This window comes from Pangasianodon hypophthalmus, chromosome 22 (genome assembly GCF_027358585.1).
Source record: "Pangasianodon hypophthalmus isolate fPanHyp1 chromosome 22, fPanHyp1.pri, whole genome shotgun sequence".
Lineage (NCBI taxonomy): Eukaryota > Metazoa > Chordata > Actinopteri > Siluriformes > Pangasiidae > Pangasianodon > Pangasianodon hypophthalmus.
This window is the reverse complement of record NC_069731.1, coordinates 11,364,132-11,652,489: the sequence shown is the minus strand read 5'-3', so window position 1 is coordinate 11,652,489 and position 288,358 is coordinate 11,364,132. Positions and strand designations below refer to the sequence as shown.

The 288,358-nt window shown below is 40.1% G+C and overlaps 5 protein-coding genes and 1 long non-coding RNA gene across 9 annotated transcripts; 2 read left to right on the top strand and 4 right to left on the bottom strand.

Moving 5' to 3' along the window:
- Window positions 1-7,230: 7,230 nt before the first annotated feature.
- On the bottom strand, window positions 7,231-11,752 carry LOC113541334 (GTPase IMAP family member 9). The gene is made up of 3 exons (XM_026938251.3): window positions 11,600-11,752; window positions 8,846-9,625; window positions 7,231-8,284 (listed from the first exon to the last, which is right to left on the bottom strand). Exons 1-2 carry the CDS (start codon window positions 11,631-11,633, stop codon window positions 8,847-8,849), a joined length of 813 nt encoding a protein of 270 aa, XP_026794052.1. The 5' UTR covers window positions 11,634-11,752; the 3' UTR covers window positions 7,231-8,284; window position 8,846.
- Window positions 11,753-15,538: 3,786 nt separating this feature from the next.
- Window positions 15,539-19,788, bottom strand: chmp4c (charged multivesicular body protein 4C). The gene is made up of 5 exons (XM_026937985.3): window positions 19,381-19,788; window positions 17,694-17,871; window positions 16,827-16,935; window positions 16,110-16,236; window positions 15,539-16,021 (listed from the first exon to the last, which is right to left on the bottom strand). The coding sequence occupies exons 1-5, from the start codon at window positions 19,622-19,624 to the stop codon at window positions 15,960-15,962; spliced, it is 720 nt and encodes a 239-aa protein (XP_026793786.1). The 5' UTR covers window positions 19,625-19,788; the 3' UTR covers window positions 15,539-15,959.
- A 1,523-nt stretch (window positions 19,789-21,311) lies between these two features.
- Window positions 21,312-34,886, top strand: zfand1 (zinc finger, AN1-type domain 1). Of its 2 annotated transcripts, none has more exons than XR_008300764.1 (9): window positions 21,312-21,412; window positions 21,677-21,719; window positions 21,885-21,924; window positions 27,410-27,537; window positions 29,308-29,399; window positions 30,187-30,308; window positions 30,962-31,117; window positions 32,526-32,673; window positions 33,974-34,114. XR_008300764.1 is itself a non-coding variant. In XM_026937984.3 (9 exons), exons 1-8 carry the CDS (start codon window positions 21,358-21,360, stop codon window positions 34,148-34,150), a joined length of 813 nt encoding a protein of 270 aa, XP_026793785.1. In that variant the 5' UTR covers window positions 21,313-21,357; the 3' UTR covers window positions 34,151-34,179; window positions 34,444-34,886. The 2 variants fall into 2 exon arrangements, 1 of the variants encoding a protein (XP_026793785.1); XM_026937984.3 differs by lacking the exon at window positions 32,526-32,673 and adding an exon at window positions 34,444-34,886 and having other exon boundaries at window positions 21,313-21,412; window positions 33,974-34,179.
- A 17,721-nt stretch (window positions 34,887-52,607) lies between these two features.
- LOC128317181 (uncharacterized) lies at window positions 52,608-60,338 on the bottom strand. The gene is made up of 3 exons (XR_008300705.1): window positions 60,019-60,338; window positions 57,368-58,244; window positions 52,608-57,013 (listed from the first exon to the last, which is right to left on the bottom strand). It is a non-coding gene; the product is annotated as an uncharacterized LOC128317181 (long non-coding RNA).
- Window positions 60,339-79,654: 19,316 nt separating this feature from the next.
- On the top strand, window positions 79,655-81,702 carry prlh2 (prolactin releasing hormone 2). The gene is made up of 3 exons (XM_026938249.3): window positions 79,655-79,853; window positions 80,432-80,636; window positions 81,010-81,702. Exons 2-3 carry the CDS (start codon window positions 80,456-80,458, stop codon window positions 81,210-81,212), a joined length of 384 nt encoding a protein of 127 aa, XP_026794050.1. The 5' UTR covers window positions 79,655-79,853; window positions 80,432-80,455; the 3' UTR covers window positions 81,213-81,702.
- A 129-nt stretch (window positions 81,703-81,831) lies between these two features.
- On the bottom strand, window positions 81,832-286,875 carry myripb (myosin VIIA and Rab interacting protein b). Of its 3 annotated transcripts, none has more exons than XM_053227864.1 (17): window positions 286,060-286,875; window positions 278,030-278,210; window positions 212,602-212,823; window positions 167,498-167,634; window positions 129,062-129,142; window positions 125,114-125,211; window positions 124,356-124,436; window positions 124,095-124,256; window positions 122,022-122,199; window positions 117,225-117,859; window positions 115,139-116,056; window positions 106,962-107,144; window positions 100,710-100,871; window positions 88,581-88,658; window positions 87,830-87,890; window positions 86,092-86,168; window positions 81,832-85,735 (listed from the first exon to the last, which is right to left on the bottom strand). In XM_053227864.1, the coding sequence occupies exons 2-16, from the start codon at window positions 278,137-278,139 to the stop codon at window positions 86,113-86,115; spliced, it is 3,162 nt and encodes a 1,053-aa protein (XP_053083839.1). In that variant the 5' UTR covers window positions 278,140-278,210; window positions 286,060-286,875; the 3' UTR covers window positions 81,832-85,735; window positions 86,092-86,112. The 3 variants fall into 3 exon arrangements, with proteins under 3 accessions (XP_053083839.1, XP_026793918.3, XP_053083840.1); XM_026938117.3 differs by having other exon boundaries at window positions 117,249-117,859; window positions 286,060-286,871; XM_053227865.1 differs by lacking the exon at window positions 86,092-86,168 and having other exon boundaries at window positions 286,060-286,874.
- Window positions 286,876-288,358: the final 1,483 nt, after the last annotated feature.

Genomic DNA, 288,358 nt, shown 5'->3' with positions numbered 1-288,358 from the left:
TTTATAATTTGGGATGTGGCTGTGTTCAGAATGAACCAATCACATTCAATCTCATGTTCAAAAGTAATTATCATACAGCTGTCATCAATGAAATTATTCTGATTAACTGATTACTGATTACTCTAATCAGAATAATTTTCTTTACATCCTTTTAGTTTCATCAGATTGCTGAAGCCATTGTCCGCAAAGAGCTTACAAATGCATGGTATCTCACTTGTTGACAGATATCGACCAGGAGAGGGGTTTCCAAAACATTAGATGTACCATGGAACACTGTGAAGGCCATCGTCAACAAGCTGAGAAAATGAAACACCACAGTGACCACCAAGAACAGGATGTACCTCCAAAATTTCTAAAATGACTAGACAAAAACTAACCAGGGAGGCTACCAAGACACCTATGGCAATGTTAAAGGAGCTGCAGGAATATCTGACAAGTACCGACAAGTTCGTCATATCAGGTGACATGGAGGGGATCCACATCTGCTCCCCACAGACTCTCCACTAGTGTCCCACAAGGCTCAGTACTTGGTTCTCTTCTGTTCTCCCTCTATACTTGTTCTCTTCGTGCAGTCATTTCCTCACATGGGTTTTCATACCACTGCTATGCGGATGACACTCAGCTTATCCTCTCCTTCCCTCCCTCAGACACTCATGTTTCTGCTCAGATATCAGCATGTCTGGCAGACATCTCATCATGGATGGCAGCTCACCAGCTGAAACTTAATAGCAGCAAAACTGTTCATCCCAGGTGATTCATCTCCATGTCAGGATCTTGCAATCTCCCTGGACAACTCTCTGATCTCGCCTTCAGTTACTGCACACAATCTTAGGGTAATCATGGACAATCAGCTGTCTTTCTCCTCTCATGTTCATGCCGATTTCTCCTTTTTAACATCAGTAAGATTCATCCTTTTCTTTCCACACAGGCCACTCAGGTGCTTGTTCAGTCCCTTGTCATTTCGAGACTGGACTACTGCAACTCGGTCGTGGCAGGTCTGCCTCTGAGCACCATTCGACCTCTGCAACTGATCCAGAATGCAGCTGCATGACTGGTTTTCAAACTTCCTAAGTTCTCCCACATGACCCCATTGCTACGCTCCCTCCACTGGCTTCCTGTAGCTGTCCGCATCAGATTTAAAACACTGATGCTTGATTACAAAGCCAAAAACGGACCAGCACCCACTTATTTCTCTCTTATCACATCCTGCACTGCACCACACTCCGATCCTCTAGCACTGCTCGACTGGTCCCACATCTCTCAGGGAACAAGGAAGGCATGCATTGAGACTCTTCTCTGTTCTGGCACCTAGGTGGTGGAATGAACTTCCCCTTGATGTCCGAACAGCTGAATCACTGGCAGTCTTCAAACGACGTCTAAAGACTTACCTTTTCCTGAAGTACTTAAATTAGCACTTTATAAAAAAAAAAAAACTTTGTACTTTCTGAGCGCTTGCTACTATATTACCTCCCCAACAGAGTTTTTGAGCTGATGGTATTCTTAGTTTGTGACCTAACAAACCAGCATCAGAATATATTTATTGATAGAGACTTCAAAGCACTTTTGTAAGTTGCTCTGGATAAGAGCATCTGCCAAATGCTATAAATGTAAATGTAAATGTACTGATTACTCTCTGCATGTGACAACAATCTCTCATATTCTTCACATGTCTGTGCTATGGGCTGGGGTGGCTAGATGGAAGCCCTTTCTAACAAAAAGTCCAAATAATCACCCCAGACCATGTGGCAAAATGTGTTTGGTGCAAAAAAGCACCAAAATACCCATGCTGAAGCATGGTGCTGGCAGCATCATGCTTTAGGGCTGCTTTTCTTCAGCCAGAACTGGGGCTTTTATCAAGGTAGAGGGAATCACAAATAGTTAAAAATACCAGTCGATTTTAGTGCAGAACTGTCCGGAATGTAGAGTTGAGACAGATGCAAGTGCAGTAAAATGCATTTTATTTAAAGGGCAGGCAGACAAATCCAAAACATGAATCAAACTCAGGAACAGGAAACAGTCAGAGGTCAGGTGATCTGCAAACAGCAAAAGCAAGGATAAACCGAAGTACACAAACTAGCGAACAGAACGAGAGAATCACAACATAGAACAGAAATGCCTCGGGAGTGTCAGGTACTTTGTGCTGAACAAAGACACACGAGGGTTTAAATACACAAACTAATCAGAGGAAAAACAAAGAACAGGTGCAAGTGACAATGACAGATGAGGGATACAACCAATGACAATACAGGGGGGGAGACAGGACATGAACCAAAACAAAACGCACATGGCAAAGTAAACAAAAAAATACATGACAACACGGAAGCATGCGCCGTAGCGCTGCTGGCTGCTTATGCATGCTGATCGCTTCTGCACACAGCGCTTGGCACGAGGGGGAAATTCCTGACAGATCCCCCCCTAAGGGCGCTGCTCCCACAATGCCTACAAACAGGGATATAACAAACAGCAATAACCTTTTGCGCCTTTGACCTCGGGCTTGAGCAGGACATGGGAGGCTGAATCGTTGGCCTCAGGCAGGAACAAGGCTTGGAAGGCCACGCTGTCAGCCTCAAGGCTAAAGCAGGATATGGGAGGCCACAGGACGTGAACAGGACTTGGGAGGCCGCACCGTTGGTCTCTGGCTGGAGCTTGGGTGAGGAGGCCACCGGAGGGAGCTTGGCAGGGGAGGCCGCCTTGTCAGCCTCTGGAGGGACCTCAGCAGATGAGGTGGCCCCTCTTCCCTCTTCTGCCTCTTCTTCGTCTCCAGCTTTCCTCTCCGTGCAGTATTATGTGAATGGGTGAGTGGGTTCGGCTGAGAAGCTGTCCCTCCCCAAAATATTTTCAAGGTCAGATTTAAACTCGGGACACCCAAACGCCTCTCTTAGGAGGCATACAAATTTGACCACACTTCCTAGTCCCATGGTTCCTGTGGCAACCAGGAGCTCCATCCACTGGCGGTACCTCAGCCACTGCTTCTCTTCGGGCTTGGGGTCCACTAGGATCTCAAAATATACTTGGCATTGCAGCAGGTAACTTTCTGGATAAACCTCAATGCCGTCGAAGGATTCCAGGCAATATAGAGGAGTCCATTGAAGGAAATGAACTGAGTCAAACGCCAGCATGGTGATCCTGGCGTAATGCCCCTCTTGCCTTCCTGCTGCATCCATGATAGTGGTGAAGTATTCTGTCCGGAATGTAGAGTTGAGACAGATGCAAGTGCAGAAAAATGCGTTTTATTTAAAGGGCAGGCAGACAAATCCAAAATGTGAAGCAAAATCAGGAACAGGAAGCAGGCAGAGGTCAGGCGATCTACAAACAGCAATAGCAAGCATCATCCGAAATACACAAACTAGGGAACAGAACAAGGTCTAGAATGGGAGAATCGCAACACAGAAGAGAAACGGCTTGGTAGCGTCAGGTAGGCAAACACTGAACAATACTTCGTGCCAAACAAAGTCAAAGTCAACAATCAAGAGAGGATTTCACCGCAGTAAATACAGAGGGTTTAACACAAGATGTAAACTATTCCTAAGCCTCGAAACAGGAAGACCATAATACAGTTTGCCAAAAACATATTTAAAAAAGGCTGTACAGTTCTGGAACAACATTCTACGAGACAAAGAGAAAAGTTTGGAAAAGGAAAGGAACAGCTCATGACCAGCACGATCAGAAGTACATGGGAAAAAGAAAGTACACCCTCCTTCCATACTATGTTTTTAGTTATAAGGGCCTAAATAATTAGAATAACTAAATAACTAATTGTGTGGTCCTCACATCTATAAACAAACAAATAACCTCTGGTGACAACAAAAAAAAACCACAACAGATTTCACTATGTAGTCATTTTTTTCTGAAAAGTGAATCAACATTCAGAAGCCAGGCGGGAAAAAATAAGTACACCCTATATTTCAGTAACATGTAGAACCACCATTAGCAGCAATAACTTGAAGTAAGTGTTTTCTGTAGGAGTTTATCAGTCTCCCACATCTTTTTGGCCCACTCTTCTTTACAACATTGCTTCAGTTCATTGACGTTTGAGGGCATTAGTTTATACACACAGCTATGTTAAGATCCCGCCACACCATCTCAATGGTGTTGAGGTCTGGACTTTGACTTGGTCATTCCAACACCTTGATTTTTTTCTTCTTTAGTCATTCAGATGTCAATTTCCTGGTGTGCTTGGGATCATTGTCCTGTTGCATGACCCAATTTTGGCCCAGCTTTAGCTGCTTGACAGATGGCCTCACTTTTGTCTCAAGAGTATTCTGGTATAAAGTGGAATGCATCGTTGACTGCAAGTTTCCCAGGTCCTATGGCGGCAAAACAAGCCCAATTCACCACCCTTCCATGAAAGCCATATTGTTCAGTCTTTTTCTGATTGTGCTGTTATGAACATAAACATTCAGTGTGCTTACAGAGGCCTATAGGTCACATAATGTCTTCTCTGAGGTCATGGCTGATGTCCTTTCTACTTGGCATGATGTAGACAAACATATAAAACATGCTGTATTTCCTACACTGTTCATATGATTTGGATGTAAATACTTTCAAATTAAAACTGAAAGTCTGCACTCTGAGTAATGTTCATTATCTAATTTCAACTCAAATATAGTGTGGTAAACTTTGTCAGTGTCCAAATATTTGTGGACCTGACTGTATATGTGTTTGTGTTTAATGAGAATTTTTGAACAGGTTTGTAATGTATCAGGCTTTAACAGTGTAACATTAGGGAAAGAGTATATAAAGGTAAGAGTATATTATAATTATGGTAAGTGTCCTAGCCCCACTGTTGGGGGACAACTGGCAAACTAATCCCAGGCCCAGGCTTAGTAAGGGCCCAGGGGGAGCCACTGACAAGTGGAATAGATCTGAGTGATCAAAATGTGTTTGTCAAAAATGTAGGTTGTATCCTGGGATCAAGCATTGTGTACCCCAGGCCTGCCTGTATGTAATATGCATAGCATTCAAGTTAATGCAAGAGTATTCTGCTCAACAACACCTGCAACACAACCTCAAACATGCCTTATCCTATTGCAGGATTGTTTCATTGTTGTGATTCTCCACTTCCACAGAACACTAAAGGTTGGTTTTATTTTTGTGCTCCTATAAATCCTGGCCTTTGCTTTCTGTGCACGACTTTTGTCCATCCCTCAGCACCCAAACGCCTCATTATGTGTCATTTTCCTGTTTTTCACAGGCTTGTGGTTGTCTGGGCGGAATTTCTGCTGAAAAGGAAACAGTGATTTTAGCCAAGACATGTCTCTCTCTATATATATATATATACACACACACACACATACATATATATATATATATATATATATATATATATATATATATATATATATATATATATATATATATATATATATATAATACATGCAATATTGTGCAAAAGCATTAGGCACCCTATTTTTTTTATACAAAAATATGAAAAAAAATAGATATTTAGTACGAAAGTCAGTACAAAAACATTTCCATCTATTTTTATACATATATAACCTGTGGTGATAAATAACAGAGCACTATGTATAACAGACACAGCTGAATCTTATAGTCACTGCAGTGGGCTACTGGTAATCCCAGAAACACACAGCTCAGTTACACAACAGTAATGTTGGTAAGAATGAAAGCTAGTCACCCCAATTAGCTTTGGTTTTTAACAGGAAGAAAGGAAACAGTTGATTTGGTGGTTTCAAGTCAAATAAATTTTTATTGTTGTCCCATATACATTTACACATATATAAGGGGGGTATTGTATCAAATAGAACAAATATATAATCCTAGATTTGTATTTCATGAAGAAAATACACAGTACAAGGAGCTCAAAAAGATTGGGGGGATAGAAAGAGAGAAAATGGGAAATGAGAGAAAAAACACAAGAAACAATAAAGAAATAGAGAGAAAATGGGGGGGAGTAAAGAAAAAAGAAAGAAGTAAAAAAACAGATAAAAGGAAAATGAGGAAAAAGAGGAAAAGAAAGAAAGAAAAAACAGAAATAAAGAGGAGAAAGTACTGAAAAGGAGCGAGTGAGGGAAAGAAGGGGGCTACAGTGTGCACCCGCTGTGTAATGAGCTGTAAAGTCACTGTTACCTCACTAGTGGCAGTTGGAATTCAAATTGAAAAACATTCTACAAATGTACAGTATTTTAATAGTGAAACCTCTAACTTGAGATTAAATATGTACAAAACTGTTTCCTTAATTCTCACTTAAAAGGTCTCTAAATGCCGTTTTAATAGTATCTGTACATCAGGCCTTCTCAAGTAGTGTGCAGGGCCCAGGGCATGGCGTATTAAGTATTTTTAAATACTTAAGGACTTGATATAAGGAATTATTTCTCTAACAATGTAGAGTTCACACCCTGAATGTGCCATATGTCCTAGATTCTCCATCTGTCTCATTTAGAGTGCTGCAGTAAGTGACATCCATGACTGTGCTTGCAGTACAGTGTGATGCATATGGAGTCTGCTTCTCTCTTTCATATAAGTATATAATGTTCCTCTCTGATTTTCTGAAACATAGCAAGTGGAAATTTGTTGCTGTCATCTCATTGTATACCAGTGTGACTGTAAATTAGTAATACAGACCACACTTTAAAACAAAATGGCAGTATATTCTCATCGTCTAAAGATACTAAGGTACTAAATATACTTCATAAATAACAGGCACAAGATAAATAGCAATCCAGTCAAAAATATTTGACATAACACATTTTTGTAATTTCTCCAGAAACACTCATAAATAATCGTTTTTACTGTGTAATCTGTTTATATACAGATTTATATTGTAAGCAAAGGCTAAATTATTAAATTCAATTATTTAATTTGAAATCCAGTCTGAGAGATCTAGACAGCAGCATTTTAGAAGAAATGTATGTAAAATCCAAGAAAGTAGAAACAATTATTTCCAGTTTCTTGCAAATACCTTCATGGGGTATTTGTCTCCACCTGTCTGCAGCACTGTTAAATAAACTATTAATAAATATAAAATAAATGTACACAATAGTTCCATTTGTTAAACTTGCTATTGTCCATGTCTGGGATCAGTTTTACTAAGTTCTGTGTTTATTCAATATAAATGTATATTTAACCTTAAATTAACTGGACCCTTTCCTTTAAACTGGATTTTGGATCCACTCATTCACACATTAAAATGAAAGATGAAAAAAAGGCTTCATTATATCTGAGTGGCTTTCAAATGTGTTAAAAAGGAGCACAAGAAACAAGAGGACACACTGGATCACAGTTTCTTTTAATCATAAAATGTTCTATTGCAAAACTACAGCACACAGAGATATGCAATTACATAACCTGTTTTAACAATTTTTAATTCACTTATATATGAACAGATATATTTAACTCCAAATGGAACCCACTTTCTTCAACTCTTATGGAAGTTCACTTATTGTTTAATTCCATGTACATTCTCAATTTTCTTTTTTGTGTTCAATAAAATACAATCATAACTCTTCATGACACCATTACACTGTGGTACAGTATTATTGCTACCTTGAGAACAAATAGTGTTCTAGTTAGAACAAACTTTGCAGTTTGTTTCACTGTGTGTCTTGGTGCAAGCTTTTCCACTGTCCAGTTTGACATTCTGCTGAATATTTATATTTTGGTGCAATTAAAAGATCCACTTAAGATAAAAGTTAAAAGTTAAATTTGTCTTCTTAAATATAGCAATCAGTGAAAATATGTTTCTACTCCTTTTTAAAATGCTCCCCAAAAGCACTTTTAACATCCAATAATAAAAAAGACATTTATTCAGTGACTTCATATTAAAAAATATATATATAGTGATATATAGAGAGTATATATATGAGTCAAGGCAGAAGTATGGTGGTTTAAGTGTTTAAAAGAAAATGAGCAATAAAATATTGGGCTTTGCATGTAGGTTATAAAATGTCCAATGGCAATATTCATTGTAGATTCTGATATGACATTGATTTAGTAATACACAAAAATGAAAAATGTAACTACTCTTCCTAACAGTAAAAAAAATGAGTTATTATAACAGAGTAACAACTAGCTGTCATGACTTCAGTAGTGCAGATCAACTGATTAGCAGGTGTCTCATTTTTCCCTCTTTTAAAGATATACAGCACATGCAGTATGTAAAATAAATATATCACTTTGCTGTTTTTAGGTAAATAAATAGTCATATCCTGTAGCTGCAGATATTCACCAAATGATATCAGATAAAGGAATGTAATGAAGCAGCACAAATTCGCTCTCTGGTCCCTGTCCTTCAATCTTCAATCAGACACTCCTTCCATCAAATCTGTAGAAAAATCAGACAGAAGAAAAAGATTTGGAATGATTTTGTGGTGAGAGAAAAATCCAGAGGTCCAAGAAGCAACTTTTTATTCCACTTAAGTCCCAGCTACTTACTCAGTAATTCCTGCATATACTGCAGCAACTACTATGAATTATTCAGTAACTACAGTGACTTCACTATGAGATTTTTTAAGACTAATTAAGGGCTGAACTAAGAACAGGTGCACACATTAGGGAACAGACTAATGATGATTCTGGGGGGGGACAGGCCCATAAACCAAAAAAGCACCAAAATAAATGCACATGCAATGCTCACCGCACTGGGACACGAGCCGTGCAATCAGGGTGAATTTGTGTCATAAAGGGGTTGCATGATCATTAATGAATTGATATAATGAGTAATATTATTGGTAAGATAATCTAAGTTTTCATTTGTATAGATCAGTAAAAGAAAATAACCCCACATATACACTTTTAGAAAAAAAGAGTTTCTCAAAAGTTTTCCTATAATATTAATTAACAGTATTTACAGTACAGCGTCAAACAGTAAAAGGCATTAACTTACTTTATGGACTCTCCACATCGACAGTCCACACTGAGCTGAAGGAACAGTTCTGTTTGGGTCGAGCTCCAAGCTCACGCTTCTCTTTCACCTCTTTCGGGTTTGAGTTCTCATCAGTAGCTTCAGCTGTAACCTGATTTTGAGCTTTCTCCTCCTCTGTCATTGGTCTGAAGTGCCCTCCCTCCTCAGCTACCATCTTCTCCACCTTCTCAATCAGCTGTGGAACCTGCGTGTGCTCTCCGAAGGCATCGTTGTTGATAACATGGTATCTCTTCTTGCACTTGTCCAGCACCCACTGCAGTGCACTACCTTGGCGCCGGATATATCTCTCAATTGGCATGTTCTTCAGCACCTCGGCCCACGTAAACACCACCATAGTGTGCCTCCACACAGCCTCACCAAACAGCACCAAGTTCTCCTCGATTCTCGCCCGGTCGGTGTCTGTGAACATGCCTACAGGCACGACAAGCAGGAAAGCATGCGGCCCCGGTGGGCACATACCCAGGCTACGAGCCATCTCCTGTTGATAAGCAGTTGGAGTGGTCTGAGCTGAAAACCAGCCTGGTGTGTCCACAACAGTCAGCTTGCGACCGTGGCGCTCTGTATCGCGCTTCACTGAGAATTCAGATGCTCGTTCCAGCCGAAACTCTTCACGCCCCAGGATAGAGTTTCCAGTCAGGCTTTTCCCAGGCCACCGCCAGCCCAAAAGGATAAGGCGCAGCTCAGAGAGACGGTTGGAAGCAGATAATTTTTTCTCCTCTTTGGTGTCAAAATTATCATTTCCTGTAAGAAAACTGCATTTGTGATGCTGAGTGCAAATATGAAGGTTTTTAATCAGTTTTTAATCCAGTTCCTTTTGAAAATCTAATAGTAGCAAGTGGAAGTGATGGGATTGTTTCATAATTACATAGAAAAGTAATGATTAACACTTTTTTTTTTTTACTTTGTTGCCTGCAACTCAAAATGACATGAACATAATCTCAAAAACATAAACACTCAATTGTAAATCTTCTGCTGCCTCTCTTCCATCCATCAGCAGAAAGGGACCACCGTAGCACCACCACTGACTAGATGTTATATTAGTGGTAGATCATTCTCAGAACTGCAGAGAAACTAAAATGCTAATGAGTTTATCAGATTGAACATCATTACTGGGATGTTTATACACTTCAGTTGAGTCATTGCTAGGTTGGGTTTAAAAACAATTTGTCAGTTTGTCCTTCTGGCAGTTTGTCAAAACAATCAGACAAAGAAGAGTGTCCAATCAGGAGGTATGGCAATGCTACCTGCTGTGCCACTGTGCTGCCTTATGGAAAAATTGTTCTTAAAAAAATATCTTTCTAAGAATTAAGAACAGTTTAGGAATTTGACCTTTGGTTTCCTTTTGTTACACATACACAAGGACATGCAAAGAAACTTTTGGACAAAGAATCTGTAATATTTTTTTTTCTGTTAATTTTCACCACCTTGTATATTTTTAAATGGTTGATTAAGACTACATCCCCAGGATATGGCAGGTGTACCTGATTTTTTTTATAGTTGTCATTATTGTGGTAATTTATTATTTTATTAAGGCGTTTTACCTTCAGTTTTGCCTTCAGCAAGTGAAATGCATACTCAGTTGGATTCAGGTCAGGTGACTGACTTGGCCATTGCAAAACATTCCACTTCTTTGCCTTAAAAAAGTCTTGAGTTGCTTTCGAAAGTATGTTTCGAGTCCATCTGCACTTCGAAGTGCCATCCAATGGGTTGTGAAGCATTTGGCTGAATCTGATGTAATCTAATGTAAACTTTATCTAATGTAAATTTTACACTTCAGAACTCATCTTGCTGCTTTTGTCAGCAGTCATATCATCAATAAGTACAAGGGAACCAGTACCACTGGTAGCCATACATGCCCACATTATAAGATGAAGAGGTATACTTCGGATCATGAGCAGTTCCGTCCCTTTTCCATACTCTTCTCTTCCCATTATTCTGGTACAAGCTGATCTTTGTCTCATCTGTCCACAGGTCCACATGAAAGTACCCTCAAACTAAAGCCTGCACACTGAGCTCCTATTCAGTATTTAATTTCAACTCCAATACACTGCTACAATAACAAGAAATATCAACTTCCAAATATTTATCGACCTGACTGTATATGAATTCAAAAATACCATGAGTGAAACTGAGCCAAGCACATTAAAGATTCATGAGAGAGAATAATCATTTACAAACAGACGGGTGAAAGGTTAGGAAACTACATTCACTGGCGTCATTTCCCATTAGCTACGAGGAAACAGTGAAATGAAGTAAGCTGTGCTGTTATGACATCGGCACAAAAAAAAAAAAAAAAATTCCTAAATTAACGCCTCGATTTGTGAATAAATAAACCATATGCTAAAGACTTGATGTGAAATTTAATGCCGTTTATCTTACTGGGCCAGGAATATATTATGTATAACCGTGTTAGTTATCTGGTAGATGGTAAATGTTTAATTAGCTTCAGTTACGTTTACTCGCAAGTCCAACTCCATGTCGAGAGAGGAAAATATCAGATAACTAACTTATTCTCGCTGTTTTGTTAAATAAATAAAAAATAATAATAAAACTATAACCTGTGTTTATTAGCCATTTGGCTAAGTTCTGTGTAAAACTGTCAGCTGAAAGTGAAATGTGTCAGTTTCGGTGTCAAACTCACACATAGAAGTATAGAGTTATAGATTTAACACCGAAATGAGCTAATATTATGAAGCAAGTATCTTCCGCACTTACCAGATAATTCTTTTAATTTGTTAGACTCCATCATATTGTTTAAGTTTATTGTTTCTTTATCCTGGATAGAGAGATTTCCTGGTTGATTGGTTGGCAAAGCGTGTACGCGTGTAGGTGTGGTTTATCCCTTTAACACACCCACATACTGCCGAGACAACGTTAGGTGTGTTCGTTTTCACGCAGGCTGCGCAGCTCGGTCAACGCCTGTTGCTACGTGTTCCGCGTCCTACGACCGATTTGCACCGTGCATGCGCACATTTTTATTACGCTTTATGGCGCTGCCAGATCTGTACCGCGCATATGCGTCCTTTCACGACATTACGGCGTATTTTGTGACATTTAAGTATAGTAACTTTATTAGAAATAACGAAATTGTTTCCGGTAGCACTGTTTACATTCATCAGTAGGCCTACTGTTTGACCTTTGTAACCCGATTAAAAAGAGTGTCTGACATACGGTATCTATGACCAAATATTTTCAAAGAAAAAATGAAGTACTAAAAAGAGCACTGCTGTGTTCCTCTCTGCACAGCATCTTCCGAATTTAAAAGCTTTATGCTTCCACAGCTTCCCAGCTCAGAGTGATCTCAGGAGACGATGGTATGCAAGCCTACATCACAACCATTTCACCATTTCTACTCATACGATGGTCTGTAGCAGACATTTCACATGTGTTATTTGAACCAAAACTACAGAGAGTTGGAGAAGACTGACAAAAAGTGCAGTGCAATTGCTCTGTGAATGGAACAGCTGCAGAATTCCAACACCACGGCCCAGTGTGTGGGAGAGGAAGGCATGGGATATTAACAAACACCTAACAGAAAACATTGTACTGAATTATTATTATTATTATTATTATTATTATTATTATTGTTGTTGTTAAATTACTAAACATAGTTTTACATGCTTATAACATGGCTAATAATTATAGCATATAGCATTATTTATAACTTTATAGCGTATGGGTTATCATGGTAAAAAAGACAGACAGACGTGATGAATTGTCAAAGAACACGTAATAATTTAACGTAGGTGTCTAGAAACTAATATCATAAGCGTTATTCAGTTTCAACTGAAGACACCCTGTTAGAAGCCAGGGTTGGGAGGGTTACTTTAAAAATGCATTTCATTACAGTTACAAATTACTTCATAAAAAATGTAATCAGTAATGTAATCCAAGTATCACAGTATGAAAGTAATGTAGTCTGATTTCTTTTGGATTACTTCAAGGTCACATATGTAAATAAAGTCATGAGAATTCAATATGACCAACATCAGAAATATCATAAAAGCATTTCAGAGAACAACTTTGATAAAGACAGCATCTTCACAACTGTTGTGTTGTTGTTGCATAGTTTGTACTGTACTGTACTGTGATGTTCAGTGGGCATCATCATGATAAACAGCCGTTTCTACATGCCTCTAGGGCAGAATGATTAGAGATAGATGTTATTTGCGCATGCACCAGGAGGTGGCTCACATGTGTCACGACTGGCAAGAGAGAACCAGAACTATAATCAAGCAGCTGTCTATATTGCGTTATGTCAAAAGATGAATTTCTTTGATTTTAAATGAAAAAATTGTAACCCTGATAGTAATCCTATTTTTTTTTTTACAAAATGTACCTGTAATCTGATTACTTTGTTTTTTGATGCAACTGTAATGGATAACAGTCAGCAGTTTTTGTATCCTGATTACATAACGCCATTACCTGTATTCTGTTACTCTCCAAGCCTGTTAGCAACAGCACAAACTACTTTGCAGTGAACTGCGTTGGCTAACATTAGCCTGGGTCTTTGTTTCTGTTAATAGCTATTATCTTACCTCACAGCTGTCACAGCACATAGTTGAAGCCTTTCTCCAGCTTGCTAGAAGGGGCTTTAGAAGGGGCTTTGCAAATGTTCTTGCATATCACATGAATGTCATTGACATTCATCTTCAGGAGCCCTTGCAGGCACCAACTGTAACTACTACAATTATTATACAAAAGCACAGAGAAACAAACAAATAAATAAATAAATACACACTGAGGCGAGCAGATGCCCGATATAACCAAGTTTGAAATATAAAAATACAGAGAAAGACACACACATACCTCCCATTAGTCACTATCCGCATATCATTAGTTCCCTATAGCTCAAAAACTCAGCTCTGTACTGATACAATCTCCACAATGAAGATAAATCAAGTGACTATTGTGAGAAAAGCTATCACTCCTGAATCCATTTTCCTATTATTGTATTGTATTCACTCTCACTCTCTGACTCCCATTTGTTTACTCTCTCACGCTCTTATTCTTTCCCTCCTCTGATTGGCTTTTTGTTTTCTTTTACACCAGAATAACTTAATAAAAACAAAGAATAAAACAAATTTTAAGCATAAGAGAAAGTAAAGGAAAATCAAATAATTCCAAACTTTTTATCCGACCCTGTATTCTGACTTCTTTCTCCATGACGATGCTGCTCAATCCCCTGATTTGGCTATGGCATCATGCCATGCTGCTCATATTTCATTTGCGCTACTTTAGCCTGATGCACTCACATATTGCACAATGGACATTTGCACTAGTATTTTTGCACACTACTGTCATTGTATCACTGTGTTTATTTGCTGTATTCTACTCTTCTCTTTTTTAATTTTTAATTAATATGAGTTTAGAATTGTGTTCTTCATATTTAATATATGTAAAATATGGGGAACTGCACACTGAATCTGGTTGTTCGTGTACAGTGACAATAATGGTATTCGTTATTCGGTACTACAGTATGTCGTATTAATAAATTTGTAAAGCTGGGCCATAACAGCAGAGCTCGGACTGTTATTTACTATTAAAGGTTTGTCGGGTGACTCAAAACAACTCAGGAATGCCATATTATACAGCATTTCATTGTCCTCTGACTCAGTATTCAAGTTTTTTTTTTCACTTTTGACAAAAAATGTTCCTATGCACTGTAGCTTTAAGTAGAGTGACTTTCCTACTTCTGATTGTATGATATTTATGTCAATGTATATTTTCTCTGGCCCCCTTTGACATATCCTTCTGACATAACAGATGTACCAGAAGCCGGTAGTGATTACATTTTATTGTCATAACACACCCTTAAGTCAACAAAAATGCATGTCATTTGAATCAGATGTTATGTCGACTTGACATCAGAACAGACAAAAACAATCTTTATGACAAACAAGGTATATTAGAATATTTTATGTAGGGGTATGTCAAGTGTCATGTAGGCCTATGAATACTACCTTTAAGAAAAGTGTTACCAAAAAGCAAACTTAAAAAAATTATTATATGAACTTGCTTTACTACTTTTATCGTACCGTCTAAATTCAGAGTCACTTACTGATTATTTGTTACCCAGCAGTGCCGTTACACAACAGTGTAATAAGTGTATAATATTAATTCAGTGTGTAATAAATCAGAATATTACTGCATGGTATCACATGTTTTGGTCTATCATGATTACCTGATCATTTACCATGTCACCATTTGTTACGGAAATTTACACATTTAAAAGAGTTTTCCTGCAATTTATCTTTTTTTTGTAGGCTTACATCATGTGATACAATGTAAGTTATCAAGTATTGAGAAACATCCTGTTCAGGGCCTTTGTGCACTTCACTACATAGCAATGACAATCCCACTGACCAACACTTTTGAGAAATTGAGAAAATTTCCATTGAGAAATTCCACACAAATATGAAGCTTATTATGAAAAATAAAGTTTTTCATTGTGCTTTAGATCCTTGTGTAACTACTCCGGTTATTAGACTTGCCTGGAAATTCTTAATCATATTTGAGTTGTGCTTCCACATAGAATAGTAAATTCCAATATTTCAGTATGTCTATTTTAACCGGTTGAGGTGCAATTCACTACCAGTGAGAATGGCACTTATGTTCAATAACTGACAGGCAGAGAAGAAGCAGTGTTCAAAACAAGTTTCAACTGGGCTTTATTAATATAACCAAGACAATAATTTGATCAAAATACAATTATTTCAAAATTTAAAAAATCTAAATAAAATAATTTGATTTTCACATAGATTCTAGTGTCTCATTATATTTACATGTCTGTGATTTATAGCCCATCACCAGGTGTGCCAGTAAGGATTGTTGGCTCCCTGACAACTTCAGAGGAACATTGGACTGCTTTTTATGGTACCTCTGCCCATCAACTCTTCATTCACATGCTATTTACAAGCTACCCTCTACAATCCTTCATTTAGCCGATACTTCAGTTTTACAATAGACAATATATGTTGTCTAAAAGTGTGGAATTTGGAATTTCATTGTCCTTTAACCTTAAACAATTAGCCTTTTTCTGTGTGTATGGTGTATGTGCATGTTCTTGTGATGACTAAGAAGCCCAGGCTGCTAACATCTTCATGTCATCTTCATCCTCCACTCTTTTCTTAGTTGCTGTTGAATAAAAACAAAAAGATTCCATTGGTAATGCTCTTGTCTCAGCATGTCTCAGCATGATCAAGTAAAGAACAGAGATACTTACTCGTACGATGACTAGGTCTTGTGCTGGGCAGTTTAGAAGTTGGTACACTGGGCAGCCTGCCCATGTTTTTCATACTTTCCTCAAGCTCTTCCTGCTCCAGCTCTGCCAGCTCGGCCAACAACTCATCCTAAAGATAGACACACAGGAGAAATGGAAAAGCAGGAATTACTCAGACCAATCCACATACTTGGAGAAATGAAATCACAATTTCCATCTTTCTTATTTATTACTCTATATTTTTACTTCTGAAGTAAAATATATCACCTGACATGACTGTCACAGATTCATGAATCTACAATCTGGGCTAGAAGGAAATCAAACCCAGCCACTCTTCTCAATACCATTCTGTATTTTTCTTATAATCACTGGTGGGGCTGTTTTGCTTGTTTCCACAAACATCCAATATAAACCACTTTCAGACACTTCTTAACAGCAAATAATGTTATGTGGATGCCTAAATGTATTTACTGTATTATCCTGTTTGTTATTTGTCATTTGCAAACTGCAATACTATATTTTTACAGCATTATGCCTTATGCCTTATGCCTTATGTATTCTGTGCACTGTACCATGGTACCAGTATTCTGTTCCTCTATGCAGGAATAGAGAGTGGGATGAGAAGAAAAATTGACTTGACTATTATACATCAATAAACCATTAAATCAGTAAGCCACTGAGATTAGGAGAAACACATGACTGTTTCACTGATGGTGGTACCTCATCAAACTGATCGCCAAAAGGCTGGGAAATAGCATCGCTGATTTCCTGAGCTATTTGCTGCTGCTCTGTGATGTCCTCCATGAGAGAGTCGATATTATCCATATCTCTGAAAACCACAGAAAAAGGCTCTAGGTGAATGATCTGACTCTGGGAGAATTTCCTTATAGCAACATTTTCATAGTGAAGTTGTAATTCATTGTGGTAAATGTATTCAGTGTAGGACTGCAAAATATGAACTAAAAAAATCCTATTGTAATTAGTGCTATGCAATGCAATCATGTAGCAATTTGTTAACTTATCCTCTCAGAGTAAAGCATTACTGCAAATCAATGCAAAGTTAATCTGAAAGATCTCCTTTATCCCACAATAAAACATTTCTATCCTGATGAGAGTGGTCTCATTCAGGGTGGCTCCTGAATGAAGAGAAAAGAGAGCAAGCAAACAAGTGAGTGAAATGAGACAGATGTGTTAGACAGCTCTCTCCACCACCATCATCAAAACACCAACTGAGAGAATATCTTTCAGAAGAAAAAAAAAAGGTGTTCATCTCCCCAGTATAGATCCAGAGATCTGTAACATGTGCAGAGGTAAACTGAAGCTGATCTGGCAGCTTGTGGTGGCCCAACACCTTATTAAGACAATTTATTTTGTTTTCCCCTTTAATTTCTCAACCTGGTAAAAATATAGAATTATACACAATGAAACATATAGCTTCTTGCAACTCAGGTGCATTTTGCAATAAATAAATAGGTTATTGCAATAAAAGCAATAGGTAAAAAGTAATAATAAGGCCTAGCAATTTACTTGAGATTTAGATATATTTGCAACATTTATGTCCTGTCACTGTGTTTGAAGGTTTCTTACATCTTCTCATGGACTCCTTTGATAGCTTTGGCAGCCAAGCTCATGTTTTTCAGGACCTCAGTGTTCGTGTTGGCATTCTCTAGCGCCTCCCGCTGAAACTCAATGGTGGACAACGTCCCATCAATCTGAGTCAGCTGCTGCTCAAGACGCTTCTTCCTCTTCAGAGCCTGAAGTGCAGCTAGGCAATAATAATAATAATAATAATAATAATAATAATAATAATAATCACTGCATAGATGGAGCCTTGAGGTCAGAAAATGGAGTAAATGTAAATGTAAACTTGTCAAGGTAAATTGCCAAAGCCCATCCCTCCAGACTGACCTTATTTCTTATAACCTTTCCGTACTTTACTGCATGTAAAGAGCCTCAGATTACAAGCAGAACTCAAAAGAACATGACTGTCAAAGAGGTCCAGTTGCAGAATGATTCACTTTTTGGTGTTTGGAAGCAACTACAGATGAGAACATCTCAGTAACCCAACAATAAAATATATCTAATCAGGAATCAAAATTTCTGAACATGCATTTTCACCAGATTTTAACTCAAACAAGGAGACATATTTTGAAGACTGGGCTGCTTGAAAATCAAGGTATTTCATATTTTAAGACAAATAAAGGCACTTACTCTTTCACATTTCCAAAACCATGGATGGTATAAAACCGAAGATACTTTGTCAGCATTAAACCCACATGTGCTAAACAAATGTTGAAACTACACCATGAGAGTGACACAGTGTAAGGTGTGACTAAGGTTGGAAAATGAAAAGACTCTAGACCAGCAAGATGTTTTGGGTGCAACTGCAGGTGTGTGTCCAGTGAGGAACGGAAGAGAATTGTGTCATGGCAGGGTGTTGCACTCACGCCTATGTCTAAATGCTGCTCAAAACAAAGATTACAATTACAGAGCTAATGGGCCCAATACACTTAAACAGAACAATTAAATACAGTCAACATTTTAAAAATAAAAACATAATTCACATTTTATTATTTAAATTAAAGAATACTGATATGATAAAATGACAGTTTAGTAAACAAGCATTTATTCTGTATATTGCAAGAATAATTTTGAATAAACTCTACTTTTCCTTGTCACTGGGATGGTACCCTCAAGAGTACATCTTCTGTATCTTTAATAGCCTATATATCTTTCATCAGGAAATGTGGACATAATGCATGTTTCTACTTAAAAGATTCACACTAATGGTACAAAAGGCTGAGGGTACCACCCCAGTGAGTAAAGGAGCAGTTTAGTACTTTTTTACTGAGAGTGTATGTTATAATATTCTATCTAATCCATAACATTTTTCTGGTTGATGATAAAGTTTTTAAAGCGAAGTGTTAGGCTAGACGACGTTAGAAAGCTGCCTAGATTTCATTTTCCCCTTTAAGCTTCATGATATGACTCTTTAACGTGTCATTATTAATGTGTCATTATAAGGAGGAGCTGTTAACTGAAGCTATATTTGAGCAAACGTAACTAAACGAGTCTTAATTGCTGTGTAAAATTTATTTTCATTTATTTTTCTTTACTTCTTTGCGCTTTTTTAAATGTAAAAAGAACTTCAGGTCTGCCAGATTTTATAGAGCAGGTGACTTGTGGCCCATATCCGGCTGTGCAGACGGAAAACTCTAAACGCGCTTAGGTTAAGTACACATTTAAACTACTAAATCCACAAGTTAAAGTTTACCTCTTTTGTTTTTTGTGCCGTTCTTTTTAGCAATCATTATTTCCTGCTCGATTTTCTTCTCCAGATACTCCTGTTTCTTGGTGAGCATCTCCTCGGTCTCGCGCAGTTTGTGAATGGCCTCCTGAGGCGAAGGGCCTGCGCGCGAGCGGTGTTTCCCCTTCGAGCTCGAGCTGGAGCTCGATTTACTCGATTTACTTCCAGAGGAACTCGAAGTCCCCTTAAACAGCTTTGCAACTTTACTCATAGCGGCTTCTCTCTGATTTCTGCGTTATTCTACCAATCTCTTCTATCCAGAAGGTAACAGCCTAGTGAGTGCAGTTAAAAGTTGACATTCCTGACCGTCCACTTTCTAAATTCAACTCCAAACAGCGACACACCTGAGTGACGTAGACACCTGAAAAAGGGGCGGGTCCGAGCGATAGCAAACTGTTTCCTTAACGCTGCTTTGTTTCCAATCACACCAGAGCAGTATCTATATTGTACAATTTGTATCCTTTTAGGTTCCTCAAATTGATAAATATGATTTCAATTAAAATCTTTTATATGTAGAGTGAATACATTTTTTTTTACTTAATCTGTTCATACTGAGTTTTAGAAACGAATGGTTATGAATGTACACTGTTACTGTAGTTGTTGCTGTAAGAAATGAATTATAGAATGTTACTTAGGCACCCATCTTAATATGAACTCAATTTCAATCTACTGAACTTGGTCTACTATATTTATACAATATTAGAATATGCTGATGATGAAGTTGGAGAAGACTTTTTCAAAGCCTGTTGTTTAGAATGCTTAGAATTTAGATTGATTGCTACATGTGTCCTAGATTCCCAAACATGTTGTCCCAAATGACCAAACATGTCATTAAAAATGATTTTCAGTTAGTTTTGACAAAAGGAGAAGTCATGATTCTTTAGCTCAAGTTTGTCATAGGACTAGTTCTTGCTCATAGTCTTATAACAACTATTCTGTGACAAAAGGGTAACCCGTGCTTGTTTAGAATATGAAACATTTTTCCTTCATATGTGGATGCTCTTTCAGGATTTCAGAAAAATCACTTTCAGGATTTCAGAAATGCATCATATGTATCATGGAAATTCCAAAACTGTCCCCATATATATCTGAATATACGCTACACAATGCACAAAAGTCCTTCATCAAGCAAAATCAAAGTTCTGAAGCTGAAAGGAGGTTAAATCAGTCCATGGGTGTAGATGAGTTCTTTCTTCTTAAGTTTTCTTACCTCACAGCTGCCATAGCAACAACCATAACCTATGGCATTCATGTTATATCCAATGGTGTGTCCAGGTTTTTAGACATTGTATATCTTTTACATAATCTGATTTGTTCTGTGGTGCAAAATGATTGGTCACATAATGACATTAATTTATTGGCTTTGCAGTTTCTAATACTCAAGAAATGTGGATAAAATACCAAATACCTAACACTACACTGATAACTCCAACAAAATCAACAAGAGCTAGATATGATTAATTATTAACCCACTTGGGGCCCTGGCTACTAGGGGCCCTCGACAAGCATAGATTATGAAGGGAATGATTGGACAACATGATACTAATGAACCAAATAAATGTAAATTGGAAATGAGCCAAATGAATGTACTGGTATATAGGTCTGAATTTGTAACCGATGCGTGGTCAGTTACATAACTGGAGCTAGATAAATGAATGAAAAGGAACACGGATAACCATAAACCCACACTAAGTGTGTCAACGAAAAGTAAAAAGCCAGAGAATGTTCATTTTCCGTACTGGGGTGGATTAAAACAACAACAACAACAACAAAAAACAAACAAGCAAACAAACAAACAAAATAAGTTATCAGCAGCAGCTAGAATATTGTTAAAAACTGACATTCATTTTTTCCCCTCTCACCTTAGTCTATCAGATGGGTTTATGAACTTTTATTAATCTTTTACGGCTTTTACTTTGAAAATCGTTGCTGAGGCGCTCCAAAATGGCTGAATTGGACGTTGGAAAACATTGTCAAATTGAGTGTTGCAAGCAAAAAGGTCGGAACTGATACCAACGATTTTGTTTTAAATGTGTATGTTAAAGACAGCTGAATTACTGGTGCTGTGTGAGGAGAATAACTAATCATGTTTACTGTAACGCCACTATGCGGCTGACTAGCGGCTAGCTGTAGACAGGCTACTTGTGAGTCAGAATCAGCTATTAGCTAACTTCAGCGATACGATGTTTTTCCTTCTGCTAAAATAACATTTGATAGACTGTATGACAACAAGTGTGATAAATCTTAACTTCTTCCAGTGCAGACTTTCTGCCGTTTGTATGTGACAGCTGCTCCGGAGTGTTTTGGTGAGACATTCAGTAAAAGTTATTCATATTTTTTAGTTTGGACTTATTCATACTGGTGGCATGCAATTCAGTATAAATGAGCAAAGTACTGATATCAGCTAGCAAATATAAAATTATGGGTTGGATATATTTACACGCGTTTACTGTTTATTTATCACTTGATAGTCTCGAACACAGAAGCAGAGATTCACACTCCTGTCCAGAGGTAAGAATTTGAGTGTCATTACATTTTTAATTATTTATTTATTTTTAAAAAACCTTTTGTTTAGTGGTGTTACAGTCTGAAATTTTCTCTTATTATATAAATTATAACCCAAATAGTCTGAAAACATCATGGTATTATATAAATCAGTAGTAAAAAAAATTAAAGGAAAAATGTATTACATAATCTTTGTACAAAAGTCTCTGTTGCACTTCTGTGTTTTTCGCACCATTCTGTGTAAAATCTAGTGACTGTTGTGTGTGAAAATCCCAGGAGATCAGCAGTTTCTAAAATACTCAAACCAGCCCATCTGATACCAACAACCATGCCACAGTTAAAGTCACAGTGATCACACTTTTCCCCATTCTGATGTTTGATACTAACTGAAGCTCTTAGAATGCCTTTAATGTCATTGCACATAGGACAACGAAATTTAAAAAGTCATCTCCTCTGTGGTCTAAGGTAACAGAATAAAACAGAATAAAACAACAAACAACTCAGTAGTAATAAATAAATAAGTAAGATGAAACAGCAAGAAGCCCCAGCATCAAGTGTTTAGTTCTCTTATGGCACTTGGGTATAAACTGTTTAGAAGTGTGGAGGTGCGGGCCTTAATGGACCTGTAGCGCTTCCCAGAAGGAAGCCATGTGAACAGGCTGTTGCCTGGGTGAGAGCAGTCCTGTATGATGTTGGTGGCTCTGCGTCGGCATCTGGCTCTGCATATGTCAGTCAGGGAAGCTGTGTCCTTATAATGTCCTGTGCTGACTTAATGACTCTCTCCAGAGCCTTCTTGTCAGCCAGGGTTCAGCTTTCAAACCACACCAGGATGTTGTGGGTGATGATGCTTTCCACTGGACATTTATAAAAAGACAACAGCAGATCCTGGGACAGATTCACTCTTTTCAATGACCTCAAAAAGTACAGTTGCTGCTGTGCCTTTTTCACAAGGGCAGTGGTGTTGTTATGCCATGTGAGGTCCTGAGAAATGTATTTTCCCAGGAACTTGAAATCAGCATGTCTCTCTCCAGCATGTCTCCTTTGATATAAAGAGGAGCACGTTCCTCCCTCTTCCTCCTACAGTCTATCACTGTTTCCTTCGTTTTGGAAGGGTTAAGTGCCAAATTGTTGTCTGAGCACCATGCAGTGAGTTTTTGGGTTTCATCTCTGTAGGCCGACTCATTGTTGTTGCTGATCAGACCCAAAACAGTTGTATCATCTGCAGACTTAATAATGGTGTTGCTGTTGTGAGTTGGTGTACAGTCATGGGTGTATAAGGTGAACAGCAGAGGACTCTACACACAGCCCTGGGGGGCCCCAGCCTGACTGACTGTGGAGGGTCTGTTAAGAAGTCTTTGATCCCCAGACATGTGTGTTGGCTGACACTCAGACTGGGAAGTTTAGACACCATTCTGCTGGGGATGATGGTATTGAATGCAGAATTGAAATCCACATACAGCATTCTCACATATGAGCCTGGTTGTTCCAGGTGTGTTAAGACAGTGTGGAGGGCTGTGTTGATGGCATCTCCCATTGACCTGTTGGCTCTATATGCAAACTGGTGGTGGTCCAGATTGGGAGGGAGGGAAGATTTAATGTGCTTTAAAACCAGCTGTTCGAAGCACTTCATCACAGTGGAAGTGAGAGCCACCGGTCTATAGTCATTAAGGCTGCTGACAGATGTTTTCTTAGGGACCGGCACAATGGTGGCAGATTTGAAGCATGTGGGGACAGTGCAGGTGGACAGTGAGAGGTTGAAGATGGCAGTAAAAACCTCAGTCAGCTGGTCCGCGCACTCCCTCAGAACTCTCCCTGAAATACCCTCGGGGCTGGCATCTTTCATGGGGTTCACTCCACGGAGCACTCTCCTGACCTCCTCCGTACTCACAGTGAGTGCCAGGTCGTTGGTGGATGGTGGGGGTGTGACCCCAGACTCTGCTTCAGACACCTCAAAACGTGCAAAAAAGTGGTTGAGCTCCTCTGCCAGGCTACTGCTGGTGCTGGTGGGTGGATCTTTGGAGCCCTTGAAGTTTGTGAGGTGCTGGATACACTGCCATATGTGCCGTGGGTCCCCCACATTGAAGTGTCCCTCGATCTTTCTCCTGTATGCTGCTTTTGCCTCCTTTATGCCTATCTTTAGGTTGGATCTGGCAACTCTGTATAAGTCCATGTTTCCAGTCCTAAAGGCTGAATCATGGTCCCTCAGTAGCTGCTTGACATCCCTGGTCATCCACGGTTTGCTGTTTTGATAGCATCTGAGCTCTCTCTCAACAGTGACATTATCAATATAGTTCTGAATGTAAAACAAAATAGTGGATGCAAAGTCTGCTAGGTCCTGCTGTGCACACAGGTCCCAGTTGGTGCGCTCGAAGCAGTCCTGTAGTTGTGAGAGTGCATCCTCAGGCCAGATCTTTATGCTTATCATTCTAGGCATGCTTTTCTTAATGAGAGGTCTGCATGCTGGAGTGAGGGAGAGGGACAGACGGTCAGACTGGCCTAGATGAAGTCGGGTGGAGACTTTATATCCATCTTTGATGTTACTGTATATGTGATCCAGCGTGTTTTGATCCCTCGTTGAACATGTAGCATGCTGATAGAACTTAGGGAGGACAGTCTTTAGATTTGTGTGGTTGAAGTCTCCAGCCACAATAAAAATCCCATCTGGATGAATGGACTGCAGGTTACTGATGTCACTTTGCAGGATGTTCATTGCTACGGTAGCATTACCACTAGGTGGAACGTACACAGCCATGACGATAACAACAGGGAATTCACGCGGCAGGTAGAAAGGCCGGCATCTCAGTGTGACAAACTCTGGCTCTGGTGAGCAGTATCTTTCAGTCACTGTAGCGTTTGTACACCACTTGTTGGAGTAGACGCACAACCCCCATCCTCTGCTCTTGCCGGAGTCACCGTTCCTGACAGCTCGGTGCGCTGTCCGAGCTGCTAGCATGATAGCCTCATCCGGGATCCTCTCGTGCAGCCATGTCTCTGTTATCACCATAATCGAGCAGTCCTGCACTGATCTTTGTGATGGTCATCGTCATCTCATCCATCTTGTTGTTGAGCGATCTGCAATTGGTCAGGAAGCTGCTGGGGAGCGCGGGAGTGTGCGGGGCTCTTCTTAGCCGGATGTGAGTCCCTGATCTGCAGCTGCGCTTCTGGCGTCGATCCCCGTGCCGCCTCTTGCGTCTTCTCTAGTGATCCACGGAGACCCCGCTGGTCGAATGATCTCCGGTGGAATATACTCGTTGTGAAAGGTCCTGGTGCGATTTAATTCACCATACAATGACCCAATCCTTAGTAGGTCTTGCTGTTTGTATGTCGAGGGGCTTGTCGGCAAAAAGACAAACAAAAACAGAACAGAACAAACAAAAACAAACAGCCACTTCAAGGAGAACAAAGCCGCTGCATACATAGGTTTGTACATGTGTGCCACTGTGTGCCACATGACTTGTATCTGCATGAGTTTATGCATTATGTTGCTGCCACATGATTGTATAGTAACTGTATAAATGAGCAGGTGTATGTATATATATACAGCTTTGGACAAAATTAAGAGACCACTGCAAAATTATTGGTTTCTCTGGATTTATTATTTACAGGTTTGTGTTTGATTAAAATGACATTTTTGTTTATGACATTATTCTATAAACTGTTGACAACATTTATCCCAAATTCCAAATAAAAATATTGTCATTTAGAGAATTTATTTGGAGAAAATTAAAACTGGTTAAAATAATAAAAAAAGATACAGTGTTTTCAGACCTCAAATAATGCAAAGAAAATAAGTTCATATTCATTTTTACACAACACCATAATAATGTTTTAACTTAGGAAGAGATCAGAAATCAATATTTGGTGGAATAACCCTGATTTTCAATCTAGCTTTCATGAGCCTTGGTATGCTCTCCATCAGTGATGTTATGCCAAAGCCGCCGAATTTTTCCTGGTGCAAAAATTCAAGCAGCTCAACTTTGTTTGTTGGCTTGTGAGCATCCATCCTTCTCTTGATCACATTCCAGAGGTTTTCAGTGGGGTTCAGGTCTGGAGATTGGACTGGCCATGACATGGTCTTGATCTGGTGGTCCTCCATCCACACCTTGATTGACCTGGCTGTGTAGCATGGAGCATTGTCTTGAAAAAACAATCTTCAGAGTTGGGGAACATTGTCAGAGCATAAAGTAGTAAGTTTTCTTCCAGGATAACCTTGTACGTGGCTTGATTCAGGCGTCTTTCACAAAGACGATTCCAGCGTTGCTGAACCACCCCCAGATCATCACTGAGCCACAGTGGGTGCAAGACACTGTGGCTTGTAGGCCTCTCCAGGTCTGAGTCTAACCATTAGACCAGGTGTTGGGCAAAGCTGAAAATTGGACTCATCAGAGATGATGAACTTACTCCAGTCCTGTACGGTCCAATCCTTATGGTCTTTTGCAAACCTCAGCCTGGCTCGTCTTTGCTTCTCATTGATGAAGGGCTTTTTTCTAGCTTTGCACAACTTCAGCCCTGCCCCCAGCTGCTGTTTGCCATTCTTTTTGTAGGTCACTGTATATCATCCTTGTTGAGATGTTGAGTGACATTTGAATGACTTGGTGGTTATCGTGGTCAGTGGAGAGTCTTTTTCACCCTCTGCCAGTCTGTGGCTTTGTTGTGCCAATGTCTACTGCTTGATCTTGTTCTTATGAACCGCCATCTTTTAAATTTTAGAATGGAAGTAACCTGACACTCACTGCATCCCTCTGCCAGTAAAGCCAGAACTGAACCCTTCTTTTCCTCACTCAAAACTTTTCTTTTAAACTCTTTTGGCATGGTCAGTAGTTATTTTTTTTTTTAGTCCAATTACCTTTAAGGTACTACTAGCACTGTTTTTGCCATCCAGCTGGTCCTCCTGCAAGAGGATAGTGATGACCACAGCAGTGGTTTTTATACTTTTCCTTGTTAAATAAGATTGGTTCAGGTGATCACCTAATCAGTACCTCAATATTACAATGAGGTTTGCTTGTGTTGGAATTCAACAGACACTAGGAATGGAATGGAATGGATTTAAGAAAAAATTGTAGTGATCTCTTAATTTTTTCCAAGAGTGGTCTCTTTAAAGTTTTCGTTTGTCCAGAATATTATATATTATTTTTCTTATATACAGAAAACAATATATATTATATTGTTTTTCTATTTTTTTTTCTGTATATTGTTTCTCTTTCTCCAGGATAAGATTTTACGGACATACGTCTGTTAAGTAATGCTTAAGTACTTCCATATTAAATCAAATAAGACTTAAGAAATTGTTGTTATATGCTGAAAGAAAGAGTGGTGTAATAGTATTACAATGTAATAAATAATAATCTTAAAAGTCCACTGAAATGGCACAGTATAATACTGTGACCAAGCTTCCTATTCTATTTCTAATGGAATTTTTTTCTGGGAAAAGAACAACAATATTTTTCAACTTAACACCTTAATTTTTTCTTAATTTTCTCCTTTTTCTCAGGTCTTGGTAAAGAAGGATGTCTTGGAGTCAGGGGCCTGTACATTGTATCCATGCACATTTCAGGACTGCAAAGGCAGGGAGCTTTTACCTGTAATCTGCCAACATTGTGAAAAACATTTCTGTCTTGTGTATGTACCTTTTTAAACATCCTTTTTGATTTAAACATGCGAGTTTGACTTGCTCATTGGGCTAGCTAATGAATTTATGATTTGTCTGTTCAGATAGGGAAAGCTGAATGAACTATACTGTCATCTTTATTTTTAATCCTTGATCCTCTTAATAAGTAATCGTTAAAGTATTTTACCAGTTTCCCTAAACAAATCATTTAATACTTGGATTGCTGCAATGGTGTTCCTTTTTGAAAACATCAAGTTATAAGCAGATACCATTATACAGTCCCCTCTGAAATTATTGGAATGGCAAGGCCAATTCCTTTGTTTTTGCTATATACTGAAGACATTTTGGGTTTGAGATCAAAAGATGAATATGAGACAATAGATCAGAATTTTAGCTTTTATTCCCTGATTTTTACATCTAGATGTGTTAAAAAACTTAAAACATGGCACCTTTGGTGGCAGACCACTCAGGTTTTAGGTGAGCAAATGTATTGAAACAGATAGTCTTAAAGTAAATTAGGAAAATAACACTTAATATTTGGTTGCATGCCCCTTGCTTGCAATAACTGCCTCAAGCCAGTGACCCACTGACATCACCAGACTGTTGCATTCTTCTTTTGTGATGCTTTTCTGAGCTTGTACAACAGCTTCAATAAAGATTACATCAAAATACATCATCAAAAAATATTAGTGAGCCCGTTCTAGAAGCAGCCATGCGAGCCCAAGCCATGACACTACGTCCACCATGCTTGACTAATGAGATTAATGAGCTATGTTTTGGATCATGAGCAGATTCTTTCTTTCTCCACACTTTGGCATTTCCATCTCTTTGGTAGAGGTTAATCTTGGTTCCTGAACATTTGTGGCTCATCTCTGTATTTCTTTGTAAATTCTAATCTGGCTTTCAGATTCTTACTTCTGATGAGTGGTTTGCATCTTGTGGTATGACCCCTGACTGTTGTTTTTGGATTTTTATTCACAGCTCTCACAATGTTTCTGTCATCAACTGCTTTTGTTTTCCTTGGCTGACTTGTTTGGTGTCTGGTTGTTAGTACATCAGTGGTTTCTTTCTTTTTCAGAACATTCCAAATTGTTGTATTGGCTAAGCCCAATGCTAGTGCAATGACACTGATTTTGCCTCTTTTCTCAGCTTCAAAATGGCTTGATTTTCTCCCATAGACAGCTCTCTGGTTTTCATGTGGGTTTATGTTTTTTAACAACAAATGCAGTCTTCACAGGTGAAACCCAGTACCCAGACCAAGAGTAGACATTCAGAGGTAAAATTGTTTAAACAGTAAATATAACGGGGCATACCTGGGCAACAAGAAACACCTGTCAGTCATATCTTCCAATATTTCTGATCACTTGAAAAATGGGTGGGTTAAAACAAAAGTTGTAAATATCAGGAATGAAAGCTGAAATTCTGTTCTATCATCTCATATTCATATTTTGATCTAAAATCCAAATGTCTTCAGTGTATAGCAAAAACAAAATAATTGGCCTTGCCATTCCAATACTATCAGAGGGGACTGTATATTAAATACTGATAATGATATTGAATTGTATCTTTATTATTACTATGATTTTTTAAAAATTAATTTCCCCTCTAGCAGCTATTCCCTCAGTGTAAAAGTTTTCAGTTTTATTGAAATAGTGCCAGGCTGAGATATATACTGCCACGTGCAGCCTTCTTCTATTTGTGGTTGTCTGAGTGGATTATCAGAAGTCAGATTTTTTTAAGCAATTTCTTCACCCACCCATTTTATTTTATTTTCTCCTTAGTCATCGGCATCAAGAAGACCATAAGTGTGAGAAGTTGGAGACACCCAAACCTCGAATGGTGGCAACACAGGAACTTGTGCAAAAAATAGTAGGTTAGTCATAAGGTCAGTTATATTCACATTCAATCAGTTAGTCAAATAGTTAACTAAAGCAAATTATTATTATCATTATTATTATTTATTTATTTATTTAAAAAAAAAAAAATCCACTATGTCTTGGTTAATATGTGTGTGTGTGTTTTTAGTAGTATTTTACTTTATCACTTTTAGTAATAGTAAATTGAATGAGTATGACTAGTCTTCAGACCCATAATGAGTTGCTTCAAAAAATGTTTCATTACATTTGAAACATTGCTGTTTTCAAGTCAAGTCACTGGGAGTTTATTGTCATTTCAACCATATACAGCTAGTTAGTACATAGTGAAACGAAACAACGTTTCTCCAGGACCAAGGTGCTACTTAAGACAAACACAGAACAACACAGAACTACAAGGGACTACATAAATTTATATATAAAGTGCACAAGTGCAGACAGCACAAGACAGTACAATGACTACTGGGATAGACAATGGGCACAGTAAGTCCCAGTGCAGTGTTTTGGTGTTCTTTTCACAGCACAAAGTGTTAGAACTTTTTTTACTATTTAAAATGGTATCTCTAAGCAATGTGAATGATTTATAGCAATAATAATACAACCACAAGATATTACTCTCTTAAACTTTAAATCAATTTTGGATGCCAGTGTTGAAATTAATCAAAATTAACTGAAAAAAGTGTTAATGTATTTTTTCTTGCATCCACAGAGGGGCAGTATAGCATTTATTTACACCTCTAGACATGTTAAAAATAGCAATTTGAATATTTCCAATTTATTTATCAGAATCAAAGAAGAATGCACCGACCAGTAAAGGCAGAAAAGGGGCGAAGAATAGTGCTACAGCTGCTAAAGTTGCCCTTATGAAGCTAAAGCTACATGCTACTGGAGATAAAGGATTGCCACAGGTATTTGCACCATGTTTAATACATGATATGTAACTTTAAAGGAATACTCCAATGTTAAACATTGAAAAGTTTGAGTTCTTATGCTTATGCTTGGTTTGAAGTTGACAGGCATCACATAGTGATTGTCTATAGACTTCTACAAAACTTTGTTCAGGAAATTGACATTTATTTCAGACACTTTATAACAGAGGTAAAGGTGTAACTTTAAGTTTTCACATCACCCCATCGTTGATTATTTTCCTATAACAGCATGGCCCATTGTGTTTTAGTCCTTATATATTAGCTGCAGTCCAGTCCAGTTACCTGCATTTGTACATCAAGGACAGTTTGAGCTCTTAATTACAGAATCAGCATCTGCATGTGTGACGTTTTATTTTTGAATTCATAACCCAACTGTCGATGAATATTGCCATGTTACATTAAGAATATTGTGCAGATTATTTCCAAAAATTACTTAACAATCGAACAAACACACCACTGGGAATGGTTATTGGAATATTATATTATTATTATATTATATTATATATTATTATATTATTCCTTTAGAAATGGTCAAAACAGTTGTAATTACGTTGTTCCACAGCATTTAACCTTCTATTAATGACTTTCAATATGGACAAGGTAAGGGTCCTAAGAGCCATATGTCTCTCCAGACAGAGCGGACATATTTCCAGGTGTTTCTGCCAAAAGATCTGAACACATCCAGCTTGCCCATGTTCTTTAGCTCTAAGTGGAGTGTGGGAAAAGTGGTCGATTTTGCAGCTGCTCAGGCCAGCCTAAAGAACAACAACAATGTGCTCACAGCCAAGGTAAACCAACACTGCTTAAAAGGGCCAAAAGTTCAACCTGGTCAGCTTTGGGAACACTTCACTTAGACCCTGCATCATGACAGACTTAGCTATGTCATATTCTGTCTTAAGCTGTAACTTGTCATGCGTGTAGGTCGTTGCGATGCAAAGCTATCGGTCAGTATGCTCTGTATATATTTTATGTGTTGTGCAGATTGGGACCTCTTGTGTTCAAGCAGTGCAACTAATTAGATGCATAATATGCGTAATTAAAAGAATGCTGATATACACAATGTGAATCGCACATGCCCACAATGCACATCGTCAGATTTTTGCATTGCGATGCATCGTTTCACAATGTATTGTTACACCCCTAATGAATACCATTACATTTCTGGTGTAAATCTTCCTACAAACAATTTATAAATAAATTTGTTTGTAGCCAGGTTGGTAAATTAGGCCCAAATTATATAACTCATTCTGAAAAGGAAAATGGACAGAAAAAGAAAGTTTTTTAGCAACAAACTAATATCTCAAACCCAAACTACTACTGACATTTACTTGCTTCTCCTGCAAATAAGAAAAGTAGCAGCATCTTTTCAAACATTTAAAACAAGATGGAGACTACACTCACTGGCCACTTTAACAGGAACACATGTACCCTTGCTCACAAGAATGCTTCAGTGGCCAAGAACGAGGCCACTGAAGTCTGACATTTTAGCCGACTTTGAAGCACAATTTGCGGTTAAATTACACCTCAGGCTTGTTTCAAGCCATCATCTTCCCCAGGTCAGAGACTTTGTTTATTAATCAAATTTTTTGGAGAATTTATAAATTTATTTATTTATTTTTAAGATTATGGTGATCCTGTAGTACATTTTGTTTACAATATTAAACCTCTGTTTTAAGCAGTTTTTTTTTTATTTAGTTAGTTTTATATAGACAAAAATGCACATTGATTGCATTGTTTATCATAAAGATATAAAAATCTATAGAAATAAAGTCTTTTCAGTCATAATTTTTCTTCATCAGTCATAATTTTGTTCAAAATATTCTGAGAATGGAATTGTGAAGCCAGTATCATGAATCAAATTGAATCGTGACTGGAGTGTATCGTTACACCTCTAGCATTCATTAAAAATCCTGTTAGTTCGGAAAAACGTTCGTATCCTGTGGAAACGCCTGAGTGTGTGTAAATTACACTGTCAGTGTTAATTAGCTTATTTATTTCAGTTGCACACCAATTTCATATTCATGGTATTAAATAAAGAAATATTACATATGGATAAAAAAGAAAGATAGCAAGCATTCAATTAAGACAAAAGAAACGTCACTGTATAAAAGGATGACGAATTGCAATGACTCAGCTGGAGTATAAGTCATGTTAGTTCACCATGGCATCTTCTTCTACTCTTGTTCATCACGTTAGAGTCAGCACCAAGTGACCGAAAAAGCATTTTGAATGCGTCAGATTTCCTTATGACGGATCTTCCGGCTTTTACAACATGGCATTGGTACGCAAGAGGTCAAAGAGTGCATCAGCGTGAGAGACTTCTGGCCAACAGCCGCCAATACACGTAATACAAATAAACATAGCTGTTTCCTTGTGTGCTGTGTTGCTAAAATCAATCAATTTTATTTTCACCTCAAATATTTCACATCTAATTCACCTTTTCTGTAATTTGCCTCCAGATTTTAAGCCTTTTCAGGTCCTTTTATGCTGATAATTTGCGGATATTTTTATTATGCTGATATTTTTATTGGTGTAGAAATCAGTAAAATAACTTCTCCTTCTGAGAAATTCCCTTTCACTCCCCTTCTTGAACTTTTATGGAGTATTGTGGGCATCACTTAAGGCCAATGAGCTGTGGTGTGCACACACTTTGCATTTAGAGATGATTGGCATACATCAGCATACATGTGTGTATGAAATAAATTAGCTTTCCCCAAAACTTTGGAAAACTGATGGAAATGGTTTTTTTTTTTGGTTTTGTCTATGAAAAAACATCTCCGCTCAACTTTAGTAAAAAAAAAAAGTTAAATGAGGCCCATTGTTTGTCAACGATTAGTACCGATTATATGTTAATCATCGACGATATCTGATTTCATCTTTGTGTCTCACATTCCTACTTTAACTATAGAACAGATGTCATTTTATGTGTCTATCATAGTGTCAAGATAGTTATAGGGTTAAAGGTTGCTTTATACAAAAATGTCATTAATGCGTTATGTGCCAGTCATAGTGTTAAAAAAGGGGGCTGCCTATGTAGCATTACAGCTATTACATATTAAAATGCTCATAAGCTACAGCATTTTGGGGCAGCTGAGAGTAACTTGAGACTCTCGTACACAAACTATCATAATGTGTCATGATGTTTAAGATTTTTGTGCAGTGACATAAGATGGTTTATCCTTAGTTTTATGACAGGTGTCATACAGTATGTGTAAATAGAGCACACTTAGCAAAAAATTAGCATGACATAAGCTATGACAGCAAACATTATGACAGCTATCATAAAAATTGTTGATAATGGTAACAACATTATTTTACTAGACATCAACTGTTATAACAACTTATGACAACGAATGACATCAGGCATGATAGCGGTATGGTACATCTCTGTCATGACACAGGGTTCAAGTAAAGTGTTAATCACAATGTTATAAATTATAATTGGCAGTATAGGAGCCGTCTCAAAGAATTTAATAAAAACTCTGTTCATATATATTGAATTTTTCTCATACTCAGAGTGACAATAAAAACTATGCATTATGTATAAAAAACAACCATAAAATAAATTACAAATTTTAAATCATTCAATTAGGTCATAAAATAAAATGTTATTCCACCATCTCTGTTTTGTGTTTTACCTGCAGAAACTGCGTTTGTGCCATCCTGAAACCGGGGAGGCCATTAAAATGGATGCATGCCTCCAGTCGCTGCTCTCACTCTCAGATTCTCCTCTCTATAATGGAGGCAACATTATCTTGGAATATCTGGATAATGAGAGTTCTGGAGTTGAAGATGTCACAGCCTACATTTCTTCCTCTTGATCTAAAAATGATAACCTAGAATTAATGCTGTAAGAATTTGGATTCAAGATCTGATATGAACTCTTTGTGCTCTATGTTATAATTTAGAGGTCAGTGGCCAGACTACAGTGTTGAGACTGGAGAAAACTTTATTGTGATTTAGATTATGCAGGCAATTATTGGATTATACAAGTTCATGCACTGGTATTAAAAAAAAAAAAGTTGTCTTTGAGTTTAATTATCTTAATCTCACACTGAAAATATGAGTGGTATCTAACATTTAATTGAAGTAAATTTAAACCTTTATTTTTTAGGTTCCTGTACTGATAGAAGACAGTCCTCAACAACCGATTAAGCCCAAGTTGCCAGATCCACTGAGACAGGTGACCTGGATGACCAGGATGAAGCAATATTCATAATTTCAGTTTATTTTGGTCCCTGCCAAAGTTATTTGGAAGTTATAGTGCCCATGTTGATGAATGTGCCCCAAACTTGGTGTCCCTCCTCAGAATCATGTACTCTATGGTTGAAGTTTCATGATAAGCCATCTAAACATCCATACAAATTTAGTCAATACATAAAAGCATGTTTCTAATAGTGCCTAGTTGTGATCAAACAACATCAAAATTCAAGGGCAAAGATATAGAGTACTGTGCAGAAGTCTTAGGTACATGCAAAGAAATGCTGTAAAGCAGAGATGCATTAAAAAAAAATTAAAATTAAATGTTTCCATCTAAAAAAAATACTATAAAGAGCAGTAAACATAATATATATATATATATATATATATATATATATATATATATATATATATATATATATATATATATATATTATGTTTACTGCTCTTTATAGTATTTTTTTATATATATATATATATATATATATATATATATATATATATATATATATAAAGTCAGTATTTGGTGTGACAACCCTTTGCTTTTTAAAAACACATCAGTAGTCTCAGGTATGATCCGTGCAGTTTTATGAGGAAAATGGCTGGTAAGTTTTACTGAGCATCTTGGAGAACCTGTAGACTTTGTCATACTTGCTTCTGTTTTTGCAGGTAAAACCGGATAGCCTTCATTAAATTTTTTGTCTGAAGAGTGGTGTATTATGTAATAGGTTACTTTCTTTACTGATATACATACATTTTTCTGTAACATTGAATTTTTGGTTGAAAAAGTAATGTTTGGAAATCTGAAATGTTTTTGTACTGCTTCAGTAATGCAAGAGTCATAAAATAAACATCTATAACCAAATTTGTTTTGCTTCAGTAGGCAAAAACATGATTGAAATATTGGTTCAGTTTCTGTATGGTATTCATGTTGGTGAATTTGTTACTGTAACTGAATATCAAAAATACATTTGATATATTTTTTAGGACTTGGCTTGATGTTGTGACTTAAGTTTGGTGAAGATGCACAAGTTCAAGAGGAGTAGTTTTAAAAAGCTGATGGATATACTTTATGGTTGGACTGTGATGTTGCACGTGGCATGAGCAAGGAAAGCTAAGGACAGGTTGGATCACTCTGGAGTCAAATGCTGTAAATGTAAAAAGGGTATTGTGTCATGAACCTATGTCAAAATCATAGCACAAACTAAGGGTGAAATGGCTCGATTTTCTTTTGGTGCTTCAGGTCATGGTCCACAACCCACCTGACAAATCTAGTGTCAGTATACCAAAGTAATGCTGAAACGTTAACTGAATGAATAGTATTGTAAAGTGCACTGAGAGCCTGCAGAGGCCACCCTTGGCAAAATTGTAAAATCAAAAGCACCAAATATAATATGTGGTGGCCTGGGAAAACCGTTTCCATATATATATATACACACATATATACACACACAATAACCATTTATAACCTAATAAAAAACATCACTACTGCCTAATTTTAATGAATTACAAGTTTGGATTGGGAAATGAATTACTACACTGATTATCAGCCTCTTCACGCGACTGATCTTTGTTCATGCTAACATAAGTTAGGGGAAAAAATTGTTGATTAATTCAGTCAATTCTGTTCAATTTCTTTTGTTTCAGTTTATCCGTTTGTTCACTGACATCTATACGGACTGTATAAGTGTTTTCATCATGTGACAGCACAGGAGCATTGCAGTGCATTTTGACAGCTAATATCAGATTACAAAGCTGATTAGGTTTATGTCTTTTTTGCTAAGGCACATAACTATACAGCAACAATCACAGTGTGACACTGCATGAGAAAAGCACACTTAGCTAGCTAAGATTTTTAAAGATTTTAGACATATTCAGGTACACTGACAGTATTTACCACTGCACTGGCTAAACTGTCTCATTACACAACATAATCTTTGCAGGCAGACAGCCAAGGCAAGGTTAGAAAGTAGCCTAAATAAAAACATTTCCACACCACCATTAGGGTTTGTTCTCATATGTACAGGCTAAATACAGACCAAAATTGCTAATAAATTTTGTGAGGTTGCATGAAATTAGGAAGTTGAAGGTTACTAGGGATCAAGTGACAAAAGCTTTTTAAATTTTATTTTTTAAGACCACCATATTCCTTGCATTAAACTTGGAAACAATAATTTATAGGTCTGTAGCCCTAATTTATATGGAACAGCTGATTGTAGAATAACGTAAGCTGCACTTTGTGCCAACTGCAATGCCATTTTAGTGCTTTTCTGCCCAGAAGTGACTAAATTTAGGTAATGCATATGCATAAGGTCAGGTGGTCAGAGCATGGCTGCCTTGCTTAGTTTGTTGACAGCTGCTAATTTTCTCTTAAACACATGCGCTTTCACACACAACTACACACCCTCACACACAGATCAGGTGTTGATATTGAACGGTTCGTGGCACAACAGTCGTCTACCGCTTTGGGGGTGAGTAAACTAGTGTTAATCAATGCTGCAATCGGCCCACTCATACATCAGGTTAAGAATTATGGCCTGGGGCTCCTGAAACCCTGAGACCATGAATGACTTTGTGATTTAGCTTTGAGGTTCTGACAGGCAGAGCTGCTTTATCAACATGCCACGCCAGCCACACTCCTGAACAATTGCACTCCCACACTTAGAAAACATTCATTCAGAAAAAAAAGAAACCCTGTATGCAAATTAAGTGTCTAATTGAGTTTCATTCATTGAATGCTTTCATTACTGAAAGTTGGCAAGATTGATAACCAAAGCACTTATAAATATATAAATGAATGAATAACTAAGTAAGTAAGTAAGTAAATAAATAAATAAATAAATAAGTTTGATGTGATTGCTTTGGACTTACTGTCATGTCACAGTTTGCACAGGGATTAAAATTTGAGTAGGCAAGGGAAATCCTTAAGCTGCAGAACTCCAGCATCAATGCAGGCATTTAAAATAAGAATAAAATAAAGGTAAGGAAAGGACATATTATGGGTACATAATGGTATGTGTAAATAGTGGTACTGTATATGATAACTGTGTAATATAAAGACTTACGTCAGGGGTCTTCAGTCTTATCTGCCAAGGGCTGGTATGGCTTTTTTATGTCCTTATTTGTGCAGGGAAAGTTCCTTGTTTTCATACTTGGCTTATGCAGGTTGATTATCTGGGTTCCCTGTTCAGATTATTAAAATTACTTGCCTGTACTTTTGCCTGTGACTCATGCCTTTGAGGTTTCTCAGTAACAACCAAACCACCGTTATTAAACACAAGCACTTGTCTTTAAGGAATAAATAGAAATAGACGATATAAAATGAAGCAGATTGTGTTTTTTCTTTATTGTCAAATGTAATATGATGTAACATAAAAGCAAGAGACAGTTAAAAAATTAATTAATCTTCAGTAACTGCTTTATCCTGTTTAAGGATCATGATGGAACACTGGGCACTGGGCAGGAACACACTCTGGATGGGTCATTCACAAACTCATTCACAGCTAGGGGCAATTTAGGGTAGCCAACCATTCTACTGGCATGTTTTTCACAGGGGGAAGGAAACCAGAGAACCTGGAGTTAACCCAGTGCAGATATGGGGAGAATATGGAAGCACCACACAGACATTACCCTGAGCCTAGAATTCAATCAGGGACCCTGGAGCTGTGAGACAGCAATGCTACCTGCTGCACCACCAATCGTCCTCGACAAGTGCAGTTTGTAGCTATTCAGCAGCATTGTCTGTGGGATAGATTGTTTATTCATTGGAACTAAGGGACCTAGCCCAAACCTGTTCCAACAGGATGATGCCCCTGTGCACGAGTGCAGTCCATGAAGGCATGGTGTGCCAAGGCTGGAGTGGAAGAACTTGGGTGGCCCTCCTAGAGGCCTGACCTCAACCCCACTGAACAACCCCACTGAACACCTTTGGGATGAATTGGAGCACCAACTGTGTCCCAGGACTCCTCAACCAACATTGGTTTAGACTTTGTGGCTGAATGGTCAAATTCCTATTCTTATGTCTGAATGGGCAAATCCCCACAGCCTTGCTCAAATCGTTCAGATTGCTAATATTTGTTTTCTTCGGCACTAGCACTATGACTTCAGGCACTTTGGGACTGTCACCAGAGATAGAGACAGGTTGAAGATTAATATAAATACCTTAATTTTTTATGTAAGACGACAATTACAGCATAAGGAAGGTGTCAACTGATTGAGAATCTGAAATGACAGACTCCTTTCACAGGCGCAGTGAACACTATACTTTATATTTCTTAAATAGCAAAGACAAACGTTACTTAACGAACAACAGTAGCTTGCTATTATATCGGGATTAATACATTTAATTTATACATGGATAGCACACCTGTAGTTAGGTTGTAGGCTTGTCTGACATTTGTGAAGATGTGCTTGTACATCAGTGTAAACAGCTTGATCCGCTGTGAGTGATGCTGAAAATGACACTTTGCTGAACAGAATTGTTGAACAGAATAGTTCAGGATTGTTAGTCAAAATCGTCAACTGACAACGAATTAATATATTAGGTTAATATTGAAATTGTGATGTTCAGTGCATACAATATAAGTGAGTGTTGCATTCAATTCAATCAGTTTAATTTTTTTTATTTAGCACTTTTAATTTAACTGGCCATGTAAAGCCAGATGGATCTCTAATTCATTTCACACCCTCACATTCACTTAAAAGTATGAGACAAGTTAAACAGCATAACACTGAATAGTAATATTCAAAGGCAATTAATTCAATTTTAAGGGACTTTGAATTTGATGGAATGGGAAAGTTACAAAGAGCCATGCCAATCCAAAGTCATTCAAAGACATTCAAATGTCAGTAGATAGTATGGCTACATCTCAGTGCCACTGCAATATTTAATGCCCTCTGCCACAATGGTCCCAGGAATTATTCCACAAATTCTCTGTCCACAGCCAGTGCTCAACCACGCCCCTATTTCCACATACCCACACCTCCCGACTCAGGTCCAGGCCCAGCCCTCTGTCTGATGTGTCAGTCCACAGAGCAAAAAGGACAGAAAAGTCAGGAGAATGCAACAGTGAACCCCCACACAAAACAGCTTTTACTTTGCAAAAACCCCTCTTGCACAGCTCCATTCACTGGACCAGATCTGGTGCTCCCCTTTTAATGAGATTAGTTTCAAGGATCTCATGACAGCTCTCAGATGTTGTAAATAAGGCTGCTAATCATTACTATAAATGATTATATCGTCTAAATACGCAGTGGCATATGTGCTATGTGGACAGAGTATTTTGTCCGTGAGACATTGAAACGTGGTTGGGGCTCCAAACAACCCAAACAGGAGTGGTAAAGGCTGTTTTTCCTCAGGAAATTGGAGTCAAGGGATTCTGCCAATAACTCTTGGTTAAATCCAATGTCAAATTAAAAACAAGTCATGCCTAACCGATGTTCATCAATTGGGTGTGTGTCAAGTTGAGACACCGTGTTGACTATTCTAAAGTCCACACAAAAAACAGACCAACCCGCGAAAATGATACATTTATGGCATTTGAAACCCTTATCCAGAGCAACTTACGTTTATCTCATTTATACATCTGAACAGTTGAGGGTTAAGGGTCCAGCAGTGACAGCCTGGTGGTGCTGGGATTCTCCTAAATTAGTCCCATATCTTGCATAGCCTTGAGTTCATCACATTTTTCTTATGATCAGGTAAATGGTAAGGCCAACTGGATAAAACCATGCCTGGGGGGAGTCTCAGTGAGGTTTGTGCAACAGGTTTGTGCAACCTGTGCTCCATGGGATTGCCAGAGATGGTCTCCACAGGGGTGAACTAAGCCAAGATTTTTAAGGACACCTCAGGTCCTAGCTACTCTGTCTCAGGAACCATTGTTGGCAGAGCCACAGGAACCATCTCTTTCCATTGTTTAAGGAGATTGAGCAGGTATATTTGCAGTGCATCTCCTACTAGGTTTACATATCATAATTTTATTGTGGCAGTTGTACAGTACTCTGAAAAATGCTTTAGTTGTGATGACAGTTTTATCTCTGTACCAGTGTTATTGTGAAGAAGTGTGAAATTAGTGTTTATACTGATTGAAAAATGTCTGATAAGTCTATTTCCATTATGCCATCAGAATGGAATGCCAGTGTACTGTGAGAAAGCGTTTCACCAGCCCATCTGTTCTACGAAAATAGAGCCCTGGTCAGTTAGAATCTCTTTTGGGATTCAAACTCAGGAGATTACTCAGACACGTGTCTGCAATGCTGCATGCTGAGATGTTGGTACTGAGCAGTGGTACTGCTTCTGGATATAACATTATCCACTAGATATCACATAATCCACCAAAACTAATTCAAAGCAATACCCTCATGGGCACCTCTCTAGTAGCCAAACAATGTTCATGCCAATTCTTTTGAAGGGGACCTCGATGTTTTAGTAGTTATTGTACTGTCTTAGTAGTAATTGTACTACTACGGTCTTGTTCTGTTTGCACACGTTTGCACGTGCACTTTATGTTGAAATATGTAGTCTCTTGTATTTGTTTGATGTAGCACCATGGTCCTGAAGGAATGTTGTTTTGTGTCACTGTGTACTAACTAGCTGTATTTGGTTGAAATGACAAAGCCACTTGATTAAGGGTAATGAGTGCAGTAGCACTTTTGAACTGGCTAGTGGGTTTACCCACCGACACTCACAGCATGCTGCACAACACTGAATGCCCAGCCAACGGAAATGAGCCATTAGACAGTTGAGTGTTTTGTCCTGCCCTAAATGCCCAGCCATGGGATTATGATGAAAAATTCAATGCAATTCAATTTTATTTGTATAGTGCTCTTAAAAATGAACATTGTCACAAAGCAGCTTTACAGAAATAAATGGATTCAAAATATATTGTAAATATATGAATTTATCCCTAATGACCAAGCCAGAGGCAACGGTGGGAAGGAAAAACTCCCTGAGACAATATGAGGAAGAAACCTTGAGAGGAACCCGACTCAAAAGGGAACCCAACCTTATCTGGGTGCAATGGATAGTGCAATTATAAATAAATCCCTTCTGTTATTGTGTACTATATTGTCAAATAGTGCAAATGTGCAACCAGTAAATTCATCACAGTGTTCTTTAGAAATCCGGTTGGTTAAAATCTATCCACTGTCTACAGTCCAGGGTACAAAGCTGCTTGTGGCAGCTGCAGCCCCAAAGCTACCACAGTACAACTCCCCAAATGAGATCCCCAAGCCATCTCCACAGCCCCTAGGTGGCACCATCCCCAGCAATCCAAATGGTTCTTCAGGCCGTCCATATTGGGCCACCCCCAGCAGCGAGCGATCTGAACTGATGAGAACTTCAACCAGAAGTAGGGCATCAGGATGGGTCAGGCAGGTCTGGAGAGCAGAAGGGGTCAGGATCACTGGCATCTCAGGAGTAGCATGTGTAGCTCGACAGAGAGAGGGAGAGAGATGGATAGAGAGGGAGATTGTTAGGTAAGCTTTTGTCCTCTAATGGTTAAGGACAATGTACTTTGTGTGCAGAGTGCAAGCAGGGACTCTGGCAAGACTAGCTACCACAGCATAACTAAAAGGGTGAGCCAGAAGCTAACACAGACATGATCCATGCGGCTCCTTGGTACCAACATTTGGGTTGTCTCTTCCTTAGTTTGAGTGTCCTGTGTCACCTGGATACTATCCTTAATAACAGAAAAATACAGGTGGGATATTGCAACATTTAGCTGGATTTGTTGAAAATCAATTACTTTTACTTGGCCGAAAGCATGCCTCAGGGTTTTCTTGAGCGACTGCTGCAAGGGGAAATCCCTGAGGGGAATCACCGCAAAGAGTAGAAGAGTGGAGCCCTTCCCACCCTCCATGTCTCCCTGATGCACAGCTGACTTAATTCGCCACAGCACCACCTCCCCAGCCAAGCTGTGCATATTCCACACTGCGTCTTGCTATAGCAGGACCCATCCACAATTATTTCCTGTACTAACGTCTGAAATATTGGCCAATTTGTCTTGAGAATTAGTGGATGGATGAGATGAGGACTAACTGCCTCTACTCTTTTTGTCCCAGAAATTGAATTGACTGTCACCAGCTGATACTCATGAACATCCCTGTGCACACACCACACCTTCACCATTTGTGTATCTTCCAATGCCCTGCACTGAATCAGACTTTGATGGAGTGAAAAGGCCCCCCATGGCAACGGGGGCGAGCTGGCATTTGACCCGGCACTTTTCAAACTACTGGGGTGGTGACCCAGCACTTCAGGCAGTAACAGACAGGTCTGACTCGGCTGAAAAACCAATCAAAACTTCCAGTTCAGCTGCGGGTGTTAATAATAACTTAATAATCGTGTGTTGAATCAGTATCGCTAACGTTTCAATATTTTAAGTGACATACCCACATATTCTATATCAATTACAGGAACATTCCTCAAATTATATTCTTCAAATAAAGTAAGTAAGGCTTGCTGGAAAAGTGTTTAATGAAACAGACAGTTATTACAGTGACAAACAGATTTTTAAAACATATTTTAGAATTAGCGCTATCTAACTTTGTGAACTAATTTTTTGCTGTTATTAGCTGCCTGAGGAGTAAAATGCAAAATGAAGCATGTAGAGTCCAAACAAACTACTCTGACATTCACTAAAAGTTGTGTGTGTTGACCATAAGCTTTTATATGGAAGCTCATTCATTTATTGTTGTTGGTCATGGGTTTTAATACATTTATATTCATTAATATGCTGTCTCTAGTGCTATAGGTGCTACCTACTTTTACATAACCTCTGTATGTATTTTTGTATTTCCGATGCCCCATATTCTCCATTTGGTGATGATTTCCTTCACAGTGTTCCATGGTACATCTAATGTTATGGAAATTCTTTTGTGCCCCTGTCCTGATCAATAAGGAGATTCTCTACATGCTTTGTAAGCTTGTTGTGGACCATGACTTAAGCTGTCAGATGAAACAAAGATGATGCCAAGAAAATCCTACAGAAACAGCTGATCTTTATTTGGGGTTAATCAGAATCATGTCACTGATGACAGATATACGATAATTACTTTTGAACACGAGTTTAAATGTGAGTGGTTAATTCTGAGCACAGTCACATGCCCCATTATAAAAGGGTGTACACACGTATGCAACCAGGCTATCGTAAGTTTGTCCTTTTTTTCCCCTAAAACATTTATATTTGTTTTTCACTTGAATTTTATTGATTGCTATCAATTAGAGATGAAGAAACAGTTACCGGGCGGGAGTCCTTGATGATTTTAGCAGCTCTGGCCCTGCAATGCCTGGTGTAGATGTCATGCAGAGATAGATCATTTTCAGGAGAGCTGGGGAGACCCTGAATTTCCTCAGCACTTAGATGGTACAACCGTTGTCTGGCTTTGTTCACCTGGGCTTGGTGGGGGGGGTCCCACCAATCTCGAGTGAGGTGTAGTTCCGCTGCTGCTTCCTCCTGAAGTGCACAACCAGCTCCTTGGTTTTGCTGATGTTCAGAGAGACAGCGACAATTAGCCTGGCACCAAGCTTCCAGTTTCTCCACCTCCAAGGTAGGCAGCCTCGTTGTTGTTGGAGATGAGGCCCATACTGTGTCTTCAGCAAACTTGACAATAGAACTGTGAGAGGACACACAGTCATTTGTGCAGAGGGAGTAGGGCAGGGGGCTCAGGACACAACCTTGTGGGGCTCCAGTGCTCAAGGTGATGGTATTGGAGGTAAGTTTGCCCACTCTCACTGCCTGGGTTCTATCTGTGAGGAAGTCCAGGACCGAGTCACAGAGGGAGCATCGCGTCCGAGGTCTGTGAGCTTGGAGGCCAACATGTGTTGGACTATGGTATTGAAGGCTGAGCTGTAGTCTATAAACAGCGGCCTTACACAGATCCCCTTGTTGCTGTCGGTGTGAGTGAGGGTGGTCTGTAGGATGTGAGAAATCGCATCCTCAGTAGACCTATTGGGGCGGTAGGCGAACTGAAGTAGGTCGATGGTGTTAGGGATGGAGGAGCAGATGGAGTTTTAGAACGGCCAGAAATGCCATCAGGGCCAGACACTTTCCTGGTGTTCACACTTTCTTCTGTAGCGCAAGGCACAGGCTAGTGCTAGCACGGTTAGCCTTGAAACGTGCATAGAAAGTATTCAGCTCATCAGTCTCCGAAGGCAGATTTGCCTCCAAAGGCGGTGATAGTCACATGCGTCAGGAGTCATTAAGCTGGATATGAGACTCCACCCGCTCCCTGTATTGGAGTTTAGTGGCTCTCGCTGCGCATACACTCTTTCTGCAGTGTATGTGGATCTCCTGCCATTCAAGTCCCTGTGAATGTGAATTTTATAGAGAATCAATCACTGTTTTGTGCATTCATGCTTCAGTGCTTGGTCTCCTTACTGAAAAACCCTATTACTCTAAATGGTGGATCTAGTTGCTGTTGTAATCAAATATCAACTCTATTTGCCCTAAAAAAGTGCACAACTCATTATGAATTGCTAATCACAAGCTATTTTTACAATTACCTCTCAGATAGCCGGTTCAGACTCCTACCCTCTGGCAGGCGCTACAGGCTAATCAGGACAAGAACTTCCAGGCACCAGAACAGATTTTTCCCTGGCAGCTACAAAGATTATAAACACTCTCCCATAAACCTCAATTCATTCCTGATTTTTAACATTTACACTGCAACTTTTTGCCCTTCTTTGTGCAGTATCATACCCACCTGAAATAACAATAACATGTGCAATATATTTATTTAATGTGCAATAAATATACGTTTTCAATATACAATATACAAACTGGAAAATCACTGCACTGTAATATCACTTTGCTGTCATGTGCCAATGTGTTAAATGTTCTGTGCAAGTGGTTTTTAAGAATGTGTTATGTTTACACTGTGTTCTAGGGATGCACGATATATCGGCGGCTGTATCAGTATCGGCCGATAAATGTTATTTTAATGTTATTGTTATCGGGCTGAAATGTTTACTGAGCATGAGTCTTAGTACAGATAGCGGGGTGAAGACGGCAAAAACGACCCTGCTGGAGGTTGTGAAGCAGCGTTTTAACAACATATACACCGAGCCTTTGTACTTCTTTGCAACCATCTTGGACCCAAGGTATAAAGATCACTTTTTTGATCAAGCCACTAAACAACGAGCAACAGAAATGCTGCTGAGACAACGGAATAAGATGACTCTTTCTTTAATTCTTTAATGTTCCATCTTTGCATGCTGTTCAACTTTATCTGTTGTGTGTTGTAATACACTTGCATTCCTCTTTGTAGGTGAATGCATATCTAAGTGAGCTGCCTGTTTCCAGGAATCAGAGTCCACTGCAGTTTTGGAAAAGCAATCACGCTGTCACAAAGCAGCTCTACGGAAATAAATACATTCAAATTAAATTAAATCAAAATAAATTGTAAATGTTTGAATTTATCCCTAATGAGCAAGCCAGAGGCGATGGTAGTAAGGGAAAACTCCCTGTCAGGAAAAATACCTGTCAGCTCCCTGTTTTGACATGAATGAATGAATGTCTCTTCTCAGCAGCATCAAATGTGATTGATGAAAAGAGAAACAGACTTATGTGTGAAAAAGCATAAATACTTCTCTTTGTTAAAAAAAAAATTCCACTCTTACATTCACATATGAAGTAGCCAAATGGTCATACAATCCCATATAATTTCTAGTTGGCCCAGTTCTTAAAACAAACACAGTCATGCTGGATCTGAGTAAACATTCCATTTTATTTATCCATGGCACATGCATTTTGATTCTTTATGTAAGTTGTCCAATGACTTGTTTTCATTATTTATGCATTATTTTAGATTTTTTTTCTTTTATAAAGAAAGTCAGCTATCGGACTGTAAAATTAATTTTAAAAGTTAAGGAATCTTTAACTGGTTCAAAGTAGGCTACATTCGGTAAATGATTTTGGGAAAAGAAAGATCTAGATTTTTCCTTGCAGTTTCCTTGTTTTCTGCGGTTAAGGTTTTAAAATAAAAGCAGTTGTCCACTGTATATGTTTGCCTTTTGTAATCGGACTCACAAAAATTTATATCAAGGTTTAGGTCTATTGGCCAATATATCGGTTATCGGATTCTAATGGATTCTAATCGCATCCTTAATGTGTTCTGTGCGCGTGGTCATTAAGACTGTGTTATGTTTACACTGTAAACTGTCATGTGGTAGCTTTCATTAGGTTTTTGCATTATGTCTTGTTTATGTCCAGGACAGTAGTGTAGTGTTTGTGTAAGTGTGTACTGTAGGATCACTATAAACCAGCAACGAATTCCTTGTACGCTCAGGCATACTTGGCCAATAAAGCTGATTCTGAAATAACAGCTTACCCTTACATTAAAAATGAATTTATTATTTTGGATTAAAAGAGTTTATACTTGCACATGACTCTGGAACTCTCAACTCTGGAATGCAATGCTTACTCTATAACACAAAATGTATGTTAAAAACCATGGCATTGACATTTAATACACAGAATACTTTAAATGATATTGGTAAGCTTAACATACCAGTAGGTCATTCATACAAATATGTTTGGACATTCTGAGATGTCCTACTTGTACATGTTGACGTCTTTAGGGGTTTATGCTCCACTCCCTCACCCTCAGTATGTATGTACTGTATGTTTAATAGTGCCCTGACATGAGTTTTGTACACGTCCACGGTGTTGTTTAATGGAATATTCTACATGGTGTCAAAAGACAGCACAGACTTTTCACCTGTTAGTGAACAACCTTTATAGAAAACAGAGACGGAACTGCTCTTTGAAAAAAGAAAAAAAAAAACCCTTGTGGTGAGTTGATTATGGTGGATTGTTTTCGGAGACCCAACCCGCTCACTTTTTTAAAGGAAATATCACAGAGAATTGTGATTCTTTGTGCAAGAGTATGACATTTTCATCACGGGGGCGCATTATGACAAGCCTGCCAATACAGGGGCTTATATCCTCCTTAGTCTTGCAGGGCCGGAGGCCACAGAACGAGAGCATTCATTCATCTATGCAGCGGAGGTGTGTGCACCAGGGAAAATGGTGTGATCATGACTCCCGGCGACTCCAAAGAAGATCCGGACAGTGACTTAACTCTAACCAAAGACATACTGATATGTCGCATACATGAAATGACAGAGGAGAATAACAAAACATTGGCTATGCCTCAGACAACCACCAATGTGGCTGCAGTGCAGCCAGGTTCCAGCAGGAGGCGCCAGTATGTAAGACAAAACACAGAACAGAACAAAACGATTCCCAAGCTACAACTAACTGTAGAAACTGTGGAAACAACCATACAGCAAAGAAAGAGAAGTACCCAGCTTTTGGACAACAGCGCCATAACTAAGAAAACGAATCATTACAGAAAATGCTGCAAATTACTTTGTAAATTTGGTCAAAAGAAAATGAACTACAAAAAGTCAGTACATAAGCTTGATAGACAAGCCCTCCAGGTACGACGGCACTTTCTATGTTGATGGCCTTGAATTTGATAGATGTGTTGACACTGTTACTCCTCTGCGCTGAGCAGGAAGAGGGGTTTGTCACGTTATACATAAACAAAACTCTAACTGAGGTGAAAAATTGACAGTGAGCACAACTAACCTTGAGGCTTATGGTGGGAGTAGAATTGAAACAAAAGGCTTAGTCACATTGCTGTGTGGTCTAAATGGAGAAAATTACTCACTTCCATTCTTCTTAGTGGATCAAGATGTCCAACTACTGTTAGGATTTCGTGCATGCTTAAACTGGGGATTGTCAAAATGGGCCCGTATGTCCACTTGGTCAGTATAGAGAACGGCACTGAACAAATCCTCACAGAATACAAAGACTTATTCACTGATTAGCTTGGGGAACTCCTGATCACATGTTCCATGACAGTAGACCTTGGTGTGCAGTCTGTAGTTTGCCCTGCTCACTGTATTCCTTTGGCAATGCAAGACTGTGTTAAAGCAGAGCTGGGCCACATGCAGATCTTGGGTGTCATAACACCGATCTCCGAGCCCACAGATTGGGTTTCATCCATGGTGGTGACACAAAAAGGACAAACAAGAAATCAGACTGTGCATAAACCCAACACATCTCAACACTGCCTTAAAGAGACCCCATTACCCAATGCACAGTGTAGAGGAAGTAGCAGCCCAGATGCCATGAGCAACTGTGTTTTCTGTGCTGGATGCAAAGAGCTCTTTCTGGCAGATATGCCTTGACCAAAAGTCCTCAATGCTGACCACGCTACAGATTTCTTCGTAAGCCTTTCTGCATAAATTCCGCAAGCGATGTGTTCCACGAGTGCTTAACCGAGCACGGGAGGTCAACCTTAAGTTAAACCCTGCCAAATGCAAGTTCCACCTGAACCAAGTCAGCTATGTAGGCCATATCTTCACTAGTGAAGTCTTAAAGGCAGATCCTTCCAAAACAAAAGCAATCACTGACATACCAGCTCCTAAGGATGCTCCAGCGTTACAGCGTTTCCTTGGAATGGCAAATTATTTGGGGAAGTTTATCCCAAATTTTAGCGATGTTGCTGTGCCCCTGAAAAAGTTGATGTACAAAGAAACAGCATGTTGCTGGTACTAACAGCACCAACAAGCATTTGACAGCCTCAAATCATGTTTGAGCACCCCACCAGTCTTATCATACTATGGTGTAAGGAAGCCAGTCACACTAACCTGTGATGCCTCATGTTATGAATTTGGTGCTGCATGTATGCAGGATGGAAGACCTGTCGTGTATGCATGTCGCACACTCATGGATACGGAGATGTGTTATGCTCAGATAGAAAAGCAGCTACTAGCCATTATGTTTGCCTGCACCAAATTCAAAGACTATATGTATGGGAAACCCACAACTGTTGAAACAGACCACCAGCCCCTGGTGACCATTCTGAAGAAACCTATTTATACATCCCTGCACACCTACAGAGCACTGTAGCCTGAGCATCATCCTATGGCATAACTCTGGTGTACAAAAAAGGTAAATGCATGTATCTTGTGGGCACTCTATCTCGAGCTCCAAACACGGAAGTCTCTCTAGACACAGCTGAAAATGACACATTTGAAGTTATGTCTGTTAGTTACATTTCCACAGCTTGTCTGGAGGAACTCAGAAAACACACTGCAGAGGATGAGGTGCTACAGGCCCTCAGCACTGTGATTCAATGGTGGCCCATTAAAGAACATAATGTTAGGCCCGCTGTACGTCCATACTTTTCCTATAGAGATGAGCTAATTTTGGAAAACAGAATAGTGAAGAAAGGTCACAAAACAGTCATTCCACACTCACTGCAAAAAGAATACATCAGCACAGTTCATATAGGTCACCCTGGTCTGGAAGCTACCAAGCACAGAGCTAGGGGTATAATTATCTGGCCAACGATGACAGAACTCCTCTTATGCTCAGTTTGCAGCAGCACCAAGCCACTTCAACAGAAGAAACCTCTAAAACTGTTGGAAAAATCAGAGATGGGACTGATGTATTCCTTAATCTCCTAAACCTCAAGAACATTCCCCGTGACCCAACATTAGGTTCCCCAGCTGAACACCTAATGTCGCGACAGATACGATCAGCCACTCCTATTAATTCCAGACTATTGGAGCCAGCCCTTAAACATGCCCAGCAAATCACTGCAATGCCCCTTAATAAGAGGATCACCCACAAGTGCTACTATGATGCCTCAAGTCATCCACTACAGCCACTGGCAAAAGGACAAGTCATAAGAATGCAGACCGCCAAGGGACCTGAACAAAGAGCACCATCCAGTGCAATAAGAAAACATACAGGAGGAACCGACGTCGCATCCTTCCTGTTGCAGAGCCCCCTCCTTCACGGCTCACCCCTGAGGACATTGACTCTCAAAACACATAGTCCACACACACAGGACATTGCCCCCACCCCATGCGAACCATAGCCACACCCTTCGCAACCAGAATTGACACCTACTGATCAGCCAAACCACATAGTACAGTCCCCTACTAAGGTCGGTGATGCACCTTACAGAACACGTTCATCTCATGTCTGCAAGCAAAATCCAAGATATGAACTTGATATGGGTTCTAGTGCTTGGAAAATAATTAAAAAAAAATTTCAAATGTTTGCCAAATGTGTTTATTATGGTTCTTTCCATATTGACAGTGTCATGCTCTTCACTGATGAATTTTCCTTATGCATTCGGAGGATCTCTTGAGATTTGTAAGATCTGCTATAGTTCAGTTGCTTCAATTATTGTTAAATATGTTTTCTTTGTTTGTTAGGAGGCTTTATCTAAAGGAAGGGGATGTAGATCATTCATACAAATAATATGTTTGGACATTCTGAGATATCATACTTGTATGTGCTGACATCTTCAGGAGTTTAAGCACCGCTCACTCACCCTCAGTGTTTACGTATGTTTAATGGTGCACATTTAATGGGCGTTTAATGGGAGGTAGCAGAAAATATTTTGTGCCCTGACATGAGTTGTGATAATAAAACAGTTTTATACACAGCCACGGTGTTGTTTAATGGCATATTCTACAATACCGTTATAGGCAACTGTGGTCCTGCCATTTGCACTTGGAAAAAGTTCGGTCTTTCTCCTCTTCGAAATATGCATGTGCATTTGCATTGCGGTTTACGGTAGACCTTTGGGAGGCAGTACAGGAAATTCGGTTTGTGCTTTTGACTTCATTAAACACATCCTACAAAAAAAAAATCTGATTAACTATAAGACAGTATTAACATGTTATTTTTTCACACTGCACAGAAAGCTTTATTAACAAAACGTGCAGAGGTTTATTAAATCACTTCGGGGGGACTTCAGGTACTCATGACCTGACTTTCTTATTTCATACTGATCAGTAATTCTGTTCCATATGTTCAGTTACATATTTCTATAAAATTAATAAATCAAACTGTAATATAGCCATAAAGTGCAGGTGCTACTGTACTCATGGCATGACTTTAATTTATTTCTATTGATGAAATTTAGAGTAACAGCATTTTTGAAATAATCAGAAATGGCAATTTATTTCTATTTGTGCTACAATTAAAACTCCTATAAAACTGTTAAACCAAATTGTTTTCTGCAAACTGTAGTATGTTCATAAAAGTGTAGATGCCACAGTATTCATGACATGACTTTCTTCCATCCCAGTCTACAGCCTGTCTTCAATGCTGCTCTCTGGCAGAGAATATTGCAGCAATGTCCACAACCAGCTAGCCTTGGGACAGTTCTCACCACCTACATGTATGATGCAACCCCCAAATCATACTGGACCTTATTTGCAATGTTATTCATGGTGTTTATGTACACTATATGGCCAAAAGTATGTGGTCACCTCTCCAAATTATTAAATCCAGGTGTTTCACCCATACCCTAGTGCTATTATTGTGAAATGGAAGTGTCTAGGAGCAAAAATGGCCCAGCTATGAAGCGGTAGACCATGCATACTCACAGAGTGGAGTCGTCGAGTGCTGAACCACATAGCATATAAAAATCTTCTATCCTCTGTTGCATCACTCACTGCAGAGTTCCTAACCGCCTCTGAGAGCAACATCAGCACAGGAGCTGTGGACTGGGAGCAAACCAAACATCTGTTGGAGTTGTGTAAACACACTGCCACTGGATTCTGGAGCAGTGGAAACATGTTCTCTGGAGTGATGAATCATGCTTCAGTACCTGGGAGTTTGATGGACAAATCTGAGTTTGGTGGATGCCAGGAGAACACTACCTACCAGAATGCAGAGTGCCAACAATCAAAGGGAAAATGGTCTGGGGCTGTTTTTCAAGGCTTGGGTCCCTTAGTTTCAGTGAAAACCCATGGATTTGGAAAGGAATATCCAACAAGCTCATATAGATGTGATGGTCAGGTGTTCACATAAGTTCTGTCATATAATGTATACTGAATATTTTTTCCATGCTATGTATTTCTTTAAAAAAAAAAAATCTTCAGATCAAAAAGTTAGCAGTAATTGCCCCTTGTTTCTCAAAGATTCCAGGTAATCATAGCATGACTTTCATGTTTTTGTACTATAGGATTTTGGAGTAATAATTCATTCAGAATTATTCAATTCAATTCATTTTTATTTGTATAGCGCTTTTTTTTTTTTTTACAAAGGTCATTGTCTCAAAGCAGCTTTACACAAACAAAAGTAAAGTGAAGTGTGTGTGTGTGACGTCTCTGATGAGCAAGCAGGGCGACGGTGGCAAGGAAAAACTCCCTGAGATGGTGATAGGAAGAAACCTTGAGAGGAACCAGACTCAACAAAGAACCCATCCTCATATGGGTTTACACTGTAGTGCGCGCGTGTGTGTGTGTACAATGTGTGTTTGTGTAGTCCATAGAAAACAGCTGAAGCGACTTCGTGGCAGTGTGAAGCATTGCCGGTGGACAGGTCCAGAGTGAAGCGGGGGGAGGTCTGGATTACCAGCAGCTCAGGAGTGATGCTCATCTGGTCCAGAGCGTAGGGTGGTCTGGATCACCGGCAGCTCAGGAGTGTAGCTCGGCAGAAAGAGAAGGAAAGTGGTTAGGTACACTCACAGTCACCGTGTGGAGATAAAACTTAATGAGGAGTGCAGGGGACTCCAGCAGGACTAGCTATAATAGCATAACTAAAAGGAGAACCAGGGGGAAACACAGACGTGAGAGATCCCCGATATGTAAGGCATACAGTCACTCTGCCGTCATAAACCTGAGTGACTAACGAGAGTGAGGAAGACAGCATCCAAACACACCAGATCACCATAACACTCAACATCCACGAGTCCCCCAGATCTACTCCTTTGTCTAAAACACTAGTCGCTAAATGCTAGGTTAAATAAATAAGTCTTCAACCTCGACTTAAACACTGAGACCATGTCTGCTTCACGTACATTAACTGGGAGGCTATTCCATAATTTTGGGGCTTGGTAAGAGAAAGCTCTGCCCCCCGCCGTGGTTTTGGCAATGCGTGGTACTGATAGACAGCCTGCATCCTTAGAGCGAAGTAGGCGCAACGGAACGTAAGGTACTAACATATCGCTTAAATACTGCGGAGCGATACCGTTTAATGCTTTATAGGTTAGGAGTAATATTTTAAAATCGATGTTGAATCTTACTGGGAGCCAGTGACTGGCGTGATATGCTCATACTTCCTAGTCCTAGTAAGGACCCTTGCTGCTGCATTCTGAACTACCTGAAGCTTATTTATGCATCTAGACGAACATCCAGATAGTAAAGCATTACAGTAATCTAATCTGGACGTGATAAATGCATGGACTAGTTTTTCAGCATCACTTAGCGAAAGTATATTTCTAATCTTAGCGATATTTCTGAGGTGGAAAAATGCTAACCTGCTTACATTATCTACATGCGCCTCAAATGAGAGATTAGAGTCTATAATCACACCGAGATCTTTTACTGTTAGACTACTTGAAACAGAGAGACCGTCTAAAGTAACAGTGTGATCTTTAAACTTACTTCTAGCGGCTTGTGGTCCGAGTACCAGAAGTTTTTTCCGGGTTTAGCAGGAGAAAGTTGCTTAGCATCCAGTCTCTTATGTCTGTCGCATATGCCTCAACTTTCTTTAACTGGCTATTCTCATCTGGCCTAGCTGAGACGTATAACTGTGTGTCATCAGCATAACAATGGAAGCTAATATTATGTTTACGAATTATGTTACCTAAAGGGAGCATGTATAACTTGAAAAGCAGTGGGCCTAAGACTGAACCCTGCGGAACGCCATATTCTACTCGATAACGTGCTGAGTGGTCACCGTTTAAATCTACAAACTGACTTTTCCAGTCTGTGAAGAAGGATATTATGGTCGATAGTGTCGAACGCTGCGCTAAGGTCGAGTAAAATTAATAGACTAATGCAACCCCGATCAGAGGCTAATAGCAACTCATTGACTACTTTGACTAATGCTGTCTCTGTGCTGTGGTGGGGCCTGAAACCTGACTGATAAAGTTCATAGATATTATTACTTTGTAGATATGAAATTAGCTGCTGCGCTACTACCTTCTCTAGTATTTTAGATAGAAAGGGAAGGTTTGAAATCGGCCTATAGTTAGTTAAGTCGTTAGGGTCAAGGTCTGGTTTCTTTACTAGTGGTTTAATAACAGCTAATTTAAGTGATTTTGGAACGTACCCATTGCTCAGTGAGGAGTTAACTATTTTAAGCAGGGGTTCAGTTACGGTTCCAACTATTTGCTTAAGAAGACGTGTTGGTACCGGATCTAATAGACAGGTTGATGATTTAGCAGAAGAGATGAGTGAGATTAAATCATTTTCTTCAAGAGGAGTAAAACTTTCTAAGCTCTGATCTATGGTTTGTCTATCCTCCCAGTCTATTGTATAATTTGGACTTTGGGCCTGTATCTTCTGCCTAATGTTTTTAATTTTGCTATCAAAGAATTTCATGAAATTGTTACTTTTATATGCTGTTATTGTGGAAATTTCTGTCGATGTCTTATTCCTAGTTAATTCTGCTATGGTGTTAAATAAGAATTTAGGATTACTTTTATTATTTTCTATAAGCGTTGATAAGTAAGTGGACCTAGCTAGCCTTAGAGCTTTTTTAAAGGCTAAAATACTGTCTTTCCATGCTATTTTAAATGCTAGGAGTTTGGTCTGGTGCCATTTACGCTCTAGCTTTCGGGCGTTCTGTTTTAGAGAGCATGTGTGGTCACTATACCACGGAGCGAGTTTCTCATCTTTAATTGTTTTTCTTCTAAATGGGGCTACATTATCTAAGGTACAGCGGAATGTCGACTCTAAAAATTCTGTCGCTTGTTCGAGTTCTAAAGGGTCTGATGGTGACCCTATACTAGCGGATAATTCTGGTAGGTGATTAATAAAGCTCTGCACGGTCGCAGGTGTTATTGTACGGCTAAATCGGTAGCGCGGTTCTGTGTGTACAATGCTACTGTGACACACACAAAACGAAATCAGACTGTGATCTGATATTGCCTCAGACTGCGGGATTATCACTATATTGGTTATATTAACTCCAAAAGATAATATTAAGTCTAACGTATGACCTGCTTTATGTGTGGATCCTACAACACACTGATTGACTCCCAATGAGTCAAGTATGGATGTAAACGCTATCTTCAGCGGGTTTGCCTATATTCTCAAAATGAATGTTAAAGTCTCCGGCAATTAACGCTCGGTCGACAGAAACAACTAGGTTTGATAGGAAATCTGTAAATTCACTAAGAAATTCAGAGTACGGTCCTGGGGGTCTGTAGATAATAACTAACGGAAGGGACTGTGATGACTTATCATTAGCGACTGCACTTATGTTACTATAAAGTGCTTCAAATGAATTAAAGTTTTGTCCTAGTTTCTGTACGATGGTCAGATTATCCTTATGAATAACTGCGACGCCTCCTCCTCTACCGGTTAAACGAGGCTGATGTATGTAGCTATAAGTGGGCGGACTAGCTTCATTTAATGCAACATATTTGTTCTGCCTAATCCACGTTTCTCTTAAACATAACGTGTCATACTCCTGATCCGTGATCAGTTCATTAACTAAGACATTTACATTTACATTTATGGCATTTGGCAGATGCCCTTATCCAGAGCGACTTACAATAGTGCTTTGAAGTCTGTCAAAAATACATTCTGATATTGGCTCGGTAGGTCACAAACTAGGAATACCATCAGTCCAAAACTCTGTTGGGGAGGGTTTTTTTTTTTTTTTTTTTTTTTTTTTTTTTTTGGTGAAAGTGCTAATTTAAGTATTTTATGAAGAGGTAAGTCTTTAGCCGTCGTTTGAAGACTGCCAGTGACTCAGCTGTTCGGACATCTAGGGGAAGTTCATTCCACCACCTTGGTGCCAGAACAGAGAAGAGTCTCGATGCATGCCTTCCTTGTACCCTGACAGATGGAGGGACCAGTCGAGCAGTGCTAGAGGATCGGAGGGAGCGTGGTGGCGCTCGAGGTGTGATAAGTGCTTTGAGATAAGTGGGTGCTGGTCCGTTTTTGGCTTTGTAGGCGAGCATCAGTGTTTTAAATCTGATGCGGGCAGCTACAGGAAGCCAGTGGAGGGAGTGCAGCAATGGGGTGGTGTGGGAAAATTTAGGAAGGTTGAAAACCAGTCGTGCAGCTGCATTCTGGATCAGTTGCAGAGGACGAATGGCGCTCAGAGGCAGACCTGCCAGGAGTGAGTTGCAGTAGTCCAGTCTCGAAATGACAAGGGACTGAACAAGCACCTGTGTGGCCTGTGAGGAAAGAAATGGACGAATTCTTCTGATGTTATAAAGGAGAAATCGACATGAGCGTGTTAGATTAGCAATGTGAGAGGAGAAGGACAGTTGATTGTCCATGGTTACCCCAAGGTTGCGTGCGGTAACCGAAGGCGAGATCAGAGAATTGTCTAGGGAAATTGCAAGATCCTGAGATGGGGATGAATCACATGGGATGAACAGCAGTTCAGTTTTGGTGGGATTAAGTTTCAGCTGGTGAGTTGTCATCCATGATGAGATGTCAGCCAGACAAGCTGATATCCGAGCAGAAACATGAGAGTCTGAGGGAGGGAAGGAGAGGATGAGTTGAGTGTCATCTGCATAGCAGTGGTATGAAAAGACGCTAAGAGCGTTTTAGATTCAAGAGATCTGATATTTAGCAAACCTAGCTTTAGAGTAGAGGTGCAGGCTGCGCTCTCAGTATTATTATCTAATGTAGGTATGTTTATTAAATTGCTAAAACAGACTTTAGTCTTTCTTAATTTTAATACAGCATGGGGAACAGACACAGTCCCAATGTTATGTACCCTAGGTGACGACTCTAGGCAGCTAGCAGACGGTTGGGTTAAGCCAATTGTATCAGTCTGGTGAGTTGAACAGTAGCTATTATAATTGCCATCTAAGGTATGACTTACCAGTCAGATGGTGCGTAGTGTCATGGAGATGTTGTCCAAGAGGACCGCTGCTCCAGCTCTGCTTGGGTGCAGGCCGTCAGTATGGTTGAGCCTAGGACGCTCCCAGAAAATATTCTAGTTATCAATAAAGGGTAATTTCTGGTCTTGACACAACCATTCATTAAAAGCTCGATTCCTCGATTCCTCGCTGGAACATGGGAAGCGGTCCTGACACGATGATCCTCGTCGTGGGCGATGTGCTGCGTACCTTCTCAATCAGGCTTCTGAAGTCCTTCTTCAGGATCTCCGTCTGCCTCAGCCTGGTGTCGTTCGTTCCAGCATGGAGGACCACAGCTCCGATGTTCTTCCTATTCAGGATCGCGGGTACCTGTGCAGTGACATCGAGTACACGAGCACAAGGAAAACAGCGAGTGCGCACCTTACCTTTAGCCGTGGTAGCACGGACGTGCCGGACGATGGAGTCTCCGATGATCACTGTGTCGCATTCCGACTCGCGAAGGGGAGCGAAGCGGTTCCGGGTCGAGATCTCAAACGGGTGGCGGTGGAGGGGGAGAGGTCCTCGCCCGGGTCCTGGCTCGTGTCTTCCGCTGCTGCTGCATCCAGGCTCCGTGGTACCCTGGCGCTGGAGTGAATGAAACCTGGGCGGGCCGCGTCCTAGGTGCACTAGGCCTGGATAGAGAAGTACGCGGAGTTGAGGTTTTGGGAGTGTTTGTTTCCCGCCACGAATTTACCTGGGACAGGTGAGCGTCAGTTCGGGATGATTCCAGCGCGGCTTTCTGTTGTCACAGCTGGGCCTGCTTCACCTGTAGGTCGCGGATCTGCTTCTCCACGGCCTCCAACTCCAGATCCACCGAGTGCAGCTCGGGTGTATCCTCACCTGCAATCAAAGGCAGACACACAACCGACATGGTGTTTTAGAGCAGTAGTGTAACAGAAATAATCGGTGAGAAATGTAAACAAACTTGTGGTAGCTGTGCTAACGGGCTAGCGATGCTAATGGGCTAACCGGCTAGAAGCAGGTGTTCTAGAATAAATAAAACTAGTGTTATAAAAAGCGTTTCGAATGAGAATATTATAAAATACTATCAGCTACTATAAATACTATAAAAAGTTTAAGAAATAGGACTAGATTAATATAAAAATCGAGAAATTTTTAGGTCAGCTTGGTGGAATTATCTGAATTGGCCTTTTACTTTTAAATATGTGCAACATTTTAAAATGTATGACAATAATTGGAAGTTTTGTGCAGGCTACACTAGACCTTTTTACAACAACCTCCCAGGTATGACTCTGAGTTTTATGCTTTTCTACTGTACAAATTTTGAATAAGGGAGTAGCAGATTTCTAGCAAGTAAAATCAGTATTCCTCTGTTCTCAGAACTAATAAATTATTCAGATCAAATTGTTTTCAGCAAATTCAACTAGATATTTGAATAGCACCTTGGTAGGTACTCATGCTGCAAACTTAAAATGTGGCAAAAATAGAACTGAATCCCCATTTTTGAGAATTTTAAAATGCCATTACTCTAAATTTCTACAGTCAGAATGGATGAAAGTCATGTAATGAGTACTGTAGCACCTACACCTTAGAAAGGACACCTTAGCATTAGAAAATGCTAGAAAGTGGCCAGTCAGTAAAAACAATCAATTAAAATAATCAAGCTGTATTGTGTGACCTCTGCAAGATTTCTGAAAACTAGCTGGATAACACATTCCTCCATGTGATGATTTCAGTAAGCATGCATGATTTATTAATTTTACTGGAGTATAAACTGTCCCAAAAATAAAACTAAATTGCCATTTGGGGGGATTTTAATTCTAAATTTCTGGATAAAAGTCATGTCATGAATACAGTAGCACCTACACTTTATGAATATATTACCCTTTGCAGACAACAGTTTGACTTATTAATGTTATTACAGTTTAAATTGTAGCAGAAACAGAATCGACATTTTAAAATGCCATTAGGCTAAATTTCTACAGTAAAAATGTATGAAGGACATGTCATGAGTACAGTAGCACAGTTATGAATATATCACAGATTGCAAATAATGGTTTGATCTATTATTTTTGTGACAATATAAAATTATGTAACTGAACATATGGAACAGAATTATTGATTAGTATGAAAAGTGAAGGTCAGGTCATGAGTACCTTAAGTCTTGTTCATTAATCTTCGGAGGTTTGTGTGATTTAATGTGATTTAATAAACATTTCATATGAACTAAATTTAATTTACCATAATGTTATGGACTTTTCTGTGTAATAAGCTTTATACAGAGTGGCAACTTTATTACTTTTAGTTCGCTGAACCTCTGTACGTTTTCGTTAATAAAACATTACGTGCCATGAGAAAAATAATACTGTTATAGTTAAACCGACGAAGTGTTAATAAAGACGAAAGCCCAAACTGCATTTACTACACCCTCTCGCAAACAGGCTACCGTAATCCGTAATGCATACGCGCATGCTTATTCTGAAGAGCGGACAGCGCGAGCAGGCGCACATGGCGTGGTAGTTATAGGCAGCACCAAGATACAGTGAAATACATTCAGCCACACAACTCTATAAAACAAAATACATATTTCAGAGCTGAGATTTTAAACTTGCTAGCCCAACCAGTTTAAATACCAGCGGTAAACTTCACATACCTGTAATCTGAAGGGAAGCTTTCCAACACTGATCTCACCAACACTGCCAGTACCCTTTGGGAAACTCAGTCCTTTAGACGCGATACTGAATTAAACTCGCCTTCCATCACACACTGCACCTCCCGGCTTCCTTGTTTTTCTTTAGAGTGAGTCAGACTGAAGTTGCCTTTCGAACAAGACTCGAATATCCAACTACAACCACTTGTTTTTATAAACTGGGGTCTGAAATTTCCCGCGCATGCACAGCCTCTCCGATACCAAACGACTAACTAAGGGTCCTAAAGCCTACTGACTGCAGAGGGTTACAAGATTATTATCAAAAATGATCTCTTCATTTATGCATTTTTGGTAAAAATGACAAAAACAACAGAACCAAAAACAAAATTTCAGCGACTGTAATGAAAACACAGGCTGAGACTTTAAGATTTTATTAAATTGTTTTATAATATTACTTGTAATTAATTCCTTAAAAAAATATATTAAAAAAAACTCTTTCTATTTGCATTTGAAATCACACAGATGAGTTTGTTAAAAGCAGAAATAACAGCATTCCAGTTCCTTTTCTATTCCAATTAAAGATCTAGTGTTATGCTATATGGAGCTAGTTAGTGGAGCTCACTGTTTTGGGACTGATGAGCATATGTTCCAGTCATGTGGTCATTGTTTTTATTTAAGGCAACAGTTATGGGGTGGGGCGCAGCTCCATGGATGGAAAATCTGAAATGATAGACTCCTTTGGCAGGCACAGTGAAAATTCCTATTTAAGAAATATATAAAGACAAATGTTACTTAATGAAACTTGGGGCTTGCAATCAAATCAGGATGGATACACATGATTTCTACATTGAAAGCACACCTGTATTTGAGTTGTTTTGTTTCAAGCTTCCACTTTTCTTAATCTTTCCTCCATTGCTTTGATTTGCTGCAAGAGCTGAAGACAAATGTGGAGGATTCAAGGAACATTAGCAGGACTCATATACTACAGTTTATTCTAATATCTTATGTAACACATACAGTGCTTCTTCCAGCTTTGATTCAAATTTACCTTTATTTACTTTGCTCTCTGCTCCATTTGTTCTTATCAGTTCCTCAACTTGACTCTCACTGGCTCTCAGTCTGATCTCACTGTTGTTCACTGCAGTAGTTGGGTGTCTCTGTTCGACTTTCAGTTCCACCAGCATAGCACTCATTTCCCTGAGAACAGCCTGGATGTCATATTGCTCGCAGAAGGCTGTCCTCAGGTCTCAGATTCTCAATCTGAATCTCATTCTCCTTGCTTTTTCTGTATTCATGCTGACTCTGAGTGAACATTTGTCCCTCAAACACACTGCAGCACAGCAGCAGCAGCAGAGAAAAAGATGTCTTCATCTTTAAAATGCTGACTTCATCTCCCTATGGCAGGTTTTGTCATAGCATTAGGGTTCATGTTTATATACAGGGCTTCATACAGGCCATCCTGTGCAATTATTAATGCAGTAATAAATACCTCAGTTAACAAACATATATCATGAACCTACTGAGAAATACAATGTGCTAAGTAAATTATCTTAAGAAAGAGCACCTTTATCCTTCTCAAATTGATAAGTTATCACATTTCATTTATCATTAAACTGCTATACTTTGTATCACTGTGGGACCACAAATGTCAGCGTCTAGGAGACACACAGAGACAAGAATTAGTGAAATAGTAGCTTTCACTTACCTCTCTCCCACTAGAGTGGCCGCAAGCTCCTTTTATAGCTCCTCGTCTTCTCCGGGAGGGTGAACAGGAGCCACTCATTGGCGGCAAGCCGTGCTGTGTTTGATCGCTCCGCCCCACAGCCACGTGCACTCCGGCTGTCCAAAACCAGACGCGGTGCTAAAAGGGCGCTCAGTCGTGCGAGGAGCGTTTAATGTTTTACAACCCCATTTCCAAAAAAGTTGGGACGCTTTGTAAAATGCGAATAAAAACAGAATGCAACAAAATGCTGGAAAAGTAAATAATACTAACAAGAAACAGCTGAAAGAACATTTTAAAACTAATTGGATTAATTGGCAACAGGCCAGTAACATGATTGGGTATAAAAAGGGCATCTTATAGAGGCAGAGTCTCTCAGAAGTAAAGATGGCCAGAGGTTCACCGACCAGTGAAAAACTGCACGGGCAAGTAGTGAAACAATTTCAGAATAATGTTCCACAATGTAAAATTGCAAAGAATTTAAACATTTTATCATCTACAGTACATAATATCATAAAAAGATTCAGAGAATCTGGAGAAATCTCTGTGCGTAAGGGACAAGGCCGAAAAGCAATATTGGATGCCTGTGATCTTCGGGCCCTCAGACGGCACTGCATCAAAAACAGGCACGCTTCTATAATGGGCTGAGGAACACTTCAAAAAATCATTGTCATTAAACACAGTTCACCATGCCATCCACAAATGCAGATTAAAGCTGTACCATGCAAAGAGGAAGCCATATATGAATATGACCCAGAAACACCACTGTCTTCTCTGGGCCAAAGCTCATTTAAAATGGACTGAGGCAAAGTGGAAAACTGTTCTGTGGTTAGACGACCACAAATTTGAAGTTCTTTTTGGAAATCATGGACGCCGCATTCTCCGGACTAAAGAAGAGAAGAACCGTCCTGTTATCAGCGCTCAGTTCAAAAGCCACCTTCTCTGATGGTATGAGGATGCATTAGTGCATATGGCATGGGCAGCTTGCACATCTGGAAAGGCACCATCAATGCTGAGAGGTGCAGGATACAGGTTTTAGAGCAACATGCTTTCATCCAGATGACATCTTTTTCAGGGAAGGCCTTGCATATTTCAGCAAGAGAATGCCAAACCACATTACAACAGCATGGCTTCATAGCAGAAGAATCCTGATGCTGAACTGGCAGTCCAGACCTTTCACCAATTGAAAATATTTGGCGCATCATGAAGCGAAAAATACTGGAATCCTATATCAGGCAAGGATGGGACAACATTCCACTTGAAAAACTCCAGCAACTCATCTCCTCACTTCCCAAGCTATTGTTAAAAGAAGAGGATATGCTACACAGTGGTAGACATGGCCCTGTCCCAACTTTTTTGAGACATGTTGCAGCCGTCAAATTCAAAATTAACTTTTTTTTCATTAAACAGTACACTATCTCAGTTTAAACATTTGTTATGTTTTCTATGTTCCGTTGTAAATAAAATATGGGTTTGTGCAATTTGCAAATCATTGCATTCTGATTTTATTTACATTTTATACAGAGTCCCAATTTTTTGGAAATGAGGTTGTACGTGCGTGGGCTGTTGCCCACGGGATGGGCCAGGAGTGAATAGCACTGAGATAGCCCATCCGCGTTGCCATGCCGAGCCCCTGCACAATGCTGTACTGTGAAGGTGTAGTCTTGGAGGGAAAGGAACCAACGTATTACCTGGGCATTGGTATCCTTGGCCTTGGCCATACACTGGAGGGGCTAGTGGTCCGTGATTAGGGTGAAGGGACGGCCAGCGAGGTAATACTTTAACTCCTCCACCACCCATTTGATGGCCAGGGCCTCCCTGTCCACGGCGGTGTACTTTGTCTTGGTGAGTGCTGTCTTCTGTCTTTCCAGACTCCAGTGCACCCGGTCCAGCTGGACCTTCTTACTTAAATCTGAGAGGGGAGAGGCAATCAAGGAGAAGTTGGGCACGAATGTCCTATAATATCCCACCAACCCTAAGAAGGCACGTACCTGTTTTTTGGTAGTGGGTCAGGGGTATTCCTTCATAGCGTCGATCTTTTTTTCTTGCAGCATCAGGAGTCCACGTCCAATCCGATACCCCAGGTACTGTGCCTTCATGAGCCCCAGGTGACACTTCTTGGGGTTGGCGGTGAGTCGTGACTTCTGGAGTTCCCCGAGGACCTCCCTAAAGTCATGCAGGTGTTCGGCCCAGGTGGTAGAGTGGATCATGACGTTGTCAATGTAAGTGGTGGCATATTGACGGTAGGGCCGCAGGACAATGTCTGTGAGGCGTTAGAAGGTGGCAGGTGCTCCGTGCAGCCTGAAGGGGAAGACCAAGTACTGCCAATGGCCTCCAGTGGTGGAAAACGCTGTCTTGGGTTTGGCTTTGGGACTTAGGGCTACCTGCCAGTAGCCCTTCGTTAGGTCCAGGGTGGAGTTGAACCAGACTCTCCCCAGTCGCTCCACTAACTCCTCCACCCTAGGGAGGGAGTAACCATCAAACTCGGAGACCTGGTTCAGTTTCTGGAAGTCTTACACAGCTGGATGCTCCTGTTGCGCTTGGGAACCATGACGATGGGGCTGGACCAGGGACTGGTGGACTCCTCAATAATTCCGTCTCTGAGCATCTTGCTGACCTCCTCCTCGATCACCTTCTGGTGGGCCTCTGGGACACGGTAGGGCTGCTGTCTGACCACGACTTCCGGTGGGGTTTTGATGTCATGGTGGACCAGATGTGTAAGGCTAGGAGAAGACATCAGCAAACTGGTCCACCAGCTCAGACAGCTCCTGTCTCTGGGCTGGTGTGAGAAGAGGATGTAGGGAAGTAGCAGGTTCCAGTTTCTCCCCTCCTCATCTACCACCTTCCGGAGCATCCTCTTCAGCGTCTGGTTGAACCTCTCTACCAGTCCATCAGTCTGGGGGTGGTAGACGGACGTCCTCAGTTGGGCAACCTGCAACAGCCGACACAGATCTGCCATTAGTTTTGACATAAAGGGCGTACCTTGGTCTGTGATTCCAACCCAGCTGAAGAAGTGAAGCAGCTCATGGGTGATATTCCAGGAGGTGTCCTTTCAGAGGGGTACTGCCTCGGGGTAACGAGTAGCATAGTCCATGATCACCAGGATGTACTTGTGGCCCCGGGCAGACTTGGGCAGCGGCCCTACAAGTTCCATGCTGATCCGCTTGCAGGGGATGCTGATAATAGGGAGAGGGATGAGCGGCGTGGGAGTGGGCTTGTAGGGTGTTGTTCGCTGACACTGCGGGCACTTCTGGCAGAAGGCCCGAACTTCTGCCTCCATCCCCAGCCATAAGAGTCTGTCCTTCAGTTTTTCCAATGTGTTGCGGGCCCCCAGATGCCTGCCCAGTAGGTGTGTATCAGTCATGTGCATTAGGGCCCTCGTCCTAGTGCGGGGCACGACGAACAGCTGGCATGGCTGCTCTCTTCTCTCTGTCCTGTAGTACAGTAGGCCTCCCTGCACCAGGAAGTAGGCCATAGGGAGCCGCTGTTCCAGGTTCTGATGGATTCCCTCAACAACACGCACCTGGCCCCAATAGTTCTTCAGTCACTCATCCTCCTTCTGCTCCTGGCCGAAATTTCCGTCTCCTGGGAAATTACAGATGACACAGGGTTAGCAGGGATGGAGGACTCATCTGCAGAGGTTGCCCCTGCGTCTCCTTCACTTTGGGCTAGGCAGGCTAGCTGGGCCCTTGGCCGCTAGGTTCTGGTTTTCTTCTTCTGGGAATCCTTTTCCTCTCTGTCCCTTGTGGACCCTGGCCAGTCGCAACCCAGGAACAGGGGTACGGGGAGTTTGGGCTTCCTGGATACCAACCGCCTTCCTCTCTTCTGGCGGCAGAGCCGGGAGGAATCTATCCAATCTATCCAATTTACATGCGCAGGCTGTCGGTGCGCCCTCAGAACTTAATCATTTGCTCACATTATGTAATCAGCTTATTTCAATATGATATTACCTTTGTTACACTATATATGAGCATTTTTATGGCTTCTTCTGCAAAAAGAGGATATGCTTTCTTGATCTTTAGATCTTTAGGATATAGTATCCTAAAAAGACTAATGATGGTGTATAAAGATTACCACACACCTCTAACACACCTCATTCTTAATGTGCGTCCCCCATCTAGAGTGTCCCATCCGGGATGTATTCCCGCCTTATGCCCAATGTTGATGAGCAAGTTCAAGATCTTGACTTGTCTCTGAGGAAGCGTGTATTAGCTCTCACCCTCACCGGTTAGTAGATGTTATGCAATAGCGGTGATGAATAGGGCCTAAAAAAACTTCACTAAGAAAAGCTTATTATTTACTGAAAGCAGTAGTGATAATGCATGGATGACCAGACTCAAAAAGGAACCCATCCTCATCTGGGTGACACTGAATAGTGTGATTGTGAATAATTTCCCTCTATAACTGTATACTATACAAGCAAAAAGTGCAATTGTGTAACCAGTGAGTTTATGAGCAACTTATGAATATGAGCATCAGAGTTATTTCTGAATCCATTATAGTTTTAACATGAAGTCTATGTTGTTGAAGTTATCAACGGTTCAGTGGTGGACACCGTGGTACCATCCATAGTAATCTCTTGATCTTTAGGCTGTCCATATGGGGCCATCCTCAGCATCAGCGAGTGTTTTTCAGGTGATAAGAGCTCCAACCAGTAGTAGGGCATCAGGATGGATCAGGCAGGTCCAGAGAGCAGAAGGGGTCAGGATCACTGGTATCTCAGGAGTAGCATGTGTAGCTCAACAGAGACTGCAAGAGAGAGAGAGAGAAACACAGATTATTAGGTATGCTCATTGTCACGTAATGATTAAAGACAATGCACACTGTGTGCAGAGTGCAAGCAGGGACTCCAGCAAGACTAAATATGACAGCATAACTGAAGGGGAGAGCCAAAAGGTAACACTGACATGAGGGTGCCCTGGGACATACAGCAGCCAGCCACTCCACCATCAACAAACCTGAGTGAACATATGAGTGCGGGGGAAGGGGGGTGTTGGGCAGACAACATCCAAACATCCCATTTCACCAAAACACTCTATGCCCATGACTCCTCTAGAGCTGCTCCTTTACCTAAGAAAGAAAAAATTAATAAAAGGCTTGACTAAACAAATCTGTTTTTAACCTTGACTTAAACACTGAGACTGTGTCTGAGTCCTGAACACTAATTGGAAGGCTCTTCCACAGCTGTGGGGCTTTCTATGGGAAAGCTCTGACCCCTGCTGTAACCTTCACTATTTGAGGTATCAGCAAAGAGCCTGCACCTTTTGATCGAAGTAGGCGAGGCAGATCATAAAAGACCATAAGTTCAGGTACTGCGGCACAAGACCATTCATTGCTTTATAGGTCATTAGTAGTATTTTATAATCAACGTGACATTTGATTGAGAGCCGATGCAGTGAGGATAAGATGGGGTGATGTGGTCGTATCTTCTGGTTCTAGTAAGGACCCTAGCTGCTGCATTCTGGACTAACTGGAGTTTGTTTATGCACGTACTGCCACATCCAGACAGCAAGGCATTAAAATGATCGAACCTAGAGGTAACAAAAGCATGAACTAGTTTTTCTGCATCATGCAGTGACCTTATATTTTTTTATCTTAGCAATTTTTCTGAGATTAAAGAAGGCTATCCTAGTAATATTACTTACATGAGCTTCAAATGAAAGAGTTGAGTCAATAATCACACCAAGGTCTTTTACTGCTGCATATAATGTAACTGAAAGGCCATCCAGAGTTACTATATATTCAGAAAGCTTACTTCTACCTGCAGGTGGTCCTAGTACAAGTACTTCTGTGTACTTCTGAGTTAAGTAGAAGGAACTTAATAAGCCTCCAGTGTCTAATGTCATTTACATATTCCTCAACATTATTAAGCTAGTGTCTCTTATCTGGCTTTGCTCAAACATACAACTGTGTGTCATCAGCATCACAGTGGAAGCTAATACCATGTTTATGAATAATTTTACCCAGAGGTAGCACATATAAAGAAAAAAGCAGTGGGCCTAAAAAAAAGAACCTTGTGGAACATCAAACTTTACCTTAGTATGCATAGAGAAGTCACCATTTACATTTACGTACTGATAACTATCAGACAAATAAGACCTGAGCCAGGAGAGGGCTGTTCCCTTAACTACAACAACACTTTCTAGTCCATCAAGGAGAATAGTATGATCAATGGTGTCAAAAACTGCACTAAGGTCAAGCAACACAAGCAAGGAGCCCTGATCAGAGGCCAGTAGTAGGTAATTTACCACTTTAACCAGTGCTGTCTCTGTGTTATGATCATGAGTGATATTTCTATGTAGCTATGACTACTACAACCTTTTCTAGGATCTTGGAGATAAAGGGGAGGTTTGATATTGGTCTATAGTTGGACAGCTGACAGGGGTTGAGGTCAGTTTTTTTTAAATCAGATTTTTTTATATTATATTTATAGATATTTTTTAGAAGAGGTTTGATTACTTCTGGTAGTATCTGTTTGAAGAAACATATAGATAAGGAATCTAGTACACAAGTTGGTGATTTTGATCAAATTAGCTTAGATCAAATTAGATCGGTCTCTCAAAGGGGAGTAAAACATTCTATATGCTTATCTTATGTAGTTACATTGTTATCTACATGATTATTTATCGAATTGTCGGGTTTAAATTTATAGTCTGAATTTTTGTGTGTGATCATTATACCAGGGTGCTAGTCTTTTCTCTCAAATTATTTTTCTTTTAAATGGTGCTACATTATCTAGAATATAGCGGAACATTGACTCTAAGCATTCAGTCAACTGATCAGGTTCTGTGGGGTCAAATGGTGATCCAATCATAATTGATAACACTGGCAGATTATTGATAAAACTATGCAGTAAGTGACGTGAATGTATGTTTGACATGGTAGTGTGGCAAGGTGCATATGTTATGACTAACACATTTTAAATGAGATGAGATAATGATCTGAGATAGCTTCAGGCTGAGGAAATGTGACTATATTTTCTATATTTAATGTTATTAGTAGATAAAGAGTGTGACCACTATTATGATTGGGTCCTTTTACATTGTTATTAACCCCTATTTGATCTGGAATGAACACAACCACTTCTCAGAGGGACTTCTGGGGTAATCAAAATGAATATTAAAGTCTCCAACAATTAATGCTTTGTCTAAAGAAATAACCAGGTTTGAGATGAAATCTACAAATTCAAAAGAATATTGCCCTGGAGGTATGTAAATAATAATTAGTGGAATCTACTGGGTAGACTTATTTTTTATGGCTACACATGTTATGTTACTATAAAGAACTTCAAACATGTTGAAATTATGTCAAGGTTTTTGTGTGATGCTCTGCCAGTTAGACGAAGCTCTTGTATATAACTGTATCTGGGAGGATTAGCTACATTTAATGCTACATACTCATTTGGTTTAATCCATGTTTCTGTTAACTCCTGACCAGTAATAGTTTCATTAATTCAATTCAATTCAATTCATTTTTATTTGTATAGCGCTTTTTTACAAAGGTCATTGTCTCAAAGCAGCTTTACACGAACAAAAGTAAAGTGAAGTGTGTGTGTGTGACGTCTCTGATGAGCAAGCAGGGCGACGGTGGCAAGGAAAAACTCCCTGAAATGGTGATAGGAAGAAACCTTGAGAGGAACCAGGCTCAACAGAGAACCCATCCTCATATGGGTTTACACTGTAGTGTGCGTGTGTGTGAGTACAATGTGTGTTGGTGTAGTCCATGGAAAACAGCTGAAGCGTTTTCGTGGCAGTATGAAGCATTGCCGGTGGACAGGTCCAGAGTGAAGGGGGGGGAGGTCTGGATTACCAGCAGCTCAGGAGTGATGCTCATCTGGTCCAGAGCGTAGGGCGGTCTGGATCACCGGCAGCTCAGGAGTGTAGCTCGGCAGAAAGAGAAGGAAAGTGGTTAGGTACACTCACAGTCACCGTGTGGAGATAAAACTCAACATCCACGAGTCCCCCAGATCTACTCCTTTGATAAAAACACTAGTCGCTAAATGCTAGGTTAAATAAATAAGTCTTCAACCTCGACTTAAACACTGAGACTGTGTCTGCTTCACGTACATTAACTGGGAGGCTATTCCATAATTTTGGGGCTTGGTAAGAGAAAGCTCTGCCCCCCGCCGTGGGTAACAGTGGGTAAGGTACTAACATATCGCTTAAATACTGCGGAGCGAGACCGTTTAATGCTTTATAGGTTAGGAGTAATATTTTAAACATTAACAATTAACACTTTAGATGTAAGAGATCTAATATTTAACAGTCCTAGATTCAGATCAAAAAATTCACTATTATCTAATTTTTTTTGTTAATTAGGTTACTAAAAGAAACTTTCTAACTACTTCTACATTTTTATTTAGCTCGGGGAACAGACACAGTCTCAGTATAGGGGAGCCTGAGTGATGACTCAGTGCAGCAAGCAGACAGTCGGTTTAGTGAAGTGAAGTGTGGCCAAGTATGGTGACCCATACTAGGAATTTGTGCTCTGCATTTAACCCATCCAAGTGCACACACACAGTAGTGAACACACACACACACCGTGAACACACACCCGGAGCAGTGGGCAGCCTTTTGCTGCGGCACCCAGGGAGCAGTTGGGGGTTCGGTGCCTTGCTCAAGGGTCTCACCTCAGTCGTGGTATTGAGGGTGGGAGAGGGCGCTGGTCATTCACTCCCCCCACCTACAATCCCTGCCGGGCCCGAGACTCGAACCCACAACCTTCAGGTTCACCTTCGGGTTGCAAGTCCAAGTCTCTAACCATTAGGCCACGACTGCCCAAAGTCTGCTTGTCTGCTTGTCTGCTCCCTGGCCTTGGATCAGGATAGGCACCAATTAACTAGGCCTGTTCTAAGACTATGAGCTAATACTGCAAGAAATGAGAGCAGCACATTGCTGAGTGGGATAGATACCGTCCTGCCCTAACAGGCCAGCCTTGCCCTCAAAACTGCTCCAAAACTACTATAAAGCCCACGTTGTTTTCAGAGCACCACCTGGACATCCAGCAGTTCAGTGACCATAACTTGCTTTAAGCTACATTTTCATGCCACAATGGTATAGGACCAGAGCATATTGCTGCGTTGGACATTGTCTTTGCTAATTTATACACCTCTACAATGTTACTCTTAGTAACCTCTGACTGACAAAAGAATATTTCATTAGCTCCTACATGAATAACTATGTTTGAGAACCTGTGATTGCTTAAGACTCTAAGATTACCTGCTATGTCCGGTGCCCTGGCTCCCAGTATACACCTAACTGAAGCTGCTGGCGCCCCCAAAGGCCTAGGTAATTTCATGTGCCACAAGATAGAGTCTGCTATAACCAGAGCTCTTTCAGGTTTCTCAGTGGGTGCTTCACTGAGGAGAGTAAACCTGTTAGAAACATGAACGGAGAGGAGTGGTGCTCTCATGGGTGAGCCTTAGTGTTAGCTTTGGCTTTGTAATTATGCTGCTCAGTCATCACTCATTCGCCCCTCTGTGAGGGCTCTAATGCCGGAGTTGGGGAATTGCTATTTCCGCTTAAGGCATCTTCTTACAGAAAAATTCACAAGCTTTCTCTTATGTATTATTCTTTTTATGGTGTTGCTTGATGATTATTTGTGAGTGTATTCTGTTCCAGGCTATGCTGACCTGACCTGTCACATCATAAGATAAGTGAATAGAATGTATGTAAGGGAAAGATAAATGGCACTCATCAATGTGAAGACCTTTTTATCATACAATGAGCTAAGCCTCTCTGAATATGTTGTCGCATAAATGACGTTCTTATATATTGGGTAGGCTTTCACACATTTATTTAGACAGGAGACAAGGTGCATGACAAGGCCAAAGCAGAACTCAGATTATGCTCCCATATTTATCCATCTGAAGAACATTCTGCAAATAAAATTCATCTGCTGTGAAGATCCTGTCTCCAGATTTATCCTTACACCCTTTGCATTTGGCTGAAGCATTACCCTGGTGTAAAAGACAACATTTATGGTGAATGTGACTCCGGATCAATCCGAATGACCTGCTGACCTCACTGGGGTCAGAACAGCCGCCTGAGCACCGTTGGTCCTCCTGCTCCTAAAAAGGGTGTGTGAGTAACTCATCTACATTTTTTTATTAGTTGCTGCAGATATATTTAGGTGAATGTGTATCCTCCTGTACTTTTCTACATAGTTAAGGAGAGGGACTATCTTGTTTATTCTGCATTTGTGACAAAGGAAATGTTTTTTTTTGCATTATTGCCAATATTTTTGTTAAACCCCTTGAATTAAAGCTGTTAATACTTATGGACCCGACTGTGTATTTTGGCAATAATGCAAAAAAAAAAACAGCCATTTTTTTACATAGTCCCTTGATTTTCACAGGCTCAAAAGTAATCGGACAACTGACTGATAAGCAGTTTCATTGCCGGGTATAACCTGTTTCCTCGTTATTTCATGACAAAATAAGGAGATAAAAGGTCTGGAATTCATTCCAAGTGTTAAATTTGCATTTGGTAGCTGTTCATGGGAACTTTCAATATGCGGTCCAAAGATGTGTCAATGCAAGTGAAGGAGGCCATTATTAGGCTGTAAAAACAAAACAGACCTTTCAGAGAGATAGCAGAAATTTTAGGAGTGGCCAAATCAACAATTTGGTACATTCTTAATGTCAGGGTTATGCCGGAATCAGCACTGAACTACGTTTCCCTTTCACCACTGCACCTCACTATCACATCCCATGACTGCTTGCACCTGTTTCACGTTTTGAATCTAACAAGCACTAGTATTTAAGTCCTGTCTTGCACTGCACTCATTGTCTAGCTTTTGTCTTTTGGTGCTGCCACTAAACTGACCCTGAAACTATGGATTATGATGAGCATGACTGCTCTGAATTAGTGCAGTACCAAGGGGAGGAAAATGACAGAGTGAGCACAATCCCACTAAAGATCCCTGAACTAGAACTGTTTACAGATGGATACAGAGCCCAACAAGCAGAGCTCAGGGCTCTCACTGAAGCCTTAAAATACGCAAAAGGTAAAACTGCAACTGTGTATGTGGACACAGATTATGCCTATGGGACAATCATGGACTTTTCAAAACTGTGGAAACAGAAAGGTTTCATGACTACGGCTAGATCCTGGTCAAAAATGGGGAAGAGGTGAAAGAACTGATAGATGCTGTGTCAATCTCTGCACAAATGGCAGTGATAACATGAAGGCTCACACCAGAGAAATGCCCTAGCAGACTTAGCAGCAAATGCAGCAGCCCAGAGAGGGGGCTTGTCTATCCCAAGTGATGGGGATTCATCAATCAGACAATGCCATGAACTCAGCATCACAACTAAGGACTGTGACAGTCAATTTTGACATCACTCCCATTGCTGACATGCAAGAACAAGCTTCAAAAGAAGAAAATAGAAATGGATGGAAAATGGAGCAAAGCTTCATTCAGATAACATTTAAATAAGATTTTGTCCAACTTTGCCATGCAAATCCACTCAGTAGGTCATTTTTAGATCAAATGACTCATAGGTTTAAGGGTATGTGGTACAATCCAGGGTTAAAAAAAAGTAGCTATTCAGATTGTGAATAACTGCCTAGTTTGTCAACAGCACAACATAGGTAGAGCTCAAGAGACACTGATGCTATGAGGTCCAGCCCCACAAGGCCCTTTTAGGCACCTACAGGTAGATTACATCAGTCTACCTCCCTGTCAGAGAAAGCAGGATGTGTTGGTAGTGGTTGACAAGTTTTCTAGATGGGAAGACACATCTCCTACTGAGAAAGGGACGGGCACTGCTAAAATTCTAGCTTGAGAACATTTTAAAAGACAGGTGGATATATTGCCACTCACTGTAAGTTGTTTAATGGGCATACAGGTCATGAGACCCAGTAGGCAGAACCACTCCTTTTAGTTGGGTGGGGGTTGCCCTCACGGTGAAGAACAACTCTGTCAACACACTCATGACCAGATTTAGCCCTATTTGAACAGCTCACAGAGCCACTTAGCAACTAATGGACAATCAAGATGGAGGTGAATTAACCCTAATATACTGTATGTAGTTGACATCTTTACTGCTTGAGTACTATTTTTGTGTTACAGTCTTGTAGAAGCACCTGGAAGACAAGAGAGGGCAAAGAGCTGACTCTGATCATCTTGTTATTTTTGTAGCAGAAGAAGAGGTGTATCCGGGAACTACAATCATCAAACCCAGAGACAATTTTATTGCAAGAACTGTTCACGCACACACACACACACACACACACACACACTCTTTCCTGTCTAAGAGACTGAGTGACCATATTTTGCCAGTATGTTTTGGTTCTTGTTATGTTCTTTCAGAAAGGTATTACTGCATTAGATTCCAATGATAATGTGTACAATGTGCTCTTCAATGCAACCAGAAACAGATTGTTTGAGTCAACTGCATCAGTGTGCATTCAACGTTTATACAGCATTGGTGCAGGTATCCCTTAGGTGGCATCTCCCATAAGCGATTACGACACATGCACTCTTTTGAGCATAAATGTAAATAGCGTTAACATCACAACTTGTCATAATCTCACCATGTGTATCCGAATATTGTGAGCCAGATACTCCCACATGTAAATAAACTTATGCCCCTACATTTAACATCACTGACATTCAGTTGATTGACACCCTACACAGGTGTATAGAGTGAAAAGCACCCTCATATCCATTTCTAGGTCATACTCTTACCTCTAGGTGTAAGAGCATTATTAAGCTGGCAACAAGTGTCAATATTGTGGGGTGAGAAATAGGGCTGAGTAATGGGTCTAAATGCATCAGTCATCTAGAGTCTGAGAAAACTCTCTGGGCATCAATCAATGGTGCTGTCTAAAAGCCCCAACTGGCACATGGTGGTTTTGTGATTAGACCGTACAAAAGGAACTCCTTGCTCAGTTTAATGGCCATTGCACATTGGTATATCTGTTTCTGGTCATGTGTCAATTTAATGATAGCTCTGTTAATCCACCTGACTCACCACCACAAACACATCACTAGTACATCCTAATCCTAGGGACTACACAACAGTAGTTAATACAAACACATGTGAACCAGAGATTCAGGAACATGGAAAATCAGTAGAAGCTTTTTAGCATGTAAAGTCACCATGACACACTACCCCAGTGTAGTGAATACACTGATTCTGATTTGTGGACACAACTGCACTGAGATACATGTTAATATAACATTACTGATGTTGTTGATCCAACATATAAGTGATCTACAAAATGACGGCTAATATAAGAACAAAATTGGAGGCTATGACTAGAAATGACAGGATATGGTTTGAAGGTATGCTTGGAACATTGTGAAAGTGGATAAACAATATTATGGATTGTTTTGGACTATTAATGTTTGATATCCTCTTGGAATGTCTTGTTACTAAGCTAATTGACCATCCAAAGACCTCTGTGACCTATAACCATGCTAGGTAGACTGAAGGATGAAGTATGTCCCATATTACTGTTATAATATGAGTGTTAGAATTTCATTTTCTTTCACTATGGAAATTATTTAATTATTATTATTATTTTAATATAATCAGGAGGGATGAATGTGGAATTATCTGCCTTTACTTTCTTTTATGTTTAAAATCTGTATACTCTTTATGCTGATTCTTATTATTTGTGAGTGTATTCTGTTCCAGGGTGTTCCGACCTGATATGTCATGCCATAAGATAAGTGGACAGAATGTGCATAAGGAGATAAGTGGTGCTTGTTGTCATGTGAAGACCCTTTTATCATACAATGAGCTAAGCCTCTCTGAATATGTTATCACATAAATGACCTAAAAACCTCATATATATTGGGTAGGCTTTCACACATTTAGTTAGACAGGAAGGGAATCAAGGAATCAAATCATGACAAGGCCAAAGCAGAACTCAGACTACACTCCTCTATCTGAAGATATATCTATTTCTCTATCTGAAGAAATTTCTGCAAATAAAATTAATCTGCTATGAAGATCCTGTCTCCAGATTTATCCTTCCACCCTGTGCATTTGACTCAACAGTTATTCTGGTATAAAAGACAACAATGTACAGTATGTGCTATGCATTTTTAAATATTAATGGACAAACCATTCACTTAAACAAATGGCCAACATCCTTTAACGGAGGGTTACAATACTATTATAAAAATGATCTCTTCATTTATTCTTTTTTTGGTAAAACTGACAACAGACACTGAGCAACAACACAACCAAAAACAAAATTACCAAAACATAGACTGAGAAAAGATTTGAATATATTGTTTTATAATATTACTTTCAGGCTCCCCTGTGACCCTGTGTGGGATAAGCAGTATGAAAAATATATGGAATAATATTACTTTTAATTCCAGTCATAACAACAAAAAAAAAATAATAAAAAATAAAATCAGATGGGATTCTGAAAATCAGAAATAACAACACTCCAGTTCCTTTTCTATTCCAGTTAAGTATCTACTGTCATGCTATTTGGGTAAGAGAATGCTTGTATATAAATGCCTGCGGATGTGAGTTTAAGTATGATGTGAATTTAAACATTCTGGTGTCTACTTTTGAAATTTATGAAAGAACATGAAAAAACAGAAAATTAGAACATTATTACAATCTTGATTTGCTTTGATGATCATTTGATCATTTGCTGATGAACTGCTCAGAGAAAAGCAGATGACCACTAAAGGTACTGTAAAGGTAAGGTAATATCTGTGTATTAGCTTAGACCTTAAGGGAGATGACGTCTCCTGCTTCCAGTAACATTAGAGGATCTCACGTTGTATTCTTGGGGTTAATAAGCTTGTGTTACAGCCAAAAATTGCCTGTTATTATGCAAGATGACAGTTACATAATAAGGTGGGTATGGAGGGTGGGTATGGAGAATCTGAAATGATAGACTCCTTTCACAGCCACAGAGAAAATTCCTATTTAAGAAATATGTAAAGACAAATGTTACTGAAAGAAAAATGGGGGATTACGATCAAATCAGGATGGATAGACTTGATTTCTACATAGATAGTACACCTGTAGTTGGATTGTGGGCTTGTCCCACATTTATGAAGACATGCTTGTAGACCACAGGAACATTTGTGTTAAATGGTCCAGTGTAAAGAGCTTCAGAAGCTGAGAATGATGCTGAAAATGCCACTTGGCTCACTCAATAGTTCAGGGCTGTTAGTCAAATTAATCAAATGACAATAAATTAAAACATTATTTTAATACTGACACTGACATATTCATTGCATATAAGTGAGTGTTGAATTCAATCAAATTTTATTTATGTATTGCTTTTAAATTAAATGACCAGGTGAAACCAGATGCATCTCTAATCATCTAATACATTTCACACCCTTATGTTCACTTAAACATGAGAGACAGATTAAAGAGTGTGAGACAGATTGTATAGTAATAGTCAAAGGTAATTAATTTACATTTTGAATGGGGTATGTTACAAAGAGCCAGGCCAACCCAATGTCATTCAAAGATATTCAAATGTCAAGGTACAGTATGGCTATATCTCAATGCCACTTAGATTCATCTGCACTGTTTAATGCCCTGGGCCACCATAGTTCCAGGAATTATTTCAAAAACATCAGAATAAATTCCAACATGATCTATCAATCAAAAATTTGCCTTCAAATTCTACTATGCAAGGTTATGAATGGTTAAATACACTGTGAGCAATGGGGTTAGCTATTGTAGCTTTTTATACCACTTTTTTGTTATGTAATCTAACAGTATCACTCTAGCTTGTTAAAATTTCTATGAACTCTGTGTGAGAATTAGTCATTAACTAAGTCGTTAACTGGGATGGAAAGAGCTACAGATCACCCAACTTAACCAATGTTAATAACAGTATTAAGCATCAATAAGGAATCTGGTTGAATCCATTAAGAAATTAGTCATAAAAAACATAACTTTCAAACAAGTTAAGAAATCCATTTTGTATGCATGTATGGGCAAATAAACACATATTTTTCTCCTGTCAATTCCCTAAATTGTTCTACGGAAAATTAGAAACTAGTTCCCTGATTCTCCCTGTTCAGATCTTCCACTTGTTTGGAAACAAAACATGATGCTTCTTCCACTTTGTTGCTTAATTTTTAATCTATTATACTTGATCTACTGCAAGAGCTGAACAAAAAGGCAGAGGATTCAAGCAACATTAGCACAGACCTCATTTTTTTTAATACTACAATTTATAATACTAATCTCTTACTCATACACTGCTTCCTCCATCTTTGATTCAAATGTACCTAGATTCCTTTTGTTCAGTTTCTCAACTTGACTCTCACTTGCGCTGTCTGATTGCAGTAGCACTCATTTCCCTCACAACAGCCTGGATGTCATTTTGCTCAGAGAAGGCTGCATGATTATCCTCAGGTCTCAGATTCTCAAACTGAATCTCATTCTCATTGTCTTCATGCTGACTCTGAGTAAACATCTGTCCCTCAAACACACAGCAGCACAGCTACAACAGCAGAGAAATGAGGCCTGCATTTTTAAAATGTTGCTTTCATTTTCCAGTGGCAGATTTTGTCCTAGCATTAGTGTTCATGCATATACAATCCCCTACGACAGTACTGAAATGGCAAGGCCAATTCAGTTGTTTTTGTTATACACTGAAGACATTTGGGTTTAAGATGAATATGAGACGATAGATCAGAATTTCAGCTTTCATTTCCTGATATTTACAACTTAGAACATGGCACCTTTTGTTTGAACCCACCCATTTTTCAAGTGATCAGAAATATTGGAACATGTCTGACAGGTGTCTCTTGAATGGCCAGTGCACATCTGTTGTAATTATAGGAGATTGAATAATGTGACCTTCAAGATGCACATCTGCTTCCCAGGGTCGAAGAGATGCTTGATGCACTTGGCAAAGCTTGCCTTTACCAGCAACTAAATTTGACAAAGGTTTTTTTTCCCTTTCCCCAGGGAGCTGGAAGAACACCATTTGGTTACTATCAGTGGATGCATTTACTGTTTGGTCTTTGTAATGCTCTAGTGACATTTTAGCACCATGCAGAGTTTGGACTACAACACATAGTGACTGGCATCCTGTTAATGCACATGGATAATGTCCTGGACTTTTGGAGTTACTTGATATTGTCACCTTAGTCACCTCAGGTCAAAGCCTAGCTGCACTGAAAAACATGGCTTAAAGTGAAAAAAAAGTGCCGCTCCCTTTTAGTGTGTTAGTGCATGGTAACAGTTTAGCAAGTCGTTAGGTAATTTAGAAGTTCTTCTGTGAATAAAGGCAGCCCAGTGATACAGTAGGTAGATCTGCCCATCACAAAATTTTAATTGAAAATTGATATGAAAATTTTAAAATATCCATATTTTTTAAAGTGCCACCAGTGCAGCTGATTACTCCCTGGTTTGATGTTATATTTTTCACGTATGTTTGAGTCTTTGGTACACTCTCTTTCTGGGCGGATATTATTGGGCCCATTTTTTTTTTTTTTTTTTTTTGCTGCGTTAGAGGCGCGTAAAATTTAAGCCTTTGAAAGGCACTGCGTTTGTTTTTCATGTCCACTATTTTTCACTCGAGCACGTAAAAGTGAAGCGTAAACTCCATAAAATCCATTGTAGCCATTTTTTTTATTACCCAAGTCAACAAAATTTCTCATCTGTCTATTCACTGATTATTGTTCATTAATCCGTTCGTTAGGAGGGATACCACTACACTAAAAGTCACTGCACAGTGTGCAGTGTAGACAATACGGTCATGATATTTTTCTGCCCTCTATATGTAAAGTAATTAAGATGAGGTGAACGTGTACGTGTATGTGACACTTCTACCCATCAGGTCGCTAGTCACGGACTCAGTGATGGAGAGTGATCAGGCGTGTCGGGAGAAGCTTCTTTCTCTCCCATCTTCTAATGTCCTTTTAAGGGTTATAGGACAATGTAGAACACGAGTGGGAGGATGGTAGAGGGGAAAAAAAAACAGATGCGATGGGGGAAGTTTACGTGTGTGCGCGCGCAGGGTCTGACGCCTCCTTGAGCATGTTATAATACAGATCAGCTGAGATATATAAAAGCGACAGCTTTAGTTTCGTGGATCGGCCTAAACAGAAAAGCGCGGTCTCTAAAGCACCTGTATCGAAGGGCAAACATCCTAACATACAGGTAAGTTTAAAAAATATTCGAAATGTGGAAGTGATTAATAACATTCTATAATTATTCATTAGTGGTTTTAACATACTTTCTGTAATCTGGTTTAATGCAATTTTGTGAAAATAGGTAGGCTATAGATTGACACCATGTTTGGGAAAATAAAGTTATAAATGGTTTACTGAGAAACCTCAGACAACATATGATTAATAGCAGCCTATGTATGTTTATTGCGGTTCAGTTGTTCACTTTTGCTCTTTTAGTCTGTGAAGTCACCCTGGAAACCCCAAAGCACAGTGGATGTATTTTACAGTGTTAATGACTTAACCTTACTGTTATGTAATGAACTTGCAGTTTATAGCCAATTTGTGACAGTTGATTTTAGTTATAGTAAGATAAGCAGGCTAGATAATACTTGATCTTGCACTATAGGAAACTATACAATAACAGTATAATCATAGGCAAGTGTTTGCAGATTTCAGTGAACTTCTGCATATTTAACATATATACATCTTTTTTTCCTAATTCATGTGATATGCACAGGTTGTTATTATTGATATATATCTATAAAATATCAGAAGCGTTCTCTTTAGTGTTCCATACAGTCCTCCTCCGGTATGGTGTTCCGGGGTGGTCCTCGCTCCATGCGCACTCAGCAGCATCAGCAGCGCTCCTTCAGCCTGCGCTGGCTGTCGGTGTTGATCGCAGCGCTTCTCATCCTGTCCACAAGTGCCACCTGTGCGCAATGCACCACGGTCGAGCAAGACCTACACATCGTTCACAACGTCGACAACAGAAGTACGTAAATCGAAAGGCTATCATATACATATATTTAAGGTTTAGACACGGGGCAAGAGCACACCACGGGGTTACGCCGCTTAACTAGCCTATGTAGGCCTATAGGTCAAAGTCTCATTTGAAGAATATCTGATTTGACCTAGATGAAGATATCCTGTGGATATTAATATAACTGAGTGAAAATTTGAGGATCTAGATCTAGACAAAATCCATCGTTAAAAGCACAAATATAAATAAAAATGAATCGAAATTGAAATACATTTTTAAAATTTGCTAAAAAAAAAAATGACCTGGGTTAATCGGATATCCGTTGGCCAATGATTCCCCCTTTTTTCTGCCCACTCATACTGCTTTTCCTTTCCCTACACTACAGGCCCTGAGATCGACCCGTTCTGGTATGTGGGTCGCGGCGTGAGACCCATCGGCCGTTTCGGGAAGCGCGAGAGTGACGCACCGTTACAGCACGCGCTTCTACTACTGCTGCTCAGCGCGCTCAGAAACACGGAGAGCGCGCGCAGCGGAGCCTCCTCCCCAAACACGGACTATTACCCAGAAGTGCACAAATCCTATACTTGAACCGAAAAAGAAACATGTTAGTTATTATTACTAGAAGGAAGACCAGCAACTAAATCCACTTGAGTTAAGGTAGCTTATTGAAGTACTAGTACTAAACTGTACTTTATTATCAAAAGGTAAAGGAAATATTACATGCATAACCAATGGTATACGTCAAATGAATGAATTTACAGGAGGCATACATGTTAAATGTCAATTTTCTGTCCAACGACATAACAGTTTATGAAAGGTGCATTAAATACAGTAAACTGTTTTAAAGGTCTTTAAAAGTGTAATAAAATTTTAGTACTACTACAAAAGGTCGTTAAGTACAGTAGTGAGGGACCTGTGCTCAATGTCTCTCTTTAACTGATTATAGTTCATTATTTTTTGTCTCCTAATACCAGATTTTAATTTTTATGTCTTAAGACGATCATTTTTTTTTCACTTTATCTCTCAGTTGCTGTGTTTTCACTTGCGAATTTATTTATTGCTTGAATATAGGCCTATGTACATATGCATCAATGCAATCTATATTCCTAATTAAATGAGTGAACACATGCAACCTTGACCTCATCATTTGGTTGTTGAAAATGGACCTCTTAAATTTCTATTTAAAGCAAAGTACTCAATATGAATGTCAGGTATACAAAGTTTATTTAGGACAAATGGGAATCTGAGCACATTTTCATTGCTTTGATTGTTGTCCTTATGCAAAAATGCAATGGCTTAAAATGTCACAATGAAATGGTGAGAGGGAGTGCAGTTTCTAGACTTCACCACCTCTCTTCTCCTTCAAAACACAAGATGAATCATCAGAAACTAGACACACAATGAGTAGCACACAATATGTCATAATGACAATTCTTGTAATTCTTACTAACACATCCGGTATATAACTAACACATCCATACTACTTCTTTTCACAATAGAAAAATACAGGATGTTGTCTACTTCTCGACTGTGCTTTTTCTTGGGAAATTTGTACATCTATGTGAAAGAAGAAACATGCATTTATACACAGACATCATCATAGACAACCATGAACAGGACCCATTTGAGATGGTGGAAAAACCCCCCAAAAGTGTCTGATAGTAGTATTACAGAACAAACACACTGCTCAGAGCATGATCTTGTTGATCATTTAATTCTATTTCCTTAACACTGCCCTAAAGCCTCCTGTTTCAGCTAACTATTGAGAGATTGAGTTCTGTCACTGCAACAGTTTTGTCATGAGGATTACAGAAAGTCTGCTCATATAAATGCCGAAAGAAAAATCTCTATTAAACCAAGCTAAATTGTTAAAATCAATTTAATGTTTATTATGAAAGTGTGTTTAATAGTTTTAATTTCCAGAGGTATAATTTCTCCCATTCCATATGCTCAGACACCACCTAAGGCAAACACATATAAAATATCTAAAACAGTAGATGTAACACAAAATTATGAGACATAACTATTTAAGTTCCCCAAATACACTTTTCTGACCCCAGTGACTACATAGCTTTTCTATTAATTTCACTGTAGTTACTGAATAATATGCTTTAAGGAATAATAGCTGAATAATTAAACTTTAAGGGGTTAAAGATGTCATGATCGAACTCTGGAGGACACAAATCAATACCGTGAGCAGCGAGTTAGTTTACAAATATCACAGTGAAATGACAGGATAAGAAATAAAATTGTAAGGTTATCTGTCACATATAGCTAAAGACTGTACCTGTGTTTCTGTGACCTGTAATGTTTAGCTGAGTTTGTGGATTTATGTAGAGTTTTCACTTCCTAACAACCTATTACTCTGCACTCACACTAGAAAGCGAAATTTTGATCATGTCGCTTGCAGTTTATTTCTTGTGAGTTACTGGCCATATACTGACCTCAATAGTTGATGCTTGTGGATGTGCACTGTTTGGCTTTTTAGGTTCTGATATGATACGGTAATAGTCAAAAATGGTATCTATTTACTTTACTGTAAAATTCATGCACATGGCTTTGTCTTTCATGTTTGACTGCCAAATGCGGTTGAATATGGGCTAAACACAGGTAGGAACTGAAGACAGTAGAGTAGGGACAACAGACAACCCTGCACTGTAGGACTGATCTGAGGAATTAACTGGAGACGATCATTTGCATTTGTTGCTTTAAACTTTTTTCTTAATTTGCATAGAATTAAGAAAATTTCGATTTAAAAGTCACTTGTTGCTCTGTCTCTATGTCGTCAGAGTCACAGCTCCATGTCACAGACACACGTCACAGAAAATGAACAGCTGCTTGTTGCTTTGTAATTTACTAGGGTGAACATAGGAAAAAAGTTCAAATGTAGAGTCTAAATGGTTCTTCAGTTTAACTGAAGTAGAATCCTACAAAACAGTATCCCCCATGAGAGATGGCTGTAAGTAGAACCTCTCTATGATCCTAATGAATACTTAAATATCCAAAGAACCCTTAAGGGACCCTTTCTTCTAAGAGTGTAGCTGAAGACTGAAGTTATGTAATAGGCAGTTGTTATGGTGATATATATTATACTGACTTTTCTTTCTGATGCAACTATCTATGGATATTGTCACATGTTATTTTAAGTCTTCTTAATGATTGGTACTGAAATTTAATTCTAATAAGAACTCATATCAAACAGTAGTGTTTTGGATAAACCCTTGATCTAATGGTTTTTCACTATAGCAACAAAAACAATTTATAATCCAATTTAGAATATAGAAATAAGTATAGATTATTTCGTTGTATTATGAATTAAATGGGGCAGTGGTAACTCAGTGGTTAAGACTCTGGGCTACCGATCAGATCACCAAGCGGCCACTTTCAGGTCCTTGAGCAAGGTCCTTAACCCTCTATGATCCACAGCTTCTGAATTATGGTTGATTGTGTGCTCTGACTTCAGCTTCCTAATAAGCTAGGATATGCAAAGCAAATAATTTAGATATGTGACAATAAAGGATATATTTATCTTCTAAAATGAATGCAATACTAATGCAATGGCTAATCTGGAGGAAATTATACCCAAATTCATGCACACACAGACAGATTAGCTTCTAATAACAAACTGTATATATATGGAATTATGGACCAAATTCTCAGTGATTAGTATCAGTGTGGAATGTAGTTTTCTACTGGCCACATATTCAGCACTGTAATGAAGGTGATTCTCCAGGTTAAACACATCTAAACATTGCTGTTACATCTAGGGGTCATAGTGATGAGAATATTGTGGCAGCAAAGTCAACAGCACTCACATAAATTATAGCCGTGCTTCTGATTTGATCTGATAATTGGCATACACAATTCAGTCACTTAAGAGTCCAATCTGATTTGGGAACTTGTGTGAAATACACTGCCCTGTACACTGACACACACAGTATGGTAGACACACACACACACACACACACACACATATATATATATATACATATATATAGACAGCCCCCACTCCCACCACACAGAAGGAGTCTTAAGGAAATACAGATCTGTGTGTAGGTGGATGCTTGAATGCATGTGTGTGTGCCTGTTTGTGGAAAGGCAGCCAACCATACTGATTAGGAAATCAGACATTGTATCACAGCATGCACATTACTCACACACACACACACACACACACACACTTAATAAAAGGTCAAATGAAACAATATGTGACCATTTATGTCTTAATGAAGGAAGGGCTTTAAATATGATAATTGTTTTAAATGCATAATTTTCCCCCTCTCCTGAACCTCAGTTATCACTGTCCACACAATTTGTGGTATAATTGCATGGAAATTAAACATAAAACATGAAAAAAAAGGATACATCTCTGCTTCACAAAGGTCCTTCAGTAGTTATTTTTTTTAGTTCCACCATGACATTTCACACATATAATATTCTTACCAAATACAGTTTGGACTCTTTTTGGGAACACAGATCATACACAATTATTTTTTGTCACACTGTCAACATACAGAATCAGAACTTAAACACTTAACACTTCAGCAATTAATTTCAAGAATACAACAATGTGACATTTACAACAATCATATACGTAAAACATATATGTAAAACTTTCTATATATGGAGCATCTGTGAATATACTCCCTGTGATTGATTGTAGAGGAGTGTGGACTCCTTTAAGGCAGAAAGAACAGAGCAAGTCCCTGGGAAGTGGAGCACAGAAGTGTAGTAAAACTCCAATGTTTGGTTACGAATGTTCAGGGGCTCTGGAGTGAGATCCGATAGAGAGGAAGAGTTGGCGCCAAGAAAACACTGCAAATCCCAATATGCTTCAGATGTGTAAGGGTTGAGGTGGGAACTTCATTCATATGGAATCCAATAAAATCTCTCTTGTTCATTGGGATGTTTTTTGTTTTTTGTGAGACTGGGGGTTGGCTGAGGAGCTTTATAGGAGCTGATATTTGGATCAAGGCACTGGTGTGGGCCTGACGGTCAGTAGGCAGAAAGGGCAAGATGTAGTTAGATAAGGTTGAGGTTCACAGACCAGGATGGAGGTTGTGTCTGTTACAGTCATGGCTGAAAAGATCTCAACTCTGCCTCTGACTTTTCTGGAGAGAAAGAAACTTGTTTTAGGACAGAGCTTTCCAACAGAGCAGTAGTTCCCAATCCCATGTCTGATGAAGGTGGAAACGGAAGAACAATTCTATCATGGATCAGATGTGATTCCAGTCTTAAGAGTAAAAACACTTGCAGTCAATTCATATAATATTTTTTTCATTTTGTTGTTATAAGTAAATAACTCCTACACAAATGATTAACAAAAATATCCTGCAGCTAAAATGGCACACTATTCTCTACAAACAACAAAGTACATTATGGGTCTTCTGTACCTGCTAGGGTACATAATTTGGACAGGAACCTACTGAATTTCATTGTGGAATTTTATGAGAGAACTGCATCTTACCCTCTATGCTTTTGGACATGACTACAAAATGGCAAATCTCCTAAAATAGCGCACTAGAAAGTCTGCAGGGTGGCTTCCTACAAAAAAAAAAAAAAAAAATTACCTAAGTTTGCCTTTTGAAGCTCCAACTAAAGGTGAATGATTAATGGTGAGCAGCCATCATCAGTGATGGACCCAAAGATAAACAACACTAATTAAAAGGGAGATCTTTAGAAAAAAAAGATAGAAGGGAAAGAGAAGAAAAAGTAAGGAGAGTGAAAAAAGGACACTATTGACTTATTCAGTCTCTCTAATGGACATTGTGCCACTTGCTCAGTCTGGTGCATTTAGCTGCACGTCTTCTTACTTTTCCTGCTCACATTTTCCTTTTCTATTTATTTTCATAATCAAATTGTTTAATCTTATTGGGGGGGCACTTCTCTGATCAACATCAGTGTAATGGGACGGGGAGGTGTTGTTCTTGTCTGTACAAGGGAAAATGGTTGCTTCAGGGATCTTAGCATTGATCAACAGGCACACACGCACATGCACAAGCACACACACACGGGTACTTTGATGACGTGGTGAGGTGCAACACAGGCATGAAACAATAAAACGTGATTAAAGAAACATGTCTATACAGGATGTACCATTTAGCTAGTTTAGACTATAATAAAACAGCATTAGGTCTATCAGCAAACTTCTGGAATCAGCAAATGAGCTCATATTAGCAAAGACTCAAATGTTAGGCTTAAGCAATAAAAACAATTTGTTGCATTACTGGTAAGGTGCTTGTGAAGACTTAACTATGAAATGAATTTATGTTACAGTAGCCAGCTACACATATAATAAAAAGAACCACCTACATAACAATCAGACAATGAAAAATGTATGTTTCACATTGTGTCACTAACCAGATTTCCATAGATTTTATGTAAATATAGTACTATACAAATGTCTCAGACACACTAATTTTATTTTTAAATAGAAATTTCATCTTGTTTCACATTGTTTTATGATTTCTGAACTATTGGGTCAGGAAAAAACATTTTAGATTTCTAAAAATTAGATTAGATTTCTAAATTCTAAATATTCTAAACATTTCAAACAAAACTTTAATATAACAGACAAATGTTTGTATTTCAGTAAACAAAATAACTTATTATGTAATAGACCACTTTCAGACAAATATATACACATATATATATATATATATATATATATATATATATATACATATATATACATATATATATATATATATATATTATACTGGCTGTCAGGTTTAACCTGCGAAAACAGAAGTGTGAAAGTCAAGGTATCCAGAGAAACTGTGGCAGATTCTCCAAGATGCTATTAAAACATACCAGCAAATGTCCTTATAAAACTGCAAAAAGTGCACCTAAGACTACTGACGCATCGACATTGATGCATTGACAGTGTTTATTCCTGTGTACTACTCTTTATAATAGGTTTTTTTAAAAGATGTAGAAACATTTAATTTTATTATATTTGAATGGACCTTTGCTTTACAGCATTTCTTTAAATTAACTTTTGGCAGTAAAATGCATTATGTAATGATACCATTTCCTGTGAAAACATGTTGCTGGATAAATTTTGCTAGATGGAACAACTAAGAAAAAAGGCATGTAAAAAAAGCAAGTAAACAATACCTGTCCTAAATTGCACATGACCAGATTCATGCAAATTTGTTGGCTGAACTACGCTGAAGCTGTGAACATGCAAAAGAGCAATGTACCTATGGCAGGTGGAACAGGCAGCTTTCTTCTCTGCTGACGTGAGGAATCCAAGGTCTGAGGCTGATAAGTATAAATTTAAGTTAAAATACAAACATGCAAACACTAAATTCCATGTGTTCTGACATTTATGGAGTACTTCCTTCCTTGCAACTAGAAAGAATTGGCTTCCATGTAATTAAAACTGTTATGTGTTTCCAGGCTTATGTCTTGAATGAAAACACAGGAAGCAAAATGACATTCTTGGAAACTATAGCATCAAAAATGGCATTGCTCTAGTCTTTAGTTAAATAAATGTCTTACACAAATAAAGAAATAATAAAAAAATAAAGAAAAATTATCAAACAAAAGCAGATACTATAAATGGAAGATTTTAACCAACAAACAGAACAAATTTGTATAAGACCTTCCTGCTGCATTTTTTTCATATAGCATTCCACATCTTTTTCAAAAAAAGGGGTTTAGTATTTAACACTCACATGCTACGCTTGCTCTTTTGCCATTTATTAGTAATTTTGTGGGTGTGAATATTAATTATTTCAATAAAAAATGCATGTTTAACAAAGACAATTGTTCCCTTAATACATTTACATTTACATTTACGGCATTTGGCAGATGCCCTTATCCATTAATACTACATATTAATACTACATAAACATGCTAGTACTATTAAACATAATAATTGTATCAGTAATGTTGATAATAGATTTTTTTTGGCTCTTATAAGTAGAATGAAATATTAATAAAACTCACCTTGAGCCTGGGAAATCGCGAGGACACATTCAGGCCAGCATTTTTAAGTGCTGATATTCTTGCCTCAATGTCTGAGATCTATAGAAAAAACAGAACAAAGTGGCTTCTTTGTCCAGCTTTACAATAAGAACCATCTCACTACAAATGTGAAAGTATATTGTAGCACACACTGCTTCAAATTACCTCACCAATACCTGTACGTGTCAATAATAGATTTTAATGTATTGTAATATTTAGCACCCATATTATTCTTATATATATATATATATATATATATATATATATATATATATATATATATATATATATATATATGTAAGTTATATATTCCATCTATATTCCATGTATATTGGGCTGCTTAAGTAGCAGCATTTACACACTCCTGAGAATGCAGCTTAAGGGCAGGTGTCTAACCACGCATGCAGACTGGAAAGAGACAAAGAAACAAGTGTTCATTTTCTGTGTAAGTACATGAGTTTCTTGAGATTTTCTTGATTCTGCTAGCTGCCGCTCACCTGATGTTTTGCAGATAGTAGGGTCAGCATTTGGCATCAACTGTATGAATCCATGGACCCAACCTGTCTTTTGTCAACAGTTCTTTTAAATGCCACAGCCTGACTATTGTTGCTGAACATGTGCTTTATGGCCACAATTTACCCATCTTATAATAGCTACTTTCACCATGTTAATGTACCATGTCATAAGGCCCAAGTCATCTCAAACTGGATGCATGAAAATGACAATGAGTTCAGTATACCTAAATGGTTACCAGAGCTTAATCCAGTAGATTGCCTTTGGGATGTGGTAGAATGGGAGATTCACAGCATGAATGTGCAGCTGACAATTCTGCAACAATTACAAAATCAATCATGGACCAGAACCTGAAGGAAATGCATCTAAAACCTTGTGTAATTGATACCACAAAGAATTGAGGTTGTTCTTACAGTAAAAGGGTTTTTTCCATAAGTATTTGGAGAGTGACACAATTTTCGTAATTTTGCCTCTGTATACCAGCACAATGAAATGAAACAATCAAGATGTGATTGAAGACTTTCAGCTTTAAATCAAAGAGTTTAAAAAAATATTGCACTAACAATTTAGGAATTACAGCCATTCAAAATTACAGCCATACAGCCAACTCGTTAATTCAAGACAAATTAAGGAGATAAAATATCTAGAGTTGATTCCAAGTGTTGAATTTCCATTTGGTTTCTGTTATTTCATTCTATTCATGGGAACTCTCAATTTGCTGTCCAAAACAGACCTATCAGAGAGATAACAGAAACTTTAGGAGTGGCCAAATCAACAATTTGGTACATTCTTAAAAAGGAGGAATGCACTGGCGAGCTCAGCAACCCCAAAAGGCCTGGAAAAAACTTCAGTAAAAAAAATGATAGGACGGCGCATCACAGTACAGATGGATAATGACCCAAAACATACAGTGAAAGCAACCCAAGAGCTACTTCAGGCAAAGAAATTAAATGTTCTTAAATGTCCGATGACCTCAATCCAATTGAGCTTTTCACTTATTAAAGACAAAATTGTAGGCAGAAAGACCCACAAACAAGCAGCAGCTGAGGTCCTGGCAAAGCATCTAAAGGGAAGAAACTCAACATTTGGTGATGTCCATGGGTTCCATACTTCAGGCAAAGATCTGCATCCACGTATTAAAAATAATCCTAATATTTATGATAATGTTAGTTCGTCCAATTATTTTTCAGCCTGTGAAAATGGAGGGAGTCTGCAAAAAATGTCTATTATTCCTAAATTGTCATGCAATATTTTTGTTAAACCCCTTGAATTAAAGCTAAAAGCTTTACACTTTAATCACATCTTAATTGATTCCTTGCAAATCCATTGTGATGGTGTACTGTAGAGAGAATACTTATGGACCTGACTGTGTGTGTATATATATGTATTTGCCCGCACCTGGTCAATTAACTTCTTGTCAGTCAATTGTCCAAATACATTTGTGCCCCTGAAAATGGACGTACCTTGCTTAAAATGGCCATAATTCCTAAATGGTAAATGCCATATTTTTGTGGAACCTCTTAAAATAAAGCTGAAAGACTACACTTTGATTACATCTTGATTGCTTTATTTCAAATCCATTGTGGTGGTGTATAAAAGTAAAATGACAAAAACTCTGTCATTGTCCAAATACTTCCGGACCTGACTAATATATATATAAAAAGTTTTGGGACACCCCTCCAAATCATTGAATTCAGGTGTTCCAATCACTTTCATGGCCACAGGTGTATAAAATCAAGCACCTAGGCATGCAGACTGCTTCTACAAACATTTGTGAGAGAATGGGTCGCTCTTAGGAGCTCAGTGAATTCAAGCGTGGTACTGTGATAGGTTGCCACCTGTGCAATAAATCCATTCGTGAAATTTCCTCACTACTAAATATTCCACGGTCAACTGTTAGTGGTATTATAAGAAAGTGGAAGCAATTGGGAACAACAGCAACTCAGCCACGTAAAATCACAGTGTGGGGTCAGCGCAAGCTGAGGCGCACAGTGTGCAGAACTCGCCAACTTTCTGCAGAGTCAATAGCTACAGACCTCCAAACTTCGTGTGGCCTTCAGATTACCTCAAGAACAGTGCATAGAGAGCTTCATGGAATGGGTTTCCATGGCCGAGCAGCTGCATCCAAGCCTTACATCACCAAGTGTAATGCAAAGTGTCGGATGCAGTGGTGTAAAGCACGCTGCCACTGGACTCTAGAGCAGTGGAGACGTGTTCTCTGGAGTAACGAATCACGCTTCTCTGTCTGGCAATCCGATGGACGAGTCTGGGTTTGGCGGTTGCCAGGAGAACGGTACTTGCCTAACTGCATTGTGCCAAGTGTAAAGTTTGGTGGAGGGGGGATTACGGTGTGGGGTTGTTTTTCAGGGGTTGGGCTTGGCCCCTTAGTTCCAGTGAAAGGAACTCTTAATGCTTCAGCATACCAAGACATTTTGGACAATTTCATGCTCCCAACTTTGTGTAAACAGTTTGGGGATGGTCCCTTCCTTTTCCAACATGACTGCGCACCAGTGCACAAAGCAAGGTCCATAAAGACATGGATGAGCGAGTTTGGTGTGGAGGAACTTGACTGGCCTGCACAGAGTCCTGACCTGAACCTGATAGAACACCTTTGGTATGAATTAGAGCGGAGACTGCGAGCCAGGCCTTCTCGTCCAACATCAGTGCCTGACCTCACAAATGCGCTTCTAGAAGAATGGTCAAAAATTCCCATAAACACACGCCTAAACCTTGTGGAAAGCGTTCCCAGAAGAGTTGAAGCTGTTATAGCTGCAAAGGGTGGGCCAACTACATATTAAACCCTAAGGATTAAGAATGGGATGTCATTAAAGTTCATGTTCATGTAAAGGCAGACGTCCCAAAACTTCTGGCAATGTAGTGTGTATGTATATATATATTCATGTAGTTATCAAATCAGCCAATCATGTGGCAGCAGCGAAACGGTTGGAACGGTTGTTGGTACCAGAAAGGTTGGTCTGAATATTTCATAAACTGCTGATCTCCTGGGAATTCACACACAACAGTTTCTAGAGTTTACACAGAATGGTGTGCAAAACAAAAAACACTGAGCGAGTGACAGTTCTGTCACAATGAAGCTTGAGGTGGATGGGCTACAACAGCAGAAGACCACATTGGGTTCCACTCCATTCAGCCAAGAACAGGAATCTGAGGCTACAGTATCATGGGCACAGGCTCATCAAAACTGGACAGTTGAAGATTAGAAAAAAATCACCTGGACTTTTTCCAGTCTTCAACTGTTCAGTTTGCATTTGGTAAAAAGTATAAACCAACATGAAGATCAGAGAGCTGTCTATGGGAGAAAAGCAAGCCATTTTAAGGCTCAGACAAGAGGGAAAATCAAGCAGAGACATTGCACAAACACTGGGCATAGTCACTACAACCTTTTGGAAAAGAAAGAAAGCACTGGTGTACTAACAACCAGCCATTGAACCGGTTGGCCAAAGAAAACAGCAGCAGTGGAGATGACAGTTACATTGTGAGAGCTGTGAAGAAAACCCCAAAAACAACAGTCAGTGACATCACCAACAAACTCCACAGGGCAGGGCTGTTATTAGCAGTCATGTCATAAAGTGAAGGTATCACAATCCACCATTTAAAGAAGACTTTAAGAGACGAAATATAGAGGCCATTCCACAAGATGCAAACTACTCATCAACAGTAAGAATTCGAAGGCCAGATTTTGCAAATACAATAAGGAGATGAGCCACAAAATTTCTGGAACCAAGATTAACCTCAACCAAAGTGATAGAAAGGCCAAAATGGGGAGAAAGAAAGGATCTGCTCATGATCCAAAATATGAGCTCATCAGTCAAGCAAGGTGGAGGTAGTGTCATGGCTTGGGCTTGCATGGCTGCTTTTGGAACAGGCTCACTAATCTTTATTGATGATGTACCTCAGAAGTCTACAGAAACATTCTGTCTGCCAATTTACAGAAAAATGCATCCAATCTAATTGGGAGGAACTTCATCAAGCAGGAAGACAATGACCCAAAACACACCGCCAACACAACAAAGGACTTAATTGGGGGAAAAAAGTGAAAGGTTTTACACTAGCTAATCACCCGACCTCAACCCAGTTGAGCATGCATTTCACCTCCTGAAGAGGAGACTAAAGGGAGAACCTCCTCCCCCAAAAAAGGACAGCAACTGACAAAAGCTGTGGTACAAGCGTGGAAAAGCATCACAAAAAGAATAATGCAACAGTTTGGTGATGTCATTGGGTCACAAGCTTGATGCAAGGGATATGCATCCAAATATTAAGTGTTCTTTAAGAAAATTAAAGTAAATACTATCTGTACCAGTAATTATGCTCACCTAAAAATTGAGTGGTCTACCACCAAAGATGCAATGTTCTAAGTTGTTTAACACATCTAGATGTAAACAACAGGACATGAATGCTGAAATTCTGATCTATTGTGTCCTATTTATCTTTTGATCTCAAATCCAAATGTCTTCAATGTACAGCAAAAAAAACCCAAAACAAAACAAAACAAAAAAAAAGGGAAGACTCAGGAGACAGGTGGAATTTTAGCAGAGCTCTGGCCTCAAGTTTATTCAGTCTGCACTTTTCAGCGCACTTTAAACAAACACAACAAAATCAAAAAGCTCAGTGGAAACTCGTCTGTCCCGGACTTGCAGCTTTCTCTCCGTCAAGTCCAAGTTCACTCTTCTTGGAGTGGGATATTATCGGAACAGAAGGTGAAAGTGTGCCCCAGTAGGTAGTACCAGAGGGTGAGGACCGCCCACTTGACGGCCAGACACTCCTTTTCGATATTGCTGTACTTAGTCTCCCTCACTGAGAGCTTCCGGCTGATGTACAGCAATGGGTGCTCCTCCCACTCCACCACCCTGGACAAAATGACCCCAGGGAGAGGAAAGCCAGTCAAACGCAACAGCGGGCCCTCACACAAAACTGCTTTTATTTGGCAGAAAGCCCGCTCGCACAGTTCTGTCCAGTGGACCAGATCTGGCGTTCCGTTTTTAGTGAGGTCAGTCAGAGGGCTGGTGACATCCGAAAAATTAGGTACAAACCTTCGATAATAGCCAGCCAGCCCCAGGACCTGCCTCGCCCCCTTTTTGGTCTTGGGTCTCAGGCAGGCCGCAATTGCTGCTGTCTTATCAATTTGGGAACGCACCTGCCCATGGCCCAAGAGGAAGGCCAGATACTGTACTTACACCTGCCCAATTGCACACTTCTTTGGGTTTGCTGTGAGTCCCGCCGGTCTCAAGGATCTCAGAACAGTCCTCAGATATTGTAAATGCTGCTGCCAATCATTACTATAAATGATTATGTAATCTAAGTAAGCAGCGGCATATGCATTGTGAGGGTGGAGGATTCTGTCCATTAGACATTGAAACATCGCTGGGGCTCCAAACAACCCAAAGAGAAGGGTGACAAACTAGTGTAACCTAAAAGACAGACGTTGGAGTCAAGAGAATCTGACAATACCCCTTGTTTCAATCCAGTATCGAATGAAAGCGAGTCGCGCCTAATCGATTGCGTGGGTCATCAACGCGAAGCATCAAATATGTGTCAAATTTAGACACTGAGTTGACCTTTCTAAAGTCCACACAAAAACGACTCCATATACAGCAGGGATTGACGTTCTTGTTTTGCTCTCAGGTCAAGAATGTACTGAATTTTGTTTTTGCTGTTAGAAGGTCCCTCCTCCCATTTTCCCTAATGATGTCTAAGCCACTACGAGGCTTGCGCCTGTACAATAAAAAACCCCATGGAGGCTTGCGAGATCTCTCATACTGCAAATAACAGGGGCTCAAACCACTTGTCCCAATTCCGCTCATCATCGTGAACGAATTTACGAATCATATTTTTTAGTGTCTGATTAAACCGCCCCACCAGGCCATCTATTTGTGGATGGTAAACACTGGAGGGAATCAATTTTATCCCTAATAATTCATACAGCTTGCATAGTGTCTGTGACAAACGTGGTGCCTTGGTCATTCAGGATCACTTTTGGGATCCTGACACGGGCGATAACACAGAAGAGTGCCTCCGCAACACTGCATGCTGACATGTTGCAAAAGGCACACCTTCCAGATATCACATTGCATAATCCACCATAACTAACACAAAATGATATCCTTCTGTGCACCTTTCTAATGGCCCGACAAGGTCCATGTAAATTTTTTTGAATGGAACCTCAATTAAGGGTAATGGGCACTGTAATGTTTCTTGATCCAATAAAGAAACAGTGTTGTAACAAACTGATTTTTATTCTATTTTTCAGGACGGGAATAGAAGCCGCAACAACACAGCTTGACTTCTGCTTCGTAATCCACACACTCCACTGGTAAGTGTAACACTACTTACACCTAGTGGTTAGTTTTAGTACTTGCAAATACAAATACATTCTATCACTACATCCCCTTTCCTTTAGATGTAAAGAACCAGTTATTCCAAGTAATTATGTAAACTTATAGATTAAACAACCATTAAGCAAGCACTGCACAAATTATAAGACTTAATACAGCAAATTACATTTCCTCTTTTTTCCATTTTAACTCAAATACTTATGCTTGAGCATTATTCACAGGTTAAGTCTATAAGGGGGCTTCACTGTGCATTTTGATCTTCGCAGTACTAGTGAATGCCTATCTTCAGCTGGTTCCTTGTCACCCAGTACTGGAAGTGTTTCAGATGTGTTTGGTGATACTGCACAGTCTGTGTCCTCTGTAGAAGTATCCACTAGTACTGTCTCTTTTGTTTTCAACAGACTTCTCTGATTTCTCCTCAGGATTTGACCATCCTATGTCCTGACAGTGTAAGATCTCGGGTTCACCTCCTCCAGGACTGTGGCTCTTTTAGACCAGGTACTGTAATCCCCAAGTCTTACTGTGTCATTATTGGAGAGCGGTTCTAGGCTTTTTGATGCCTTGTCATAATTTGCTTTTTGTCACTGTTTCAGGTGCTGTTGTTTCCTTTTTAGGTATTTGTTCTTGTTTGGTGATGGAAGGAAGTGTGGTTCGTAATCTGCGCCCCATCAGGATTTCTGCAGGAGACACGCCATGTTCTTACTGCACACCATCGAATTGACTCACTCTGTAGGCTCTTCCACTTTTCCTATGACCCCCATTGATGTCATTCTTTCCAGCTCTTGTCTTAGCTTTTCACGAAGAGGTGCTGGAACCCGTCTTGGGGCATGGACTACTGGCTGTGTGTCTTTTTTCAACTGTATTTTGTAAGTAAATGGTAATTCTCCAAACCCTTCAAAAATGTCATGAAACTGCTCCACTATATTTCCCACATTGTTCTGTGTTTCGCCATTATTTATTACGTATACTCTTTTTACCAGACCTAGGTCTTCATATGCCTTGACTCCCAGCACAGAATCATGTCCACCTGGAACAACCACGAACATGAGGTGATGCTCTTTGTTTTTCATTTTTACCTTGAGTCTGCATGTTCCTTTTGTTGGGATGTTTTGTCCATTATAGGCCTTGAGTTGCACTGTTTTCTGATTTATACTTGGCTTGATTTTCATTGCTCTGACATCATGCTCTGAAATCAGATTGACTTTGGCTCCTGTGTCTAGCTTTAGTGACACGATTACTCCGTTTATTTCCAGAGCAGTCATCCATTTGTCCTGTGCAACACTATTCACATCAGTCTGCTCTGTTCTTTCCTGACTGGAATCAGCCTGCTCTACCATTCCAACAAAGAATGTGTCACTGAGATCTATTTCTTCCACTGTATGTACATGCTCCATTTAACTCTGTCTCTCTTTGGAAAAGCATTGCTTGACAAAATGATTCTGCCCTTTACATTTGGCACAGACTTTGCCGTAGGCTGGGCACTGCTTTGGCGGGTGTTTTCTGCCACATCTCTTACAGTTAAATAGTTCTTTCTCCTTTTGTTGTTTCACTTTACTCATTCCACATCTCTGCATCTTCTCTGTTACTGCAGCTACAGCTGAACTGTCACTTCCACTCGTCTTTGTGGTTTCATAAAAAGTTTTAGCATGCTGAAGAGCAATCTCACTGGCATGACATATCCACACAGCTTCATTCAAGGTAAGCTCTGTCTCTCTCAAGAGCCTCTCTCTCACTTTTTTATCATTGATGCCAAACACAATTTGGTCACGAATCATTGAATCTTGCAACTGTCCGAAATTGCATGTCCTTGCTTTCAAGCGTAAATCTTTGTTTAAATGTTCTCCATTCACAATCAATATTCCCCTTCCAGTTCACAGCATCAGGCGGTTTAACACTTTCTATGACGACTCTGGGTGTTGGTGATCATCACCACTCCTGGTACTATGTAATGGTTCTTGATCCAATAAAGAAACAGTGTTGTAACAAACTGATTTTTATTCTATTTTTCAGGACAGGAATAGAAGCGGTTAGTTTTAGTACTTGCAAGTACAAATACATTCTATCACTACAGGCTCAATGACTAATTTGGGGTGGCCGGTGGATTCACCAGCTGACATTTACAACATGCCGCACCTGGGAACATCGCCACGAATGCTCAGCCAATAAAAATGACTTATCCTGCCCTACGTGCCCCGCCATCAGATTATGATGAGCCAAGGTTGGAGGGGAGGAGCCCTCCCCACCCTCCCTGTTCCCCTGACGTGGAGCTGATGTTGACGGCCCTGGCACTGCCTCCCCAGCCAACGCTGCGCACATCTCAGACCGTGCCTCACTACTGCAGGACCCATCCACAAACATGCCTGAAACCCTGCCTGAAACAATGCCTGAAACCCTGGCCAAGAATTAGTGTATGGGTGAGGCAAGGACTAACTTGCCCCTGGAATTTAATACTGACTGGCACAAGCGGATATTCGTGAACATTCTTGTGTACACACCTCACTTTCACCAATTCTGCCTTCCCCTATGCCCTGCATTGAATCAGGCTTTGATAGACAGTGGTCAAGTTACACCCTGAGTCTACCAAGGCCTGATGTGTACTCACTGATGCGCGATACGATCTTGCTTGATCGGGATAGGCCTACGGTGTCTCAGGGATCTGGATCAGTATTCCTGCTCCCATGAAGGAACTCTGATTCTGGAAATGCCCGGCTTCACTGCCGTAGACTTGCCCGGGTGGGTGCGAAAGGTTCTACCTGCATCAGAGTTGAAGGAGCAGGGGAGGAACAATGGGGAGGAAACCAGGTTATGGCGGCCAGTTTTGGGGCCCCCACACCTCAGTTCTGGGGAGCTGGGACTGGGGTAGGAGTAGGAGAGAGGGAGAGAGTGAGGGAAAACAAGAGACGCCTGGACCAGTGATTACCGCTAAGTGATCCTCTGCCAGCTGCACTGTTTCCTCCAGGGATGTGGGCTGGTGGCAGTGGACCCACTCTGCTGTTCTCTTGATGCTGGAAAACTCCAGCTGTGTCCGTGATGGCACCTGCTGTGTGGCGAGCTGGGCTTCTCCGAGCTCATTCCTCCTCCAGCTATCCCCACACAGCTGCCACATGCTCGAGGAGCACCAGGAAGGTCTCCAGTTCGTCCGTGGAGGCCATCTTCCTGAGCATCACATGTGGCTTTTTGGCAGGGGACAAAGCTGGAGGTGTGCTGGGCTCCAGCAGCTTCTGGAGTGCCCACTGGCTCTCGGCCTGTTCCTGCACGAGAGCTTCGAAGTGCAGCTGCTGCTCGTGGTGCAGGTCGAGGAGCGCTTGATGTTGGGTTTGGTGGAGGATGGTGAGGGACTTGATGATCTCGGCTAGCAGGGAGGCTTCCATGGTGGTGTTGGAGTCTACGTAAGAACCCGGGGTTTCGGCACCCCTGTAGAACCCCAGTGTGGGAGAATTTAGAGGAAGACTCGGGAGACAGGTGGAATTTTAGCGGAGCGCCGGGCTCAATTTTATTCATTCTGTGCTTTTCAGTGCACTTTCAACACTTTTGTCCACAGATGACGCTCGACCATGCCCCCACTGCCACAACCATGTTAACTCCTTTGTACAAAAGGTCAGATTTTCCCTGAAACTTATCCCTTCCACTGAAGCATGTGTTCAGATGACATGCTGATGGATTTGATCTAGCATGAATCATCAGGTTTTACACAAACTTGGAGTCTCTCAGCTCGAGGGCACACTGTCATTTAATCAAAAAGTAGGAATACTAAGAACTAAGAAACTCTGAAATTCATGTAAATATTTTTAAGATTCTACATTACTCTCACGAAAATCTTTTGTGTCAATTTGAAAAAGAACGTCAAACTGAAGCATTTTCACAAGTGGTCTCAGACTTTTGGACCCCACTGTATATAAACACACATACAGAAGAAATGATTATATTTACATCATAAACTATCTTAGCAGTTCTCAATAACTATGTATTATCTTACATATAGTGCAACTCCTAATTATCTCAGCTGGTTTTATCCTAATCTGATTTAATATTATCCAGAGCTGACAGGATACCCCTACAGTTGTAACCTATTATACATTAGTAACACTTTAAAGAATTATAAGTTTGCAGTGGGAAATGTGTAATGCTCATCCACATCTCTCTCTAGTCTTATTACCTGAGGTAATTTAAACAATTGTGGCATTTAAACTGTTCACCATTCTCTCATACTTCAGTAGTGTGATAATTCATCCAAACATTACATCATTCAAATATTTTAATACTTTAACACATTGCTGACATTTTGACAACTGGTATCTGATCACAAACTGATTTGATGAATTTATTATGCTTTTGTCTATTTTGCTTATAGCTACCTGACATCACAAGCAAAGCCTGACCGTCACTGCATGAGAAAAACACACTATCCAAATTTAGGTAGACCATTCTTGCCACCACATGGCTCCTTACCCAATGGGATCTCTCTAGAAAGTCTAGGCAAGATTATAATTTAAAGAAAAAACAGATTTTTCAATATTCTTGGTTGTTTGCAAGAATGTAGCCACAGTGACATCTGAGGTTTATACAGACTGCCACACAATTATTAAAACAGCAAAGCACTGACAAATATATTGTGCCTGGTGTGTCTATGTTTCATTAAAATGATTAATTTCCATTTATCCTGATAAACGCACATTGAGTACATCTTCAACAAGCAGAGCAGTGGATCCTCCATGTCATGCTGCCTCATTACACACAGCTGAGAGTCAAACACACATTTTACCATTCACACTAACAAACAGCTCAGATGCTAAGAAGAGGTTTCTATAAAAGCATTTAATTTAATTACACCGTTGAAGTAATAGCACTACCTGCATTACAAAAAAGCATAAAACAGTTCATATATGCAAGCCGACTCTCAATGTTCATCTAAAAGAGCTGCTTCCTTTGACAATGACATATCACTAGGTCAAATACTACCCAAAAAAGGAATTTTAAATTGAAACAAGTAAGGACAACGTGAAATGATAATTCACACCCACACTTTTTTAATATAATTTTCAGTATTTCTGTAGCAAACAGCTCAGGTTTAACTGATGAGAAGGAGAAAAATGGTGACATGTTTAGAGGTGGGCAATCAGCTTTGTCTTTTTAGTGATTGATGCTGATGATCTGAGTAAAATACATTAACCAATCATTTTAGGCTGTCTTTAAGCAGTTTGGCTCAATGTGCTCAATGTGCATGCACACACACACACACACACACCTGTAGCTCAGACTGTTGCACTTGAGCAGCCGCAGTAGCCACCTGATCCTCCAGGAAGGCCAGCTCTGTTTCAGTAGTGGAACTGCTGATACTGCGAACGCAGTCCTCCAGGTCACTCAGTGCCCCCTCCAGGCCATACACAGTACCTGCAGCCAAGTACACCTACACACACACACACACATACACACACAAATGAATCACAGATTTACACTTGCACTTTGTACTTGGTGGCTTGCACACATTCCATAACACAGAGAGAAAGTTGCCATAAACTCTAGAATTAATTTAGATTTTCCATTTTTTTGAAGATTCATTATATTAACTAGACTGTCGACTAACTACAATATATTGTTCAAAAAATTTTGAATAAAGAAAACTAAAAATAGGTGTTTTTTGAGCAAATTCACACCACTTGCACTTTCTGTTCTATACAAAATCTAACAGCAAATTATTATATATATACTATATATATACTATAAGAATAATAAGCTTGTTTTGATAAAACATGAAGATGACAGGGTGGACAAGGGATTGTTTACCATGGGAATTCACCACCGTCCTCATAATCGGTGTGTACATTCCCCCAGCACTAATGCTAAAGACGCGCTCTGTGAACTGTATGGGGCTATTAGCGAATTGCAGAATTCTCACCCTGACGGACTGTTTATTGTTGCCGGAGATTTCAACCATGCAAATCTCAAGTCAGTGCTCCCTAAATTCCATCAGAATGTGGACTTTGCAACGAGAGGGAAGCATGCACTGGATCTTGTTTACACAAACATCCCTGGCGTGTACTGGGCGGAGCCCCGCCCCTACCTCGACTACTCAGACCACATCTCTGTTATGCTAATCCCAGCATGCAGACCACTAGTCAGACGCTCCAAACTGGTTCTGAAGCAGGTGAAAACCTGGCCAGCAGGAGCCATCTCTGCTCTTCAGGACTGTTTTGAACACACTGACTGGCACATGTTCAGGGAAGCGGCAACTGACGGCGACTTCACCAACTTGGAGGAATACGCAACATCAGTGACCAGCTATATCAGCAAGTGCATTGATGACGTCACTGTCTCCAAGATCATCACCACACACTCCAACCAGAAGCCGTGGATGACTGCAGAGGTGCATGCGCTACTGAAGACCCGAGACTCCGCCTTCAGGCCAAACTGTCCCGGGCCATCAGAGAGGCAAAGCGCATGCACGCACAGAGTGTCCACAACCACTTCAAGGCCAGCAGGGACAAGCGGTGCATGTGGCAGGGCATTCAGGCCATCACCAACTACAGGACAACATCATCTGCCTGTGACAGTGATGCCTCCCTCCCAGATGAGCTGAACAACTTCTACGCTCGGTTTGAGGCGCAGAATAATGTGATGGCGAGGAAGACCACCCCTCCTCCCAATGACCAGCTGTTGTGCCTAACCACGGCCGATGTGAGGAAGACTCTACACAGAGTCAACCCATGGAAGGCTGCTGGACCAGACAACATTCCTGGCAGAGTGCTCAGAGGATATGCAGACCAGCTGGCGGATGTTTTCACGGACATCTTCAACACCTCCCTGAGCAGCGCCGTCATTCCGACGAGCTTCAAGGCCACCACCATCATCTCCGTGCCAAAGAAGTCTTCAGTGTCCTGCCTCAATGACTTCCGTCCCATTGCACTTACACCCATCATCATGAAGTGCTTCGAGAGGCTCGTCATGAGGCACATCAAGACCCTGCTGCCCCCCTCACTGGACCCCCTGCAATTTGCTTACCGTCCCAACGACTCAACAGATGATGCCATCACCACCACCCTCCATCTGGCCCTCACCCACCTGGACGGGTCTCTGTTCCCTCCATCACAGACACTTACACCTCACGGTGCATCCGCAAAGCCACCTGGATTGTGGATAACCCCACACACCCCTCTCACACACTCTTCACCCTCCTGCCATCTGGCAAACGGTACTGAAGCATTCGGGCCCTCATGACCAGACTATGCAACAGTTTCTTCCCCCCATGCTATCAGCCTCCTCAATACTCTTGACTGAAAGAACACACACACAACTGTGCATCTTCCATCCTCTTTGCAATTTTTTGCACATTACACTATGCTGCTACAAATATTTATTATACTGTACTTGTGCTGCTACTTCTTATGTTTACACCTAATTCAGCAACTTATATTGTACTCTTTTTTGCACTATTGTCACTGGATTCATTTTCTAATAGAACTGTATACTGGTCAGCACTGCACTGTCTTGTGCTGTCTGCACATGGTTGCACTTGTGCACTTTACACCGATAAGCCATAACATTATGACCACTGGCAGGTGAAGTGAATAATATTCAAGGGTTGAGATATATTAGGCAGCAAGTGACCAGTTGGTTCTCAATGTTGATGTGTTGGAAACAGGAAAAATGGGCAAGCGTTAGGATTAGAGAGACTTTGACAACGGCCAAATTGTGATGGCTAGATGACTGGGTCAGAGCATCTTTAAAACAGCAGGCATTGTGGGGTGTTCCTGGTATGCAGTGGTTAGTACCTACCAAAAGTGTTTCAAGGAAGGACAACCGGTGAACTAGCAACAGGGTCATAGGCACCCAAGGCTCGCTGATGCGTGTGGGGAGTGAAGGCTGGTCCATCTGGTCTGATCCCACAGAAGAGCTATTGTAGCAAAAATTGCTGAAAAGTTAAAGCTGGCTACGACAGAAAGGTGTCAGAACACACAGTGCACTTCAGCTTGCTGCGTATGGGGCTGTGTAGCCACAGACCTGTCAGAGTGCCCATGCTGACCTCTGTCCACTGCCAAAAGCGCCTACAATGGACAGGTGATCATCAGAACTGTACCACGGAGCAATGGAAGAAGGTGGCCTGGTGCAATAAATCACATTTTCTTTTACATCATGTGGAAGGCCGGGTGCGTGTGCGTCGTTTACCTGGGGAAGAGATGGCACCAGCATGCACTATGGTGGCGGAGGCAGTGTGATGCTGTGGGCAATGTTCTGCTGGGAAACCTTGGGTCCTGGCATTCATATGGATGCTATTTTGACACATACCACCTACCTAAACATTGTTGCAGACCAGGTACACCCCTTCATGGCAACGGTATTCCCTAATGGAAGTGACCTCTTTCGGTAGGATAATGTGCCCTGCCACACTGTAAAAATTGTTCAGGAATGGTTCGAGGAACATGACAAAGAGTTCAAGGTGTTGACTTGGCCTCCAAATTCCCCAGATCTCAATCCAATCAAACATCTGTGGGGTGTCCTGGCCATCAAGTCCGATTCATGGAGGCCCCACCTCGCAACTTACAGGACTTAAAGGATCTGCTGTTAACGTCCTTGTGCCAGTTACCACAGCACACCTTCAGGGATCTAGTGGAGTCCATGCCTCGATGGGTCAGGGCTGTTTTGGCAGCAAAAGGGGGACCAACAACAATATTAGGCAGGTGGTCATATTATGGCTGATCGGTGTATGTATAAATTATGTAGTCCCTTGTAGTTCAGTGTTGTTCTGTGATTGTCCTATGTAGCACCTTGGTCCTGGAGAAATGTTGTTTCGTTTCACTATGTACTAACTGGCTGTATATGGTTGAAATGACAATAAACTCCACTTGACTTGACTTGAAGGACATAAGTGCATTTCAATACAGCATATTTGAAACATGAGGAAACATTTGTTATGAATGGCATTTCATGAGAAAATTCCAATCACATTGTGTTTTTAGAGTTATTTAGTACAACAAAAATTTAAGAAGATGCCAGTAACTTAAACAAAACTGGACTAATGATCACAAAGAAAAACAATTCTCTATATTCTCTATCCAAATTACTTGGTTCTCAATTTCAGCATTTAGAAAGATACTATTAATATGAATAACACAAGAAAAGAAAAACTCATATTTGTCATATTATTTGCACTTTACCATAACTGCTCCTATAGCAGACTTTCAAAATTTCTTTTAAACAACTTTAATGATTTAGGAAGAGGCCAGGCACTTCACTGTATAACATATTTCCTAACAGATTCTCAAGCTGAATGCCCGTTCAGTGCTCATGGGTCTCGACTTAGGAATGACATTTTAGTTTTTAAAAATAATATATATTTCAAGACAATTTAACAGTGGGCGTGAAGAGCTATGAATTTAATAATGCATGGACGTGTATGCATTACATGATGAAGTACTGTGTGTGTGTGTGTATATGTGTGTTATTTTTATACAGTATGTGTGTATATGTGATTGCATATGTTTTTTTAATAACATGGATTACATAATTACATTATTTAATTACAGTCACTGGCATGGATTACATCACATATTTATATTGCTTTTAAAAAAATGCAAAAAAAAAATGCAAAAAAAAAAAAAAAAAAGGCATAAGGGCCTTTCGCACCACTTTAGTTCCAGAACTATATTTACAGTACTAAAGTACTGGGCGATTTTGCGTGAACTATTTCCCAGTACCGTTTAAAGGGTTGCATTCGCACCGACAGTGGGCACTAGGAAGTGACATAAGCCGGTCGACAGCGACGTCATTTGTGCGTGGCGTTCAACAACGGAAACAAAGAAGAACAACATAAACAAGTGGAGGATGGAGGACGCTCTGATCGGAGCTGTGTTTTTGTTGTGTCTCGTGTCCATCTATCGCTGTTCTCCATACTTGCAAAATAAGTTGACACTACAGTATGTTTACACTGCGTTTTAAATCATGGTGGGTGAGGGCGTTTTTGTACGCGTTTGGCCAATCAACGTCTACTTACGTCATGGATAGTACCAGTTGTGCTGGTTAGACCCTGCTCCAGAGTAGGAGCTAATTTGGTTCTCGAAAAAGGCAGTCCGTTACTAAAATCGCACCCAGTTCCGGAGGTGCGAAAACGCCAAAAAGTGGGTAGTTCCACAATTAGTTCAGGTACTATGAAAAGGTTCCCGTGGTGCAAAAGGCCCTATACATATGTTCACCCTGACAGAGAAGGATACATGACAGGGTGGACACTAACTGTGTGGCAATTTTTTGAAAATTATTCAGCTTTACAGAAATCAAGATTTAGATTTAGATCCCTAATGAGGCGATGGTGGTGATTAAAAACTCCCTGAGATGACATGAGGAAGAAACATTGAGAGGAAGAAACCCATCCTCTTCTAGGTGACACGGGATACTGTGATTATAAATCATTACTTTTCTATAATAAAGTGGGTTGAAAGGATGTTCAGTATGAATATCATAATCTTTATGCTTATAACAGCAGTTCTTACATCCCCAGGTAAGTGTACAGTATCGAGGTAAGATTATCCATTGAAGAAAGTGTGAGATTTGTGCTCAAACTGGTTTTGGTAAGTGGAAACTTTAGGGTATCCAAGCAGGACCATCCACAGCAGCACATTTCCTTTACCATAAAACACGAAGTATTTTCTGGACAAATTTCAAAAGTAAGTGCAAATTGCATTTGCAATTGCGTTTTCTATTTATGGGCACAAAAATTGTGAGATAATTCAAATGAAAATGCAAATCGTGTATTACCGTTAGCATTTTAGTTTACATGAATGTACAATGTCTGCCAAATTTCAAATGGAAAGGCAAAGTCCATTTGCAATTGCATTTCCCATGTCTTATGAGTTACGACCCTGTCATATCAAAATAGCAATAGCACTTACCTCATTTGTTATTTCACTTTCTTGGCATCGTGTATGGAGCCTGCCAAAATTCAAATAGAATCGGAATTCCCTTTGCATTTTAAATGCCTTGGACAGAAACCTTTCAAACAGTGTTAGGGTGGGGTGTGTTTGTATTTGGAAGTGACGTCAGTCACAGTTGACGGCCAAATCATTACTACCGTGAATTCTATTTAGCCAAAAACAAAACTCGCACATGCTGCTTTGTGGAGGAAGGAACAATTATTTACGCACTAAAGGAATCTCTATGGTGACAGTGAGGAGTGGATCATCAGTAGATTTTGTGTGCCCAGCGCAGTTTTAGATGCTCTCTATTCTAGAGGTTTTAAAACTCTAGAAAACTGAAGACTGCCCTTTTGGCATATTTTTGTGTGCAGTTGTTAAAAGGCAAACAAAATGTCTAAAGGTTGGCAGGTCTGAAATGATCATTTAAATATTTATTTTTTTGGTATTTTCCATCACACTTATGCCCCATCTACAATTCCTTCAACCCACAGTTTGAATACCTCTGCTGTACTTTTATCTTAACCTTTTATCCACACAATAAACATGCTTTGTTTTTAATTTACTTATTTCACTGTATTTGACTTTGGCCTTACATTCTCTTCCATCTTGGTAAGATGCTGGTCCAGTTTTCTGCTGTCTGGGCCAGAAGAGAGTGGTGTCCCAGCTGGAGACTTGTGGGGGTCATGACCTTCAGCCTCCCCGATTAATTCCTCTGTGGCATTTAGGACCTTCAGAACCTCTGTGGTGATGCTGCATAGGGAAGCGGCTGAATACTTCTGTCTCACACACACACACACACACACACACAATATGGTAGTTCATCACTTACTCATCCATGCATTAATAAATTCATAGCTCGTCATTCACACTGTTAAACTGTCATGAAATGTCATTCCTAAGCCCAGAACCACAAGCACTGAACAGGCATTGTCTTTAGCTTGAAAATCTGTTAGGACTCTCACTCATTTATATAAGCACCTGCACAAACACAAATTGCTCATTCACACTCATTGCTCTTCATGCTTGACCTGTAGGCTTCAATGAGGACAAAGAGGTTTGTGAAAACACAAAAGAGAATTAACAAAGCTTCACAGGAGCTCACACACTTTTAGTGATGCAGTGGGAGGGAGCACAATAACACCAGTCCCATGCATGAATAAACACATAAATGCAGGTACACATGTAAAGATAGGCCTGTCATGATAATTATGTTATCTTACATAAGAATAAATGTCACCAACATTTTAGACATTTGCACTGCTTCTCTCTTCTTTAAAATTAAAATTCATTATATTCGTCAATATTCGTCAAATTTAACATAAAAATGCATATTTTAATGCAAAAACTGTGTGCATTCCAATTTAAGACGTGTAGCAAGCAATAGCACCGATTTTAAATAAAACAAACTGTTGAAAAAATGACACGCAAGATATTAACAATGCACTAACAATGTTTTCTGAATAAGAAAAATCTAGAAAGATTAGTTCTAGTTTTTCAAATTATCCAGTCATAGTCAAACATATTGGGAACTGACCCGCTTAAGCTGCGTGAGCTGAAGCTGAATGATAAATGAACATCGGTAAACTGAAGCGCTGTAATAGCGAGTTAATTAACTTACCCAAATGCATCCTCTACACATATGAGATTAATCAGACATATACACAACATAAAAGTAATATTACAACTTGCTTCTGCACAAAATGACACAAATGCACAAGTGAACTTGAACTTAAGTAACATGCTTGATAGAACCATAAGTCACATTGTGAATATGCTCTTTCCATAACAACGCACTAAAACACGGACAATGAATAACTAAAACATAAAGAATACACTATATTGTATTACAATAGTGTACTCATTATAATTTTATTATTTGAGGAGATCAGGTTTTCACAACCAGGGCAGTTGTCACTTGTTTTTGTTGATACATGTTTAAGTTAAGATATAAAATGTTTGAATATTTGGTTTAATTTTTGCTTTTTCTTGTCAAATAAAATGCAGTTGACTAATATTCAATGCCAGTTTAGTTTAAAATTTAACAGAGTAAAACTGAGTAAAATTTAGAGTAAAATTGACTAAAATTAATAAATATGACATGATTAAAAACTGACTAAATTTAAAGGATATTTTCGTCAGAAGACAAAAACTGTGACTAAAAACAGTGTGAAAATTATAGCTGCAATTACTGCCAAGAACAACAGAGGCAAAGTAAGGAGCTAAGCAAGCATCAGAGCATGACAGACAGTTCAGTTTAGTCTATCAAATCAATAACTTATTGCTGGCATGGACTGAAGCTTGTGAGCACTAGGTGGCACTGTTCTGAAACTGTGCAGGTACCCTCAAGTCAGGATAGCTATGACATATATATAAGTTTGTTCTGAATATGCGAAAGCTTTACGGAGATATAGCCTCACGTCCACTTCGGCATACTATTTGCCTAATTCGTTCACACATTATTTGAGAACGGTTTGACTAATCAACTTGAATTCCATTACTTTTTTTTGGCAATGTCTGAAGATGATCTGATTTTCATGAAAATCAGACAAACTGTCTAGGAGGAATTAGAAAAAATAGGTTTCCAAAACATTTCAAAATGGCGGACAAATGCTATTTTAAAGCAATGATAGTTGGTATCATTGTTCTCGCGATGACCCAAGGAATCTATCAAGACCAGGCTCATGACAATATGAAATTTTTTTATTTTTGTACCACAAGGTGGCTGTTGTGTTTGTTGCATGATAAAAACTCAAATAAGAGTCTAAACACGGGCGGGCGTTTCTTCTTATTTTTCTTTACTGAACTGTCTGCAGTGAGGAAGCCGGAGACTTACAAGAAAAAGGATGGCCAACAAAACACTAACTCAGTATCGGTACAAAGAGTGGCCAACTAACATATATATATATATATTCCTGAGTTCTATCCAATACACTACAGTGGCCCTGTCCTAAAACATTTTAAGTACCTTGAGGGCATAGTGCCAATGACATACTGATTTTTGTAACGACATGCCAAGGCTTTCGTGAAATATTGCATTTTACAAAAGCATTTTTTTGAATTTCCTTATAATTTTTGACCACAAGGTGGTACTGTCCTGAAACTTTTATATACTTTCAGGGCATAGTGCCAATGACGCATACAGATTTTCATAACAACATGCTCTAGACGTTCACGAAGTACAACACTTTACAACTAAATTCAAAATGGCCGATTTCATATCATTTTACTCAGTTTGCCCCACACAATCCAAAGAGACCAGTTTCAGGATTTTAGGACAAACCGTTCAGAAGTTATAAACAAAAACATGCTTTTTTTCATATCTCATGAGCACTAGGTGGTGCTGTTCTGAAACTGAGCAGGTACTCTCAAGTCATTATGCCTATGACATATACTAAGTTTGGTCTGAATATGTTAGAATATGCTACCGAGATATAGCCTCAATTTCAGCATGCTCATAGTCAAATTCGTTTGCACTTTATTTGAGAACAGTTTGACTAATCAACTTGAATTCTATTTTTTGTTGCCATGGTCTGAAGATGATCTCTTTCAATTTTTGTGAAAATTGGACAAACGGTCTAGGAGGAGTTTGAAAAAGTAGGTTTTTCAGAAATTCAAAATGGCACAAAATTTTTCGTGACGGAAAAGTGACATCTTAGGGTGCATTTCACTCAGCACGAGCCAAGGAATCAGCAGACAAAAATTTGTTTCTACCCCTTATGGTTTAAAAGTTATTAGCATAAACACGAGTGCAAATTTGAGCTGTTGGTGGTGCTAGACGGTTTGAGATAGTGACTCCAAATTTGCTATGGGAACACTTCAGACTGTCCCCTATCTGTGTGCCAAATTTCATAACTTTCCTATGTACAGTGCCATAGACTCATGAGTGTATGAAGCGGAAGAAGAAGAATACATCAAAGAGTTGCGCAGATACAACCTTAGATCCTTGTGTTTCTCTGAAAAACTACATTCCATAAAACAATTAACACGCATGTAAAACGTGACAGTGCCACCTGGTGACCGATTTTCTTTTTTTATCAAATTTTGTACAAACCTCTCAGCCCAAAAGGCAAATACGTCCACAGTGTTTTGTTTTGATCAGTCTTTGGTCCTTGTCTGAAAACTGCTGAAATGTGATTGGCAGATGGTGGCCATGTTTTTAAGATACACAATTGTCCTCATGGACAATGATGGACATGGACATAGATGCTGCATGCCAATTTTTAAGTCGGTCGGACCAACAGTTCGGTTTGGTCTATCAACACGAAATCCATAACTTATTTATTTCCTATGTACGATTCTATGGGCTGGCATAGACTTCAAGAGCAGAAGAAGAAGAAGAAGAAGAAGAAACAGAATAATAATAATAATTAAAGCTGCAAGCGTCATTTTTGGGGGCGAAGCACCCAGACTTGGTGAGCCACACATTCACAGACATGCTATAATTGTTGCCTAAGCAATCACAGGAAAGCAGAGCCATAACTTTAGGCAAAGGGATTTTTAGTTTCACTCATGATGCGTATGTTTTGACTACGGACAGCGGTGGAATTCTCTGACTGTAGGAGAAAAGGGCTAGATGAACAAATGGGCAGGGTGGCATTGCTGCAGCATTATTTAGACAGGTATCAAGATGATGTGAGCCAAATTTGGTGAAGATTGGACAAATTTTGGAGGAGGAGTAACAAAAATGGTAGTTAGAGAGAAGCATTTCTGGCATGTCATTGTATCTTTTGACCAGTTGGTGATTCTATCACGAAATTTGTTGCATAGCCTCAGGTAATGGTCCTGAAGATGCCTACCAAGTTTTGTGTCAGTGCGCCAAGTCGTTGCTGAGATACAGCCTCAATTCCTGTTTGGCGGCTTCACCATCAAATTTGTTGAACCATTGCGTAGAAACTGTTTGGAATATTCAAAATTCTTTTAATAACTTTCATGAGGCTTACTCTGAAAATGACGTGTGCCAAATCTGGTGATAATTTGAGAAAATTTGTAGGACTAGTACCGAAAAAACAGTTTTTAACAAAATCCAAGATGGTCAACAGGAAATATCCTTGAATTTCAGATGTTGGTGTGCGTTCACTTCTGCATACTCCAGCGAATTATAGGAAAAATGAACTGTGAATTTATCACAAACTCTTCAAATAATATAAGGAAAAAAAATGAAAGTTGTTAAAGTTCTTGACCACAAGGTGGCACAGTCACAAATCTTTGTGGGCATTCAGTACATTCGTACATTCAGGGCATATTCCTGAAGATACTTATCAAGTTTCTTGATGATATTTCAAACTTTTTACCAGACAGTTCTATGAGCTGCCATAGACACCCTAGGCAGAAGGGTGCGTCCTCTTGTGAACTTTTGATTTAAAAATTTGGTGTTTTTTTGACGTTCCAATTCCAATGTTTAAATATTCTTAAAAATTAAATGTTCATTCATTGCTCTTTGAAAGAATGTACTTGCATTATTATGCTATTATATTTGCATTACATCAGTGGCAAAAAATGGTCAACAATAATAATAATATTGTTTATCGCAATTATTTCTGGGACAATATATCGTCCAACACAAGTAGTTATTATGACAGGCCTATGTAAAGAAGCAGTACGTCAACACTGGTGCTAACACCCCCATTTCACACGCATACTGTAAATCAATAAGGCACAAACAAGTGCTGCCCACATTATCCTTATTATCCTTATTAAGTGTCTGAATGTGCTGTATCAAGGGGAAGAAAAATCAGTGGTCCATTAAGAAAGTGACTAAGCCAGATGGATAGCGACATGATGTTGATGATTACTTCAGATGAGAGTGAAAAGCAGAGACACAGAGATGTATGATGAAACCCAGTGATCAATTAATGGTAGCCTGAAGCTTTGATCCATAGAAGAAGTGAAACCTTCTCAAAGGACAAGAGTAGAGTTACGAAAGTAAATGTGCTCATGTGTGTTTGTGTTCATGTCAAAAAAGAGCTCTGGAGGCACACTTGTGAATAAAAGCTGCATCTCCTTTCAGCTGATATTTTTAACATCTACATAAAGCCAGAAAGGATGCACCACTGTTGGCTCAGCCAAAAAGACACATGCAGAAACATATACAAAAGCACACATATGTATAAAAAAATATGCTCCCTTTGGATTAGCTGACAGATTTAATTTATGATGAACATGGTAACGCTATACTAACAAACATAATCTAACAAAATTTGTTAACCAAATTAACGAATTAACAAACCACAAATTTCCCCATTAATAAACAATAAGTTTATAGACCAATGTGTATTTTTCATAGAATGCTACTGGGTTTCCTCTCACCACTTCCTCTCCCTCAGTATTTTCTCCCTTGAATATTCTACTTTCCTCACCAACTAGTGTGCAAATGAATTGCTGCTGTGATTGAGTGGTTTTCCCCTGTGTACTGCTAATCCTGCTACTTTACTTAGTTGTTAGCAAGCAATGTTAGTTAGCAATGCCTGTGCTCCTCTGTACATATTAACATCTGGATGGTAGAGATGGCTCAGCTGAAGTCCCTCATCTATCCCATAGGGACCCTAGATAAAGAACCCAGAGCACGTCCCTGAAGGGCAAGGGCTGGCAATGAGCACTTTACAGAAAAAACGTTGCGTATTGGACAATGTAGAACCGTGGTGTGTGGAGGTGGGAAGACATTTTACAAAGCTTCGTTCTTCTTTTAATTTTTTAATTAAAGAAAAAAGAGTGCTTTTGAGTGTTTTCTCATGGTCACACACATGCACAAACACACGGAGTTCAGCTCAGCTCTCTCTCTCTGGTTCACAGCATATTCTAAAAGACAAACAAGCCACACATAAGTAATTTTGCCGTGAACACACGCAGATGAAAATCATCCTGCGTTACCTGTTGATGCTCAACCATGCCCCGCTGCCACAGACGACAACTATATTGGTTCAGTGGGTCATTATAACAATGTTGGTATCAACATTAGGTATCAACATTTGTTGATGGTGCTAGGATTGACCTGTGATCCTGAAACAGTGAGCATTTTATAGGTTTATAACCCCCTTCTATAATCCAGAAGCAGGTTATATGCCTACCCCAAATGCCACAGATGGGAATCTATACTTATCTCAGGGAAAGGAGCCCACTGTTAATTCTGACCTTTCCTAGAGGTAATCACCATGGGTGCCTCTCTTACAGGCTGGAGAGCACTGTGGTGCTACAGATGGCTCTTTCCACTTTGCAACTCCACAGTTGGGTCCATCCACAACTAACCTCACTGAGCTTATCTGCTGGGGCTGTACAATCATGTGGCAGACACAAAGTCGAGACAGGAGAGTGGCATCTGCATCCAGAGGCTGTAGCCCAGATGTTGGAACAGTTTGTCAAGGCACAGGTGGCTTTTTTGTTTGCTGTGCCAAGTCAGTGCCCTGGCCTATGACTGGCCTCATCACTAATGTCTTTCTTCCTCTACCTCTAACCCCTACCTCACAGGCCTTGCATTACCCTACAGGAGCATGCTCATTTGTTTATGTTTTTTTTCTCCTTCTAACGTGCTACCTCCCAGTGAAGACAGTATGCAGGTGATGTTAACCCTAGTATAAAAAACCATAGTATAAAAAATCCCTCACTTTTCAAAACAAAGGTGGAAGACCATTAGCATAATGGGAAGCAGGCAAAGTGCAAACAAAAAGACAAAAAGAGCAACTACTGTAACTTCACCAAAACTATCAGACTTGCCATCTAGGTGGTGGGACAAAACTGTTTGATGTCTTTAGGGACATGTTCCTTCTTAAACCTTTTACACAAGACAGGTGCAGTCGCAACCAGGTTGTATTCCTGGGATTCCCGGGATTCAGATCTGAAGATGCATGAATGAATGAATGAATGAATGAAGAAAGTTGCAATTTAATTAAAATGGACTAGCCAGCAAGCTCTTGATTGTCAGTGTGTGTAAATTTCTGTAAACTTGTAGAAAAATGGAGTTTATTTTGTTGATTGGGGTACTTTTGTATATCACAGTTTTATACATTTGTAGATTTGTTGGTGCTGGATAAAGTAATAATGAACACAATCTATTCAGTGAGCACAAAGACTTCTAAAAGATGGGATACTTGTTTGTGCTGACTTTAATGGAACAACTTCAGTTAGAGTGAAAGTTTTTAATAAAAGTAATTTTGTTCATATTTTTTTGAAGGAAAAATGACTTTTGTAGTCATATACAGTACATAAACATGTATATTTAGTGGGCTTCTCCATATTTTTATTGGCCAATTAAAGTCTGGCCAAATTGGCCTAGTAATGAATATTCACAGATATTTCTGGTTAGATGGTGCTCATTGGGTCGAATCAATTGTCAAAATGCAAAATATAACAGTATAAAAAAAGCAGAAAGGCTATAATGTAGGTCTGAAAGTTTAATTTATTAAACTACACTACACATGGTAAAATTAAGACGTTACAAATTTCAAAGGAAATTTCGTGTGGCCAAAGTCAAGCAAAAAATGCACCCCAATCTATATTGCCCTCCCTTGTACTGCAAGTGGACACGTGACATGCATATCCTGTGGATGTGCACTTCCAAGTCAGGAGGGGAAGGTGACAAATGCATGTCACAGGAACACAGGGATGCTTTTTTTTATACTCTTCGAGTAAGGTGGCCTAAAATGGAATAAACAATATTTTGCTTTCACCAATTGAGGTAATACTGAGAAGAGTGTATCTGAAGGAAGATTGGAGTGGAAGAGACTTAAGTGCATTGGAATTGACTCACAGATTCAGGTTCAGAGTTTTTCCTGCTTACCTCTGTTTGAGACATTTGCTCCTCTGGGCCAGAGGGGGTGCTGAGGCTGAGGCTATCCTCAGTCAAATAATGTCCTTTCTCACTGTGTTCTTCCACACTCTTCTTTATATTCACTTCGTCATCTTTTGCTTTCTCAGTAATTATTGTCACTTGCTGTGTTTCATTCACTTGTAGGTCTCTTCTCATGCTAAGCCCATTGACTTGAGCTAGCGTGTGTGGCTCTATTTCTACTGACTTCACTTTTTCTGCTTTTCTTTCATTCTCACTTTCTGTCTCCACTTTTCTGACTTGCCTTTGTCTCACTGTTTTTTGTTGCCTGTACCCATCTTGCTGTTTTTCCATTTGTCTCTCTAATTCATTGGTTCCTTCTCTTTTCCGATCTGTCTCTCTAAGTCTCTGACGCACCACATCACTTTCCTCACACTCCCTGCTAATCTGTCTTTCTAGCCATCTTTCACTCAGTCTTTCCATTTTCCTTTTATTCCTCTCCATCTCCATTTTGCCATTACTACTCTCTTTCTGTGCCTCATTCTTTCTCTCTCTCTGTCTTACTCCATCACTTTCTTCCTCCCTCTCTCCATCACGTTGCCTATCAATGACTTTTCGGAATGGCTCATCATCTGAAGAGGTCAAATCCTCCTTCCTAATTTGATCAACCAGTTCAGAGAGTTTTGACCTCAGTTCATGGTCCAAAGTGTCATTTTCAGATTGGTTATGCATCATCGAACTAGGGAGCACAGGGTTACAGGCTACTGTGTTCTGATATACAAATTCAGGAGTCATGGCAGTGGAGGTCACATTGTTGGGTTGCATCACAGTGTCTGGAGATTGATAGGTGGGAGATGTAAGAGTTGATGGAGTCTCCTGGCTGTCCTGTCGTTTCATCATCATGGTGTTGAACAGGAGAGTGTTGTTCTCCTAGATATGCACAGGGAGCAAAATTAGTTATAGCTTGAGGCCTATACACCCCTAGAGGCATCTGTGTTGGGTTTTAGTTAATGGATTCTGTTCTTTTATCCTAGTTTGTAGTAAAACAATTACTTCAGTAAAAAGGAGATGGAAGCTAGGGAGAAAAAGACCAATAAAGATTCACTAATAAGACATCATTCATTTGGCCAAAATAATGTAGTAGTATCTTCTGTATCTTCTGTAGTATGTTCTAAAAAATGGGAAGTGAGGCTCATGGGAAAAAGATTTTAATACGTCTGAATTAAGGCAGTGTATGTTAAGCATCATTCTTCATTGCTGTTTTTTTGTTTCTTATAAAGTATAAAGCCTATGACCCCCACAATAACCACAGTGTCAAACCATGAACCTATGCTTCCACCTAGTGGCGTGAAAAAGTCATTCACAATAACAACCTCAATCTGCAGCCATGGTTTGTGGCCCAAGTCTTAGAGCTCTTCTTATGCAAGACAAAGATTTATGAGGTAATGATCAAGCCTAATATGAATCCAGTGTTAGAGAAAGGACACAAAAAATTAAATTTAGGGGCAGTGGTGGCTCAGTGGTTTTGAGTTTGAATACTGGTACCACCAAACTGTCACTTTCGGACCCATGATCAAGGGCATTAACCCTCAAATGTAAAGCACTTTAAATAAAAGTGCCTGTAAATTGTAAATGTATGACTGTCATAGAGTACCACTAAAAGAATGACAAAATGAAAGATTACATATTTTGAGTACTGTGTGGCATTTGATACAAAATTCAGTGATGGTTACAAATAAGTATTAGTTTTCTCACTGTTAGATACCTCAAGTAATGTGAAACAATGTTGTGCACAATTTTGTAAGACTGGGTTCAGTTGCAGAATCCAAACTTCCTGGTTAGGGTTGGGTCAGGCTTAGACAGAACATTCTGATGCTACGGACAGGTTACAGTCAAAATCCCAGGCCCAGTTATAGGCTCTAGATTTTGTTTTAATCTAAAGTCTGTACACTGCATTTATAATATATGTGTGATTACCACAGACCATAATACCAATACGTTCCCTGTGCTAAGAAAAGAACAAAAAAAACTTTTTTTCTCAAATCTCACTTTTAGTAAAAGGCTAAATGATTATGTGAAATAATGACAATTCTCTCACCCCTGTGTAGAGTGCACTACGTACATGGCTCTGGTCAGCTGACTCGCGTTTGTTCCGCTTCCTACGCCGCAACCTTCGGATCTGCTCTGCATGCTCCTCCCCTTCACTGCTGTCTCCAACCACCTGAGGATTAAAATTCACATCCAGAGCACCAAGCCTTGGTGAGTGTGACAGCCTAACAGCAGGTCTGTAATGCTCATAGGTCATGTAGGGAAGGTAGGGTTCAGGTGAAGCTTTGTTTCTCTGGGTAACATTGTGAACAGGGATGCGTGTTTGAGTAGGGGGAGCAATAGAGTTCTCAGAATCTGAATTTAGGGTCTCTGTGTTGGTGAAGTGACCCGAGGAGGGTGAGGTTATAGGTAGATAGTGCTCTGTGTCACGCTGAGAGTCCAATGATCGTGTTTCTTCTGAGAGACGCTGGCGGAATTGCAGCAGTGCAAGCCCCCAGCTATCACGTTCTGCTCCATCCTCTGAATCTGACCCCATCTCGTCATATGCTGAAACCACGCCAGATTCCTTCTCTAGCACACTGAACACCAAGCTCTTTCGTTTGGTTAAAAGGCTCGGCCGGGAATGCTGGGAAGTCTGTAAGGCGATCCAGTTCCCATCCGGAGACTGTAGCACAGAGGAAGCACCTACACAAGTAGAAATATAATGTAGGGACCAAATGTCTGAGTCCCTTGTTTGCTTTGCATTAGGACTACTTTGTTCTTCGCTGAACTAAAAAAAAAATACTTTTACTTATAGAAATAGTGATGATAATGCTAATGCATCAAGGACTGTAATAACAATATTAATATCAGGCACTCCTTGTCAAGAAATAACAAGATCTAACACTGTTTTTAGGAAGACATATGCATATGCTACTATATGAATGAAATGTATGATGATTAAAAAATGCCTGAACACTTCAATGCTTAAATACATTTAGATATATAAAATCACATTTTTTAAAGTTATCAAAATCCAGTATTTTTTACCTTACTGTATATACACATAGTCATAACATTGTACATAGGTTTTGGGTGGACAATTTAATTGAAACAACTTACAGTGGATATAAACATTCACACATACCTGTTAAAATAGCAGGCTTTTGTGATGTTAAAAAATTAAACCAAGATAAATCATGTCAAAGTTTTCCACCCTCAAAGTGAAATTACAACATAAAAAAATTAAGTGAAAAACATTAAATAAAAAAAGTTTCAATATCCTGGTTGCATAAGTGTGCACACTCTTTTATAATTGGGGATGTATTCAGAATGAACCAATCACATTCAATCTCATGTTCAAAAGTAATTACCACACAGCTTTCATCAATTAAATTAATCTGATCAACCCCAAATAAAGACCAGCTGTTTCTGTAGGATTTTCTTGACATCTTCTTGGTTTCATTAATGCTACCCCACTCCACATCTCCAATCATCACTGGGTATCCTTCACTATCACGCTCCCTATCCTGCCTAAAACCACCTATCAATATTTCTCTGGAGTTAGCCACAGACACTCTCCTCTCCTCACTTTATTTATCCATGGACCTCCTCTGCCCTCTATCTTCTAAACCCAGAAAGATTTCTTGCCCTGTTCCTTGGCTATCAGATGTGTTACACAGCAATCAGAGAGAATTGAGAACAGCAGGGAGAAAGTGGAGAAATCACAACTTGACGCAGATCTTGACTCTTACCATGCTCTCCTGTCCAAATTCTCATCTGAAGTGACTTCTGCTAAGACTGCCTTCTAGAAGGAAAAGCTGGAAACTTCTGCACAAGATCCTTGCAAGCTCCACAACATGTTTTCTTCACTAAAGGATTCCCTTCTCTTTCACTGGCACAGTTTTCTAATCTAGCAACAGAAGAGATCCTGTATGTCATCTTGTCCTGCAACCCTACCACCTGCCCTTTGGATCCAATCCTTTCCACAACGCTCCAGACCATCTCATAAGACCTCCTCTCCTTCTTCACTACTATCACCAATGACTCCTTAACATCTGGTCATGTACCAACTGCATGCAAGAGAGCAAGAGTTATTCCCATCCTGAAGAAACCCACTCTGGATCCCTCAGACATCAGCAACTACTGACCGGTATCACTTCTCTCTTTTCTTTCTAAAATCCTCGAACACACTGTCTACAATCAACTGTCCCTCTATCTCTCACAGAACAACCTCCAAGATTCTAACCAGTCTGGCTTCAAAGTAGCTCATTCCACAGAGACTGCCCTTTTGGCTGTCACTGAGAATGTACATGCTGCTAGATCAGCCACACTGTCATCAGTCCTCATCCTCCTTGACCTTTCAGCAGCATTTGACACAGTCAACCACAACACTTTCTTGTCCACCCTCATGAGTCTTGGAATTCATGCTGTAGCATGGCAATTATTTGCTTCCTACCTGGAAGGATGGTCAGTGATGTGGAGGGGATCCACACATCTGCTCCACACAGACGCTCCACTGGTGTCCCGCAAGGCTCAGTACTTGGTCCTCTTCTATTCTCCCTCTATATGCATATATCTCCTGGTGAGGTCTTACCTTCACATGGGTTTTCATACCACTGCTATGTAGATGACACTCAACTAATCCTCTCCTTCCTTCTCTCAGACACTCAAGTTTCCGCTCAGATCTCAGCATGTCTGGCAGACATCTCATCATGGATGGCAGCTCATCAGCTGAAACTTAATCCCAGCAAAATTGAACTGCTGTTCATCCCAGGTAATTCATCCCCATGTCAGGATCTTGTGATCTCCCTGGAAAACTCTCTGATCTCACCTTTGGTCACTGCATGCAATCTTGTTTTTTTTTTTTACAACATCATAAGGATTCATCCTCATTTCTATCCACACAGGCTACTCAGGTGCTCGTTCAGTCCCTTGTCATTTTGAGACTGGACTACTGCAACTCGATCCTGACAGGTCTGCCTCTGCGTGCCATTCAACCTCTTCAACTGATCCAGATCTCAGCTGTGTGACTTGTTTACAACCTTCCTAAGTTCTCCCACACTACCCCATTGCTACACTCCCTCCAATGGCTTCCTGGAGATTGCCTGATGCTTGCCTACAAAGCCAAAAATGGACCAGCACCCAGTTACTTCAAAGCACTTATCACACCCTGTACTGCACCACGCTCCCTCCAATCCTCTAGCACTTCTCCACTGGTCCCACCATCTCTCAGGGTACAAGGAAGGCATGCATCAAGACTCTTCTCTGTTCTGCCACCTAGGTGGTGGAATGAACTTCCCTTAGATGTCTGAACAGCTGAGTCACTGGCAGTCTTCAAATGACATCTAAAGACGTACCTCTTGAAATACCTAAGTTAGCACTTTATAAAAAATATGTTGTCTGTATGCTTCTCTTACAATATTACCTCCCCTACAGAGCTTTTTAGACTGATGGTATTCTTAGTCTGTGACCTGGTGAACCAATATCAGGATGTATTTATTGATAGAGACTTCAAAGCACTTCTGTAAGTCATTCTGGATAAGGGGTCTGCCAAATGCCATAAATATAAATGTAAATGTAAATCTGACTGCTGAAGCCATGGTCTGCTAAGACCTGACAAAGGCTGTACAGGGTCTAACTGTCGAAAGGAATTGATCAGGAGAGGGGCACCAAAAAATTTCCAAAACACTAAATGCACCATGAAACACCATGGAGGCCATCATCAACAAATGGAGAAAATGGAGCACCATAGTGACATTACCAAGAACAGGACATCCCTCCAAACTTTCCAAAAGGACAAGACAGAAAAGTACCAGGGAGGCTTCCAAGAAACCTACAGCAACACTGAAGGAGCTGCAGGAATATCTGACAGGTACTGATTACTTTCTGCATGTGACAACAATCTCTCATATTCTTCACATATCTGGGCTATGGGGTACGGTGGCAAGACAGAAGCCCTTTCTCACAAAAAACACCCAAGCCCAACTAAATCATGCAAAACCATGTGGCAAAATGTGTTATTAATTAATTAATTCCAAAAGCTATAAATATTTCCATAATACCAAAAGGAATATTTGTTGCAAAAAAGAAGCACATCAAAACAAAAAGAACACCATACCCACGGCGAAACATGGTGGCGGCAGCATCATGCTTTAAGGCTGCTTTTCTTCATCCAGAACTGCTGGTTTTATCAAGGTGTAGGAAATCATGAATAGAAGAAGATTAATGTTTCTGAATGGCCCAGCCAGAGCCCAGACCTGAATCCAACTAAAAATCTGTGGGGTGACCTGAAGCGGGCTGTGCACCAGAGATGCCCTCACAATTTGATAGATCTAGAATGTTTTTGCAAAAATAAGAGTGAAAATATTGCCAAGTCAGGATGTACCACACTGATAGACTCTTACCCATAAAGACTGAGTGGTATAATAAAATCAAAAGGTGCTTCAACAAAGTATTAGTTTAGGAGTGTGCACACTTATGCAACTAGGTTATTGTAAATTTTTTATTTTTCTTTATTCCCCTATAAAAGTTTCTTATTGTTCTTCACTTTTTTTTAAATATATTTTTCAATTGCTTATTAAAGGTGACAAAAGATCTGACCTTTATAGTGTCATTATTTTACTTCACAAAAACCTGCTAGTTTAACAGAGGTGTGCATACTATTTAAAGAACCCAATAAGGTGTTTTTCTCTGGTTCCTGTCAGAATGCTGTCACAAGAAGTTGTAGACTATGTGTAGCAGCGTATGTCTTTAGAGCCTTATTAATTTATGCAAATGTCTGTGTAATTTAGTATAAAGTGTGTGTGCGCTTCTGTGCGTGCATGTGCATGTGCGACTGTGTGTGTGAGAGAGAGAGAGAGCTCACTGGAGTTGTCCAGACGATCCACATTTTTCCACCCCAGTATGGATGCTCGTGACTCTCTCCGCAAAGATGAGTAAATCTCAAGATTTGGCTCTGGTTCTGCAGCTTCACACACCTTGTCTGCTTCAGGCGTTTTGTCTGGGGACTCGTCACTAGTCAGGGATAATGCTGACAGGGACCGCTAAAATAGACAAACATACAAAGAAATACAATTAACCAGGGTTACACTCTAGCTTTTGGGGGGGTCACTGCAAATAGGAGGTGGAAGCAATAAAATGACATGGCAGGACACTTACATTTTAAATTATTACTGTTAATTTTAGCATTAGATTATTTTTGTTAAATAATAATTTTATTAAGGGCACCAATGGACAAAATAATTTCAGGATTATTGATGATTGGTACATAAATTATATGAGAAATAGCAATAGTTTACCTACTGTATGAAGGGAATTTGATGAGAATTTAAATAATTCCTTTGATAGTTTGTAGGATCCATTTAGTACAAGCGAGTCACACAAGTTTATTAACATGTAACCGGTGACATACAACATATACAGTATTGTTACAACATATACTCAACACACTCTTTATTAGGAACACTATACTAATACTAGGTTGTGCCTCCCTTTGCTCTCAAATCAGCCTCAATTCTTCGTGGCATGGACTCCACAAGATGTTGGAAACATTCCTTCGGGATTCTGGTCCATACAGACAAGGCTAAGGTAACTCAGATAACCGCTCTGTGAGCAGAAAAGCATCTCAGAACAACACATCAACCCTTGGGCTAGAAGAGCAGAAGACCACTTCGGGTTCCACTTCCATGAGCAGAAAGCTGAGGCTGCAGTGGGGACAGGCTCATCAAAACTGGATAGTTGAAGACTGGACAAACATCTCCTGGACTGATGAATCTCGATTTCTGCTGAGACACACATATGGTAGGGTCAGAATTTGGCACCAACAGCTTGAATACATGGACCCAACCTGCCTTGTGTCAACAGTCCAGGCTGGTGGAGGTAGTGTTATGGTGTGAGGAATATTTTCTTGGCACACTTTGGGCCTGTTAATATCAATCACCACTTGAATGCCAGAGTCTATTTGAGTATTGTTCCTTACTATGTGCATCCCTTCATGGCCACATCTTCTAATGGCTACTTCCAGCATGATAATGCACCATGTCACAAACCAATAGTCGTCTCAAACTGGTTTCATGAACATGACAATTAGTTCATTGTTCTTCAGTGGCCTTCCCAGTCAAAGGCTCTGAATCCAATCCAACACCTTTGGGATGGGAGATTCGCAGCATGAAAGTGCACCTGAAAAATCTGCAGGAACTGCATGAGGCAATCTGTCAACATGGACCAGAATCTCAAAAGAATGTTTCCAACATTTTGTGGAATCCATGCAATGAAGAATTGAGAGCTGTTTTGCGATTAAAGAGAGATCCAACCCAGTACTATTATAGTTTTCCTAATAACGTACTCCGTGAGTGTGACCCCATCTACACATATATTTTATATTTTTGGAAACATATTTTTTTCCCCTTTCATTAAAAAAAAAACTTGTCCTTGTGAACAGTGTTTTCAAAAATATCTCAGTCCACCTGAACACATACACAAACAGTAAACAGTAGAACTACTGCGTGTGTGTACTTGAGTGTGTGTTTGCCCCCAGGTGTTATTCAAAATCTCCACTCACTCTGCAGTTTGGATTGCGTCATGTTCTGATGCCTCCTCAAATAAATTGCAAAGATGTTACGATTTACAGACCACAAAGTAGGCAGCCATGATAAATGGAGTCCTAGCACATTCAGAACACATGCAAAATTACACTGGACATGCACAGGTTGATGTAGGGAAAAAACATAAATTTTTCCCATCCACACAATTGTTTTTTAAAATTTTCTTCTACTTGGGGGGTCTTGTCAAAAAGCTTCATCTTCATTTGACCCAGAACATTTTGTATAGAGTGGAGACCAAAATACAGGAAAAAAAAGCTTCCAAACAGATCCATATATGTGTGGACTGGGCCTCAGCCACTGTCCACATTCTGATGACTGATCCTGATATGTCTTACCCAGGAGTTTTTGCGACAGGCCTGTGTGACCGTACTGGGCTGAGAAGTGTTGCATGTGTTTGATGCTGAGGTAGGGGAGGGCAAGTCACTGTTGTGAGTCTGAGACCAAACAAAGTCATACTCTGCCTGCATCTCTGAACGCTGCTTCCCCCTCTGAATAATCTACAGAGAAAGAGAGAAAGTGTGAGACAGAATTACCTTTTCCTTTGCAGAATTCATTAATTGAAAATAATCTAAAATAACATCAATACATTCACTTACTTTTTGAACAATTGTGGTTGCAAGCTCCTCTATGAGCTCGTCTCTATGATCACGCAGATATCGAGCTTCATTCTGCTTCTCCTAAAAAGTGAAAGATGGGTGGAGAATAAATTATAAGCTGGTAAGATGACAATTAAAAAAATTATTGAAAGTTGAAATGAAGGGAAAATGGGGTAAGCTGTGTACACTGCAACACTGGATAAAATAAAAGATCCCTCAATCCATACAGGAATGAAGGAGTGCACGAAAGAATGAATACGTGGATGTATAGGTGGTGCAGATGAATGGACAAATAGATGAATGAATGCATAAATGGATTCAGAGAATAATGCATAATCAAGATATAGTAGATGGATGATGGATGAATGGATGGAATAATAATCAATGGAAAATGGAAAGAGAGTGGGTGGATAAGTTGATGGGTGGTTAGATAATGGGTGGTTAGAATGAATAGATATGTGAGAGAATACATTTAGTAATTAATAAATGGATGGATGGATGAATGATTAATAGGACAGTGGATGGATGGAGGGATGTGATAGGAGACTAAATGACCAGTTTGATGGGCTGATGAGTGGATGGATGATGAACAGATCATTAAATACTGTAGATAGAAGAAATGATCTTTTGAATTGATGGTGGATGGATCGCTGTATGAATAGGTTAATGTGTAAATGTATGAATATGTGGAAAAATGGATAGATAGATAGATGGAGGGATGAGTGGATCTGTAAGAGAAATGAGCAGAAGAGACAAACCAGACTGTCCCTGTAGCCCTCTGCTTTAGTGATTGCTTCCTCTATGGCCTCTTCAGCAACACGTAGGGCAACAGTGAGAGTCTCTGCTATGCTGTGACCTACACACACACACACACACACACACACACACACACACACACACACACACAGGCACACACACATTTAAATAACTGAAATGAGATGTGGCACAGCTGGATTGTGCCTTTGATTCTACAAAAACAACTACAAAGGGCTCATATTCTGTGGAGCTTGGAAGCTGACAAAAGTATTTGAATATAAATTTAATAAATTAAAATATACAGTACTGTGCAAAAGTCTTAGGCACATGCAAAGAAATGCTGTAGAGCAAAGATGTCTACATGAAAAAAATACTATAAAGAGTGGTAAACAGTCAATATTTGGTGCGACAATCCTTCGCTTTAAAAAAAAAATAGTAGTCTCAGGTACCATTTGTGCAGTTTTATAAGGAAATTAGCTGTAAGTTTTACTGAGCATCTTACAGAACCAGCCACAGCTCTTCTGGAGACTTTGACTGTCACATTTGCTTCTTATTTTTGCAGCAAAACCCAGCGGCCTTCATTATGTTTTTTTGTCTGAAAAGTGGTCTCTTATGTAACATGCTGCTTTCTTTACTGACATACAAACATTTTTCTGTAACATTTAATTTTGTGCTGGAAAACTAATGTTTGGAAATCTAAAATGGTTTTGTACTGAATCAATAACGTAGAAGTCATTAAATAAAAACCTATAACAAAGTTTGTACTAAAAAAATAGGGTGCCTAAGACTTTTGCACAGTACTGTATATTTGAGTATATTGTTTGGAACTGGCTAGAGGTAAGTGTGGCAGTGGGGGCATGGTCGAGCATCAGCTGTGGACGGAGAGGAGGCAGGTTGAACCGGCAGGTAACGCATGATAACTCTCACCTGTGTCTGATTACAAGCAGTCTACTTATTTGTGTCTGTTTGTGCTTTCAGTGACTCCCATAACCTGTGAGCGAGCGAGAGACAAAGTGCGAGACCACTTGGCAGGCGCTTGTGAGACACACATATGCGCAAACACCTACCCACGCCAGGAACCATGAACTTGAACCTGACGGAGCAAAAGGTGCAAGTGTTTTGAATGTGCGCTGAAAAGCGTGGCCTGAATAAACATGAGCCCAGAGCTCAGTAAAGATTCCGCCTGTCTCTCAAGGCTTCCTCTACGCCCTCACACAGTTCAGTTAAGATTCCGCCTGTCTCTCGAGGCTTCCTCTACACCCTCACACACCGGGGTTCTACACTGGTGCCAAAAGCAGGGATTGATGTAAACTCTGGTGCAGCCATGGAAACCTCCCCTCTAGGAAACCTCCCCTCTCCCCTCTCCCCTCTCACCACCCTCCACCAACCCCAACACCAAGCACTTCTCTACATGCGCTGCGAGCAGCAACTGCGCTTCGAAGCCCTCGCACAGGAGCAGGCTGAGAGCCGGTAGGCAGCCCAGTACATCTCCAGCTGTGTCCCCTACCACACGTGGTGCTCATCCATGGATGATCCTGGAGCTCTTCAAGTGCGTGGCAGCTATGTGGGGATGGCCAGAGGAGGAATGGGCTCTGCGACTCCTCCCCTTGCTATCGGGGCAAGCCCAGCTCTCCACCCAGCAGCTGCTGCTGCGGACACAGCTGGAGTATTCCAGTGTCAAGAGGACAGTTCTGCAGTGTGTCGGCTGGACAACCGAGGAGCATTGCCGATGCTTCCGGTTACTGCAGCTCCCGGAGATCGGCCACCCCTTCACCTACACGCAGCAGCTGAAGGACTCCTTTCGCCGGTGGTTGAATGTTCTCCTGTCACAGAAGGGATCATTGAGCTGGTGGTACTGGAGCAGTTTGTTGCTTGACTCCCGACGAGTATGGTGGAGCGGGTCCAGTGGCCCCGGCCCACATCCCTGGATGAAGCCATGCAGCTGGTGGAGAATCACTTTGTGGAGGTTCCTGGTCCAGGTGTCTCTTTTTTCTCACTCTCCCTCTCTCTCTTTCTCTTTCTCTCTCCTACTACTCCCCGAGTTCCAGCTTCCCGGAACCGAGGTGCGGGGACCCCCAAACTGGCACTGTCTCCTTTAACTTCCACCCTCTCTACACAGATAGAACCTTCCATGCCCACCAAGACCAGGGCAAAGCCAGGGCAGGTCTGCAGAGGCAGCAGGGAAACCATGCATTTCCAGAATCAGCATTCCTTCATGGAAGATGGAATACTGATCTGGATCCCTGAAATGCTGCAGACCTCCCCCAGTCAAGCAGGAAGGTACTGCATGTCAGTGAGTATAAAAGGGAGTCCACATCAGGCCTTGGTGGACTCAGGGTGTAACCAGACCCCCGTCCATCAAAGCCTGGTTCAATGTGGAGCATTGGGGAATTCACGATTGGTGAAGATGAGGTGTGCACACAGGGATGTTCACGAATATCTGCTGGTGCCTGTCAGTATTAAATTCTGGGGGCAAAAGCATAAAGTGGAGGTGGTGGTTAGTCCTCGCCTCACCCATCCACTAATTCTTGTGACAAATTGGACAGGGTTTCAGGCATTAGTGAAGGAAATGTTTGTGGATGGATCCTGCAGTAGTGAGGCATGGAATGTGCGCAGCGTTGGCTGGGGAGGCTTTTTCTGGGCCCAGCTCCATGTCAGGGGGACATGGAGGATGGGGAGGGCTCCGTCCCCCCATCCTTGGCAGGGATTCCCCTCGGTGATTTCCCCTTGGAGCAGTCATGTGACAAAAACCTGAGGCACGCCTTTGACCAACTGAGAGTAACTGATGGTCAACAAACTCAGCCTAACGTTGCGCTTACTCACAAATACTTTTCAATTATTGAAGATAAGTTATATCGAGTGACACAGGACACTCAAACTCCTGTTCCATGAGGCTCATTATAATCTCATGGCTGGGCATTTGGGGCAGGATAAGACACTGAACTGTCTCATGGCCCATTTCTATTCCCATATAGAATCACGGCCCACTCACAGCGATGTTTGCCACTGGTGTGCGGCATGTCAGGAATGTCATTGCCATTGCGCCCCCTTCCATTAATAGAGGTCCCCTTATAAAGAATTGGTATTGACCTTGTTGGGCCATTAGAAAGGTGCATGTGAGGATATCGCTTTGTGATAGTCCTGGTGGATTACACAACGCAATATTTGGAAGCAGTGCCTCTGTGAAACATCTCAGCACAGAGTGTTGCGGGATCCTGAAAGATATCCTGACTGACCAGGAACTTTACGAATTATTGGGGATTAAATCGATTCGCAGGAGTGTTTACCATCCACAGACGGATAGGCTAGTCAGATGGTTTAATCAAATGCTCAAATGCAGTCTTCCTCTACACCTTCACACATCAGGATTCTACAGTAAGATTTCAGATTAAAAAAAAATCAGTTATGAAAAAATACAGATTTTATTTAAATTAGGTCAAAGTTCAATCATCCTGGATTTAAAGGGAAAAGTATTTGCTTTTAAAGTGGTTGAAGTTGGCATTTAGCCAATTACAGTCATTTGCCATGAGTGCAAAATGAAGAAAAGAGAAGATTTTATGTAAATTAGGTCATTGTTTTTTCTTATGTTTTCTTTTTCTTAAATTTTTTTTTTCACTAAATGTTTCTGTTTGATTTTCACTTTAATTTTGTTGGATGCTACAGTATATCAAATTAAAGGTGGAAAAAGATGACATGATTTATACTAGTTTCATTTTTTACCTACAATTTTAACAGGGATAAGAAACATTTTTTATATCCACTGTAATTCAAATATATGAAATTCATATTCAGATACTTTTGTCAGCTTCCAAGCTCCATAATAATCCTCATAGCTATTAAATACACAATACGTATTTCACAACCAGGCAAATAGAGCATTTTGTGTGGGTAAAGACTGCTGATCAGTTTGATAGCACACATTACACAAAGACATACACTTTAAAGCTTACTTTCACTTTGCTTGGAGAATGCCGAGTCACTGCCACACACACTGCCATCGTTATCATTGCTGCCTTCAGGAGCACTCACCTCTGGATAAACATGGACAGAGAGAGAGGAGAGAGCGTCAATGGGTGACAAAGAGTATTAAGAATGTCACTGTAAAGCTTTATTTTTGTGCAGTATAATGCCAGTATATTGCTAGTGTGATTGTGCTTAAGCTTAATTTACTGCTTCATGGTACTCCCTCTTAACAAAAACACAGCTCAGGAGCAGGCTTAAAAATCCTTTCCCATTTCTTACAGCCCTGTTTTAGGGTATTCAACCCCACAGAAACATAAATATAAATACTAGCAGCTTATACTAACTGTCATCCAGCTGGTTATTTCTACCACTAAACTACTGACATGAAATCTATAAGTGAATTCCAATCATGTATCTTTATGGACATGACACTGCTCTATGCTGTTGGCACACACTTGTAGGAGAAGATGAGATTTGATTTGATTGGATAACACAGAATCATGTCAAACTATAACTCTTCAGGCATCACAGGGCAGAGTAACTCACACAGATGCACACAGATGCCTGCGATTCTCTAGTGTCACTGTGATTGACGGGGAGAAAGCGTATGCCCCTCCCATTCATAGAGCATGGCCAGTTTTGCTCTCTTGACTCCAAGCCAGGGATGGCTGTTAGTGATGATAGGGCAAGTGCACAGGTGATTTACAAACAATAATTGGGTGAAATGTCATGTGCAAAACAGTGGTAGAAAACAAAATATAAATACATGTTTTTGCATGTGCTAATCATTCTTGATAGGTGCTGTAATGTTGGATCTAAAAAAAAAAAACCCACTCCTGAGTGAAATGAAACTGAAACTCTCATTAAAGGTACCGAGACAAATAAAAAACTGTTCATGTAGAAGTGTGTAGACATGAGACTCACGCACACTCAAAGGGCTTTAAATGCAATCAGAATTGAAGGTGCAAAAGTATGGCGTTTCACACATGCAATCTTTTATTAAATCAGATTTTTTTTGCGTCAGGTCACCATGGTTTAAGGTTCTATTGAAATATTCCCAAAACATAACAACCAACTCATGCACATAGCTGAATGGACAGAGAGAAAAGGAGTACAAGAAGTAGCAGATATATTGTATATCTTATAAAGGCAGTCAGTAAATTGCTTTCTGTTGTGTTCGTGGATGAGTGGAGACACTGTACTGACCACACAGTGCAGCAAGTATGTAACTGAAATTTATTGCTGACTTGCACAGTAACAAACTCTCTATGCAAGGGTGTGGCTAATTCAGTAGTGATCTCACCAAGTAGACATCATTATATCTCCCCCTCCCCAAAACAATGAACTTGTTGGACTCAAGTATGTTACTATTCAAGGCAAGTCAATTCAAGTGGCTTTACTGTCATTTCAACCATATACAGCTAGTTAGTACACAGTGAAATGAAACAACGTTCCTCCAGGACCATGGTGCTACATAAAACAACACAGTTGACAGTGCAATGACTACCAAATTCTGTCATAATAAGCATACTGTAACCATTTTAACCATTTCTCAGTCCTTACATGAAATGTTTCTCTATCGTAGAAGGAAATTACTGCTTTACTAACATTACAACTGTCACTAATGAACAGTTTTGACCCGGGTTCAATCCCCGCATTGTGACAACAACACTTTTGTTCCCTTTCTTTTCTAAGGAGGTCAGGGTAGACTACCTGAGTACTCCTGGCAAAGTGATAGGATCATCCTGCCCCTGTGATCACCGGCCATGAGCTAAAGGTTCATTCGGTTCATTCTTGGTGAGATGGACAGATGTCCCGACCTTGTGAAGGTTTTGTGTCGGGTAGGTATAGCAGACTGTGGACTTGGAGCTGGATGTTGGACTGTGAGCATCTCGCTGTCAGGTATGTGATCATCTTCTAATAAGTCTGGTCAGTCAACTACTTGCTTATTTTCTTTTGCAGGGTTGTGGAGTCACACCAATGCCCGTCTGTTGTGTCGTGTCGGGTAGGTATAGCAGACTGTGGACTAAGTCTGGCCAGTCCACTACTTGCTTATTCTGTTGCGTCAAATATTTCCATGTGAGGTCTTCAAGACAAACGACCTTGAGGCCTGCTGTCGGTTCATTATTTCAGTGACGGCTTGGTCCCTAATCCAACCAGTCTCTCCCGGCTATATTAGTGACAAAGATCTGGCTCTACAATTCTTGTAATATGTACTTTTCGTGTGAGCACATAGACTGGATTCGAACTGTATCAGTTTATCAGCATCTGGAAGTTTTGGTGTGAGAAGTGATAGCAGTATTGGTAGGCCTGGTCTCAGTCTTCTGCCCATTGACCTTTCACCTGGACTGTAAGTCGTACTCCCTCAAAAACTCCTGGAAGTCATTGCTGTTATACTGCAGCCGATTGTCAGACATTAGTATCTCGGGCACCCTATTCTGTGAAAACACATCTTTTAGATGTTCTATCATGGCTGCTGAGGAAGCTGATGACAATTTAGCTACATCAACATCTTTTGAATAGTAGTCGACAATTAAAAGGTACTTCTAGTTCAAACAAGTCTGTAGCAGCTCTCTCCCATGGATAACATGGAAGTCTGTAAGTTGTAACGGTTTCTCCTGACATTATGGAAACCATACTACATTCATCACATTACTGCACCACTGTTCGCAATTGAGCATTCAGGGCAGGCCACCACACAGACTGTCTTGCTCTTTGATGACATTTCTCAATTCCTTGGTGTGCCTGATGAATGTTTTGAAGAACTAAACTTTGGAGTGAGGCAGGAAAAGTCAACCTTGTTCCATGTAAAAGCAGTCCGTCAAGGATGAAACTCATGTTTCTTTCCACACAGTAAGGGCTGAGTTTGTCTTTGGCATGCACGTTTCTCGGCCACCTGTGTTCGTGGAACCTCATTACTTGGCTGCATATGGGGTCTTTCTTTAACACTTGCCAAATATTGTCTAAGAGGCTCTTTGATGCAGGGAAGATTTTCCCTATTGGGGAAGGCAAATATTTGTGTCTTCCATGAAATTTGAGTTGGCGTCCGTTACATCACTCATACAGGGCATCCTGGACAGCGTGTCTGGTGTTGTGAACTGCTTTCCAGGAACACGGTTGATCTCAAAGAACTCTCTCATGATTATCATTCTGAACCTTTGCAGCCTTGGTAGTAAGTCATCCAGATCTTTAGTGCTCAGCCCCAGAACTGGCTTATGGTCTGTCTCGAGAAGGAAATGCTTATCAATGAGATGCATCAGAAACGCTCACATGCCCAAACAAGAGCTAATGTCTCCTTCTCTATTTGAGCGTATTTATGCTCAGTTGGAGTTAATGCTCTTGATGCATATGCTATTGGTTTCCATGTATTGTTGAACTTTTGAAAGATCACCCCTCCCAGACCAACTGGGACTTTAGTATTATTGCTTGGATCAAAGAATGCTAATGTTGGTATTGTAACTCTTTTTTCAGCAATGAGAATGACTCCTGCTATGGTGCATCCACGACCACAAATTTCTATGTGAGAGGAGGACTCACAAGAACTTTGTTTTCTCGGCCAGGTCCTGGCCTTCCGCAGTTGGTTCATCATTCCAAGAAAGCTGCATACCTCAGACACATTGGTAGGCTCTCGCATATTTTGAACAGCAGCCAATTTGTCTGGGACAGGCTGTAATCCAGCTGAAGACAGCTTGTGGCCTAGGAACTTGACTTCTGTCCTAGCGAATTCATAGTTCTTTTTGTTAAGCATTTCTGCAGCTTCTTCAATGCTGTGTCAACTCAGATGTCATGTCATGTTCTTCAGGAGACCTTACATATATGAGGATGTCATCTATGTGACACACAACTCCATCCAGTCCCTCCAAAATCTGACCCATTCTCATTTGGAAGATATCTGGAACACTGGATATCCCAAAAGAAAGCCTCTTGAATGAATAATGCCCAAATGGCATAATGAAGTTAGTCAGATGTTGAGACTCCTCAGCCAAGCAAATCTCCCAAAATCCAGAATTGGCACCTAAAATAGTGAAAATTTTTGCTCTGCATAACTGGCCTAGTGTGTGGTCTACTGAGGGGAGGATACATTTCTTTCATTTAACCGCATTGTTCAATTTAGTCAGGTCAACACAAATTCTCACTCTGGCTTAAGAACTGGAACCATGCCAACACACCAGTCACTAGGTCCCTCAACCTTCTTGATATCCATCCTGGATAACTCATCCTTGACTTTCCTCATTAGAGGTATTGGGATCTGTCTCGCTACATTCATAGAATAATGTGTTGCATTGGGCTGTAACTAGATAGAGTATTCTTCTTTCAGCTCACACCTGTGAAAAATTCTGACACGTAGTGATATTATCCAGTCTTGCAATGATGTTAAGCTTTTCAATGGCATGTCTCCCCAGGAGTGGTATAAAGAGATTTCTGATCATGTAGATGTCTTCCTTTATATGCTTCTCATTTTTTGTGATGGAAAATATCCCTTTCATATCCAGTACACGCTTTCCTGGTCCCATCAGTATTTTCCCTTTTATTTTTACACTGATGTTTTTATTTGAGGCCAGCAGTGTGAAGACAGATTCAGATAGTGCTGTGACGTCTGCCCCAGTGTCCATTTTCATTTTCACTGGTTGATTCAAGATCTAAACATTTGTGCACCAGCCTTGAGTATTTGAATCCAGGGCTCATTTGAATCATCGTCCTATGTAACCTCAGGAAGCACAATTCAAATTCAATTCAGTTCTATTTGTATAGCGCTTTTAACAATGGCCATTGCCACAAAGCATCTTTACAGAAAAATATAAATTCAGTATATAAATTTTAAATTTGTACATTTATAAATTTATCTCTAATGAGCAAGCCAGAGGTGACAGTGGCAAGGAAAAACTCCCTGAGACAATATGAGGAAGAAACCTTTAGAAGACCCAGACTCAAAAGGGAACCCATCCTCATCTGGATGACAATGGATAGTGCTGCTATAAATAATTCCCTTCCATAAATGTGTAGTACATGGTCAAAAGTGCAATTGTGTAGCCAGGAAATTCATCATAGTTTTTATCATCATAGAATTTGTTCTGCACAGTTCCATAATTTTCACACTCTTCTGTAGTCATAGCCAATCTGCATAAAATGTCATCAGCTTTGTCTCCCATACAGTAAATCAGTGTGTTAACTTGATGCAAATCTGATGCTTGTGCAAGGATACTTGTGACTCTAAACATTTCAAATCATCTGAGCCATCTTTCAAAGTCATTTGGTTTTGTAAAGTCAAACAGTTCAGGAGGTCTGATTAAGACATTGGTGCTGATGATTTTACCAGCACTTTGCAAATTTTCCGTTGTCCAATACAATTGTACATTCGTCTCTCTGCCTGCTGCTTTTCTTCCCTTGCACCCTGGTTGCCTAGCGACCGCACCCCTGCCCTGCTCTGAACTTACGATGCAGCGGGTAAGAGTGTGCTGATCAGCTTGCTAGCCTTGCCTATTTCCAAATGGAAACAGCATGAACTATGGTCTTACTGTGCTTTGGCATTTACTTCTCCAGCGGTGCTCTATGGAAGTATTTTCCAGACAAATTTCAAAAGCAATTGTAAATTGCGTTTTCAAGTTATTCATGCATAAATTGTGACATAATTCAAATGAAAATCACGTATTACCATTTACATTTTCGTTTACATGAATGTACAATGTCTGCCAAATTTCAAATGGAAAAGCAAAGTCCATTTACAATTGCATTTCCCATGTCTTATGACCCTGTGTGGTCTGTATGAAATAGCAATACCAATTACCCAGTTTGTTATTTCACTTCCTGGGCATCACGTATGGAGCCTGCCAAAATTCAAATGAAATCGCAATTCCCTTTGCATTTGCGTTTCCAATGCCTTGCACACAAACCTGTAAAAAAGTGTTGGGGTGGGAGTATACTATGAGGCATGCTTATATTTGGAAGTGGCGTCAGTCACAGTCGACGTCTCATCTGATTTTAAAGGCAAGCGTCTTGATGATATTCAGCGGAGAGTAGCTATGTGCTCTCCTGAAGTCAACAACTATCTCTTTAGTTTTGTCCACATTCAGAGACAGGTTTTTGGCTATGCACCAGTCCATTAGCTGCTGCACCTCCTCTCTGTATGCTGACTCGTCGTTCTTGCTGATGAGACCCACCACAGTTGTGTCATTGGTGAACTTGATGATGTGGTTCGGGCTGCGCATTGCTACACAGTCGTGAGTCAGCAGAGTGAACAGCAGTGGACTGAGTACACAGCCCTGGGGGACTTCAGTGCTCAGTGTGGTGGTGTTGGAGATGCTGTTCCCGATCTGTACTGACTGAGGTCTCCCAGTCAGGAAGTCCAGCATCCAGTTGCAGTGTTCAGGCACAGCAGGTTCAGCTTTCCACTCAGCTGCTGAGAAATGATTGTGTTCAATGCTGAACTGAAGTCTGTGAACAGCATTCAAACGTACTTGTCCTTTTTGTCCAGGTGGGTGAGGGCCAGATGGAGGGTGGTGGTGATGGCATCATCTGATGAGTGGCTGGGAAGATACGTGAATTGCAGGGGGTCCAGTGAGGAGGACAGCAGGGTCTTGATGTGCCTCATGATGAGCCTCTTGAAGCACTTCATAATGATGGATGTGAGTGCAACGGGATGGTATTTGTTGAGGCAGGACACTGAAGACTTCTTTGGCACGGGGACAATGGTGGTGGCCTTGAAGCATATTGGAACGGCCACGCTGCTCAGGGAGGTGTTGAAGATGTCAATGAAAACATCCGCCAGCTGGTCTGCACATCCTCTGAGCACTGTGCCAGGAATGTTTTCTGGTCCAGCAGCCTTCTGTGGGTTAACTCTGTGTAGAGTTTTCCTCACATCAGCCATGGTTAGACACACCTGGTCATTGGGAGGAGGGGTGGTCTTCCTCGCCGCCATGTCATTCAGCACCTCAAACCGAGCGGAGAATTTGTTCAGTGCATCTGGAAGGGAGGCATCACTGTCACAGGCAGGTGATGTTGTCCTGTAGTTGGCGATGGCCTGGATGCCCTGTCACATGCGCCGTGTGTCATTGCTGTCCTTGAAGTGGCTGTGGATTCTCTGTGTGTGTGATTGCTTTGCCTCTCTGATGGCCTGGGACAGTTTGGCCCTAGCTGTTCTTAGGTTTGCCTTGTTGCCTGCTCTGAAGGGGGAGTCTCGGGTGCTCAGCAGCACATGCACCTCTGCAGTCATCCACGGCTTCTGGTTGGAGCGTGTGGTGATGATCTTGGAGACAGTGACATCATCAATGCATTTGCTGATGTAGCTGGTCACTGATGCTGTGTATTCCTCCAAGTTGGTGAAGTCACCATCAGTTGCAGCTTCCCTGAACAATTGCCAGTCAGTGTGCAAAAACAGTCCTGAAGAGCAAAGATGGCTCCTGCTGGCCAGGTTTCACTTGCTTCAGAACTGGTTTGGAGCGTCTGACAAGCGGTCTGTATGCTGGGATTAGCATAACAGAGATGTAGGTGGGTGCATAACAGAGTAGCTGAGGTGGGTGCGGGGGATACATGCCAGGGATGCCAGTACATGCCAGGGATGTTTGTGTAAACAAGGTCCAGTGTGTTCTCCCCTCTCATTGCAAAGTCCACATGCTGGTGGAATTTAGGGAGCACTGACTTTTGATTTGCATGGTTGAAATCTCTGGCAACAATAAACAGTCCATCAGGGTGTGAATTCTGCAGCTCGCTAATAGCCCCATATAGTTCATGGAGTACCTCCTTAGCATTAGCACTGGGGGAATGTACACTCTGACTTTGAGGACATTGGTGAATTCCCATGGTAAATAGAATGGTCTGCATATATTCACAAACTCCACCAGTGATGAACAGTAACTAGAATCTAGTACTGAGTTCTTGCACCATTCCGTGTTGATGTAAACACACAAGGCATCTCTGTGAGCCTTACCGCACAGGGCTGCGTTTCTGTCGGCATGAAACAAGGCGAGCCCATCTAGCTGAATGGTGATGTCCGGAACTCTGTCACTGAGCCTGAGCTCTGTGAAAACAAAGATGCAGCAGTCTCTAAACTCACACTGTGTAGTTTCTGGAGTTGGATGTAGTCCAATTTATTGTCCAAGGGGCATACAATGAAGAGCAGGATGGACGGAAGAGCCGGCCATTTAGGGTCTATCTTTAGCCTAGCATGGACTCCTGCCCTCTTACCGCGCTTCCACTTCCTCGCACACCGCTTACAACCTCCCCCCTCTTGGCCACCAGTATCAGTTGATGCAGAGGGCTGAAGGCCTGGTCCCCAGAGCAATCCAGTGTCGCATAGCCTGCAGATCATCATGCAGATCGGTTGTTGAATGATTTCTCTACCTCATGGTAGACACAAACACTGGTTGCTCCAATATCCATGTGCCATTAAAAAGTCGGGCTAAGAACAAAAATAGTACCATTTTGGATCCGGAGCAGCCACTTCATTCTAATGCCACTCTGCCATCTTGGATCAAAAATCTCCTCTCTGACCTGAATATATGTGTGTGTGTATATATATATATATATATATATATATATATATATACATACACATACAGTCAGGTCTGGAAGTATTTGGACAATGACAGAGTTTTTGTGATTTTGCCTTTATACACCAGCACAATGGATTTGAAATAAATCAATCAAGATGTGATCGAAGTGTAGACTTTCAGCTTTATTTTAAGAGGTTCCACAAAAATATGGCATTTAACATTTAGGAATTACAGCCATTTTAAGCAAAGTACCTCCATTTTCAGGGACTCAAAGGTATTTGGACAATTGACTGACAAGAAGTTAATTGACCAGGTGCAGTCCATTCCCTCGTTACTTCAAGACAAATGAAGCAGATAAAAGGTCTGGAGTTGATATCAGGTATTGAGATTGAGACTGGAGCTACCAATATGAAGTCCAAGGGGATCTCAATGCAAGTGAAGGAGGCCGTCATTAGGCTGAAAAAACAACATAAATAGAGAGAAAGCAAAAACCTTAAGTGTGGCCAAATCAACAGTTGGGTACATTCTTAAAAAGAAAGAAAGCACTGGTGAGCTCAACAACATCGAAAGGCCTGGAAGCCCACGGAAGACAACTACAGTGGATGATCACAGATTCCTTTCCTTGGTGAAGAAAAACCCCTTCACAACATCAACAGAAGTCAAGAATACTCGGGAGAAGGTAGGCGTATCATTGTCAAAATCTACAATCAAGAGACGCCTTAATGAATGTAAATACAGAGGGTTTACAACAAGGTGCAAACCACTGGTAACATTCAAGAACAGAAAAGCCAGATTAGACTTTGTCAGAAAACATCTAAAAAAGCCTCCCATGTTCTGGAATAAGATTCTTTGGACCGATGAAACCAAGATTAACTTGTACCAGAATGATGGGAAGAGAAAAGTATGGCGAAAGAAAGGAACAGCTTATGATCCAAAGTATAACACATCAAGTGTCAAACATGGTGGAGGCAGTGTTATGGCATGGGCATGTATGGCTGCCAAAGGAATGGGCTCACTGGTGTTTATTGATGATAGGGCTATACTCTCTGCTCACATTCAGCCAAATGCTACATAACTGATAGGACGCCGCTTCACAGTGCAGGTGGATAATGACCCTAAACATACTGCGAAAGCAACTCTAGACATTTCGAAGGCAAAGAAATGGAATATTCTTCAATGGCCAAGTCAGTCACCTGATCTCAACCCAATAGAGCATGCTTTTCACTTACTTAAAGACCCACAAACAAGCAGCACCTGAAGGTGGCTGCAGTGAAGGCCTGGCAAAGCATCTCCAGGGAGGAAACTCAGAATTTGAATTTTGAGAACATGGGCTCCAGACTTCAGGCTGTCATTGACTGCAAAGTATTTTCATGCAAGTATTTAAAATTATGGTTATATTTTCAATTGTCACTTTGTCCAAATACCTTTGATTCCCTGAAAATGGAGATACTTTGTTGAAAATGGCTGTAATTCCTAAATGGTAAATGCCAAATTTTTTGGAATCTCTTAAAAAAAAAAAAAAAATATATATATATATATATATATAATATTTCCATTTCTATTCCAGGTACGAGACACTGGAACATGGTTGCTGATTGTAATAGAGTGGATTAGTGTGTTTGATATTTTGAGTAATTGAGTTCCTGGTTAGAAAAAAACTCGACGAGGGAGTGTGTACGGTGAGCTGGCGAGTAATAAGTGAATTGCTTGGTGTTTGGGTGTTTTAGTCACCAACTATCGCCAAGACCAAAGTCAGACATGTACTGTTTTATTGTTTCTGTGGATTGCCAGTTCAATGTTTTATGTGTACTAGTGGTTTCATCTAAGTCAGGGTTGATGACTTTGTTAAAGTCACTAGCCAATTATAATTGGGAAATCCTGATGCTGAATGTTGAGGGCGAATTTGTGACAACAGGTTTATAATATCAAAAATAAATACACGCTATCTAGTCAAAGATTTGTAGACACCTGACCATCACTCCCATATGTTATTGTTGAACATCCCATTGCAGATTTAATCTTCCCTTTGGTGTTATAATAATCTCCACCCTTTTAAGAATGCTTTACACTAGATTTTGGGGGCATAGCTGTGACTCCTGCAAGTCATCTTGTCCTGCAATGCTACCACCTGCTGACTGGATCCAATCCCTTCCACAATGCTCCAGACCATCTCACAAGATCTCTTCCCCGTCATCACTACTATCATCCATAGCTCCATAACATCTGGTCATGTACCAACTGCATTCAAGAAAGCAAGGTTTATTCCGATCCTGAAGAAACCCACTCTGGATCCCACTGACATCAGATACTGACCGTTATCACTTCTCTCTTTTCTTTCCAAAATCCTTCAACAAACTGTCTACAATCAACTCTCTCTCTCTCTCTATCTCTCATAGAACAACCTCCAAGATTCTAACCAGTCTGACTTCAAAACGGCACATTCCACAGAGACTGACCTTTTGGCCGTCCCTGAGAAGCTACATGCTGCTAGGTCAGCCAAACTGTCATCAGTCCTCATCCTCTTCGTCCTTTCTGCAGCGTTTGACAGAATGAACCACAAGACTCTCTTGTCCACCGTCATGAGTCTTGGAGTTCGTGGTGCAGCATGGCAATGGTCTGCTTCCTACATGGAAGGTCGATCGTATCAGATGACATGGAGGGGTTCCACATCTGCTCCCCACAGACTCTCCAGTGGTGTCCCACAAGGCTCAGTACTTGGTCCTCTTCTGTTCTCCCTCTATGCTCAATCTCTCGGTGATGTCATATCCTCATATGGGTTTTGATACCACTGCTATGCGGATGGCACTGAACTCATCCTCTCATTCCCTAACTGCTGAAGACTTGGCCACCTTTAATGATGCCAAGCCTTCACTTCTACCCCAACTCCTACACTACACACTGAGGATTCAGTGGGGAAAACCCACTGTTAAATTTAAAGTGCATTTGTAAAAGAGACCTAGATCAGGTGTTTGATGAAGCTTGTTCTACCATTTGGAGAAACATGCATCGTGATGACTCTAGATACTGTTTGTGTGTGAAATTCCCTGGAGATCATTTTCTGAAATACATAAACCAGCCCATGTGGTACCAACAACCATGCCACGATCAAAGTTACAGAGATCACACTTTTTCTTCCTTCTGATGTTTGACGTGAACATTACCTGAAGCTGTTGACCAGTATCTGCATGATTTTTTTTCCCATTGTGCTGCTGCCACATGACTGGCTGATTAGATAACTGCATGAATGTGCAGGTATACAGGTCTTCCTAATAAGGTGGACAGTGTTTGTATGAACTTCATGTGCATCAATAAGATTAGATAACATCTATCCAGTCAGATCTGACATCTCTGTTTGGGATTGCAATAAAGTTGTAACTTTTTCCAGCTAAAAGGCAAAACCTGTTTTGTGAATCCAGTAGTTAAACTCGCCAGCCAAACATGTAAATTTGAGATATTTTGTGTAATTAGTACCCATTTCTTTTGTACAGCAGTGTCCAATTTTAGAGGATTTGGAAAAGTCAAATACAGACATTATCCTCTGTTGACCCCACCAATTCAAGCCATGATTGTTGTTCACTGGTTAGGGTAACATTTCAGTTAGATTCCTGTTCACAAGTACATTTGCATTTACTTTCAGATGTTGCAGAGGATTTAGAAAGGAAGGCTCAGGGCCATTGCCATGAGAAGTAATGGAGAAAAATGACAGAATTAAGGTCCCACTTTATATTAAGTAATACCTGTGTACCCATATTATAGAGGCAAATATATATACAAACATATACGCTCTGAAATCCAAGAAATACTTAATATGTGGTTCACTGTACCCTAAACTGTACCCTAACCTGTACTTGCAACTAACAACTAACTACATTTGATAATCAATCAAACCCTTGTTGGTTTTATTATTAAAAAAAAGTCTATTTTACTTTTATGGTCCACTCAGTAGGTTCCAACTTTAAATTTCTGTCTTTATAAAACACTGACATATATATAAAACGTATGTAACTTGACATGCACCACAACTATAGTCTATAGACAGATATACTCTGCCCTCTAGGCCTATACAGAAAACCTTTCTGAAATTATTTTAATTTATTGTATTGAACATATTTCATTCATTTACTTATTTTTTGGCATTTATATTTGAGCAATTGCCACGTTTACTCTTGCCCTTTTTTCAGTGCCTTCGGTGTCTGTGTAGTAACACAGAAACTATCCAGAGAACTATTGAGGATGTGCGCTGTTAAAGATTGTAATCCATCTGTAAAGTGTGACTTGTATCATTCCTGTATAATATGTGTGTAACATGTGAAACCCCCCCCCCCCCCCCCCCCCCAAAAAAAAATTACATAAAGCAATACCAATCTGTAATTTGCTGTATATGTACAAACTACACAGGAGCTATCTACTTACTTTACAGTTTAACGTCTATATAAAAGATACACTTTGTAATAAGTGGCCAGTTCCTGTGCAATAAGTATGCAGGTACAGTCAAGGTAGAAAAAGAACCAGTGTTTCATACAAATGGAATTACTTTTCAGCCTGTTACACCAGTGAAGGAATGTCTCATTTCATCTCACAATACACTTGTGTGTTTACATGCAACAAAGCTGATACAATGTTAATTTATAATAATAATACATAACACTTGTATAGCGCTTTTCAAGATACTCAAAGATGCTTTACATGAAGGGACAAACGAGGGCAACAAAAGAATTGAGACAGTCAATGAAAGTTGGTTTTAAAGAGATGGGTTTTCAGGGCTTTTTTAAACATGGGGAGTGTGGATGAGTCTCTGATGTGTTTGGGCAAAGAGTTCCAAAGGGTGGGGGCAGCAGCGGAGAAGGCCCTGTCCCCCCAGGTCTTGTGTTTAGTCCTGGTGGGGGGAGACAGGAGGTTGGCGTCAGCTGACCTGAGGGCACGGGTGGGGGTGTGGTGGTGGAGAAGCTCAGAGAGGTAGGTGGGGGCCAAGTTATGGAGGGACTTGTACACAATGGTGAGGAGCTTGAATTGGATACGCTGAGGAATGGGGAGCCAGTGTAGATCTTTGAGGACAGGGGTGATGTGTTCACAGGAGGAGGTGCGGGTGAGGAGGCGGGCAGCAGAGTTCTGAATGTACTGGAGTCTATTGAGGAGTCTGGAGGGTAAACCGTAGAGCAGACTATTGCAGTAGTCGAGACGGGAGGTAACAAATGCGTGGATGAGGGTTTCAGCAGACTGAGGAGAAAGGGAAGGGCGGAGGCGAGCAATGTTCCGAAGATGATAGAAGGCGGTTTTGGTGATGTGTTTGATGTGGTGTTCATAGGAGAGAGTCTGGTCAAAAAAGATGCCGAGGTTACGGAGGTGGGAGGAAGAAGGGACTGAAAAGCCGTCAAAGGTGAGGGTGAGGTTATTGTAGGTTTTGGTGAGTGTTTTGGGGCCGATGATGATTATTTCAGTTTTGTCGCAGTTTAGTTGGAGGAAGTTTGACTGAAGCCAGGACTTTATTTCGGAGATGCAGTTTGTGAGGGTGGAATGTGTGGCTGGGGTTATGGATTTAGTGGACAGGTAAAGTTGGATGTCATCTGCAATGCAGTGTTGGTGGTCCAGGAGTGGTCCTCTGTTTTATTCACACCCAGAAACTTGGTGCTGCTCACCCTCTCTACAGCAGCACTGTTGATGATCAGAGGAGGGTGCTGGGTGTGTGCTCTCCGAAAGTCGACAACAATCTCCTTTGTCTTCTCTATGTTTAGAGAGAGATTGTTGTTGGTGCACCATATGGCCAGTTGTTGCACCTCATTTCTGTAGTTTGTCTCATCATTGTTGCTGAGACCTACCACTGTTGTATCGTCCGCAAACTTTATGAAGAGGCTGGTGCTGTACATTGGTGTGCAGTCGTGGGTTAGCAGAGTGAAGAGCTGGGGGCTGAGAACACATCCTTGTGGTGCCCCTGTGTTCAATGTAATAGTGCCGGATGTGTTGTTGCCAACCCGAACTGCCTGTGGTCTTCCGGTGAGAAAGTCCAGCAGCCAATTGCACAGGGAGGTGTTGATGCCAAGCCGGTCCAGTTTCTGTATTAATTGTTGTGGGATGATGGTGTTAAATGCAGAACTGAAATCCAGAAACAGCATTCTCACATAGGCGTCTTTTGTTTCCAAGTGAGAGAGAGCTGAGGGGAGAGCAGTGGAGATTGCATCATCGATGGACCAGTTGGTCTGATATGCGAATTGGAAGGGGTCAAGAGAGGGGGGGATGATGGCTTTGATGTGTTGCATGACTATCCGCTCAAAGCACTTCATGACAATGGGGGTCAGAGCAACAGGACGGTAGTCATTAAAGCTGGATGAGGATGGTTTCTTAGGGACTGGTATAATTGTGGTAGTTTTGAAGCATGTGGGGACAACAGCCTGGCTCAGGGAGATGTTGAAGATGTCTGTGAAGACATCTTTGAGCTCTTATGCACAGTCCTTCAGCACCCGACCTGGTATCTCTCTCTTTCTCTCCCAGACACCAATGTCAGCGGGGAAGACGAGCCGTTTCTGCCAGACACCGACCACCCTGCTGCCTGAGAGCGTCTGCTGCATTACTGCCGTCTCGCTGCCACACTGCTACTGCCCGTTCACTGCGCCACGCCCGTGACCTCCCTTTCTACATGGAGCTGCACAAGATTTGCCCTCCCTCACTTTCACTTCACACTCTTCACTTAAAAGAGAAATAAAGAGCACATTCCACCACATTAAATGACTCTTTGTGTGTGTGTGTGTGTTTTGTGCCCTCCACGATCCCGCGGTGTCACAGCTCCCATGTTCTCCTTGAATTTATCAAGATCAGCATCAAGGATATGGACTTTGAAAGATATCCTGCAGCCCACTGTGCCATAGTTCTTCACCAGAGTCTCAACCTGCTCCACATAGTTTAGGCATTGTGATTGCCCAGAAACCCCCAAACCACTGCAACAAAGCTGTTCCAAGCCACTTTCTCCTTCCTAGTGAATTCCTTGCACTCCAGGATCTTCTTTATCTGTGGTCCGACACCAGCTTTGACTTTTACCTAAGACAGATTAGGAAAGAACTCTAAAAGGTACTTGAAGACTGTCGACTCCTTATCTATAGCTGTGACAAATTGTTTCATAAGGCCCAATTTGATATGCTGTGGTGGCATAGCACCTTCCAGGGGTCCACCAATGGCTCCCACTTGACGTTGTTCCTCCCCTCAGCGAACTCTGTCTTGTGTGTCTAGCCCCACCTTTGGAAGTGCGCCTTGGTGTCCCTGCTGTCCCAGAGACAAAGATAGCAGGAAAACTTGGTAAAACCTCCTTGGAGACCCATCAGGAATGCTATCATTCTGAAGTCTCTGATGATCTCCCAGCCATACTCATCATACTTCAAAGCGCCCAGCTATGTCTTGATGCTGTTGTAATCCTCTTTGAGGTCAGAAAAAAACAACATTTTAAAGTCTACCTGTTTTTTCTGACTTTATATGAATGAAAAGAAAATGAAAATAGGTAAATCAAAATAGGTAATCAATGAAAATAAGTAAATTTCAAAATACCAATGTCCTGGTCACAAAAGCAAAGTTTGAGCGGAATAATAGCCATTTTCTATACTTTTGCGGTATAAGCGATTGGGAAATAACACTTAATACCCAGGAACAAAAAAAATTTTACATAGTATAATAATAATAATAATAATAATAACAAGAATAATAATAATGACAGAAAATAATGTTCTGTAGCTCTCCTCCTGTGGAGAAATGTAGGACCTCAGCTTACCTAAAAATCTTTCCGAACTCACTTGTCCCCCCCAAACCAATAATTTAATTTTTATAAATTGCATAACTTAACTGGCTTTACTTCTGCTTTATCTCAAGCAATTTTTAGCTTCTGTAAGTGTTATAGATAAAGTTCATTATATTAATGCAATTCACTTAATTACATTTGCATTTTAATAGCAGGACATTGAGGAGGATCAGATGTGAAGCTCTGGTTTTAAATGTATTCTTCATAATGATTCTTTGCTTGGCAGTAACTCTGACAACAAGCCTAAAGAGCTGTCATCTGCACTGTATGGAGAATTCAGATGAGTTGATTTAGTAAATGACAGTTCAGTATGCATGCACGTATACACACACACACACTGTAAAGCCTGGTCTATGACTGCAATTTTAATCTCAATTCCAGTTTAAAATCCATTGAAAACCAGCAATTGCAAGCTCAATAAATTACAACTACCAGCCTCCTTTTCTAGGCAAACTGAATCTAGTGCTTTATGGCAGATCCCACTTAAGCTAAAGGCGAAACCTCATCAACCTGCACTACTCAGCATATTTCTAGCTAATGTAAGGTCTCTGGCGAACAAAACTGATGAACTACGGCTACGGATAAATCAGAAAATGCTTATGGACTGCAATGTTATGATTCTCACAGAAATCTCACTTGGCTCAATTGCTACATTCCGAACAGCATGATGGAGCTAGAGAGAAGTAATTTTTTCAGAGCCAAAGAACAGCAGTGGACTCTGGTAAAGGCAGAGGAGGAGGCGTTTGCATTTATGTAAACAAAGGTTGACGTATGGACACTGTCATTACAGAGACATGCTACTCTGCTGATGTTGAGTACCTCGTTATTAAGTGTAGACACTTCTATCTACCGGGTGAGTTTACATGTGCCATAATCACTGCTGTGTACATCCCCCCGGATGCAAATGCTAAACTAGCCATGAAAGAACTTGGAGCTAGCATTAGCAAGCTACAAACAGAACATCCAGATGGTGCCTTTATTATTGCTGGTGATTTCAATCACGCCAAATTATGGTCTACATTTCCCAGATTTTTCCAAAATGTCTCCTGTCCCACACGAGGTGACGATACTTTGGATCATATCTACACTAATGTGACTAAAGTTTATAAAACCATCACTCTCCCCCACCTTGGTCAATCTGATCATCACTGTGAACCATGAAAGTGTGGCTAGAGGGGGCAGACTCCTCATTACAACATCAGTTCCAGCACACAGACTGGAGCGCATTTGCTGCTCTCGGCACACAGGACACCCATACAGACATTGACATCTACACTAACACTGTTCTTCACTAACACTGTTCTTCACCATATCAACAGATGTGTTGACTCAAGTCACTGCCCTTAAGACAGTTAAAACATACCCCAATCAAAAGCCTTTGATGAATAAAGAAGTCCAATACCCTTACTGAAGGCACGAGATGCTGCTTTCAGGTCTGGAGACTGGGAACCTTACAGTGCATCCAGGGCCAACCTGAAGTGAGGAATCCAGGATGCCATATACAAATATATGATGCAGATAGAGGATAATTTTAACACCTCTGACCCTCGATGCTTGTGGCAAGACATCCAGGTTCTCACAGACTACAAGCCAGCCAACCTCATTCCCTCAACCAGTGACAGTTTCTTCCTGGAGGAGCTCAACATTTTTTATGCTAGCTTTGACTGGAAAAATACAACAGTGTCTGCCAAAGCTGAGCTTCCAGATGGTGATCCCCAGCTCTCTTTCTCCACCAGAGATGTGTGCTCCATCCTGAGCCGGGTGGACATATGCAAGGATGCGGGCCCCAAAGGCATCACAGGGCTGGTGCTCAGAGCATGTGTTAGACTTGGCAACACCTCCTCCACCATCATCCTAAACATTGTGTACCACAAGGCGGCATGCTGAGTCTGCTCCTCTACTCCCTCTTCACCTCCGACTGCGTACCAGCGCACAGTTTCAACTCCACAATCAAGTTTGCAGACGACACTAGGTTGGTTGGCCTGATCAAAGATGATGACAAGACAGCCTACAGGGAGGAGATTCAGCATCTGATAACATTGTGTGCCAATAACAACCCCGACCTTAATACCCAGAAAACCAGAGAACTGATTGTGGACTACTGGAAGTCCTTGAAGAGCCACAAACACATCCCTATCTTTGTTAATGGGACTGAGGTAGAGCGGGTCTCTAGCTTCAAATTTCTGGGTGTTCACATCTCTGACGATATTTCCTGGAACCTCAACACCTCCTCTCTCCTCAAAAAGGCGCAACTGTACTTTCTGAGGAGACTGAAGGAAGCTCACTTCGCTCCTTAGATCATGGTGAACTTCTATCGCTGTACCATTTAAAGCATCCTTACAAACTGTATCACAGTATGATACAATGACTGCACAGTGTGTGACCAGAAGGCACTACAAGGGGTAGTGAAAACTGCACAACACATTGGAACTCATTGGAACACAGTTGCCCAACATTTTGGACATTTATCAAAAGTGTTGCTTGCTATTAATTCATCTATCATTTTAGCAATATACTTCTCTATAAAGAAGCTTTTCATTTTTCCAGATAATTAATGAGCTAAGGACATTATTGGCCAAATCTTCCTGAGGTAAATGCAATGTGACAACTTCTTCCCGGCCTGTTATACTGATTCAATTCAATTAAATTTTATTTGTATAGCGCTTTTAACAATGGACATTGTCACAAAGCAGCTTTACAGAAATAAATGGATTCACAAAAAAAATATTGTAAATATGTGAATTTATCCCTAATGAGCAAGCCAGAGGCGACAGTGGCAAGGAAAACCCCCCTGAGATGATACTGATGTATTCTCGCAGTTGAAACAGCTTAGGCACATACACGAGAGATGATACATGAATACAAGTTGTACTGTATCTTTCAACAAGCCCTAAGATGTACATTTTGTTTTGTGTTATACTGTAACTTGTATTAAAGTGAAGAAAATGATCGGTTAACACACACTCCGTGCTGCCTTATGAATTGAGGCAGATACCACAAGCTGTCACACACACCACATTAAAGACATTATTTCTTTGGAAGCATTGATTCTTTGGATTTTGTGTTAAAATTGACATAGTTTGAAAGCTTAGACTTTGTTCAGTCAAAATGACATAAAACACAAACAGTCAATTTTTTCTCTTATAATCAAGTCTCTCCACAAACGGCTCATGACAACTCAAAATGATAGTGCACCATTTACAGCTTCACAAAAGGAACTTATATTTGGTTCATTCTTCATTATATTGCTATTATTGTAACTATTTATTATAATAGTGTCTATTATAGATGTGTCCTAATAACAACAGAATTCTACAAGAGAATTCCAGAACCCAGAATATTTTGACACTTGAACAATGAGAGCAATTGGAGCATTCCTACCGTTGTTGGTTTTATGCTCCACAATTTGGTTTAGTAATGTACAAGGGCATGGAATTTGAGCAATGGATGATGAAACGTACAATGTAATTTTGAAAGTACTGAGAGGAGTATTTCACGCAAGCATCTATTTACCCTCACTAAGGATGGCAAGGCATTAACCTATGGTGGCAAACTGAAAGTATTGTGAAACAGGGCCTTGATGAGACAAAATGCTGTGGTGCGAGAAAGTTAAATGTATACTTGAGAGATCGATATGCTGGCAGCAGCACATGCAATGTGCAAAAAATACTTGCTTGGTCCAGGCAGTATCAGCTTCGCAAAGCAACATTTAAGAACAGGCCCATTCCCAAGTCTATTACAGCCAGAGAAGTTCAAGAACGTCACCAAATTGATCTGATTGACATGGGGAAATGGAAGGTTCGGGAGTACAAATGCACATATAGATACATCCTGTCAATCACTTATGTGTTTAGTAGATATATTACGTTAGGTTAGGTTCAACTTTATTGTCATTGTCAGAGTACGAGTACATAGACAACGAAATGCAGTTAGCATCCAACCAGTAGAGCAAATAGCAAATAAATTAAAATGAGGTAACAAGGTTATGGTGCAATAAGTTAACAGTGTACAGTGGTAAACACTATGATGCATATATATGGCTATGCCCATTTGAGAGCAAAAAAAGTGAAGAGACAGCTCATCATCTTATTGAAATCTACAGTGAGCATGGCCCATCCAAGATAATACAGCACGATCGAGGCAGAGAATTCAAAGGTGCAGTGAAAAGGCAACTTAAAGTCAAAGTCATTAAGAGCTTTCCATACTATCCCCAAAGTCAAGGCAAAGTTGAGAGAACACACCACGTTTTACGAGGAAAGATTATGTATGATGTATTTTGTTTGTGAATTTATGATGAGAAGGTGTCAACTGGGAAGAGCATATGCAAGTTTATGCAAGAATTATGAATGAAGACAAAAAGGAGGTTCTAAACTGGTTCTGTCCATTTGAGATCTATTATGGACAGAAGAAAAACATTAGGGCTAATCACTTAAGTCCTACTGAAGAGGCTGGTGGAGCTTTCTTAGAACAGGCTAGTGCTTTGCCCTCACAGAGATGACAGTGTGCCTTGTTTGAAAGGGGACAGCAAAAGATGAGACAGATGGCACAAAAAGCTACTAAGCACTGCACAGCTGTTAAAAGGAATTTAAGACTGGCCTGGTACAGGCAACCTCCAAATGCCAAATAGCCCTGTTTCACAAGTAAAATGGTTTTCAGTGTGTGATGTGACAACACGTGATCATAAGAGAGCAGAAGAAGCAGCGTTCCAAAGAAACAGCCAAAAAAACAACATACTGTGAAGATGAATCCCCTTAACTCATGTGGAGCGGTTGAATGCTTTTGAATTATTTGATTTAAGGATTCATTTAGATCCTGAACCAGATGGTAGCTGCCAATTTGCTGCTATGGCTGACCAACTTAAGGTTAGGGTTATGGTTAGGGAATCTTGGGATTTTCCGATCTGCAGCATCTTTAAGGCAACTAATTGTGTCCCTTAATTCAGCACCCATAAGCATCAGATGGAACACACCTCTAATTTTGTGGATGAATCATGGAGTCACTACATTCAAAGCATGCAGAGAATGCATACATATGGTGACCATTTAGCACTTCAAAGAGCAACCATAATATTCAATTTACAGCTTCTTGTCGTATCAACACTTGGTGTAGAAGTGACTACTTTAATATCCTAATCATGTCACCCCAATGATAGTCTACCGTTGCTAATTCTAGGCCACTTTGCTGAAGGTCAGGGGGACCACTATATTAATCTTCGTGGGCCAGTCTCTCCATTCATTCAAGCTATTAGGGAGGCAACTTACAACTTAGGTTTCAAAAAAACATTTTCCCTCTGGCTCTGATATCCTGACTCAAACATGGACTATGGCCCTCATCCTGACCCTTGTCCTTATCCTGGCCCTAGTCTTATCTCAAACACTGACTGTTGCCCTATTCCAAACATGAACCATGGCCCTCATCCTGGCCCTATTCGTGACTCAGACATTGACCCCCTCATCCTGGCCCAGACACTAACCTTTATCCTAGCCCTAGTGTCAAAACTAATCTTAGTCTTGACTCTCTGCCTGTTAGCCCCTATTTGCTTCTGAACATACTTTCTTCCATTATTATTCCATTATTACTTCATGGACCATACTTTTGAACATACTATCCAACATACTTTATTCCATTATTAAGATTTGCCTGTCCATGGATATATCTATGCTTCAAACTTTTAATAGAGTCTCTGCCCTTTTCAGAGAGCTTACCCAGCCATTTTTGCCAAGAATATATATCAGAGAAGCTTTGGCAGATCTTTTGCAACTTGAGAAAGATGAGGACTGATGCATTAGCATGATGAGGTTGTACAAAGGAGCTGGACGCACAAGTGGCCTTGCTCAAAAACTGAAGAAGCTTTTTGGTCAGCATATTCAATGGATGTGGGCATGGACTGTAGTAAGACGTGTTCTTTGGATGGTTTACCATAAATGATATCTGCTGGAAGAAATAAACTGCACCCTATGCAGTGTTGCATTTCAAGATACAATATTCTTTTTATTTGAATACGAGGTTGGACTGTTATAGTGTTTGTCTGAAGATGTACAGTAGGTGGTTATACTGTGCAGAAGTTTTTCCCAGTATATTTCTTGTTTTTCTTCAGCACTCCCAGAAATGTTTGTAGCCTGTAAGGTGGATTTTTGTACCGTAGTTGCATCCTAAATTTGTGGATTTATTTGTTTTTGATTGGTGGCTTGTTGAACTGTTCCAGTGTTATTTATTTAGTTATTTTATTACCATTATTTTTTAAAATTTACTGGTTTAAAAAAAATATTTTTTTTCTTTTGCTATATTGATACTGTTTTTTTAAACAACGTACTTTGCACACTGTTTATCATTTACCAGTATGTATACCATTTCCTTTTCAAATAAAAAAAAAAAATACATTTAATATGCTCTTTTAACTGAAGCTTACAAGTGTCTTTGGCTTATGTATATATATCAGAAATAATATATAGTAATAATAATAATAATAATAATAATAGGATGAATATTTAAATCTGGTACATTTCGTAGGCAGTTTAAGACTGGAGTTAGATTTTAAAAATGTACTGTAAAGGTATACCAAGGTTTTTTTATATTTAAAAAAGGCATTACAATTATTACAATATGACAATGTTTTTGGAGAGTTCATAATGTAATAAATTTCTCATAATGTAAAAATCATTATTACATTATGAGCTCAAGATTTTATTATGTTTTGAGGAAATTATTACATTATGAACATTTTATGACATTAATAATATAATATGTATTTTATAACTTTATAACTTATTTAATATGTATAACTTGCAACCCGAAGGTGAACCTGAAGGTCGTGGGTTCGAGTCTCAGGTCCGGCAGGGATTGTAGGTGGGGGGAGTGAATGACCAGCGCTCTCTTTCACCCTCAATACCACGACTGAGGTGAGACCCTTGAGCAAGGCACCGAACCCCCAAACTGCTCCCCGGGCGCCGCAGCAAAAAAGGCTGCCCACTGCTCCGGGTGTGTGTTCACTACTGTGTGTGTGCACTTGGATGGGTTAAATGCAGAGCACAAATTCCGAGTATGGGTCACCATACTTGGCCACAATTCACTTCATTTCACTTTCATTTCATTTCATTATTACATTATGAGTTGCTACACCTGCTTAGACACAGTTACTGCCAAAAAGATTTGCTCTGTACTTAACTTAAATCATAAACAAATGTCACCTAGATATAAGGAGTTGTATGCGAAATGAAATAAACATCTATTCGTTTTTGAAAGCAGTCTCCAGATAAAACCTGCCAGATGTAGTACAGTTTAAGAGCTACCGGCCGGCCAGAGGACAGCCAGTAGAAAATGAAAGCGCCTTGCAACAGCCAATGTGATAACACAACAGACAGCAAGGCAGATAAACTTAAACTGGCACCAACTAGAGGTTATATATACAAGATTTAAAACTCTCAAGAGATGCACAATTCTATTTGGATTGGAAATGTAATGGGACAATATTGAGTAAACCATAATTAGGTAGAAACCTGAAGTTGTAATCTTTCCCTCTTTTCCTAAATGTTTGTTTTAATTGGTAAAGGCTTGATTCAGTTAATATTGCTCATGTTGTCATGCAGACACATTATTACCATGTAGCTTTATGCCATAACCCTCATTATCTTCTCATTTAGCAGTGAATGTCCTACTGAGCCTGACCATTAGGCATAATTTCTCAGCGGTTAAATTTCCTAGATAATGTTGGAAGGTTGAGAGTTTAAATTAGAGGACTACCAGAAAGCTGCTCTAGGGACCTTGAGCAAGACCCCTGAAACAAGTATGTGACAAGTATGAGAGCTGGGGTAAGCTTGAAATTTAACTTCTAATTTTGTCATGTTCTGCTGGTGTGTCTCACAGGTGAGACTGTGAAACAAAAAAATACCAAAAGAAAAAAAAAATGCCTTGTAGCCTTACAGCTAACTCTACACTGCAGTATGCTCTGTTCTGTTCCATCTGCAGCAGCAGTATCACATGCTCACTGTCAGGGCAGAAAAATTCACATGCCATCTGAGTCATTTCTCTTCAACACCAACTTTTGAATAATTACATTATCAAATTTATTATTTTGAATTTTTTGACATATTAACTCTTTTGTCTAAAAACCTTAAGTGAAATTCCTTGGTTATTATTAGCGGACAAAATTTTAGTGCCAAAATGTATAATAAAATGAAAATGCCAGTGGTGCCTGAACGCAACAAGACACATGCATGCTGAACATTTCTTGAACTTAACTGAAATCTAAAAATCTACAAACTAACATTTGAATGAACTAACATTTGAATGAACTAACATTTGAGTGATATCTGGAAGAACCGTGCATTGTATATGCGTACTATTTTCACTTAACAGTCCTTCACAGGCATGGGGATCCACCTGCCAGGTGTGTGCACACAGATGGGAATTACCATGACAAGAATAATTTTAACTCCTTTATTTTAGTGTTATTCTCAGGTCAATGTAACCATCTTTGTTTGCATATATGACTTTTCATCATCAAATATATTGAGCCAAGAATATAAAAGTCTCTGGATGGAAAGATAATTTTAGTATTATTTCACTTTTAGAAAAACATGAAAATGGTTTATTTTGATGTGAACAAAACAAAGATTAATGATCCATATTTTTTCAACTTGATTTCCAACAGCCTCAGATTATTGTTAAAGTATCTATGTGTAAATGTGAAATACTTGATAGGATTAGGATTTGGATGTTTGCACTGATCAGTGATTTGTGTATTACTCAACAGAACTCTGCACCCGACCATCCACATAAGTTTTACTCCAGATTAATGTTACTATCTAACTATCTTACTTGAAAAAGTAAATATATTATTAGATATCACTTCCACGGTATCATAACCTAGCAAAAAAATATCACAATTACATAGTAAAAATAATTTAAAAACACAATCGGTTTTAATAAAATCTGAACATTACCAATCAAAAATGCATTTGATTCTATTATATTGGATCTATCTTTGAATATCACTTTGGATAGTGAGTCAAAACAAGTATACTCATGAAGACAGCTTGAGAGTCAACGAGACTTAGCAATGTCAATTCTTTTTTTTTCTTCTCTTGGCAGATTTACATCCAATCCGTTGTATTAATGCCCTCTTCATGACAGTTTGGCAAAAACATTTCAATAATTAGTAGATGGGAGAGAACATTCAGAGTGACTGAGAGTGCCTGTAGTTGTCAGTCGTGTATTCTAGCAACACTCAAACTAGGCTTATTCCATTAATTTTTTAAACATTAAACATTTAATATATCTCTTTCAAAACAAAACAAAATAAATATCACCAGAAAAATAAATTCACCTATTCATAACTTATAATTGAATGCTGGAGCTGGAAAAACACTACAAACTTGATCTTTGTCCTGCAGGTAGCTCATAGGGAAGTACTAAAAAAACATGTACTCATTCTCATAATCAGTCTGGAAAAAAATGGTATTGATTTGTATTTAATGTTTCAAAATAAAACAAACATTTCATTCATTTCAGCTCATTTGAACAATTCATTTATTGTCACTTTATGTGGTAAACTGATGTTACGGATATAAATGATATTGATATAATTGATATGTAATTGATTTTGTCACTTTATGTGGTAAATTGATGTTAGTGTTAAGATCATAATTTTATTACTTATTAATTAAGTATTATTTGCATTTTCATTGATTGATCCTGACACTACTTTTAATGTTCAACAATGCAATTGCTTAAACAATGGTTCTTGTAGCAACTGCATGTCATGTGAGGGCACTACGAATCATTTCATACAGGAACAAGTTTGTAATTATGTATTGTAGATATATAAAGCACTAATGCAGGCCAAGAACTTAATTTAATTGAAAATAATCACAATTTTAGAAAATAAAAGAAACAGAAAATAAAAGCAATACTTGCAATTTCAGTATTGCTTGGAAACTAGCAATTAGATATTTTACCGAAATCATTCAACCCTACTGCTAATCAAAAAATTGTTTTGTTTAAAGTTTTATTTAATTTATACTAAGTATTGATATAAATAGGACTAAACTAATTGAACCAAATATAGCTATTATAAAAGATGCACTATGCATGAAATATTTTGTATCTATATTTTTGTGCTCTCGTCTGTAACGTTAGTTAGTGAAGCACACAACAAAGATAATCCGTTGCAGGAACTTTATATGTAAAGCATAACAGTGGGGTTTATGCTCTTGCCCAGTGCTGATGGGTTTGACTACAACCATCCGCACCGGAGCCTGCGAGCATACTGACGCTAACATAAACAAACAGTGAACTAGTCCCCATGTAATGACGTAACAGCATCTAATTGGACAATACAGAACACATTATTAGTACATAAAAAATAACTATAACTCAACTTATATTTAATTAACTAACACTATAACAATATCCTCAGAAAAGAGCACCAGTATACATTTGGATGATTTCATGATTGCTGTGCCATTTAGCTTGTAACTCTTAAAAATTAATGTTAATGTTAACATTTTTTTCTACCATTATACAACAGAATCTGTATGAAATATAGATAGTTATCTATGTAGACAGGCTATAGATAGTTATCAGTAGTTTAAGGTATTTGTTTAAAACATGCACAAAGATTGTTGTGTAGGACACTTTGCCCATTAAAAAAAAAAATTGTCCTTTACCTTTTTTGCAAAAATGTATTATCAGTGGGGCACAAATGGCACCCCGACTATAGAGTCACCCAGTTATTTAAGAGCAAGATAACAGCAGCAATCAATGCATGATTTTCTGAGATGTTTTAGTCTACTAAAAAAACCTACAGAAACAAATAATCTCAAGATGGAAAAAGAAAAAAATGGTAAGTCATAGATGCAAACATCATACATGATGAACTGTGAAACAGTAACACCATAATAAGGATGGCAATGCTAGATGTTAAATCAAGTATTTTCTTGGTGTTTAAAGCTCAAGGTTTGTGCTGATTTTATTATGGAACACAGTCACACACATGCACTATGGCAACACACATGCCACACATTTTTAAAATGACAAAAATTGTGAGCCTTGTGTATCTGGCTTTTCAGTTAGACAACTAGCAGACAGAAGCTGTACTCTGCATTGCTGTCTCTATCCTGATTTGATGCTAATGCAACTGAGCCAAGAAACCACTACAGGCTGTCACAAGCATTAAAGCAAAGAGGAGAAGAGAGAGAGAGTCTGTGGGGGATCTACTCCCCAGCATGCACCAGCCAAATCTTGCAGTTGTAACAGTAGAAACCCTACAAGATTCCCTTCATTCTCTCCCTCCACCCTCTCTCGCTCTCTCTCTCTCTCTTGCATGAGATCTCTCAAGTGTCAATAAATTGACTTAATGAAGAGAGAGGCAGAAAATGATGTTACATCACTGGAAAAGCCTTCAAACAACCTTACTGTTTACCTGAAGCTGAAACAAATTCCAAACTACAAACGTAGCGAGACATTCTACAATCTCACGCAAGGAAAGCCGTCAACAATTCAATACCAAAAATGTGAAAACACAAAGTAGAAAGGAGGACCAGAAAGTAAACAAGCCTATATCTTATGGTAATTCCTGGAATGAATCATTCATTAATTTTGCATGCACTCATAAAGTACACACATTTTCATACTATTGAACTAAAAACTCTTGAACAGTGGCAAGGGTTTTGGGCTTCTGCTTGAATGCGAATTGTTCATGTGAAATGAAAACCTGCAGTGAATAATCCTATTTTCTCTTAGAGAGAGTATTTCAAAGAGGTACTCAGAGAGAGGAAAAAAGAGGAGGGATGAAGTAAGTACAATAAATTAAGAGAAGGAGACTGAAATAAAAGGATCAGTAATGGTAGAGAGAGAGGTAAAAAGCCTTATGGAGCAAACATCATGGTACCAAGATAGTAGATCCACCTAGGTTTCCTCTGGGTTCTCCAGTTTCCTCCCACTTGCCAAAAACCATGCAGTTTAGCGGATTGGCTACACCAAAGTGGCCCTTTTTGTGAATGAATGTATGCATGGTGCCCTGTGTCCCATCCAGGGTGTAATCCTGCCTCATGCTTAGTATTCCTGGGATTTGTCTGGCTAAACCACTGAAGATCAATGAATGAATGGATAAATGAATGAATGAATGTTTTGTTCAAGTAAGGTTTTGGCCTGGATATGTGAGCATGTTGACATTTTCTGCACATAGTGGCAGCAATGATGAAAAAGTAATCATGAGACTGATGGGGAAAATGGGTTATCATCAACTTGAATTTTAGTACTTGTAACTTTAACATATCCCACAGCTGATTTAAAAATATAGTTTCACAAATGTATAGTGTACAAAAAGTAAATCGTTTCATAATGGTCACCTGACTCCACCTTTTTTGCTATTAACATTACTAATAACTAACATTATCACAGGATGAATGAATGGATTAACACTCAGACACATATATGACCCAGATAGACCAGTGGTCGACTGATATGGGTTTTTCAGTGCCTGATACCGATGTAGGCCAATGACTGATATGATGTAGATCCCCCTCCCCCCAAGAACATTAAATGTGACTATAAACAGTTAAAAAGGGCAATCTGTCATTCTTTAACAAATAAAAAATAGTAATCATTGCCAAATCAATGTGGTATAAGCGGAATAACACACTTCCAACCATGCTGCTATATGAATATAATCTATTTTGGGGTGGCAAAGGCCCTCCGTAGATTATTTTCATATAACACCATGGTGCATGTTATTCCTTACTTGAAGTTCTAAATATTTTCTTTCAAACAGTTAGTTCAAATATTACTAGTTCTATTCCACCTATCCTAACTACCATGGGAAGGTATGTTACACCTTGGATACATGTGCACATGTGCAAATGCTGAAAATCTTTGACATCTTTGACTATAAATTTTTACAGTAATTTACTGGCAACAAGGTTGCCAATAAAGTACTGTAAATTTTTCTTTTACAATAACCAACTGTAAACATATTTACAGTTATATTTAGAACCGTAATATCTTACAAAGTATAAAATATCACATTTGTACATTTGCCTGATGCTATTTTTTAAACAACTTACAATTAATGCAGGATACAACTGAGCTGGAGGTTAAGGGTTTTGCTCAAGGACCCAACCACGGCAGTTTGGCATTGCTGGGATTTGAACCCAGAGCTTTTAATCTGTAATGCAAAGCCTTAACCACTGAGTCACTACAACTATCCCAACTTGCTTATATTGATTCAACCACTTCTACCACTGAATAAACTTGCACCAGCCAAATGAGCTGATGTACTATGTCTTATCTTATACTATGTAAGATATTACAGTACTGTAAAAATGTTTACAGTTGTTTACTGTAATTTTTTACAGTACTTTATTGGCCACCCTGTGCAAGTCATGTGGTGACCCAATTTAAAAATCTATCAGCTACTAGTCCCTTTACTTCTTCTCTCCACATACACATCAAGTGTTTTGAAGCTATCTGCGTAAGGGCTTGTGACTATGGTCAGCGCTGAACTTGTCCTCCAAAGCTGCTTTGTAGTAGCTTCAGCTAGCTATGCATTAGCTGCATGCTAACTTGTGTTAGCTTTGTATTAACGTCAGATAGCATTCGGCCACGAGTCAATTTAGCGGCACTAACCTTGTGATCCCAGTGCGAGGAAATGATCTGGCACCCTGAGCTGGAAAGTCTGCACCTTTGTGTATGGCCCCTCAGAGGAAGTTAGAGGCCATAGATAACGACCCATCAGTATAGGAAACGCTAGCAAATGCAAGAGCCCCTGGTACACAAGCCTTCCACTCAAGTGGAAACTTTTCCATGAGTAGTGTACACTTTGTCAGACAGACCTTGTGTGCTGCCCAGTGCCAAAGGTTTTAACCTTCCTGTAGGAACCGCTAGACAAAGGAAATGTACATAGCAGCCATTGCTGTGCATAGCAGCACTAGAGATGGGGTCTCACTGGGAGCTCATAAGCTGGTTACAACCTGAATGGGGCAAGACAAACCTTCCCAAGAGTCCTCACATTTGTGTTGAATTCACTGAAATCCTCCCCTTATGAGTTGTTAGAGGATGTTTCCTCTAAACTGGGTTACCTTGAAGACTGCATTCCTACAATCAGTTACCTCAACAAAATGAGTGAGTGACCTGCATGCCTTAGCAGTCCATCATGTCCAACATGCATGTATTGGTGGTCAGGAATAACCCTGTGGATAAATCCAGAGTTCCTGGCTAAGGTCTTGTCAACCCCTTCTGTGAACTGTCTGGTTACCTTGAGACTATCTCAAAGACCATCTCATGTTACCACATTGGCCTACATGCAGGCTGGGAATCAAGCACCTGCTGTAACTAGTCATTCCTTGAGGAGCATTTCCTTCTCATGGGCAGTAACCAGCAGTGTCTTGTCTTGTTAAGGATAACATAATAAATAATAAGGAAGTTATATCTGGTTGTTAGGGTGTAAAATATAGTAAATAAAATGTAAGAAAAATTGGTTTAAAATTAGCAATGTACAATGTACAATAGATCAGAACTCTCACAGTGTGAAGTGCTGCACTATTTGGACATCAACACTGCAATACATCAACAAGAAAACATTGTAGCCATAATATTTAGGTGTAGATTCAGCAGTAAAAATTTAGGTGTATATTCTGAACAGTAATTCATCACACATACACAAAGTGACAAACTGCTCAACACCATTTGTCTTACATATTTCCTGCCTGCATTTAACATCTATTAATAGCTTGACATTTAAAACTGTTAGAGTTGAGCAATACATTGTATCCCATGGTCTCACTAATAATAATAATAATAATAATAATAATAATAATAATAATAATGTCTATTACAATACATTTAGCGATGACAGTTACTGACACTGACATCTAAAAGTCATGGTATTTAAAAGTATATTTTGAGTTTTAAGATGATTTGGGGGCACCACAGACCGTTTCATTTTAACCCTTTGGTCTAGTGCACATTTTCTCCTTCCACTTTTGACCTTAGGCTTTTCTGTCTGCAAAAATAGACAGTAAACACAAATGCCTCTCAGCAAGTGTGGGGGGTGGTTGTATGGAAAAACTTGAGCGAGAAAGGAATGATAAAGAATGGTATCCGTGCTTGAGTGTTTATTATCCTCAACAGTGAGTAACTCAACAAAGTTATATTATCAGCACCATTTATGAGCACCATCTACTCTTGTTTGCTGAGGTGTATCAGGAAATGTTAGGAAACCTTGAGGAATTCAGGCAATTTTAATACATGGCCCATACATATATAACTATGGTTTATATGACTTGAGTGGAGGGCCACCAGGTCACCTGGGTCATTTGGATTAAGGAGAATGGAAAGACGATGGGCATGTAGCAGACACTTTTGGTAGGCTGCCTGCCTGAGGTCAGGAGGTGATGCTTTGCTCTTTGTAGTTACCAATAGGTTTTATAGTGGCCAGCCATTTTACTCAAACATTGCAAAATTTCACATAAAAATGGACAATTATTGGGAAAAATTCCTTAGAAAGAGTCCTTAAGAAGGCATTGATGTGAAAGCCTAGTAACTATGATAAAATATCTCCTCTGGCAACTGGAATCATTGGGAGAGAGTGGAAAACAAGTGGGCTAAAAAAAGCTGTGCTTCTGTTTATAAATGGCCACTTAAGCTTGTGGAATGTATTCTTTTGATATACTTTATTTTTCAATGGACTTGAAAATGGTCTGGCCCCAAGACCAAATGCAGTCCACTGACAAATGTTAATTGGTCCATGGCTTCTCCCTTAGAATGTTGTTAGGAACTGGCAGGAGGAGGCAGATGCAAGTGCAGATAATTTAGTATGTGAAGTACAAATAAGAACAATCAAAACTGTGAAAACATGAACAGTGTTGTAGTGATCAGCAGTTAAGATGGCATTCCATGGCCCAGTTTAAAACAGGGCCCCTCTCTAACTGCCAGGGTGGAGAAAGGTTTGCTACATTGTGATTGGATCTTAGTGAATGAACATAAAGAAATCCCTGACATCATCAGATATGCTGCTGAGAGGGGAGAGAAGGAGACCCCCCACCCACAACCACATGAGGAAGGACTCCTCATTGAACCACAGGTTGACCCTAACCACCAAACTCATTTGTAAGGTTTAGGCCAGCACTGCCAAAAAAATTCCTTAGGACCTCTGGATGCAGCAGCAGTGGCTGAAAAAAAGGAAGGCCACAAAGACCCAACCAAATCCATTCATACATATGTTTGGAATCCTTAAAATTGACATAAACTTGACACATCCACTTCACATTCATGTAAGGAACAGTTTATGTTAATGAAAAATGATTGTTGACAACAGTTTATATGAGCTGACCTATTAACACATAAATGAATGCATGGGTGATAGTTCAACCATTTCTTATCATGTTTGCACTCTACAGATGTGGCCTTTAAGAAGGTATGTTTTTTCACGTGGTTTCACGCGATTCATCACACATGATCATGAGGCATCCTGCAGGCATGCTTCTTAGAATTTAAATTCATTTGTTGTGCTTCACACAATATCCACCAGGTGGTGCAGGGAACACCACACTGTAGCTCAACACACAGTACATCGAAAAAATGCACTGTGTGGTTGGTTAGATTTAAGAAAAAACATTGCGTATGGTTTACATAAAAATATTGTTTCTCATCAAAACATGATTTCGTTTGCTTAGGATAAACTTAATTTAAACAAGTTTCTAATTACAAAACTCAGTTATGTAACATGAATGTGATCAAGTAACATAGTACAGGTACTATAACTATAGTATTTAAATTAACATGGCTAAAATGTGTGTGCTACTGTGTGCTAGTGGTAATGTGCTTGTTGTAGAATGTAAGCAACCTAGGTTTGATCCTCAGCTCAGGTGAGAGTGTGGAATTGTTGATTTTTTTTTTTTCCAGTGTAGAAAGTCAAATTGTTTGTTATTACATTATATATTTAAAATAGAATTAACATCATTCTCTGATAGTGTCTGATAATTTGTTAACTACACGCTTAATGTCGTGATTTTGAGAAAACATAAAATATCCACAATAAAATATGAATAAAAAATAACCTAATAATGGACACATATAGTTAGTAATACGGACATTGGAATATCTATTTCCATGTGACTGCGTGAGTGTAATGCAGCGGATCATTATTTTATGTGCTTTGTAAATGTACAATTCATTGTGCTCTCTGCAGGTATTCACGACATAATGTGTACATAAATATTACTCAATTCAGTGCACCGATTTAAATATTACTCAATGAACAGTTGTGAGATATGAAGTCGCAATTGCAGAGTTGCCAACTCTCACTCATTTACGAAGTGTCCAGCCAAAAAACAAGACAATATCATGAGTGCTTGTGCTGTTTAATTCACTTAAGAGATGCTTTTCTCCAACACATAACTTACATTTTGCTTTTATTTTATATAATCTGTGAATATTATGTAAATATATTAAAAGTCATGCGCATATTTCCAATTCGAAAAACAAACTGTCATAACAGCAATCGAGTCATTGTTAAACTTTAAAGATGCGCCTGCATGTGTGTCAAACGGAAGGAGTGAAAGAGAGAAATGAGCGCAACATGTTAGACTAAAATGTGCATTTTGATCAAATTTACGCAAAGAATGGTATTCTACCACCTGTTAACACTTTTGTGCTTTATGAAAATGAACAGAAATGTACAGAAATTGAAAAGCTCCCAAGCAAAGAATTCAGTGGATAAAGATGTGGAAAGACATGCAGTGAACAACAAGAACAACAACAAGAGATGGTGGAAGGAGAAATTAGCTATTTAAATTTTTTCCAGAGTAAAATGTTTTCAATTAATACAATGCAAATATAGTTGCTGTGCAATATACTTGCCATTTTGTTTACTATATAAGTTCATAGTCCTCATTTAGTTTAAAGTGGTGGGGATAAAGATGTGGGGGTGGTTCATTCACCTTTTCTACTCATCTCACCATACTGTAGGATGCATTGTGCTGTTTCTTTGTTAGATGGGATTTATGTACCGTAGTCGAAGTGGAATGACTGTAATTAGGATTAGTAATCTGACTGATCACAATATTAATATAGCAATAAAAGATATGCAGCCTGCAATTTTTAATAATTAACTAATAATTGTTAATATAATATAAATTAAAATACTATTAATAATAATTATTTAAATGCAGTTAATGCTTACTTTTATGTTTATGTTTACATAGGATATGCTACAGTGCATTTGTTATTATCGATCATCTAAGCATTACCAATGAGTAGACCACTGTACTGAGGTGGAAAAAAAGTCTTGGCCATATAAAACTATAACGTATGAAAATTTTAACTTAATAATTTATGCTTTCCTTTTAGATTATTGGCACAACCTCTGTCTTAGTAGTTTTTATATTATTTTTCTCCTTGGATTATGGTGTCTCTCTTTGTGAAAGACAAGGAAGTGTGATAAAATTTGTTTCACCTTCATGGTCGTTGTCTTTAGTAGCTACATTATGCCATGTTAAGCCTTTAGATTGAATTGCAGTGTTAATCTCGTCAAAATGCAATGATGAAAATTTTAACAAAGGGTCCTCAATGATAACAAAGACCAGACAAAAATGTGCATCATATTTGTTTTTAATTTAAACATATTTTTGACACAAATATGACAAAAATAATAAATATTAACAAGTAACAATGCACTAACAATGTTTCTTGAAGAAAAATCTAGAAAGAATGTGTCTGTTTCAAATAATGCACTCATAAAGAATAAAGGAGTAATATACTGTAGATATCAGCAGGAATGACCTGCTTGAGCTGAGAGAATGAAAACCAGTAAACTAAAGCACTTTACTAGCGGCTTATTTAACTCACTCAAACACATCCTAAAAGAGATTAATCAGATGCATACACAACACAACGCAATATTACAACCTGCATCTGCACAAAATGACCTGAATGCACAACTATATGTGGTAGTCAGGATGTGTAAATCATGTTGTGAATATGCTCTTTCTGTAACAAATTATTTGGTAAATGTTGCCAGGTGTTTAAATTAATACTTAAATGTCTTAATGTCTGAATATTTGGTTTAATTTTCTACTTTGTCAACAAAAATGTTATTTTGACTAAAATTAAATGCAATTTTAGTTAGAGTAAATTTGACAAAACTGAATGAATATGGCATAACAAAATATTGACTAAATTTAAATTTGAATGATATTTTCATCAAAAGACAAAAAATTATGACTAAAACTGTCTAAACGCAATAAAGCAAAGCAAAATAAAACTGAATGTTACAGTGTTACAGTGCACATGTTTATGCATCAGTGATTAAACTTCAAATGTAAATTAATGTATTACATTTCCTTTCATGTCCTTTTGTGTATGACCTACTGTCTGATCGTAAGTTCGATTTTCTTTGTCTAACTGAGACTTGGCAACAAAGTAATGTCTTTTTCCATTTTAATCATTCTGTTCCTCCTGGATATGTTTTTACCAGCAAACCACATACTGTTGGTTGGGGTGGGGGGCTTGCCATATTACATAAGGAAAAATGGAAAGTTACAACTCTTCCTGCAACAGAACGTACATCATTTGAATCTATTGCTTTGCAAATCAATGGATCTGTTCCAACCATTCTTGCTGGGGTGTACAGGCCTCCAAAGGCCAATCCTGTATTCTTGCAGGAATTTTCTGCATTTTTAACTTCTCTCAGTTCCTTGTCCCCCAATGTGGTTTTGGTTGGTGATTTTAATATTCATGTGGACAATGTAGAACATTCATGTTCAAAGGAGTTTTTATCATGTTTGGATAGTTTTGGATTACAACAATTTATTAATGTGCCAACTCATTCAAAAGGTCATACTTTGGATTTGGTCTGCTGTTCAGGTGTGATTCCAGATAATTGCACTACCTCTGATTTATCACTGTCTGATCACTTGTTGGTGTCTTTTAATGTCTCTTTATTTGTATCTAAACCTAATCTGAGTCGTACTATTACTTTTTGTAATATTAAGAATATTGATGCCTCAAACCTCCCAGAATGTTTTTCCACACTTCCCTGTAAAGACTATCCATGGACTCTTGATGATTTAGTCCAGCATTACAATGATAATCTTCAAATTATCCTTGACACTTGTGCTGAATTGAAAAATTGTTTTGTTTGTCAATTCAGAATTGTTTCGTTTGTCAATTCTGCACCCTGGTTTACATCAGAACTCCATCAGCTAAGAGTCAAGGGTCGTCGATTAGAACGATTATATGTCAAGACTGGACTCGTAGTTCATAAAGATCTGTATGCTGACCATATAAAAGTTTACAAGACTGCACTTTCCACTGCGAAATCAGATTATTATGCTAGTTTAATTGGGTCTGGTGTGGGAAACACAAAATCTCTCTTCTCTGTGGTTAACATTATTTTAAATCCACCTGATTTCTCAAACTCTCATATATACTCTACTGAGCTGTGTGAAGCATTCATGCTCTTTTTTAATAAGAAAATTGAACTCATTCATCAGCAATTGATTCTACCAAACTCTGATTGTAACATATTTCATTCTAGCCCAGTGTCATCTCTGTTATCTTCTGTTTCTACTTTTAAACTTCCAACAGTTGAGGAAATATGTTCCATTGTACAAAAATCTAAATCTGCCACGTGTCAAGTGGACCCATTACCGACTCATTTGGTTAAAGTTGGTTTACCTTTTCTTTCCTCCTTAATCACAGACATCATGCATGCTTCACTTCTTTCTGGTACAGTCCCTACTGCATTGAAAACTGCAGTGATAACACCCACTTTCAAGAAATCAGGGACTCACTCAAAGAATTTTGATAATTATCGTCCTGTTTTGAATCAGCCATTTTTGTCAAAAATTCCTGAAAAGATTGTTGCTCCCCAGCTCGTTACTGGTGTTCCACAGGGTTCTGTCTTGGGACCTCTTCTGTTTCTTATCTACCTTTTACCAATTTGCACCATTTTTAGGAAATATGGTATTCATTTTCATTGTTAAATTTCATTTTCACCCAACTTTATCTGTCTTCTAACCCTCCTCAAAGTTTCCTCCTTCTGCTCTTGTCGAGTGCCTTGATGAATTAAAAACTTGGTTTTCAAGTAATTTTCTCAAATTAAATAGTAGTAAAACAGAAATTCTTCTCATTGGTACAAAAACCATAATAGATAAGTCAAACATTTCCTCTGTGGTAATAGACAATTGCCCTGTTCCTCTGTCTAATTAGGTTAAAAGTCTGGGTGTCATCTTCGATAAAACTTTGTCTTTTGAAGCTCATATTAACACTGTTACCCGTTCTGCATTCTTCCACATTATCAATCGTCTGCGTCCTGTCCTTTCACTGAAGAGTACTGCTACTCTTGTGCATGCTCTTGTAACATCACGAATCGACTATTGTAATGTTTTGTTTTATGGGCTTCCTTCCAAATAACTTCACAAACTACAGTTGGTACAAAATGCTGCTGCTCAAGTTATTACCAAAACTTCCATCTCTGAACACATCTCTCCTGTTTTACAAAATTTGCATTGACTTCCAGTTAAATTCCGTGTAAATTCTAAAATTTTACTTTTAAAGCATTCAACAATTTGGCTCCTTCATATCTCTTAGATCTTCTTCATATATATACACACATATACACACTGTATTAACTAGCTGTATATGGTTGAAATGACAATAAACTCCACTTGACTTGACTTGACTTGACTCATTGTCATGATCACAGTCACCGGATTTCTGATTACACACACCTGGACTCACTTACCACCACACCCTATGTAAGCACACTCATCACAACCATTCACTGCAAAGTATTCTTTCAGCTGTGTATACAACTGACAAACCAAGCATTTGTTTGATATTGCTCATGGTTTTTGGATTTTGAATTATGTTTTCTGGTTTTTGATTCTGCCTTTTCTCTGCCTTGTCTCTTTGACATTCTGTTTGATCATCGCTGACTTTGTGCCTGTCCTTCAACCTTGTGTTTTGCCTACTGTTTTGGACCTTTTTGTTATTTGCCAGTTTTTTTTTCTTAAATAAAAGCATTCATTGCAACTGTCACATTCTCTGCCACTTTACACTGTTTAGTAGATAAATACCCTATATTGTAGTAAATAAACACCCCATATTGACCTATATATTAATACTGTGCACATGTGTATGTGGAAATAGCCTACCTGGTAACTCTGACAATACCCCTCTCTCAATAATGTGCTTCCTGTAGAGGGTCTTGAGGACTTTAGCACTGCCAAACCTCTTAAATCGACTCTTGACATTGTTATAATACCATTCCAAAGACTGGGCCCTCAGGAGCCTGTAAACACACACACATAAGAATGGAGGAACAGAAAGCATTATACCATTAACAGAGAATGTGTGATAGAAGTAACCAGCAATTGGCAGTTTGGGAGTTTTTCTAAAATTAGCAGTTCACTCCCAGCTCACAGTATCATCTGGACTTTAAGTAACCAGTGACTCCACCAAATGGAATTGGTCCCCAGATATCATTTACGTTTAAGTTTCTATATTAATAATTTTTTTTGTAGTTTTTTTTTTTTGTAGAGTTTGACATTAATCAAACTGCACTATACCATCTTTTATTTCCAACCAGAGACTAAAAGCTGACTCTATTAAATAAAATCGGTTCCGTGGTCTTCTGTATGCTTGGCTGGAATATAGTTAATTCATACCAAAGACCTGAGCACATATAATGAACAGATTATGAACCTATTAACACCATCATATTGTCATCCAATATCTGATTAGAAATCATCATCAGTATCTAATTAGACTTAATGAAAGAAGAATCTTTGAGTGTATTACTGTATGTATAAGGATGTAATAAGAATGGTACAAACAAAAAAGATCCCTATGATGTACATACCAGAGTGTAAAATATGTAATTAGAATTCATGCACAATACCATAAATGTTGTCACAGTATGAATTATAAAAATGTGGATGGGGGCATGGTCCAGCGCTGGTTTGTGAATGTAGGGTGGAGTTGGGAGAGTGAGTGGTAAAGACCTGCACCTGTGGGGGATTTTTCTAACAAGTGTTCTGTGTTTCACTGAGAGGCAGGGAGGATAAAAGGGGGAGCAACCAGAGACAAGGGAAAGAGAGCTGAGCAGCACAGAATCGTGTATATACGTGTTTATGTTTTTGTGAGAATCGGAGCATGGTGCTAAAATCGCTGAAAATTGAAGAAGAATAAAAAGTAAAACAAGAAGCACCCTTTTGAGTTGTCCCAAGCCTACCTCCCTTCCTAGCCTCTCTTCATTTCCTGTTGAACCTATGGGAGTGTCACAAAATTAAAGCATTTTTTTTATTTAAATTTGTAATAATTCCAGCTATTGTTAGCATCAGTAATATTCTAATTTTTGTATTAATCAACAGCAAATCCTTGACCAAATTTAGCTGGGCTTCTTCTGCCATTGTAGCACTAGATTTATTTTTCTGTTTCACTGAACATACATTAACACACATGCAGAAACTCGTGAACTCATCTGGTTGAACCTACACTATATTACCCAAAGTATTCGGTCACCTGCCTTGACTCACATATGAACTTAAGTGCCATCCCATTCCTAACCCATAGGGTTCAATATGATGTCGGTCCACCTTTTGCAGCTATTACAGCTTCAACTCTTCTGGGAAGGCTGTCCACAAGGTTGAGGAGTGTGTTTATAGGAATTTTTGACCATTCTTCCAAAAGCACATTGGTGAGGTCACACACTGATGTTGGTCGAGAAGGCCTGGCTCTCAGTCTCCGCTCTAATTCATCCCAAAGGTGTTCTATCGGGTTCAGGTCAGGACTCTGTGCAGGCCAGTCAAGTTCCTCCACACCAGACTCTGTCATCCATGTCTTTATGGACCTTGCTTTGTGCACTGGTGCACAGTCATGTTGGAAGAGGAAGGGGCCCGCTCCAAACTGTTCCCACAAGGTTGGGAGCATGGAATTGTCCAAAATGTTTTGGTATCCTGAAGCATTCAAAGTTCCTTTCACTGGAACTAAGGGGCCAAGCCCAACTCCTGAAAAACAACCCCACACCATAATTCCTCCTCCACCAAATTTCACACTCGGCACAATGCAGTCCGAAATGTACCGTTCTCCTGGCAACCTCCAAACCCAGACTCGTCCATCAGATTGCCAGATGGAAAAGCGTGATTTATCACTCCAGAGAACGCGTCTCCACTGCTCTAGAGTCCAGTGGCGGCGTGCTTTACACCACTGCATCCGACGCTTTGCATTGCACTTAGTGATGTGTGACTTGGATGCAGCTGCTCGGCCATGGAAACCCATTCCATGAAGCTCTCTGCGTACTGTACTTGGGCTAATCTGAAGGTCACATGAAGTTTGGAGCTCTGTAGCAATTGACTGTGAAGAAAGTCGACGACCTCTTTGCACTATGCGCTTCAGCATCCGCTGACCCCTCTCCGTCAGTTTACGTGGCCTACCACTTCGTGGCTGAGTTGCTGTTGTTCCCAAAACACTTCCATTTTGTTATGATAAAGCTGACAGTTGACTGTGGAATATTTAGGAGCGAGGAAATTTCACGACTGGATTTGTTGCACAGGTGGCATCCTATGACAGTTCCACGCTGGAATTCACTGAGCTCCTGAGAGCGGCCCATTCTTTCACAAATGTTTGTAAAAACAGTCTGCATGCCTAAGTGCTTGATTTTATACACTTGTGGCCAGGCCAAGTGATTAGGACACCTGATACTGAACATTTGGATGGGTGACCGAATACTTTTGGTAATATAGTGTATCTAGATATTCATTGTAAAAAATTCTGACCTGAAACATTTCCTTTAAAGTTTTAAAGATTTTAATTTTTTCATGTGCTGCAGAAATGTACAGTAATGATACTGTATGTGTGTTACTACAAATTTGCAGAGACTAAATATAATAAGCTCTATCATAGTATAAGTTGTGTGTGTGTGTGTGTGTGTGTGAGAGAGAGAGAGAGAGAGAGCGCCTTGGTATTTGAAATGTCTTTTTCTACTCTGTGTGTTACATTAGCTATAATTTGTTGCAAGTGTATGACTGGTGCTGGATAATGTCAGTGAGAGAGAAATGGAAGTAGACAGACACAAAGTGGCTCATGTCCAAGAAACAGACAATTCTCAAACAGCTCCCAAGGGCAATCTCCCACCAAACTTCTGCAGATTCATCCTCTTTTCAATATGTCCAATACATCCAATTTCAATATGGCCCTGTCTTTCTTTCAAACAGTATCGCATCATCTGAATTGCTGTAAATCAACAAAAACCAATGTCAATCTTCTTCATCTGAATTTCTATTCATTGATGTTCCACAACCATTCACTGCTTTTTCTTTTCATTCTTACACTCTCCAATCCTCAGCTTCATTTCATTAAATTATTCTTCTCCTCTCAGATTAAGGTAACACTGATCCATTTTTTGCTTACTTTGGGGGGGGGGGGGGGGGGTCAATATAGCAACACTGTATCACAATAGCAAAGTCATGAGATGTCACACAAATCATGTCATTTAAAAGCTACAAATAAAGATTAGGATGAGGGATGGGTTTAGCCATCATATCTTATCTTGTGAATTTTTTGTTTTGTATAAAATTCAGTGAAGATGTTCTTGCTTGTTAATATTCAAAATTTTAGTATGACACAGAATAGGATATACAGTCAGGTCCATAAATATTGGGACAGTGACACAGTTTTGGTAATTTTGCCTCTGTACACCACCACAGCGGATTTGAAATGAAGCAGTCAAGATGTGACTGAAGCGTAGACTTTCAGCTTTAATTCAAGGGGTTTAACAAAAATATTGCATTAACCGTTTAGGAATTACAGCCATTTTTTACAGAGTTCCTCCATTTTCACAGGCTCAAAAGTAATGGGACAAACTAATATAATCATAAATATTAGGATTATTTTTATTACTTGGAGGTAAATCCTTTGCAGTCAATGACTACCTGAAGTCTGGACCCCATGGACATCACCAAATGCTGAGTTTCCTCCCTTGAGATGATTTGCCAGGTCTTTACTGCAGCCATCTTCAGTTGCTGCTTGTTTGTGGGTCATTCTGCCTTCAGATTTGTCTTCAGTAAGTGAAAAGCAGCTCAGTTGGGTTGAGGTCAGGTGACTGACTCGGCCATTTAAGAACATTTAATTTCCAAGCTCTTGGGCTGCTTTCACAGTATGTTTTGGGTTGTTATCCATCTGTACTGTGAAGCGCTGTCCTATCAGTTTTGCAGCATTTGACTGAATCTGAGCAGAAAGTATAGCTCTGTACACTTCAGAATTCATCCTGCTACTTCTATCAACAGTCACATTATCAATAAACCCCAGTGACCCAGTTCCATTGGCAGCCAAACATGCCCATGCCAGAACACTGCCTCCACATGTTTGACGGATGATGTGGTATGCTTTGGATCATGAGCCCTTCCTTTCCTTCTCCATACTTTTCTCTTTCCATCATTCTGGTACAAGTTAATCTTGCATCAGAACTGGTCAGGCTTTTTTTTAGAGGTTTTTTAGCAAAGTCTAATCTGGCCTTTGTGTTCTTGAGTGTTACCAGCGGTTTGCATCTTGAGGTAAACCATCTGTATTTACATTCATGAAGGTGGCTCTTGATTGTAGACTTTGACAATGATAGGCCTACCTCCTCCAGAGTGTTCCTGACTTGGCTAGATGTTGTGAAGGGGTTGTTCTTCAATAAGAAAAGAATTCTGCAATCATCCACTTTAGTTGTTTTCTGTGGTCTCCCAGGCCTTTTGGTGTTGCTGAGCTTGCCAGTGCATTCCTTCTTTTTAAGAATGTACCAAATTGTTGATTTGGCCCTCCTAAAGTTTCTGCTATCTCTCTAATAGGTCTGTTTTGGTTTTTCAGCCTAATGATGGCCTCCTTCAGTTGCATCAACACCTCCTTGGACGGCATATTAAGAGTTCCCATGAACAGCTACCAAATGCAAATTCAACACTTGGAATCAGCTCCAGATCTTTTATTTCCTTAATTTATCATGATATAAGGAGGAAACAGGCCACAGCTGGCCATGAAACTGCTTATCAGTCAATTGTCCCATTACTTTTGAGCCTGGGAAAATGGAGGAACTCTGTAAAAACTGGCTGTAATTCCTAAATGGTTAATGCAATATTTTTGTTAAACCCCTTGAATTAAAGCTGAAAGTCTACGCTTCAGTCACATCTTGACTGCTTCATTTCAAATCCGCTGTGGTGGTGTACAGAGGCAAAATTACCAAAACTGTGTCACTGTCCCAATATTTATGGACCTGACTGTACATGACACCCAGGGGCAATGATGATATATTGGCTTAATGCAGGGAAATGGCTTTATGTAATACAATAAAACCTTTATTGTAGTTCTTATGGAATAATGTTTCCCCATTACAGTATACATATGTACACTCTTAGGAAAAGGGTTTTTCTAGAGTTCTTTGCTTAACCCCTAATATCCAGATTTACATTCCTCACTCGGGTAACTACATAACTCCTGTTATGGCTTATTCCTGTTTAACTCTGTATTACAGTATGTCTGTATTCTAACATGTGGTAGCTGTGCATGAAGCACAACTAAATTCTGCACACATACTTATTTGCAGCATAGCTCAATTGGCAGGGGAAACTATGTAAGAAAGAGGGATCACTGGCAATTTAGTGAACCAAACACCATCCACTGGAAAAGAAAAACGGTTCCTCAAGGTTTTTAACTTTTTATAGTTAACTGTCCTAGCTTTCAAAAGGGGCTGTATTTAGAACCTTCTCTGAAAAGCAAAGTCTATGTCTTTGCTGTTTTTTTAACCAAAAACAAACAAAATGACTGAAGAACATGTCATTAAGGTGTTGGATGGAACTTTTTTATAGTGTACTGCTAAATTGCTGATACAACTCCAATGCATCACATCCATTTGGTGATAGATGTAACGGCTGAAAGATTGCAAAGTACTGTGCAAAGTTTCTGGAGAAGCAAGACCTTCTCTCTGGCAGAAGTACATTTACCATGTATAAAAAGAATAAATAAGTAATTAAATAAATAAGCTTGTCATCCATCCATGCATCCATTCATCCATCTACCCATTCATCCTTCCAATTATTCATTCAAAAGATAGAAGACATTTTAAAGCTTTCATCAGTTACCTTGCCAAATACCATCTACCTCTTACTCCCTGGCAAAATTTCATTATCATATTTGGCTTTCTCAGTCTTTAATGAATCGAGTCTCTTTCTCTTGGGTAAAATGAGTGCAGAGAACATTTCTTTGTTATTAAACTGCAGATGAACTCATGGGCTGGCTCTTAGCTGAGGGCTGCTATTGTTATCTGCTTCTTTGTTGTTGTTGTTCCTCTTTCAACTGCTCCTGATAGGGGTCGCCACAGCAGATCATTGGTCCGCATATTTGATTTGGCACAGTTTTTACACAGATGCCTTGCCTGACGAAACATTCCACAATTTTATCTGGGCTTGGGACCGGCAATGAGGGTGCACTGTTGCATGCAACACCAGTGGCTGGGGTTGGTTCCCTGAATTGGAATCGAACCCAGTCTCCAGCAGTGAGAGCACCGTGGCCTAACCACTAGTCCTCCAGGGACCCCCTATCTGCTTCTCCATTACAAGGTCAGAAAAATAAGTTTCATCAAAGAACCATGAGCTATTCACATCTGGACTCTATCAATCAGAATATTATTAAACAAGGCACTGTGACAATTGAGCATAGGGTAATGAATGAATTTGGCTGTTGTTTTTGGGGTTTTCTTCACAGCTCTCACAATGTTTCTGTTAACAACTGATAACTGCTGTTATTTTCCTTGGCCGACCTATTTGATGTCTGCTTGTTAGTATACCAGTGGTTTCTTTCTTTTTCAGAACATTCCAAATTATGCCCACTGCTTGTGCAATGGCTTTGATTGATTTTCCCTCTTTTGTCAGTTTCAAAATGGCATCCGTTTCACCCATAGACAGCTCTCTGGGCTTCACATTGGTTTAACAACAAATGCAGTCTTCACAGGCAAAACCCACAGCTCAAACCAAGAGTAGACATTCAGAGATATTAATTGTATAAACAATCAATCTAACAGGGCACACTTTGGCAACAAGATTTTGATCACTTGAAAAAATGGGTGGAGATGTTTGAAAGCAAATGTTTGAAGAATTTGCAAATGTTAAATGTTCCTTAATGGTAAACTAAAATGCTGTGCAATTAACAATACAAAATAATGTAATTATTCATGACTATTTTAATCACTTCACAGCACTACTTTTTGTATAATTTGGTTTCTGTAAACTCCATATTTGTGTGCATGAGATCCTGTAGATCAAGGATGTCAAAGTCATTTTAAGTAAGAGACCACATTACACTTAATATAATTTCATGTAGGGCTAGGGCTGAACAATGAACAAGCTTTATATAGAAATAGTGATTTGAAAGATTGCGATTTTCAAATCACAAGAACTGCGATTTAAATTAATCAATATCCTTATTATTATCATCTCACCATATTGCCAAAAGCTATGTGAGATAACAGACACTAGAAGTACTTAGCTAAAGACAAACATTATTTATAATAGCACTGTAATCACGACTAACAAGAGCAAATGAGACTCAGCAATCAGAGTTCTTTTTTCTTTCGGCCACTTTACATCTAGTTTGTTGTGTTAGTGCCCTCTTCCTGACTGTTTGACAACAACAAAAAAATCATTAATTAGTAAATGAGAGCATTTGATAGGCTTGGCTGAGAGGAGGCGTGGTTTTCAGGAGGATTCTGTTCACTTTCATACTAGGCTCATTCCAATTAATATAAAACATTAAAAAGTTAGTGTCATGATATCAAACATTATTGTGCCTTTATTATTGTGCCTGTTACTCTAGGAAGCCACTAGATGGCACTATTATGTGTTGGATATGAGGCGAAGCAAAATAAAACGGGACTGAACAAAACGTGGTACCAGGAGTGAAATCAAACTTAGAACAGCCTGTTGTGAAAGCGACATAATGGATACTCTAAAACCACCGGAGAACTTGAAGTTCACTGGAAATGTTGACAGCAACTGGCGCAGTTTCAAGCAGCAATTTGAGCTGTACATGGCCGCTATTGGGATGGACACAAAGCCAGAAGCATGTAAGGTTGCTTTACTACTGACGATTGCTGGTCCACAGGCTATTGAAGTGTACAATACTTTCATCTTTAATGAGAATGAAGATGGAAACAAGCTTGATGACATGCTGGCCAAATTTACTGCTCATTGCTCGCCCAAAAAGAGTGAAACTTATGAAAGATACGTGTTTCGTTCACGTGTGCAGCAGCCACAGGAAACATTTGATAATTTTCTGACTGACCTGAGACTAAAGGCTAAGACATGCAATTTTGACCAGCTAAATGATTCAATGATAAGAGTTCAGATTGTTTTTGGCATCTATGATGCAAAACTCAGACAACGTTTACTGAGAGAAACAGAGCTCACTTTGCAAGAGGCAATTAAAATTTGTCAAGCTAGTGAACTTGCTCAACTTCATGTGAAAACGTTTGGTGAAATGATGCCAAAAAGCATGTCTTCAAGTGCAGATGCCGCAATTGGTGCCGCATCCTTCAAAGAGAAGTGACGCACGTCCAGAGCTGCAAAACAGAAGGATGGCGTTTACAGTTGCAAACGATGTGGTACTGTGTCAAGTGTCAAGTGTCAAGTGGAGTTTATTGTCATTTCAGCCATATACAAGTACACAGTGAAACGAAACAACGTTTCTCCAGGACCAAGGTGTCAAATAAGACAACACAGAACAACACAGAACTACGGGAACTACATAAATTACATAAATTAAACGTAAAGTGCACAAGTGCAAACATGTGCAGACAGCACAAGACAGAACAGACAGTACATAACTACGACGCCGACCAGTACACAGTCCTGTTGAAAGTGATAAAGTGACAGTAGTGCAAATATTACAGCTGAGGTAGTGTAAACAGTGTAAACATAGAAGTAGCAGCAATAATAGAACATGTGCAAAACATGTGCAGTGCATGTGCATAGAGGATGTTCTGTTGTGTGTATATATATATATGTATGTATGTATGTGTGAGTTTCTTTGGACCAGTTCAGTTATGTGTATATATATGTGTGTGTGTGTGTATATGTATGTGTGTGTGTGTGTGTGTTCCTTCAGTCCAGTTCTAGGTATTTAGGAGTCTGATGGCATGAGGGAAGAAACTGTTGCACAGTCTGGTTGTGAGGGCCCGAATGCTTCGGTACCGTTTTCCAGACGGCAGGAGTGTGAAGAGTGTGTGTGAGGGGTGTGTGGGATCATCCACAATGCTGGTGGCTTTGCGGATGCAGCGAGAGGTGTAAATGTCTGTGATGGAGGGAAGAGAGACCCCGATGATCTTCTCAGCTGTCCTCACTATCCGCTGCAGGGTCTTGCGATCCGAAACAGTGCAATTCCCAAACCAGGCAGTGATGCAGCTGCTCAGGATGCTCTCGATAGTCCCTCTGTAGAACGTGGTGAGGATGGAGGGTGGAAGATGTGCTTTCCTCAGCCTTCGCCTAAGCATCAGCCTAAGCAATGTCCAGCTTTTGGGAAACAATGTGCGAAGTGTAATGGTAAAAATCATTTCACAAAAGTGTTTTCTAAAGGAAAAATGAAACAAAAAGGGCGATCTGTCAAGATGATAGAGGAAACTGACCTGAGTGATACATTCTTTGTTGGCATGGTAACCTGTAAAAACATGCTGGAATCTGAGAACACTCTAAGTGGACAGTTATCAGGTAATGCACAGAGTCAAGAGGATGCTGTCAAAAATGACAAATGGATGGCACCACTACAGATCAATGGAGCGCTGGTCACTCTCAAGCTGGATACTGGTGCTAAAGCAAACTTAATAAGCATGTCGGATCAAAAATATGACAATCAAAAATACATCAAAAATCAAAAATACATCAAAAATATGACAGAAAAGCCAAAAATAAAGAAGAAGCCAATACTTCTCAAGGACTACAATGGAAAAAGCATTGACCCTTTAGGCATACGCAAGCTAAAAGTAATAGCAAAAGACAAAGTGCATCACCTACTGTTCTCTGTTGTTGCTGAGGAACTGGAGTCCCTGCTAGGTGACAAGGCCTGTGAGAGCTTGAATCTGGTCAAAAGGGTGTACCACATCAACCACGAAAATTCAGCTGTGACTACAAGTAACTCTGTGGATGATATAGTGCAGAGCTTTGCAGATGTTTTTAAAGGCGTTGGTGATTTACCTTATGTTTACAAGATTCAGCTGAAGGAAAATGCACAGCCTGTAGTGCATCCTACACGCCGAGTTCCAGCTCCACTCAAAGAACGTCTAAAGAAAGAATTAGACAGGATGACCACATTAGGAGTTATCAAAAGAATAGAAGAACCAACTGACTGGGTGAACTCTATGGTGTGTGTCAAGAAAAAGAACGGAGACTTAAGAGTGTGCATGGATCCGAAAGATCTGAATGACAACATAAAGCGTGAGCACTATTAAATACCAAAACGTGAAGAAATAATGAATGAAATGTCAGGTGCCAAATATTTCACAAAGCTTGATGCCTTACAAGGATTTTGGCAGATACGTCTGGACGAGGGCAGCACAAAGTACTGTACCTTCAACACTCCATTTGGTAGATATTCTTTCCTTAGACTGCCATTTGGAATTATTTCTGCATCAGAAATCTTCCACAGAGCGGTGGAGAACATTATTGAAGGACTTGAAGGAGTCGGAGCATACATTGATGACATCACCATTTGGGGATCTTCACTTCAAGAGCACAACAGTGAGATCAGATTGAGTGGACTGATACTAAACAAAGACAAATGTCAGTTTGGTGTGCAAGAACTTGTATTTCTTGGAGACAAACTGTCAAGTCAAGGGATACAGCCAGACAGTGAGAAGATAAATGCCATTCTGAAAATGAAATGTCCAACAGAGAGGAAAGGAGTACAGCGCATCATGGGTGAATTATATAGGAAAGTTCATTCCAAATCTTTCTGCAAAAACGTCATGTCTATGAGAACTCCTGCAAAAGACAACAGACTTTGTATGGACAGACAAACATGAGAGTGAATGACAACAGTTGAAAATAGCATTGACCTCTGCACCCATATTGCAATTCTTTGATCCAACTAAGAAAACCAAAGTGTCCACAGATGCCTCCAAGAATGGTCTTGGTGCAGTTTTATTGCAAGCTGATGATGAGATCTGGAAGCCAGTAGCATATGCAAGCAGATCCATGACTGATTCTGAGTGTCGATATGCACAAATTGAGAAAGAGTGCTTGGGATTAGTCTTTGGCCTGGAGAAATTTCATAACTACATATATGGCCTTCCCACCTTTACTGCAGAAACTGATCATTGTCCATTAATTGCAATAATAAAAAAGAATCTAAATGAAATGACACCAAGGATTCAAAGACTGATGATGAAATTGCAGAGGTACGATTTTAATTTGGTGTATACACCTGGCAAATACTTAGTGCTGGCAGATACCCTCTCACGAGCACCCACAAGAAATAATGAGAGTACAACAGAAGGAGATGTTGAGATTCGTGTGAATATGGTGCGCACAGCGTTTCCAGTGTCAGATGCAAAGTCAAGACAAATAGTTGAAGAAACCAAAAAAGACGCTGAGTTGCAAGCTGTCATTGACAACATGTATAATGGGTGGCCGATGGGTTCGTCTCCAAAATTCCATGACATCAGAGGTTATCTATGTGTGGTGGATGGAATTCTTCTGAAACAAAACAGAATCGTCATTCCTCAAAGCTTGAGACAAGACATACTACACAGAATTCACGAAGGCCATCTCTTCATCGAAAAATGTAAGAGGAGAGCGAGAGAGACGGTCTTTTGGCATGGAATCAACAAAGACATCGAAAAGATGGTGAGACAGTGTGACACGTCAAAAATTCAGAAATAAGCAAACTAAGGAGCCAATGATAATACTGGACTTACCAACATCACCCTGGGAGAAGGTTGGAATGGATCTCTTCCATCTGAAAGGCAATGACTATCTAGTGGTGATTGATTACTACTCAAATTACCCTGAATTGGCCTTACTCACAAATATGTCAACAAAGTGTGTAATAACACATGCAAAATCAATTTTTGCAAGACACGGCATACCATAGACTGTCATTAGTGACAATGGCCCATGTTTCAGCAGCAAAGAGTGGCAAGACTTTTCAGTGCAGTATGACTTCAAGCATGTCGCTTCAAGTCCAGAATATGCTCAGTCAAATGGCAAAGCTGAGAAAGGAGTTCACATTTTCAAGCAACTTCTAAAAAAGGCTGCTGACAGAAAGTCTGATCTGTACACTGCTCTGCTCAATTACAGAACCTCTCCGTTAGAGTGTGGCATGGCCCTAGCTGAGATGCTGATGAATCGGAAGCTTCGTGCTACATTGCCATCTTGTTCAAAACAAAAAGCAAATGTGAAAATGAAGCAGAAACTCAAGCAGTTGAAAGATAGGCGGAAGTTCTACTATGACAGGGCTGCAAAGCATCTACAGCCATTGGTAAGGGATGATGTTGTCAGAATCAAAAGTGATGAGAACTGGAGCAAGAAGGCCACAGTTGTGCAAGAAGTAGCTCCAAGATCATATACTGTGAAAACAAATGACGGACAAATCTTCAGACGGAACAGACGTGACCTGTTAAAGACTGAAAAAGAAGTAAAAGACCTGAATCAATGCAATGTGAAGTCTGAGTTAACTGCATTGCCCACAACAAATGACTGCAACACTGAATCAAACATCGAAACACAAACACAAGACAGTCATACATTCACACTTAGAAGATCTACAAGACACATTAAAAAACCCGATAGATTAAATCTGTAAGAAACTGCTGAAAATGTAGCAATGCGAAAATGTTAATGTTTGTAGTTCATTTGTATTAATTGTATAAAAGTGCAAACATAAACATTGAGTTAAAATGTTATACTGAGTGCAAGTTAAGATGTGTTATAAATAATACTAAGTTTACTTGTTTATGTTTCTTTGAAGAAAGGGGGATGTCATGATATCAACTGATTGTGCTTGTTACTCTAGGAAGCCACTAGATGGCACTGTGTTAAATATTATGTGTTGGATACAAGGCGAAGCAAAATAAAAAGGGACTGTACAAAACAGTTAGTATCTCTTAAAACAAAACAAAAATAAATCACCATAAATGTAAATTCACCTATTAATAACTAAAAAAAATGAATGCTTTTGTGCTCTCTCCTGATTAGTATTTTCTTTGATCATGACACTATTTTTAATGTTCAGCAATTATTTAATGTAGTAGCAACTGTGTGTCATCTGAGGACCCTGAGGATCTTTTCATGGAGATACTAGATTGTAATCATGTCTTGTAGATATGTAAACCTCTAATATAGACCTGGAAGCTTGATTAGAAAATAATCACGATTGCATATAAAATTCTCAGTTTGATATTTTACCTATATCATTCACCCCTAAGTGGGTCAGACCAAAAAAAATCAGTGAAGTAGACCAGTTTAGTGTTCATTTATGTGCATTTATCAGAAAGGCACATTCCAAATGCACAAAAGAATTAAATATAGGTGTTACTTAAATAAACACGACATTTACACAGTCAACATTCCATTTACGTTTTCTTTTATTCCTCATCACAGGAAATCTCTCATCAAAAACAAGTTCCTCGCCCACTCATCCCACTTTTTCCCGCGCGCTAACACCTGAACCTGCGCATGTGCTAACGTTATATTTACCCAGAAGAACCTTCTTCCAACCGAACAGGGTCGGGGGAGAATAACATGTTAACAATAGGCTAGAGCACCTACAAAACACAGTTCTTTAATTTAGAAAACGGATTATAAATTATTTGACAAGCTGAATTAGAACCTTTATCAGACCAGTTCTGGCCCCCCAGCTCTCGGCACACAGTTTCACATACGCTGGAATCACACACTCCAACCTTCAACTGGGTTTGGCAGCTGAACATGGTCCACCAATATGGCAGAATCACATTGAACATGAAAGGTTACCTTTAGTAGAAAAAGAGGCAAAAGAGAAACCCAGAGATACAAAAAGAGATACAGTAATGATAAGGAAGAATTAATACATATTACATTATTAGAGTGTGAGAAAGAAATAGGAATCAGCTGGGTCAAAGAAAAAAAAGAATTAGAGAGAGGCAGAAGGGGAACACATAGAAGCCTGGTAAAAGATACAAAGGCAAAAACTCTGAAGAATCCTTCAGAAGGTTAAAGGGGGCATCTTGAACACTTGCTGCCTCCAGAGGGAAGTTGTAGTCTACCGGTCTATTTTTAAGGTCTGTTGGGTTAACTGGCTAATGTATGTGGATCAATGAAGAAATTAAGAGTCAAGGTGGCATAGAGATATATTTCAAGAGCAAAACAGCTGCAGGACAGAAACACACCCACACACATGCATGCGCACATACACACTCTCTAACAATTTCCTCAGAAGACTCACAGAGGAAAGAGTTTCAGAGAGTACTGCTGCATTTGACTTACCTCATCTTTTCATCTTCATGTTCATATTTGTTAGCAACAAGCTAGCCAGCTAAAGAATGATGTATATGTTCCTTGTCAAAACGGTGAACTGTATATTCAGTGTTATAGATTTAACAAGCAAGAATGTCTGTAGAATGATCTAAAGTAAATACTTGCATATACAATACATTCTAACTCATTTAGAGTTATGATGCTGTGAGCAGCCAGGTTGTCAGTGATGAGCTCACTGACACCGTGACGTCCTATATCAGTTTCTGTGAGGACATGTGTGTTCCCACCAGGACTTATTTAACATTTAACAACGAAAAACCTTGGTTCAGTGCAAAACTCAAACAGCTTCACCAGGCCAAAGAGGATGCCTACAGAAGTGGGGACAAAGCCTTGTACAAACAGGCCAAATACACACTAAATAGTGGCAAAGCAAAACTACTCTGAAAAACTGAAAAAAACAGCTTTTAAGTAATGACTCTACATCGCTGTGGAAAGGCCTGAAAACCATCACCAGCTACAAGACCCCATACCCCAGCACTGAGGCCAATCAACAACTGGCTGAAGACCTGAATGAGTTCTACTGTAGGTTTGAAAGATCTTTCAGATCTTCACAGATCTTTTACTGTAGGTTTTTAAGATCTGTGAAGATGATGTACGCAAAGTCTTCAGGAAACAGAAAATAAGGAAAGCCAAAGGCCCAGACAGTGTCTTTCCAGCCTGTCTCAAAGCCTGTGCTGTCCAGCTATCATCCATCTTCACATTGATCTTCAACAGATCACTGGAGCTGTGTGAAGTCCCCTCCTCCTTCAAATGCTCCACCATCATCCCTGTACCCAAGAAACCAAAAATCACAGGAATAATTGACTACAGACCTGTTGCTTTAACGACTGTGGTCATGAAGTCATTTGAGAGGCTGGTGTTGGCCTACTTGAAGGACATTACTGGATCCTTGCTGGACCCCCTGCAGTTTGCTTACCGAGCAAACAGGCCTGTGGATGATGCAGTCAGTGTGGGATTGCACTACATCCTCCAACATCTGGACAAACCAGGGACTTATGCAAGGATCCTGTTTGTGGACTTCAGCTCCGTTTTCAACACCATCATCCCAGATACCTTTCTGAATAAACTGACACAGCTCTCTGTACCTACCTCCATCTGTCAGTGGATCACCAGCTTCCTGACAGACAGGCAGCAGCTAGTGAGGCTGGGCAAATTTACAATCAACACCTGCACCATCAGCACTGGAGCTCCTCAGGGCTGCGTTCTCTCCCAACTGATTTTCTCCCTATACACAAATGACTGCACCTCTAAAGACCCCTCTGTCAAACTTCTGAAGTTTGCAGATGACACTACAGTCATTGGTCTCATCCAGGATGGCGACGAGTCTGCTTACAGACAAGAGGTTGAGCAGCTGGCTGTCGGGTGCAGTCACAACAACCTGGAGCTGAACACGCTCAAAACTGTGGAGATGATAGTGGACTTCAGGAGAAGCCCCCCTGCTCTCCCCCTTCTCACCATCATGGACAGCACTGTGGCTGCAGTGGAGTCATTCAAGTTCCTGGGTACCACCATCTCTCAGGACCTGAAGTGGGACATTCACATTGACTCCATTGTGAAAAAGGCCCAGCAGAGGTTGTTCTTCCTTCGTCAACTGAAAAATGTCAACCTGCCACAGGCGCAGATGACACAGTTTTACTCAGCTGTTATTGAGTTGGTTCTGTGCTCTTCTATAACTGTCTGGTTTGGGTCAGCCAGCAAATCAGATATAAGAACACTGCAATGGACTGTTAGGACAGCAGAAAGGATCACTGGTGTGCACCTGCCCAACCTTCAGGACTTGTACAACTCCAGAGTGAAGAAATGGGCAGCTAACATCATCACAGACCCCTCTCACTCTGGCCACAACCTGTTTGCACTCCTCTCTTCAGGCAGATGTTACAGATCTCTGTGCACTAGAACATCTAGGCATAAAAACATTTTTTCCCCCATGCCATCTCCAGCATAAACAGCTAACACAGGAATCATTACCTGTGTTTTTTGTAATTCATTTCTGTAATTCATCCTCCATCTCTAATTACTGCCTCTTCCTCAAGTATTATGTAAATACATATGCATATCTCTTTATTTATACAGCTGTATATAGAGTAAATAATGCATAAATCTGTACATAAATCTTCTGTTCCAGATTCATACACATTATTTTTTATTGATAAGTCTTACTATTTAAATGTTTTCTGTTCTCATGTCAGATATGTATGTATGTATGTATGTATGTAGGAAGAGCACCTTAAAAAAAAAAAACACACTTGGCGAATAAAGCTAATTCGGATTCTGATTCTGACTTGACATCACTTGCTGAACTCGAAGGGGTTGAGAGGGGCTTCTTTGGTTTTTCCTGGTCAGAGGTCGGGAAATTTTGAGATATAATCTCTAGTCAAAGGAGAGTGTCCGCATCTATAGTTTATCCATTACAATAAAAATTCATTGAAGGAGAAAAGACCTGGGACTGTCAGTGTTATGGCTTTGTCCTGACCACTAGAGGTCCCCCTTGAGTGTTTTTGTTAGTATTTTTTGTGTCTGTAATTAAGTTTATTGTTTTCACCTGTGCCTGGGTTCCTGTGTGTGTATTTCTTCTTTTTCTTTCGGCTTTTCCCTTCAGGGGTCGCCACAGCGAATCATCACTCTCCACCTATCCCTATCTTCTGCATCCTCAACACTTGCAACCACTAGCTTCATATCCTCATTTATTACCTCCATATACCTCCTCTTTGCCTCCTGCCTGGCAGCTCCATGTCCAACATTCTCCTACCAATATACTCACTCTCCCTCCTCTGAACATGTCCAAATCATCTTAATCTGGCCTCCCTAACTTTGTCCCCCAAACGTCCAACATGAGCTGTCCCTCTGATGTACTCGTTCCTAATCCTGTCCAACCTTGTCACTCCCAAAGAGAACCTCAACATCTTCAGCTCTGCTATCTCTAGCTCTGACTCCTGTCTCTTCCTCAGTGACACTGTCTCTAAACCATACAGCATAGCCGGTCTCACCACTGTCTTGTACACACCTTCCCCTTGAGTCTTGCTGATATTTTTCTATCACACAGAACTCCTGACACCTTTCTCCAACCATTCCAACCTGCCTGCACTCGCTTCTTTACCTCTTTCCCACACTGTCCATTACTCTGGACTGTTGACCCCAAGTACTTAAACTCCTGAACCTTCTTCACCTCTTCACCCTGTAATCTCACTGTTCCACTTCCCTCCCTTTCATTCACACACATGTACTCAGTCTTATTACGACTGACTTTCATTCCTCTTCTCTCCAGCGCAAACCTCCACCTCTCCAGGTTTTCCTACACCTGCTCCCTGCTCTCACTACAGATCACAATGTCATCCGCAAACATAATTGTGTAAGGAGACTCCTGTCTGACCTCCTCTGACAACTGGTCCTTAGCAAAGTCCACTACCATCTGTCCTTCAAGGTTCCTTTCCTTAACTCCAAACTTGCCCATCACCTCCTCATCACCTGTGTTCCCCTCACCAACGTGTCCATTAAAATCTGCTCCTATCACCACTCTCTCACCCGTGGGAATACTCTCTATAACCTCATCTAATTCACTCCAGAATCTCTCTGTCTCCTCTAACTCACAACCTACCTGTGGGGCATAACCACTAACAACATTCAACATCACCCCTTCAATCTCTAACTTCAGACTCATCACCCTGTCTGACACTCTCTTCACCTCCAGAACATTCCTCCCAAACTCCTCCTTCAAGACCACACCTAACCCATTTCTCTTACTATCCACACCATAATAAAACAGCTTGAATCCTGCTCCTATACTACGAGCCTTGCTACCCTTCCACCGGTCGTTGTTAACCCAGGCCTCGACCGATCCGGTATGGAATTCAGAGTACTGATGATTCTCATGTTTAAATTTGGCAATGTTTTACGCCGGATGCCCTTCCTGACGCAACCCTCTCTATTTATCCGGGCTTGGGACCGGCACAGATGTCACTGGACTGTGACCCCAATGGGTAGATTCCTGTGTGTGTATTTAAGTTGCCCTATTCCTCAGTTCTTTGCTCAGTGTTTCTCTTACCATGACCAAGCCCTAGTCATTTTCTGACTGTTCTGTTGGATTTATCTACAAACTGCCTGTTTTTGGAAATGGTATCTTGTTTTGTTATTTCCAACTTTAACCTTCTGGAATTACTCTGGGTTTTTTGAATTTATAGAGACTTTTGTATTTATTTGTTTGTTATACAGTTTTGACCTTGCTATATGACTACTGGATTTTTTGGACTCTTGAGATTTTTTGCCTGTGGTATCTTGTGTTTTCGTTACCCAGTTAAACCTGCTTGGATTTACTTTTGGATTTTTTGGAATTCTCCTTTGGCTCTATCTTGCATTTTGAAGATTGCTTTTTGAAATAAAACTTCCTACATTTTACCCTGAACCGTGCTCTGGGTTTCTGCATTTGGGTCCACTACTTTACAAGCACTCCTACTAATCCGTGAGGCACAAGGGTAAAACGTCAGTCTCTCACCCCAGAGACCTGCGTTGAAGTCCCGCCCCTGACAGAGATATAAAAGAAGGGCATTTGCTTGACTATGCAAGACTTTTGCCTCACTGTTTTCTTACTGTTGGGGGAAAATTCACTGTCTGCTACTGTTGCTAGGCTTTTTGTACTAAAATTCAGGTTTTTGATTTTATCAATTTTTTTAAAAATTTTTTTATAAGAACTATCTTGAATTTGCAATCTTGTTGCTGTATTGCTGCAAAACTGAGGTTGCCAACCTTTTTCACCTCATGGACCACGTGAACAACTACAAAAGTTTCTGTGGTCCACCACAGGGTTTAAATGAACAAAGTGACCCAATTATAATTCAATGCAACCTATTAGAAAATTTTTCATGCACGCATGAGTGTATGATCACTCAACACAGCTACTAGACACACAGTGTTGATTATTTCTGACTCACCTAGTGAGAGGGCAGCAGTAGAAATTAACATATGACCAGAAGTACACTCATTTGTCTGGTAAACTGCATTGTTCCCAGACACCGTGACCGGCACCAAAAATTCCTAGTGGAAACCCTGATATATCAATCACAGACAATTTAATATTCACAAATTCAGAATAATGTAAACAAGAATGCTATGTAAAATTGCTGTTTAAACACAGTAACTTACCAGGAGATATTATATATATATTCAGTAAGATTACGTCAATGTTAAATGTTACAGCAAATTTCTAGCTGTCAATGCCAGAATTAGCAACAAACTCCATCTACAAACATGGCTGCCCAGAACTATAATCCCCATCACAAAGCTTCACTTCCACATTCAAGATCAACTGCCTTCTTCTCAAGTACACCTGGACTCAAACACACACACACACACACTCACTCACACAATTTGGATTTGTTTGAACTGTCTGCTTTAAATAAGGTATACATCTGCAACTTCATTCGTCTCTGCCACCTGACAGTATACATCGCCTACAACATGGATGCAGTAAGTATGCTGGACTGGCAACAAGGGCTAGCAGCTCAAGGCCAAGCTCACGCAGCTCACAAACACACTAACAATCTCATCATGATCCCCAGCTCATGTCCTGACCAGTATGCTGGAGACCCAGCCCAAATTAAGGATTTTATGCTTTAATGATCCTTTGTACTTCTCTAGCCAAGAAATTGTTTCCTAGCATTAAAAAAAAATCACTCAATTTGTTAATCTCCTCACTGATGAAGCACTTACCTGGGCTGCAGTGGTCTGGTCTCAGGGAGGGAGCACACCATGTCCTATGACAAATTCATTGAACATTTCCAACATTTCTTTGACCGTTCTCCTGACGATAAAGAAATAGGAGAACAACTTCTGTCTGTAAAGCAGGTCAATCCTAACACTGCAGAGTTTGCACCTAAGTTCAGAACACTTACTGCTGGCAGTGGATAGAATGAGCCTGAATTCAAAGCTGCTTATCGACAAGGCTTACAAGACATCCTTACTGAGCATCTCATAATGACCAAATGTCACTGGTCTCTCATTGACCTCTCCAGTCATCTTGACCAACTCTTGCAAAACTAATGAGGTAATCTCATGGATTGGAGCACAGCCCCTGACTCAAGCACTAAAGAACTGATGCAGGTTGGCCAAGCCAAGCAGAATACAAAAAGCACAGAATGGAGAGACTTTGCTACTATTGCAGCAGCCACAAGCACCAACTGGCACAGTGCCCCTCACATGCACTGCCAAGTGTTCCACAACAATCATATAAGCAAGCCAACTCCTCTATGGTGAGTCCTTCACAATCCTTAAATACTCAGACATTTTCTATAACTGTGCAGATAAGACCCATCATGCTTCAAGTCAGCACCCTGCACCATGAATACATCTTGCTTCCGTTCACAGTCACAACAACGTCCCATAGTTCTCAGTTTCCCATGGATGCAAACCCATAACCTTAAGATCTCATGGGAAGACTGGGAAATATACTATTCACCACATACTAGTCACCACAATGTCCTGTTGCCTGTCTCAAAATGCCTCAGCTTCTGGCCGCATCGACCACAGAAGGAAGTCCCTAAATAAACACAAAGGTGAAGATTCCCCAAGTACACTCACTGAGGAACACCTGTACACCTATACCTGTACACCTATACATGCAATTATCTAATCAGCCAATTGTGTGGCAGCAGTGCAATGCATAAAAACCTGCAGATACGGACCAGCAGCTTCAGGTAATGTTCACATCAACCATCAGAATGGGGGAAAAATGTGATCTCATTGATTTTGACCATGGCATGATTGTTGGTGCCAGACAGGCTGGTTTATAACTGCTGATCTCCTAGGGTTTTCATACACAACAGTCTCTAGAGTTTACTCAGAATGATGGAATAAAGAAAAAACATCCACAGAGCGACAGTTCTGTGGAAAGAAACACCTTGTTGTTGAGAGAGGTCAAAGGAGAATGGTCAAACTGGTTCGAGCTGAAAGAAAGGCTACAGTAACTCAGTCACTCTGTACAATTGTGGTGAGCAGAAATGAACTACACGTCGAACTTTGAGGTGGATGGGCTACAACAGCTGAAGACCATGTAGGGTTCCACTTCTGACAGACAAGAACAGAAAGCTGAGGCTGCAGTGGGCATAGGTTCATCAAAACTAGACAGTTGAAGACTAGAAAAAAGTAGCCTGGTCTGATGAATCTCAAATTCTGCTGAGGCACACACATCGTATGGTCAGAATTTGATGTCAACACCATGAATCCTGCCTTGTGTCAACAGTCCAGGAGATAGAGGTGGTGTAATGGTGCGGGCAATGTTTTCCTGGCACACTTTGGACCCATTAATACCAATCAATCATCGCTTAAATGCCACAGCCTATTTGAGTATTGTTGCTGACCATGTGCATCCCTTCATGGCCACAAATGACCCATCTTCTAATGGCTACTTCCAGCATGATAATGCACCATGTCACAAAGCAAAAGTTGTCTCAAACTGCATTCATGAACATGACAATGAGTTCAATATTCTTCAGTTGCCTTCCTAGTCACCAGATCTGAATCCAATAGGACACATTTGGGATGCTGTAGAACGGGAGATTTGCAGCATGAAAGTGCACCTGAAAGATCATCAGGAATTGCGTGATGCAATCATGTCAACATGGACCAGAATCTCAAAGGAATGTCTCCAACATCTTGTGGAATCCATGCCACAAAGAACTGTTAAAAAAAACAAAAAAAAAAACAAATCTTAAACACAAGACTGCAGCGTGGTCAGAATCAATGCAAGGGTCAGGCGATGAACTAATAGGCTTAACTAGGCAAAACCATAATCGAGAAACCAGAGGACAATAATCACCACCAAGATGATTATTAGGAATGATTACCAGGATTACAGCAAGATCATAACCAGGAAATCAAAACACAAAGGAACACTTATTTGGGTAAGTGTTTGTGAATGGTTTATATAGTGTGCGGGTCCATGTGTGTGTGTGTGTGTGTGTGTGTGTGTGTGTGTGTGTGTGAGAGAGAGAGAGAGAGAGAGAGAGAGAAAGATTGAGTCCAGATGTGAATGTTCAGTAATCAGGTGAATGTGAACATAACATTGTGCCCTGTGGGAAGTGTAATCCATGGTGGCCATGTCTGTAGGCTATGATGCATTCTGGGAAGTAGATTATGACACCAATTCCAGCATATACATGACGGAGTCTAACTGTCATAAAGGTATTTTATGGCAACATTATTAATATGGCTTGACAGCAGACCAATTGTTTGACAGTAGATGCCATCATACATGCCAACACTGCTTCTACTATTGTCTGACATCCATCTAAAATGCACATGACATACTCTGTTATGATACCAAACATTACGGCAACTATTGTGACAATTATTGATAATGGTGACAACACTCTTATATTACTGGACATCAACTGTTATGACAACTTATGACATATGACATCAGGTGTATGACATGTTTATGTCTGTGTCATTTCTCAGGGTTCAAGTACAGTCTTGCCGAATAATAGTCTCCCTTTTGTATTAAAAAAAAATCATGTACCAGTTTTTATCTTAGGAATGAGTCTTTGCACTAGTCATTAAGTTTTGACATTGGTCATTAAGCCACTAAGTATCATAAAACTATTGATACTGAACATGGGGACTTTATTCTAAGTCTACTCAAACTTGTATTTCAGAAGAACAACACACTGAACAGCATTAAATGTGCATAGTATCTTGAAACATATGCAAATATTATACAGAATCCATCTGCATGCAAAAACCAGCATAAAAATAATGGTAAAAACACAGTTTCAAAAGGTGAGTGAGAGCCTAAGTAAGTGTGTGAACAATGAATGCCAATGCAGAGATATATCTTATTTCAGATCAGAGGAGTATACAGATGAGTACAAAACTTTACAGGTGTTTGTTCATGAACATAATTAACAATCAAATGTTGTATTTTAAGATGTGAATAGCAAAAGAAAATATGTTCAAATGTTTGCATCTCCCTTTCTTCTCATCCAACCATCTTAAATAACAGCTTGATCCTGGCCACATACCACACATACCTTAGGGCAATTTAGGTGTAGTCAGTCAACCTATTGGCATGTTTTTGGCGGTGGGAGGAAACCAAAACACTTGTAGAAACCCACACAGACACGAGAAGAACATTTGAAACTCCACACAGACAGTAACCTGAGCTCAGGCTCAGACCGAGCATCTTGAAGTTGTGAGGCGGCAAAGTTACCTGCTGTGCCAATCACCTTTTCTTAATATTCTCTAATAATCCCAACCAGGCTTGTGTCCTCTGAACAGCTTTTGTGCTCTTTCGGTTATAATTTTTTGTCCAAGTTCTTCCTGACATCTCTGCTCATACTCTGCCAAATACAGTGGCTGATCTTTGCCCATTCTCCTTGACATATCTGTTATTACTTTGCCAGAGGTCATGCACTGCCTTCTTCTGAAGACTTAATTTGATGTCTGATCCCAAAAGTGTTCAATGGAGTTGAAGTCAGGGCTTTGTGCAGGCCACTTAAGTTCTTCACATCAACTTTGGCAAATCATGTCTTCACTGACCTTGCTCTGTGCACAATGGCATTGTCATGCTAGAACAGGGTTGCGCCCCTTCCAAGGGATGTCTTAATGCTAAAGCATACAAAGACCTTCTACTTTCTGTTGTGATACTCAACTGTGTGCTTCAACAATTGTGGCAACAGTTGAACAGGGAAGGCTCACATATGGGTGTGATGGTCAGGTGTCCACAAACTTTTGGCCATATAGTGTATGTGTCTGTCTGTCTGTCTGAGACACCAGATTAGTGAATCTAGCATAGACATGACTCATTAATGATATTTTTGCATAAAGCAACCATTTAACATCCTTTAACCCTGCAACTATCTTGACATTATCACAGAGACAGCTGGAACACTATCCAGCATTTGCAGGAGAGGATGGGAGTGGAGCCTGATCTACAGCACCAATAATTTAATACACAATATATATGAAAATGGTATGTAAGAGAAAATGAAATCCTTGGTTTTCTACCACTGAGTAAAGGCAAAATTCCTTAGCAATAGATGTGATAGATTTAATGATCTTTTTTGCAGGTATCAGATTGGGGTGCCAACTTTGACAAGAATACCTGTTCAAGGCTTCTCTGGTTAGCCACCACAGCATGCTAATGCTGGCTAGCCTGGTAATGCTAGCTCTGGGAGGAAATGTTTGAAGTGATTTCTCTGATTTCTCTGATGTGATACTGTGTTGTCAAAGTGTTTAATCTTGATGTAACTGGTCCTGTTTTTATTAATTGATTCTTTAATTACTTTCATCAATGCAAAATCTTTCAAGAAAGGATGCATCACATTATTTCCCCCACCCCTACTTCTTATACTGCTTTAGGTGGTGTCAGACAAATATTCATTTGGGCACTGTCTTAGAACATTGTTTCAGAAATGAAAGTGTATTGAGCTCCAAAATACGAAGCTTAACAAACGGCTTAGATTGCTGCAGTGAAGAGAGATGGCCGGACAGACATTAGGAACTCACAGATTTTCATTTTTCATAAATAGTATATGAAATATTACATATCTGAAAGCACTTCAACAAAGCCTATTAGAGTGTAAACATTTAAAATAAGAGGCCACTATGAGCTGCATGGCTTATCCTAAATGGGTGAATACTCAGTTGTATAATGCATTCATTTGCCAAACAAGAACCTAGCTAACCAGCTAGCTAGATAATTAACCCATACAAATACAACCTTTGCTCATAACAATAAATAACAATAACAATAACAATAAACCAACTTCTTATGGACTGAAATCAGAATCAGCAGTACCTGGACCTGAATTTGGGAAAAACGGTAAATTTGTAATGCTTGAAAAAAAAATTTAAATTTGATGTTTTGGAGGTAACCTACATTACAATAAATAAATTAATAAAAATAAAAATTCACATTAAAAAATGCAAGTTGTTGGAAATTCAAGTAAAATAGAGGTAGAAAAAAATCAGGTAAAAAAAATTCAAGCAGCCAAAAACTCAAGGAGTGAAAAATTCGGGTTGAGCAATTCAGAAAATATTCTGGATAATCAGAAAGAGCAAATGATCCAGAATTAAATCAAACTCAATCCTGGCCAATCACAATACACCTGTGAGCACATAGAGGTGATGCAAAGTGCCAAGTGGAGGATCAACCTACTGGGTTTTCCCAATTTTAAGTTGCTTTTGCTACCTTTTCTTGATACAAAATTTAACTGATATAAATCAGTTGCTAGTGTTACTTCTTTAATTATCTGTCATTATAAGAGATAAACAACTGCTTGATTATTAGCATTTAAATTTTTGTTTCATCTGACACTTCTCCAAAAGGATGGTGATCACCTGCAAACTACAGTCTTTTTACAGGCTTTTTAATTTTTTAAAATTTTTCTTACATCAATCTTGGAGTAGGGGCTTGTTCCTTCCTTTCAGGCCATGGCGATGTAGAACTCTCTTAATGGTTGATATACAAACTTTGCTACCTGATGCTGTAACAAATCCGGCCTCTGTGGTTCCCCCTGATCGTCACCAGAGGTCACCATCACCCGAGTATTGACTTTTCCCTCTAAACTCCATTTCCCATCACCCCGTGCCTAGCACTGATTAAGAGCTCACTGCAGCTTGTTACCGGGACTACTTAAGTCTCACACTCACTCTTCGCGAAGTCTCGTTTTGCCCCGGCTGACATTTCTGAGTGTTACTACCTTCTTTATTGGATTACTGTGTTTGACCCTGGACTGTTTTCTCTCATTTCTGAATTGTTTGCAGCCTGCCCCGATCATCCGCCTGTCTGATTACGCTGCCTTTGTCTCGCCTCTGATTACGCCTGTACAACTGTCTACTTTTTATTAAAAGCTGCAAATGGATCCTCACTCTGTTGACTCATCATTACATAAGACTTCGCCAAATCTCGATCCAGCAGCGGTCTACAGACTCTCTACTGAAGTCTCTGCCAAGGCGAACGTGCTGGCCGCTCATCAACAACAGCTAGCATGCCTCACGTCTCCCACGGAGGAATTAGTAAAAACTTTGCAAGCATTATGGCTTCTGTCATCTGAGTCTGCCTCGCCGCCATTAGACCCAGCACCCCAAACACCTCCTCCGAGTCATTCCACGGCCAGCCCCCGCTTAACTTATCCGGAGAAATTTAACGGCACACCAGCTAAATGTAAGGGTTTTTTGCTTCAATTCTCCTTGTTTGTCTCGCAACAACCGGTGTTATACCGCACAGAAAAAAGTCGCATCACTTTTGTATGCTCTCTCCTGACTGGCAAAGCATTAGACAGGGCCACCGCCATGTGGAATTTCAATCGACCAGCCTTTCCCTCGTTTGAGGCTTTTCTGCACCGCTTCCGAGAAGTGTTTGATCTCCCCAAGGGAGGAGATGGAGCAGGTGAACAGATTCTCACGCTGCCACAGGGGGAAAAAACGGCAGCAGAGTTTGCTTTGTCATTTCGCACACTGGCTGCACAAACTGGATGGTCTGATGATCCCTTAAAGCTGCTTTTTCGCAAGGGTCTGAATCTGGAGTTACAGGCTGAGCTCGCTTGTCGAGATGAGGGAAAAACTTTGGATCAACTGATTAATCTCGCCATTCGCATCGACAATCTGATTTGCTCGAGGAGACCCAGCGGGGGTTCAACGCTTCGTTCACTGAGCCCTCCGTTAGTACCTGAACAAGAAGCGATGTAAGTGGGACACACTCGAATCTCTCCAGAGGAAAGAGATCGTTGTTATCGCAGAAACCTCTGTCTCTACTGCGGCCAAGCCGGTCATGTGAAAGTCTCGTGCCCCACAAGACCCAAGCAACACGCTCCCTCTGTGGTGAATCAATCATCTCGTACTTCAAAGTGTATTAAAGTACCTGTTAAACTAGCCTTTAGTGATGGGGTGATAGAGACAATGGCCCTAATCGATTCTGGAGCAGCAGGAAATTTTATTGATGCTGACTTCGCTAAAATTCATGACTTCCCTCTCATACCCTGTAAATCTCCTTTGGCAGTGGCAGCTTCAGCTTCACGAACCACAGATCTCATGAACTGAGGGTCAAATTACTCACTGGTCTGCCAAGTGTTTTGCACAGTGTCTTCAGACTCTGGAACCGACGTTACTTGAAGCAGCTACCGCAGAGATGGATCCCCTGCACTCAGCTAATCTTCCCTCGGAGTATGCTGATCTAGCTGAAGCATTCAGCAAGTCCAACGGTACCCAACTACCCCCATGTCGACCCAGCAACTGTGCCATCGAGCTGCTTCCCGGTACCACACCGCCCAAAGGCAGAATCTTTCCTCTTTCACAACCAGAGACTGAATCCATGAAAGCCTACATAGCGGAGGAACTAGTTAAGGGCTTCATCGTTCCATCTATATCTCCGGCGTCTGCCGGATTCTTCTTTGTCAAGAAGAGAGAAGGGAGTCTTCAGCCGTGTATGGATTAAAGAGGTTTAAACAAAATAAATGTCAAGTTCCGGTATACTCTACCTCTAGTTCCGCCGGCTCTTGAGCAGCTTCGCTCTGCCAAATACTTGACCAAGCTCGGTCTGCGCAATGCTTACAATTTGATTCGCATAAAGGAGGGGGATGAGTGGAAGACGGCCTTCTCCACTACGTCTGGGCACTATGAGTTCGGGCTTGTCAACAGTTCCTCAGTCTTCCAAGCATTCATAAACGATGTATTCCGTGACATGGTCGGTAGATGGGTGATCGTTTACATGGACGACATTTTCATTTACTCTGATTCTCTTGAAACATACATTAACCATGTCCGAGCCATTTTACAATGTTTGATCTCCCACCAGTTATATGCTAAAGCAAAGAAATGTGAGTTTCACCAGACTTCTACCACATTCCTGGGATATTTGGTCAGTCCTGAGGGAGTGGCGATGGATGATCACAAAGTGCAGGCCGTCTTGAACTGGCCCCAACCTATGACTGTCAAAGAGATGCAGAGGTTCCTTGGATTTGCTAACTTTTATAGACGATTCATCAGAAACTTCAGCTCCATTGCAGCCCCCTGACTTCAACAATTAAGAGGAGGGGAAGTCGCTTATCCTGGTCACCAGCACCTCAAGGAACGTTTCTCCACTGCACCCTTACTGCATCACCCTGATCCTGAGCGTGAGTTTGTAGTAGAGATAGACGCCTCCAGCACAGGCGTCAGGGCAGTTCTTTCGCAACATCATGGCAGTCCACCCAAACTCTTCCCCTGTGCCTACTTCTCTTGCAAGCTTAACCAAGTGGAACAGAATTATGATGTGGGGAACCACAAGCTATTGGCAATGAAGGCAACCTTTGAGGAGTGGCGACATTGGCTTGAGGGAGCCAAATTTCCTTTCTCAGTTCTCACGGACCATCACAATCTGGAATATCTCTGCACTGCAAAGAGACTCAATCACAGACAGGCCAGGTGGGCTCTATTCTTCACATGGTTTCAGTTCACAGTAACTTATTGTCCAGGTTCCAAAAACACCAAAGCAGATGCGCTTTCTCATCAGTTTGAGTCCGCATACCAACCCCTTTTACCTGATCCCATCCGAACTTCCACTCTCATTGAGGCACCTGTGCAGTGGGACGTCATGACTGAAATTGCAGAGACACAGGGCATGGATCCTATACCTGCTGAATGTCCGCCCAAAAGGACCTTTGTACCTCTTTCCTTAAGGAACCGAGTTATTCAACAGGTTCATGACCTCCCCAGCTCTGGACACCCTGGAGTAAATGCATCCATCCAACTTCTCACCAACAAATTCTGGTGGCCCTCACTTCGCACTGACACCATTGCATACATTAAGAACTGTGTAACTTGCAACCAAGTCCTCTAAACAGTTGCCTGTGGGTTTGCTCCAGCCTCTACCCGTTCCTCAGAGACCCTGGTCCCACATCGCCATCGATTTTATCACCGACCTTCCCAACTCCTGAGGCAATTCCACCATTCTTACCGTCATCAATCGCTTCTCTAAGTCCTATCGCCTGATACCACTACCCAGACTACCCACAGCTCTAGAAACAGCAGAGACTCTGTGCAGTTCTGTATTCCGCTTCTATGGACTCCCCGAAGATACTGTCTCGGACAGAGGCCCTCAGTTCACTTCTCGAGTATGAGCAGCTTTCTTCAAACACCTCGACATCAACATAAGTCTTACCTCGGGCTCCTGAATCCAATGGGCAAACTGAATGTCTCAATCAAGAAATCACTCGCTTCCTAAGGTCCTACTGTCATCGCAATCAGGCTGATTGGAGCAGATATCTGTTTTGGGCAGAATATGCACAAAATTCCCTGCACAAATCATCCACCGGACTTACACCCTTCCAATGCATGCTTGGATTCCAACCACCTCTCTTTCCCTGGTCCTGGGAGCCCACAGACTTACCCTGTGACTTAGACTTGCTCAGGAAGAGTGAAACTACCAGGAACAAGGCCCATACTCATCTCCAACGTGCCATCAGGAGACAGAAGGAACAAGCAGATCGCCACCGACGTCTCAACCTTGAGTATGTCCCGGGATCATGGGTCTGGCTCTCCACTCGAGAACTTTGGCTCCAACTACCCTGCAGTAAACTCAGTCTCAGGTACGTGGGTCCATTCAAAGTCATTAAACAAATAACCCCTCTTTCTTACCGTTTGACCTTACCTCCACAATATTGTATCTCACCCACTTTTCATGTCTCTCTGCTCAAGGCCGCTGGTGCTCCAAGAAGGGCGGACAACCTAGATGAGGCCCGGAACCAGGTACCCCCTCCTCTCATCATCGACGGTGAAGAGGCATATCAGGTTCAGGAGATCTTAAACTCTCGGCGGGGAGGAGTTCTGCAATATCTCGTGGACTGTGAGGGGTATGGACCGGAGGAGAGGTCCTGGGTCGATGCCAAGGACATTCTTGACCCATCACTTACCACTGACTTCCACAGGACCCATCCAGATAAACTGGCCCCTCGTCCTCGCGAAAGACTCCGGTGTCGTTTGCCTTCTCACGTCAGGAGCCGCTCGCAGGGAGGGGGCTCTTTAACGAATCCGGCCTCTGTGGTTCCCCCTGATCGTCACCAGAGGTCACCATCACCCGAGTATTGACTTTTCCCTCTAAACTCCATTTCCCATCACCCCGTGCCTACCTCACCTGCAGCTTGTTACCGGAACTACTTAAGTCTCACACTCACTCTTCGCGAAGTCTCGTTTTGCCCCGGCTGACATTTCTGAGCGTTACTACCTTCTTTATTGGATTACTGCGTTTGACCCTGGACTGTTTTCTCTCGTTTCTGGATTGTTTGCTGCCTGCCCCGATCATCCACCTGTCTGATTACTCTGCCTTTGTCTCGCCTCTGATTACCCTGTTTGCTGTTGCTCAACCACGCCTGTACAACTGTGTCTACCTTTTATTAAAAGCTGCAAATGGATCCTCACTCTGTTGACTCATCATTACAGATGCATCTCCTTTACCAGTTCCTCTGTGGTTGTCTTGGGGTTCAGTTGCAACTTTCGAACCAAAGTTCAAAGTTTCAAAGTTCCTTCTTGAATGATGCAGTGTCTGCGTGGTCCTAAGATTTTTATATTTGCATACAATTGTTTGTACAGATGCTTGTGGTACCTCCAGCTGTTTGGAAATTTCTCATTAGGAGGAACCAGACTTTTGGAGGTTGGCCTCAACTTTTAGCCTCAAGTATAGTCATTCCCTCACCAGCTTCATTTATTTCACTCTCTTGATATTTTTTGACACAAAAACCACTGCTTGTCATGTTATAGAGAAACCAGAAAGTGCAAACTTGTCGGAAGACTTGAGCCTCACAGATATTCAGTAACCTTAAGTGTAACTATAAACAGTTAAAAAGGTGGTATGTGCATACAAACTCATAAACCACTTAAAATAGTCAGTTTGTTTAGTCTATTTGTGTTTGTATTATTATTATTATTATCATTATTATTATTATTTTAGCAGTTGCAGATGCATTTGCAATTAAAGAAATACTGAAAACTTACTGCCTGTGTCCCTGATCATAGCCAATCAATCCACCTACCAGCATGTTTTCGAGAGGTGGGAGGAAACTGGAGAACTCTAAAAAACCTAAGGAAACCTAAGATGAAACCCTAAGGAATTCCTAAGCTAAGAGGAAGCTACTGATGACAGTTTCATGAATGAATATAAGCAGCTGGTCCAGTAGTGGTCTGGGTGGTTACTACATGATAGTAACATTCATCTGCACTTAATAAGTACAGTTGGTCACGTGGGCAAGCAGCACAGATTACAAAACATGATCTCTAGTGGCATTCCATTTGTAACTGACAAGAAAGCCAGTTTGGATTTGTTTAAAGGGGTGGATTAGTGATTAGCACTGTCGCCTCGCACCTTCAGGGTTGGGGTTTTGATTCCTGCCCAGGGTGTGTGGAGTTTGCATGTTCTCCCCATGCTTTGGGGGCTTCCTCCGGGAATGTTAGGTGCCTTAAAATTAGGACTATCATGGCCATTTTTAAAAAGGTATTTTTTTAAAGCCTTTTTTGCTCTATTATAATCTAATTTGACATAATGTGACCATTTGTACAAGAGGCATAGCTGAAGGGGGGTTGGATATGAGCCCTGTTGAAAAATTTTATGACCGTTCCAAATGCTTATTCATGGATGGTTAACATAAATCATACAGCAAAGCTGATTATATACATATATGTATCAAATAACTTTGCTTTGCACAGTAACTGTGCTACAATGATATTCATAACAGGTCAACAAAGTCACCATTATGAATGTGTCACTTGGTTTGTTTAATCTCATTTTATTGGCTACCAGCTGCTATGGAGGGAAATAAGATTAACCAGTCAGAATCATGCTTTTTCCAGCTTCTGTTTAAAAGCAAGAATATTAAAAAAAAACCTCAGTGAACTGACACTTTAAATGCATAAAATGCAGAGCTGCTTTTCAAGACTTGAGAGAATTAACAACAAACTGCAAGGCACCATGATAGAAAACAGACTTGCTGTCTGCATTCTGGGATATCAAGGTAACAGCCAGTGAAGTACTGGGGGTTTATTGCAGGAAGAGAAAGAACTGTAGATCTGGTTTTATAAGGTACATTTTTATTTTTCTAAATTACTGGCATGTTATTTTTATCATTTTCAGAGGAAATTCTTGTGGCTGTAACATAAAAATATGTTTTTTTGTTTTGTAAAGTTACATGTGTTAAATGATTTAATGCAATTTATTTGTATAAATTCATAATTGGAATACCTTTGACCTTGACTGTTGGCTGGCTAAGAATGCCTCCAAAAAAACAGTGTGGTAAAAAAGGCCCTGGCAGATTTGTTGAAAGTTTTGAGAGACCTTTATACACCCAAGGATGTGTTGGTGGAAAGATATACTTTTCAAAACCAACAACATCAGCTGGGAGAGTCTTTTATAGACTACGTAGCTAGTTTGAAGGGATTAGCACACACATTGCGATGTTGGTGCAAATCTGGAAGATCATAACAAGCAACTGCAAGGCAAACTGCTAACTGCTGCCAGTGATAATGGATTGATGACCAAATTAATCAAGATAACAAACAATTTTGAGAGCACTACCAGTAGATTGCAATCCATGCAGAGGGGACTGCCATCACAGCAGACCATGTAATCCTGCAACGTGACTGACAGAACTTTGTGAATGGAGCCAAGGACACAGACTGTGAGTATGTGAAATTTACAGAATTATGGTAATATGTAATGGGGTTAGAATGTATATAATGGTAGATACTGGGGCAGCAATGTTAGTAATCCCTGAGGGCCTATACTGGTTGAAATTCGGAAACGTGACATTATAGCCATGCAATCCTGTATGTATAGTGTGTATGTATAGACCGGAGATGTATAGTGACCACCCCGTAGAACTGCTTGACAAAATTAACTGAAAAGTACAGTGTAGGAAACAAGTCTGGCTGACATTGGGCCCCATTCACTAATCATTTATTAAAGTTGTGTATAAATGTTTGCATAAGCCAAATCAAACTAAAGTTTTCCGCCGGATTTACAAAAGTTTCGGAAACACTGATTTGCTTCATACTTGTGCGTGTATCTTGATGACCCGCAAAGTGCGATCCTGACACAAATCATTCGTATGTAGTGACTTCCACAAGACTCCATTAAAGTACAAGTGCACAGACCACTAGGAGCATGAAGTGAAAGATGAGGGTAAAGCCTGAAAGAAAGAAGTGGAAATTACTTCTATGCCAACAAAAATGTGTAGTTTTTTAAGTGAACAGGCAGCAACAAAACCAAAGAAGCCTGGACCAAACTTTATACATGAACTCCTTAGTTTGCCACAGGAACCATAAATCAATGGACCCTGAGGAACCAAGTTAATGCCTGCATCTGCCTGTTCGTGCTGGGTTGACGTCACAATATTCTGTGAACAACAGAATTAGAACACCCCTGACCAGAGGACAAACCTTCTCAGCCAAGAGGAACCCTGTTAAGCCTATTGATTTAGGCCATTGACCAAGACCAGATGGCTTGCCCAAAGAATAAAACTCAAGGACCCTCAACTGTAGATCTGATAATCTAAGGCCAAAAGGGGGGCACTCACCCAGGGAGACCTGAAAAAAGAATCAACAGAGCATAGTCATGGAAAGAGACCTTTGTTCTTTCCCAGGGAACACAAAGATCCCCATGCTCTCACCACCAGTCACACATTCCACAGAACCCAGCTTTAACAAGTGCACCAGGATACCTTACATCTTCTGAAAGGACAATAACTTAAAATGCACCACTGTTTGAAAAACTTGTAACCATTTTAATGTCATTCCTTATATGCAACATTCCTATAGCCACCAGTTCATTATGATGACCAGTTCATTGGACACAAGGGTTCAAGGTCCCCCTTGTGCTGCCAAAACAGCTCTGACCTATAGAGGCATGGACTCCACAAAACGCCTGACGGTGTGCTGTGGTATCTGGCACCAAGACATTAGCAGCAGATGCTTTAAGTCCTGTAAATTGTGAGGTGGGGCCTCCATGAATTGGACATGTTTGTCCAGCACATTCCACAGATGCCCAATCGGATTGAGATCTGGGGAATTTGGAGTCCAAGTCAACACTTGAACAATTTGTCATGTTCCTCAAACCATTCCTGAACATTTTTTTGCAATGTGGCAGGGTGCATTATCCTGCTTAAAGAGGCCACTGCCATTAGGGAATATTGTTGCCATGAAGGGGTGTACTTGGTCTACAACAATGTTTAGGTAGGTGGTACATGTCAAAGTAACATCCACATGGATAGCATGACCCAAGGATTCCCAGCAGAACATTGCCCAGAGCATCACAATGCCTCCGCCGGCAGGCCTTCTTCCCATAGTGCATGCTGGTCTCTTCCCAAAATAAGTGTTGCACATGCACCCGGCCATTCACATGATGTAAAAGAAAATGTGATGTATCAGACCAGGCCACCTTCTTCCATTGCTCCATGGTCCAGTTCTGATGCTCACATGCCCATTGTAGGCGCTTTTGGTGGTGGACAGGGGTCAGCATGGGCACTCTGACTGGTCTGTGGCTACGCAGCCCCATATGCAGCAAGCTGCGATGCACTGTGTATTAACTTTTGCAGCAATTTGTGCTACAGTAGCTATTCTATGGGATTGGACCAGATAGGCTAGCCTTTGCTCCCCGTGTGCATCAATAAAAAAAATGGTTTGATGGTATTCTTAGTCACTGACCTACTGAACTATCATGAGGATGTAGACTGATTTTCTCCCTAATTTAGTCATGGCCAATTCTCTCCCATTAGGCATCTCTCCCCCATAACATGACATAACACACCTGGAGGAAAGCGCTATCTGCCCACGTGAGCTCACATAATGCCACCCCCCCTTCCATGAGAGCATGGCCAATTTTGCTCTCTTGTGGCATTGTCAGGATTTGAACTTGTGATCTCCAAATGATAGGGTGAACACTTTTCTGTTGCACCACTCAGGAGCCAAGAAGTTGCGTTTTTGATAGAGACTACAAAGCACTTCTGTAATTTGCTCTGGATAAGGGCATCTGCTAAATTCTGTAAATATTATAAAAATAAGCAATTTAAACTGGACAGTATATTCCATATAATCCATGGAAATTATATGATTTTTAGTTGATTAAATTGAGGTTTACATTAGTTAGTCCTCTTCTGCTTAAATTTATACACACTTTTTTTCCCTGAGTTTTTCTAAGGGATTTTCATGAATACCAAATTTCTTGCGTAGCCGCTCATACTAATGATTTATGCAAAAATCTATTTGTATACAGCATGATAAATTGTTGTTCATGGTAAGGGTTGTGACTGGATTTGCATGCTCATCCTAGACTGGTCTATATTACATCACATAGAGAATCCTGTGGAGAAATTGGGCTCAGAGTACAAATTAGTGCTCAGTTCAGAGTAAGGCTATTCAAAGGGTGTAACCACTGCACTACAAGTGTCACCTGAGGCCAACCCAAATTTTTCACAGAGTTAAGGTCATTAATACCCATACTGAATTACTACGGTAAACTGATACCGAACCTCTCCAGTGAAATTAAGTCCATCTTTGTTACACAAAGCTAAAGAGTCAAAATGGACAGAGGGATACCTGGTCACATTTGAGCGTACAAAATTACAGCTCTCTTTTGCATCAGTGTTAACCCACTACAAACCTAAAGTGACGCAAGTCCTTACAGAGTGGATGCGCTCATATTGCACGAGTTTCCAAGTAGCACAGGGAAACCTATTGCTTATGCATCAAGCACACTTACCAAGACAAAGCTCAGCTATTCAAAAATAGAAAAAGAGGCACTTGGTATAATTTTTGAAGTAACCAATTTCAATGAGTACTTGTATCGGCGCAAATTCGTGCCGTCAACTGATCACAAGCCCATACTAAAGAGATTTTTGGACCAAAAACAGGTGTTCCTGCACTAACAGCACCAAGGCTGCAGATGTGGTCACCGATTCTAGCAGCTTATTAGTAAGAAATACAGTACACATAGCAATGAATTGTCACACTTAACACTCAAAATTGAAGATCCCAAGAATAACTCAAATTTCAAGCTTGCCTAACTCACTGTAAGAAATAGGTGAACAGTCCATATCTGCCTCATTGTTACAGAAACTAAAGCATTTCTTTTAAATGAATGGCCAAACCATGTGACCAGTGATGATCCGAAGCCTTACACTGTGAGAAACATATGATTGAGAGCGGAATCTAATGTGGGGGGTTCGGGTACTTATACCTCATGACCATAGATGTTGAAAGAGTGGCATGATATTCACCAGAAAGCCTTGGAAAATTACCACTAGTGGTGGCCAAATCTAGATTCTGACATAGAAGTACTAGTCAGTACATGTCAAACATATCAGCTGAATAGAATTCATCCATCCACAGCTCTTGTGCATAACTGGAATTGGTTGAATAAACATAAAGAAAGTATAATCTTTTTTTAGTAGTTACTGATAGCTAATCTTTTTGGCCAAAAGTTGCAGTTATGCTTAGTACTATAGCTAAGAAGACCTACAAGAGGTATTAAGGAGATATTTTGCAACAATGGGGTGTACCTGATGAGGTAATGTCCAATAATGGACCTCAATTCAGTTCATTGAGTTTCAGAAATTCCTGGAAAACTCCAGCAGAGCTGTTCATGAATCAGGAATTCAAAACCAGATTGTTCTGTATTAAACCTAGCTTTACTGAGATCATACAGCAAAAGCAGGGAGCCCAGCCGGAAAACAAGCTGACAAATTGAATCATGTTATAGACACTTTCAGCCTAAACAACCAGTCTTGGTTCATTACTTGGTCCTGTTATACTGTATATTTAGGGAAAGTGTATAGAAAAATTTACAGGAGACATTTAAATCAACTTCTCAGTAATGAAATATAACTCAGATAACCATATATATATATATATATATATATATATATATTATATATATATATATATATATATATATATATACGCACACACCGATCGGCCATAACATTATGACCTCTGACAGGTGGATTGAATAATATTGATTATCTCGTTACAATAGCACCTGTCAAGGGCTGAGATATATTAGGCAGCAAGTGACCAGTCGGTTCTCGAAGTTGATGTGTTGGAAACAGGAAAAATGTGCAAGCGTAAGGATTAGAGAGACTTTGACAACGGCCAAATTGTGATGGCTAGATGACTGGGGCAGAGCATCTTTAAAACGGCAGGCCTTGTAGGGTGTTCCCGGTATGCAGTGGTTAGTATCTATCAAAAGTGGTCCAAGGAAGGACAACTGGTGAACTAGTAACAGGCTCACTGATGCGCATGGGGAGTGAAGGCCAGTCCATCTGGTCTGATTCCACAGAAGAGTTATTGCAGCACAAACTGCTGAAAAGTTAAAGCTGGCTATGATAGAAAGGTGTCAGAACACACAGTGCATTGCAGCTTGCCGTGTATGGGGCTGTGTAGCCACAGACCTGTCAGAGTGCCCATGCTGACCTCTGTCCACTGCCAAAAGTGCCTACAATGGACAGGTGAGCATTAGAACTGGTGGAGTGGCTGGCTGCCTTATGTCCCAGGGTGCCCTCATGTCTGTGTTAGCTTCTGGCTCTCCCTTTCAGTTATGCTGTCATAGCTAGTCTTGCCGGAGTCCCTGCTTGCACTCTGCATGCAAAGTACATCGTGCTTAACCATTAGAGGACAAAAGCTCACCTAACAATCTCTTCCTTTCTCTCCATCTCTCTCTCTCCCTCACTCTCTGTCGAGCTACACATGCTACTTCTGAGATGCCAGTGATGCCAGTGATCCTGACCCCTTCTGCTCCTCCTCGCTGCCTGACCCATCCTGATGCCCTACTTCTGGTTGGAGTTCTCATCGGTTGAGTTCGCTCGCTGCTGCTGGGGGTGGCCCCATATGGACTGCCTGAAGAACTGTTTGGATTGCTGGGGATGGTGCCACCTGGGGGCTGTGGAGATGGCTTGGGGATCACATATGGGGAGCTGTACTGTAATGGCTTGGGACTGCGATTGCTGTAGTGGCTTTGGGGCTGCAGTTGCCACGAGCAGCTTCGTACTCAGGACTCCATCAGTGGACAGTGGATAGATTTTAACCAGCCGGACCTCTTGCAAATACTGTGATGAATTTATTGGTTGCACAATTGCACTATTTGTCCATATAGTACACAATAGAAGGGATTTATTTATAATTGCACTATCCGTTGCACCCAGATGAGGATGGGTTCCCTTTTGAGCCTGGTTCCTCTCAAGGTTTCTTCCTCATATCATCTCGGGGAGTTTTTCCTTGCCACCGTCGCCACTGGCTTGCTCATTAGGGATAAATTCACAGTGATAAATTTAAATATTTACAATATATTTTTGTGAATCCATTTATTTCTGTAAAGCTGCTTTGTGACAATGTCCATTGTTAAAAGCGCTATACAAATAAAATTGAATTGAATTGAATTGAACTGGACCACGGAGCAATGGAAGAAGGTGGCGTGGTCCAATAAATCACATTTTCTTTTACATCATGTGAATGGCCGGGTGCGTGTGCATCGTTTACCTGGTGAAGAGATGGCACCAGCATGCACTATGGGAAGAACGCAAGCTGGCGGAGGCAGTGTGATGCTCTGGGCAATGTTCTGCTGGGTCCTGGTATTCATGTGGATGCTATTTTGACACATAGCACCTACCTAAACATTGTTGCAGACCAGGTACACCCCTTCATGGCAACTGTATTCTGGCCATCAAGTCCGATCCATGGAGGCCCCACCTCGCAACTTACAGGACTTAAAAGATCTGCTGTTAATGTCTTTGTGCCAGATACCACAGCACACCTTCAGGAATCTAGTGGAGTCCATGCCTCGATGGATCAGGGCTGTTTTGGCAGCAAAAGGGGGACCAACACAATATTAGGCAGGTGGTCATAATGTTATGGCTGATCGGTGTGTGTGTATATATATATATATATATATATATATATATATATATATATATATATATATATACATATACACACACACACACACACACCGATATACATATATATCAATACACCCCTGCCTCTAAAACTGAACTTCTCTCACAATTAGATGGGATCATGCAGACCCAAAGCTAATCAGAGGTATGTTAATATTCATTATAGTTGCTTTCTCGTTCTGCATCCATTAGCTGGAGCCCTACAGCTATGAGAACTCAATTCCACTTCAGCTTATTTATAGGCCTCAACTGAGAAACTCAATGACAAACTCATCTGTGTGTAACAGGAACTCACACATCCTTCCATTTATTCATGCACCTGTGGTGCAGTAGACTGCATCAGTGCTGCAGGCATGCTGTGCATGAGCATGTGTTTTTGTATTTCTACATTTAAAAATCTCATATTGAAACAGTCTTTAATGGAATTTAAAGTATTCCTAAAGTTTAAGTCTACCACCAACTGGTATTTCAACATTTATGAAAATTCCACTCAGATCAGTAATTTTTCATATGAAAGTGAAATACAGTATATCTGACTGTCTGTTCACACACCATTTAATTCTCTTGTGATTCCAAAATGGGTAGCACTTGAATGCTCCTAAATCAAGGTATTGACTGTTGTTTTTCTCTTAAAGATGAGTATAGTTCTCTATGCATTATTGTCACCACTACACTACTATCACTACTTCTAATAAATGTTAATAATGAAAAATGTCAGTGCTGCACAGCTGTTTTCAGCTGAGAGTCTATGAGAATATAACAGTCCCTTCTCTCTCTCTCCCCCCTCTTAGACAGAGTGGCTCTATGCAATCATTGGCATCTGTCAGCTCACACATTCAGAACCCAGGCAGTTAGTTCTTTCTTCCAATTACATGCAGCTGCTCTATGATGTGCTGAATGAGCAGCAGTTTGGAAAAAAATACAGTGGCCAGTTTGAAAAAAATACAGTGGCCAGCTTCTCTCAGACATGCACAAATCAGCACAAGTCAGCCTTCTTCCTCACAGATTTTTTTGGAGTCACACACACAAACACACATATATACATACACACAAAGTCAGGTCTGGAAGTATTTGGACAATGACAATGAGTTTTTGTGATTTTGCCTTTATACACCACCACAATGGATTTGAAAGAAAACAATCAAGATGTGATCGAAGTGTAGACTTTCAGCTTTACTTTAAGAGGTTCCACAAAAATATGGCATTTAACATTTAGGAATTACAGCCATTTTAAGCAAATTACCTCCATTTTCAGGGGCTCAAAGGTATTTGGACAAAGTGACTCACAAGAAGTTAACTGACCAGCGGCGGTCCATTCCCTCGTTACTTCAAGACAAATGAAGCAGATAAAAGGTCTGGAGTTGATATCAGGTATTGAGTTGGCATTTGGCAACTGTTTGCCTGGAGCTACCAGTATGAAGTCCAAGGAGATCTCAATGCAAGTGAAGGAGGCCATCATTAAGCTGAAAAAACAACATAAATCTATAAGAGAGACAGCAAAAACCTTAGGTGTGGCCAAATCAACAGTTGGGTACATTCTTAAAAAGAAAGCAAGCCCTGGTGAGCTCAAAAACATCGAAAGGCCTGGAAGACCACAGAAGACAACTAAAGTGGATGATTGCAGAATCCTTTCCTTGGTGAAGAAAAACCCCTTCACAACATCAACAGAAGTCAAGAATCCTCGGGAGAAGGTAGGCATATCACTGTCAAAATCTACAATCAAGAGACGCCTTCATGAATGTAAATACAGAGGGTTTACAACAAGATGCAAACCACTGGTAACATTCAAGAACAGGAAAGCCAGATAAGACTTTGCCTGTCGCCTGATCTCAACCCAACAGAGCATGCTTTTCACTTAATGAAGACAAGACTGAAGGCAGAAAGACCCACAAACAAGCAGCAACTGAAGGCAGCTGCAGTGAAGGCCTGGCAAAGCATCTCCAGGGAGGAAACTCAGAATTTGAGTTTTGAGAACATGGGCTCCAGATTTCAGGCAGTCATTGACTGCAAAGGATTTTCATCCAAGTATTAAAATTATGGCTATATTTACAATTATGTCACTTTGTCCAAATACCTTTGAGCCACTGAAAATGGAGGTACTTTGTTGAAAATGGCTGTAATTCCTAAATGGTAAATGGTATTTTTGTGGAACCTCTTAAAATAAAGCTGAAAGTCTACACTTCAATCACATCTTGATGGTTTTATTTCAAATCCATTGCGGTGGTGTATAAAGGCAAAATGACAAAAACTCTGTCATTGTCCAAATACTTCCAGACCTGACTGTATATATATTTTACAAACCTTTTTTTAATAATTGATGTTTTCTAGGTTAAAAAAATAAACTGTGTATATATTTTCCTTATTTACAATAATGTAGAATTCCAAGACATTGAAATGGGCATGTATCCTGTAAAAAGACAGTTCAAAACATGGCAATATTTCAAGTGCAATGTAATGACATTTGGTGTTATTATGTTATTATGGTCAAATTAAACAAACTATCACATCTGAGTCCATCGCCAAAAACTTCTATTTTCAGCCATATCAGTACAGCTGCCAAATCCACCTCTAGCACTTCCTATCAATATTTGGAGGTGCATATTGTAACTGTATGTTTTTAGGGGTCAAGCACTGGAGGTGCATATTGTAACTGTATGTTTTTAGGGGTCAAGCAACAAACTTCTACATGGGAGTGTAATGTGTGTGTGTGTGTGTGTGTGTGTGTGTGTTTGAGAACAGAAGAGTTATAGTAGTGCATTTATTTATAGTAAACTGAAATAGAATAAAATGAAAAGCAGTATTAAAACATGGATTTAAAACCATTTTAATAGATTGTTCCTCTTTAATTGCTATGGCACTGTCTAGTCTAGCTGCTCACACACATTCCTGAGACAAACCCATGCATGCACACACACTATCAGAACATTATCAGATTGATGTAATTGTAAAGGTGTGCATGGAACTGTTTTTTTAATCCCACTCATGTTTGTTCCCTCCTGCAATTATTTATGTTGTCCTTTAAAACTAAATAAAATGCAAATTCAATCATCGTAGTGTGGCAGAGTGAATTCCATCATGAGTACAGTTTGTGCTGCGGGTTATGCATTACTATCCAATCTCCCTCAGCCAGTTTAGAGCAGCCCACGTCAGCTAACAGGCCAGTCATCCTCCATCCATGGAAGGCTAGTCGTTGCGCTATATGGACAACTCTTTAATAAGCTTCCTCACTACATGGTCTCAGCTGCCAGGTTATACACACAAGACGTGGTACATCCTTAAATAGTGTAATATGATACACAGTTTTATTTTTTTAAACATTTAATTTATTTTTTTCTTCATTGTTGCTGTTGTTTAATAGCCTAAAAATAGTGATGTCTTTAATCCACCACAATTTGGCCATCTGTGTTTGTACAGTGAAATTGAAACATACAAACATACACACTCTTACACAAAAATGAACATGTCAGGTGGGTCACTTAACAGAAGGCGCCAACACTCTGTACATGTGAGAGTCTGTTCTGTAAAGTCTGAGTCAGCACAGAAGCCATAAACATACCTACACACACACACACACACACACACACACACACACTTGTCTTACTACCCTTGTGAGGACCTTTCATTGACAATTATTAATGCAGCTAATTAATGCTATACCTGTAGCTAAATCTAGCACTAACTTTAACCAATGGGGAACCTTTTGACTCTTTTAACCAGATAGTATCCTTTTCCACTGAACTATGCACAAAGCATAAATATCTACATAAATATACAATCACCCCAGAAAACCTTCAGTAACAAAACAATATTTTGAGGAAACACTGGCAAAAAAGGACTGGTACATTTTGAATTCTCAGTAGATCAAATGCACAAATACTTTATGTTTACTTTAGACTAAAGCTAAGGTAATATCATGTAACCAAGACACTCTGAGTGAGATTGTCTGCCTACTGCACACTTTTTATATATGTTTTCAATGCTACCGTTGTTCTTATTCTTGGCTCACATCACATTCTTGGGTAAAAGAATTCATGCCACTCTGAGATGCCTCATTTAAAGCCACGCTTAAGTTATCAGATTAGTGGGTGTGCAGTGGGTACCAACTCTGCTGGAATTCTGTCACACACAGATGGCAGGAATCATTGCTGGATACATTCAAATATGCGGTAATATTTGGGTATATAACACATATGTATGCATATTCCAGTAATACTAGTAGATGGAATCAAAGTTCAGTGTAGTACACAAAGTTTTCAGAGAAACAGGATTTTTTAGTTTAGCACATTAGAACATTCTGATTCGATTCTATTTAAATTTACTCTAAATAAGTGCACTACTATAACTATCTTTTTCGACTAATTAATTAATTATTATGCTTGGATGGTTATTTAATTTATTCAATTAGCTTCCTAGTTTTTGTCATTTAGCTTATAAAGGAAAATGTAAGGCTTCTATTAAGCAAAATTTTATTATTATTTTTCATCAGAATATGCCATAATCTATTGTCTTTGTTTCCTATATGTCCAAGTATATGTCCACATACCTGACTACAAAATCGAAATGCCAACCACTAACACCATTAAAACTGACTGCTTCAAGACCAAGATAGATAGATAGATAGATAGATAGATACACAGTATTGTGCAACAGTCTTAGGCACCCTATTTTTTTTTAGTACAAACTTTGTTATAGATTTTTATTTTATGACTTCTACATTATTGATTCAGTACAAAAACATTTTAGAATTCCAAACATTAGTTTTCCAGCACAAAATTAAATGTTACAGAAAAATGTTTGTATGTCAGTAAAGAAAGCAGCATATTACATAAGAGACCACTTTTCAGACTAAAAAAAAAAAAAAAACATAATGAAGGCTGCTGGGTTTTGCTGCAAAAATAAGAAGCAAGTGTGACAGTCAAAGTCTCCAGAAGAACTGTGGCTGGTTCTGCAAGATGCTCAGTAAAACTTACAGCTAATTTCCTTATAAAACTGCAAACACTGTACCTGAGACTACTATTTTTTTAAAGCGAAGGATCGTCACACCAAATATTGACTTTGTTTCATTTGTTACTGTTTACTGCTCTTTATAGTTTTTTTAAAACGTAGAAACATTTAGTTTCATTATTTCTGAAGGCATCTTTGCTCTATAGCATTTTTTTGCATGTGCCTAAGACTTTTGCACAGTACTGTATATATATATTCTCTGTATATGTATATTCTCTCGCTCTCATTCTCTCTCTCTGTGCTTCCATGATTCTCAGTGTCTGAAAAGCATTTGTCTGGTAACCCAGGGAGCTGTGTCAATGCACCCCTCCCTTTATCTGCTCATGCCTCTCTATTCCCTCCTCTATCAATCACATGCAGGAGTCCTCTATTCTCTCTTCTTCATCTGAAGAAGCCCCTCAGGTCACACATATAATGTGCAAAACCCTGTATGAGTGTACTCATGTAGTTCTGTGCACATCTTTTACATCTTGCTCTGTAGATGCAGGTGTATGTGCAAATGTGTGTGTTTGTGCTTGTTTCCTGGTGTCTGTGCAAACCAACATGCCATGTCTGTCTCTTTGTTTATAGAACCACCTTGAATAAGACGCTCATATGTATCCCCTCTTTCTCTAACCCCTGATGTCTACTGCTCCTTCACACCCCCATATAGTCAAACTGAACAACAAGAAACAATGTCTTTGAGTTTCTGCAGGTGCATGCACATGACCATATGGTGTGTGTATGTGTGTGTGTGTGAGAGAATGTGTGAGAGAGGGGGAGAGAGAGAGAGGGAGAGAGAGACAGAGAGAGAGATAGTGTGGGTGCTGGGTTACTGACCTGCTCTTTTGGCAAAAGGCACAGACATAGCCATTCTCGTGCTGGCTGTAGGAGCAGCAGGCTTTGCAGATGTTGAAACGACAGTCAAGACAGACACGGCGCGGCTTGAGAAAGAAGCTGAATGGCCCACAGCAGCGAATGCAGCACTGCTCGTTAAAGCCACGCTGCTTGGCCAGCAGCAGACAGCGTGCGCCCTCCTCCTCCAGCTCATGCTTCAAATCACTACACAGAGAAATAGGAAGGGAGGGAGCAAATGAGAGAGTGGATGGAGAGTAGGAAGTGTTTAGAAAGGGGAGACAGAGAAGTGAGATATGAGTGGATAGAGATATAAAGACAGAGAGACAGAAAAGATGAGATTGAGAGGGGCAGTGAAAGAGCGAGAGAGAAAAGATAGTAAGGTTAAGAGGGGGTGGAGAGAGACAGAGGGGTAAAAGGAAAAGAAATGGCATGAGATGGAGGGGGAAAATGAAGAAGAGACAGAGAATTGGAGAGGAAGACAAGGAGAAAGCAAGAGATACAGAAAGACACAGAGGGTGATACAGAGAAAGAGAACACAAGATGGGGAAAGAGTGAGCAGAGACAGAGGGACACAAGGGATGACAGAGATAGGAATAGAGAGAGAAATAATGAGGGACAGAAAATATAAAATTGGATAGGGACCTAGGGGGAAAAATGTGGAAAGTGAGAAAAAGAGATAGTGAATCAGGGGAAAAAAGGTTAATATACACACAGACAAAGACAGGAAGAAAAAAGAGAGAGAGGAGGAGGAAGAAAGCTGATGGAGACCGAGGAAGACAGGGAATGAGAGTGACAGGAAAAAGACAAATATAGTAAGTAGGATAATTGAATAGAGTGGACAAGGACAGGAGCAAAAAATGTGTGTGAGTGTGCATGTAAGAGAGAGAGAGAGAGTATCTGAAGGAGAAAGTGGAAAGCACAGTGGAAGTCATGTGGAATAATCAATGCTGTAAGGAATGAAAAATTAAAACAGGAGAAAGGTACAGCACACAGACAAGGAAGCTGTTTTTTTCTTTTCCCCTTCTGTCCCTGTCACACATTCTTCTGTCTCACACACCCAGTCACCCTCACATGCTATGTGCATGTGAGTATGAGTGCACACATGCTCACATGCTATGTGCATGTGAGTATGAGTGCACACATGCTACATCTCTCTTCGTGCACACACACACACATTTTTCTTACTGTCACTGTAAGGACCACTCACATAATTATTAAAATGCAATATATACATTTAAATCTAACCTTAACCTCAGTAACCAGAAGGAAACGTTTTGGCTATATTAACTTTTTAAATAAATGCTGTCAAGGTCAAGGTGAAAACTATTCCTATACATGTAGGGACATTTGGTCTCCACTGAGATTATAAAACAAACACAGACAACAAAGCTACACTGCTAATGCCAAATGCTAAAAACTCAGCCACATATTACATACAGTCAGGTCCATAAGTATCTGGCATTACAGCCAACTTTTACAGAGTCTCTCCATTTTCACAGGTTCAAAAGTAATTGGACAAACGAACATAATCATAAACATTTAAATTATTTTTAATACTTGGAATGTATGTCAATGATTACGTGAAGTCTAGAACCCATGGACATCACCAAATGCTCAGCCATTTAAGAACATTCCTCGCTTGAAATTCTTTGAGAAGCCTTTACTTCAGCTGGCTTCAACTGCTGCATGTTTGTGGCTCTTTTCTGCCTTCAGTTTTGTCTTCAGTAAATGAAATCAATAAACAGCAGTACCATTGGCAGCCATACATGCCCATGCCGTAACACTTCTTCCACCATGTGACAGATGATGTGGTATGCTTTGGATCAAGAGCCTTTCCTTTCCTTTTCCTATCTATCTGATAGGTCTGGGTTTTTTTTTTTAGCCTAATGATGGCCTCCTTCATTTGCATCAACACCTCTTTGGACTGCATATTGAGAGTTCCCATGAACAGCTACCAAATGCAAATTCAATGCTTGGAATCAACTCCAGACCTTTTAGCTCCTTAATTTGTTGTGAAATAATGAAGAAACAGGCCACAACTGGCCATGAAACTGCTTATCAGTCAATTGTCCAATTACTTTTGAGGCCGTGAAAATGGAGGGACTCTGTAAAAATGGCTGTAATTCCTAAATGGTTAATGTAATAATTCTGTTAAACTCCTTGAATTAAAGATGAAAGTTTACACTTCAATCACACCTTGATTGTTTCATTTCAAATCCATTGTTGTGATGTACTGAGGGAAAATTATGAAAATTGTCACTGTACAAATACTTATGGACCTGTCTGTACATGCAGTCATGGGAAAAAGAAAGTACACTCTCCTTCAATTCTATGTTTTTGTTTATCAGAGCCTAAGTAATAATTGTGTGGTCCTCACCATCTTCTATAAACAAACAAATAAACTCAGGTGACAACATAAAAAACACAACAGATTTCAATATGTAATAAAAAAAAAAAACATTCCGAAACTAGGTAGAAAAATAAGTACACCCTTCCTATTTCCACAATCATTAAGAGAGTAATTAGCAGCCAGATGTTGCTAATGACATGCAGAAGATTAGATATTCATCAAGAAGTGTGACTCTGTATCTCTATAAAAGCCGAACTCTTGGCAGTTTGGTGTTCTGGACCACTCAGATGTGTGTATACATAATGCCAAGAAGAAAGAACATCACCTTAGAGAAGCAATTGTTGCTGCTCATGAATCTGGGAAGGGTTATAAGGCCATCTCCAGACAATTTGAAATTCACCATTCTACAGTGAGAAGAATTGTTTACAAACGGAGAGCCTTCAAGACAGTTGCCAATCTTCCCAGGAGTAGGGGTCCCAGCAAATTCAGTCCAAGAACAGACCGATTAATGCTCAAAGATATAAGAAATCCCCAAGCACTACATCATGTAACTTACAGGACTCTGTAAGCACATGAAATGCTTACCTTCATGACAGCATACTAAGAAAAAGACTGAACAAGTATGGCATTCAGGGAAGGGTGGCTAGGATAAAGTTCCTCTCTCCGAAAAGAATATGGAGCACGACTTAGGTTTGCAAAACTGTATCTGAACAAACCACAAAAGTTCTGGAGCAATATCTTCTGGACCGATGAGACCAAGGGGGAGATGTTTGGTCATCATACACAGCACGATGTTTGGTGAAAACCAAACACAGCGTATCACTAAAAACACCTCATACCAACTGTCAAGCATGGTGGTGGAGGGGTGATGATTTGGGCTTGTTTTGCAGCCACAGCAATTGGAAACTTGCAGTCATTGAGAAAAAGAACTCCACTTTATACCAGAATAGTCTTGAGACAAATATGAGGCCACCTGTCCAGCAGCTTAAGCTGGGCTGAAATTGGGTCTTGCAACAGGACAATGATCCCAAGTAGACCAACAATAAAGAAGACAAAAGTGAAGGTGTTGGAAAGTCAAAGTCCACACCTCAGCCCCACTGAAATGCTGTGGTGGGATCTTAAGAGAGCTGTGCATAATCAAATGCCTTCATACATCAATGAACTAAAGCAATGTTGTAAAGAAGAGTGGTCCAAAATTTCTCCAAAATAATGTGAGAGACTGATAAACTCCTACAAATTATGTTTACTTCAATTAATTGTTTCTAAAGGTGGTTGTACATGTTACTGAATTATAGGGTGTACTTATTTTTTCCCACCTGGTTTCTGAATGTTGGTTTACTTTTTGGGATAAAATGACTACATATTAAAATCAATTGTGGTTTTTTTTGTCATCTGAGTTTATTTGTTTGTTTATAGAATTGTTATTTAGGCCCTGATAAATAAAAATATAGAATTGAACGAGGTTGTACTTTCACTGTGTAGTATTTTTTACTTTTCCCATGACTGTACATAAATAGCTAAAAGGAATCAAATAGGTATTCATCATCCTGTAAAATCCCTCCATCCTTGTTATTATCTGATTTCTTAACGGTTTAGGCTCCTAATCTCGTAGAATCATGAGCTGGTTCCCTAAACATGTGGGTGGAAAATGGGGCATCACTTTTCTTCTCTCTCTCTCACACACACACACATTCAGTAAGCTTGTCAGACTCAGGCTGTCTGTGTACTAGGCTGAGTGTAGGTAATATTTAATCATATCATCAATTTATCCCTAATTAAATAGGCCAGGTTGGAGTATGCACGGGAGTTCTGCATTGACAAGACAAGGCTCTGAAGGCTCATAAAACACACAATCGCATATACACATAAACAACTATAAAACTTTATGGTTGATCAATATCAAATAAGGATTTAGAGTCTACTTAAAATGACATTGCACACATAACACTAGCTTAACCTGAACATATTAACATATTCATTTTATCACAATTTCATCTGATTATATTTCTGTCTTTACAAAATAGCAAAAAAAGGAGCTTCATGAGGTTGAGAGCTGAAGACTGATGATTGTTTTTCCAGCAAAGAGCAGTGTAACAGCTCATTTTAATGTGTTTTTCAGTATCAACAGGGGTAGGAAAACCATAGATCATTCACTGTGATATTAATCTGTGTTAAAAATGCTCACGATGCTCTGTATGATTCCTGTATACATATACACATCATATTGGTCCTAACAATCTGCTGTCTATACTGTAGTGAAGGCTAATCATGATATTAAATGGGAGGGCTAAGTATCTGTAAATAAATTGATAATGAAACTAGAAACTATTAGGGTTGAGCAAAATTATTGCCAGGTTCTATTAACGGCAACCCTAAATTCAGCCAACCATCCATCCCTGTGTTGGTGATGGATCACCCATATTTGAGGCTATCATGGTTTTGCGTGTCTGTTTATGCGTTCTGTAAGGTTAGTTTGTGGGTGATAAGCGGTGGTTAGTTATCAATAACTGAATAACTCCCCATTGTTTACAGATGAGATTAATGAGGTATGATGTAAACTGAGTCCCTCTGTCAGACACAAGGTAGACCTGTGTATCCACCTTATGCAATATTTCCTCCAGTAGAATGTGAGCTACTTGAGGTACCTTGGCGACTCACAAGGTGAACAGTTCAACCCATTTGGAGCAGAAGTCTACCACAACTAAAAGGTGCTCATTTAACCAAAGGCCCATTAAATCTACCTCAAGCATGTACCTAGGCTTTGTGACAGGTGTTGACTGCAAGTACTCTGACAACTTTGAGACAGATGGTTTATACCTTTAGCATACTTGACATTCTTTACAATATTTTCATACATCCGATCATAAACTTGGTCAATAAGCAACTTCCAACAGCCTCAGTAGTGTTTTTAGATGACCATGGTGACCACTTAAAAGGTTTTCAGGGGCATATTTTAGGAACTCTCCTTGCAGACAAGTAGGTATAACGAACTGTAGTTTCTGTCATTTCTGACCATCCGGTACACTGCGGAAAAAAAAAAACACTCTCGACAACATAATGTATTCTAGATGGATCGGGAACTGTTTGAGACGTGGCTTTCTGGCATAATTCCTGAACTTCTGGGTCCATTTTCTGTGTCATAGAAATGTCGGTCCAGTCCACAGGTAGGCTAGTCGGACATACAGATGGACTAGTAGCTTTGACAAGGGCTATCATATTTGGTGATGATGTTTTTTCAGGCTCCACAATAGTCTGACTTCCCTGAAGTCGAATAGTCCAACCTATCAGCCTTAATGCTGGTTTGGAGTGTTGGAAAACCTCAGGTCAGTGCAGCATGGTCAGTAACTACCTCAATGGGTCTGCCCTCTAAATAAGGTCTCCACTTTTCAATGGCCACCAAAACTGCAAGATATTCTTTCTGTAACACTGAATATGCCTTTTCTGCTCCAAGAAGCAGTCTGGATATATAGGTAATCACATGTTCCTCTCCTCATTTTCCTGAGACAAGATTGCTCCCAGGCCAACCTCGCTAGCATCAGTTTGCACCTTGAAGGACTTGCTAAAATCTGGAGGAATCAAGACTGGAGCTTTGGTTAAGTCATGTTTGATCACCTCAAAAGCATCTTTACAGGCTTTAGTCCATGTTCATGTTCTTTCTGATTCAAAGCATGAAGAGGGGTGGCTTTCTCTAAGAAACCCAGAATAAACCAGTGGTACCAGCCTGCCAGACCCAAGAAAAGTTGAACATCTTTGAGAGATTGTGGCATTGGAAAATTGCACCCCGCTACTACTTTGACCAGATTCGTCTTGACTCCTTCACTAGACACAACATGGCCTAAGCAGGTAAGAGACCTTTGTAGTCTGAATATATCACAATGCGACATTTTCCTTAAGTCCACAAGCCTTTGAGCACACATTCGATTAGTCATTGAATTCAGGCAGCTTCATTTTTGAGACCAAATGGAAGACGAAGCAATTCAAATAGGCCAGCAGAAGTCACAAACTCAGTCTTTGTTTTCAGGCTCCATTTCAACTTGCCAGGACCCACTCTTATGATATAACATACTAAACACCACAGCTCCATGCAAAGACTCCAGGATACCTTGGATCTGGGGCATAGGATACCCATCCAAGTGCATTTTTGCATTAAGCCCATGATAAACAACATACAGGGGCACAATGACAATGGGTGAAGCCCATGGTGAGACTGAAGGATGAATGATATTCTTGTTCAGCAAATCTTTAATCTTTTTGTCAAGAAACTGCTGTTTCTCCACTGACACTCCTTATGCTCTTCTCTTTACAGGTACTTCATCTGTGGTTATGATACAATGCCTAATTACGTTGGAATGACCTATTTCGTGAGTGCATACAGATGGCCAATCTCTCAACAAATTCTCTAGCAGCATTTTAAATTGTTCTGTAGTGTCTGTTTACAATCTATTCACCAATTAACCTTGAAATGTTTTGAAGGACCCTTCTGGGAGAGGTATGGCAAGATAAAAATGCAACGGAGGACTAGGAGAAGACTCATGGGACAAGAGTGGAAAGACCTCGTCACGACCATCGTCATCCTTGGAAGGTAAGCTATACTGTACCTTTCTGGAATCAAAGACGATCCCTGAAGATATCAAGAAATTCATCCCTAGAATTATTGGGACTGTCAGATCTATGTCGTTCATCACATATAATGTCAAACAGAGTCTTTGCCCCTGAAGTTATCAATCCCAGTCAGATCTCCTCATGGCAGACTGCATTTTCCCACTGGCTAACAGGAAGGTTTACACCTTACTTGATTTCCACTGCTCTTGATGTTTCAATTGATTCCAGCTGGACTCTTGAATCAAAGAGAGTATTCTTAAAGTATCAACCCTGGCCTGGAAGTATCTACCACAAAGTATTCTATATTGCCAAAAGATTTGGGACGTCTGCCTTTACATGAACATGAACTTTAATGACATCCCATTCTTAATCCATAGGGTTTAATATGGAGTTGGCCCACCCTTTGCAGCTATAACAGCTTCAACTCTTCTGGGAAGGCTTTCCACAAGGTTTAGGAGTGTGTTTATGGGAATTTTTGACCATTCTAAAAGCGCATTTGTGAGGTCAGGCACTGATGTTGGACGAGAAGGCCTGGTTCACAGTATCCACTCTAATTCATCCCAAAGGTGTTCTATCAGGTTCAGGTCAGGACTCTGTGCAGGCCAGTCAAGTTCCTCCACACCAAACTCGCTCATCCATGTCTTTATGGACCTTGCTTTGTGCACTGGTGCGCAGTCATGTTGGAACAGGAAGGGACCATCACCAAACTGTTCCCACAAAGTTGGGAGAATGAAAGCATTAAGAGTTCCTTTCACTGGAACTAAGGGGCCAAGCTCAACCCCTGAAAAACAACTCCACACCATAATCCCCCCTCCACCAAACTTTACACTTGGCACAATGCAGTCAGGCAAGTACCGTTCTCCTGGCAACCGCCAAACCCAGACTTGTGCATCGGATTGCCAGACAGAGAAGCGTGATTCATCACTCCAGAGAACATGTCTCCACTGCTCTAGAGTCCAGTGGCGGTGTGCTTTACACCACTGCATCCAACGCTTTGCATTGTACTTGGCGATGTAAGGCTTGGATGCAGCTGCTCGGCCACGGAAACCAATTCCACGACGCTCTCTACACACTGTTCTTGAGCTAATCTGAACGCCGCACAAAGTTTGGAGATCTGTAGCTATTGACTCTGCAGAAAGTTGGCGATCTCTGCACACTGTGCGCCTCAGCACGCGCTGACCCCGCTCTGTGATTTTACGTGGCCTACCGCTTTGTGGCTGAGTAGCTGTTGTTCCCAATTGCTTCCACTTTGTTATTATACCACTAACAGTTGACTGTGGAATATTTAGTAGTGAGGAAATTTCACAAATGGACTTATTGCACAGGTGGCAACCTATCACGGTACCACGCTTGAATTCACTGAGCTCCTGAGAGCGACCCATTCTTTCACAAATGTTTGTAGAAGCAGTATGCATGCCTAGGTGCTTGATTTTATACACCTGTGGCCATGGAAGTGATTGGAACACCTGAATTCAATGATTTGGAGAGGTGTCCCAAAACTTTTGGCAATAAAGTGTATCATAGGTAATGTAACTGCTTTGAGATCTGATTTCATGGGTTTTTGGATAGTCTGCACTACTCGGGTGTTAGCATGTGTTGTTTTAGGGACTGGATCTGGGCCAGATTAGCATTTCTTCTTCTGTAATTCCACACTGGCATTGTTCCAAACCTTTTTGCTTCATCAAAATTTCTTTCTATTTGTGTGCCAATCCTCACCAGTTCACCAACATCTTGCACTGTTCCTTGAAGTAAGCTGGCGAGTCAAGGGTTACAGTTTCTAAGAATGGCTTGCGAGATTTCCCTCTCAGGCATATCCTTTTTCCATATCAGACAGAGGACTCAGTAATGGAAAGCAAAGTCCCGTATGCTCTCTCATGCACCTTGTTTCCTTTCTAAAAGCTTTTGAGTAGCTTCATCCTAATAATCATCACTCAAAAAGGAACAAAAAAAAGACTTCTTTGAATTGCCTCCACATCTGGACATTTCTTTTTTCAGCTAACCACCAGTCATTTGCAGTATCCTTCAATACTGTTGTAAAGGAAGCTAGTATTTCATAGTAACAAAGAGGTCAGATGGTCAAATACTCTTCACACTGCTCAATGAATGAAAGTGGATCATCCTCTTTGTGAGAATGTGGGAACTCTACTTTTACAGTTGGTTGATATGGAACTGTTGGAGTATTTTCAGAAATAGGTGAGTGTTATTTGCTGGACATTGTAGGTTTGGTTCCTGACCTTAGAAACTGATAGATGAATAAATGAGCTTTGAGGAGGATTTATTGGGGTTGATATAATTGGAATAATGGGTTTTAACTTGTCAATCTGGGTATCATGTCTCTTCAAACATTCTACCATCGACTTGCCTAAGTCTTGAATGCTGAGTTCAAATTTTCTCTGGATTCTTTCACTCTCCCTTTCTATTTGGTAAGTCAGTCTTTCTTTTACTGTTCTACATTTGCTTTCGACTTCTGTCTGAGAACATTCACTTGCCTTCCTGGCACAATCTTCAAGACAGCCTTCTAGGATGGTAAATCGCTCTGACAGCTGCTCTATAAACCCCACAACAGAAGCATAAGTATTGTATTCTGGTCCTTCACCAGGCTCATGTGGCTGTGGAAAAGAAACTTCCTCAAGATTCTCACCCACACCTACAGTCTCCACACCTACTTCCTTTTCCTCTTCTGAGTCAATATACAGTTCACTAAATGTAGTAATGAGCCCTTGCATGGGTTCTCTTCTGGTCACAAAAGGTCCAGCAGCAAAATCAAGATTGAGTTTGTACTCATCCTCTGCTCCAGTACGCTGGCTTGCCATATCACACACCAGGTAAAGCATCAAACAATACATGTAAAGTCCCTGTTCGGGCACCAATCTATAACTAGTCTTGTGTATTTTTAAACTCAAAACCAGTTACGGTTTTAAACAATTAGATTCGATCATTCTTCCATTCTTGTGGGAATATAAAAATCCTAGAGTTAAAAAGGCACATCTCTGTAAACCTAAACAGGAGGGAGGTCTGGCACTTCCAGACTTTCGTCTTTATTACTGGGCTTCTTACATAAGTCCAATTTCAGTGTGGATGGATGATCATGATGCTCTGCCAATTTGGTTCCAAATAATTCGTGATCAGTGTTATCCATACAATCCGGGAGTGGTGATTCTCTCCCCTGTAGCTCTGGATCATTCTACCTTCAACAGTAGTATCATAATTCAAACTAAACTTCGTATCTGGAAACAGATAAAAGAACATTTCAAGATAAAGTCCCTTTCATTTCTAACTCGTATTGGTAAGAATTCATCTTTTACCTCATCAAGATTGGATGGGACCTTTGTGCAATGGGAAGAAATGGGGGTATGTACTATAGGGGACCTTTTCACTGATGGGGCTTTGGCATCTTTTAATCAGCTGCAACAGAAATTTAAATTCCCCAAGAGTCATTTTTTAGATTTCTACAGATTAGGAATTATATACGTGCTCACACACCTTCATTGGATAATATATCACCCTCAATTATTGATAAGTGTCTTGATCGGGGTAAAGGAAGTAAAAAGGCATTACCTATAATTTATGATTTGCTACAATCCTTTACCTCTCTCTCTACAAGTTTTCTCAAGGAAGAATGGGAGAAAGAACTAGGAGTGGAAATTTCTGAGGAAATGTGGCAGATGAGTTTAAAGGATATTAAAGAACATTCTATCAATTCTAGACATTGCCTTACTCAGTTTAAAGTCATTCACAGACTACATTATTAAAAAAAAGAAGCTACATAGAATTTTCCCATAGTTTTATTTTCTGCTCCAAGATACAGAGTTATTGGAAAGGGATTTTTGACGTGCTTTCAGAGATTTTTAAGATGCAACTGCAGCCAGATCCAGCACTTTTCATTCTGGGATTTTCTGAACGTATGCATTCATTATCAGGAGCACAACACAAACTGCTTGCATACAGTTTAACTATAGCCAAGAAGTTACTACTCTTGTTCTGGAATAAAAAGGAGGCTCCTACATGTAAACTACGGCTTGGAGAGATGATTTCTACTTTACATTTGAAACAAATTAGGTACTGTTTGAAGGGCAAATTTGAGCAGTTTGACAAAATCTGGCACCCTTTTCTCTGTTACCTTGATGGAAACCCTACAGACTAATGCATCATTTGTTAATGTCTTAATATTTTTTCATCATACTTTACAATTTAATGTAAACAGATCTTGTAAGGGATGGTTTGTGATGGGGGCTCTTTGTTTGTTTGTCTTTTGGTTTTTTTTTGCTCTCTCTTTTCTAATTTTGATTGTATTCTTTGTACATGAAATAGAGACAAAATATGTAAGATTGCAAATCTATCTTCAAAATCTTTGTCTTTCAATAAAACTTATTTGACAAAAAAAAAGTTACGGAATAAGAAGGGGGTTCTACAGCATTTTACGTTGTCATTTCAACATATAGAAAGTATGACTGCCGTATGAATTAGCAGCATCGTCTTTTATATAGAAAGAGTAGAAAACAAAAAAAATCATCATTATACAAACAATATAAACAAAGCAATATACAAGAAATGAAGCATATCAGAAGTCAAAAGCAGTTATTGATTTTATAAAAGCCAGTCTATCGAACCCAGTATTAAATTGTTTAGTGTTAGCCACTGGTGGTAAACAGTGAATGTTTCAGTGAGAGTAATAGTCTTATCTGATGAAGGTTGAAGTATTGTAATGAGGTAGTGTCCACAATAGCAGGTGTTCTCAAACAAAAGTAATCCGCTCAGCAAAGCTGATTCCATGCCTCATAGCCAACGTTCATAGCAGGTTGGAAGTCAAGTTATGTGAGAACTGGTATAAGGTAACAGGAGTGTAATCTGAAGTCCTTTTTTAATTGAGGTTAAACTGCCATTTCTCAACAAGGACATTGAGCACCACATATAAGCCATGCTTCCAACTCTACATGCTGTTCTCTCTGCCTCTACTACAACCTATATACACTATATTACCAAAAGTATTCGGTCACCTGCCTTGACTCACATATGAACTTAAGTGCCATCCCATTCCTAACCCATAGGGTTCAATATGATGTCGGTCCACCTTTTGCAGCTATTACAGCTTCAACTCTTCTGGGAAGGCTGTCCACAAGGTTGAGGAGTGTGTTTATAGGAATTTTTGACCATTCTTCCAAAAGCACATTGGTGAGGTCACACACTGATGTTGGTCGAGAAGGCCTGGCTCTCAGTCTCCGCTCTAATTCATCCCAAAGGTGTTCTATCGGGTTCAGGTCAGGACTCTGTGCAGGCCAGTCAAGTTCATCCACACCAGACTCTGTCATCCATGTCTTTATGGACCTTGCTTTGTGCACTGGTGCACAGTCATGTTGGAAGAGGAAGGGGCCCGCTCCAAACTGTTCCCACAAGGTTGGGAGCATGGAATTGTCCAAAATGTTTTGGTATCCTGAAGCATTCAAAGTTCCTTTCACTGGAACTAAGGGGCCAAGCCCAACTCCTGAAAAACAACCCCACACCATAATTCCTCCTCCACCAAATTTCACACTCGGCACAATGCAGTCCGAAATGTACCGTTCTCCTGGCAACCTCCAAACCCAGACTCGTCCATCAGATTGCCAGATGGAAAAGCGTGATTCATCACTCCAGAGAACGCGTCTCCACTGCTCTAGAGTCCAGTGGCGGCGTGCTTTACACCACTGCATCCGACGCTTTGCATTGCACTTGGTGATGTGTGGCTTGGATGCAGCTGCTCGGCCATGGAAACCCATTCCATGAAGCTCTCTGCGTACTGTACTAGGGCTAATCTGAAGGTCACATGAAGTTTGGAGCTCTGTAGCAATTGACTGTGAAGAAAGTCGACGACCTCTTTGCACTATGCGCTTCAGCATCCGCTGACCCCTCTCCGTCAGTTTACGTGGCCTACCACTTCGTGGCTGAGTTGCTGTTGTTCCCAAACTCTTCCATTTTGTTATGATAAAGCTGACAGTTGACTGTGGAATATTTAGGAGCGAGGAAATTTCACGACTGGATTTGTTGCACAGGTGGCATCCTATGACAGTTCCACGCTGGAATTCACTGAGCTCCTGAGAGCAGCCCATTCTTTCACAAATGTTTGTAAAAACAGTCTGCATGCCTAAGTGCTTGATTTTATACACCTGTGGCCAGGCCAAGTGATTAGGACACCTGATTCTGATCATTTGGATGGGTGACCGAATACTTTTGGTAATATAGTGTATATTCAGTGAATTAGGTACTCTAGTACCCCTAGAGGTGAGGAAGAGAATTACCAGCTAACAGGCTTAATGCTTACATGGCATATCATGCTTACATGGCATAATTAGAATGATGTGGGGCAAACCACTGGGTGTCCCAAAAGTCTCCATACATAAGGGAGATTAACAATTTTTAGCAAAATCTGACTTTATTTACAAAACATCCTCTACATCATTGCCATTTTGTAAAAACACACAGAGTCTTCTCTCCCAGTCATGATGAACTCATGTTAATACTTCTGGTGTTATGCATGTTATTGCACATTGAGTGTGTTCCTTTAAACGATCTTTGTGCTGTATCTTTTCCTGGTACACCAATATGTTCTTCTATGTTCTAAGGCACTCATAAAGCCTACCTGAAAAAAATAATATAAACTAAGTATGAAGAATTTTGGAAGACATTCTGCTAAAAAGTGTTCATTTCTCCTATGTAAAGAGAACTTTGGGACACCCTGTTACACACAGACGCACACACGCACACACACACACACACACACACACACACACTTAAAGATAGGCAGCTGCATTCATGATTTCTCAATTATGCTTTTGAGTGTTTCAAGTCCAAATATGATGGAAATGATCATTTAAATTTCATTATAGTTTCCAGTCATTTCTTCTGCATAACACACAGTGACTCAGGGGAGAGAAAGAAATAGCTACAAAGAGAGATGCAAAGACAGACTTTTACTGAAAGTGGTTCAAAACAATAAAATATAACTCAGCATGATTGGATCCCGGGGTGAATATAGACCAGAACATGGATTTTAATCACTTTAAAATCAACATTTATTGATCTAAGCTAAATCAATATAGGGAGACATCAGCACTGCTTTCCTCATGACTTCACATTCACTGTACTGCATTCTATGTTTCATAATCTGTCTCTGTCCATACTTTTGGTATATAATGCTTTATGTATGGTTCCAGCCCTTATCACCACAACCTACATGAATAATACATTCTTATAGTTAGATTGCATTTAAAAATCTCAAAATTATCTCTGAATGTGTGAGACCGTACAATGAAGATAATGTTTCAAGAAAAAACATACAAAAATATTATACATTATGTAGTATGTGTGTACATTTATGTGTGAAGGCCTGATTAAACTTCTAAGATATAGGAAGTCCTTTTTGTTTGAGAATGGCAAAATGATCACCACCAGCATGGGCAAAAACACATTATGATTTAAGAAATAATTTAATCCATGAGCCACAGAACAGCTTCAGTGTGCCTTGGCATTGAGTCTACAAGCATCTGGAACTGTACTGGATGAACTGGATGAATACTACTCTTCCAAAAGATATTCCCTCAGTTTGTATGATGATGGTGGCTGTGGAGAGCACTGTCTAACACGTCACTCCAAAATCTCCCATAGGTGTTCATCTGGGTTGAGATCTTGTGACTATGAAAGCCACAGGATATGATTGTTTTATCAACAAATCATTCAGTGAGCCCTCATACTTGGTGGATGAGGACAGGGTGATCCTGGAAGAGACCACTCCCATCAGGATGGAAATGTTTCATCACAAGAGAAAGATGATCAGTCAGGATAATTTTGTATTTACCTCTAGGTTGGATTACTGTAATGCCTTACTGTCTGGATGTTCCAGGAGGTATTTAAACAAGCTCCAGTTAGTCCAGAATGCAGCAGCAAGAGTCCTTACTAGAACCAGAAGATATGACCACATCGCCCCTATCTCATCCACACTGCATTGGCTCCCAATCAAATTTCGCATTGATTATGAAATACTATTGAAATATAAAGCACTGAATGGTCTCGCACCACAGTCCCTGAGGGAACTTCTGTTTTTTTATGATCTGCCATGCCCACTTTGATCAAAAGGTGCAGGCTATTTGTTGGTATCTTTGTTGGTACCGCATGCCCAAAGCAGGGGGCAGAGGTTTCTCTTATAAACCCTACAGTTATGGAACAGCCTTACAATTAATGTTCATTTCTCACTATCTCAGTGTTTAAGTCTAGGCTGAAAACATATTTGTTTAGTCAAGACTTTTGTGAATAGTTTTTTCTTAGGTAAAGGAGCAGGTCTAGAGTGTTCACGGGCATAGAGTGTTTTGGTAAACTGGGACGTTTGGATGCCTCAACACCTCTCACGTGTTCATTGAGGTTTGTTGACGGTGGAGTGGTTGGCCGCTTTATATCCCAGGGCGCCCTCATGTCTGTGTTACTTTCTGGCTCTCCCTTTTAGTTATGCTGTCATAGCTAGTCTTGCAGGAGTCCCTGCTTGCCCTCCACACACAATTGTCCTTAACCATTACATGACAATAAGCATACCTAATAATCTGTGTTTCTCTCTCTCCCTTTCTCTCTCTCTTTCTCTCTCTCTCTCTCTGTCAAGCTACACATGCTACTCCTGAGGTATCAGTGATCCTGACCCCTTCTGCTCTTCAGACCCGCCTGATCCAGCCTGAGGCCCTACTTCTGGTTGGAGTTCTCATCACTTGGAAACCACTCGCTGCTGCTGAGGATAGCCCCATATGAACAGCCCCATATGGACAAGATTACTGTGGATTACTGTGGATTACTTAGAAAACATGAAGATGGCTTTGGACTGCAATTGATAAACAGTTTTGCTATGATAGCTTAGGACTACAAATGCCATGATAGCTTTAGGACTGCAATTTGCCATGAACTGTTCCCCTTCAGGAACTCGAGCTGCGTCGAAACGCTATGGGAACGCCTTCAGCGTGACCGCGCTCTGAATCACGTGTGTAATCAGTCCAATGGATGGACGAGACCTCACAGATGGGGTGACGTAGCAACCCAGAAGCTTAAAGCACGAGCGGTGGGCGCCACGCCAGCTTTCTGACGTTCAGCAAGGGCTCTGTGTGTATTGTCTGTCTATTTTGTATTGTCTGTATATTTTGTATTGTTTGTCCTGAGAGATAACAATGCCCAAGTCAAAAGATAAGACTAAGCATAAAGGCGAGAGTGGACAGTGTTTTAGGCTGTGTGTTCCTCCCTGCCCGCGCTACATTACGGACGGGGATACACACAGCCTATGCGTTGTCTGCTTGGGAGCGGAGCATGCAGAGTCGGCTCTCGAGGGAGCCGGCTGCTCGCATTGCGAGCGTTTGCCGCTGCGTGCACTTCACTCCCGGAAGGCTCTCTTCGAGGAGGGAGCCTTCCTCGCGTTCCTCGCGGTGCTGGCCCCGCTTCTGCCGAGGCAGAGCGGCAGTTACGCTCATGGGGTTCGCAGATGGATTTGGCGGAGGGAATGGAAACGGGCGAGTCCCTTTCTCCTTCCTCACCCACCAGATCCATTGTCTGCTCTCTGGTTTCAGAAGCCCGATCTGCGGTTTCTTCCCCACGGGGAGTGGGCTCGGCGCTCCGCAGAAGAGTAAATTAGATGAACGTTTTCTGCGGAGTAAACCACCACCTCCATGCCGGAGCCTGCTTTTTTTCCCCGACCTCCACATCGAGGTGTCAAGGTCGTGGGGGAGGCCTTTTTCGGCCCGTTTATTCAGTCCCACCTCTTCCTATTACGCCAATGTGGCGGGACTGGATGATTTTGGCTACAGGGCTATGCCCCAGTTGGAACAGACGCTGGCTAGCTATCTGTCTCCTGGCGCTGCACCGTCCCTGAAGGCTCCGGCGCTGCCCTCCAGGCCGCTGCGGACCACCTCAGCGCTGGTGGGCAAAGGGTACACGGCAGCAGGTCAGGCTGGTGCGTGCTTGCACACCATGGCACTTCTGCAGGCGTACTAGGCTGACCTGCTTAAAGAGCTAGATGAGGACGTGGAGATGACATCTGAGCATGTCACTGAGCTCAGACGGGCCGCTGATCTGTCTCTCCGAGCCACCAAGGAGACAGCCCGTGCTATCGGCAGGTCTATGGCAGCACTGGTGGCGGCGGAGAGACATCTTTGGTTTAGTAGCTAGTTCGGTCATTCCCTGCCGGTTTGCCGCTTCAGGGCACCGAGCTAGCCGCTCTCGTTCGAGGTCAGTCTCGAGAGTCTGATTCCCTTAGTAGGCTATTTGGCAGCGTGGAAACTTCTGCCGAATGTGTCCCAATGGGTCTTGCATACTGTAGAGCGAGGCTACCGAATCCAATTCGGTTCTCCTCCGCCTCGTTTTTGCGGGATTCTTCCCACTCTGGTGGGTCCCGAGCAGGCTCTGGTAATGGAACAGGAAGTGAACACTCTCCTGAGGAAGGAGGCCATCGAGGTGGTCCCTCCTCACGACAGAGAGTCCGGGTTCTACAGCCGGTACTTCATCGTTCCGAAGAAGGGTGGGGGGCTGCGTCCCATCTTGGATCTGCGGCATTTGAACTGCTCAGTCGCACGACTGAAGTTCAAGATGCTCACGATCAAACAGGTCGTGTCTCAGATCAGCTGGTTTGTCAGCTGGTTAGAGGACTGGTTTGTCACGATCGATCTAAAAGATGCATATTTCCATATCTCCATCCTTCCCCAACACAGAAAGTTCCTGAGGTTTGCTTTCGGGGGCGAAGCTTACCAATATCGGGTTCTTCCGTTCGGCCTGGCACTCTCACCCCACACTTTCACGAAGTGTGTGGATGCTGCTCTGGCTCCTATGCGACTCCAGGGCATCCGCATACTGAACTATATCGACGATTGGTTGATATTAGCTCGATCGGAGCAGGTGGCGGTTTGGCATCGAGATGTCGTTCTCACCCACATGAAAGAGCTGGGGTTAAGACTGAACGCCGAGAAAAGTGTGCTTTCTCCAGTACAGAGAATCACTTATCTGGACGTGGTGTGGGATTCGACCACGATGCAGGCACGTCTGTCTCCTGCTCGGATCGAGTCGATCCTCACTGCAGTCGCGAGAGTGAGAGAAGGCCGGTCACTCACTGTGAAGCAGTTCCAGAAACTGCTGGGTCTGATGGCAGCTGCGTCCAACATGATACCTTTTGGCCTGCTGTACATGAGACCCCTACAGTGGTGGCTCAAGACCAGGGGGTTCTCCCTGAGGGGAAACCCGCTCCGCATGATCAAGGTCACGCGGCGGTGCCTACGTGCCTTAGACATGTGGAGGGAACCTTGTCCCAGGGCCCGGTGTTGGGAGCTCCTTGTCGCCGCGTAACTATAGCGACGGATGCATCTCTCACCAGATGGGGAGCGGTCATGAGTGGCCACTCAGCCCGTGGTCTGTGGAGCGGCCGCCATCTCACCTGGCACATCAACTGCTGGCTGTGTTTCTAGCATTGAAACACTTTCTCCCGGACCTAAGAGATCGCCACGTGTTGGTGCGCACCGACAACACAGCAGTGGTCTCTTATATCAACCACCAGGGAGGTCTGTGTTCGTGCCCCCTTTACAGGCTGGCGCTCCAGATCCTTGTGTGGTCCCAGGGGAAACTCCTCTCTCTGAGAGCGGTTTACATCCCCGGCCGTCTCAATATGTGAGCAGACACCCTGTCGAGGCAGGGACCGGTGCCCGGGGAATGGAGGCTCCACCCCGAGGTGGTGGAGCAGATATGGAGAGTGTTCGGCCGGGCTCAGGTGGATCTGTTTGCGACTCAGAAGACATCACACTGTCCCCTCTGGTTCTCTCTGACTCATCTAGCTCCTCTCGGACTGGATGCTATGGTACAGACGTGGCCGAGGCTGCGTCTGTACACCTTTCCCTGGGTTGCTCTGCTCCCAGGAGTTCTGGAGACAGTGCGCCGGGACGGGGTCCATCTGTTGCTAGTAGCCCCATTCTGGCCGGGCCGAGTATGGTTCTCAGACCTGATTTCCCTTCTTGACGGCTCTCCATGGGAGATTCCCATCAGGAGGGATCTCCTCTCACAGGCGGGGGGTGCCATCTTCCACCCCCGCCCCGAGTTGTGGAAGCTGTGGGTGTGGCCTCTGAGGGGGCACAACTCATAGCTTCTGGTCTCTCAGCCGAGGTTGTTGTACACCTTGAAGTGGAAACTTTTCACTTCCTGGTGTGGAGACTGCCGGCTCGACCCAGTTAACTGCCCAGTTGGTACAGTGCTGGAGTTCCTGCAGGCCCGTTTCTCCGCAGGTTTGACCCACTCCACCCTGAAGGTTTACGTGGCCCCCTCTTATTTAGACTTTGCGCCCGGTCTGGCCAAAGGGTTTCTATACCCTCGAGTGGGTTATGTACCGAAAGTTCCCTCCTCGACACCACGGCCAGTCGTACCGCAGGCCTTCTGTCCTCGTCCCTTTCGGGAGTCCGACCATCGGAGGCTTAATTGTATGTGCCCAATGCTGCGGGTTGGTCCACGCCCCTGACGTTCACCAGGTTTTATGGTCTGGATATGCGAGCCACTCCCAGCTCTTCTGTTCTCTTGCCCTAGCTGTGCCTTTTCCACACTAGGCAGGGATTTGTAAGTCTGGCGGCGTGGGCATACTCGTTCCCATAGCGTTTTGACGCAGCTTGAGTTCCTGAAGGGGAACGTCTCTGGGTTACGCATGTAACCATGGTTCCCCGAGGGAACGAGATGCTGCATCTCAGTGCCACACTTCTGGCATCCCTGCAGTGCTTGCTTCATTCCTCAGAAGCTGGCATGGCGCTCGTGCTTTTAAGCTTCCGGGTCGCTACCTCACCCCGCCTGTGATGTCTCGCTCATCCATTGGACTGATTACACACGTGATTCAGAGTGCGGTCACGCTGAAGGCATTCCCCACCCACCCCTTACAAGGCCTCTTTAGTCTTCTGCCATTGGGGAAGAGATTTCGCAGCCTCCAGACCCGAACCACAAGACTGAAGAACAGCTTCAGCCACCAGGCTGTCAGAAAGCTGAACTCTCTCCCCTCTCTGCCCTCTGCCTTAAGAGTCACCGAACTGTAACTGCACACACACACACACACACACACGCACACACACACTCCCCAAATCACACAAATGCACAAGCCACTTTTACTACTGCTGCTCTCTCTGTTGCACTACAGTGTAACCAGGTCCACTTCCACAAATGCTGCTCTCTCTTGTTTTGCACTAAAATGTAAATATCTACACACTCACATGTGCCGTGAATGTCTATAGTGTACATATTTTATTTTATTTTATTTTACTTTTTTTTTTATTACTTGTCTTGTTCTGTTGGTTTCTCACACCATGGGTCTGGGGGAAACAAAATTTCAATCCTCTGTGTGTCCTGTACATATAGCAGAATTGACAGTAAAGTTGACTTTGACTTTGACTATCTTTTCTCACTCTAATACCACCTGTGGTACCTGACATCTCTTCTCATCCCCCAAAAAAGCACATGTCCCATACTGACTTACTGTACATTGATTTTTGCCCATTATTTTCTTTAAGATGCAGAACAGTTTTTTTCAGCAGAGAACATCATATTTTCTTAATATCATAATTTAAGATAGATCAGATATTTAATTAAAAAAAAAATCTTACAACCAGATACAGTGTGTACAGTGTGAATTATATTTATGAGACAGCCAGTATTTACTACAGGGTCTGGAACCTTTCATCACTAAATAACACTAATCGAGAACCACCTCCTTTAACAGGAAGAGGCCATTTGGCCATTGCAACTGAAGAAACCAAAGACTTTTCACTGAGCCTAATCAAAATGCATTGCAATGCTATGAACTCGATTTCAAAAGAGTAAAATAGTACAATAGATAGTCTGAGACCAGGTATTTGTAATTTTCTACTACAGCAGTATATCATGCAATTTGAATAGCTTTTCCAAGTAACTAGGTAGCTAATTTTTCTAGTTAAGTATTTGAATGTTTGTGTCAGCAGGGGTATGGTAAGGGTGGTTATGTCAGTGTCACCTGTTAGCTGTCCTTTATTACAGTCAAGGTGCAGGATGTAACTGTCAGGGATCTCCCCCTTGTACTGAGTGCTGTGTACAGCAGCGCTCAGTGCACATACAGATACAGTGCCAAAGTGTGCCCTTCTGTGATGTCATGTCTTTGTTTACATTGCCACGTGTGTTTTGTTTTGGTTCCTCTCTTGTCTTGTCCTTGGTTGTCTCCCTCATGTTTCCTTATTGCTCACACCTGTTTCCATTTGCCCTTTGATTAGTTAGTATAATTAAACCCCTGTGTACTTTGTTTCACGCAAAGTATGTTTTCAGTGTTTTGCTGCCTGACTTTGCCGAGCCTTTTGTTTTATGTGGTTTCTTCGGTTCTTGATCTAGTTCTGTTCCTTCATTTGTGTATTTTGGATTATCCCTGCCATTGTTGTTTGTACATGGCCTGACCTCTGCTTGTTTCCCATTCTTGATTTGGATTCGCATTTTGGATTTGTCTGTCTGCCTTTCTAATAAAATGCTTCACTGCAATTGCAACCATCTCAAATCCGTCTCAATTACATGACAGTACATTATCAGGCAGCGCATTCAGTTGTTAATGGAAAATTGACTGTTCCTTTATAAACTAGCATGTTACTAAGTACTGTAGCTAGAAAGCCAATGATAACAGCAAGATTCCTGACAGATTTCCTGTATATCTTGGATTAATCTTATCTGGGTTTACTGATATTATTGAGTAAAAAGTTAAATATTAACATAAAATATAAAAGTATGACAAAAATGAATCATTGGATGTACTTTGCTGTTTCAGTCTCTTTGGCACTTAGCCTTAAATTTTTTATAGTAAATTGAATGATACCATACATAGTTACAGCGGTTTTACAGCAGGGGTACAGTATTTAGACAGTAGAGTACTTTGTGACAATAAGGCCTGTCAGTATAATAAATATAGAAATTCTTGCAGGAACTTTGCCAGTGATGTAGCCTTAAGATATAGCATTAAGACTTAAGATTTTACAAGTCATAAAGCATACCAAGAAAGCTGGACACAGGGTTAGAAGGTCCCTGATATTAGGGCACAAAAAGATACCTCTTGTTTATACGAACTCCACTTTCTGCCTACCACACACCTGAGTCGGTCATAAACTACAATAAAGTAAATCCCTGAGACCTCTGAAGTAACTTAATATCTTAATATCGATATATCATACCTCGAGCCATTTGGACTCCAGACAGTTGGACAGGACCAAGCTTTGACATAGACAGGCATGATAATGCCCCCTTTCATGTACTGTGTTGTTTATGTGACAAGTGCATGTTAATGAACGTGTAATCCTTCTATTTTCATTTGTAAAATCATGCTTGGAACATTGGAGCAAGTTCCATGAATGGTGAATGAAAAACATTTCTGTTTCATGATCTAAACAATTTATGAACATACATAAAGTTGTTTTCAAGGCTCAGTTCTTAGGATGATATGAACTGGAATTGGACATCCCTTTGGACAACTGATCAATCAGCAGCACAAAATGAGGAGAGGGAGGAACACTGACACTCCTTACCACTCATCAGTATACATCCAAGAATCTCAAATTCAGCTGTGAGTTGTGTGTTGTATTTCCATCCAGGTCTCTACCATGGCAATGCAAAGAAGCATGAGAAATTTATTTTATTTATTTTTTGGTTTATTTAACAGGGACAGTGCACATTAACAAACATTACTGTAAATGTGCCAGAGTTAGCCAAAGGATATTTTTCATCTATAGTCCCTGGACAGAATGTTACAGTCACCCTAAATACAAAATATAAAATTTCAACCTTCATTGCAATCCCCGCTGAAGATTTGTGCACATTAAGTCTTTCTCCACAATCTCTGGACAAGCTGACTCAACTGAAGCTATGGATAGACCTTCAGCACAATTCCTGCTGAAATCTGTAAGCACAGCATCATAAGACTTTGTCCATGATCTCTGCTAGATGTTCAGCAGATTCTCTGCTCTGTTGAACTGTTCGACACTTAGTCATATGCTTCTTTCTCTGTGATCTGCATTGATGCCACAGCTGACTAGACTGAAGCCACTTCACAGATCAGGACCAACCAAAGAGACTGTCAGAATTTAACTATAAAGCTTCTCTACCCTTATACAGTGTTGGCATGGTAGTTTAGCTATAATTGGTTCTTTAAGTAAATGCACTCATGCTCAAAGATATCTTCAGTGTCAGAATAAAAGCTGCTGTTTGCCAAATTTACATATTAGCTGAACAGTGCCTACATAGTTGTCTCTTATATCTATAAGTAATATAAAGTATTTTGTATTATATTGATGCATATCTTTCTCCTTATTATTAAACATTGTGCCTTTAACTTGTGTGTGTTTCTCTCTTGTCACAAATCCTTCAAATTAGCATTCCTTCATTTTCATTCATTCATTCATCCTCACTAACCTCTTTACCCTGATCAGACCATCCATTGCAGGGCAACATGCACACCTAGGGGTAATCTAGCATAGCAAAAACTCCTATCTGAATGACAGTGGGAGAAAACAGCAAAAACATGCAAAACTCCACACTGACACTAACCCAAGTGCAGAATTGAACCAGGTATGGTGGAGCGCTGAGGTAGCAATGCTACTCACTATGCCACCCACAAACTATCAAAGAATTTAGTTAATTTGATTGAAATCAAATATCCTTCAGACACTAGGGCAATTATTACTATTTCTTATCTTCTTCATGAAACCATCATCAAGTTTTATCTCATTCTGAGACTATTTTGTCCAGTGGCCTGGTGCCCTGTTTGTTAGTATTATTAATATCATTCAAATTATAATAATAAATTATATTATAATATTATATACTATTATAATAAATTATAATATTGAATTTAATTGTAATAATTTATCCACATCACCTACACTACATTATTTATAGTGTACAGTAATAGTAATACTTTGGACCTGGGAGTTTAATGGGTTAAAAACACTTGGGTCCATAAGTATTTGGACAGTGACAAAATTTTTGCAATTTTGCCTCTGTACACCACCACAATGGATTTGAAATGAAGTGCAGACTTTTCGCTTTAATTCAAGGGTTTTAACAAAAATATTTCATTAACTGTTTAGGAATTACAGCCATTTTTTCCACAGTCCCTCCATTTTCACGGGCTCAAAAGTAATTGGACAATTGACTGCTAAGCAGTTTCATTGCTTGGTGTGGCCCATTTCCTTGTTATTTCATGACAAATTAAGGAGATAAAAGGTCTGGAGGTGATTCCAAGTTTTGAATTTGCATTTGGTAGCTGTTCCTTGGAATGCTCAATATGCGGTCCAAAGAGGTGTCGATGCAAGTGAAGGAGGCCATCACTGGTCAAGTCAACAATTTGGTACATTTTTAAAAAGAAGGAATGCACTGGCAAGTTCAGCAACATCAAAAGGCCTGGAAGACCACAGAGGACAACTAAAGTGGATGATTGCAGAATTCTTTTCTTATTGACGACAAACCCCTTCACGACATCTAGCCAAGTCAAGAGGACTCTCAAGAAAGTAGGTGTATCATTGTCAAAGTCTACAATCAAGAAACACCTTCATGAAAGTAAATACAGAGGGTTTACCTCAAGATGCAAACCACTGGTAACACTCAAGAACAGAAAAGCCAAATTAGATTTTGCTAGAAAACATCTAAAAAAGCCTGCCCAGTTCTGGGACAAGATTCATTAGACAAATGCACCAAGATTAACTTGTACCAGAAAGATGGGAAGAGATGAGTATGGAGAACCATACCACATCATCTGTCAAACACGGTAGAAGCACTGTTATGGCATGGGCATGCATGGCTGCCAATGAAACTAGGTCATTGGTGTTTACTGATGATGCGACTGCTGATGGAAGTAGCAGGATGAATTCTGAAGTGTATAGAATGTTTTTGTATGCTGTAGCTAAGATTTTCTTTCATTTGAAATTTCTTTCTTTCATTTGAAATAAGGGGCGCAAACCAGTTCTAGTGTGACATTGCCCCTGTGCACAAATTGATGTCCATGAAGTCATGGTTTGCCAATGTTGGAGTGGAAGATCTCGAGTGGCCTGCAAAGAACTCTAGCCTCAACCTCACTGAACACTTTTGGGATGAATTGGAACAATGACTGCCTACCAGGCCTTCTCCCCTGACAACAGGGCCTGACCTCGCTAATGCTCTTGTGGCTGAATGGGCCCAAATCCCACAGCCACTCTCTAAAATCTAGTGAAAAGCCTTCCCAGAAGAGTGGAGGTTGTAATAGCAGCAAAGGGACTCTAACATGGTAATGGGATGTTCAGCAAGCAAATATTGGTATGACGGTCAGGTGTCCACATACTTTTGGCCATATAGTGATATAAGTACAAATAAATTATTATAAATATTTAATTATTTAATTATTTATTATTTAAACTGTTTCAAACATGGGGTCTTTGTAAAAATATACAGCTCACAGATCTATGTTCAGATTTATAAATTCTACTTGGACATTTGAGAGAGAGAGAGAGAGAGAGAGAGGGAGAGAGAGAGAGAGCAAGAGCATCTTGAGTAATCATCAAAATCTGCTTCAGATGTCTCTGGGTGTGACTGTTTTGCATCACCAGCACAAATGTCAGGAATATTTTGCTGGCAGGCTGTTGTTTTGCAGTGTCCCCCTTTTTTGTTTAAACAAATTATTATTTATTTACTATTACCATTATTTATTTCTCATTTATACATTTTCACTGTAGTCGACTCATATAATATTAATGCATATTTATAATTTTCTGTAAAATAAATAACGTTCTGATACATACAGGGCAAATTACACATACAATGTATACTGTATGTGTTCGTGATTATTTTTGTAATGCAAAGAAAGCATTAATGTCAATATAACCAATGTATTAATCTAAACAATATCTACTGGATAAAAACACAACATGTGCAATAATTTACAATAAAATATTTGCTTCCATAGTGACGGCCAAGTGGTTTGTTTCTTTTGGAACACTGCACACTACACCAAATCAGCATTTGCTGATTTGATTTTTTTTTCTAATATTTCCTATATGCTGTAGAAAGTAGAAAGGACTCTTATTCACAAGGGAAACCTGTGAGAGGAAAATAAATGAATCAGTGCTCCTCTTTCTGTCACCAAAAGAATGAATCAAAACACAATATAGGCTCTGAAATGGGAAAACAGCAGCAACGTGTCATGATTTTGTCTTCACCTCCCTCACAAACCCTTTTTTTATTTGTTTACTTCACATCGCTTCTATGTATTCCATAAATTTTCATCTCTATTCTGCTATTCTACCTAGATGGGTGTCAAATTAATGGAAAAACCTGAATAAATGCTGATGTTATCAATCATGATACAGTTAAGCAATTAACATCCTACCATGCACTGTGATGTATACACAAAAATTCTGAGCAGGCCCAGTTGGTCTCAAGCTGGCAAGAGAAAAAGATCTATGTGTCCCTGGATGGGATACCAGTCCACTGCAGTGCACTGCAACTGACTACAAGTTAGAGTAGCCAGTCCACCTACTGACATTTTTTGGAGGAAACTGGAGGAAACCCAAAGCAGGAAATTAAGAAACTGTTATTTAGGCTGGAAAGTAACAATGTGGAACTTTGATTTTGTACAAAAATACGAAAGCAATGTGGTTTTATTTTGTAGCTCATTAAGGCAGTCAGGCTAAAATTGAATGCTAAGTAGGCCCAGTTGACCTTGATTTTGAATCAACCTGTCAAGAGGAAAACATCCATGTGACTTTGAAAGAAACTTCATTACCAAGAATGCCTTCATCAGCAAGTGGAGAAAATGGAGCACCACAGTGACATTACCAAGAGCAGGATGTCCCTCCAAAATTGATGAAAGGACAAGAAGAAAACTTATAGGAGAGGCTGCCAAAAACCTACAGCAACATTAAAGGAGCTGAAAGAATATCTGGCAAGTACTAGTCATTCCCTGCATATGAGAACAACCTCTCGTATTCCTCAGATATCTAGGCTATCGGGTAGGGTGGCTAAATGAAAGGCCTTTCTCACAAAAAAAAGGAAAAAAAAAATCCAAGCCTGCCTAAATCACCCCAAACCTAATGAGACCAAGGTAGAACCTCCTGGGCATAGTTTAAAAGATATGTTAGGTGCAGTATCAAGACAGCTTATCACTCAAAGAACACCATACCCATGGTGAAGCAAAGTAGCATCATGCTATGGGGCTGCTTCTCTTCAGCTGGGACTGAGGCTCTAGTCAATATAAGGGAAATCATGGATATCTCCAAATACCAATCTATTTTGGCACAAAATATGCAGGCCTCTGTTAGACAGCTGAAGATGATCACCTTCCAGTGTGATAAAGACACAAAACACAAATCCAAGTCAACAAGGGAACAGATTAAAAAGAAGAAAATCAACATTCTGGAATGACCCAGTCAAAGCCCACGTCTAAATCTCATCAAAAAAATCTGTGGAATGATTTGAAGAGGCTGTGCACAAGAGATCACCTCACAATTTGATAGATCTGATGTGCTAAGTTGACAGACTCATACCCAAAAATACTGAGTGCTCCATTATAAGCAAAAGGTGCTTTAACAGAGTATTAGTTAAGGGGTGCACACACTTATGCAACCAGGTTATTGCAAGTTTTTTTTCCCATAAAACATCTATTTGTTTTTCAATTGAATTTTGTTGGTTGTTATACCACATTAAAGGTGGAAAAAGATCTGACAAGATTTATCTTTGTTGATTTTTTTTACATCAAAAACCCTGCAATTTTAGCAGGGGTGTGAAGACTTTATATCAACTGTAGTGATCCACATTACATTCACATAAGAGCTGCTTTGCTTTCCATTTGCTTGTAAATATTATTAACACAGGAATGAAGATGTGTTACTATGGCCTACATCATACACCAGGGGTTGTAAACTGTAGCTAACATTAGACAAGTATTGTGTATATAGTACATCAGTTTACTATATTTATTAGGGATGTCACAGAAACCTTTCGGCCAAAAGTAGTTAAAAGAGTTCTTTTGGTTCTTTCAGCCCAAAGAGAAAAAAAGGATGAAGATTTTGACAGAAAAAGATTAAACAGGGCTACAAGAATGTGTCAAATCTAACACTTTACAAATAAGTTCAATGGTGGTAATAATTAGAAAGTGATAAAATACGTTATTTTGTTTGACTGTGCAACACTGAACGGTATCAACAGAGAAAATTTCGGCCATGTGGACATTTTTTCTGTTTGTTTACTGTGTATTACTGCAGAATAACTCAAAAACATCCAGCTGAGTTTCGTGATGGCCACAGTTCCTGACTGCACAGTTGATAATATTGTTACGCTTCCGCTGCTCTCCTTAAACCTTAAAATTTTGGAATGGTGGAAATGCTTATGTTCCTGTCTTTTCGAGAATAATATGCTACATTAATGCATTTGTCTTCTTGATCACTTTTATGATGTGCAAGCACTGAATCAACAGATATAATACCAATCAATCCAATCAACAGACTGGCTGTAGTTGAGTGGATCCAAAATTGTGCTTTCAAACAGGATGTAAAAATGGGTCCAGAACTCTTTATTTGAAATGAAAGAAATTTAGTTTACTTGTTTATATCAAGCATTATTTATTAACCTTCAGGGCAAATTTTAGAGTGTAAAAATTACAAGGCTATTAGGTATTACTTTGTATATATTCATATATTCATTGTATATAGGCATTCTTTAACCAATGAGATTTCTGCAAGCAACATTTTCAAACAGATTCAGATCTGAGCTTGCAATAAAAGTAGTAGAAAAGCTCACCGATATCAGATTTATTTCTTTTTTTCTGTATTTTTTAGGATCATTTGTCACTGCAAATTATTAAATTGGACATTTTACATTAAATCTGTCAGCAAACTATGGCTTGGGTCATGGAATATACTGAAATTAAATCTCCAAATGCACATTTTCTGAATTTAACTGAATAATATGTTAATTAATTATTACTTAGACTCAACAGTATTTCACACAATCCTGTTTTTTTTATAAAGAATAATAAGTTCTAGAAATTTCAATTATTGTGATGGTAACTATATGGTTATCATATTACAGAGATCAAGCAAAACTCTGGAGCAGTTTGCTATTGGAAAGAGACATACAGAAATAGAAAATGGATGAATAAAATGGATGAATGAAAAGGAAGTGCATAATGAGACAAAGTAAGTGAGAGCAGAACCCATGCATGCAGAGAGAGTAGGATAATGAGGAGCCAAGAGGACAGAGAGGAGAAATAGCTGGGGAACAAAAGAAGGAAGATTTTAGCAAAAAGAAAAGGCCAGCACACACAACCACATATATATACATGCACATGGAGTGGCTGAATCTCTTGGGCATATAGTGCCCTATATTCCACTATGCTGTATACTCTATGTAGTAAGCATACTAATAATAGAAGACTATTAGGAGTCGGGTTAGCTCAGTGGTAAAAGTTCTGAGCAAGTGATTAGAAGGTTAGAAGTCTAAGTCCCAAGACTTAAGAGCTATCTTTGTACCCTTAACCATCAACTGCTCACCTGGTATGCTTAGAAAGACATACAGACATGCAGAGAGAGAGAGAGAGAGAGAGAGAGAGAGAGAGAGAGAGAGAATGTGTATGGTTCTATATGCATTACGCATTTCCATTTAAACAAGAGAATGTCTAGAAAATTGACAAAAAGAATTGTGAATTTCCATCAAGGGATGCCAGCAAAATAATTTTATTCCAAAAATATATGGGCATAGTGGTTAGCACTTTTGCCTTGCACCTCCTGGATTTGGAGTTGGAATCCCACCTCTGCCCTGTGTGCATGGAGTTTGCTTGTTCTCAGCTTGAGTCACAAGCTGGGCCCAAACTCAGGTCTCTGGTGTGGTGGTTGAGAGATCTACCACTTAGCCACAGAGGCAGTAATGTTGAACCCAAACGAAACACTCAAAGCAATAGTCCAGGCAATGTAGATTTATTAAAGGAAAAGGTCTTTGCAAAAAAAAAAAGAATCCAACAAAAGTTCTTCTCGGGCAGAGGTATTAGTAACAGTAGAGATAATGAAAAAACCACATGGGAAAAATAAAAACTCCATGAGAAGAGAAAACAAAACTAGAGAACATTAGCAAACAAATAACTAAGAACACCTTACTTGAGGTAGCTAGGAAGGACTTGGTGAAACAAAGCAGGAAACTCCCAGCCAAGACTCAAAAAACCAAGTGAGGAACAAGGGAAAAAACACCACTAAAATACCCTAGGGGAAACAAGGCACAGGTCATCTGGATAATGCTAACGAGGACAAACGAGGAAGAACTAAGGCAGAGGGGAACACAGAGGGCCTCTAGAGGCATGGAGACCAACTACAGGAAGTAGGATGCTGACAGGACCCCCTCCTCTAGGAACGGCTCCTGACGTTCCTTCCAGAACACCCCGGTATCTGCGTGTGAAACTCCCGGATCAAACTTGGGTCCAGGATGTCTTTGGCTGGAACCCCGTAGCCCTCCCAGTCCACCAGATACTGCAGTGAGTTCCGGACCCTCCAGGAGTCCAGTATCCAGCGCACTGTGTAGGCCGGCTGGCTGTTGATGATCCTGGGAGGCAGAGGGGGTCTGCGTGGGGGGGATGACAAGACAGGTTTTAGTAATGAGACATGAAATGTGGGGTTAATTCTAAGGGAATGAGGGAGAAACAAATGATTAAAAACAGGTTTAACTTTCCTTGCTATGCGAAAAGGGCCGATGTATTTCTGGGAAAGCTTCTTGGATTCGACCCCGAAGGGGCAGGTTCTTAGTAGATAAACAAACTCTTTGACCGGCTTGGAAATTAGGGGCCGTCCGGCGGTGGCGATTAGCCTGACTTTGGTATCTCTGGGAGGTCTGAAGGAGGGTATGCCTGGCCTTCCTCCAGGTTAGCCGACAGTGTCGGACAAAGCGCTGGGCCGAGGGAACACCAACTTGTGCCTCCTCCTCGGGGAATAATGGGGGGTTATACCCAAACTGGCATTCGAAGGGGTATAGTCCAGTGCCCGAGGAGGGTGTTGTGGGCATATTCAGCCCAAATGATATAGGTGGCCGAAGACGTGGGATCACTGGCCACCATACACCTCAGGGTGGTAGCCAGATCCTGATTAATCCGTTCTGTCTGGCCATTAGACTCTGGATGGAACCCAGACGATAGGCTGGCTGTGGCCCCAATAAGCCTGCAGAAGGCTCCCCAGAACCGAGACGAGAATTGGGGACCTCGGTCGGAGACAATGTCCAGGGGAATACCAAATATCCGGAAGACATGGTTCATGAGGAGCTCCGCAGTCTCCTTGGCTGAAGGTAGCTTGGGCAGGAGAATGAACCGGGCAGCCTTAGAGAACCGGTCCACAACCACCAGGATGACTGTATTGCCCTGGGATGGTGGGAGTCCCGTGACAAAGTCCAGAGAAAAATGTGACCATGGCCTGCGGGGAACAGGTAAGGGATGGAGCAGTCCCTGAGGTCGCTGACGTGTAGACTTTCCCTGGCTGCATACGGGGCAGGCCTCCACGTAGACCTTAACATCCTCCTTGATGAAGGGCCACCAGAACCGCGGCTGGAGGAAGTCAAGTGTGTGAGCACTTCCTGGATGGCACGTCAAGGGAGACTCATGACCCCACTGCAAAACCCGGGCCCAGGCAGATTGAGGAACGTACAGGTGTCCAGCGGGACTACCGCCTGGATCGGGCTCATGGGCAAGGGCCTCTCACACCACTCTTTCCAGTTCCCACTGAAGGGGCGCAACGATCCTAGACCTAGGAATAATTGATGCCAAAGGCTTCTCTTGTGTCTCGGGAGAGTAGGCTCGAGACAGGGCATCTGGCTTGACATTCTTGGTGCCGGGTCCGTAAGATAGGAGAAACTGGAATCGATTAAAAAACAGGGACCATCGAGCTTGCCGAGGGTTCAATCGCTTAGCCTGTTGGAGATATTCCAGGTTCTTGTGGTCGGTGAGAACCTAGAAAGGGTGCTGAGCCCCCTCAAGCCAGTGGCGCCACTCCTCCAAGGCAAGTTTTACCGCGAGCAGCTCTCGATCCCCCACGTAGTAGTTGCATTCGGCATCCGAATGGCATCCATTCACAGAGATGAAATTCTTAATGAACCTCCTATAGAAGTTCACAAAGCCAATGAAATGTTAAACCTCCTTGACAGTGGCAGGTATGGGCCAGTTGTGGACCGCCTCGACCTTCTTAGGGTCCATCTCCAGGTGGCCAGGAGTGACGATGAACCCGAGAAACTGAGCCTGGGTAACATGAAATTCACACTTCTTGGGCTTTAGGTAGAGATGATTGTCAAGGAGTCTCTGGAGAACCCTGCTAACATGCCCCTCATGCTCCTCCAGTGACCTTGAGAAAATGAGGATATCGTCAAGGTATACAAAGATGAATAGATTAAGCAGGTCTCTGAGAATGTCATTAATCAGTGCTTGGAATACTGCGGGGGCGTTGGTTGGAGGGCATCACCAGATACTCATAGTGGCCCGTGGGGGTGTTGAAGGCCGTCTTCCATTCGTCCCCTTGCTGGATACACACGAGATGGTAAGCATTGTGGGGATCCAGTTTAGTAGAAATGGAAGCCCCATGGAGCAGCTGAAAAACAGTAGCCATGAGAGGAAGGGAGTATCGATTCCGAACCATGATCTTGTTGAGGCCCCGGTAATCAATACAAGGCCTAAGACCCCTGTCTTTCTTCGCTACGAAGAAGAAACCCGCCCCAGCCGGGGAAGTGGAGGCACGGATGATGCCGGCTGCTAAGGACTCCTTAATGTAGGTATCCAAAGCAGAGTGCTCGGGGGGAAATAAGGAGAAGATCCGACCCCTGGGAGGGCAGGAACCAGGGAGTAGATCAATAGCACAATCGTAAGTGCAGTGAGGTGGTAAGGAGGTAGCCCGGGACTTGCTGAACACTGCCTTGAACTGATGATAGACACTGGGGACTCAAGACAGGTCGACAGACTCTTGAAACTCGGAACAAGGGGCTGAGGGATTCTGAAGTAGGCAGGAGGGTTGGCAAGTGGAACCCCAGCTCAGAATGGTGCCAGTGGGCCAGTCGATCCGGGGATTATGTCTGTGCAGCCAAGGGTGACCCAGGATAATAGGATACTCGGGGGAGTCAATAAGATAGAAGGTCTCCTCCTGCTGGTGTTGGAAGATAATAAGTCGCAGGGACTGAGTGGACTCTTTTATTTTGCCCAGTTCCAGAGGTCTGCCACCCAAAGCTGTAACTGCCTGGGGGTGAGGAAGAAGTTGGGTAGGGATCTTAAGTTCCTTAGCCAGGGATAGATCCATGAAGTTGCCTGCGGCGCCTGAATCGATCATAGCCTGGACTAAATGCTGGTGGCCCTCCCAGGACAGAGTGGCTGGAACAGCTAGGATGGCGTTAGTAGGAGGAGCTCCAAATTTCCCCATCACAGCCCTCCTGTAGCTGGGCGGGGACAGGCGTTTCCCGAGAGCTCGGGGCAAGTGGAGCGGAAGTGGCCAGAAGCACCGCAGTAGAGGCAACAACACTCCCTCATGCGACGTTCCCTCTCGTTGGGAGAAAGCCTGGAACGGCCCAACTGCATGTCCTCTGGGGAATCGTGGAGCTGTTCAGAGGCCGGGGAAGCTCTGGACGAAGGAACACAAACTGGAGAAACAGAACTGCTCAGAGGAACTTGGGACAGAGACTCCTTGTGGCGAGCCACCCTCCGCTCTCTCAGGCGATTGTCCAGGCGGATGGCCATTGCTATGAGGGACTCGAGATCCTCAGCTGGTTCACGGGTGGCTAACTCATCTTGAAGGGGCTCAGACAACCCTCCCTGAAAGCAGACCCTCAGCGCCTCATCGTTCCATCCACTCCTTGCCGCTATGGTCTGAAACTCAATGGCGAAATCTGCTGTGCTATGGGAACCCTGACGGAGAGTGAGCAGGTGCTTGGAAGCTTCCCGACCACTGACTGGATGATCAAACACTCGCTTTAACTCTTCCACAAATGCCGCATAGGACTCACAACAGGCATACTGGGATTGCCACACTGCGGAGGCCCAGGAGAGCGCCTTGTCTGAGAGAAGGGTAATAATGTAAGCAATCTTGGAGCGGTCTGTGGGAAAACTTGAGGGTTGGAGCTCAAAGGTGAGGGAACCCTGGCAGGAACTAGTATCTCCAGCAAAGGGCTTGGGAGGTGGTAGTCGGGGCTCCACCACTGGAGAAGGCCTGTTGCCACTTGGGGGTGATACAGAGGAAGGTGAAGGACCAGGGAGGCGTTTAAAGAGCTGGTGGATAGAACTCATCACATCAGCCAAGAGTTGAGAGTGTTTGGCCATCAACTCTTCTTGTGGGCTGAGAACAGCTTCATGGCACTAGAAAGATGACTCATATTAAGCAATCACTGCCAACAGGTCCTTGGAACTGAGTGTCGTTGGGTCCATGACTGACTTGGTTTTTCTGTTACAAGCTGGGCTCAAACTCAGGTCACTGGTCTGGTGGTTGAGAGATCTACCACTTAGCCACAGAGGCAGTAATGTTGAACCCAAACGAAACACTCAAAGCAGTACTCCAGGCAATGTAGATTTATTAAAAGAAAAGGTCTTTGCAAAAAAAAAGAATCCAACAAAAGTTCTTCTCGGGCAAAGGTAATAGTAACAGTAGAGATAATGAAAAAAAAAACACATGGGAAAAATAAAAACTCCACGAGGAGAGAAAACAAAACTAGAGAACATTAGCAAACAAATAACTAAGAATGCCTTACTTGAGGTAGCTAGGAAGGACTTGGTGAAACAAAGCAGGAAACTCCCAGCCAAGACTCAAAAAACCAAGTGTGGAACAAGGGAAAAAACACCACTAAAATACCCTAGGGGAAACAAGGCACAGGTCATCTGGATAATGCTAACAAGGACACACGAGGAAGAACTAAGGCAGAGGGGAACACAGGGGGCCTCTAGAGGCACGGAGACCAACTACAGGAGGTAGGATGCTGACAGCTTGCTTCAGGGGTTTCCTGCCCTAGTCCAAAAACATGCACTGTAGGCTGATTGGCTGTTACAAATTGTCCGTAGAGTGTTAATGGGTGTGTGTGTGATTGTGATCTGCAATGGGTTGGCACCCTGTCCAGGGTGTCCCCTGCCTTGTGCCCCGAGAGGTATAGAAAATGGATGGAAGTATGGAAACAATCACAGAATAATCTGTAATTATCACAATAATTCCGCTCCCACCCAAATGTCCACCATAAACAATTTAGTCTTTCAAATTTCACATGTACCTCCACAATATGGTTTCCCCAGTATTCAAACCAGGAAATCTCACTATGCAGCTTATTATGCCATTGCTGTAAGACTTCATTTACCTTTAAACATGTAGCTTATTATTTGAATTCCACATCATATACTGTCCTGAGTTTAATTCTGATGAGAGACATGTGCGTGGTTTCTCATTATAAACACTACCAAGTGTTTGTCATGCTGCAGAGTCAGCTGCAGGTGCAGGTTAAAATGCTTTTTGTTGCTAACTGGCAAACAATTCCAAAAAACACAAGGCAAAAACATGGTCAAAAACATAGGCAAATGTCTGGCAATGAGAAAATAGACTAGGGTAAACAAGAGCAAAATTGTTAACCAGGAAACAAAGTGAGAATCAAGAATCACATGTACAATCACAATAACAAGCCTTGGTACATCAGGAGAATACGCTACACTGAATAAAGATTTGCTTCGTGTGCATGTAATGTCATGGGTGCCTTCTCAGCCAAATCCGCGGCCGCCTGCGGGGTCCTTTATAGTGCCTCAACCCAGTGTGGGCAATCAGCAGAGACGTGCGGCACCTGTGCATGCCGCTACTTAAACACCTGGGTTTTGTCAGTCAGTGTGCGGACATAATGTCTGTGCCAAGAAACAGAGCAGTATTTCTCTGCGAGGTAATTTGATTGCAAAGCGAAAGTTTTATTTCTGAGAATAGGCTTATAGAAATTTAGTATAGAAGTGGTTAGCGTGTTGGAGCGACCTCCTCAGTTCATGCCCCGCTGCCAGTGGCATTAGTCGAGCTTGCATCTTAGCCACACTAGCTCCTGGGTCTAGAACATCTTGTGCTGGTACAAAGGACCTCTCTGTGGGGCTGTAACCCTCCCATTCAATGAGATACTGGAGTTTTCCTTCGTTTCAGTGAGAGCTGAGGATTTCTTTGACAATGTAGGCAGGCTGACCTTCAATGTCAAGGCGTGCTGGAGGTGAAGGGGCAGATCTATCAATGTGTCCGTTTTTTGCAACCATGGGTGACACGGATGTGTTTCATCAAGAGCTACACTTGATCTCCGGGCTCATATTGGGGGGTTTCACCTTAATGTCGATCAGCAAATTCCTTACTGACTCAGGCATTTTGCTGTAGGTGTTGATGTGTGTTCTCCCATATCTGTTCACTCCATCTGAACCACTTATGTACAGTGGGTGAGTCAGTGGGGTTGGCATTTCAGAGGAGGTTGGTAACAGGGCACACATTGCCAGAATAACCAGAAGTCAGACTAACTAATATCCCCAGCTTTTCCATGAAGCTCCCCAACTTCCGAGACACGAATTGAGTGCCCCTATTGCTAACAATGTACTCTGGAATACCAAAATACCTGAATATGAGTTTAAAGATCAGCTTGGCTGTCTCAAATGCAGAGGGTAGGCCAGGGACAAGGCGCATTGGCCTTAGAAAAGAATTGGGTCACCAGTGAAACTGGGTCACTGGGGTTTATTGATGATGTGACTGCTGATAGAAGTAGCAGGATGAATTCTAAAGTGTATAGAGCTGCTTTCTGCTCAGATTCAGTCAAATGCTGCAAAACTGATAGGACAGCGCTTCACAGTACAGATGGATAATAACCTAAACATACTGTGAAAGCAGCCCAAGAGCTTGACCAGCCCAAGAGCTCAACCCAACTGAGCTGCTTTTCACATACTGAAGAGAAATCTGAAGGCAGAAAGACCCACAAACAAGCAGCAACTGAAGGTAGCTGCAGTAAAGACCTGGTAAAGCATCTCAAGCGAGGAAACTCAGCATTTGGTGATGTCCATGGGGTCCAGACTTCAGGCAGTCATTGACTGCAAAGGATTTACCTCCAAGTAATGAAAATAAGCCTAATATTTATGATTATATTAGTTTGTCCAATTACTTTTGAGCCTTGTGAAAATGGAGGGACTTTGTAAAAAAAATGGCTGTAATTCCTAAACGGTTAATGCAATATTTTTGTTAAACCCCATGAATTAAAGCTGAAAGTCTACACTTCAGTCACATCTTGATTGCTTCACTTCAAATCCATTGTGGTGGAGTACAGAGGCAAAATGACCAAAATTGTGTCACTGTCCAAATACTTATGGACCTGACTGTATATGCTCACCTGTCCATTGTAGGCACTTTTGGCAGTGGACAGAGGTCAGCATGGGCACTCTGACAGGTCTGTGGCTACGCAGCCCCATACGCAGCAAGCTGCGATGCACTGTGTGTTCTGACACCTTTCTGTCATAGCCAGCTTTAACTTTTCTGCAATTTGTGCTACAATAGCTCTTCTGTGGGATCAGAAGCCTTCACTCCCCACGCGCATCAGTGAGCCTTGGGTGCCCATAACCCTGTCACTAGTTCACCGGTTGTCCTTCCTTGGATCACTTTTGGTAGGTATTAACCACTGCATACCGGGAACACCCCACAAGGCCTGCCGTTTTAAAGATGCTCTGACCCAGTCATCTAGCCATCACAATTTGGCCATTGTTAAAGTCTCTCTATTCCTTGCGCTTGCCCATTTTTCCTGTTTCCAACACATCAACATTGAGAACCGACTTGTCACTTGCTCCCTAATATATCTCAACCCTTGACAGGTGCTATTGTAACGAGATAATCAATATTATTCACTTCACCTGTCAGTGGTCATAATGTTATGATGTTATGGCTGATCGGTATATGTATATATATATATATATATATATATATATATATATACCCAATTACAGCACAGTGAAGGCACATATACATACATATATATATATATACATACATACACACATATATATATATATATATACACACATATATATACATACACACACACATATATATATATATATATATATATATATATATATATATACATGTATATATATATATATACATATGTGTGTGTGTGTTCTGTGTTCTGGTAACTGCAGTGCATTTTGGATGTGAGATTAACTGTTGGGTTAACCTATGTATTTATAAACACAACTGTGTGAAATATCTGAAAAATTATATGTGCCATTCAGACAAAAATGAAACCAAGTACAGTAAAAACTGTAAGAGAGACAAAATCTAAGCTTAATACACTTCAGAGTTCTTGTTAAGTTTGCAGAGGAAAGAAATGAACGAGGTTTGTGTCATGTCTGAACTACTACTCCTTAGGGAAATATACATTACATAAAATTAGCAGAAAGCTCCTGGGGAAATTTCCTACTTTATGCATATGATAAAATGAGGCACCAATAAATCAGTTACCATCTACCAAATATGTAGATAGGATAAATATTGGAGTGAACTGAAACAAGGTTAAAGCCAAGAAGAAGAAGAAGTGGGTCTTGGTGACACAGTGATGACTTCTGACTTGTGACTTCTGACTTCAATGTGATTCTGGCTCCACCCCATTCTGGTTTCCATGACCATGAGCAGCCAATTACAGCACAGTGGAGGCACAGAGATGAAGAGAATGAGAAAGCATAGATCAAAAGACCCTGAAGATGAGTCATAAAACACACACACACAAACACACACACAAAATGACACTAAATGCTAAAGACACAAGCTAAATGCTATAAATATCCTCATACAAATGCACACATATGCAGAAAGAAATAGAGAATTACAGAGAGTGAACACTGACAAAACATTATGTTACGATTCATCTACATGTTATAGTTGCACTCCTACACACACAAAACACACACACACGTGTATGTATTTTATATGTGACAATAGCTTTAAGCTGTTGTCAGTGAAAGGGTAGCAATAGCTTTGAATTACATATCCTATAATTATCTCTAAATTAATTAAATCTAAAGTACCTGTTACCTAAACTGCTTGATACACTGCTGAGGTTTAGGGAAACATTAATGTTATGGGTGAAAAAGGCCAAAGGAGAATGGAGCCAATGGCAATTCTAGTGCAGATGGATGGGAAGAGAGTAAAGTACATCTATGTCGGCTTGTACCTCTGTGGGAACCTTTAAAGGTTCTATGCAGGACTATGTTCAGCTGGCCATGAAACTGCTTATCAGTCAATTGTCCGGTTATTTTTGAGCCTGTGAAAATGGAAGGACTCTGTAAAAATGGCTGTAATTCCTAAACGGTTAATGCAGTATTTCTGTTAAGACCCTTGAATTAAAGCTGAAAGTTTACACTTCAGTCACATCTTGATTGCTTCATTTCAAATCCATTGTTGTGGTGTACAGAGGCAAAATTACAAAAATTGTGTCATTGTCCAAATACTTATGGACCTGTTTGTATATAAATTTATAAATTTATCCATAATGAGCAAGTCAGAGGCAATGGTGGCAAGGAAAAACTCCATGAGATGATATGAGGAAGAAACCTTGAGACGAATCGGATTCAAAAGGGAATCCATCCTCATCGGGGTGACAATGGTTAGTGCGATTGTAAATAATTTCCCTTCTATAACCGTATACTACATAGTCAAAAAGTGAAATTGTGTAACCAGGAACTTATGAGCTTATGAGCAACTTATGAATATGAGCATCAGAGTTATTTTGCAGTGTCGCTAATTCTGTGTCCAGCTTCATCCCCCTCACCAGTAATAAATTACTCCATCTTGGAAAAGAACTTTTATATGGTTTTACTGTGTTTCTTGTCAAGTGTTAAGTTTCTTGTTAAGTTTTTTTGAAGCACAGAGTGCTTTTTTTTTTTTTTTTTTTTTTTTGCTCATAGGAGAATTACCTGGCTGCACTGGGCACTTGCTGATTTTAGACTGAGACAGGCTGGAGTGAAGGGGCATTGGGGAGTGTCTATAAAATGATGGACAGAAGGCCCATCTAAACACAAACAAGCCTTCCACACCAGAAAGCAGTTTTCCAAATGGGTTTTCTCAGCCACATAACACACTTGTGCTGAGTGGTTTAAACCATTAATTTTTAACAGTTCTACATATTTTTCCATATTATTTGTACTATTAACAATAAAAAAAATCAAGTATTGCACCTTCTAATTAATATAATGTATGCAAAACGCTCAAGCTGTGGCCAAAAAAATAAAGTAAACATGGCAATACTGGTGACTATGTGGAAAGTACTGAACATCACATGCTCTTTGCTGATTGGACATTGAGTATGACTATCACAAGGACAAAAACTTGCACTTTTTTAGTCTGTTATCTAGCAAGAATGACTTGAGGTGATTACTGTGAGTACTTTTCTTATTATAATGATTAATACTTCATTATATCAGTGTTTGCATGCTCATATTAATGTTGTGCAAAGTTTAAAGCATATGTATAATAACAACATATGGATATCCTTGGACAAATAATAAAAGCATCAGTAAACTAATTTACTCATATTAACAAATTTCATATTTATTGTCTCTTATGGTAGACATCTTCCAAGTTTCTGTTTTCCATGGTTTCTCAGACTGACATGCACTGTAGCCAATCAGCAATGTGATATTTAATCAGGACTTTTATATTTCTGTTTTGTGTTAAAGTTGATGTGTTTCTAAATTTTGTTGTTTCATTTTCACATTTGTTGTGGTGTTCCTGGATTTGCTGTGTTGTTTTTATTTATTAATTTATAATTTTTTTTGTGGGTGTGTATGATGTGTTTTCAGTTTGTTAAGGTGTTTTGCCCTAACAAACCACTCAGATATCAATACAAAGTTTGAATATGTTCGTGTGTGTAAAACAAATAGCAGATAATGCAGGAAGGGTCTGCTCCAATAATCTGCACAACAGTGCACCCTGCAGGCCATAAAGCCAATTTACTGAATGCATAAACTCCAAAAAATAAATAAATAAATAAAATAAAATAAAGACAAACCTAGTCATATTTAATCACACAACAAGAATTCAGAACCAGGTGACCGTTCAGCCATATTGACAGTCATGATTTCACCAATCGTCACATATTAATTAACTGAACTGCTGAATCTCACTGGGCTTCATCAAGCAGCTGGCCCATAATAACCAGCCATGTGGTAAAGGTGAAATGCTGAAAGAATCACCCAAAGCAGTAAGATAAATGGCTCTCTATATATCTGTGGCTGTGGAATATGTGTATTCTAGTCGAATATAACACATCCAAGAGTTCAATTCTGGATCATTTGGATTAGGGTTTGGTGATATGACAACATAATATCACGATAAATTACATCGCAATATTACTTTAACAAGTATCACTGGTATGACCAGTACTTTTATAACACTATAATGTTTTACAAGCAATAAGAAGGAGATAGAAAATTAAAATCTGGTGTTTTAATTATTCCTCTACTTATGTTTTATTTACTATAATTAAATATAAATATTAAATAAAAATTCCCTTTATTATTTAAATATGGCACTACTGCTTTGTTTGTACTTATTGTTACATATTGGATGTATCATTGAAAAGTCTTTAAATACTGTGTGGTAATTTTTGAAATATCACACACCTAATCTGGATGATGAAAAACCTTCACATGGTTACATGTAGAAATCATCTGAGCTTATTCATATATAGCTGGGTGCAAAAGCTGGCATACCCTCAGGACAAAATGAAGAAAACAAAGAAATGTAATCTATAGCAACAAGACATTTACTGAATTTGTAATACATAGTATTTAATTATTATCCCAAGAAACAATGTTCTCAAAATAGTGTATGCTAAAACCAGCATGTGTCGCAAAAGGCATACATTAAGTGAAGACGCGCACACACACACACACACACACACACACACACACACATTTAACTGCTAGTCCAGGCTTTAGGCTTAATCTGGATCTGAGAAACTGGCCAATGTTAGTACCTAGTCTTTACATGGCTGAGTAAAAGCATTCTTTAAATCCAGGATGTTAGGATTAGAGAAAATGTTGTGTAGACGAGTATTGGCTTTTTGTTTTTACAAACACACACACACACACATATTATCAGTGGAGGAGAAAATGGAAATCAATAGAGATTTAAATTATAGCCACATCCTTTACACTTGACTCACAACAAGATCCATTACACTTGACTCACACTTGACTCACAAGAAGACTGACATTGGACACTGGAAAACGTATTGGTGTCTCAGATTATATTCCCAAAGCAATTACATTCAAGCAATTACATACTGACACAGTTACTTGCATTATAGTTGAAATCCAGTAAAATCAGAATGATTCTGAGAATGATTTAAACCTTTAGTATAATGTTTCTCATTTGATTTGCAGTGAGGAGGCTTTATCCAGGTCAATGACTCTCGTGTCCTCTTGATATTGACACCATGATTAAATGCTTTTAAAGTACAGCACTTCAGAAAGAAAAGCCAGTAGTTATGTTTAAGTAAGTTATTTGCATAAGTAGTATTTTCACCACTACAAACTGATTTGAAGCTTTTAATTTGTACCAGTACTGGCACAGAGAAGAAGCTTCATGCTTGATGCATCATGCTTTCTGTCCACACCCACTTCATGTCTGCCTCCCGTTTGCTATTTCTCTCTCACATTCTATTATATGCTCTCATTCTGATTTCGTGCTGCACTTGTTTTGTCAGCTCACATGCTGAGGTTCTGAATGCGAAATGGTACTTCTCACCCAGAAGAAACAAAGATATAAGAAGAATAGAAAGAGAGAAAGGTAGAAATCAACACACTTTCATGGGTGTGCAAAGTTCACATGGGAAAAACAATTCTGCAGGGACTTCTATCAGAGACTACTATCCTCTGCAGGACTGAGAAATAGCATTAAATTCAAGCAGCAGATTATGGCTTTGAGTCAGCAATCTCAGAAATGATCTGTGGATCTGTGCAGTTTGCAAAAGATTATCTATGGCAAACATAAAATTTTCAAGGATACTTTAGGAAAACTGATTCACACACTCACTTTCAGTAACCGCTTAGCCTGGCCTGAAGCTGTAAGGCCACAGTGCTACCCAATGAGTCATTGTACTGCCCCATTAGAAAAATGGATTCACAATAGTTATATAATAGATTTCATTTGTTTTTTCATTTCAGGCTGCGGCTTAGTTTTTCTCTCCTGAATATTAGCTCCTTCCCCCAGTCAAAACAATACAACACAGCTATAACCTATTATTCTACCTATTCTTTAGATCACAACTTGTGTGTAGTTTAAGCAGAGGAGTGTCAGTTGTGGGGAAGAGGAAAGGCTTGTCAGTATTTTTCTTGTCAATAGTTTTTTAGTTTGAGCAAAGTAAAAAAAAATTGACTTCAAGCCATTTGTTAATAGCAAATAAGATGATGGGGATGTTAAAATTAGACTCTTATTGTCTATGAATTTTATTAATTTTATTAATTTATGTATTTTCTTGAAAAATAGAGAGGGCTTAGCCTCTCTTGCTCTTTCATCCCATTCTTTTGTTCCCAACACCCGTCTTCTGCCTAGCTGAGCATAGGGAACAAGGTCAAAATCTATAAATCATGCATTTTAGAGCAGTGTATTTGTATGCAGGTGTGCCAAGATTATTATTAAAAGAGCATGGTGGGGGGCCAGAAGAGCACACAAACTACCAGCAGCGTTTTAAAGGCTTTTTCTTTGTTCATTTATTTGTAGCAGTTTCTGAAAGGCAGGGCTACTTGGCCTCAGTAAGAATAAACTGTTTGCAAGACTGCTTACACAACATGCTTATGGCCTGAGCAATTCAGCCTCAAGTTAATAGGATTCGGTGAAAAACCTGTGGAAAATACAGAAAGTGGAAAGAAAAACAGTAGAATTGTTTCAGGTCACTCTCAGACTGTAGATGTTACATTTTTCAAGCCATTTGGTGAAATGTAGGGAGCAGGTTACATGATGCAAATTAACCTGCTCATGGGCATGTGCCTCACACACATGGAAACACACACAGACACAGACACACACACACTTCACCCAAATTCATAGACAAGGTACACACAATATTATAAAATTGTGGTAAAATACTTTGCTACTGTACTTTGTTCTGTTCTTTACTTTACTCAAGTATAAATGTTGTTGTTAATCTTTACTTTTACAGAACTGGACTACATTTTCAAAAGCAAATGACTACTTTGATAAGTTTTCGTAGACAACTTTGATACTTACTGCAAGACTGACAATTATATGCCAGTTTATTCTAATTTTAAATTAAGTAGGTTAAGTTTTCACTTTTGGCCCCTATATTGAGTCCACACTCAGGAATGATTCTGGGCTTATTTGAGGAGGGGCTTATAATCGTAGGAATACCTGCAAAGACCAAGCACTCACACCCATAAAGGTGAGCTATTTACAGTCCTATGTAAGTCTGGCTCTATATATCAGTAAGGTATTCCATCTAGCAACTTTTTCCCCAGCATCACAGAAAAGGAAGTTATGTGACAAACTGTGACCAACTCCCATCGCAAATGACACAGCAATACTTTTTACCTCACCAGAGAACACACTAAAGACGACTTTACTAAGACATTAACATGAGATTATTAATTTTTGACTGTCAATCATTCTTCCTGTGTCTTAAATAACTGCAACATTAATATCTAAATAAGGAAAAGTCTGACTATATTTTAACAGTTTTCCAATTACATAATTTTTCATTATGGGCTGACAAGTTACATTACAAATCTCTCAATAAATGTCAGAGCTTTTTACACCTTTAATGTGATACAGCAACCAAAAAAAAAAAAGTAAAAAAAACAGTAGAAACTTTATAGGAAAAAGAAAAAAACTTACAATAACCTGGCTGCATGTACACACCCTTTTATAATGGAGGATATGACTGTGCCCAGAATTAAGCAATCACACTCCAACTCATGTTCAAAAATAATTATCATACACCTGTCATCAATGAAGCGATTCTGATTTACCACAGAAAAAAAGATCAGCTGTTTCTGTAGGATTGTCTTGACATCCTCTTAGTTTCATCCGACTGCCGAAGCCTTGGTCCACAAAGAGTTTACAAAGCATGTACGGGACCTCATTATCAAAACGTTCAATATTTTTTAGTGGAATTCCTCTTTAAACTTCCCTATAAATGCACAGCACCCTCACCAGATAGAACCGTTACATTATAGGCCCCAAACTTTTTTTTTTTTTTTTTTTTTTTTTTACCACCACTTCAGTTTTAATAGCTGTCTGGCCTATTCTATAAGCTATAAACAATCCATATTAAAACTGCATACCCTAGCACTTTTCAATTCAAGTTATTTTAATGACAAATTCTCAACACCATGCACAATGCTTAACACTATAGAAGGGAAGGACTGTGGTCTGGAACAATGGAGAAAATTAGCCATTTGACATTTTGGCCATTACTGAAATCTTTTTTTTTTCATGCATGGTTGCTGTGCTTTGTAATAATACACATGCCGTACCAGATTTCATATCATGAAAATTTCAGGCTTGCCAGCTCCAATTAGTGTAAGAGGTTAAACGAGAATGCATGGAGGGCTCTTAAAAATAATTGCCATCCTCCTCTCTCAAAAGCAAGCATGTCCTGCCAGAGTTTCCTTTCAACCATAGCCATTTGTGGGTAACAATATAGAAAGCACTGACACCCTGCCTGCTTTTTTGTTTTTAACATTTCTCCTGCTGGATTTTTCCCTTTCCAGTGCAGCCTTCAGCTAGACGATGTGTTTAAAAAGAGATACTATGTCTTATTAAAAGGGGAGAAAAAACACCCACTGCATTCATCAGCTGCAAACAAGTGCAATACAGACATGAAGACATTCAGTGTTTCGTACAAAGTTATGACTAATTAAGTGCAATGCGTTTATTGCCAGTTTATTAAGTGTACTACCAGCTTCACACAGCCATCTTAAAACCCACTATTATTCAACAAGATAATCTACCAAGTCACAAGGTATGAAAAAAAAGTTTACACAACTCATTGGAAACTGAGGATTTTAATTGATACACTGGCTTTCACAGTGCCTAGATCTCAACTCTATAGAGCCTCTGTGGGATGAAATAAAAAGAGCTGTTCAGAACAAGACTGTTACTGTGAAATACAACCATTTTGCATGGCACACCATTCCAACATCATGTAGAAACTCATATTAAAAACACATTATTGGATGGATTTTGTCTGGTTGACTGTCACTACTATGTCTTAAAAAAAAAATAGAAAAAAAAAACTCCCACTGCACTCATCAGCTGCAAGCAAGAACAGCATGGCAGACTCCGATTTGGGCACAGTTATGATTCCTAACTAAGTGCAATGCATTGGCAATTTATTTAAAAATTATTTAAATGCACAGTCACCTTCACACAACCATCTTAAAACCCACCTTTTTAGAAATGCCTTTAACACCCATAGCTAGACTGTTCTGCTTATTGTTACTACCATCATCTGATATATGATGTGATATTGTTTTGACGAGTATTTATGTTGTAATTAATCTATATATTTTATGCTTTGATTTTCTTCCTTTTTAACTTTTCTTGCTTTTTACATTTTTAATCTTGTAGCTCTTTGGGTGTTATTCAAATATATTATAAATAAAATGTATTATTATTATTATTATTTTATTATTATTATTATTAAACTTCATAGTTTACAATTTTTTCATTTTACAAGGTGGATGGTGTAAAGAAGGCAAAACAGCATGTTTATTCTTAGTCACTGTTAAAAACTGGAATGAGCAAACCAAGTAACTTTAGTGACTTTGAACATGGCATGTTGAAACACATAATTAAATGTATTGGATGGATCTTGTCTGATTGACTGGTTGACAATAGATCCATCTATTGTGTAAAGTATGTTAGAATTAATGTACTGCCATATTTGGTACATACTGTATAACCTATAAAGGATGTATTATGGATAGTTTAATAAGATTGTACTGCCACATTTATATCAGCCTCACAGAAGATATAAACATGCATTCAATTCAATTCAATTCACTGTATTCAATTAAATTTTTATCTGTATTGCATTTTTAATAGACATTTGTCTCAATGCAGTTTTATAGGATCTAGATTCAAAACATCAGAAAAGGAGGCAAATCAAAGTTCTTTTCCAAATTAATTGCAGATAATGCAAATAGACCTAAAGCTTTAAGACAATTTCTTTTCAATTTCAATTTCTAACCCTAACCCTATTACTAATGTCTTTCCCAATGCTTCCACAGAAATTTTTTTTACATTATTTCATTCACAAAATAAGGAATATCAATTCTACTATCTTCTAAGTTGGCATCTCCAAATCTGCTTCCACCTGCTAGCTGTCGAGCTCACTTTCAACCAGTTTCCTCATCTCAGCTAACTGATGTAATTTCAACGATGAAGTGTTCGGGTTGCAAATTTGATGTTCTTACTGCATATCTTTTCAAAGGCGTTTTTACAACAATTTGTCCAAGTGTGACAACTTTAATTAACAGCTCCCTAGCTAAACATGCAGTTGTGCAACATTTGTTTAAAAAACCCATCTTGACTGAGCAATACAAAGGAACTACAGGCCAATTTCTAAATTGCCCTTTATTTCCAAGCTTTTGGAGAGAGTTTTTTATTCACAGCTTCACTCTTACCTCAATACTTTTAACATCTTAGACATGTTTCAGTCTAGTTACAGATCCTTCCAGACTACTGTGTCTGCTCTGTTGAATGTCACTAATGATCTTTTTCTTGGCCCTGGACTCAGGCTCATGTGTTGTTTTAGTTTTATTGGATCTTAGCACTGCATTTGACACTATTGACCACAACATCCTTCTCAAACGCCTTCGGTGTATGGTTGGCATCCAGGGTTTGCTTCCTATCTGAAAGATAGGACCTTTTCTATAAATCTAGGTACTTTTTCCTCTTCAATGGCTTCCTTATCTTGTGGTGTCCCGCAAGGATCCATTTTAGGTCTGTTATTGTTTTCCCTTTATATGCTTCCCCTTAGTTATATCTTTCAGAAATATAATATTTCTTAGCACTGCTATGCTGACTCTCAGTTTTACCTTCCAGTCAGACCAGACACTAACTGCCCATTTTTCTGCTAAAGTGCCTTGAAGACATTAAAAGTTGGATGGCAAATAATTTTCTGCAGTTAAATGAAGGTAAAACTGAAGTCTTGTTTTTAGGCTGTCCCATGTCGTCTTCTCCTGTCCTGGAAGCTCAGCTAGGCCCAATTTCTTCAAATGTACAAAAGCAAGTTTTGTTTTTGATAAACAAATTAGTGCAGTTATTAAGGGAAGCTTCTTTCATCTCAGATTCATTGCAAAGCTATAATATTTCCTTTCTAGTAAAGATCTGGAAATTGTAATCCATGCTCTTATTACATCATGGCTAGACTTTTGTAATTCTCAGTACATTGGACTTTCTCAATCTGCTTTATCTCAATTACAAATTGATCAAAACACAACATCTAGGTTTTTAGCAGGGTCTAGAAAAGAGGGATCACATTTGCCCCATACTGGTATCTCTTCACTGGCTTCCTGTTAAGTTTAGGGTTGATTTTAATATTCTTCTTTTCATACAAATAAAGCACTATCTGGTCTTGCATACATCAGTGACCTTCTTCACCCTTACTCTCCATCTAGAGTGCTCAGATCTTCCAGTCAATTACTTTTGTCTGTCCCCCACGGTCGATGTAAATCCGGAATCCATCAGGCTTTTTCTGTTTTTCTGCCAGACCCAAACTTTGTAACAGTCTCCCCATTCATATGAGGTCTGCATCATCATTAGCTATTTTTAAATCTTATCTTAAATCATATTTTTTTTCTTTAGAGTTTGAAAGTGTCTAGATGTTAATGTTATTGCTTTTATTGTTTTACTTTTTTTCTATTGTGCAGCACTTTGGATCAACTTGTTGTGTTTAAATGTGCTTTATAAATAAATGTTGTTTGATTGAAAAGGGTGCCCATCCTCTTCTGCGTGGCATGGGATAGTGGGATTATAATTCATTACAATACAAATATACAGTATAATTCATTACAGTACAGGTGTAAAAGAGCAAAGAAAAACAGAACTACATGTGTTGAAATGATAAAGAAGGGTCAGTATGATAATATTGTTAATAGGATTCTTGGGATGAGCACAGCATAGTCTTTACAGGATCTACAGAAGGACGCAGGAGGGTCTTAGACATACATAATTTAATTACATTTTATTTTACTTATATAGCACAAAGCAGCTTTACATACACTCACCATCTACTTTATTATAAACACCAGTATACCTGCACATTCATGCAGTTATCTGAGCAGCCAATCATGTGGCAGCAGCGCAATGCAAAGAATCATGCAGATACAGGTCAAGAGCTTCAGTTAATGTTCACATCACACATCAGAATGAACAAAAAGTGTGATCTCTGTTACTTTGATCATGGCATGGATGTTGGTACCAGTAGGGCTGGTCTGAATATTTAAGAAACTGCTGATCTCCTGGGATTTTCACACACAATAGTCTCTAACATTTACACAGAATGGTGTGTGGGGGAAAAAAAAACCCAAAAAAACATCAGGCTGAAACACCTTGTTGATGTGAAAGATCAGGGGAGAACGACTGGTTTGAGCTGACAGGAAATCTATAGTAACTCAAATAAGCACTCTTTATGACCGTGGTGAGCCAAAAAAACATCTCAGAATGCACAACTCATCAAACCTTGAGGTGGATGAGCTACAACAGCAGAAGACCACATCAGGTTCCACTTTTTGCATTGTGCTGCTGCCACATGCACAATAAATGAAAATGAAAGTTACCGTTTGTTTTAAACAACTGGGTCCAATTGATCAACTGATGCAAATATGACAAAGAATAAACTTTTCCAAAATTATCTTTTGAAAAGTGGTACAGTTGGGTGGGAGGCTGTCACAGTGGGTACTGTTGCCACCTTACATCTCTAGAGTCCCCGATCCAGAGCTAGGGTCACTGTCTGTGTGGAGTTTTGCATGTTCTCTCTTAGTCCCCATGCATTCCCTGTGGGTTTACTGGTTTCCTCCCACTGTTCAAAACAATCAGGTAGGCAGATTGGCTACATTAAATTGCCCATAGTTGTGAATAAGTGTGTGAATGTGTGTGCATGATGCCCTGCTATGGACTGGTGTACCATCTGGGGTGCATTTTTCTCCCTTATGCCTAATATTCCTGGGATAGGCTACAGATCCATTGTGACCCTGACCAGGATAAAGCAGCTACTGAATATGAATGAATGAATCAAACTCACATGGCTGGTACAGTTGGAGCTGTCTAAGGAGTAAAATTCATGTATATGCATGAAAAAATATGTTAAAATTGGGATTAAATATGTTAAACAGACAATTAAACATGCATAACTAAAATGTTTTCTTCTTGTTCTTCTTTTCTCAAACCAGCATTTATAAGAAGCTGAAAGTCTTTTTAATATCAGTTTAATACCGATTTAATATCAACTCTGAGTCAAACATGTATGTTGTATGTTTTAGTAAGGGTTTTAATATTTTCATTATTCCATTTCTTCTTTCATTATTTGTAATAGATATGTGAGTCTTAGAGAGACATGCTTGGATCTTTCAGAAGTGTTTTAGACAGCATTATTAGCACTGATCTCTTCCTGCTTTTCAAATGATCTTGTTTCTAAAATCTGTTTTCATAAATAATTCCTGAATCATAAATCTTATCCAGTGCCAATTTCATCTTTGCCAATATACATTTTTTGACAGAAGAAAATGTATGGGACAGAAGGTAATCTCAATTAAGAGCTTTTTTTCCTTCTCTAGCTGTGTTGCACACAAGGGAGAGCTCAGAATAAATTTTAATGCACCATTTGACAATTGTAAATTAGACAAGGAGGTATTTGTGGGACATGTTATTCCTCCACAGTGGTCACTTAGGGAATTTATAAAGAAACAACTAATGGTTTTCATTTGTAGTGAATACTCCCAATGTAGTCGGTAAACACACAAACACACCCACACACACACAAATCTGTGCCTATTTAGAAGAATCCAAAAGCAGTACTTGCCTTACCATTGTATTTCATTACAGAATAAGAATAAAACCATTTCATTTTATTGACTGTACTAAATTATATGTAACAAGAATGAATCAGAAATGCTGCAATTTGCTTCACTATGCTTTATTTTTTTTCTATATCTTTGCATATAATAATTTACTTGTGAAAAATAAAAAGTTGAAATTCTAGTCCTGAAATTCTAGGGCTTCAATAATAATTACAAAAAAAACAAAAACCTCATCAAGAACATGTATACTGCAATCACTCATACTGTATACACAGTACTGTGAGGGTGTGTGTACTGTGTACTCTCTGCTGTATTTGGCCACAAGTTCTCATCAACATCACATCTTTTGTCTTCTCTGGCAATGCATCTTGGAAATTATCTTCTGGAATGTCTAGTCCAACCCTGGCATACTTCAGGAGAAATGTCTCCACACCCTGCATTCATGGCTTCCAGTAAAGACATCTGGTCATGTTGATGGTGGTCATAAACCTTCCACCTCCACACAGACAATAACTCATCTATGGGGTTTAGGAAAAGGGAGTATGGAGGCAGGAATGGTTCTGACATCTTGGGATGTGCAGCAAACTAGGCTGTTACTGTAACAGAGTGGTGGAATGCCACATTATCCCACACAACAACGAAGGTAGGGGAGTTTCTTGCCCCTCGCCTTCTCTCCTCCACTAGCACAAGTCGATTATGCAGAAATGAACCTCGCCGTATTGTAGGGGCCAATGAGTGCAACAGAAAACCATCATTGGACAGTGCTGCACACATTGTGATGTTAGCATCTCTCTGGCCTGGGACCTCCATGGTTGCTCTCTATCCAATCGCATTTCTTCCCCTGTGGTGTGCTTTCACCAGGTCAAATCCAGCTTCATCCAGGTAAATGTATATGCAGTTTGCCTGGCTTCCATCTCCATTACTTCTTAAAATACAGACAGTTTTACAGTACTTTATATTATGCATAGCTATGTATGTACCCTGTTTGGTTATTGAACAGACATCTTACCTGGACATATTGATACTGGAGTTCATTCACACGTTCACTGTTTCTCTCAAAGGGTACAGTGTACAACTGCTTTATCCTTATTTTATGTTTCTCTAGAACTCTGGCAATTATTGTTGTGCTGACCATATTCACATTCCCAAAAGTGATATTGTCTGCCAGCACTCTGTCCTGAATTTCCCACAGTTTTACTGCATTATTGCCAATTACCATGACAACAATGGCAATTTCTTGCACATCTGAAAAGATTCTGCCCCTCAGTCCTGTGGAAGGCAACTTTTGGATCCTAAAACTCAAAACAATCAATATATTTCAAAATGTCAGTACATATAAAAATGTAAACATAATCTGTTGTACTGTGATACTGTAGTTCAATTATCACTGAAGGACGCACATCTCAACTGTTGTTTTGCCAGAAAATGTGTACTATTGATGCAACTGTTGAATGCTACAGATTTGGTTGCACCCATAAACCGGCCTCTCTCAAACAGAGACCATGGTCTACAACATGGTCAATAATTGTAACCTTTATCTCATCAGAGACCACCACTCTTGGTCTTCCTCTCCTTTGTCTTCCATGAATTCTCCCTCTCTCTGCCACTCTTCTTTCCCCACCAACCTGTCTTCCTTGATCCATGTTTCCAAAGAAAATCATTCCCCTTTTACTAAAAGATGGTAACGAGACTTAAAACCAGGACACCTGGGTAGACTTTCAGCTGAAGTTGCAATTAGCTGTGTTTGGGATGATTATTTCATTTTATTGTAAATATTCTGCCAAGATTTTCTATATATTTCAATATGGTTACTGCAGAAATGCATGAAATTGGCCATCATTCTGTTTTGAATGTGTTTTAACAGTTGAAAGCAGTGTGTTAGCATTTGAAAAATATGCTACAAATATATAGTGTTTTGCAGGTGGTGGAGTATGAATGACAAAAGAGTTCATGGATTTTGGATGATGTAGTCATTGAATGCATATTGTGTGAAAGCAATGAAAAATGATTCACAGTTTGGTCTGCATAGATTTCTGTTACACTGACAGTGTGAAGACTTTTGACAATCTGTCTTCGGTTTTAACCAATGCATGTTAGCAATCGAAAAAAACTGCAACTGACTTCTTTGCATATTTTGCAAGTGATTTAATTCATAGTAAGGACTGAAATTCATTGCTTAATGGTTGCTGAACTAAGGTTGCTGAATATGAACCTCTTGTCTCCTATTCTTTGCCTGAACAATCCTTAACAACAGAACTAATGTGAAGCTCACACATAAATCCCAATTTTTTGCCTCCCCGATATATTAAACTGACTTGTTTAATTTGCTAATTGCACTTAGCTTTTCTCTGTATTACTCAACCTGTGTCTAATTATCTGTATTTAAAACACTTTATTCATTCTGGTTTTATGAAGCCTTGCATACTATTATTCATACAATCAGTTTTTAGAAGATTTTGTATGGATTTTAGTTGCAAGTGAATTTAGCACACAAACCTCACCATTGGACTAATATTCAAAAAATGAGTATAAACCTGGTATTGGTATTCTCACCCAGGATATCCATCTTTTAATTGAATGTGGCGATTATGGAGCTACCTGGGATACACTAGCTACATGAGGATAAAAACACATTGAAATGGGATTATTCCATTCAACTTTATTGTCATTATACTGGTACAGTATAACAAAAGGTTTATTCACTGATCTCACATGTGAAACATGCCAGAAAAAAAAACACAAAGTACAGAGAGTGGACTGTACAGTGGATACAATAAGTGCAGCACAACAATGCAGCACAAACAGTGCATAGAGCAGTTTACTAGACAAAACAACCTACACTAAAAAGATTACATTGACATGAGGTTTGTTATACTGTACACCTTTGCATAATGAAACCAGTAAGTTTGTATAACTATAACAATGTAGTCAACTGAACTTGGAAGCTATTCGGACTACAACCCTGATTTATGATAAGTCAATAACACAATCTCAAAATTACTGTCAATTTCCCCCTCTGTGCTGCCTCCCAAGTTCTACTCCTGCCCAAGACCGACTGTGTGGCCTCCCAAGTCCTGCTCAGGCTTGAGGCCGATGGCACTGTCTCCAAACGACCTGCTCACGCTAGAGGCCGATAATGCTGCCTCCCAAGTCCTGCTCCTGCTAGAGGCAGGTCCCATGACCTACTCACGCCTCAGGCCCACGAGGCAGCCTCCCAAGTTCTGTTCCTGCCTGAGGCCGATGATGCGGCCTCCCAGGCCCAGCTCAAGCCTGTGGCCGACAGAGCGGCCATCCACATCATGCTCCTTCCTGAGGCCTACAGCGTGGCCTCCCAAGCCTTGTTCCCACCTCATGACCCAGGCTAGCCTGTCCCAGCCCTTCCATCTGACCCCGGCGAGCCTGTCCCAGGCTTGTTTTACCATTATTATCCTAATTTTAAAAAGAAAACTGGTAATAAATTGCAAGCATCTTTTTTATTTCTGGCACATCACCTGGATATTATTTTTTTTAATTTGCCTACTGTGGATACTGATATAGCTAGGACATATATATATATATATACACTGCCTGGCCAAAAAAAGGTCGCTGTTTGGGTTTAAATAAGCAAATACTTAAGAGCCTATGATTAGATCATTACTGCAGTGATTAATATGTTTCAGCTGGCAACAATTCTTTTAACCTTAACTGATGCAGTGTGTAGCTTCTCATTTCTTAAACAACCATGGCAGATCACGTATCCCATGGTCATGGAAAAGATGTTACTGAAGGGGAAAATTGTTGGCCTGCATCAAGCAAAGAAAACAACTAAGGAGACTGCTGAAATCACTGGATCTGGCTTATGAAATGTCCAGTGCATTATTAAAGCCTGGAAGGATAGTGGTGAACCGTCAACTTTACAGCAGAAATGTAGTCGGAAAAAATCTTGAATGATTGTGATCGGAGAACTTTAAAACGCTTGGTGAACGTCACATCGTAAAAAAATCGACAGGAGAACTCACGGCTATGTTTAATAGTGCATTTCCACACGCACTAAAAGAGCATTTCCACACGCACAATGTGATGAGAACTTACAGGATTTGGACTAAACAGCTGTGTGGCCACAAGAATTGATCAATTTGCTAGGGAGCATAAAGACTGGACTGTGGAGTAATGGAAAAAGGTAATGTGGTCTGATAAAATCAGATTTACCGTATTCCAAAGCAATGGGCGTGTCAGGGTAAGAAGGGAAATGTATAGTGCCTACTGTACAAGCCTCTGGAGGCAGTGTTATGATCTGGAGTTGCATCAACTGGTCAGGTCTAGGCTCAGCCTCATTGTGTGGCAATAAAATGAAGTCAGCTGAGCACCTGAATGTACTGAATGACCAGGTTATCCCGTCAAAGGACTTTTTCTTCCCTGACTGCACAGGCATATTCCAGGATGAAAATGCTAAGATTCATCAGTCTTAACTTGTGAAAGAGTCATTCAGGGAGCATGAGGAATCATTTTCACACATGAATTGGATATCACAGAGTCCTGATCTTATCCTCATTGAAAGTCTTTGGGATGTGCTGGAGAAGACTTCACGGAGTGGTTAGACTCTGCTGTCCTCAATGCAAGATCTCAGCCAAAAATTAATGCAACTCTGGATGGAAATAAATGTTGTGAAGTTACATAAGGTTGTTGAAACAATGCCAGGACAAATGCGTGCCGTAATCAAAGCTAAATGCATTGCAACAAAATATTAGATTGTGCGACTTTTTTTTAGGCCAGGAATGGTATATATATATATATATATATATATATATATATATATATATATATATATATATATACATATACACAGTGGATATAAAAAGTCTACACACCCTTGTTAAAATGCCAGGTTTCTGGTGATGTAAAAAAATTAGACCAAGATAAATCATTTCAGAGCTTTCATGTGACCTATACCCTGTACAACTCATCTGAAAAACAAACTGAAATCTTTTAGGTTGGGCGAGTACAAATAAAAAAACAAAATAATGTGGTTGCATAAGTGTGCACACCCTTAAACGAATACTTTGTTGAAGCACCTTTTGATTTTATTACAGCACTCAGTCTTTTTGGGTATGAGTCTATCAGCATGGCACATCTTGACTTGGCAATATTCGCCCACTCTTCATTGCAAAAACGCTCCAAATCTGTCAGATTGCGAGGGCATCTCCTGTGCACGGCCCTCTTCAGATCACCCCACAGATTTTCAATCGGATTCAGGTATATATATATAGCCATATACAGTCAACATGTCAATTTCCGATCTTGGTTTAATTTGTACCTATACATGAAAGTGATGTAATTGCATGTAAACAACAAAAAATCACTTTGTTTTAACTTATTAAACAAAGGAAGTCAACAAAAATGAGTATTTCAACTGAGGAAAAAGTTAGGACACCTTATGCCCTAATAGCTAGTGTTTGCCCTTTGGCTGAAATAATCTCAATGAGACGTTTCTTGTAGACATCTACCAGTTTCTGACACCGACTGGAAGAAAGTTTCCCCCACTCCTCAATGCGGAATTCTTTCAGCTGTGTGATGTTTGAGAGGTTTCTTGCATGCACAGTCCGTTTCAAATCACCCCACAGGATCTCAGTAGGATTTAGATCTGGGCTTTGACTTGGCCATTCCAGAACTCTCCATTTTTTACTTTTCAGCCAGTCCTTGGTGGATTTACTGGTATGTTTTGGGTCATTGTCATGTTGCAAGGTCCAGTTCCGCTTCAGCTTCAATTTATTGACAAATGGTCTCACATGTTCCTCAAGCACCTTCTGATACAATGTAGAATTCATAGTGGATTCTATGACGGTGAGCTGGCCAGGTGCTGCTGCAGCAAAGCATCCCCAAACCATAACATTTCCACCTCCATATTTCACAGTTGGTATGAGGTTCTTTTGCTGAAATGCTGTATTTGGTTTACACCAAACATGCCCTCTGTTATGGTGTCCAAATAATTAAATTTTAGACTCATCTGTCCAAAGCACATTATTCCAGAAGTCTTGGCCTTTGTCTATGTGTTCTTTGGCAAACTTCAGTCTTGCCCTCATGTTCTTCTTAGACAGCAAAGGTTTCCTCCTTGCACACCTCCCATGATAATTAAAGTTGTACAGTCTCTTTCTGATTGTATGTTCATGCACTTTGAGATCAGCTGTAGCAAGAGCTTGCTGTAGGTCCCGTGATGATATTTTAGGGTTTTTGGAGACTTCTTTAAGCATCTTGTGGTCTGCTCTTTGGGTGAATTTTCTTGGACGGCCTGACCTGGCCATGTTGGCAGTTGTTTTAAATGTTCTCCACTTGTATGATTTTCCGGACAGTGGAATAGCTGATTACAAATTCTTTTGAGATCTTTTTATATCCCTTACCAGACTCATAAGCATCAACAATCTTCTTTCTGAAGGCCTCAGAGAGCTCTTTGGATCTCACCATGGTGATACCTCTCACTTCAACAATTAAGAGCAAACCAAACTAAATGTCTGAGGTTTAAATAAGGCAAGACTCCTTCAAAATGCTCTGTAACAATGTTCTAATAATTTGCACCTGATGTGATACACCTGTAGATAATTTTAGCCATTTTAAATACAAATATATGTGGGGGTGTCCTTACTTTTTCCTCACAAGAAATTGGATTTTTTTTTTTTTAATTACATTTTACAGATAATTTTAAAAAGACTTTTCTTTGGTTTTATTTGTTTAGTTATATTACTGGAATCTCCCAATATTGTTAAAATGAAGATCAAATGTCCATATGTTTAACTATGTTAAAAAAAAAAACACACACATAGTGTAAAATCTGGTATAGCCACAGGGTTAAATCTGCAGCTAGCACATCCAAATATGTGCCTCAGAAAAAATATTTTGCTTTTATTTTTATAAAATATGCATATATGATATTAGGCTATTTGCAGATTATCCATTGATACCCACCAGGCTCAGCAGAACTATCACCAACATACAAAAAGTTTACATCTCAATTTTTAGTCTTAAGAAGTAACATGATCACTGCTGATTGAACTAATCATTACCTTTGTAGTTTGAAAGACAGCTCAAAATTTTGGATTGTGAGTAAATAATCTCATTGTCCAAGACAAAGTCCTACACTAAAGATGTATATGGTTTGTTTTTTCATACAGGCCGACTGCAAAATTTGAATGGTTTACTGTGCTATGCTGATTTTGCTGTTTTTTTTTTTGTTTTTTTTGCATATTTCTGGATATGCTATTGGTTGTTGACTAGATAGAATTGGAACTAAAATATTGCAGCCAAACAAAAAAAACTCACAATTGGAAATATACTTTCTAACCACACAACACATCAGTGCATTAGTTCAGTTCAGTGAGTGACAGACATCGTATGGTTTATTAAAGGACAGCTGTTTGATGCACTATGGCTAAGATCACAGTTCTGTACAAAGCATCATTACTTAAATTGTGTTTGCAGTAGTTCAGTTACCTTTAAACTTTTCATATTTCTTTCCTCTTCAGACAGTGTGAATAGTAAAATACTACTGCATAATTAAGAATACAGCACATCTACTAGGGTTGTGCACACAGGTATTGGAATACCAGTTAACCGTTTGTGCATTAGTATTCAAATACGGACAGCTTTCATTCTCATGCAAGTGGTGAGATATAAAGCAAAAGAGGTAAAATATTTCCAAAATCACCCAGTACACCTCCATTAAATGTCATAAACTACAAGTGACTTGCTGTAGCCTTTTAAACTCTGTGGATTTCACAAATTTTTAATTTTAAATGAAGTCAGAGCACTCAGTGCCACAGAACTACAGGCTGAAATATTGAGCTGACATTCAGTAAAGACAACATTCAGAAAAGCTTTTGCTGCGTATATTTTTCTTTCATTATTTCATCATATACACATCATCAGCGACTGGCTACATTAGCAAGTACATACATGATTTCAAACTTCAGCTAAGTCTTCATGACTGCAGAAAGGCATGCACTACTAAAAACCTGAGACACTGCCTTCAGTTCAGATAAGGCTACCCTCTGCACAGCAAGGAGGCAATCAGAGAGGCGAAGTGCAACTATGCACAAAGAATCTACAGTCATTTCCTAAACACCAAGGACACATGGTGTATGTGGAAAGGTATTCAGGCCATCATGTACTACAAAACTACATTCCCAGATGCACTGAAAGACTTCTATGCACAATTAAAGCTGCAGACACCATGTTTTCACACAGATATTTAAATCATCTGATTTCTTAGCCATCTCGATAGTTGGAATCTATTGGCAATTCCCGATACTACCGTCAAATGTCCCAACCTACTTCCCACCACACTTGACCCATTATGCCTATCGTCCTAACCACGCAATAGGGGATACCGTATCTGCTGCCATTCACCTGTCTCTGTCCCTGACAAAAAAAGACAACTATAGCCCTATTCAGACGGGATTAGTTTATCAGTGGGATGTCAGTAATAAATTTTTTACATGTCTCCTCAGAGATAAAAATCTTGCAACCAGACAGCAATAAAATGACCACAGGAGCAGTGAGTTTCTAACCTTAACACTAGTGGGTTGTGTTTTCTATGAACCCATATGTTTGCCTCATGGGCTCATATGATCACACTCCATTCACAACATGGCATCCAAGCGGTCATAGTGGCACTGAAATAGAGAAGAGATGCTGGCTATTATTTTACTTTGGGGCAAACCAAAGTTCCAGCAACAATTTTGGAAATACAATAAAACGATAGCTACAAAGTATACGAGATGCTTCAATTTTTCGTTTCACGACTCGGGAAGTGGTTAATATCCGTGGGAGGGTCACTGATACACACAGTACAAGAATAAATACAGCAAGTAGCAGCAAACATCTTTTTTTCCAATGTGAGGTGACATTTGCATCCAGACATGTGCATCTGGACAGGACTAAAATGATCAGACGACCGCCGAGTTTGATGAAAAACAGTAGGTAATTCGACCTGTAATTTTTTCAGAGGAAAAAACTGAAAAACACAGACATGGCCAATCCAGAGAGTAATAAAGTCACAGAGGAGCAACTGTAAAGCAGGAAACCCCAGGACCCCATGTAAATAATAATGGATAGGGCTTATGTTGAAGTCTACGAACAGCATTCTCACATCGCAATCATCCCACAGCAACTTGCAAGAAAGCAGAGTGTGCTGGGTTTGAACACCTCCTTCTGCAACTTGATCCTGGACTTTCTGACTTCAAGACCCCTTTCTGTCAAGATTGGTACCCACTCCTCCAACACCACCACACTGAACACCAGAGCTCCCCAGAGTGCCTTGCTTAAGGGTCTCACCTCAGTCATGGTATTGAGGGTGGGAGAGAGCGCTTCTTCCCTGAGGCAGTCAGACTCTTCATCACACTGCTGCCTCTCAACATACACCTGGACTAGTCAAAAACCCTAAACTAGTATGACGCTAGTACAAATGGCACATTACAATGCTGCTATGGCACACTGTTACTATTATGAAACTCTTTTTGTTGCTACATTTCAACCAATATTGCTGATAACTATAAATAGTGACAATTGTTGCACTAGTTTTTCCACACAAAAACTGTTCTGTTGTCCTGTCTAGTTAACGTGCACTGTCCTTATTGAATTTTTTTGAATTTTTTTTCTGCACTTGTATCACATTGTCATATATTTGCACTTTATGGAGTCTTGTGTAGTATGCTATTGTTATGTTTTGCACCATGGTCTTGGCACTATAACATTTTGTTCCAATGTATACAAGCTATGTATATAATTGTCAGGAATGACAATAAAACCCCACTTGACTTGACTTTCTCTGTATTATGTCTGTCAAACATAGTGGAAAATGATATACATTAAGTCCACTTTCTCATCCTCTGCTAGTGGGAAACTACATATCCATTCATTACTAATGGTTATCAATAATATTCTTAATAGTAAAAAGAGGAAAAACTCCAGAACATACATAACATGTACTAGTCTCATTAACTGTTTGATTAAAAAAATAAGTTTAACAATGCCATTCATAGCCATTAGGATGTAAGATTTTGAAATATCACTCTCTCTGGAAGAAAAATGCAACTGCAAGATACTTGTGTGAACATTTTATAACCATGGCTTGTTGACAGAGAAGAATGGTCAAATAGGGTATGTTAAGATATTAGCGAAGTAAGTAAAAAACTGCATCTCCCTTTCTGTTATGCTGACATAAATATTTTCTAATCACTATTACATATTTTTGCAGCACTAATTAGTACAATGTATGCCAAGGTAGAGGTACATTTTCCTTTTTAACTCGTAAAGACTAGTCAGTGACTCCTGTGGGGACGTAGTTCCTGTTTTCGGATTATTTGCCAGGAGTTCTTGCCTGTGTCTGCGTTTACACTATATAATAATTTTGCATCATTCTTTTGTTGTATTTTTCACTTTCCACTTCTGCCACATTTTCATTTCCTCAAAGAACACTTTTGTTTTTTCTTCTAAAGACAGCAAGTGGAGGCCATCCACATCAGACTTGTCTAAATTAATCTCAACAATCTTCGACTGAGGCACGTTTAACATTCAACATGGCAAACATTCATCATGTTCAGTCTGTTGAGTGCAGGGTGTTTAGTCGTTCTTCCTCCGTCATTAGTAATAGCTTTATTTGTTAGTTCTCTGATGCAGAAGATTGCAGCATTAGGGGTGCACATCCAGATGCTAGAGAGGGTTAGCAAGTGTGATAGCAGCATAGTTTCTGTAGAGGAAAGTCTGGATGCCTTAGGCAGAGTTAGCAATCTCCCAAATCTGGCATTAGAGCCCTCACAGCAGGGCAAATGGGTGATGACTCAGCGACATAATCGCAAAGCCAAAGTTAATGCTAAGGCTCTCCTTGCTCTCCCCAATGAAGCACCCGCTGAGAAATCTGAAAGAGCTTTGGTTATAGCAGACTCTATCTTAAGGCATGTGAAATTAGATAGGCCTTTAGGGGCGCCAGCAGCTTCAGTTAGGTGTATACCGGAAACCAGGGCACTGGACATAGCAGGTAATCTTTGAGTCTTAGGCAAGCATAGGTTTTCAAAGGTAGTTTTTCATATAGGAGCTAACGATATACGCCTTCATCAGTCAGAGGTTACTAAGAATAACATTATAGAGGTGCGTAAATTAATGAAGGTGATGTCCAATGCAGTAATATGCTCTGGCCCCATCCCAATGCAGTGTGGTGATGCAGCTTACAGCAGGTTATGGGTGCTGAACATTCTACTACACTAGATAATATAGCGCTTCTTAAAAAAATAATTCAAGAGACAAAACTAGCACCCCAGTATAACGATCATACGCACCTTACAACAGACCACTCAAAAATTAGAATGACGGCAAACTAAAACTTGTAGTATTCCACATTAATGGTGCCAAACTAAATTGGCAGTATTCCAAACAGCATGTAGGGAAAGCCTCCTGAGCTATAGAAAGGCTCTTAGTGCTGCTAGATCAATGTATCTCTCCAGCCTAATAGAAGATCCTAGATTCTTTTTTAATACTGTACCAAAATTAATTAGGAATAAGACCCCCACAGTAGCATGCACGTCATCAATATGTATTAGCGATGACTTCAGACTATTAATTTAAAGCCAGACAATTTGATAACTAACCCTGCAGATGACAATATAACCATATCAGATGAGCAATAAGAATGTTTTACTCCCCTTCGAGAGACAAAACTGATTAGGGTTGTGTGTCCTTCATTGTGTTGCTTGACCTAAGTGCAGCTTTTGACACCACTGATCATATTATTCTCATTGATAGACTAGAAATGTTGTTGGAGATAAGGGCATGGCCTCTCCTGGCTCAGGTCTTATTTGACAGATCATTATCAGTTTGTAGATGTAAATAGTGACTTCTCTATGCATATTAAGGTTATGTTTGGTGTAACACACGTTTCTGTTTTAGGCCCACTGTTTTTTCTTTATATGTGCTACCTCTGGGTAAAATTATTCATAAACATGGTATTAGCTTCCACTGTGATGCTGATGACACACAGTTGTATGTTTGAGCAAAGCCAGATAAGAGACACCAGCTTAATAATGTTGAGGAATGTGTAAAGGACATTAGACACTGGAGGCTTATTAAGTTCCTTCTACTTAACTCTGACAAGACAGAAGTACTTGTACTAGGACCACCTGCAGCTAGAAGTAAGCTTTCTGAATATATAGCAACTCTGGATGGCCTTTCAGTTACATTATATGCAGCAGTAAACGACCTTGGTGTGATTATTGACTCTAGTCTTTCATTTGAAGCTCATGTAAGTAATATTACTAGGATAGCCTTCTTTAATCTCAGAAAAATTGCTAAGATAAAAAATATAAGGTCACTGCATGATGCAGAAAAACTATTTCATGCTTTTGTTACTTCTAGTTTGGATTATTGTAATGACATGTCTGGATGTACAGACACAGTCTCAGTGTTTAAGTCTAGGCTGAAAGCACTTTTATTTAGTCAAGCCTTTTGTTAATAGTTTTTTCTTAGGTAAAGGTACAGATCTGTAGGGTTCACAGGCATACAGTGTTTTGGTAACCCCCCCAATACGTTTAATCAGGTTTGTTGACTGTGGAGTGGCTGGCAGCTTTATGTCTCAGGGCACCCTCATGTCTGTGTTAACTTTTGATTATCCCTTTAATTATGCTGTCATAGCTAGTATTGCCAGAGTCCCTTGCACACTGCACACAATGTACGTTGTCTTTAACCATTATGTGACAAGAGCTTACCTAATAATCTGTGTTCACTCCGCCCCTTCTCTCTCTGTTGAGCTACACATGCTACCAGTGATTCTGAACCCTTTTGATCTCTGGACCTGCCAGATCCATCCTGATGCCATACTTTGTTTGGCGTTCTCATCACCTGAAAATCAGCCCCTGCTGCCGAGGATGGCCCCACATGGACAGTCTAAAGATCACCAGGGGATTACTGTGGATGGCACCACACAGAAACCATAAAGATGGCTGTGGATGTTCTTTCTTGGGTAGCCTTAGGACTGCAATTGCTATGAACAGTTTTGCACTCAAGTCTTCATCACTGGACAGTTGAAAACACAATAAAATTCAAGTTAAAACTGTAATGAATTCAGAAATGAATCTTGCTCATAATCTCATAAATTACTGTTTACACAAATGCACTTTTTGACTATATAGTATACAGTTATAGAAGGGAAATTATTTGTAATCACAATATCTGGAGTTACTCAGGTGAGGATGGATTCCCTTTTGAGTCTGGTTCCTCTCAAGGTTTCTTCCTCATGTTGTCTCAGGGAGTTTTAACTTGCCACCATCACTTCTGGCTTGTTCCTTATTTTTATATCCTATATTTCTGTAAAGCTGGTTTGTGACATTGTCCATTGTTAAAAGCGCTATACAAATAAAATTGAAATTGAATTGAAAGCCTTGGGGGAATGCAAATTTTTGCAGTTAACCATACATAACAGAACAGATATGCCTTCTAAGGCAGTATTCTGAGCTATGAGTTATTGAGTCATGTCTCTGAAATTTCTGCATAGCTTAATGCTTTCTGAGGTGCCTTCATCTGCATACATGTATCTTTTGCTGTCCTACATACTGTATCACATAATCTGTCAATGTGTCAATCAGCCTGTAAAAAAATAAGTGGCAGAAAACACCATGGAGAGAGGGAGCAATGTGTAGAGAAAAACATTACATGTAATTTTTTTATTTTTAATGTAATGTAATTATTTAAGTTTTTTTTTGTTAGTGTATGTTGGTAACCAGGCAATGTGGTGATATATACTGCCAAATCATATGCATCTCAAATCATTTTCTTACAGGTACCTTTGTAGACACTGTCTAAATATGCCTTGTAATAGAACTGATTTATAAGACAGCAAAGCAGCAAGGCACTGCCTTCTGTTTTGGACCTGGAGCTGGAACTGAGGAAATCCATGTAAACTGTAAACTGCAGAGATCAGTGACAAACAAGTACCATTTATACTGACACTTTCAAATAACAATATCAATGTACCAAACTAAAGCATACAATATATTCAATTTACTGTTACCTCTTAAATTGAGAACTGTTCCATGGTTATTGATCAGTTATAAAGGGTTATAAAGCAGACTACAACTCAGTGATTACTTTTACTCAAGAAAACACACATGAATTTGTGAAAGTTGCTGAATGGGGAAAAACAACAATAAATAATTAAAAAAGATAAGTTGTTGACTACGTGAGACATAAGCTAAAGACAGAGCTAAAAAATGGTCATAAATTATGGCGTTTTTTTTGTGACTTCATCTCTATCTCAACATGACAGAGAAGAAAAATCTCACCATGGATTGGAAAAGTAGATAATTTGTTAAATTGTTTTTGTTTCACCAACATACAGAATATACAGAATCACTCAAAAACACACACACACACACACACACACTTACCTGAGGCGATCCTCCTCTTTCTTGCGCAGGTTCATATCTCTCCGTACCACTCTAAGCACATGTTCTGCCTCATCATCAGTCAGTCCTGAAAGGTCCAGTTTTCGTCCCATTACTGCAGCCAGGTCAAAAGTTAAGCAGGCTCACCAAGATATCAATGGGCAGGTGATGAAGAAAACTCTTCCTAAAAAAAACAGCAGCAAACATTTTGTATTTACTTGGTATTTCCAAATGCAAATTTAACATTCCTCTTCATTTTTTGGGATTTGAAATATATAATTGAAAAATATTGTAGGCAATGTTATAGTGATACAATGCAGATCACATACACTATATGGCCAAATGTTTGTAGACACCTAACAATCACATCCATATTTGCTAGTCCCCCTTTGCTTTTATAATAGCCTCCACTCTTCTGCGAAAGTGTTCCATAGTTTTTGGAGCATAGCTGTGCCATTCGGCCACGAGAGCACTACTGAGTTCATCAATGACAGGTGAGGAGGTCTGGGGCACAGTCGGCATTACAGTTCATCCCCAAGGTGTTAAGTCGGGTTGACCTCAGGGCTCTGTGCAGGCCACTCAAGTTCTTCAACTGCAACTTTGGCAAATCTTATCTTCATGGAGCCTGCTTTGTGCACAGGGGCATTATCATGCTGGAACAGGTCAGGTCATGCTAGAATAGGTCATGCTGGCCCAGTTTCAGTTTTGGTGGCTTTGAATCTCTACAGTTCATATTACACTCAAATGTTGAAGACGTATAAAATGTTACAAATTAAGTTTTTATTTTTAAAATGAGAAGGCAAACACACTATATTGCACTGTTCAAGTGGTTAAAGTAACTGAAACATACAAACTAGCAGGCACTAGCTAGTGACTAGGGCTGTAGTAGAGACAGCCATTGTGGAGTCCAAGACAAGTCTAAGACCAGGACTAGCCGAGATCAAGACAAGAACTAGTCTTAATCGAGACCAAGTCAAGATAGAATCCAAATGAAAGCGAGACAGAAAAGCAGTGGACTTGTGATGGGGACCATGAGCTTGAATCACTGTTGGTGCCCTATACATACACAACAACATGAATTTAGAACTGCTACAACCAGAAAAAAACAAGGCTGCTATAACACAAAACAGTAGGGACTACAACAAAAAAGCAAGCATTCATATAATTAATAAAAATATGCGTTTTATCATATTTTCTGATATCCATCATTATGACGATAGGCTTAAATACTTGTACAAACACTTCTGTATTTTATTCACCACGGTTACTGCATTTCCAGTTTTACACTACACTCGTAAATACGATATTTTACAGTCAGTGTCTGGAAGAGCTCCTGAACTTAAATATCATTGATGTTCATCTGATATCTATGAACACGTGTAAAGCCCCTTCAAGCAAGCTGGAGAAAGGCTTCAAACTGTATGCTGCATCATAAATACACAACTATGAAGGTAAGATAATACCTATTTACAGAAATAAACAACCAAGCTAATGTTGTGCTATGCTAACATATCTTGTTGCTAATGAGATGTCTTCAGTTGAAACTGGATAGAGCTCCTGATATTAGTTTCTAGACACATACATTACATTATTAACCACGATAACCTGTACACTATAAAGGTAAATATTGCTAACGCATGTTAGTCATGCTATCAACATGCAAAAGTATGTTTGGTAATAATAATAATAATAATTCAGTACAATGTTTCTTGTTATTTCTAAGTGTTTGTTATTATCCAGTACCTTTCTCTCCCACACACTGGGCTGTGCTGTTTGAATACAGCACCTTTTGCCAGTCTTCTCCGATCCTCAGTGGTTTTGGTTCAGCTAGCTGATCTGGTGTGAAATGTCTATTACATTTATGGCATTTGGCAGACGCCCTTATCCAGAGCGACTTACAATTATCTCATTTATACAAGTGAGCAGTTGAGGGTTAAGGGCCTTGCTCAAGGGCCCAGCAGTGGCAGCTTGGTGGTGCTGGGGTTTGAACTCTCGACTTTCCGATCAGAAGTCCAACATCTTAACCACTGAGCTACCACTATTACCACTATTACAGACCTTCGTATGGATGGAAGTCAATGACTGCATATATGAGTGGACAACATAGTGCCATTCATTCCCATTGTACTTTTTAAAGTTTTTTGGGTCTTGCAAAAATTGGAGGAGCCTGCGAGCATGAGCAGTAGATACAGCTGGACAGTAGATGAATAGCAGTGCAGCAGGTGATGAGATACAGGAATGAGTAGTAACATATGCAGCATTCAAAAACACTTCAGATGAAAAATTCTATTTAGCAGAAAAGGCCTAATGAGTCACTTGTCTGTTGGGCAATGACAAATAAAAATATTGATAGTTCAGACACAATCTGTTTGTCCTAAGCTCTTGGGCTAGTGATTTCTCTATCCCTGCAAGGCCATTTTGCTCACTATGGATAACATCAACATACCACTTGTGAATTTGAATCACATTCATTTTTTCCCCGATCTCTCCACTTCTGTCTCTCAAATTTAAATCAATTCCCGGCAGCAGATCTGTCTATGATTTATAATCTGCAAAACATTTACACTGAAGATGTAATAAAACATCTTCCAGGTTATATATACATTCACTCACCATCCAGGTGTATATGGTATATTTTGTTCACCCCCACTGTCTCAGAATTACTGCATTGGAATGCTGTGCGACTTCTCAGAGCTCATTACGAAACACTCATAATCAAGGCTGGAACTGATCTGCTAACTCAGCTGAATGCCCTCAAAAAGGTTTCCTTTTTTGCTGATGTACTCATTTCCTTAGGGGTGCAGATTCTGACATAAAGCAGACAAGGCTGCATAATGGAATTTATTCATAATTTACAAAAAAATAAAAAAGACACCAGTTTAATATTTGTAGCCTAAAATGTAACACAATGTTAATTTAAATTTGACAAGACACTATAAAGGTTTTTAATTTGTAAATGTAATTTCAGAGAAATAAATGGCCTCTTTAAGGATGCTGCAGACAATCTGTTCATATTCCTTTGTGGTCATATTACTTAAATAGTAAATAATGGCAGGCCCTGTCCTTAATGGCAGGCTCTGTGGGGTCTTGTAGTGATGGGGGGCTGTTTTTGACCCACCTCATGGGGGTGACTGGGGGGTGCTCTGGTGCCTGCTAGGAACCTACATATTTGTCTTATAGCTTAACTGGCTGTATTTTCCAGGGCCTCTTAGCAAACAGATCATACCCAACACAGAAGACAGATTTCTCAATGTTGATTTACACATGTCTGGCAAAGCGAAATGTGTTAACTACATTTGGTGTTGTGCTTTAACCAGGTTGGTATGCCACCACAAGTCCTTACTTAAGTGTTCCACTGCCACAAGAGAGTTATCAATCAGGTCCACTGCAAAGGGATTGACAGCAGATTAGAGTTTTTGCTCCAGTGCTAGGGGGCTAAGGTATTGCCACTGTGTGTCCACTCAAGGTACTGCCATTTTGAGGGTGAGGTTTACAGCCAATATCAGCCAAGGAAAACCTTTCAGAGGCAACGAAAGACATAGCACCCTTGCAAAGCCTTGGACAAGGAACAGGAAGGAACCAGTCACTGGGCCCTGCTGATGGATATGAGCTTTAGTGCCACACAGTCTCAGTTCCAGAATCAACAATTTCAGCTAAGCCAGGCTGTCCATATGCCTAAAAAATGACTCATATCTTTCTTGGCTTATTATTATGCTCATCATTCATTGCTGGATGTGGGCCTTTACAACTAGCAATTTGATTAGGCTGCAGTGTTTGTGTCAAACTCGACTCTAAATCAGAGACTAAATCCACCACAGGATATATCCAAAACAGACACTGCCTCTGTGAGATGTCAAGGCAGAGGCAGCAAGCACATGGTGCAGGCTTCCAAAGCTTTCAGACAGTGTTCAGGTTGCATGAGTGTGAGTCTTGCAGCATCGTTCATTTGATCACATGAATGAACCAGGAACAGTATGTTTGTTATGATGGGGGAAAAGGATTCTCAAGCATTCTGGCAATATGTAGCCACCAGATTTTTTTTCTCTGTCCAGCATGAAAATTAGTGGTGTTGACAATCCAACTAATGTAGCAAGCTCAACAGTGAACAGCGTGCCATAAGTGCAGCAAGGGAATCAACTCGACCGTGCTCGCAGTGCTTAGCCACAGGCCCTGTAGTCAGTAGAGGGTTGGGTAATGTGAAGAACTGAGCAGAAAAATCCTCAAATGAGGGGTAAACAGAGGGAAACCCAAACCCACGCCCTGTGCTACTGTATGTATTAGCAGATCTGGCTAATGTAGCAGACTCAGCAGAGAACAGTGCACAGTACAGTAAAGGAAACCCACTTGATCACATGTGCAGTGCTTAGCCACAGGCCTGGCAGTCAGTTAGACAGCATGGAGCAGGGAAAAACTCTGAGCTGATAATGCCAAGGAATGAATACTCAGATGAGCAGAGTGAAATAGAACTAGTAGAATTTCATGGGTGAAGACACAACCAAGCTGATATTAGCACAAGATTAGGATTGCCCATTTTTTCCCTGTACCTGTGTCGGATAATGATGATCAAATACAATCAAACTCATTTGCTTCTGATACACAGATGATGTTATATCTATTCAGATGCCTGTATGTGTCAATTTCAATATGGAGGTTGGGTAATATACTTCGCTTTCTCTCTCCAACTGCAGATTTTATTGCTTAGTCAAGTGCTGAATTGATCAGTCTATAGTATGTTAGTGTGCAGGCTGGAAAGGCAGGCTGATAAAGGTCAATATACAGTCCCCTCAGAAAGTATTGGAATGGCAAGGCCAATTCTTTTGTTTTTGCTAGACACTGAAGACATTTGGGTTTGAATTCATCGAAAGATGAATATGAGATGGTAGATCAGAATTTCAGCATGTGATGACAGAAACATTGTGAGAACTGTGAAGAAAAACCCAAATACAGCAGTCAGTGACATCACCAACAGCCTCCACAGGGCAAGAGTGAAGGTATCACAATCCACCATTCGAAGAAGACTTCGAGAGCAGAAATATAGAGGCCATACCATAAGATCCAAACCACTCATGAGCAGTAAGGTAGTGTCATGGCTTGGGTTTGCATGGCTGCTTCTGGTATGGGCTCACTAATCTTTCTTGATGATGTAACTCATGATGGTAGCACCAGAATGAATTCAGAAGTCTACAGAAACATTCTGACTGACAATTTACAGAGAAATGCATCTAGTCTAATTAGGAGGAACTTCAGGCATCAAGACAATGACCCAAAACACACTCCAACACAAGTCCAACACAAAAAGGACTTCATTAGGGGACAAAAGTGGAATGTTTTAGACTCACCAGACTTTAACCCAATTGAACATGTATTTCATCTCCCAAAGAGGAGGCAGAAGGAATAAACTCCCCCAAAACAAACAACAAAAAATTGAAAGAAGCTGCAGTACAAGCCTGGAACAGCATCACAATAGAAGAATGCAACAGTTTGGTGATGTCAGATCTGTTCCTATACTTTTGCCCACCTAAAAATTGGGTGATCTGTCAAAGGTGCCATGTTCTCAGTTGTTTAACGCATCTAGATGTAAATATCAGGAAATAAAATTTGAAATTTGATCTATCATCTCATGTTCATCTTTTGATCTCAAACCTAAATGTCTTCAGTGTATATCAAAAACAAAAGAACTGGCCTTGCCATTCCAATATTTTCAGAAGGGACTGTTTGAGGGAAATATGCACCATTATACTGTAGAAGCCCTAGGGAAGTTATTAGTCAAAAGGCTTTTTATAGGCAAGTGGAAGTGCAGAAGGGTGGGGGTGAGTTTTTATTCAGCTTATGGAATGGAATAGGGAATGACTAAAAGATGGGGGTGGAGATTGAGAATGAGAGTGCATGTGTGTGGGGAGGGTGAGGACTCCACTGAATGTATGAGAGATTTGATGGTGAATGGGGGTGGGAAGTCAGGAAGAGAAAGAGACAGAAATGACACTGAACGGTAAGCTTCAAGTGATGACTCAGTCAGCTGTGCTCTTTAGCTCCACCAATCACGTTACACTGAACCTGTTTACACCATTCTGTTAGCCAACACGTGCACATCCACACACACACACACACGCACCCCTCATATCTTGGATTTCAAACACAGTTTTAGGTCTAAAAATTGTCATTAATGTCCATGTAGGGTCTTCAAGTAAACTCCCTTCATTACCCTCAACATTCTCATTACTCGAAAAAGGTTAACAAAACACCTAAGCCTAAACAAACAAGCCAGATGACAAAGACCCTAATTTAGACTTAGTGTGTTTTCAGCAGCTCAAGGTTAATGTATTCATGGTGAGAGCAGATCTTGACAAAAAAAAGATTCTTTCACTGAAAGACACTCTGAGAATGAAATAATCTAAATGCACTGACTAGCTCTACATATCAGCTCTTCTGAAAGGGAAAACAACTGAGGATCCCACATTAATACTTGTTTATTTATTGTATATTGAAATGTTACGACAGCAATACCTGTTCATCCAAAGATCAAGTTATTTAATGCTGTTACTTTGAGCTAATTTTAAAAAATATTTAAGACCTTGATGCATAGCACAGAATCTTCAGACAAGGAAATGTGAAAACATTTGAGAATTCACTGCTGCTTAGATTTTTCTGGAGTGAATGTTGGAAGTTGCAGCTGTTGAGACCCATGTCCCAAAACCAATGCAGAAAGAAATTTGGGAAGTTTTCACCCACTCATATGGTCAGTAAATTTATTCACTCATCTTCAGTAATTGCCTTATTCTAGTCAGGGTCATGGTGGATCTGGAGCCAATCCTGGGAACAATGGGCAAGAGGTGGAGACAAACCCTGAATGGGACACCAATCCATCATAAGGCACCATGCACACACATTCACACATTTGCAACTATGGGCAATGTAGCCAGTCCACCTATCAGTATGTTTTTGGGAGGTGGGATTAAAACAGAAAACCTAGAGGAAATACACATAGACATCGAGAGAAACTCAGAAAGACAGTAGGTATAACCTGAACTCAGGACTGAACTGTGGACCCTGGAGTTGTGAAGCAGCCATGCTACTCGCAGCACCTTGGGGTTGCCATCATCAGTACACTTTCACAAAAAATCTAACACCCTAAAAAGGGTAGGCCTACTCCAGCTTGCCCACTAGACATAATCTGGATTCTTTTCTCTTTCACAAAAGATTCCAAGAAAGAAGCTGAAAGGCAGAGCTTGTGAAAATACATGAGTATATGTTTTAAAAAGTGACTCTTCTTCCTACTTCAAGAATTCCACATATAAATTCAAAGTCACGCCCACTCAGAGCTGCCCTCATTTCTATTGATTGACTCAGTGACACGCCTAGCTTTCCATAAATGCACTCAAACATGTCATCTGTGGTGTATGACATGTAGAGATACCTTTAATATAACTGTCAGATACTCATTTATTTAAAATAAATTATTATCAAATATCAAAGCTCAACTGAAGTTCCAGTGGACATGACCCTGCTGGTAACTATAGTAACCGGACTAATATGAAATGCAGGCAAGATTCTCACTGGCCTGTGTACAACCGGTTTAACACATCCATGTCTTTCAGCGTAACTAAAAAAAAATGTTAATTTGACCAGCAGAATCTCAAGAAAACGAGACGAACATGCGGGCTATTTCCCCAATGCTGCAACGTAACCGCACCTGCCTGGGTAAACTGGGATACATTAGGCTACATGATCCTTTTCTCCGCCTTACATTTCAGCGGTGCACCGTCTTAACACTCAAGTTAAAAAAAAAAAAAACATGGATGCACCTGTTCATAATCCGCTAATCAAAATACGGACTACCGGCGGTTCCGCATTTGTGGGCGCGCACGGTTCGTTTGCCCTTTCGTGTCCTGATAGTGCCACGTCCTACCATTCTGTCTCACACAATCCAGGTTTACATCAGCGAGCGTCTGCATCCTAAACTTTGTTCATAATTAATTCAAGCATCCCATCATTTTTAGGTGCCCTATTTCTTAGAAGCATCATAAATAACTTACGCAGAATGAACGGGCGCCGGATGCTGAACACGTCTGCAGATAGCAAATTCCCGTCTACCGGACATGTATTTGGCTCGGTGAACTTCCGCTCCTCTCTCACTGCTGCTTTCAATCTGTTTTTCCCACGCCGCCGCGATCGGCGTCACGCGCTTCGATTTAACTGCGCACCGACTGCCTGCAAGCCGATTTGTGGGGATTTGCGTCTGCAATATGTGCTCCGCGTTTTGAGGTGGAAGCTAAAACAGGTTTCTGTCTCAGGATGGAGGGTGTTGATGATGAATACCGATAAATGATTTGCTGGATCCCAAATCACTCGGTAATCGCTGTAGAAGTACACTTCATCAATATAGCATAATGGAGACTAAAGCCTAGGTAGTGCCTCATATGTCCAGTACATAGGCATTGGGGAGCCACTCCCTTTAAACATCCAGCGGCTAAATCTGAGCACCTAAATTTTCTGTTCATAAAGCCACTATGCTGTTGTCTCACAGCATGAACTCGTGTGAATACTATGCGCGTTATGGTAAAACAATTAACGTTATTTTCCACACTAAACGTTACTGTATACACGGATGATGTGTTCAGTTTTCATCTGTAAAACAATACAAGAAACACAAAAGGCAGGCAGGATACAGAATAATTAAGTGGTCGATTCAAGGTTTTGTTCACATCTAACTTAAACTGTAATTTATTCGAACCTTTTGGAATTATATTTCGCATACTGTGTTTAATGTGTTGCTGCTGTATGCGCACTGTATATTCATAAGATGTCACTACTTCTGTAAATAAGCACCGAGTAACTTCAAATTATGTACATTTGTTTGTTTGTTTGTTTGTTTTTTCAAAACGTCCTAAATTAACAAACATGGTTCATGTCAATGGAGACAGTCTTAAAATACAGTAAGTGGAAAGAAGGAAATTAAAGGGATATAGTGGATGCATGAAACACCCCACAACTATGGTTAAATGATGCATTGATGGATTTTATGTGTGAGAAACTGGAGGAAACCCAGGTGAACATGGGGAGAACATACAAACCTCTGCACACATAGAATCCAGAGTTCAGGAATTATTGTTAAACAAAAGTTGCTAAATGGGCACTCTTCCACTTATGTAAAATTAATTGCCTTGCAAAGTACAAAAAAAAAAAAAACACACACACACACAGTTACTTTATGTACTCCACAGATGGACTGCACCAATAATGGCTACCCATAAATTTGGATCTATAGATGTACCCCTGAAATAGTTATAAAGATCAGAGACCAACACAAGTTTTGTGCACAATTAACATGTGTGCATGAGTGCCAGAGGATGCATTACACAAGTTACATGCTGGATTAATTATCTGTGAGTAATGTCCAATGAATGCAGTGTACAGTTTTACACTGCATAAGGCCACGTTTTGCACAAATTGAAGAAGTATGAACTCTATGAAATACAGAATGCCAAGTTGTTCTGAAATGTTTCACCTACATCTTTTTCCTAGTCAGCATTTACAGTCATGAAAGGCCTCAGACTTGTACATTATAGGCTAGATATTTTGCCTTTAAAAGATAGTGGTTGCACCACAAAGGGGTCATATGAATTAGACAAGGGCAAAACTGGAAACTGAGGTAACGTATTTTGTACAAAATCTCTGACCTGAAGCTATGAGAAAAAATTGTTATTAGACAGCTTAGAGTTGTGCAAATGCTTGTTTGGTCTACCACTTTGTGTCTGAGCTGTTGTTCTTAGACATTTCCACATCACAATAACAACACTTACAGTTGAGCAGGGCAGCAGACAGTGCCACATTGAAAGTTACAGAGCTCTTCAGTACAAGCTGGTCAACTGCCATCTATTCTTTATGGAGAAGGTATGGTTGTAAGCTTGATTTTATGCACCTGTTATAATGAGTGTGGCTTAAATAACCCAATATTAATAAAAATGGATGCCCACATAAATTTTTATATTCAGGTGTCTTCACATGTCAAACCTACCTACCAGTAAAGAATGTACCAAACATTCTTTGTGTCAAGAATTCATGAGGCAAAAACACACTGGCAAACTTAAGTTTGAATTAATTCTTGTGATTGTATCTACAATTTCTGGTAATTCTTGTAATTTTGATGAATACTGAATACTTTTGGCCAGGATGTTAGTAGGAATATTGAGCCCCATAACATGTCAATGCATTGTCCTTCACTTCCACCCTCACCCTCAGAAAAATTTAGTTTCGGGACACTACTACTCTGGACCCCTGGAACCATGCCATCCTTCCCTTCTTTATGGTAAGGCCTGCATTTGGTCCAACGTT

Coding starts and splice junctions, on each gene's coding strand:
- LOC113541334 (XM_026938251.3), bottom strand. CDS start 11,633: ATGATGGAGTCTAACAAATTAAAAGAATTATCTG. Junction 9,626..11,599: donor CAAATTAAAAGAATTATCTG/GTAAGTGCGGAA, acceptor GTTTTCTTACAG/GAAATGATAATTTTGACACC.
- chmp4c (XM_026937985.3), bottom strand. CDS start 19,624: ATGAGTAAAGTTGCAAAGCTGTTTAAGGGGACTTCGAGTTCCTCTGGA. Junction 17,872..19,380: donor CGGCACAAAAAACAAAAGAG/GTAAACTTTAAC, acceptor ATTATTGCCTAG/CTGCACTTCAGGCTCTGAAG. Junction 16,936..17,693: donor AAAGGAGTCCATGAGAAGAT/GTAAGAAACCTT, acceptor TGTGGTTTTCAG/AGATATGGATAATATCGACT.
- zfand1 (XM_026937984.3), top strand. CDS start 21,358: ATGGCTGAATTGGACGTTGGAAAACATTGTCAAATTGAGTGTTGCAAG. Junction 21,413..21,676: donor TGAGTGTTGCAAGCAAAAAG/GTCGGAACTGAT, acceptor CTTCCAGTGCAG/ACTTTCTGCCGTTTGTATGT. Junction 29,400..30,186: donor ACTTGTGCAAAAAATAGTAG/GTTAGTCATAAG, acceptor TTTATTTATCAG/AATCAAAGAAGAATGCACCG.
- prlh2 (XM_026938249.3), top strand. CDS start 80,456: ATGGTGTTCCGGGGTGGTCCTCGCTCCATGCGCACTCAGCAGCATCAG. Junction 80,637..81,009: donor TCACAACGTCGACAACAGAA/GTACGTAAATCG, acceptor CCTACACTACAG/GCCCTGAGATCGACCCGTTC.
- myripb (XM_053227864.1), bottom strand. CDS start 278,139: ATGGGACGAAAACTGGACCTTTCAGGACTGACTGATGATGAGGCAGAA. Junction 167,635..212,601: donor GCCTTTTGCCAAAAGAGCAG/GTCAGTAACCCA, acceptor GTGTGTTTACAG/GCTCCTGAGGGCCCAGTCTT. Junction 117,860..122,021: donor GGATCGTCTGGACAACTCCA/GTGAGCTCTCTC, acceptor CTACTTGTGTAG/GTGCTTCCTCTGTGCTACAG.